The sequence below is a fragment of the Pipistrellus hanaki genome (assembly GCF_964339955.1).
Source record: "Pipistrellus hanaki genome assembly, chromosome: 16".
In the NCBI taxonomy this organism is placed as follows: domain Eukaryota; kingdom Metazoa; phylum Chordata; class Mammalia; order Chiroptera; family Vespertilionidae; genus Pipistrellus; species Pipistrellus hanaki.
Genome location: NC_140518.1, coordinates 6,063,896 through 6,337,919, shown reverse-complemented (window position 1 = coordinate 6,337,919; position 274,024 = coordinate 6,063,896). Strand labels below are relative to the sequence as shown.

The window sequence follows — 274,024 nt, the reverse complement described above, 5'->3', positions numbered from 1 at the left end:
ATTAAAACACATTTCTGATTGTTGCTGTATGCCCACTGTCTTCTGTAGAAAGTACATGATCACATTTAATAACATAGCCTGCATTTTGTACACAGAGAATACAGTTTAGTAGCATTGCATGCCCGCTAACTGCAGCATCTTTCTCCGAGTGCAAAATAGGAGGGGACTTAGAGCCATGTCATAAAAATAAGAACGGCACTCCATACGCCACTTCTGCAACAAGTCCCAGAAAACAAACTACTTCTTCTATAAGCAACTATAAATTTTCAGTATGTCCTAGTTTTCATATTGTTTACCAAACATTTTTAACAGGTAGGAGCTGCCATTCTGCCTATTTTTTTGAGCATCTCATGTAACTTGAAGAGAAGGCTGTTCCAAAGCTTCTTGGAATTCATGAAGTTTGTCTTTAGCTGAAGAAGAAAGGAGAAAAAATAAGGACCGCTACCTTTCTGCTTGCAGGCAGCAAGTCTAAGTTCTTCTGGGCTGCAATTACTTCCTAAATACACAGCTGAAGGCGTAGCAAAATGCTGGACATGCAATTCTCAGGGCAACAGACTCTGGGTCCCCTCGTCCATGCAAATCACATGAAGTCTTCCTTACCTATTGTCCCTCAATATATAATCTACTATGTTTACCCTTCGGTTAATTCCACGAGTTCAGAAATTGCTCAGCAAACAGAGTAGAAGCAGGCTGAACTCCTTAATGCATGTGATTGTCAGACATTAAAAACAAACAAACACCACAACACTCACCATTTCTGACGGTTTCTGTATGCCGAGCAAGACTTATGAACCAGGAGGTCACAGTTCAATTCCCGGTTAGGAGTTAGAGCACATGCTGGGTTGTGGGCTCGATCCCCAGTGGGGGGCGTGTAGGAGGCAGCCCATCAATGATTCTCATCATTGATGTTTCTGTCTCTCCCTATACCGAAATCAATTAAAAAGAAAAGAAAAAAGAAAAGAGATTTAGTAGGATTTCAAAAGTGGAATGGCAATTTATACCCTAATGTATTACTTAGCAATGATACATGGCATTTTCTATGTACAAAACACACTTAAGACAATAATCTCATATGGTAGGAACTATTATAATCACCCCCACTTCACAGATAAGAAAAGTAAGGCCCAGAGAGTTGAAATAATTTGCCTAATTTCACAAAACTGGTAACAGAATCTGGGTTAAAACCCAGATCATCTCCAGTCTGTGAGCTCAAGTAAATGCTATGTTGTTTCACTTTTTATAATTCCCTTTGCCTTTTGCTTATGTTTTGTAGAAATATCTCCAGTGCCAAAAGCCATATAGATTTCATGTGATGGGCTTTGCATCAGACTAAAACATTCAGCTGGGATTGAGAATAACTACCGTTTCCTTGAAAATAAGACAGTGTCTTATATTAATTTTTTTCTCCCAAAGTTGCACTAGGTCTTATTTTCAGGGAATGTCTTATCTTCCCATATGCTAGGTCTTATTTTCAGAGGATATCTTATTTTTGGGGAAACACGGTATTACCTTGGGATCTGGTGAAGCCTCAACACTGTGCAAGTGAAGAAATAACCTGAAGAATGAATTGGCCCAGCAGCCTGATAAAGAGACTGGTTAAATATATTCCTATGTGTATTATTATTATTATTATTATTATTATTATTATTATTATTTCAGAGATGAGAGCAGAGGGAGAGAGAGAGAAACATCAATGATGAGAGAGAATCATTGATTGACTGCCTCCTGTGCACCCCGCTCTGGGGATCAAGCCTGCAACCTGGGCATGTGCTCTGAATGGGAATTGAATGATGACTTTCTGGTTCATAGGCTGAAGCTCAATCACTGACCCACACCAGCCAGGCCCTAGGTTTTTTGTTGTTGTTTTTTAAGCAATTGTGAATGGGACTGTTTTCTTAGTTTCCCTTTATAATAAAGTTCTTTGGTGTATAAAAAATGCTACTGATTTCTGGATTTTTATTTTGTATCTGGATACTTTACTGAATCCATTGATCAGTTCTAGTAGTTTTTTTTTAGTGGAATCTTTAGGGTTCTATATACAGTGTCATGTCATCTGCAAATAATGGCAGTTTTACTTCTTCCTTTCCAGTTTGGATGCCTTTTATTTCTTCTTCTTGTCTGATTGCTGTAGCTAAATTTCCAGAACTATGTTGAATAAGAGTGGTGAAAGCAGACATCCCTGTCTTGCTCCTGATCTTAAGGGGAAAGCTTATAGCTTTTTCCCACTGACTATGATGCTGGCTGTGGGTTGGTCATATGTGGCCTTTATTGTGTTGAAGTATGCTCCTTCTATTGGAAGCAGCCCGTTTATACAATGGAATACTACTGGGCCGTAAAAAATTAGGAAATTGTACCTTTTGGGACAGCATGGATAGACCTGGAGAGCACTGTGCTAAGTGAAATAAGCTAGTTAGAGAAAAAACAAGACCATATGATTTCACTAATATGTGGAATCTAATGAGTAAAACTAACAAGTAAAAGAGAAACAGACTTATAGATGCAGAGAACAGATTGTCAGCTGTCAGAGGAGAAGGGGGTTGGGAGAGTGGGTACAAAAGGTAAGAGATTAAGCAACCCTTGCCCCAAACTCATAGCTACAGACAACAGTGATTACCAGAGGGAGTGGGGGGTTGGGGAGGGAGAAGAGGGTATGGGGAGATAAATGGTGATGGAAGGAGACTTGAGTTGGGGTGGTGAATGCATAATACAATATACAGATGATGTATTATAGAATTGTATGCTTGAAACTATAAACCAATGTCACTCCAATAAATTAAAAAAAAAGTAAAATAAAAAGAGTTCAGTGCCCCTGACTAAATAGTCAGGCATTGCATGCTTTAAAAATCATTGCTTTAAAGGATACCTCCATGAATAGGAAACCCAAAACAAACCAAAAAACAAAAAACAAAAAACAAAAACAAAAACAAAAAAAAAACCCAAGTCATCTGAAGGAATATTTGCTGGTACGTATCTTCTTTTTATATGCCTACATGAGCTGTTGGCTCCAATTAATTTTTCTTAATATAAGCATATGCCCAATCATTCATGATTATAAATGGTTAGTTAAAGCTTAAAAGTTTAATGTGGCTAATGTATTTTTTATAATACCCATGACAATATACACAAAATGTAGAAAATAAGTGTCTCCAAATAAATTCTGTAAGTAAAATGCAGCCCCTTCCCCCCTTCCAATAAGACATGATCACTGTGAACAGTGCCCGCAGAAGACAAGAAAAAAGGTTTATTCAACAACAATGTAAATTACTTTAATTTTTCATCTTAAAAAACACCCAGTAAAGTAAAATTATATTCTCAATTTTGCAGTAAACTAAGCAATGGGTCACATCTGTTACTTAAGTTAAAATAAACAAGCAATGAGAGAAAGAGAGAGAGAGATGGAAAGAGAGAGAACTTCATTTCCCAGAGAGACGTTTCTGTTCTTGCTTTTCATCCTTCCTCAGATCCATCTGCACCTCCTGGGTTTTGGCAGATAGTTTCCAAAAATTTGTTACTTAAAAATATAGTAAACAGATTCTACTCAATCCTATCTGTGCCTTCTTTTAGAAGGGGGAGACTGGAAAGATCCTTTGCATGATCTTCATTTTTATGTGCAGTTGCACTTCTCAGATATATTTCTGGCCTGCTTCCATGATCTGTTAAGAAGACGACAATGGATACAAGATACTTTTTTTTTTTCTTTTCATCTCGCCTGCAAATCTTTTACTTCCATGAGGGAAGAAGGTAGGTCCCTAGGATAACCCATCCATTCCATCCAGTCATCTGATTTCATAGTTTCTAAGTTAAGCTTTCCTGTGGTTTTCCAGTTCCTCATTTCTTCTTGGACCATGTTTTTTCTGTTCCTTTTTTAAGGTTCCCCTAGCTCTGTTCTTCTCCTCCCATCTGGAAAGTCAGAGTGAGGGCTTGCTGTTATTTCATTATACCAGTGATCATCCTTAAATGCTGATAAACATATTTGGACAAACATTACCCTGACAATGTAAAAAACAATTAGCCTATTTTTCTGTCTATCTCTTCCCAGGACCTACTACATATGTGCCCCATCATCCCCCTTCCAGGTTAAGCCCTTTAACATATTTGACCTTGAAACCTTAGGTCTGCTTTCTGCTAGCTCTGCAATGCCAGGCAAGTGACCCATTTCGAAAGCCCGTTTCCTCACCCGTAAGATACCGTCTCCAACAGGGTCATTTTTTAAATGTACCATTTGGGGATAAGTTAAGGATTAAAGAAGAAACACATGCTAAGTATTTATTACAGTACCTAATGTTGAGTGAGATTCAATAAATCCTATTGATCAGATCCTCCAGAGCCTTGCTGAGACTGGAAATTATAGGTGTTTTAATTACTAATCTGATTTTAAATCCTACCTCCTTGATTACCTAACATGCATTTCTTAAATTACTTATGATGTAAATATATTTTAATATATTTTTTGGCCATTTGTAAATAATCTGAGAAAAAAAACTGTTCGATTTTTCCAGTTCTGTTACTTTGTCATTCTGGATTTTTGGTTTTCGTTTTTGATTTTGACCTTTGCTGAAATGTCTTAAATCATTCACTTTAAAAATAATGTTGCCACCCGGCCAGTGTGGCTCAGTGGTTGAGTGTTGACCTATGAACTAGGAGGTCATGATTCAATTCCTGGTCAGGGCACATGCCTAGGTTTGCAGGCTCAATCCCCAGTAGGGGATGTACAGAAGGCAGCTGATCAATGATTCTTTCTCATTGATGTTTCTCTCTCTCTCTCCCTCTCCCTTCCTTTCTGAAATCAATAAAAAATATTTAAAAAATAATGTTACCATATGATTTCACTTACATGTGGAATTTAATGAACAAAATAGACTGCTGAACAAGATAGATCCAAACCCATAGATAGATGGAACAGACTGATCTCAGAGGGAAGGGGGCTGTCAGGGACTGGAAAAGATTAGTCAAAGAACATACATGCATATATGTATAGCCCATGGTTAAAGACAATGATGTGGTGAAAACTGGGGGAATAGGGGGATGGTGGAGGGGTTAATGGGGATGATGGGAGACATCTGTAAAAGTGTCAACAATAAAAGAAATAATTACATGTTAATGCTTCCTCACATCTCGTTTTGCTGAGAATGCTTACATATCATTGAACCCCATTCATTTCATCTACTGTCTTTCTCCCATTAGGCTATTTTAGGATGTTCTCTTCAACCCCAAGTGTATGAAATATGACAATGTGCTCAGGTGTAGCTTTTGTTTTTGTCTTTTCCCCTTTGTCCTGCATGGCACTTTGTGGGCACTTGTAATCCAAGAACCTGTGTCTTAATTTTTTTTTTCTAAGTTCTGAGAAATTTTCAGCTAATACTTTGGTTGAGTATTACCTTCACTATTTTTTTTCTTTTTAGTTTTTCTATTCTTTTTCCCTGGAAGTTAATTAGGTATTTACCATCTATAGTCCTTGTGTAATCTTTCCTCTATGCACCATCCTATAACTGGAAAGCCATCCATGTTCACATCACATGGAAACAATCCTTCCAACATATAATGTTGATTATGTCTCTCATAGCTACCTCCAGTTTTCTGGTTTGTTTGCCAAAAAAATAAGACTTCTGACTATCTGATCACTGCTTCTCTCTCCAAACTTCTCTTGTCTGAGCCTTTCCTCCAATTCCAGCTGTACTTAGACATCTTTTTGTATCTATATAATTATTTTAAATATATTTTTATTGATTTCAGAGAGGAGAGTTAGAAACATCAACGATGAGAGAGACTCATTGACTGGCTGCCTCCTGCACACCCCACACTAAGGGTTGTGCCCTGACTGGGAATTGAACCAAGACTTCCTGAGCCACACCAGCTGGGCATGATCACTCATTTTAAATGAATGCATCACTCTCTCATTTACCTCTATTTGTGCTCCTAGAATAAACCCCTCCTCTCACTGGCCTCTCATGACTCCATTTATCTGCCTAATTTTTACTTGTCCTGCAGGTCATGGCTATGACCTCTTCTCCCCAATGAGCCTTCCTCATGGGTTGGATGCCTTCCAGGGTCTCCTGTAGCACATCAAGGTCACTGCTATTATAGTATGTACCTCACCCCATTTTAAACTAATGACCATCTTTCTCTAGCTATGGACTGGAAACTGCTGAGGGGCCACTATAGAATCTTCATTGCTATAGCATCACAGAGTATGGGGCCTAAAAGTTGCTCAATACCTATATTTTGATTTTTAAATGTTGAATGTGAGGCAGGGAAGCAAAATAAACCAAACCAAACTATCACTTACTGTTTTTGGAAGCCTGGTTTTGAAAGAAATCTTGGTTGGATAGTAGCCAAAATGAATTGTTCTGATCAAGAGTACATTTTTTAAAAGTGTGTTTTTTAGAAGAGGAAGGAAAAAGGAAATAACAAAAACAGGAGAAATTAAGTAACAGATGGAACATTACTTTTAGGGGCAGGAGGTGAGGTAAGCAGGGAGTGGATCGGATCCAACACGAGAGGTCAGCCTGAAAAAGGAGAAGGAGAAGTTCTTTGTCACAAGAAAAAAAGGGAGGTGAAAGTGAGAACTGAGAGAATTTTTAAATATGACAAAGTGAAGTGAAGATTTCACCCCTGAGTAGTATGCTCAGTGAAATGTCAGAGAAAGACAAATACCATATGATTTCACTTTTATGTGGAATCTAAAGAACAAAATAAGTGAACAAAACTGAAACAGATTTATAGACACAGAGAGCAGGCTGATGGTTGCCAGAGAGGAGGGAGCTTGGGGCACTGGTGAAGGAGGTAAAGGGATTGAGAAGTACAGACTGGTAGTTACACAAAAAACACAGGGATGTCAAATACAGCAGAGGGAATATAGTTAATAATATTGTAATTAACTGGATGGTGTCAGATGGGTACTGGAAACATCAAGGGGAACACTTTGTAAAGTATATGAGTATCTAATCACCGCGCTGCATACTTAAAACCAATACAAAATAATTTGAATGTAAACCATAATTGAAAAGAAAGAAAAAAGAGCAGCAGAGCTTTTGAAATTATTATAAAGATTCATGGTAAGTTAGCATCAATGCTACAACAAGAGTTTCCCCACTATCATAAAATAAACCAATTAATAATTATACTTTTAAAAAATGTACTTCACCCACGAGACATTTTTCTGTGAAGTAGGAAGCAAATTCTAAGAACAGACCAACAGATGTGCTTGGCAACTGAGGACAGTGTTTGCGGAGTCTTGAAATAGCAGGGGAAAGTCTGCCTTACACACATGAGGACTCTCAAATCCTGCTGGCAGCCCTACCTAGATAGATAGTTCTTAAAACAAAAGGAAAATTTGTGACATTCTTCTTTGAACAAATGGCTCACAATAACATCTGATCAAATTTATGGCAAAAATGACATTGAACAAAACAATGTTAATGGAGAACCATGAAAAGCAGGCAAAAATAAAATATTATGTATAATCAACACAAAATTTTTTTAAAATTGGGAGTAGTACAACAGATGTGTGTGTCTGTGTGTGTGTGTGCGCGCGCGCACGCGATGTACACACTTGTGCATACCCTTATATAGAAGAAAAACCATTTAAAAATAATAGTAAATACACAAAAAACTGTTGATGAGGTGAAGAGGAAATCAGCACTCACACAATCATAATACACTCAACAATTTCAAAATTGCAACCAATGCTGTGGTGATTCCCATTGTTTTCAACAGGTATGTTTGAACTGCTTTTCCAATGCAGGTGCTTGTTCCTTTGTGAGCTGAGGGGCTCGTAACTGGATTTCAAAACAATTCCTGAAAAGGTTTCTGAGGAAGGCTCTTAAGTCGTCCTTGGGTATTACAGCAAACTCAGAACCAGGATGTATCAGAACCTGGCGTGCAGCAATCACGGCGCCTCTAGCTGTGGATTATATCCCTCACATAGTTCAGTAAGATACCTTTTCAGTGAATGTCATTTTTCAAAAAAGTCACGCTTCAAAAAAAATCCCAAGTTTGTAGTTTTATTTATTCAAAACCCAGTGCCTGGTTCTTCAGATAACTTCATTAACACTTTGTGTTGCTTTTATCACAAATTTTCTATTGGCCCTAAATTTGAGGGGAAGGGTAATTTTACAATGTATTCATTTATTAACTAAATATACAAAGAGTACCTAATATTGATGTTGATGATTTTTAAAAATTATATAAAATGCAAATTATTGCATGTAACAGAAGCTTAGAGGACATCAGCAAGGCATGACCGGGCTTCACGGGTCGTCTGAATGAGAGATGAGTTTCCATCTCATGGTTGTATCCACCTCTTCATCAAAATTCCCCACCTTCTGCTCCTTAGAAAGCTCTACCAATACCTAAATAAGAAACAAGAAGAAAACAGAATTACCAAGTTGTTGACTGTCTTACAGACAGGAACAATGTGTGTTACTGTCACGTGCAATTTACAAAGACTACACAAAATTGTCAAAGTTGGCTCACCTTTTCCAGCGTGCACTGAGAGAGGCTGTATTCTTCCAGGTTAAAATTATGTTTCACTGGGGGGAGAAAAGACTAGCAGTAGACGCTTATAACTTATTACCAATAATTTTTTTTAAAGTTATATGAAATAAAAATGTAAACCATTCATATAAATGGACTACAGAGCTGAACAAACAAATCCTTGGTGAGAGGGAAAAAAATGAAAAGTCAGAATACAAATACGCATTAAATAAATCTTGATATTAGAATTTTTTCATATTACACATTTGTTACATGTGTTTTATTACTTAGTTGATATGTCCTGGGAGATATATAGGTTCCTGGAGGAACTGCATAATCGACTGATAGACTCTTACATGGAGGAAGATTTCAATCCCATTCCATTCCCTTTAAGAGGACCCACTACTTTGGTGGAACTGTGTGTTTCAGCTCTCTTCTGGGCATCCCCAAGAGGAAATCTGCATGAGAGTGGTCACCAGATTTACATATTCACGAGTTCACAGTTCTCCATTTATACATTTAGAACCTTCCATGAGTGGGAGCCACCCTTAGGTGCCAGGGATAGAGCTGTCAATGAAACAGGTAAAACAAGAACCCCTGCCTTTGTGTAGTACACATTCTAGTGGGAGGAATATGGACATTAGGTAAACAAGCAATATATAATAAACATATTAATGTACATAAGTATAAAAAAATAAATGATAGCTACTACTGAGAAAAAATAAATCAAATGAAATAAATAGGAAATGGAGGGCACTCTTTACAGATAGCTAAGAAGGGCCACAATAACAAGATCATAACTGAGCTGGAACCTGAAAGAGGTGAGGAAGCAGCTTGGAAATTTAAGAAGCAGAATTCCAGAAAGAAGGATTAGCAAGTGCAGGAAGTCAGGGTGTCTAGAGTAGAAGGAGCAAACCAGAGGTCTATATTATGTCAAGCACTGTTGGTGAGCCAGGCACTGTTCTAGGCTCTTCACGAATGAGCTCATTTAATCCTCCCAACAACCCTGCCAAGCGGCACTGATGCTATCTCCCATTTTAGAGATGAGCCATCCAGATGCGGGGATTAAGCAACTTTGTCCAGTGTCTCCTAGCTTGTAAGCAAACACAGGGAAGTTTCCTGTTGCCTTTATTTTGTGAGTGAAATATAAAGCAAGGACATCAACTGTGCGAGAAGAGCAGGAAGGAGACACATATGCAAGGAGAGGGGGAATGAAGTGAGAATTGAGGACACTTGGTATGAATGGATTACATACATGTAAACAAAGCAGACAGGACTAAAGGGCTTTCTGAATTTAATGTTATGAATTCACATTAAACCAACCAAGCACAACTGTGTGTTTTCTGCAGCTTCCATCTGCACTGGAAATTAACCTCTTTCAGAGGCTTGGGTTAACCAAAACTGGCATTAAATCCCGACCACTTTGTACCATTAGGATTCTTAAGATCATACATATTCTACAGGACCTGTTTAAATTGTATTACACAATTATTTCCTATTAAATTACTAACCAAGCCTGAATTAATTCTCCAAAAGTTTTCTTGTAAAAATGGTCACTCTTACCTGCTTCTAATTTGTAAAAGGCCTGAGATAGAGGGTAAACATCCGCCACGGGCAGTTTATAGGCCAAGAAGGTGGAATATCTGGAAATAGGAAAATGTCATATTTGACATTGAGTTTCAAGGAGAAAAAAAATGACCATCAAAATAATTGCTGATATTACCAGCAATTTCCTTTTTGATAATAAAAACAATGCAAATTAGACCTGGCTAGCTGGCTCAGTAAGTTATAGTGTCATCCTGTGCACCAAAAGGTTTTGGGTTCAATTCCCAGTCAGGGCACATTACCTAGTATGGTGGTTCAATCCCTGATTGGGGGTTCAATACCTGGTTAGGGAACTTACAGAAGGTAACCAATGGATGTTTCTCTCTCACACTGATGTTTCTCTCTCTCCTCCCTTTTTCTCTCTAAAACTCAATAAACATATCCTTGGGTAAAGATTAAAAAAGTAATAATGCAAATCAATGTAGTTCACATATAAAATAATCTAATTTATCAAAGGACATTTCTTAAAATGACTTTGGTAGTTGGCTGTTGGAGATAATTATCCAAGAAATAATCCAGCATAATTATATTATACTATTCTCAGTTTACACAAACCTTTTTCTTATTGAACATAGCTATTCCGAACTGATCCCTTTGGTAAATTCAGACGAGGTTGGAATTAATCTCAATTCAATGTTTCATCCTTGTCACCAGAAAGCTAAGAGAGCTATGAGGTTGGGAAAGAGGGGCATAATAGTGGATGGGTTCAAAAGGTTTTAAATAAAATGTCCCTGACCTCTGAGGAGAGAAGAACCGGGACTGTTGTTTGGCATCTTGCTTCCACATGCTACTTCTGGCTGTGTGACCTCGGGCCCCATTCTCAGCTCCTTCCTACACAGAAGCCTGGTGCTCCCAGGTAGCTCCAAAGCTGCCCCAACTTCCAGGACTGGCCCTCTTCATCCCAGATGCTGCCCTGCTAGCCTTGCCCTTCGTGACCTTCCCACCTACATCAAAACTTCTTCTCAGGTTTGTGACACCAAAGGTCTAGGAATAGGGCTGTCACATGCCCAGCCATAGACCTCAGGTAGTGCCATTATATTCATACTATGCTAAAATGGAAACAGCAGTTACGTTCTGCTTCTCTGGGGTGATTATCTCTCCAAAAAATTTCCAATTCAGTTCATAAATGGAAAACTCTTTGATTATATCAGTTACTATTTGTTCCCTATGAAGGGAACTTACCCTAAACAGTTACATCTTTTAAATTATGAATATTAACATCTTTTGAATATTTATTTACAAAGAGGCCAAAGGAGGATGCCATGGGCCTGACTATGGCCCTGTGTGGGTTTTAATAATCAGAAACCTCTCTTATATTTCCCCCCAAGTCTTCCGCCAGAGCTGGGGATCAGCCCTGGATGGCAGAGGAGACCCATGAAAGCTGTCCCTAGGCCTCCCTGGGAGATACAGCTACCTGGGTAGCTCCCAAATCTCATAATCTGTAAGACTCAGCAAGTCCATTTTTGAGGCCCCAACTTTCATTATATAGTCACCCTGAAGTTCTCTCAGAGCAGAAAAAGAACCAACGAATGGGCAAAAACAACAGGTTTCTCCATAATCAGAAGCTCCATTCACCTTTCCTGCAGGGCAGCCTGTGGGAAAAGCTTCAGAATCTCAGTGTGGACCAAAGTCACTTGAGAAGCTTCCTGCACTTTTAGTTCTAGAATGTAATCCTTGCCAAATTTGCTTTTCAGGTGTTGGATGGAGCCAATGCATCTATGGATAAGAAGGAAAACATGTTGGAATGAATATTGGCTCTGAAATTTTTTACATTATTCCTAAATTTCGAATAAAAGGGAAAGGGAGTTACTGAGGGAGCTGAAAAGAAAAACTCAATCTGGTGATTGTCCCTTTTAATAGGAAATCTCATTTTGGGGGTCAAGTGAAGGCTATGGAAAGACACCCACCTCAGCCTTCCAGACACCATGATGGCAATGCGGTCACAAAGAGTCTCTGCCTCCACCAGGTTTTGGGTGGTCAAGAGGGCCCCCTTCTCTGTGTTTTTAATGGTTAATTGAATCATTTTCCTGAAGTAAACCAATAAAATCAACACCATTAAATTAAAAAAAAGCATGAGATGGAGGCAGGGGAATGAGAGAAAGGGGAAATTTTATAGGCAAAATACAGTTTATAAATCATATTTAGATCCTAATTAAAAACAAAACAAAACAGAGAAATGTGACTACTGATTAGGTTTTTGTAGCATAAAGAAAAATTTTAAAATATTTTTATTATTTAAAACCACACCATTTAGGAGTGATTCTGGTTAAGTTAAAAATTCCAAACCAGCTGGCGTGGCTCAGTGGTTGAACATTGACTTATGAACCAGGAGGTCACAGTTCAATTTCCAGTCAGGGAACATGTCTGGGTTACAGGGCTCGATCCCCAGTAGGCGGCATGCAGAAAGCAGCTGATCAATGATTCTCTTTCATCAATGATGTTTCTATCTCTCTCTCCCTCTCCCTTCCTCTCTATAACAAATAAAAATATATTTAAAAAAAGAAAAAAGAAAAACTACATATCTTTTGTAGAAACTAACTGAGATATTTATCAATAAAGGACCTGTTGCCTAGTATTTGCTTCAAAATAAATTGGGGAGTGGGGAAATAAAGTGGGTGGAGGTATAGATGAAGAAATATTGACTTTGTATGGATAATTGTTGAAACTGGGTGATGGGTAAATGTGTTCATAAATGATTCTCTTTATATTTGTATAACAATGTCCATAATAAAGTTCTTTTTAGAGGTCAGACAGTCACAAATATAAAAATGAATTGGAAAAGTTTATTAGTCCAAATGGAAAATCTCAGATAGAAAACGAAAAAGAATTTATAACTAAGAAGTTATATAAACAAACTTGACAGATTAGGTAACGGGGGTTGGAGGGCAGCAATGGGGAAATTATGTCACTAAATTAATAGTTCCTAAGGAAACAGTTATAGACATCTCAATGAGTAAAAGACAAAATCAAAATACACCCCAAATTGCAATACCTAAAACTCCAACAAAGTCCTTGAGTGCGTTTGTTTTGCTGTTCTTAAAAAAAAAAGGTGAATACCACATGAATACACTACATTAGTGAATCTAGAAGGGTTGAGCAGATGTGGGGGCAGGGTAAGAGATCAACCAAATGACTTGTATGGATGCATATAAGTATAATCAATGGACACAGACACTAGGAGGGTGGGGACATATGCTGGGAGAAGGGATAGAGGAGGCTGGGGGGAGGTCAATAGGGGAAAAAGGAGACATGTTCTACTGTGTGTAATGCTTTAAACAATAAAAATTTTTTTAAAAATGTGGATACCACATGAATATGCTACATTAGCAAATCTATTTGTTCAATATTTGTTTTCCTAATAATATGGAGTATTCCACTGCACTGGGAACCCGTGGATTTGCTTTGCTACGGCGGCCAGTTTAGGGATGAAACATGACATGAGGTTTCTACTGCTGGCTCATAGGGGACAGTTCTCACCACATCTGCTGCTGTCCTGTAGGATCCATGCCTGTAGATGGTTCATCCAGGATCAGGATGGGCGAATTTCCCAGGATGCTCAGCAGGAAACACAACTGAAATGCAGAGAAACACCTCTATCTGCTGCCAGCCCACGTCTGCCCTCGAGATAGCAGCACACACCACTCATACCTTTCTGGTGGCTCCTGGTGTTAATTTCTGCACTGGGACATTCAGCTCTTGGTGCAGTTTGAAGGCATCCACCAATCTGATGGGAAATAGGAAGAGAATGGGGAAAAGGTTATCATAGGGAAGAGGAACAGCCTTCGGGGGAAGCTGGGTGCTACTGTTCTCATTAACTCCAATGACCAAGGGAAAGGACAGTTTATTGCAGAATGGGAAAGATTTTCATTTCGTAAACAGGTTTTAAGAGTAGTAGAATTCTGTTAGGAATAGAAATGGATGATCCTTCATTCACTGTCAAAATCAGCCTTTGTTGCCTGGCTGGTGTGGCTCAGTGGTTGAGTGTCGGCCTATGAACCAGGAGGTTATGATTCCATTCCTGGTCAGGGCACATGCCTGGGGTTGCGGGTTTGATCCCCAGTGTGGGGCATGCAGGAGGCAGCTGATTGATGGTTCTCTCTCATCATTAATGTTTCTATCTCTCCCATCCTCTCCCCTCCTCTCTCTCTAAATAAATAAAAACGTATCTTGGGAAAAAAGAAAAGAAAAAGAAAGTACTGGTGCTGCCAATTCAACATCAGAGTACAGAGGAAAATAGTACTTAAAAAAACAACAACTAAAAACAAAAACAACACACAGACACCATGCAGCCCTTGTCTGACATCCCTGCTCTGAGAGGGGGGAGATGTCCTTTCTACTCTCCACTCTTTATTAGAGGATTCATCATCAGTGGACAGCCTCCCTGCCTCTTGACACGAGGGGATCGCATGACTGTACCGTGTGATGGCAACTGCAGCGTCCGCTTTCCTCAGCCCTTTCACTGCAGCGAACAGGTCCAGGTGCACCCTCACCGTCAGGTTGGGCCACAGCGCATTCACCTGAGGGCAGTATCCCAGGAACTTGACCGAGCCATCTCCCCAAACTGAGCTCCATCCTTTCAGTTCCACCTATGAAAGTAAACTGGTTTTAGATATACATGCAGCCTTTTCTCCAATCACATAATCACTCAAGACACTGACGTGTAGCTAATAAATGTCTACATTTTTTTGAGCATCAAAAAATATTTCTAGAAATCACTTCCTAGATTTATGATTAAAAACTTTTTTAATGATTCAAAGCATAGCCATACAAAACTATGGTCTATGTTTATTGAGATTTCTATTTTTGGAATGGATACCGTTTCTTCATTTTTTACTACCTCTCCAGCCGTTGGCTTTGTGACCCCAGATATCAATCTCAGAGATGAACTTTTACCAGCACCGTTGGGCCCCAGCAATCCCAGTATTTCACCTGAAAGAGAACCATTGATTATTGGAAGTAAAATAATTAGAACATAAACAGGACATAGATTAGAAAATAAACAGGACATAAAACTGTTTCTCCAATAACCTTCTTAAATAACCCCTCAATGCCATTTTTTGAAATTTATAACATATATGTAATCCATGTTACCAAACATGTACTTCAACTCCTATAATTATTTAAGGTATTTGTGAAAAGCTTATGAATTTGATGTCAATACCAGTGTTCTTTTTCAAAAACATTTTTTTTAAGTGAAAAAATGTGCCCAGATTGTTTCCTAGAACAGGTGGTTGATGTGCTGAGTAGAGATGGGTTAGTGGTTCCTAAACTTGGGAATTCAGGGACATTTTCTCCACCCCAGATTCTATTGCCTGTGGTCAAGCCATCTTTCATTGGAACTGATGCAAAGGCTCTTAATCCAAACCAAATCTGTCCACAACCCAAATTTATGAGCAAACAATAGCGTGTTGTTTGTTTTTTAAAACACAAATAATTGTGACAAACGCTGGCTGAAAACCCTCTGTAGCATTCTAATAACTTTTTGTAAAACCTGAATTCTGTGCTAGATCTCACAAAGCTTCACCTCATTGGTCTTGCCCGCCTCTTTGATTTCACTCTTTCCATCCACCAATGCAGCCACTGGCTTCTTTGTATGTGTCTTGACCACACCAAAGGCACCCCCATGCCTGAGTCTCTGCCCTTGTTGCTTCCTCTGTCTGGGTGCCCTTCTCTCTTCGTGCTTAACACAGCTGGCACCTTCTCATAACCCAGGATGTGGCTTAAATGTGGCTGTTCAAGGAAGGTCCTTCCAAACCCTAAGTGAAAGCCACACCTATCATTCCACATTTTTACATGATGCACACAGAACTTGCCTATGTGACTTTAGATATTTTTCTTAGTAGGTTATTTTTGTTTCTTAATAGGTTATTTCTTCAAAATATGTTCAGAACAGGCCCAGGAGCACCCTCACCGTTAAGAACATATTTTGAAAAACAAAGAAAGTACTGGTGCTGCCAATTCAGCAGCACAGTATAGAGAAAAAGAGGGCTTTAAAAAAACAAAATGTGTGTGTGGGGGAGAAACAGCCCTTAGGATATATAATCTATGAGGATAGGAACTTGCCTATTTCCTTCATAATTATATTTTCAGAGCCTAAAACCAATCCTTGGAACACGAAAAAAATAGAAGGTGTCCCCAAAAAGGTATACACACACTTTGAATAATTATAAAGGCAGTGCTTATTAAAATCCACTTCACTTAAAAAAAAATTGGGCCATCCGCTGATACGGTGTTTATGCATTTTTTGGGGACACCCTATATATGTTAAATGAATGACTGCTTTAGCAGGTACAGTGGTATCTAAAACACAGATGTTCACTGGGTATTTCTAAAAATGATGATGAATAAAAAAGGGTTCTTCCAAACCTTTTTTAACACAGAAGGAGATATTTCTTATGGCTACCTTCTTCTTCTTCTTTGAAAAGCAATTTTTCTTCGGGCTGGCGTATTCTTTGTGTAGACAGCTAGCAATGATGACGGGTTGCTGGAATAGATGACCATGTGATTTTCCTCTGAACCTTCAGAGACTCTGTGCTCCCATGTTCTCCCTAATGAAGCCCTTCGCACCTTATGTCATGAACCAAATCAGATGCTGAGTTGAGGGTGGTTCTACTGCCTGATTCAAATGCAACATGCGGCCTGATGGCGTGGCTCAGTGGTTAAGCATTGATTTATGAACCAGGAGGTCACGGTTCGATTCCCAGTCAGGGCATTTACCCAGGTTGTGGGCTCCATCCCCAATGGGGGTTGCGCAGGAGTCAACCAGTCAATGATTCTCTCTCATCACTGATGTTTTTATCTCTCCCTCTCCCTTCCTCTCTGAAATCAATACAAATATTTAAACACACACACACACACACACACACACAAAACCTAAATAACATGTATTCATTAACATTTCATGCTTCTGAATAGGCTGAGAAAAGCAGCATCATTTCATGGAAGCCGGCTCTCTGCCTTCCCAGAACAGAAGTGTCTAACCTCATGGGAATATCATCGCATCTAAGTCAAAGAAATGAATGACACTTAACATTTCAATCTCTACATAGGATTCTAAAACAAATGTCACTCAAGTAAATTCCTCAACTCATTAAGTTTTTGATTTTGAAAATGATCGAAGTTCATTTTTATCAAAAGAAGAATGGAGCCCCTTGCTTTGTACACTTCTTGGAGCTTCTAGGACACCCCCAAGAAGTGGGAGTGTTAAGAATGGTTAAGAATCATGAAAATGCACCAAACACTCAACTTTCAAAGTGAAAGCCAGCACATCAACCTCTGCTATGGGTAGTTTTTGGATAGTGCCATTAGCATGCCCTCTGTCCCATGGTTTCCTACCTCCTCTGTGCTGGAAGTGGTCATCAGGGCTGTTGCTGTTCTCATTCTTTCTGCTTGAACATCTTCACCTTCATCAATAGGTTCCTCTGGATTTGGCCCAGCCTCTCTTCTTTGGGGGGAAATTCTGTGGACAAAAGAAAACGTATAAACCATGTGATTTTTTCTAGTTGTCCAAGATGGATCACGAATCAGCCCCCGGTGATATGACCACTGCCTCTTTCTTTCAATAAACTGGTGATGACCATGGCCCTGTGCATACTACCTCTGCTTTTGCCAAAAATTCCCATCCTGGTAACCAGAATTCCTTTGTCCATGTTGTTTCCATTTTTTCAGTTAGCATTGCTGACCCTTTCCAATGTGTTGGTAAGGACCAGTGACTCTTTAAAAATCATGTCACCTACATTTCCTCTGTTTACTTTGAGTCCATCTAATCAGCCCAACATTTGCCTTAGCATCTCTTACTGTTCACCCTTTCTGGAGCGCGAACACACACACACACACACACACACACACACACACACACACTTGTAAAGCACTTGGAACTACATTGCTCAATCAGTTCCATCCCTTTTCCTCTTTTCAAGAATGTGTACCCATCCTGGAGAGCAGAATGGCATACTTGAGGACTCATTAAATTTTGGAGAGACTGGAAGCGCCATCAGCTGGTTAGTGCCGGAACTCTGCCTGGGAGCCCTGTTTCCTGGCAGTAAGCCAGCAATCTGCTGATCCCGGTGAAAATCAGCACGCTGTTTACATTGCAAAGACAAACATATCTAGGAATATTAAAATAGGACATCAAGCATGAAAGGAAGCTTTCCTCCACCTGAAAACAGGATCCTTTCTCATTACTGTCTGTCCACACTTCATTTCCAGGCATCTTAGAACAAAAGCGAACAGCAAAGCCTGAAAGTAAGGCTAGGAGCAAAAACAAACAAACAAACAACAGTTAAATTTAGGCATTTTGTTCACAAGTATGATTTAAACATTTGAATTAGGTTGGTGACCTTTGGCTTTCAGGCAAAAGATGAGAATCATCTTACACACACTGGGGAGAAATCCAGCTGCACAGTGACAATCCAGCTTAGGGGAACCCAACTCTTCTTCTCATAACCCACACCCAGTCTGCCAGCAAATGCTGCTGTTTTACCTTCAAAATTACCCAGCATCCAACTAACTACTTCTCACCCAGGTCTGTGCTACCCCCACCCAGGGCCAGGTCCTTATCATTTCTCTTTACTATCATTATTATTTTTTAAAAAAGAACCCTGGAGGTATGGCTCAGTTGGAAGGAATGTCATCCCATACATCAGAAGGTGGTGGGTTCGATTCCAGGTCAGGGCATATACCTGATCGGCTGTCAACCCTGATCAGGGCACATGCCAGAGGCATCTACTACTGTGTTTCTCGCATATGGATTTTTTTTTCTCTCTCTCCAATCAATCAAAAAAAAAAAAATTTACAATACCTTTCTACCTGGTCTCCCTCTTCTCCCCTTGCTCCAAACATCTATTCTCAACACAGCCACTAGAGCTACTCTTTTGAAACATGTCCTTTGCTTAAAACCTTCCAGTGACTCCTCAGTTACTCAAACAAAGTCAAAGTCCTTATGGTGACCGAGAACACTGTGTAACCTCTTCAATCCACCAGCACGTGTCCCTGTGGCCTCTGGCCTTCTCTCGTACCACTCCCCTCTTAGGTCACTCTGCCACAAGCACACTGGCTGCCTGCCTGACCCTGAGCAAGCCAGATGACTTTTTTTTTTTTTTTTTTTTTTTTTTTTTTTTTTTTTACAGAGAGGAAGAGAGAGGGATAGAAAGCTAGAAACATCGATGAGAGAGAAACATCGGTCAGCTACCTCCTGCACACCCCCCACTGGGGATGTGCCCGCAACCAAGGTACATGCCCTTGACCTGAATCGAACCTGGGACCTTTCAGTCTGCAGGCCGACGCTCTATCCATTGAGCCAAACAGGTTTCGGCAAGCCAGATGACTCTTGCCCCTCTACTGGAATGCTCTTCTCCAAGCTCTCTCTACAGCTTGCTCCCTGCCTCCCTCAGATCATTTCCTGACCACCTATCTGACATGGTATATATTATCTATTTCATTTACTATCTGCTCCTTTCACCAAAACATAAACTCCATGAGGGCAGGGACTTATGTTTATATGTGCTTCTATGCCTAGAAAAGTACTGATACATTATATTCAAAGGCAATGCCTTTCTTCAATTTTAATACATTAACATAATCATTATTTCCCTTTTATTTTTATTAAACTTTTGCTTTTTTACCTCTCATTCAAAGGATTTAAATTATATTCCATCTGTATTATATATACATATACATACATATATATATATATATATATATATATACACACATACATATATATAATTGATTCTTTACAGAAAGGGAGAGGGATAGAGAGCTAGAAACATTGATGAGAGAGAAACACTGACCAGCTGCCTCTTGCACATCCCCTACGGAGATGTGCCCTCAACCAATGTACATGCCCTTGACCGGAATCGAACCTGGGACCTTTCAGTCCGTAGACTAATGCTCTATCCACTGAGCCAAACAGGTTTTGGCTTTCATCTGTATTTTTAACATACTCTCTCAAATTTGGAGGGGGCAGTATACATAATAAATAAACAAGAAAAATTAATTTTATATTGAATTCTGGATGTATACCATCTATTCATGCGTATAAAATATAACTCTAGGGTTTAGAATCATGTTGGAATGTAATTACTTATTCTGAGACTATAATTAAAAAACATCTTTGAAGTTGGTACATTTTAGGCAAGATTAAGTAGTTGTTATAGTAAACTAAACAATAACTACAAAAAAAATAAATGGTGAGTTAAAAAAAAAAAACCTTCTTACTATTAGGCATACTAGAAAATCAGTTCCACTCAGGTCATAATGTAGGCCGTTATTTTGTCTTTCGTATAGATAGACTCTCTGTAAAAGCAAAAACAAAACAAACACACAAAAATGCTAAATAAAAATTCATCAGCTTTACAATTTCCTTTTAAGTAATAAGGAATTGCACATCTTGAATGTTTTTCTTAAGCCTGAGTCCCCTATATGCATAGGAGATAAGCAATTCCCTGTAGAGATGTGAGGGGACCCCTACTCAACTCTGAAAGTCTCTCAATGAGCAGGTATAACCTATGTTGTCTTCTCCAATTCCTCTTTTTTTCTTTAATATTTTGGTTTAATGTTTGCTGAAAGCATAACAGAGAGAGATGCCTTCATCCCAATACATTCGAGGGGTCCACAATATTTGTCCTAACGAGCCATCACGAGCCTTTTCAGGGCCCCCTCCTAATCCCACAATGGTGACTGTTTCCACCTCCACAATTAGTCCTATTATATTATTCTTTCTTCATCAGTTAATGCGCTCAAAAAATGACTCATGATGCCTAAATAATGTGTGACAGGTGTAGATCAATTGTATTTCATTTTGCAGGTCTACTTCTATTTCAGGAGAAAAATGTTTCACAGAAGAATTCCACTGAAATCCCAGGCATTGCTCGGCCAATGGAAAAGTGCTCTTACAGGCTCCCAAGAACACAAGCTTGGAGAAGCCTTCGCTACCTTGTTCAAAGCTGCTTCATTCAGGATGAGGCAGGGCCCCCGAAATTATGTTCCTGACTGAGCTCTTCTGCCCCCCTCATTGTACATTTCTTTCCATTTGAATCTCATTCAGTTTATTTGATGACTTCTGGTCTCTTCTGCTTCGATGCCTTTGCTTCCCTCTACAGAACATGCTTATTACCTCCCACCCCACACTCTCCCTCATTAATTCTTCTTCTGTAGGGCTGTGTTTAAACATCGTTTCCCCTCAGGAGAATTCTCTGGCTCTCCAGAGCACTTCAGCTGTGCTTACAACTCTGCCCTTCTCCTTTGCAACCTTGAAGTCCCTTGCATTGACTACCTTGGGGTTGGCCTTTGTCTCCACTAAGCTCTGTCAAAGGTAGGACTGTGTTATCTTGTCCATCAGATGTCACCAATGACTAGCACAGTACCTGTCACAGAATAGTGTCTGATATACATTTTGAATGAATGAGTGATATCGCCCATGAGCATATTCCTCACAATGGATAACGAACACCCATTTAATGAGGCAACATTTTTCAATCTGGAGTTTGTTTAGAATAAGTGTATGTTTTGCAAAGTGCGTACGGCAAAGCTTTTTTTTTTTTTTTTTTAAACAGCTTTACTGAGGTTACATTTTCATGCCCTAAGATCCGCCCATTTTAAGTGTATAATTCAAGGATTTTTAGTAAATGTACTGAGTTGTGAGAGCAACACCACAATTGAAGAACATTTCCATCATATACATTTGCTGTCACTCCCCATTGCCATCCCCTATCCTCTAGCCCCAGAAAACCTGTAGCCTACTTTCATCTTTATAGATTTGGGAAAAGCATTTTAACAGGTTGCAAAATTAGTGACACATTTGATAATATAACTTACCTCTACCATAAAAGTGAGAAACCCATTCAAGGTGAATGAGGGAACAAACACCATGGTCCAAAGTGAGGCAGATGTCAGGAACTGATTTACTATGACCATGTCTAACAAGCTAGATGAGGTCTACAAGGAAAATTGAAATATATGTCAGACATACTAAATCCATTGATATCTGAGAAAACATTTAACATGCAGATATTCTTATCCACATCTCAGAATTTTCCTATATGCAGACACACCCCTTTCAGAAGGAAGAGGGAAAGTATATGCTTTTATTAATGAGAACATATATGACCTTATGAAAAGTCCATATTGCCTATTACTTAGACTGAAATTTTCAAGTTGTCATATACCTTCTCCATTAATTCACCATTCCAAGTAAATGACTTTTTGGAGATTGTGCATTTTGATTGTAATATACTCATTTTCTTTTAGATTACTGGTAAATGTTAGGGTGGAGATTAAAACTAATATTTTGTTTTGTTTTAAGCATTAGTTTATCAGTCAAAAAGTATGCTTTGGACACTTTATTGGACCTTTGCTAGGTCTTATTAACGTATTAATTATAATAAAACTGGAAAGAATAATAACTACTCAATTCATTGTATATTACACAAATGACTAGGCATTAAGAAGTGAGCATGCACTATTTGCTTTAATCTGTACAATGACTTTACCATGTATTTTTCTCATCCCTCCACTCTTATATATGGGGAACCTACAGTCCAGAGATATTAAATAACATCCTCAAGATGACACAGTTAGTGAGGGACAAAGCTGGAGTTCAAAACTCTGGGCGGGTGTAATGATTACTAAGTCTTTATGTCAGAAAATGATACTGTTTTGAGGCATTGTTACGTATATAAAAGGGAATGTTGTCTTTGAAACTAAGTGAATTTAAAATTTTTGGGAAATGTGTAATCTACCTTATCAAAAACAATTGGGGGGAAAAAAATCCAAAAACTCATAATCAAGTATTCAGTAAGAAGGGCATAATAAGCATTTTGGATAGCCAACCCGAAAGACTTCTCTCGTTTTACAACTGCCACGATCTCCTTGCAAAGGTATTGCACAACTGTCCATGTTTACACATTTCTTTGTTTCCATGACATCACACTTCTCTATTTTTCCTCCTAGCTCCTTATTTTTGATAACTATGAGTCCTATAGTCCACTTAGCTGACTCCGCTTATTCTATGAGGACTCCAAATTTCTGCTTTTGTGACCATTTATTTTCTTCCTTTCTTACCCATTGGAACAAGAGAAGATGCCAAAATGCGTCAAAGGAAATGGCCCAGTGTACAGGATGTGCAACTCCACCTCCACCATTGGGTTGAAATGTGAGCTGACAGGGTGCTTCTTCCTTGGACAAGGGCCCAAGGTACCCATGAAGTGCCATACCCTTGGAGGTACAGGAGTGTATTGGACTCTAGAAACTGTTGACTGTGGCTTCACTCAGTGATGGGGAGACATTGCCTATATTGTCCTTCTAAGTAAACCCAAGGTCACCAAAGGACAACTGTACTGCCTCTCAGCATACAACACATTTCTATATATGATTCTGGGAGTAACAAAAAATTACCTCAATCCTAAGACTGGCATGGTTTAAAGTTATACTCACTGTGTGATAAAAGATCAATTATCACAGTAATTAGCCTCAATACCTATTTTGAATGAAATTCTAAGTTCTTTATAGCAGACAAAAATTATTGTAAACTGCATGAGGTTTCTGTGAAGATGTATTTTGGCTTACTAAAATCAAGATGTTGATCAATACAAACTTTACATCAGTATTATCCACCATGCTACTAGTTCATATATTTTTGACTTGAAGACTGACATAAGGTCTGAGATCTCAGATTTCTTCATGAGTCTATCACTGTTTTTTTGTGAGACCTTAAACAAGTGGCTTAATTATTTTCATTCTAAAAATATGAGGGAAATTAAATTAGATAATCTTGAATTTTTTTCAAACCTGACATCTCAATATTCCATTAACACGTAGCTTCTTTTAAATGGTATAAAAATAAAATAAATAGACAAGTGCACTAAAATAGATAAATATGAGAAAAAGTGACTGTATGTGTCCTGTTACATTGAAAGTTGAAAAAAGAACTCTATCTCTCTATTTATATGTTTGTATGTATACTTACAAAGAAGAAGCAAAATGACCAAATGCCACTAGTTTTTCTTCTCTTGCGAAAAATAAATGATATCACATATGTGAAAAAGATGATAGAAGCTGCATAACCAAATATAATCACAACCTAAAAGGTAATATATAATATCAAAGTCAAAAAATAAAATATGAATTGAGGGAACATTTAAATTATGAGCATTTTAAAATATTTTATTGAACATACACTTTGAATGCTTTTTGTTTCCATTTGGGGCAAAATAAAAACGAAAATGTCTTGATTACATAAAACAGCAAATGTTAAACTGTATCATGAACTTATCTTATAAGACAATCTCTATGTAATGCATCACTCACCGAAGCAAACACAAGTCGAGTTGTGAAATAATAGTCCGCTATGTTTGCCAGGCAGAAGATTAAAAATGATGAAAAGACAAAGAAAGCAAAGAGGCTAATATCCACCAGGGCCTGCCCACACCAGTAGGCCGAAGGGTAGAGGCCTGAAGTCCATAGCTGGGACTTAGTTCTCTTCTGATGGAAAAACACAGGACATACATAGATCCAATTAAAGTCCAAATTCAGAACAAGTGCATTGGAAGATATGTCAAATACAATCCAACCAAATACTGTCAAATCTTCTGATAATTTTAATTATGTATATACTGTTCAATGGAATTTAGTGAATTCCATTAAGGTGACCATTTTTGACAATGAATGCTAGTATTATCTCATTATGTAGGTTTGATTCACAACACCACCTTAACTTATGCATAATCAATAGAAATACAGACTTCACCACGATCCAGGAATGAATCTTCTTCAAAAGAAATACCATTTTTTTTTTACCTGCAGGCCAGTAAATTCTCCATTATTCAAATAGACTGACTCAGAAGGATGAAGAATGACTCACCTAAATCTTATTGAACTGTTGGACTTGAATAATGGACATAATCAAAGACAAACATAACAAAAAAAATTGTATTCCCCACATTAGAAAGGGGACTCAAGTCTTAAATCTGGTCTTTAATGTCAACATCAATGACTTCTTCTTTGTAGTTAGGATGTTAATATAGTCAAAAGTTTTATAATATTCCTCTTTGAAGGATTAGATGAACTTGAATCCCTGTAAAATGACTGTACTTTTCCTTTAATTTTGAAATAAAAAGTATTTTGTGTTTTTAGAAGTTAAATTTTTGACTTGATAGAAATAATGCTTAACTACATTATCTAAAGTTAAACATACGCTTAAATGTTTTCCTCACAGGACTACATTTTGAACACACAGCATTTAAAACACAATTATTGAAGTTTCTGAAGTCACTCCCCTCCCCCCCCCCCCCCACTCCAACCCCACTGCCTTTCCTTACTTTGTAATCACTGACACTGCTCATGGCAATGTAAGGAGAAATGCTGCTAACAATGGAAAGTAGGAAAAAGGAGCCTTCTGGCAGCCCACTCCAGACTGGGAACAAATTCTGTAAACATAAGAGGCACTGTAAGCTAGTAAACATTTAAGAACATGAAACAAATATGAATAACTATAAAGAACATGCTGTTCAAAATATTTTGAAAAAACGAAGTGTACATCTAGATTGTCAACTTCTATGCATGGAGACAGAGAGATGATTTCTGATCATTTAACATGAGGTTTAATATAAGATTCTCTCTCTTCCTAGAAAATAAAAGGGGAGGGGAATAAAAAAATAACTCAGGGCCCACCCACATCAAGGTATATATGAAAATGAATCAAAAGTAGGATCTTAAAGATATATCTTCTCACACACTTCATAGCAGCACTATACAAAATATCCAAGAAGCAACCAAATGTCCATGGACAGACAAATGGATAAACCAAATGCAGTACATCCACACAATGCAATATTACTCAGTTTTAAAAAGGAAGAAATGCTGGCACATGCTAGGATGAATTTTGGAAATTATCCTGCCACATGGATAAACTTTGAGGAAATTATCCTGTGGGAAAGCCAGTTACAAAAAGACAAATATACAACTGTCCTTACATGATGTATCACAAGTAGTCCAATGTTATAAAAACAGAAAGTAAAATGGTCATTGCTGGGGTCCAGGGAAGGGAGGAATGAAGAGTTCTTATTTAATGGGCATAGCATTTTAATTATACAAGGTGACAAAGTTCTGGAGACCTGTTTTTCACAATGTGAATATACTAAACACTACTGAACTGTACGCTTAAAAAATAGTTAAGGTGATAAATTTCATGTTATGTGGATTTTTTAAAATAATAAAAAAAAATGATTCACGAATTAGGGTCCTAGAGAAACAGGTAGTTCAGGCTTGAGCAGCAGCAGGTCTTCCTCAGTAAATCCAGCAATGAATCCATGCAAAGTACTGCAGCTGGTGCTATGTTATGAAGCACAGCCCCTAAAGGACAACTCGATCCCACTGAGCTCATCTTCAAGGAGATACACTTTAAATAACCACCCCCAAGGCCTAGCCAGTGTGGCTCAGTGGTTGAGCGTCAACCTATGAACCAGGAGGTCATGGTTCAATTCCCGGTCAGAGCACATGCCCAGATTGCAGGCTCAATCCCCAGTGTGGGTGTGCAGGAGATAGCCGATGCATGATTCTCTCTCATCATTAATGTTTCTATCTTTCTCTCTCCCTCTCCCTTCCTCTCTGAAATCAATAAAAAAATATATATTTGAAAAAAAATAGAGCAAAATTAATCATGCCATGGTTACATGAGTGGGAAGAGCAGAGAAGCAAGGATGATACTGTGAGAAGCAACTGTCACCTCTGGGGTAGAAGGATAAGGGGAGGGAGGGATGTGACTGAAGGCCAGGGGAAAGGATCCTTCTGTTGACCTAGTCGAAAGCACTGCTTCCAGTGGCAAGCCAAGTATAGGCAGAGGACAAAGAGTCATGAGAACACAGCTTGTGTGTACCAGACCCCATCACCACAATGCAGAGCCATTGTGGGTGGGTGAAGGAATTCCTCAGAATGCATCTAGCCACAGAGCTGGCAAATTTTCCTTTAAGTCAGTCAGTTGACTACCCATCTAGTCAATGAAGGGTTCACTAACAAATTATATTAAAAATATAAGATTCTAAAACAACTGTTCCTGATTTCCAAGTCAGTGTGTGTATGTGAACACACACACACACACACACACACACACACACACAAATCTCATTCTCTCTTCAGTATACTCATGCAATCAACTACAAATCTTTTTATAAGGCTTTTTGGGAGACTGTGGCATACTATGAAACAGTATTTCCCCTTGAGAATTCTCTGAGCATAATGAAGGGGGAAAATCAACAACATGTTATATACAATTTGTTTAGAATATAAGGCCAAAGTTAATTTTTTAGGGTTAATAACCCTATCCAATAAAAGAGTAATATGCAAATTAAACATCACCCTGCTACACCCACAAACCACGCCTACCAGCCAATCAGGAGCAAGTATGCAAATTAACCCAACCAAGATGGCTATGGCCATGGAGATAGCAGGAGAGAGGCTTGGGTTTCCCCAGCAATGGAGGAAGTTTTCTGCACACTCTGGCAGGCCCAGGCCTCCACTCAAGGCTACAAAGTTTCAATTATAGAAGATAAATAAATCCAAGATACCAGGGCCTCAGCTTGGGTCACTGGGGGGCACGGCTGGCCTGCAAACCACCACAGGAACCTCACCCAGGCCACCCCATGCCCCAAAAGAACCCTCACCCTGATCCAGGACACTCTTCAGGGCAAACCAGCTGTCCCCCATCCATGCACCAGGCCTCTATCCTATCTAATAAAAGAATAATATGCAGATTGACCCTCACTCCGACACACAAGATCGCTGCCCCCATGTGGTCAAAGATCCTGCCCCCATGTGGACGCAAGATGGCGGCCACAAGATGGCTAGGAGGAGAGGGCAGTTGGGAGGGACCAGGCATGCAAGGGAGGGCAGTTGGGGGCCACCAGGCCTGTAGGGGAGGGTAGTTAGAGGTGATCAGGCCGGCAGAGGAGGGAAGTTGGAGGTGACCGGGCCTGCAGGGAAGGGAAGTTGGGGGGGACGGACCCAGGCCTGTAGGGGAGAGCAGTTGGGGGGACCAGGCCTGCAGGGGAGGGCAATTAGGGTGACCAGGCTTGCAGGGGAGGGCAGTTAGGGGCAAACAGGCTGGCAGGGGAGCAGTTAGGCATCAATCAGGCTGGCAGGGGAGTGCTTAGGGGGTGATCAGGCTGGTTGACAGAAGCGGTTAGAGGCAATCAGAAAGACAGGCAGGGAGGGGTTGGGATCCAGCAGTCCTGGATTATGAGAGGGATTGGGCCTAAAAGGGCAGTTGTACATCTGCCAAGGATTGGACATCAATCCAGGGATCCCAGGTTGGAGAGGGTGCAGGCTTGGCTGAGGGAAACTTTCCCTCTCCCCCGTTCCCCCCAGTGCACAAATTTTGTTACCGGGCCTCTAGTCAAATAAAAATATGTAAAAGCTAAAGAAGGAACACACAAAGGGGACTTGTCAAACTGCTAATTGTTCAGAATGAGTAAACCCAGTACTTACTAAAGGGAAGGAGCTTCTTATAGTTCGAATCTTTTGTGTATGGTTAAACATTCCAAGCAGCCCATTGCTGATAATATTCATAAGAATAGGAAAACACTGCAGCCTCTTGGTATTGCATACTACTGAGAATCTATAATCCTTCAAATAAAATAAAACAATGTTAATTCTAAACAACTAATGAACAAAGAGAAAGGTTTGTATATAAAATCCTAATAGTGCCATTTTCTAGCTGTGTGACCATCCTCAAATTAACCGACTTCTCCGAGCGACAGCATCCTCACCTGTGAAAGGGTAAATACAACAAATGGGTTGTTGTACAGTTTAAAGGGCACAATGTATATTAGACCCTAGCACAGTCAGCAATATGAATTTTTATCAGTATTACTAATTTTAGAACATTTTGTCCTCATTTTGTTGATAAAGACATTTCAGCCGATGGGATTTAAACATGGCCCCATGAGGAAACACGGCAGGTTTGCAGTGAGCAAATAAAGGAACCCTGTTTTTGTGGATAGGAAATAAGCATGAAGGTCATTAAGAATTCATGGCTACACGGCCAATGGTGCATTTCCACACTTTCTAGGACAACGTTTATGTTCTTCAGGTTGATGAAAATGTTCACACATTCATCCATGTTCTTTAAATATCACCAAGGGTTCATGTAATAAATATGTTGGAGAGTAACAAATAAAACAACTGCCAGGCAATGCAGCGTCCCACACTGAGATTACATTTTGCCTGGTGGACTTAGTTTAGATAGAACCGAACTTAATGCTATCTCTTCAAAGGTCTTTGTTTTCTCTCCTTGTGGCAAGAAATAAAGAGGGGGTTTCACATAATTTGGCTCTGATTTTTCAATGGAATGCAAGGAAGACTGAGTTTCTTTATGATAGAATGCAAGTTCAGTAGTCTTGCTCCTGGAAGGATTTCTATGATAGAATTTAATATATTTTCTAGTCAGAACTTTTGAGTTTGATAATGCAATTATATTCAGCTACTTTGAAATGTAAAAAAAAAAAATCGTCTAATTCAAAAGTTAAGATAGAAATTGTTTTATGAACACTTCTTTAAATTTCACAGATTATTTAATAATGACCCAAATGTGTATGAGTGCAGTTGCTGGGTTGACGTTCCACAGTGTTAAGACAGTTAAAACGAAGCAGTTTATTGTTTTTCATGAAAGCAGAACCAAGAAGCAAGAGGCAAACACACCTTTTGTTTCCCAGCAACTATGATGGCTCCGTTGTAGGACAGTTCATTAGATCCATTTCTATTTACAAAGTCATCTATTTCCAGCAGTATATTCTGATGCTTCAGTGACTGTATAAAATCTTCAATGTTGGATTCTAGTATTACATCAACAACAGAGGGCCACAGAAAGCAAGAACATATATGTCAATTTTAAAAGATAAGTCACATACACAATTTATATTATGTATAAAGGCATCACAATAATACTGGCCTATAAAAGAGAACCCATTCTACCATCTTCTATTCATTGAATCTTACTCTGTGATGAGATAGCTTTATGATTCTATTAATATTTCATTTAAGTTAACATGTGACCATTAAGACAATGTAATTCTATTTTATGACTCTTGGTTAAAAAAAATACAATTTAACTCAACATATTGTAGAACTACAATAAATGTATGAGGAGTACTTCAAATTGGCTAGCCTAAAATACTTAATAATAGCACTCCCCTTGCTCCCTTATTCTCCAGATAACAGAAAAAGGCATTTAGCTGAATGTATGAATGTATTTTAAAACATGAATATATTTTGTGTTATTTACATATGTATTACATACATATATATTACATAGATTTATTTTTTGTTAGGAAGTGGGAAAGGAAAAGAGTGCCACTATCAGGACACAGTTGTCAATATGCCCCTAATGAAGAAAACAGATAAGTAGGAGCTGAGAAAAACCATAGCCTAGCACACACAGGAGCCATCAACTGTGAAGGATGGTATAACAAAGAGGTCTCAAAACTGAAGGTTCAATCAATACAGAAGTTTGTCCTTCACCTAATAGCTCAGGGTCATCAGGCAGATAAGTGGCTATTCTCTACCAGGTTACATAGTGATCCAGGATGCTTCTACCTTAACCCCTCATCCCAGCACATCTAAACTCAAGAGCAAATGTGCACAGTTCCTCAAATTTTTTTCTTTTCTTTTCTTTTAAATATTATTTTTTATTGATTTCATAGAGGAAGGGAGAGGGAGAGATAGAAACATCAATGATGAGAGAGAATCATTGATTGGCTGCCTCCTGCACTCCTCCTACTGGGGATTGATCCGGCAACCAAGGCAGGTACCCTGATTGGGAATCAAACGGGTGACTTCCTGGTTCATGGGCTAACACTCAACCACTGAGGCACTCAGCTGGGCTAGAAATTGTTTTCTATTCATAAAGACTAAATACACATATTCTTCCCTTATGATTTGCTTTCCTCCCTCTACATAAAAATAATTTATTTTTAGATTTAAATTGTGTTTTTCTGTTCACCTGTGTTATTGATGATCAATAAGCTGGTAAGAGGATCTTGGGGAAGTTGCCCAGAAGAGAGGAAATACAATTCAGGTTTAAATTCCCAGTCACTCTTTTGGCTTAATACAGCATTAAATACCAGTTCCGCAATCAACGGGATCAGTGCAAATCCAAATACCAACAGTCTACCAATAAATAAAAGTTACCATATTAATCTGTAGCCATTTCATTTATTCCATCAGACATTTCACAAATATTTGTAGAATATCAACCTTTATGCTAGCCATAAGGATGAATGATAAAATTCTGAAAGTCATACCTTACATTGCCCCACCGTACAAAAGGTTTTTCTATATAAACACCAGGTGATCAAACTATGAAGACTAAACAGACCTGTGCATAAGGCTAATCAAATGCTCACATACAGCTATTCCCACTGGCAGTAAACCCAAAGGCTGCATTCATCTAGTGTCTGGCAGGAATGTTGGGTATTTTATTCTAGCTTTACATTTTATTCTGGCTTAACCCTTTCTTGAAACTCACTATCCAAGAAAACCACAGCACTCTGATACTCACAGGGTCAAAAGCGTTTTCTTTCCACATTTTAACTTTAAGAAACGAAGCCGTGCCACTGCACAGATCTGCATTCTCCAGAGTTCCAAGTCACTCACAGGGAAAGGAGGCTGAGACGGCTGCATCTCTGGCAGGCCTTCTGCGTCTCTCGTCTCTGCTTTTCAAAATAAACACACAGGCATGCATGCTCGTGCACGCACAAGCACATGCACACATATACACAAGTACTAATTATTAATGACATGCTTGCTCTTTTTAGAGAAAAAATGTTTTTGAATATTTCTGGTTATAAAACAAACAATATAAGCACCAGGTTATGTTCATCATGTCGACATTTAAGAAACTCACTGATAAAATACTCTGAATGCTTATCAAAAGAAGACTTCCATCAACGGTAATCACATCTGCCAGTCTTTAAAAGGGCACAGAAAATCGTATATGTAACATTATTCTGAGAAATTTCAAGAAATCTTCTCCAGAGAAGTAGCCAAGGTACATTCAAGGTACATTGATGCCAAAATGTCTACTATTAAGCCAACAATCATTTAGAAGTCCAGGTGAAAAATCGCCAGCTCTGAAACCACAAGACCGGCACCTGATTTCCAAATATATGACTTACAAGTGGCATAACTTGGGGCAAATCACTGAACTGATCTTAGGTCTGATTTTCTCAGGTTTAAAGGGTGCCAACGCCACTTGTTTGAATGATTCTTATAAGGACAGCAATGCCATTCAGCCACACATTGATAAAAGTGTCTGGCATAAACCCTCTATAAATGACAGCCCTTACTATGATCACCCATTAAAATACACAAGAGCCTAGGCCATTCCGCCATTGAGACCTTACTGGAATTTTGTCTATGAACAAGCTAAGAGCAATTTTTATAAAATATATCTGCTTAGAGTTAATGACCTCAATTGAGGGCCTTTCACATCCTCAAAGTATCTATAATAAGAAGTGAGTAACAGAGGATAGAAGAAAACTGCCACGAAAGGAAACAAATACTTGTAGTTTCTAAAGATAAATTTGGTATATTCCAAGAGGAGTCTGTGTTCAGTCCTAGTAATGAGGAATTAAGGGCTGTTCTTCCCAAACAGCAGAGACAGATTTGGAATTAGTTCCTTTCTTTAGTGTGAATAAGGTATAAGCATTATAAATACTAATTGCTATATAATCACTGGGAAATTGATTTTATATGAATTATACAAATAAATGTACCTTGCTCAACCGTTGATATTCCTTCCACTTTCATGAAGACTTCACTCAGGGTTGATACAGAAATGTCATAACTCACCACACCCTGGACAGAACCCTTATCAAGATCACTGAAAAGGTCTAAGGCAACAGACAGGAGTAGATACATTTAAAATACCATATGGATAACTAAACTTAGTGAATTAACATATTTAAAAGATGATGCAGAATATGGCTCATAAAGTTTACTTCTTTGCAATATCCCAATAAGGGAAACCAAAATTACACTGGAATGCTCTTCCCCTCTGAAATGAATGTCAGACTTCTCCTTTTATCCTCACACTGTCTGCATTCTATATTCTATTCTCAGCCCATGAACTTCCTGCAGATATATTTTTAGGAAATATCTCCTCTCTACCACAAATCAACTCATATTCTGGGTCTTTCTTCTGTACTGGTAGAAGACTTGTAGCTGCTCCCACCAAAAGCTACCTCTTGACTTGTGCTCTTTGGACATCTCATGGACCTCCCAAAATAATGTAGGCACTTATTCCCAAATTTCATTCTATTGAAATAATATTTAAGTTACCTGGAAATTTATCTGTACTTTCTGCAGGCAAAGTATACACAAGCTTTTCTTTGCTTTCTATGTTTAATTTAGCATCCGAGACGTGATGATTAATAAAAGATGTTATTCTTTCTGGATCACATATTTCATTTCTGTACAAACTAATGTTTGAAAGAAAAGACAATTCATTCATGTTTCCTCCAGTGCTATCACAAAAGAAGAGATTTCTATTTAATAGCTAACCTTTGAGTACTTTACTTGGCTTTTAGGGAATAAACAAATGAATAAATAAATAATAATAATAATAATAATAATAATGCCACTGGTTAGAAAAATCTGATTTATACAGAGAAGGTATATAAACTCAAAATAACTAAATTTTACAAACAAATGCATGATGGATTTGAAAGCTGATATATATCAAGTAGGAAGACAAACAGAGGGAGGTGAGGACAACAGACAGAAGAAACTTCTTAGGAAATATCATTAATACACCAGACCATGCAGATACCAGAAATTAGTGCCTAACAGAAAAACCTGGCCAATGAGCCAGAGAGTTTGTCTTTTAAATCCTTTCTGCCTGCAAACATTTTCTCGGTAGACATAGTCCTCTTTACTCACTGCCACCAAATTGACACCCATTTTTGATACTAGCTTCTGATATTTGACTTTGTACCCTATGAAATAAGGCAACAATGTCACAGGATTGCATGGATTACCTGAAGAAACTGGAGGGTGGAAAGTGGTCCATGAAGCAGCCCTGCTATGATCTGTCAGCCTGGACTGATAATTTTGTAATTTTGATTATCACAGTGGTTACAGGGAAAACATTTGGGAAACACTGATCACTACAGGTTGGCAGAGCTAAGCACAAGGCCAAATCTCCCTCATAATTGTCTACCTTTCTGATTACCAATATTAAAATATATCTCTCTGTGTGTGTGTGTGTGTGTGTGTGTGTGTACACATGAAATTTATTTGCAAATTCTTTACCTTAAGTGATATCCAAGACCCCATTTTCTCTTCAGAAAGCCAGAAGAGCCCGCACACTTCAATCTCCCATTGGACATGATCACTTTTCTATCTGAGTAAAAAAAGCAAGAGAAAAAGGATGATAGAAGTCATTTCTTCCCTCCCTAGAAAACAGATGACCAAAGCTCAGATTTCCAAAAGAAAAGTGTTCTATGAGGCATTGCTATATCAATGATCCATTTAAAATGTTGAAATACCTCTTAAAATTGATGCATTTTAAATGAGCTTATGAGTTCCATTTCATTTTAGTATTCTCCAAAATGTAAAAAACAGAAATTACATGGGTGCATTTTCTTTTGTTTTTAATCCTCACTGGAGGATATTTTCCCCTTGATTTTAAGAAAGAATATGAGAGAGGGAAAGACAGAGAGAAATACTGATGTGAGAGAAATACATTGATTGGATGCTTCCTGCAGGGGCCCCAATCAGGCCTAGACTGGGGAGGAGTCTGTAACTAAGATACATGCCCTTGACCAGAACTGAACTGGGACCCTTCAGTCTACAGGCCAACACTCTATCCACTGAGCCAAACAGGCTAGAGCTACATGGGTATATTTTCTATGGGACGGTAAAGAACCAGTAGATATTTTCAACCAAATATATATATTAAAGAATAGTTGGATGTTTAAATTAATTGAAAGCCCATCTCGGGAAAAAATCACAACTTTTTTTTATTAGAGATCAAACTCTAGCAATCATATAGTTGGCGAGGAATTCTATAGTGAGAGTAGGCTCCTGTCATCCCCCAGAGTGGTAAGCAACAGAGGCACACCAAGGCAATGAGAGCAGGGCTCTGGGAATAAATATTGCCCAGATTCTTTATTGTGATACCAACATCAAATCAACCCTCACCAGCCAGGATGTCAGCCTCATCCATGGAATTGGTGCTCAAGAGGATCACACGGTCTGCTTTGCGCTCCTTGAGGAAGCTCCACACTTGCTGCCTTGAAAAGGGATCCAATCCAGCAGTTGGTTCATCCAACAGCAAAACCTACCGAGGATGATGATATATAAAGTATGTCTTTCTCTCATGTTACCTATTTCCAGATGATAGCAAGAGTAACCAAAACAAAGACCTATCCAACCGTGTATGTCCAATATACTCATATTCACAGTTACAGCAGATTCTCTCTTGTACATTACAAGGAAAGCACTGCTCCTTTCAGAGGTAAAAGAAGAGCTTGGCTTTTCATTGACAGTCCATCTGCATTCCTCCCCATGCACAGTGGTGCTTACTTTTGGATCTCCTAAAATGGCAATTCCAAAGGTCAGCTTTCTTTTCTGTTCTTCAGTTAAATGTTGAGCAGGGTTATCCTGAATGTTTTGTATGTCCATCTCCAATAGAATTCTTTGTACCTGTAGGAGAAAATATATGAAGTTCAAAAGGCAAGATGACTCACATGGTGCAATTTTAACTGTTCATTATAGCATTTTTTTTAATAGAACCTCAATGCCTAAACACTATTCCTAATAGGACAAGGTAAGTCACTGAGGGAAATTCTGTGGTCGTGATTTAACTTGATACATGATAGACAGTTTAATTAGTCCTAAGCATGCCCATCTACCTCTTGATCCACTTCCAGTGGCGGGATCCCTTTAATTTTAGCAAACAGCCTGAGATTCTCCTTCACAGTAAGTATGTCAAAGTGAACATTGAATTGAGGACAAACACCAGTTATCTTTCTGATTTCCTCCAAGTCTTGCATTTCAGAGAGATTTTTATTGTAGATGGTAACTGATCCTAAAAATAGAAGTGAGAAATAATTTGACTTCACAATTTCTTAACAACTAGTAATTATTCTTAACCTAAATGTGTGCTCAGAGTAGTGTCTATTTCCCTGGGATAAGATGTATCAATGGAATAAAGATAATAATTTTCATAAAAATTGGGAAATATATTTTAAATCATGTATTTCTGGTCAATAACTTTAGATAAAACAAACATTATTTTCTCTTAAAGAGAGAAATATAAAGCCTGAAATGAGAAAGGCTACATATGACCCCACTCTATTATCAGATATCTTGCCTTTGAGGAACTTCTTTTTGCTCACCTTCTGTTGGGACAGACAACCCATTAAGGATGTTTAGCAATGAAGATTTTCCAGCTCCACTGTGGCCCAGAATTGCTGTGATTTGACCTTCATATATGTCAAAAAGCAAACCTGTTTTTAAAATAAAATATTAACATCCAAAAGAGCATTAGACAAGGCTGGATCTATAGACAAAAGTAAGAGACATATACATTTACATATTCATATATACACATGCATGTACACTGGAAGTAAGTAGAGTGTTAATATTTGGAATTAGAGTTAATTTTATCTTCAAACAAGAGGAAATCCTTGCAGAAGTAGGAGATGTTTGGACTTAAAAAGTCCACAGTTGTTGATGAGTGCAAAAGTATTATAAAATGTGCTCTGGAAAATGACATAATAAATTTAAAAATACCTCAGTATAGCCTTAGCCAAAATTAAGAAAGAAACCACAAATCTATAGTGTTTGATGAGAAAAACCTGGAGTAAGAATACACTTGCTGATACAAGTACATTAAATTATCAAATAAAGCTCTAATCTCAAAGAAATAAGTAAGACTGAGTGAAGGGGTGCTGCATTTGCTAAAAAATAAACACAAAGGTCAGAGAACTCTCCACTTTTGGGAAGATCTATGGCTTACTTAAATATTTGTTACAAAAACTGTATTTGTTAGGATATTTAGTATAAGATATGTTGGCTCATTCAAAACTATAAACTATGTCACTGGCTTGTGAAATTTCATTCCTGGTCAATGGTGTTACTCATCTTGTTAGTTAATCTCACCAGCACAGGTAAACTATGTGATTTTCTGGCTAGTATAAAAAATTGATCAATTTTAAGTCTAAATATTCCTTCCAAAGAAAAGAAAATATTAAAATTCATCTTAAAAAAAAGTGAACTTGCATTTTTATTATATGATCCTGTTTTTGTAGATCAATATATCCATGAACCATCCAAAAGGATTTTATATCCAGTTCTTAATCATAACTAATTTCCACGTGGTGGAGTTACATTGTATACTTTTTTTTTCTTTCTCTTTCTGTTTTATTACTCTTTTCTAATGTTCACATTGATTTTTTCCCAATTAAGTCCGTTTCTTTACCTTTCAATGCTTCTACTTTTCCAGACTTTTCTTTATATTCTTTTTTAACATTTCTGATTCTGAAATGACAAAAGAGGTGCTTACTTAGACAACACAGAAATAAAAATGATACAGATCATGAGCAACCCTAGACAGGTGCAGTCATCCACTTGGTGTGAAAGAAGGGATGGCATCCCCAGTCTACTTAGGAAGGCAAAGACTTGTTTTTGATAAATCATTTCCCCATGAAATAGAACAAGTTTCTTTAGAAAGCTGTGATGAAATTACTAGTGTTTTGCTTAGAAAAGTAGAATGCTCTGTAAATCATCCTCACTTCCTTTAGTCTTAGAACATTGGGTGATTTCCCCCGGCTAGATTAGCACATGTATCTGCATTCTGTAACCATCCTTTCCCAAATCCTGCCACCTGAATTTTCCTGAGAGCTCCTATTTGGCCAGGAAATCTGCTTTAGATATGACTGAATTTCTCCCTAATCATAAAACAATTCTCAAAATGAAAGTGCAAACTTGACACGTCCACTTCCTCCCTTCTCACTTCCTCCTCAATCAATTGCACTCTGGATTCTGAACCCATTACTCTCGTGAACCACTTCACATGGAAGTTATTGGTGGCCTCGTAATCACCAATGCAACCAGTACTTTTCCATCCTTACTTACTTACAGGTCACCATTCATGATCTTCTCTGGGTTAAAAGTGCTTACTTTCAAGGTCACATTCCATTTTATTGGTTTTCTCTATGTATATTATTGTTCATCTCACTCTAGACTCTGTTGATGTGTTCATCATCTCATTGGTTTTCATGGTTTCAACACCAACCTAATATTGACTCCGTCATTGGTCCTGAGATTTAGGCTCACATATTCAAAGGTTTGCTGGATTTCTTCATACAAATATTATACACACACACACACACACAAACACACACACACACACACGTGTGCATGTATGCACACCCCTCTAAATCAGTGGTTGTCAAACTTAATGCACCTTGGGATTCTAAAGGAAACAGCCTGTACCCATCCTTTAATTAGTATAAGTGTAATTACCTGATGGCCTCCTTTCCTTGAAATTCTGAAGCCATTGGTTCAAAATCATCAGACGTATGCTCCAGATCTGTTTCTTTCTCAATGATCTTATCAGTCCTTTGGTGTTGGAAACAAGATGATGAGTTCAGGAAAAATAATGGAGAATAACGGCGCTCATTTCCATCTAATTAATTGAGAAGCAATAAAAACATAGGATCAGTAACATTAAAACAAGTGAGAGAAGAATCCTTGTTTATAACAGTGCAGAATGTCTTAGACTTTTAAGTGTCAGAGAAATTGTTCTAGCTTCCTATTACTGAGCATATAATTAAGAAAACTTGATAATTAAGAAATGAAAATCCAAAGGAAGTAACATTATCACAAAAGTTAAAAGACAGAATATTCAACAAAGCATGAATCAAAGGCTTGAATGAAGTTTGGTCTCAAAGGTATTCAGAACAATGAAGAAAACCAAATATTTGGGGGGAAAGCCTTAATATGACATAATATTAATTGCAAACGTATTTGTGAACTTAATGAAGCATTTGACCACAGCAATATCATGGAACATAATATTAAAATCTGCATGGTACATGAATTAAAAGTACATAGAGTATATTTGTTTAGGATGAATATATGGTCATTTTCTAGATTAAAAGAAAAAAACCCCCCACAAAGTAGAACTTGTTACTAAGGGCCTTCAAGATATAAAGCAGAAGTGATAAAAAGACAGGTGTACATCAAAACAATCTCAACTACAGTCCAAGTGGAAGGAGTATAAAAAATAAGATAAATAAGTAAGAAGACTGTGCAAGGATAAAAGCATTCTGATTCTAGTGTATGTGAAGGAATTCTGGCTGTATGTGAAATTTTTGGTTGTTTGCGAGATAATGGAAATCTAACTGGGCAGTATGCTTCTGTAAGAATGAACAATATAGGAAAACTTTTCACAAAGACTCTGAAAATGTCCTAATATTTCTGTAAGGGGCAGATATCTCCCTTCTGAAATGTGAGGCACACACTGATTAGTTCACAACTGAGGTCTAGTTTTATTTAGTTAACAGTATGTTCCACATTCTTATAAGAAAAACACATTTTTATTAGAAAGTACTTCCATGTATTATGGCCCTATACTGTGTAAGTCCAAACCATTTGAAGAACTAAGTTATTTCAGCTAGTTCTAAATAGATCCTAAATATCATTATTTGAAAATACTTTCAGGGATCCTTGAAAAAATTAAAATTATTTAATATAATATAGTTGTAATATGTGTTAAAATGATCATCACTGTCTATTTAAAATGTGTATTATATTAAAGTCAGAATTATGATTGTTTTTACATAAATATTTTTTCAGACCATTAAAATCATGAAGTAGAAATAAAGAACACAGACTGTGATGGGAAATAATTGTTACTTATCATTTCTTAAAACATATTTATATGCCCGTAAGAAAAAAATCTTTTAATGTGATCAGAGAAAAATACTCTATTACTTACAGGGTAAGATTTTGTCCAAGTATAATGCCAATACATAGTACCAAAAAGCATCAAAAGCCAACATGAAAAAAGTTGCTATCATTTTATATGAGTCTCCCGATGGGTCAGGAAAAGTTACACCAGTCATATTAAAATCCATGTGGATAATCTAAGATTCAAACAAAAATAATAAGTACTTAAATTAAATAAACAAAAATAATTCAGTGAAGTAGCAAGAATTATCACTTTATTGGGTAGCTCTTTGAAGAAGTCCTTTAATGAAGTTATTAGGAAACTATTCCTATTTTATAGCAAAGGGATATTAGGAAATACTGATTTAAAAAATACCATGAATATTCATGCAGAAAAATTAATATTATCTCTACCTAGAAATACACAAAAGTTATTTTGAAAAGAATTTTAAATCTAAATATAAAAGTGGAATCATTCAAGCTTCCAGAATAAAAAGGTAGAAGAATATCTTTATAATCTTGGGGTAGGTAATGATTTTTTAAAACAAATTAATCTATATAAAAGAAAAACTTAACTGGACTTTACCAGAATTAAGAACTTCTGTTCATCAAACAAAAGCACCACTACGAGAGTAAAAATGTCAGCAACAAATAATTGCAAAATGTCATATAGTCAGCATGACTAAGGAATTCCTACAGAGCATCAGGAAAAGATAGAAAAGGTAGCAGAAAAATGATGCAAAGGCTTGAATCAATTTATAAAAATGAAAATGCAAAAATACATCCATCCTCAGGGAAATGCAAATCAACTCAGTGATGATTTATCATAACCTATCCACTAGAATGGCTAAAATTGAAAGACTGAAAATGTGTCTAAAGATGGAGGACGTTTAAAGACTGGATGATGTCTAAAAACAACGTTTAATAAACAAGCCAAACTTTCAAAAATATACTTGTAACAATATCATTTAAAGGTGAATATAGGAAAAACTGAAAAATTACATTTAGGTTCACATACTTAGGTGATGATAAAAAAGAAATTAATTTTCATACAACTAAACTCTAGGAGAAAGGAGTGTTTAAAGGAGCTTCTTGATTTGGGGCAATTTTCTATTTCTTTATCTAGTTTATGAACCCTTGGATTTACCCTATAATTATTGGTTCAACTCTGTATGTATGCCTCGAAAGTTTTCCATATTTGAGCTTTCAAAAAGAGGTTTACCCAGAAATTTTAAAAAACTAGCAGAATACCTTATGTGAAGCAAAAAGACATTTTCTATCTATAATGACTTATAATAATAAAAGCATAATATGCTAATTAGACCGGACATCCTTCCAGAAGACCTTCTGGATGAAGCCTGGGCTGCAAGGGAATCCCAGGGTCTGGGTGCCTGCTGGTGGCCACAGGGAATCCTGGGTCCCGAGTGCCAGAGGGCAAGCTGATGCCAGCAGCTGGGGAAGGAAGGCCTACTCTTGCATGGATTTTGTGCATCAGGCCTCTAGTATAGAAATAAGACAAGAAAAGACTTCAAATGAAGACATATCTGAGATGTGAGCTAACCATTTTTTCCTACAATGTAATAACATTTTCAAATTTAGCTTTGGAGTAGATATGTTTAGATCAAAAGCTCTTCATCTCAAAGTGTTGACTATACAGAGTCATGAAGTGTCAAATTCTTCTGAAACACTAATAATAAACCAATTAACTATCCTCTCACCTGGGCCATTCCAGCAGTGAAGGCAAAAGGGCTAAAGATACTCAAAATCCACTCCAAAGATGAAGGAAGTTGTCTATGCAACACAGAGAGTCCCACACCGCCCCAGAAGAGAGTGAAGAGAAGCATAACGAAACTGGTGAGGGCAGTTTTCTTGATCACCACGCTCATCAGGAATGTTAAAGCTATCTGAAAGAGAGAGAAGACAGGTAGCTGTTATATATAATTGGTTCACTGAGAAACACTAGTAGCACAATTAACTAAGGATCATAACATCTTTGAGTGAGACAGTGATGAAAATATTAAGATATAACTATGCTCAGTCCTTCTTTCTCAACCCTTTTATATATAGGATCCCTTTTTGTCCTATTAAAATGTTGGGCTTTTGTTGCTGAGGATAGGGTGAGGGGGGATTGGGAAGAATTGCTCAGTGAAAGGGTGGAAATGCAGACTTGCAAAAATGGGAAGAAACTAAAGTATTCAAGAGTGTCGACATGCCTTCTGCAGGAAACACCCCGAGAGGTGGGAGAAAATAGAGGCTGTTGTTCAGAGAAGGGAAAGCAGATTAACAGATATCATGGCAAGGTGGGGTGTTGGAGGGAGAAGACTTTTGTAAAGCTATCACGTGACTGGGAAGTTTGGAGAAAAAAGATGGGTTCCCTCCTTAAGTGCATCCTTGTTAATCATCTACACAAATCTTAGATAATTTAGTCAAATATTTTTTTTCTTTCTTTTCTTTTTTTGTTAATCCTCACCAGAGGATTTTTTTTTTTAAGAGAGAGTGGAAGGAAGGGGAAAAGACACACAGAGAGAAACATCAGTGTGAGAAGACACACCGATTGGTTGTCTCCCACATGCAGCCTGACTGGGGTCAGGGATTGAGCCTTGATCAGAATCCAATTGGGACCCTTAAGTCCGTAAGCCTATGCTATACCCGCTGAACCAAACCAGCTAGGACTATTTTTTTTGGATGCATTTCATTAATTCAGATCTTTATGAAAAGTGAGGCCAACTTTATTTAGATTACATCATTTTCTCACAGTCAGAGGGACTTTCTCAAACACAAAATGCACATAAAAGAAACGACTGCTGAGACAATTCTTGCTACATATAGCTAAGACCTAAAGCAGAGAAAGTGGTCATCATGGCATGAACTTACCAAGGATAAGCCATATAAGGAAAGAAGTATAAATATGACCATGAATCCCGTCATGACTATCATTTTGGTGGATGTTATGATCATTGCAATGAATATGGAAATAATGAAGATGAAGCCAGCATAGATTAAACCCCAGGAAAACCTAAAGACAAAACATTTTTGCAATTATTTTAACTTTAGTATGAAATACTGGAAATATAAAGTATCTAAAGAATAATGGCCTGATTGCCTCTGTGCCTGCCACCTAGATTATTAACTAAAATATCACTAATAATACACTGGCATAGCTGTATCTCCTGGGTAGGTGTTAGCTCTATATTCACATACTGTATAAACAGTATGAACATTGCAAAAGTATTATCATCTTATATGGATTCCATATGGATTCCTCTCCAACTTGCCTTTACCAATCAACATATTCAATAGTATACACTGCTATATAATATTTCATTAATGAGTATATCTCAAAGTTTTCCTGCCCATAAATATTTTGGGTGTTTCTTTTCTTCTAATGCAATGTTTCTGAGAGCATTCTTCTACTTGTCTTTTTTTGGGGGGAAATGCAAAAACATTTCTCTTAGGTAAAATTGCTGAATTAAAGGGGATAAGCACTTTGTATCTTCAGCTTAATTATATATTACCAACATGTTATAACTGTAAAATTGGAAGAAACTTGACAGCTGCCGATCAATTGAGTAGCCATGAAAGCACTGGGGGAGAATGATAATTTGACCATTCTTGAGATCTTGGCCAGTAGCAAATTCCATAACCCCACTAAGCCCATTCCATTCTTGCCATCCCAAGAGAGGCAAACCAAACTGACAATGAGGTATCATCTCACACCTGTCAGAATGGCTATCATCAACAAATCAATGAACGACAAGTGCTGGTGAGGATGCAGACTGCTGGTGGAAATGCAGACTGGTGCAACCACTGTGGAAAACAGAATGGAGTTTCCTCAAAAAATTAAAAATGGAACTCCCATTTGACTCAGTAATCTCACTTCTAGAAATATATCCCAAGAAATCAGAAACACCAATCAGAAAGGATATATGCACCCCCCATGTTCATAGGAGCACAATTTATAATAGCTAAGATTTGGAAACAGGCTCAGTGCCCATCAGCAGATGAGTGAATTAAAAACAGTGGTACATCTAAACAATGGAATACTACATTGTGGTTAAAAATAAGAAACTCTTACCATTTGCAACAGCAAAGATGGACCTGGAGAGTATTATAGTAAGCAAAATAGCCAGTTAGAGAAAGATATCACATGACCTCACTCATTTGTGGAATATAATGAACATAAACTAATGAACAAATAAAGCCAGAGAAAAAATATTTTAGAATAGAATCCTATTATTTACAGATTTTTAATATTTCATAAAAATTTTGTGATATTATACTATTTTAATACAGTTTTGGTAATATTTGAAATCTTTTTTCCTTGAAATATTAATGTTTATTGCATGTAATATTTTATTTAAAATCATTTTTCTTGAAATATTCATGTTTATTGCAAGTAAATGGCTAATTATTTTGTATCTACAATCTGGTAATAGATTTGTATATTGTATAAAAGTAAATAAAAATAAAAATAATAAAATCTCTAAAAAAAAAAACAACAGTGCATGAGGGCTCCCGTTTCTCTACATTCTTATCAACACATGTTTGTTGATCTATTAATGATAGCCATTCTGACAGGTGTGAGAAGATTTATCTAATTGTGGTTTTAATCTGCATTTTTCTGCTGATCAGTGATGTTGAGCATATTTTCATATGTCTATTGGCCTTCTGTATATCCTTATTTGGATTCTTTGCTCATTTATTAATTCAACTATTTGTGTTTTTTTTTAGTTGGTTTTTTTTTTGTTTGTGTTTTTTTTTTTGGTGTTGAGTTGCATAAGTTCTTTATTTCTTTATAAACTTTGGATTTTAACCCTTTACCAGATGTATCTTTGGTGAGTATGTTTTCCTATTCAGTGTGTTGTTTTTTCATTTAGTTGATGGTTTCTTTTGATGTGCAAAAACTTCAAAGTTCCATGTAGTTGCATTTATTTTTTATTTTGTTTCCCTTGGCCAATGAGGTATGTCAGAAAAAAATATTGCTATGAGACTTCTTTTTAAAATTCATGTCTTTACAATGATTCAGACTGACTGGAAACATCAGCATTTTTTAAAAAGCATAATATGTTCTGCAGAATCCACTTCCTGAGAACAGAAGGAACTACAATAGGTAGGAATTGAAAAACCACAGGGTAAGGGAATTACAAGTACAAGAAACTCAAACATTATCTAGAACAAGGAACTCATTGCAGAGTTGGGGGTAGGGGGTGAGAGAGATGTCATTAAACTCAAGAAAAACTTCAGCATGAAAACAAAACAGTTCAGACAACACATTTAACTCATATGTGGAATCTAAAAAACAAAATAAACTGATGGACAAAATAGATCCAGAGACACAGAAACATGAAACAGATTACCCATCTCAGAGGGAAGGGCAGGGTTGTGTGAATGGGTGGAAAGAGATTAACCAAAGAATTTATATACATATATGCATAACCCATGGACATAGACAATAGTATGGTGAAGGCCTGGGGTGGGGGTGGGTGTGGGCTAGAAAGGGTCAGTGGGGAGAAAAAGGGAGCATCTGTAATATTTTCAACGATAAAGATTTTTTTTTTAAAAAAAGAATATTGATTACATTTCACATACATTATGTAAGTTTTTAAAAGCTGTCATAAAATTTATTTGCAATAGACATCCTATACTTAATGAAAAATTTCAGAATCTATTGCCTTCTTAGTTTTCATCCTGGGGATGCTTTTAAGAAGCATTTATCCTGAGATTGAATCCCCATGTGAATATCCAATGCCTTTCCGATTCTGATCTAGAGTTGACTTGGTCCTACCTATTTCAGGTGACCACACAGGTGTGTTCCACAAGACATGCCCTGGACTGAAAGAGTGTCTTCACACAGAACTCCCGTCTTTTCCCTCCTCACAGATCCATCTATTTCTTTATATTTCTCAAAGTTCCACTACAAAATACTCTTCTCTTTCCTTTTTATTGAAAGACCCAGTTTTCTCTTTTTCTATTTCACATGTCATATTACATATCAGAATCAAAACTCTCTCTGTTAATAAAACACAATTCATAGGAAATTATAATTTTTTAAAAAAAAGTACTTGTAATTCCCTTACCCTGTGGTTAAGTCAAATTTCCTAGACCATACTTTCTTTTTATTGATTAAGGTATTACATATGTGTCCTATCCTCCCATTGTTCCCCTACCCCCCCACTCACGCCCTGACCCCCCTTGTTGTCTGTGTCCATTGGCCAGGCCTATATCACACTTTTATTTCAGAGGACATGTGGCTTGTAAAAGATTGGTCAATAAATAGTTTCTCATCTATCACAGATAGTTCCTCATTTCTAAACAGTATTTTCTGGACACGAGGACTATGGAGACATGTCTCCCAGGTTTCAATTCTGAAAAACATTAGGTGTCTTTGGGGGTAAAATTAATTGATCTTTTTTTTTATTTTCCTAGAGACTATGGACTTTATAACTGATTGTATTGCAGAATTCTCTGTTTGGACTCAGCACTTAGAGTTTCTATGGTTTGCATTTTCATCTATCAAATCTTACCTATTAATTATTTTGCTAGGTCTTTGCTTCTATTCCTCAATTATTTGTTTTTATTTTATTATTATTATTTTTAATCATCACCTGAGGAAATGTTTATTGATTTCAGAGAGAGAAGAACATCCATCAGTTGCCTCCCATGTGCACCCTGACATGGGATTGAACTGCAACCTAGGGATGTGTCCTGACCAGGAAACGAACCTGCCACCTTTTGGTATACAGGATGATGCTCCAACCAACCAAGCCACCCAGCCAGGGCTGTTCTTATTTTAATTCAAACACACACAGAGCTACATGCACACTTGTATTTCAAAATTTCATAATCACTTCAAACTATTCATAGCATAGGGCACGATATAAATATATCAATATATGAAGAAAATGCTCTTATTAAGCCCTGCTATGTGCCAGCTTCTGTGTTGTGCGTGTTGGGAACATTCCATAGGCAATCTTTTTTAACCCCAACATAAAAACTCTCTGTTAATAAAACACAATTCATAGGAAATTCGAGGAGAAGTAAAGTGATATTTACTTGCTCAAAAAAATATATATTCCTGATGGCCCAACCTCTAAACACAAGCTAGCCTTTATTAGGTCATACTTTCATCAACACAAGGAACTGTAAAGAAATCAAATGACAACGGTAGGCAGACCTAGCCAGAGAGTTGCCATAAGGGCACCTGGGTTGTAGTCCCAGCTCTGGCAATCATGGGCCAGTGGATACTGGGCTACTCTTACCCTCTTTGAGGAGTATAACAGTGTTAGCTTAACATACTCTGGCACAGAAAAAGTGCTCAACAAATTACGGTAACTGTTTTGCATGGCAAAATTTAACAAAGACAAAATAAAAATGTCAGAACAGAAGGAAAATGGCCAATGTATGGAGTTCAGATCATAATGTCCTGAAATGGTAACACTTTCTCACTGCTTCTTCATGTCTGTCACTCACCAAAATGCTGAATCTTGCAGACCCATCATTTTCATCAAATCCTTACTCTTTTTTCTCTCTTTGGTAACACCGAATGATGCAAAATATATAAACGAGGAGAAGTAAAGCAAGCAGTAGAAAATAAACATCTCATTTTGAAGGAAGTCTTTAGCAATAAAAGGTAATGTCTTCATATTTATAGCAGTGACTGACATCAGCTCTTCCATCACAGAGTGATCTGTCAGGATCTTAAAAAAGAGTTTAAAGACACAAAATCACTTTTTAAAGTCAAGAATTGAGAAATCAATAAGCTATGGGGATTGTACCAATGTCAATTTCCTGGTTTTAATACTGTCCAATACTGTCCCATGGTAATGTCAGACATTACCAGTTGGAGAAACTGGGGGAAGGACACACAGACCTATCTGGGCATTGTTTTTGCAACTTCCACTCATTCCATAACTACTGGAAATTTTAAAGCAAAAAAACAAAAGCAATGTGTTCCTTTGCCTAAAGCCCATTTCACCCTACGCACACCTGCTTCCTTATAAAACCATGTGGAAATCTGATTATGTATCACCTTTCATCAACATTTTGATGCTTCTGGCATTAATTTGCATTGTTTATTAGGAGTTTTCTTACTTCTATAATAGCAGCATTAATGGCAGTTTGTAAAGTCACAAATCCTGAACGCCAGTATTTGGCCAGTGAACATGGGTCATTTCCTCCATACCAGCAATGAGCTATAAAGCACAAAAAAGGGCAGAATTAATATTACGGGATGAATGCACTTTGAGAACAAGAAACAAGAATCCAAGAGAAAATAATCTAGAAGGGGACCCACCAGTCAGGACTTTCAACCACATAGAAAAAAAAAAGAAAGCAGCAAATGAAAGTTCTCGATGAGGCAAGTTTATTCCTGGAGACCATAGCATGGATAGGAAGCTTAGAAAAGGAAAAGGAAAGTTTCACCCATACTGGACCCCTTGCTGTGCCTAAAAACACCAAATGCACTCCAGGGCTAGAACTTCTTTTGTGCTTACTCTCAGTCTAGAGGAATTAATGGTGAACTCCTTCCCTCCATCCTGCCCTCTTCTCAAAAGTGAACTCATTATAGTGGTCTTTTCTGGCCACCATAAATAATCGAAAATAGCTCTTTCAGGCTCTATCTTCTATTCCTGCTTTATCTTACTCTGTTGCTTTACTGCCACTGGACTGTAATGATCCATGCTAGCAGGCTTATCTAAGTATGTTTTCTTTACTTTAATCTTCAAGGCCAAGAAAAATTCGGAACACACAATAGACCATTATTGAAGAGATAGAAAAAAAAGTTATATTAGTCACTTTGATTCTGCTTCTTAAGGGGTCCTCAAATATCTTCACCTCTTTCTAAGGTGCCTTCACTCTGGTCTAAGCCATCATCAGCTCACTGGTATGTTTTATAGCATTCTCCCTGACTCCTCTGCAACCCATCCTCAAGGCTATGTCCACACTGTTACCTTAGACTCAGAAATCTAATCACGCCTCTGAGCCGATTACTGTACCTGGATGGCTCTCCATTGCCCTAGGACAGTGGTCGGCAAACTCATCAGTCAACAGAGCGGCAAACTGCAGCTTGTGAGCCAGTTTGCTGACCATTGCCCTAGGATTAAAGGGCCCTGCAGGCCGAAACCGGTTTGGCTCAGTGGTAGAGCATCGGTCTGCAGACTGAAAGGTCCCAGGTTCGATTCTGGTCAAGTGCATGCACATTGGTTGCGGGCACATCCCCGATAGGGGGTGTGCAAGAGGCAGCTGGTCAATGTTTCTCTCTCATCGATGTTTCTAGCTCTCTATCTCTCTCCCTTCCTCTCTGTAAAAAAAATCAATAAAATATATTAAAAAGATAAAATAAAATAAAAAAATAAATATAGGACCCTGCAGGATCTAGGCCTTTAGAAATTTCAGCCTCATTCTCCCATCACATTCCTTCTAGTGTTCTCTATTCAGTTATATCTACTGTATATATTAGCTGATGTCCTTCACCTTGCCCTTTTCCTCTCTAAAAAATCAAAGCCCTTAGCACTGTACATGTGCTATTCCTTCGGATGTTTGTTAAAACATCATCTCCCCACACATGACTTCTCTAATCGCAAGCATATTATAAACTCTTGGTCTAAGTTGCTTCAAGGACTTTCCCTTGCACTTACCATTAGCATATCTCAATATTTGTCTGTTCTGCTAGATTGGGACCTTTCACTCTTGGTCACCCTCTGCATCCTTGCAGTATCCACGTGAGAGCTCACTACATACAGACATTGGGTGACTCCAACATCAATGAGAGAGAGTCATCGATCAGCTGCCTCTTGCACACCCCCTACTGGGGATATGCCTGCAACCAAGGTACATGCCCTTGACCTGAATCGAACCGGGGACCCTTCAGTCCCCAAGCCGACGCTCTATACTGGTTTCGGCTCCATAATCTTTTGTGCATCATCCTATAGTGGGATAATATGCTTAACCTTGGGAGAAGGTTGCAATAACACATGCTTTTGAGTGTTCTCATACGCCATTGAAAGCATCTCTGGTGACCATGACAAAATGTTCATGTGAAAAACATGAAAAACATCATAATGATATTTTATAGGGAAAATCACCTGAGAAATATTCTTCCTTCAAAAATGGAATGCCAGATCTATGAAAAAATTTTAACTTGTAAGAGAAAGTGTCACTAAAGATGATTCCCACTGCATTTGGGAAATTGTTCACAAGTAGTTCGTCCAAAGATTTTTGATTTGGTGCCCCAATGACTTTTGTTTCTGTGAATTATAAAGCAAAAACAGATAAGATTGTTAGAATTTTACTAAAACAGAATGTGATATCTAATTGTATCCTATATTTTCCACTAGAATTAAAATCTTTTTCCATTTACATAAAACTTATGTCAAAAGGCAAGGGGGAATTTTTTATTTTAATGTTTTAGATTATAGAATCAGGAGACATGCATGAGAAATAATGTTAAGTCTTAGGGCAAGTTTTAGGTACATAAAATATTATACCAGGATAAGTATGCATAAGAAAGGATAATTGGTATGCATAAGAAATTAGAGTTACTGAAGCAAATACATCTCTCCTATGATCTTTGCTTTACTCGGAAACCAAGAGCACAAAGTGACTCTATATCTAACAACCAGGAGTTTTACCTGTTAAAAATTAAGAGTTAAAAATCAGGTACCTAGCTCACCCATGAGTGAAACACATGGTGCTTATATCAGTTATATGACAATCTCATTTAGAATGAAGGCCTTGAAAGATGCTTACAAAAAAAAAAAACCAACCAAACAAACAAACAAAAAACACCTGATACAGATTATCTTTAGACTATTCATCCTAACTTATCATAGTTTTGAAATTATTATGTAATAACTATGGCCTAATTTGTTTTATTTAGATGATTGTTTCCCCTAAATTACATAAATCTTAATCATTGTATTCCTGCGTAACACCCACATATTCTTCCTATTCACTATTCTATAAGTCTGGAATGACAAATGTATTGCTTTAGTTAAATTTCAATAGAAATGTAGGCCTCCCTAACTTGGACCCCCATCAAGCTGAAAAAGAGTTTAATAGGCTAATTGTTGTTAAAGAAGAAACTAACCAAGTTTATATGCTATTTTAATACCTAAATAATTAGCTTAATGGGTCACTGTAAGTTCAAATTAAACATATACACATCTTCCCCAAAATTTAAAACAGTATCAGTAATTCCTTTGTCTTTCGTATACTTACTTACCTCTCAAAAAGGGAGCAGATCCTGTTTTATTCATTATCTGCTTAGTTATATTAGAGATTGGTGTATACACAGCAATCATTAAAGAGCTATTATATTTATCTACCCTTCCCAGGTTCTGAGAAGGCTTTCCAGGAAGATGGATATTTACTTTTGTATATGACGATAAGCCCATATATAGTCCTAGAAGTACTGGAAAGCCCCATTCCTATATCACAGAGGGGGGGGAAAAAGAAGAAATTTATATCATATTCCATTAAAGAGCTCAATTAACACCAAACAACTAAAGACAAATTCCAGTGTTGCCACAGCATTGCTCTCTGTCAGAACAAAAGGAACTCAAGAAAAGACACATAGTGAGAAAGTTGCCAAAGATATCATTCTCCATAACAGAACTACACCTTTTCACTAAATCATGAACCAATGGGCAGACCGTCCTATAAGATAAAAGAATGACAATCTCTGTATGTATGGGCATCAGGTTCTAAATTCTACAAGACACAATGATCCCAGATAAGTTTTATGGTGGCAAAGAGCAATACCCTTGTCAGTTGTCAAGGAAATCAAAGAAAATGAAAAGGAACTGAGTGGTAGAGACTGTCTAGTGTTTCACCATTATCGGTCATCTCTTCCTGCTTGGCACAATGCTAGACTATATTTCCAGGCTCTTGAAATCAAGTGGGACCAAGTGAGTCAGTTACAGCCGATGGAAGGTAGGCAGCAGTGATACAGGCCACTTCCAGGCCTGGGTCATGGAACAACCTAGGCCCTTCTATACCTGATCTTCTGACTGGATGCACTGGATCCAGTGAGTCTTTAAGGCCCAAGGAGAGGGCAGAGTCCCTAGAGGAAAGCCTGGGTTCCTAAATGACTGTGTGGAGAAGATCCCTTCACCTACCCAACCCACTTCACTTTCCTACCAACCTTACTTAGGCTGTAAAAAGAATGGAGCCACTGCGATTTGGGGCTGTTACCTGCAGATAGCCCACCTACCTAATTCAAACTGACAATCAATGATGTTCCTTGGTCTTAATTCTTAGAAACAGACTCTATGTAGATGATTCATGGCCTTGAAAATAAATCCCTAAAATTAAAATTCTTTAATTTCTGCCAGGCACTACTTTTATTCTTTCTTGACTCTAAGTAATTTGTATTACATGCAAATTATAGTAGCTTTAATAGTTGTTGCACTTTATCACATAATTAAATTTTCACTTAACCTCATTTTTAAAAAAATGAGTCAATAGTTTGTCTTTACAATTTTACATTATTTTTCTGGAGTGCTGTGAATCTCACAATTCAACAAATACAACGAGAGACAATTTGAAAATCAATACATCTAGTCTGTTACTTAAAATATAAAATGAGAATCGTTAGGTAATAAAATACAATAATGCTGACTATAGAAAGAAGAAAACTTTCAAACATACCAGTAAGCTCTCTCTTTTCATCCTCCATTTCTTAAGCAAATTTTTGCACAGAAGTGCTTGAGTTTGTTCATACACATTTTTCTTTTTCCTGTGCATTTAGCCTATTCATTTAAATGAACAAGAAGAAAGTAAACATTGTGGAGCATAAACCAGAAAAAAATGTGTAATAAGAAAAAACTTGATCATATGGGGGTGGGGAATATTTCCTACCTTTAAGAACTGGAAAAAAAATGGATTTAAAATATTTGAATAACTCATCATTATAAAATTATACATCAAATATACGCACTGCAAGTTATTTGGTGGGGAGGTAAAATGATTATGATCACAATTTTACAATAACAAAGTATTACAATGGAAAAGACATCATTAGATACCAGAACTTGTAAGATGCTTCACATTTTTTTACCTTTCATAATAGAAATGCAGCTATATGAACAGCGTATCTGAATTGTATCTTATGACTAATATTTTTATTCTTTGCATTTAAATAGAAATTCCAGAAATTATGTCAAACTTCTTATTAAGTTCATCTGAATAATTATGTCCATGAGATGTAACCCCAATGAAATATTTTGTGGCATTTACCTTCCAGATTGACTTGAACAACTTTTATCAAAAGAGATAGGCCATGGATAATATTCCAGACACAAACTACTTGATACTTGATTTTAATACACAGGAAGATTGAAACTATCTATGTCAATTTTCTGAATTCTGAAGTCCTTGAATAACTGAGGAAACAAACTACAAAGTACGTTTTAGAAAAAAGAAAAGAAAAAAAATCACATGGGAATGTAATTTTGCCCAAATGTTTGTAAGTAAACCAAGAGATAATTTTTTTTCAGTTTTTGAAATCTCAAAATTAATTTGAGACTTGTATATGAAAATATTCAGACTAGCATAGAAGCAATTTTTTATTTTTATTTTTTTTACCATTTTCCTATATTCTACTCTTGTGTCTATATAATATACTTTGTTGGGAAAAAATAGAAAAATTTAATCATAAATCATGTAAGTATTTAGAAAAACATCTGAAAAATAGATTTTTTTTTGTTTATTTTTTTCTTTATTGATTAAGGTATTACATATGTGTCCTTATCCCCCCATTGCCTCCCACCCCCTCACTCATGCCCTTACTCCCACTGGTGTCTGTGTCCATTGGTTAGGCTTATATGCATGCATACAAGTCCTTTGGTTGATCTCTCCCCCCCACCTTGTCCACCCACATATTAACACCACAACCCAACACAGAGTTTTACTTACTGAAAAATCAGAAGTACTCTGGAAACCACTCTCAAAGCACTGTTCTCTTTTTGTCTAAGGCAATGATTAAAAGTTTTTGATTGCCACTTCTTCATTTATTCCTTAAATGGGGACCCACTCCCAACAGTTAACTCAGGCTGATCTCTGAAAAGGGGTGTAGTCAGATCGAGCTGCACATGATGCACTTGTTTTCTTTCTTACGCCAATTATTCTGCACGGAAATGACCGTTCTGTGGTTGGTTGAGAATAAAACAAACCCTGTTTTTGTGCACTTGGCCTTTCAACTCCAGAGCTCTGGGGGACAATGGTAAACAAATGCAGCAAGTCCTTCAGACATGATGAATAAAGATGGGAGGGGGGGAGCATAATGACTGAGTAAAATCAATAACTAAGCAAAGTAAATTTGTATAAGGACTCTTTTGGTATTTTTTTTCACTCCTAATGCCTAAACACAACTGCCAATGATATATCTGACTATTTCAGATGAAATATGCACCATGTACTGGAGCCAAATTTCAAATTTTGCCTAGAAAAGCTAAGCAATCCATAGTTCGCCATGGAGAAACACCTAAATTAGACAAATGAATAATAAAGTCCTTCCCCCCCCATTCCTCGGTTCATAATGAATACCAAATTTCATAAGGCAATAGAACATAATAAAAAAAGGGACTAAAAAACATAGAAGAATTTAAAAGAAAGATTTGGGTCAATTTTTATGCATGACAACCAGTCAAAAAAACTTGAAATTTGTTCAACTGTTATTGAATAGTTGATTTCTCCCTGTAAAGAGTTGCAAACTTTTCTTGACCCAGCAAAGTAAATGACAAAACAGGAAACCAAAGTCCATGAATTGGGAAATCTCAAATATTGGACATGGCTCCTGATCCACAGATGTTAATAATCATAAAACTGAGAGATATTTTGGAGAAAAGGTGGATCATTTTAGTTCTACTTTTACAAATATACAAGTGAAATATTATATGTCATTTACATTTAAACTGTAATTTACATTTGTCATTTACATTTAATATGTCATTTACATTTAAACTTTGCAAAAACAAAGGTAATAAAAATGTTCTAAAGTTCTCATAGATGGGGGCAGAGGAGCAGATCATAAATACTATTAAAATTTTATATCAGTAATAGGTCACGAGATCCAAACAAAAATGCTGTTTGTTTTAAATCACCTGAAATATAGTTCAAGTTTTTATTCATTTTGTTATTGCTTTAGACTCTATGTACTCTATTTTATTTTACTTACTTTATTTTTATTTTTTTATTTTACATTTATTAAATTATTATCTGTGTACATATTTTAACATTGCACTCTATTTTAAAAATCATTTTCCCACCATGCCTTTCTCATAATTGTATTAAAATTCACAACTATGATGTCTATAATAATTCAGATTAAATATTTTACTAACTTCACTTTCTGTGTATTCTTTGTGTTCCTCTTTCTTGACTTATTTACTGTAATTTACTTTTTGGGGGGGGCTTTTTTCGTGACTTCCCCATAAATTTGACCTAATTTGTTAAAGAAGTGTCCAACCTCCAGCTAGAAGCACATTGAAATGGTGGGTAAAATATATCCAAAATAGATGCTCAGATATATAACCAAAACCTAAAAGAAGAAAAAGATAAAGAGAAGAAAATAGGAATCAACAAAAGAAACAAAGAGAAAGAAAAACACATTCTCAGGTGTAAAAAAGGGGAAGGGAAATTAGTGCTGGAACTGTGAGTATGTTGGAAATCCAGCAATCCAAAGAGGTGTTTTCATACCCTTGTGACCTGAGCGTGGTGCCTGGCAGGTTCTGAAGTTGGCCTCCTGTCTCCACATGAATCCAGAAGCTTCAAGACTGTTCAGCGTTAGAAATTGAGACTAGGAAAACTTCACCTTCTACTCTATTGGAAAGTAAGGATGCATTATTTGCCAATCTCTAGATTGAAAAACTAACATATGTGTTCTCCATAGAAAATGGAAACCCAAGCATATGCAGCACATGGCAGTACAGGACACAGGAGCAGGAGCAGAATTTATTCTCCCTGCGTAGCAGCATGTTTAAGAACAATAAAACAGCAGTCAGTGGATGTACTTGGGTTCAAATTCTGGCTATGCCATAGCTGTGTGTCCTTGTGTCATCTATTTAACTTTTCTTCCTCAGCTTTTCATTCATAACAATTGAGATAACTGCCCAGCCAATATGCCTCAGTAGTTGAGCTAGACCTATTAACTAAGAGGTCACGGTTCAATTCCTGGTCAAGGCATATGCCTAGATGGTGGGCCAATGATTCTCTCTCATCGTTGATGTTTTTATTTCTCTCTGCTTCTCTCTGAAATCAATTAAAAATATATTTAAAAAAATTGAGATAACGGTCTACATGTATGGTTATTTGGAGGATTGAGTTCATTAATATAAGGAAAGTTAATAGAACAGGCCCTGGAAAATTATAAAAGCTCAAAGAATAAAACACATCACAACCACATTACTTGTTGCCAAAATGCCTCTTCCTCCTCCTTTCTTCTTATTACCACTACTATCCTGAAACCCCACAGAGAAGACAAAAGAAATCTATAAAGATAAGTCAAGAATACAAGGCACACAGATTTAGCAGTTAAGCTCATAATCAAAAGTTAACTATGAAAGATAATCAGCAGATAAAAATAATGGGACTATTACCAACCTCAAAAAACAAATAATAATAAATATTATGCCAAAGACTATAAAATATATAAATTATTAAAGAAAAATATTTAGGAAATGAAAAGAAAAACTAATAGGAAAATAACCCATTAGAATTTATAGGAATTTAACAAAGGATTAATAAAGCTTAAAAATTTAGTAGAAAAGTTTTATAGTTTAGACACAGCTGAAAAGAACATTACTAAACCATAAATATGACTGAAGAAATCATATAAAATTTAGTGCAAAGTAAGAATAAAATGGGAAAATATTTGAGATGTTAAAGGATATGAAAGATAGAATGAAAGTGTCCAGAATATGTCTAATAGGTCTTTTTAAATGAGGAAAACAAAGAATAAGTAAAAAGAATGCTCAAGGATAAAATGTATGAAACATTTTCCAGAATTTATTTTTAATTCCAAAGGGTCTGGTTATCATTAACATTATTTATCTTTTACCTTTTTCACCCATTTGCCATTTTAACTATTTTAAGTGTACAAGTCAGTGACATTAATGACATTCACAATATTACACAACCATCATCACTATCTAGTTCCAAAACTTCAGTACAGGAAACTTTGTAAGCATTAAGCAATCACTTCCCCATTTACCCCTTCTTCTTCTTCTTCTTGCCCTTGGCAATCACTTTCCATCTCCATGAATTTGCCAATTCTAGATATTTCATATGAGCGCTCCCATTAATACAATACGCACTCCTCGTTTATTTCAAGAAAATTTTAGGTTATATTTCACCAGTTTAAAAAAGTCAAATGGACTGAGACATTAAAAATTCTGGGCAATGAGAATGGCCATTCATTTGACTTGCAACCATTAGTATGTTTTACCTACTCTGCTAGCTCTTTCATGGCATGTGCTTCTGTGTTCATCCCATCAGGATTGTGCACTGTTTTGCTTCAAACACTGCATGCTGCAAAGATTTATAAGTAAGCAACTAGCTGTGCCCTCTGCCTCCACCAACCTACCGTCTGTCTCACCGCTGCTTCTGATGTGGCTTTTGGGTTGGCTTCTCTGCCAGTGGCTCTATCTCCTTTACCCATTCATTTCCCAAAGGATGCTTAGGTTGTTCTCAAACCTTGGCAATCATGAGTAATGCTGCCATGAACATGGGCATTCGGGTATCTTTTCACTGTCCTGCTTTCATTTCCTTTGGTGATATACCCTGTAATGGAATTGCTGGAACATATGGTGGTTCTGTTTTTAATTTTCTGAGGATCCTCCATACTCTTTCGAAGTAGGTACCAATTTGCATCATCCCCTCCAACAGTACACAGGAGTTCCTTTCTCCACAGCCTCGACAACTCTTACCATTTTTTATCTATTTGGCAAGATAGGCTGACTTTTTCTGTCTGGATTCCTGAATCTCATTCAATTAGTATAAATTCTATCTCATTCAATTAGTATAAATTCTATCTCAACCACTTGAGTACGGCTCTGACTTTTCTTTCACAGGTCCAGTGTCCAGGATAGCTTCTCTAATTAGTGGGTACTGTGCATCACATCTCCAGTCAACTTTAGATGCCTTCTCTGATTCGTCTCAGTCTTTGGATTTATATCCAGGTTCAGTATCCTGCTGGAACTCAACACAACACAAGCCAGAGCTTACTGCTCTCTGGTGGTGTTAAAGTGGTTTTGTTCTATTTTATTCAGAATTTCATGTGTTTGCAATGGGAGGAGGATCTGTGTTCAAAGGCATGAACTATGTTGGTTAAACTCTATGAATGGGTTTTTTGGAATAGGACAAACATGGGGCTAACCAGCTTCATGGGAAAACAGCCCTCCTGAGGGATGAGGGCCCAGGCTGTTCTTAATGGAAGGCTGACCATAATTTGTATCATGGAAACAAGACCACAGCACATTTCATCCTATGTGTTGTTGACTGTAAAAAGCTCAGCTCAGTCTAGCTAGCGTGGCCAGGAGATCATGGTTCAATTCCCCATCAGGGCACCTGCCTGGGTTGCAGGCTCAATCCCGTGTGGGGCATGCAGGAGGTAGCCAATCAATAAGTCTCTCATCACTGATGTTTCTCTCTCTCCCCCTCCCTGCATCTCTGAAATCAATTTTTTTTTTTTTTTATAAAAGCTCAGTTCAAATAGAGACAAACGCAATCAAAAGCTTTGGCTCTCTGGAAACTCAACTGGGAAATACAGTGGATTCCACAATGTGCACAGGGAGGCAATGAGGCAGGAGGGACAATGTAGGTAGTAGGGAACTGCAAGCCAGAAGTGAATAAAAGCTCTAAGTAAGCAAAAGAAGCAGATTGAGAAAAGCTGTACTAAGCACTGGATGCTAGAGCCAGTTGACTGGGGGAAGGAGTAAGTATTGATAAGCACAGCAGAAAAAGAACAGATATTTTCAGGAAATTTAAATTTCTCATTCGTTGCATTAAGATCAAGACCATCACAATGCATGAACATTATGCAATATATTTTAAGTTTGTTAATGTCATGGTTTTATGAGAACTACTTGTTCCATCATGCATACTTTAGGAACTTATCAGATATGTCAAGGACAGCTGTTGAAGAAAAACAAGGACTAAATGAACATTTACACATTATGTGTAAATATACATTTACACATTAAATATGCCTACATTATACTTCAAGTCCCATGGGGCACCAGGGGATAGTCTATGAGTTGGGATAAGACTTTTTCTCTGATAATGAAGTCGGCTGAAGTTACTTACAAGACTGCTCTTGGGCGACTGCAAACAGATCTCTCTACCCGCCAGCATCTTTATATGGAGGTCTCGAGTGAGTAGTCAGGACACCATCCAGATGGTCTCAGCCACACAGGGCTCTCTCCAGGCTGTGTCCTTGAAAATGGCTCTCACTGTGGGACCAATGGGCAGAATGTACATCCCAAGGATAGGAGTCAAGTGAGGAGTCTCCAACTGTCTGTCCAGTTGGGGGTCACCTAGCAGTCACATCTTCTTGATGACCTCCTTCCAACCATAACCGATTTTTGCATTTATAGCTTAAGAGAATTTGCTTTTGTATCATGTTGCATTTCCCCTCCTCTAATATGACAAAACTGTTTATTTGGGTCACTTCTATGACACAGATGAAAATGCTCGGAATATTGCCAGACTACAGCTGCCAGCTTACTCTTTAAAGGAAGATCTGGGTTTTACTTTGTATTGGTACTTAGTTACATCACAGATAGCCCTTAATCAATTCCAATCATTAACTGAACAACCTAACCAGCACTCATTTCTTATCTCACGTTATCAAAGCACAATCCTTTGTGACCCAAAATGGTTCTTTTACTGGTAAATGTGTAACCTTAGGAAAGGCATATATGTAAAAATAAAAAAAATAAAAATTACTTCCTATTACTATATTGATACTTTTGGAGCATTCAGTATTAATCCAAGTGTGGTAGTAGGCCTTCTCCTAACATGTAATTTTCTGTATGTTGACTATTTTGAAGATGCTTGAAATTATTAAAGAATTGATTTAATTTAAAAGGTTTGGCTGGCCAAAACCGGTTTGGCTCAGTGGTAGAGTCGGTCTGTGGACTGAAAGGTCCCAGGTTCGATTCCGGTCAGGGGCATGTATGCTGGTTGCGGGCACATCCCCGGTAGGGGGTGTGCAAGAGGCAGCTGGTCGATGTTCCTCTCTCATCGACATTTCTAGCTATCTCTCTCCCTTCCTCTCTGTAAAAAATCAATAAAATATATTAAAAAAAATAATAAAAGGTTTGGCTGGTTTGGCTCAGTTGATAGTGTTAGCCTGTGGACTGAGTCTGTTCCAGTCAAGGGCACGTACTTCAGTTGTAGCCCCTTTCCCCTCCCCGAACAGGGCACTGGTCGAGGCTTGTACAGGAGGAACCAATCGGTGTGTTTCTCTGACATCAGTATTTCCATCTTTTCCTCTCTCTTCCAATCACTCTAAAAATCAATGGAAAAATTCCTCGGGTGAAGATTTGAAAAAATAAATAAAATCAAAGGTGATTCATTAGAATTGCAAAAGTTGCTTAGATGCTTGGGAAGAAGTTGGTCATTAAATTTGTAATCTTTTTTAAAATTTTATTTTTCAATTGCAGTTGACATACATTATCTTAGTTTCAGGTGTACAACACAGTGATTAGACATTTACATAATTCACAAAGTAATCAGCCCAGTAAGTCTAATACCCACCTGATACCATACTATACATAGTTAGGGCCTAAGTGTTTGAGAGAATCAAATTTATTCAAAAATTCTAAGAAAGTTGATAAATATGTAAGTAGTATTGAATATTTGGAAATAATTTAATATGTTAAATATAATAAACACATTTACTCTGTATTTGAAAACAAAAATTACTAACAATTATAGGGCCAGGTTTTTTCTTCATTTTTAATATGAGCCACTCATTTTCATTTCTCAATACTAAATACCAAAGAATTCATTTTATACAAAATAAAGGTTGTCTGAAATTTTCAGTTCTTAAAGCTTATTACTAATAATATAATCAATTTTTTTTCTTAAAGGGCATCATTGATACTTACATACATGTTACGAATAAAAAATAAGTAAACTTTTACCTTATAAGAATAGCTGATATAAAAATTGTCCACCCAAGAATAAATTCTTTCATTTATGGTATATGTTCTTTCAGAGAAGAAAATAAAAAAATCAATGTTAGCAATATTAAAAATACATTAAGGATAAGCATCTCTATTTTTTTTAAATAATTAATGCCTATTTACGCATTACATAAAAATACAGAATGGTATTTCATCATCAAATTCAGAGTACAATCAAAATGAAATATTGTGTGACCAACAGAACAATAAAAACAATGACCAATTACCCTAGGTAGAATTAATTGTGCTCCAATAAAAGTGTCAGTATCACTAGCGAAGTAGTTGTCATATTATGTCAAAGTTAGTTACATAAGGATCTGTCTTCCACCTATTAGATTATAAAATCTTACATGGCCAAAATTGATAGTTGTTCCTATCCAAAGAACCTATCGCTTCAAACACAGTTACTAATAAATTGTTGCATAAAATAATTCTAAAAATATTTTAATGATAAAAATCAATCTATTGGCTTAAGATAACTTGCGTCAATGCAAAGGAATGTTGTTAAAGAAAACCCATGGCCTTTTACTAAGAACAAACTGAGGGAGAGGGGCATTATTAAGATTTTTTTTTAAAAGTGAAGTGTCAAGTACACTTACTCATTTTTAATTGTTTTTAATTGTTACCAACTGCTTGATTTTTAAGTGCTGCAGACAAAGGGTTGCCTTATTAGTCAGTAACCACAGTCACTCAGTGAAGTCCTGTCTTTACTTTTAAAACATAACCATGGACAGAAAATATAAATTAGGTGATGAGTTTTTTCCCAACTTTGCCCAATATATGCATTTATATTGCTATAAAAATAGTTTGAGATCCGTAATTTAAGGTATTTTTAAATAAAGTAACATCTATAATAATAAAAGCATAATATGCTAATTAGACCGGCCAAAGCTGTCGCGTTGGGGCGAGCCCCTTGCACGTATTCCGTGCATCAGGCCTCTAGTATTCAATAAGATGAACAGTACACTGTAAATAAACATAAACTTCATATTTTACTTTCTGTCTTCTTTTCTTCTCACCCTACTTACCCTTGCTTTCCTAAGGATTAGTTATACTTCTGAATAGGAAAAATTGAATTACTGTGAAAAAGGGAATAGAACATGCCTACAAATAATTCAATTCATGACCAAAATATTCACTCTATGTAAAAACTGAAGAAAATAATTCAAGTATCTTTTTAAAAAATGCCTGTAGGAACAAAATAGTAGTAAAGAAGCTGAACATAGTAGAAAAGAACATAATCAGCATAATCACAACTTTCACTTTGTATTTTTCCTTTCCATTGATCACACTTCCCAGATGTTAAAGTGCAGGTGACCAAGTCAATATGCAAAAGCAGGTAGTGTTCTGTATTAGTCGCGCTCTGCTTTAAAATAACACATCTTCCCAGGTATGAAAACTACTTTTTCAGTCACTGTCCTGGTAAACCATTAATAGTTTTATTCTTTACACTGTGAGTGTAACTATTTAAGATAATGCATAGCTACAAACACCCATCCGAAAGACAAGTCCCTGGGTATTTATGTGGATATCGGACACTAAAATATAGCTCTTTAAATTTATGATACCACTTAGCAATGGCTTGTTTAGTAAATGCAATGGACTATTTATTAACTTATCTACAAAGGTAACAATTTTCTTTCAAATGTGTCTGGAATAGTATTCATCATGCAGTACTTAAGTTTGGTACTAAAGTCCTAAAAGTAAGATTCTCAGATGAAGAATCCAAAAGTGTGGTATCATGAGGCAAATGACTGTTACTTAATAATAAAAGATTAAGAACAAGAGCCAAATAAACCTTATAAGGAGAAATAAGTTAGCTGTGAGTTGTAAAATCCAGGCAGAAACCCGGAGACGGCTCGGATTAGTTAGACCTCTGAGATAGCTGGTAAAGTGGGCACCTTTAGGAATGTTGACAGCAGTTACCAAAGCAGTGGAGGAAAATATCAGTCTGTACCTAGAGTCTAAAATCACAGATGTCTCATTACACAGTAGAGCTAAAAGTTCACTAAGTTTTGTCTATTTTAAATAGTTAATAATTTCATTAAAGGGTTTGGCTATTTAAAGTACTTCCAATTCTTATGTTTTTGCCATTATCACATTCCCAATATATTAGCTTTGGCAAAGTTAATACTTTCATTCATCTGGCTGAAATATAACGTCAACTGGTACTATACTATATTTTACCAATAGTCCATACATGGGTTCTACAGGGAAGTATAGTTGACTCTTGAACAACACAGATTTGAACTGTGCAGGTTCACTTATACGCAGATATTTTTTGAAATAAATATGCATGGTTCTATGAATGTATTTTCTCTTTCTTATGACCATTTTCTTAATAACATTTTACTTACTCTAGCTTAATTTATGGATAAGAATACAATATATGATACCTATACAAAATATGTATTAAATGGCTGTTAATGTTAGCAGGAAAACTTTCAGTTAACAGCAGGCTCTTAGTTAAGTTTCTGAGGAATCAAAGATATACTTAGACTGAAAATAGACTAATTTTCAACAGCATAGGGGTAGGGGATGGGAGGAGGTCGGCACTGTTAACCCCACGTTGTTCAAGAGTCAACTGTATTTTCTGAGATTACATTAACCATGATCTTACTCCAACTTTGACAAAGTGCAATTCTGGCTTCTTTGTATGTATGAATTTTACTGTCAGTAAAAGATATGTAATTTCAAATACCTAAGTTAGCTATGTCTACAATCACCTAACAGAACAAGGTCTCATTTAATTTATTATGATTAATGAGTGCCACCTAGTGGGTGTCAATTCTCACAAACTTATATCTGCAATGAGATATTTAACTTTTCAGGATGCCAAATTTCACTCAAAGTTTCTTTTAGAATCTAAAAAGGAGATCCAAGAAACTTTGGATTTATGTCTCTTTTCTATGTATTTTTAGGTATTAGCTTTTTTAAATTTCATTTGGGACATTACATATTTATGTAACAGGATTATATAAACTGAAAAATAAGATACTTGTTCAAAATAAAATTATTCTATCACTTCTTTAAATCATACATTTAGAAGCACTCTTTTTGAAAGGTAAAAAATAGTCAATATTCAATTTCACATACAGACTATAGTTCAATATACTTCAGCTCTAAACATGCAGTTTCAATAAATTACACGTAGTTTTATTTGAAGAAAAGAAAAACATACAACCACAACATTTCAATTAAGAAACTTAGGAAAATTCCAAGTGCTTTCATGGTTCTTCAGTTACCATTCAAATATTATAGCATACTTTTTTAAAACCAAAGTTAAAATAAAGCATAAATTCAGTAAGCAGATTCAGTAATACAAATTCAAAATACTACTCTGTCCTCCTGGGTTCTTTCCCACCACAGTGTGCTGTTTAAAGTTCCACAACTATTATCTTCTTCCTCCTGTTCCTTAGTGAGTTCAACAAAAACCTAAACAAAAGAAAATAAATGAGTACAGTATGTTGTATCTCAATTACCTCAAAGACTTAACTAAATCAGAAACAGTTTAAGGCTCTTGCTAGTTACATTAACAACTCAAGTATCAAAAGATTGATTACTATTAATATATGTATTTAAACAGAATAATCTCCATTTATCACATACAATGGTAAGTATTTTGGAGGATTAATGAATTAGTTATTTTTCATTAAGTTATGTAGCACTGTCATACAAATAATTTACCAATATTTAAGCAATGGAATTTGATATGATAATGTAAAATAACCAGCATCATGACCCACTTACTTTACAAAAAATTCAGCTATTTAAAATAAGCAGAGGGAGCACCTGGAGTTATTTAAAATCATACAAAGTTCAGAAATGTTGTGTAACAATTTGTCTTTGGTTCTTAAACTCCCTCCAATATAACCCTAAACAATTAGATATTAGATACTTTCTTCTATAAAATATATTTTTTTAGTTTAACTTTAAAGTACCTGTTCCAGTGTTGCTTGAGAAAAGCTATATTCTTCAATGGCAAAAGTATGTTTAGCTATTAAAATAAGAAAATAATATTTTACTTAGTATTTAAAGAATAAAAATGGCAGTGACTACTAAATGGCTAACAATCTATCTTTAAAAAAAACACAACATAATCTCTGTAATTAATTCATTAAATTTGAAGTAATCAGAACATGTCCTTTCCCTCTCTCTTGCTTCATTTCTCTTCCCCAGCCTAAAAACCTCTCATGGGCTAAGCATAATATATTTAATATCACTTGCCTCTTTTTTGCCTTTTCCAAGCATCTCCTCTGTACTTGACCTTATTCCTCTTTTCATTTATTTTTATCTCTAAGCTCTATTTCCTATTCTTATTGCCTTCTTGAACTAGATTCATAAATCTATATACTTATTTCAACTATTTTTTTTTGCATCTAACACCAACTTTTCTGTTTTTTTCTAATTGTTCTTTTAATTATTCCTAAGTAGTTCAAGCGTTCTCTTTAATCATAAAGAAATCACCAGGAAATATGGGCTGTTTCATAGTTATAAATTCCATAAAATAACCTGCATCTAAATACTTGCCCCATCCAGGAGCTTACTACCGCCCTCCACTGCCGCCAGCATATCTCAGTCCTACCTACTACTTATTTTAAAAAAAGGCCAAGATTCAATTAAGCTTTTTTAAAGCTTTAGGAATGCCCACCCTCCTGCACCATGAATTTTACTCTCCTCTTTCCTGATGCGACTGAAGTTTTGCTACCATTTCTACTTCTATGGCCCAAAATGAAGAAGGGATCCAAGAAACTCAAAGCTCCCACTTCTCGACTGACTTTGTGAGGGCTAATTACGCGGGACTTTATCAGAGACGCAATGTAAAAAACTGTGGTTATAGCTATCAAAATAGCAAGAGGCTCATCCTGCAATACTAGTGACCTACCAAATCCTTACAGTATTAGTATTTACCAATATCTTAGATTCAATGAATAAAAAGTTGTCTATTTGCCTTAGTTTCTATAATAAACTGAGTCCCAACTTCTAAAATTTTTAAATAAAATTCTTTTATAATTTGAAAGCTATGTACTTCAGATATTACTTACCTTCTTCCAGCTTAGAAAAAGACTGTGAAAGGGACTGAACATCTTCCTTAGGAATTTTAAAAGCCAAAATTGAAGAAAAGCTGAAAACATAAGATAAAATGTAGAAAAATATTTAAATTATTACTGTATTCTAAAGCTAAAGTTCAAAATTTTTAAAGTTCAAAAGTATATGCCAATAACTTATTCTGACATTTAGATAAAAATTGTTTAAAATCTTTAAATTTTCCATGCAAATGAAAAAACTCTCATTACTACTAAATAAGAACTTTAAAAGTTTAAGTAGTATCCTATAATGAAAGATCTAACACTAAATTAGATATCAAACTCCAATCATTCACTACAATTAACCCAATATTATTCCAATACAGATTTTTTTCCATAATTCTTAACACAGTAACACATTTTTATGATTATTACTGCCCAAAAAGTATAATTAAGTGTTTAAAATATTTACCTTTCCTGACGGCTTGCATTTGGGAAAATATAATGAATTTCTCTTTGAAGTCGGTCTATTTCTAAGTTTTCTATCCAGTCCTTTAATTTAATTTCCAAAAAGTAACCTTTTCCAAATTTACTCTTTAGATGCTGGACTGTTCCAATACATCTGCAGTATGTTTAAAAGAAAGGTCAGATATAAAATAGCTTGACAGTTTCAAAAAAATGATTTCTCCGCTAAAACATGATTTAAATAAAATGATTATGAGGGAATACTTTAAAATTTATAGAAAAGTAGCAAATATACAGTCTTCAAACACACCTCCCCCAGTTTCAGTGTCCCTTATATTATCATCTTACATCACCTTGGCACATATGTCAAAATTAGGAAACGGGAATTGGCATACTACCATTAAGGCTATTTGACTTTATATTTTACTAGATTTTCCTACTAACTTTTTTTTTTTTTTTTGTTCCAGGATTTATCCAGGATAAATGCATGCATTTCTCAAGGCTCATTAGGCTCCACTGATCTGTGACAGTGTCTTACTCCCTTTTTTTCCGTGAGTTTTGAGAAGAACTGGTCAGGTGTTTTACTGGAATGTCCCTCAATTTGGAGTAGTCTGGTATTTTTCTCACACTTAGACTGGGGCTACCGGTTTTTGGAGAAAATACCACAGAGCTTAGTAAATATTTTCCTTAAGAAGTACTTTACAGTGAAGTACATCGTATCAGGCAGTTCATGACTTCCACATGACGTTGTCTGGTTAAGGCAAGTACTTTCAGGTTTCTCCACTGTGAAGTTACCATCCTCCCCTTTCTGTACACCAGAAGAAACTGCTTAAACCTAGACCACACTTGGGAGATGGGGGATTAAGCTCCCCCTACAAAAGGGGGTAGTATTTACAGATTTATGTGAAATCTTTCTGTAAGGAAGATTTGCCTCTTCCGCCACATTTATTTACTTATTTATTCATTTATTTATATGAGTATGAATTCATGCACACTTATTTTATACTTTAGGTAAACCAATACACTACCTATCAATTTTTGAAATAGACATGACACCTGAAAATAACATTCTAAATTGTTGAATAATTAAGCCAATTCCAAATGCAAAGCAGCTAGCCATATTTTTGTGAGGAAATGACATATTTCCCAGTAATTCTATACAAAGCCAACTGATTAAAAAAAATCAAACAAGGAAAACATTTAAGTGAATATGCATTTTTACATGATGACATTTAAAATCCACCCCGTGTCCTCCAAATGGCTGCTTGGATATGTACCTTAACTGCCCAGCTATCATGATAGCCACGCGGTCACAGACAGCCTCTGCCTCCTCCATATAATGAGTGGTCAGAATAGCAGCCCGCTTCTTGTTTTTAAATGCAGTTCGAATTGCTCGCCTACAAAACAGAAAATAAAAAAAGGAGGAAAGTATCTGAATGTTAATGAAAACCCCATGTTTTAAAAAAATCCAATTATTTGAGTAGAGTAATTAAAATGACAAATTTCAATTGCTGTAATTATATTTTGCCCAACTATGATTTTTTTATTCTAACTTATTTTCCCTTATTTTTAAAAGCTTGTCAAATAGAAATTTCATGATTTCAAATGTTTCTATGCTTTAAGAAATGAATTATGATCTCATTCATATGTGTACTCTAATGAACAGAATGAACTAATGAACAAAATAGAGACTCTACAATAGGCTGACAGCTGTGGCGGGGGTGCTGCATGGGGGCTGGGGTAGAGGGATTGAGCAAAAAAGAAAAAAGGGAGAGAAAGAACTTATAGACACAGATAGCACTGTGATGACTGCTGGGTAGGAGGCAGCCAATCAGTGATGTTTTTCTCTCACTGATATATCTATCTTTCTATCCTTCTCGCTTACTCACTCTAAAAATCAATAAAAACATAAAAAAATAAAACCATTAGTTATAATAAAATAATCTTTTATTCCAATGTAGAATACCATTAGTTATAATAATCTTTTATTCCAATGTAGAGTACAGTATAATGTGTCTTGAGTGGCTTTACAGTTATACTCACCACATATGCTGTTTGGCCTTAGGATCCATACCTGTGGATGGTTCATCTAGCAAAGTAATTTGAGGGTTCCCCAGCATACTTAGAGCAAAACACAACTAGAGGGAAAGAAAATGGGGGAGAGAGGGTTTCAAAGCAAGAAATTTACCACACAGCATCAGGCGCTAAACTATCAATAAAACACACACATATTTGTTGTTTGATAAAAGTACCTTTCGCTTGATTCCTGCAGGTAGTTTCTTTATAGTTTTCTGAAGATGTTCTTTCAAATCAAGGGCATTTGTTATTCTGCAAAACAGGTAATGTACTGCCTGTGATCACTGACATTTTTTCTAGAAAGCTCAGCTTCCTAAAATTAGACCTCCAATTTATATAATTTAAAACAAATTAATATCTCAATTAAAAGATTCACTTAAATTAAATTTCATAATAATTATAGGCAATTCATTCTGTCATTAGATATAGAAAAATTGCCTTTTCGTTCCCATAGCTACATAATTTGGTAAGGAATATATGAAAAAGTCATGACCATTTCCTATGAAAATTATAATCTATGGCAATGCCTGTTATAAAACTTTTAAAATGTGAAATGTAAACTTTTCTCCAGGTTAACAAAAAGATTCTAAATTTTACCGATTTGTGACTTCCTTTATGTCACTCGGACTCATTCCTTTCACAGCTCCATAAATTTCAAAATGTTCTTGCAGTGTAATATCTGGCCACAGTGGGTTTATCTGAGGACAGTATCCCATACACTTAACAGAATCATCCTCCTCGGCTGGATCTGAAGAGTAATCTCCTAAAAACACCTACAGAAATACAAACCCATTGAAATCACTATTTTTGCCTAATTTACATGATAAAAGGAATGCCAAGTGAATTAACTCAAATTCCTTCCTAGAGGGGGGTAAGACTTTTTACTCCTTTCAATGAAGAAAGGGCATGAATAGCGAAATCAGAGTTCAGTGACATGGTCAGCCCTGATTTTAACTAGAAAGATTGGGGGCCTCAATGGAAGGGGATATTTGAGCCAGCGAGGTAAGCAATTTTGGTCACTGAGATATAACTAACAAAAAACAACTATGGCAAATATATATATATATATTGATATATATATATATATATATATATATATATATATATATATATATATATATATTGATATATATATATAAAATAAAGAAAAGGGTCAGGCATTTTCCAGAAAAGCATGGCTGGTGTGAAGTAAACAAGGGGAGAGAAGATAGGATCAGAGCAGTTTTGTGAAGTTTCCACAAAGTGTTGAATGATATGCTTATACTCAAAGACTAATTGATGGCAGCATCAGAACTAGCTCCCCTCTCCTTAAGGAAATACTATTGTTATCCATTAAGTTGGTGTGCTAATCAGAAATAATACATATATGTACCTGTGCCTGCAGGTATGTCATAAAAATTTTACTATGTACATTATTTTCTTAGGTAACCAAAAAGATCACAATTTTATACTAGAACTTTAAGATTAAAAAACATAATATTTAAGCAGTAAAATAATAACTTGCCATTAAAAATTTTATTTTAATGAAATATACAAATCATAGTCAACATATACCACACCCCAGTATATCATACCTGGCCTGAAGTTGGTTCAATATCACCAACCAGAATATTAATAACTGTGCTTTTGCCTGCACCATTTGGGCCCAACAGTCCTAAGATCTCTCCTAAAGGAATTAAAAGAAAAATTATCAAATCAAATTTAAAATGAAAACTACTCTTTTGAAAATGTTACTTAGGAAAAAAATAATTAAATAAATACTAGCCTTTTTTCACACAGAAAGAGATGTGTTTAGTTGCCACTTTCTTGACTCTTGTAAGAAAATCTTTCTTGTCATCATATTCTTTATGCAAATTGCTGACCATAATGGCTGGTTTCTAACAAAGGAAACAAGAGTTTAAAAGGGAGTTATAACTCAGAAACCTATCCTGACATTACATAGTCTGCACACACCTCATGTCCATATCGTAAGAACTATATTTGAAAATAAAGGGTATCATATAAAGAAATATCCATTTGTCAATGAAATTATGACATTCTAAACTAAGCGCATAATGGCACAATGCAAATGGCCAAAGCAGACATGGGATGGCTGCGTTCCCCCAGCAGCGAAAGAGAAAGCCCAAGAGCCTGGGAAAATTTCTTGGAGCCATGAGGGATACAGCACTTAGGTCAATATTGTTTCACCAAGCTTCAATCAACCAGATGTTCCCAGTGCAACTGAGTCTTGATGATCAGATCTGGGGGCCCACAGAGAGCAGTATAAAGAAGGCCCAACACACTGTTATTAATAAAGCTTTGACTCAATCTATGCTTCCCAACCCAGTTCACAAACCATTCAAAAGTAGTAATAATGGCCCAGGTAATAGAATTCCAACTGCAGAATTTAATTGTCCTCCTGCAAACTACAGGCCGTTAGATCCAACACCTTTCCCAAATTACAGAACTAGTTACAACTTTGGGGCCATGCACAATCAGAAGACTTCTCAAACTCATGATATATTTATAAACATTATAAATCTTCTAAAAATGTATATAATATATAGCATTTCCCATACTTGCTTGGTCATAGAGGCTATGCTAATGAATCACGTGTGGATACAGAACAAAAGTTAGGAAATGCTGGCTAACATGACTTGCTCAAGATCTTAACCACTCATTAAAAGATGGTTACTTTCATTTAGATTGAAACACCTAGTGAAGAATCTGACAAATAAGCAATGGGATGATGACTGCATTAAGAATATCTTGGAAAATGCTAAGTCAGGATTTTTAGGAGATGCAACTTTTGTACTGCCAGTGGAATTGCAATTATATTTGAAGTTACTCTGATTATCTATATAAATTAAAAAAGTAGTATTTCAAATGACACAAGTAGTATTCTTATTGTTTTTAGTTGGCTCAATTAACCAAATAGTGATTATAAAATTTAAAAAAAAACATGTGTCTGCAATGCTAGTCTCTCTTAGAAGAGAACAGCTTTCATTGGAAAAGAAGATGGGAATCTGTTTCCTATAATCATATAGGCTTAGGAAATGTTGAATCAAGGGAAGGTTGAAAGTTTTCTTACTGTAGAATTTCTCAGAGCTTTTACTTTTTGACTTTTGTGAGTATTTTACCATTTGATTTTTTTGTATTACTTTTATATATTTCAAAATGTTTTAAATTGGAAATTAACAAAAATATGCCATCTCCGTATTTCAGCACCCAATCTGCCCTCACCAGTTTCATATATATCCTTTCAGTATATTCTCGAGATATATGAGTTCATTTACTTTAAGAAAGTATCATTCTGTAACAATAACCTGAATCTTTTTTTTTTTTAATATACCTTAAAACTGTTCAAAAAAAGTAAGTGGACAAAACTATTTTTTTCATAGACTTCTTTTTCAGATTGATTCATATAGAAAGAAAATATTTTTCAGGCCGAAACCGGTTTGGCTCAATGGATAGAGCGTCGGCTTGGGGACTGAAAGGTCCCGGGTTCGATTCCGGTCAAGGGCATGTACCTTGGTTGCGGGCATATCCCCAGTAGGGGGTGTGCAAGAGGCAGCTGATTGATGACTCTCTCATCGATGTTTCTAACTCTCTATCTCTCTCCCTTCTTCACTGTACAAAATCAATAAAATATATTTAAAAAAAGAAAAAAAAAAGAAAATATTTTTCAGATTACTTTCCTATGCATGGGGAACTGATCAATGCACATTTAAGATGACTTAACAATAAAGACTAAATTACCTCTTCACAACACTGGCAACTCATCAACTCTCTGACCTTCAGTCTTTCAGCTTTGACATCTTCATCTTCATCCTCATTGTTTGGTGGTTCTGGAAACTTCCTATTTTTGGGCTTTGTTGAAAGGGTCCTAAATATATCAAGGTAATATTTTAAATAATTAAAATAGTAAAAAATTCAGGCACTATGTAGAAAAAAAAATGAAAAAATATACTAATATGAGATCTGTGGTTCTCTCTAAAAGATGGGAACTAAAGAGCTGTTTTTTCATTCACTGATATTTAGGTGATAGTATCTAAATTCATTCACTTTATCAAAACTATTTATTATCAGGCACTACTTCACACAAAGATAAAAACAGCAACAAAGAACACTTCACTCAAACGATTTACAGTCTGGGTATAAATAAGATTACCCTGACATCCAAACCCACAGAAATACCACAAAGGTAGGCAGGCAGAGGAAAAATGCTTCCAGAGAAAATTTGACTTTTAGTAGTTAGTAGTAAGGTAAAAAAGGAAAATAGGATTCGACATATTGAAAACAATGGAAAAACAGAAAAGGCTGAGAAAGAAGTCAATCACATTTAAGGCGGCAGATGAAATAACATGAGCCTCCTTGGCAAGATGAAGAGGAAGATATTACTTATTTTACAGAAAGGAGTACCAAGAGAGGGAAGAAACACATGACTCATCAGGGAAATGTAAATGAAAACCATAAGGAGCACCACTTCAGACCCACTAGAATGGCTAAAATGGAAAAGATAAACAGTAACAAATATGGCAAGAATGTAGAAGAAACAGAGCCCTCCTGCATCCCTGATGGGAATGTACAGTGTCTCCCTTTCAGGCACTTTTACTTTCTGCAGTTTTGTTCACCGATGGTCAACCACAGTCCAAAAACATCAAATGGAAAATTCCAGATATAAATATGCATAAGTTTTAAATTTCATGCTGTCCTGAGGAGCATGATGAAATCTCACACCATCCCAATCTGTCTCCATGGAGATGTGAGTCATTCCTTTGCTCAAATTGACTATTTCAGTGTCACAGTGCTTATGTTCAACTAAATCTCATTTTACTTAATAATGGGCCCCAAAGCACAAGGGTAGCAAAGCTGGCAATTCAGACAGGCCAAAGAGAAGTCCGAAAGTGCTTCCTTTAGTGAAAAGGGACGTATGTATAGGAAAAAAGCATAGCACACACATTGGGCTTGGCACTATCCACAATTTCAGGCCTCCGCTGGGGGGGTCTTGGTGTGTATTCCCCACAGAGAAAGGGAGACCGATGTAAGATGGTGCAACCACTTTAGAAAACAACAGCTGTAAGTTCTTCAAAAGGTTAAACATACATTAACAACGTGACCCATCAATTCCTTTCCTAGGCATCCACCCAAGAGAAATGATTATGCCCATACAAATACTTGTACACAAATGTTCATAGCAGCATTATTCGTGATAGCCAAGAAGTGCAAACAACTGAAATGCCCATCAACTGATAAAACGGAGAAAGCGTGGTATAATCTAAAATGTATCATTATTTACATAAAAAAGGAATGAAGTATAGCTATATGCTATAACATGGATGCACCTTCAAAACATTATGCTAAGAAAAGGGAAACAGACAAAAAAACAACAACTATGTATTGTATAATTGCATTTATATGAATGTTCAAAATTGGCAAGTCTATTATTTGGAGACAGAAGGTAGATTAGGCCCTGGCCAGTATGGCTGAGTTGGTTGGACATCATCCCATTGCACCAGGTTGCTCATTAGATTCCCAGGCAAGGGCACATGCCTGGGAAAAATAAAAATTAGAAAACAAAAGGAAAACGGGGCCTTCGTTTAAAACAATTTACAGTCTGGGTGTAAATGAGATTTCCTTGAGTTTATGTAGAGGGCTGATGTTCGAACCCACAGAAACACCACAAAAGTAGCAGGAGGCAGCTGATCGGTGTTACACTCTCAGATCAATGTTTCTCTCTCTCTCTTTCCCTCCCCCCCCCTAAAAATTAATAAGTAACTACTAATGGGTTCTTTTGGAGTGATAAAGATTATCTAAGATAATATATGGTATAGTTGCACAACTCTGTAAATATATGCTGAAAAACATTAAAACTTAAAAAAAATTGAACTGACCTGAAAAAGGGATCCTTTCTTATTGATCTTCCTCCATATTTTTTCTCATAGTGCTGTAAGAGGAAAATCCATAGTACACACTGCAGGTAAGGCTAAAAGAAGAACACAGAACAGTTCATGACTATCAACAGAATAAAGACCACATACATAAGTTTCCTTATCAAAACCAAAAAAGTTAACCACATTTTTTTTTCCAAGTCATATCAGTTAAAAAAAAGATCTGATTATAAGCCAAGGAAGATTTTTAGTTAGAAAACCCTTCACATATTTTTCTCTCTATATATATTTTGTTTCTATCTCAATAAGTTTATTGGTTGTCAGCTTCATAAAATACAAAGAAAAAAGGAAGCTTTCTTTTTAACTCTATGGAAGCCAGAATCATAATTAAATAGAATTAACATGAAAAAGCCAAGGATATTAAAATAGATATATTCAGTGAATAAAAGGTAGTTTTTTTTTTTCAAAATTCACATTAGCTAGTTATTAACACACTTGACTTTTTATGCAAGAGGATATAAACTAAGAAGAGTTAAAATCATACAACCAAACTATTCATTCTTTTTTTTAAATCCTTAACCAAGGATATTTTTTATTATAAAGAGGGGGGGGAGAGGAAGAAAGGAAGAGAGAAAGAGATAGGGATCAGTTTCCTCTCCCTCACACCCAACTGGAGATCAAACACACAACCTTAGGTATGTGCCCTGACTGGTAATAGAATCCGAAGCCTTTTGGTGTATGGGACCACACCTCATCCAACTGGGCCACTTGGCCATGGTATAACCCAATGATTCTTTTCTCCCCCCCACCCCCCAACTTAAAAAAAATGTTTATTGTTGAAAATATTACAGATGTCCCCTTCCCCCACAATTGACACACCTGCCCTCTCACATTCTTAAAGTAACACACTAACAAAGAAACATTTTTGTCATTTCTTACCGATAAAACAGCCACCAAAAGCCTATCCCATGGATCATAGGTTTCCTCATTTTTTCGAATATTCTTCCAAGAAATCTAAGACAGAAATTATTGAAAATGTATATGCTGCTGTGATGTTGGGACATGACATTTGATCGTTGACCCTGGTTCCTAGCACACAGCTTCTAAAACCCTCAGAATTTTCTGAGTGTCAGAGGGGACAAGAGTATTTTTTGTTATTTAAAATAAGCCGCTTCCCAATGAGGCCAGGTGAGGGTTGGAGGATGACCCATCAAGTGATTAGAAGGATGGAACTTTCTGTCCCATCTGCCCAGCGAGACAGCGAGAGGGGCAAGGAGTTTGGAGATGAAGTCATATGCCATCAGTAATGGACCTATCATAAAAACCCTAAACACGGGGTTGGAAGAGCTTTTGGGTTGATGGGTGCATCCGAGTCCTAAGGAGAGGCACACTCCAGACTCCACAGGGACAGAGCTCCTGCACCGTGGCACCCTTCTGGACCTCGCCCTCTGTACTTCTTGACCTAGCTGTTCCTTTGTTTATCTGTTATACTGAACTGGTGCTAGGAAATAGTGTTTGCCTGAGTTCTGTAAGCCATAACAGCAAATGATTGAACCTGAGAAAGGGTCATAAAACCATGAGGTTTGTAGCCAACTCAGATAGAAGGATTAGTAACAGGGGACCCACAACTTGTAACTGGCATCTGAAGTGGGCAAGGGGGACAGTCTTAAGGGTTGAAGTCTTCAACTGTGGGGTCTGCGCTAACTGCAGGTAGTTAAGTATTGCTTTATGTGAGGAAAAACCCCACACATTTGGTTTCACAGGGGCTGTAATAGTTTTATTTTAGCTGCAATGTGTAGAAACATTTGGATTAAAGTGGGGGGAGGAGTATTTTGTTCAGCAAACATGTATTCTGTATTAATAGCTATGATTTGTACTTCGATTAAATTTTCTCTATCCCAAAATGTGGGGGAGATAATATAAACCATTAAACTGAAACAAAAAGGGAGGAGGTAAAAGAGATTAGTGAGTAGAATTAATCAGCACTCATCCTACATCAATAATTCATCAAATTTTTTTATTCACATGGATTTTTCTCCCCAATTATCCAGGCTTAATAAAACTAACCTGTGATTTTCTTTTTCTTTGAAAAAAATCTCTACACTTTATTTTCTCATCCCTTTACAGGACAATACATTATTAAATCCTTGGAAAAACTCCCCAAATACTAACTCAAGTCAGATCAATTTACGTACATATGCCATTTGGACCATCACAGAACATGTAATGAACATAGCCATTCTCCTTTGAAACTTTAAGTTTAAAAAACACGCTTAAAAAGATGCCATAGTGATTCTAAATTGCTTCATTAATAACATTTAAATCAAGTAGTAGCAGCTAACATGAAGTGTTTTTGTTTTATTATTTTCAGTACAAGAACTAAAACCTTAAAGATTAGGTACTATTTATACTTTTTAAACATTAAGACACCTAACAGACCTACCTTTATGAAACAAATCAGACCACCTAGAAGTGGATAGACTGGAATGACTATGCAAAAGGTGTAATAGAGAATAGCTGTAACTGTATGTCCAATAAAGTAACTGATTTCGGTGATTGCAATGCAAGTCAACATTGTCTAAAGAAAAAAAAAGAAAGTACAATGTGTTTAGAAATTTCATACTCAACATTAAATATATTTTCAATCTTCTAGTAAAACATGGGACCACAGATGATACTTAGCTAAAAGCACCAGTACACTGGTACCAGCTGCTTTTAGCTGGCTTCCTTGCCATGCAGTTGTTAAATGCCTTCAGTATCACCCATCCCTTCAAGGAGTGGATGATGCAGAAGACAAACGTACAGTCGGTAAGATGCTGCCAGCTACATACCTAACCCTGTACTTAAAATAGACACATTAACAGTTTAATCCTGAAAGAGCTCATAGCTCTCTTTTTTTCTGGTATAAACATGAGTTTCAAATAAGCTGCTATGTAAAGTTGAAATGAAATAATATAAAGTGTAACTTACCACAGAATATATAAAGGACCAAACTTCTTTTGTATTTAAAATTTTCTTAAAAGTGAAAGAAGCAATATAGGTAAACAGAATAACTGACGGAACATAACCAATAAGACAAAAAACCTGTAAAACAAAAATATGAAATTTTATGTAAAAATATGAATAACTAGAAATACATAAATATAAATTACCAGTAATATTAAAATATTACAGAATAATTATTCTTCAAGTTTGCTTACTCAACAAATCACTCCACAAACTAAAAGTATGGTTACTTGAGGAGTTACCATGCACATTGCTCCTAAATAATAAAACTCAGGCTTTTAACTAATCAACACAATCCTGAATAATTAAACTAAACAGTTTTCTTTGCCAAGTAAAATGCTCTTTATTTTTTTTAAAAAAACAAAACACCACAAGTTAGTTGGTTAAATCTTTCCTCAGTGAACTGTTTTAATATATAGCTATCATTTTAATTTATAGCACTTAGTACATTTTATACATTTTTAAGGAAAACATTACTTTATAAGGCATAAATTAAGTTGCAACCTTTTCTCAATCAACCATTAGCTACCATTTAATATACAGAACTTAATGCATTTTTTAACTTTTAAGGAAAACATTAATTTATAAGGCAGAAATTAAGAAAAATCAGTATGATCTCTAGCAAAAGAGTTTACTTTCAGCAACCCTGACCTCACCTGTTTTTTTCTCTCGTATAAATCATTCATATAAAGGGGCTTAGTAAGTCATTTACATGTGAACAAGAATACAAATCATACTTTTACTTAGGATTTTAAACCATGTTTTAAATTATGAAATAAAAGAGCTTCCTTGTGAAATTATTTCCGTCATAGAAACAAGAAGACATTTTAAGGAAGGACTGTTTAAATATTTTTAATTACACAAAAGTAGGTAGTCTACATAAAAGACTGCTTCAATTTCAAGGAATTATTTTATAATGGTAGTAAGTCATTGCTTTTAAAACTTATTTATAGCGCCGAAACTGGTTTGGCTCAGCGGTAGAGCGTTGGTCTGCGGACTGAAAGGTCCCAGGTTCGATTCCGGTCAAGGGCATGTACACTGGTTGCGGGCACATCCCCGGTAGGGGGTGTGCAAGAGGCAGCTGGTCGATGTTTCTCTCTCATTGACATTTCTACCTCTCTATCTCTCTCCCTTCCTCTCTGTAAGAAAAATTAATAAAATATATTTTTTAAAAAACCAAAAACTTGTTTATAGCAATAGAAATTGCATTAATCACAGGTATCATCCTATATAATAAAAGCCTAATATGCAAATTGTCCCCTCGACCAGTTTGACCACTTGCTATGATATGTGCTGACCACCAGGGGGCAGCATGGAACATGGTGGGCATTGGCGATGTGGTGCTGGCAACAGGTGGCAGTGGAAGGGCTGCCAGCTCCAATGGGCTCTGACGAGAGAGGGACTGCAGGAGGATGGTGGAGCAGGTGAGTGGGCAGTGCCAGGTCAAGGCAGGTGAAAGCAGTAGCCTGGTGCCCCAGTAATCGCCCCACAGACAGTGACCAGAGGTAGCGGTGGGGGGCAGAACCACCACTTGGCTCACAGGTGCTGAGGGAGCTGGGTGGGGGCCCAAAGACTCAGGTGAAGGAGAGTGTGCAGGGGCCCAAGGCCTAGGTTATATCCAGGGCCCAGAGGTCAGCTGGGACCTGCCCTTCCAAGCCAAGCGCTCATGTTTCGATCATTAGCCAGGCCTAGGGACCTGTGCTATAATTTTGTGCACCGTGCCTCCAGTCTATATATACATATATATGGCTAATATGCAAAGTGTCCCCTCAGGAGATTGGCCAGGAGACCAGGAGTTCGATTGCTCACTATCACCTGTGCTTACCACCCAATGCGACACAGAATGAAGGAAGGCCCCAGCCGTCAGACAGAAGGCCCCCATCAGCCCTGATTGCTATCCAGGCCTACGGACCCTACCTGTGCACGAATTTCATGCACCAGGCCTCTAGTATACAATCATTAAATAGAAACAGGTTCTATTGTCTATAAAAAAATTAATATCCAAATTACTCAACCAGCTGATTATCATGTTTGGAAAGACTTCATTTTTTAAAGCAGTGTTTTATTTACAAATAGAATGAATAAAACTAATGTTAACTTACCATAGAAAGAAACTTTACAGGATAAAAATATAATCCATAATGAAATCCAAATAAACTTCCAATCATCAAAATAAGAAGAATAAAAAAAAAGGGGATATCAACAATAGCTTGCCCAACCCAATATGCAGATGGCAAAAGACCTGAAAGTTTAAGTTGAGTATAAGCTCTGATCTAAAAAAAGAAAGGAAAAAATTAGTTATAATTTTAAACATTTTACAAACAAAAAATTCTATAAAATAGTTGTAGAACTCTTAATTTTACATCAAAAAAACAATAAAATTTTATATTATAGGTCTGTAGGTAATAAAAGCCCTTCTTACAAATAATATAAATTCCATTATAATATTAATTTAGATCATTATTTCTGAAATGTAACAATACGTCAATAAAAACCTTCAGAATCAGGTTACAGCAGTGCTGCTAAGAAACACAAAACCAAAATAAAACAAAGGTTGTGGGGTTATAGCTGTACAACGGTGATTCTATATTTCAGTAGTCAAAACATGGTTGCTTATGAAAATCTGTGGAAATACGTGGAAAGGTGTGTTTTAAACAAGGGACTCTCACTTTAAAAAACTGACCTTTCATGAAAACATTAACAAACTGCCAAGTACCCTCCGGGTTTACATAGGGCTTTCAGCTTAAGCATGAAACTGCACAGATAATGTATTTAAGAGATTTTTATACGCTCTTTTGTTGTACATAAATGCAAGCTATTACTACTACAAGTAAATAGCATTTTCATGAGCACTAAGAGTAACTTAAATGATAGTTTTCTAACTCTCTAATGTTCTCATTGCTTAATTTGAATTTTAAAAATCTGTTACAAATCCAAATTCCTAACAATTTTATTCAGTTGATGCTGTCATCTATAAAAACATCACTCCTAATAAAAGTATTCTATGAAAGAAGTAGCCAGAGAGTGAGGTAAGGGAAGCACGTAATATAGAGTTAAGAAGAGGAGGAGCCTGGCTAATGTGGCTGGGTGGCTGAGAATAGACCTATAAACCAAGAGATTATGGTTCAATTCCCAGTCAGAGAACATGCGTGGGTTGTGGGCTCAGTCCCCACTAGGAAGTGTGCAGGAGGCAGCTGATAAATGATTCTATCTCAACGTTGATGTTTCTATCTCTCCATCTCCCCTCCTCTCTGAAATCAATTTAAAAAAAAGAGAGGAGAAATGATCTTTTTAAAAAGGACAACTTTTGTGTTCAATAAATTATAACAAAATATAAATTCCAATATATGTATAAAAACATAAACCAAGGCAAATAAAATTATTTTTGATAATCCAACTGGATGCTTTTGTTATTCATCCACTCTGGAAAACAGTTTGACAATTTTTAATAAAACTAAACTTTCAATCACTTTACACAGCACTGTACTCTTGGGCATTTTTACTCCTGGGCATTTATCACAGATATATGAAAACATGTTCACACATAAACCTGTACACAAATGTTCACAGCAGTTTAAATCATAATAGTAAAAAAACTGGAACAATCCAGATCCACATCATAAAATACTACCTAGCAATAAAAAGAAGAAAATACTACTGCATGCAATTTGAATGAACCTCCAGGGAATTATGCTGAGTGAGAAAAAACCATCCCCAAAGAAAATATGCTGTGATTCCATTTAGTCATTCTGGAAACATCAAAATCACAGAAATGGAGAACAAATTAGTGGTTTCCAGAGGTCAGGGAGGGGGTAGTGTTAGCATGTGGGCTTGGAAAGGGCCACAGAAGGGATCTTTGCGATGACAGACTATTCTGTTCTTGATGTCAATATCCTGGCTTTTACTGTGCAATAGTTTTGCAAGATGTTTTTCTTGGCGTTAAGTGGACAAGTATGGGTTGTGGGCTCAGTATGTAGATCTCGCTGTATTATATTTTACAACAAATATAAACCCACAATTACCTCAAAATAAAAATCCAAATTAAAAATCACTTAAGTAGGAACAAAAAGAGAAAAATGCAATAGTGAAGTAAGTTTTATATTTGAGTGGTAAAGATTATGTATAATTTTTATTTTCTTTAAACTTTCCTATATTTTCTAAATTAGTATAATGAATGTGTATAACAGAAAAATTGAGTATATTTTTCCTGAGACTCATGTATTAGTTTTAGATGAGGCTTAACCTCATTATTAATCACATTGTTTAAATTACTTTAGACAACAAACTGAACTGAATTAACAACAGACCAAAAGAGAATGAGAATTTTGATTAGAGGAGTATGTAAAAGACAATCTCAGCAGAGTGAAGAGTAGAAGGCTCTGACTGTCAAAAGCTCAAAAACTGTGTAAAGATCACCTGCATCTGCTGGATGGGGGTATTAAAAAGAGAAAGGAACAGAAAAGAAGGTGGAAGAATACTAAAGATCCTCTGTACACACAGCAATTTTTTCTAGGCCCTGGCAATGGCAGTAATTTCCAAGCTTTTTTTTTTTTTTTTTTTTTTTTTCACTTACCACCAAATTAAATGCCTTATACAATCAACACATTCCATTAAAGGTTAAAGAGGAGTGCACCAATTAAGAACATAAGGATCGCAGTCAGTTCCCAGATCCACTATTGAACCCAGATGAGTCAACCTGCACACATTGTCTGAACACCTCCATCCTCCGTTTCCTGACATATAAAGTGGGCCACATAAAACTTACCTCACAAGGTTGTAAGAATTAAAGGATTCAACTTTTAAAGAATTTGAGTAATATAGCTATTACTATGGGATAGGGTAAATTAGGTTTACAGCTGACCGTATAGAAAACAATACAATAATTAAGAATACAAGAATAAACTGTGTTTCGTGTACTCACAACTGTAAACCTACATTGCCCCACCCTGTATTGCTATAATTACAATAAATGTATTTATACTCCATTTGCCTACTCCTGAAATAAGTATATATAAGTCTTGTTCTCATGCAAAATGTTATATATATATATATATATATATATATATATATATACACACATACATATGCACACACACACACACACACACACACACACATATATATATATATATATATATTTTTTTTTTTAAATTGATTTTAGAGAGGAAGGGAGAGGGAGAGATAGGAACATCAATGATGAGAGAGAATCATTGACTGGCTACCTCCTGCACATTGGGGATCAAGCCTGAAACCTAGGAATATGCCCTGCTGACTGGGAATCAAGCCATGACCTCCTGGTTCACAGGTCAATACTCAACCACTAAACCAAACTGGCTGAGCCAAAACAGGTTATTTTTTAATGTGATTTCTTATAAGCAAACTATACTTGTAATTTTTTTCACTGAGCATTACCTTATGATTCTCTGCATTTTCCATGGCAAAGTAAGGTGGCATTGCAGTAGCAATGATTCCAAGTAAAGTTGCTTGAAAATACAGCTCAATTTTAAAAACGATGTCTGTAATTTCCTGAAAAACAACCACAGATTAAGAAATGGAACTAAGAATCATTTGATACATCTTAGTACATTCTAAAAGATTATCAAAACCTCTGAAGAAACAAACTAGGATAACTATCTTAGGTATAGTCTACAGCGGTTGCCAACCTTTCAGATCTCATGGTCCGCCAGTGGTCCACAGACCCCCAGTTGGCGACCGCTGGACTATATAAAAGAACAGATGGCCAAGTTAACAGGCAGTGAGCTACAGTGCCAACCTTGCCACTTACTAAAAAGCTACGAGATCTTGAGCAAATCACTGCACTTCCATTTTCTTATCTACAACATAGAATAATAATATAGCATATAAATTAAGCTTCACCATTTAATTAAAAGTCAAACTGAAAAGCAGTTAGCATATCCACCAGTGGCCTTATGCAATGAACATAACCATCTCACAATGATCTTGGAAGCCTTCATTAGGCTGCCTGGACTCTAAGCCAGCTGGGATATTCACACCCTACTTTTCTCCAATGGGAAAAGCTGCACCCAAGTTCAATTTCCTGGAGAATCAGGAGCTTTTGTACCAAGCAAGGGGGAGAGGGTTGTCTATATTCCCACACAGATGTCCCAAAGGAGCCTCACTGCCCCAAGCAATGATGGAGTACACCATACATTTCTTTCCCTCGGTCATTATTATTACTGCCCCTGAATTAACTCAGACACTCCATTACCTATCATCTAAGCTATTTAGTAAAAGAATCTTTGATTTGATTTTACTTTCTTCCCTCCACAATTCTCCAAACAGATATACCTCTCTATCTTGAGCCAGTGATTTTTTTTTTTTTAATCCTCACTTGAGGATATTTTTCCATTTATTTTTAGAGAGAGTGGAAGAGAGGGGGAGTCAGGGAGAGAGAAAAACATTGATGTGAGAAAGGCACAAAGATCAGTTGCCTCCACACCAGTCCTGACCAAGGCTGGTATCGAGCCTGAAACAGAGGTATGTGCCCTTGACCAGAATCAAACCTTGGACCCTTCGGTTTATGGACCAACTCTCTATTTGCTGAGCCAGACCAGGTGGAGCACCAGTGAACTTTTGAAAATGCAAATTTAATGTTACTTTGTCCCCATACCTATGTATAACTATAACAAGAGGAGTACTAAATTAATCTTCCATGTGATTTCCATTTAAATATGGCAAAGAATTATAGCCAACTAAAAAAAGTTTTGGGTGTAGATTATATAATCATAAAGACAGAAAGCAGATGGAGGGCAAATTGGGGGTGGAGGTAGGAGAAATAGGGAGTGGTGAACTACTAGGCACAAGGGATTCTTGGGGGAGTGTTGAAATATAAAATGGATTTGTGGTGATAGTTATATAACTATGAATATAACAAAAACTACTGAGTTGTACATTTTAAATGGGTGAATTAGAAGGTATATGATGTACATCTCAATAAAGCTGCTAAAACACAGTGAATGAAGCTCGCTATTACAGAAAGATATTTGTCCATTTATTTTTCCACATATAAAAAATGAAACATAAGAACTAAGAAAAAATGTTGAGTATTTATCTGGAGACAAATTAATTTTCATATTTCTAACCAATATATTGTCCCACCTAGAAGAACTGTCTAGATGACTTCTCAAGGTTCTTTCAATATACCTCAGTAACCAGGTTTTAGCTGAACAACATTCACTTTTAAATTATATTAACTTTTCTATGATTAATATAAAAAATACTTATACTTTACAAAAATGTCAGCACCAACATGGAACACAATGATCCTAAAGTAAACTAATCCTAGGAACTCCTAACCCCAGAAGTAAACCATCCCCAAGTTTTAAGAAGACTAGGAGATGTCACAAGATGAACTTCTTCACATCTTATTATTGTATGCACACACACTCATAGTTTTTAATTTGCTTACTTGAAAGAATGGGGTATTCCAGACCTGGATGGTTTCTGTCACATTTAACTGATAAAGGTAGTAGTTACTAATGATATTCATCAATACAGGCAAAGCATAAACCATAGTACTGTTGAAAACAGCTGTAAAAACATAGTCCTACAAATTGGAAAAGAGAGACGACTTATTACATACCATATATAAATATAAATGGATATATTGTTGCTATGTGCCCAGCTTTTCTCATCCCTGAAGCTAATTCTCATTAATTGTAATAAAAACTACTCAGCAAATCACAGAAATAATACTCAATGACAAATTCAACCTGGTTTAGAATCTACAGATATTTTGATATTTAAACAAAAATGTAACATAAAATTAAATTCCTTTAAGCTTTATTTATTGGTCATCCAATAAATATATTCTAAATAAACACAGCTATTATTTCCAAAAGTAAATTCTAATTTCAACCTAAGGAGGCCAAATTGGCAAATTATTAATTTTAGAGGAAATATCTTAACCTTTCATAACTTTCCAATGGGTATTCTACTCTTACCTTTTCTGACTGGATCACGTTTAAAGCTGCACTGTGGGGAGCAGCAGACACATAGTCACTGTCATTAAACATCGTCACCATGATGTTCTGGTTTGTGAAAAAGGTAATAAGATCGCTGATATCTGAGTCTGGTGTTAGGGAAAAAGCAAACAGTAAAGAATCAGTTCAAATGACAAACAGATATAGGCTTTTAATAACACTGCAATGAGCCCCTCTCTTCCTTAAAAGATATTTTATCTTCATTGGGTAGGACAGTGGTCAGCAAACTCATTAGTCAACAGAGCCAAATATCAACAGCACAACGACTGACATTTCTTTTGAGAGCCAAAATTTTTAAACTTAAACTTCTAACACCATTTCTTCAAAATGGACTCACCCAGGCCGTGGTATTTTGTGGAAGAGCCACATTCAAGGGGCCAAAAAGCCGCATGTGGCTCGTGAGCCGCAGTTTGCTGACCATGAGACTAATACATGACTAAGAACACTGGAACCAGTCAGCCTGAGCACAGAACCTGAAGGCGACTGCAAATTTTAGCTGCTGCTACTGCTAAGATTATTACTCACACTGAACATCTACCTATCTTTCCTGAAATTTGGTTAGTGACAATAAAATCTGGCAATTTTATGTATCAAGTTAACCTGTGGGTTTAGGAAGATTAGAAATCATGGTGTAACGTTAGGGAACATTACTCCTTAGAGGATTTCTGTGCGGTCCGAACAGACAAGTTTTATAAATGTTGACTGCCTTAACTACCTTAAAATAGGAAAACACATTATCAGGTCTCCATCTACAGTCTTTAAATTGCCTGGAGCCAAGGGAAAAACTAGAACCTAACTAAGTTTAAAATTCATACCAACATGCCTGATAATGAAAATATTTTATTACCACAAAAGCCAGAACTCAAGGTAGGAGAAATGTGACTTGGAGAAAAATCGAAACCAACGAAAGAAAACATGATCAGTAATTAAGTAGTATGGCAGGGTGGATCAGGCTCAGGACCAAACCTGAGAGTCACAGAGAACAGTGATCTTGGTGAGACTACATTTATTCCCATCTTGTGCTCCAATTGATCTCTCATCCCCAGCTTGCCAAAATGGCTCTGTACTCCTGAGGAGAGAGCTATATTATAAATGAAGGAACTGTATCTGTGATACAAAAAAGCTTTGCAAGGAGCGTAAGATACCAACAATATTTACACAGAGAGTAGCCAGTGATTCCTTAAGGAAACATGGCTTTATTTAGGACCAAAAGCAAGGCCTGGGAAAATATGGGATATGTGTGCAAACAAGTCCAGAAATACTGAAATATTACAGAAGGGACAAACTTTGAAGATAACAGAATTTCTGCAGATCAGTTAAGAGTGAACGGAAAGTAGAAAGATTTTGAGATACATGTACAACTCCCAAATATACAAAGAATGTCACAATATTAGAGTATAAAGCTCTATGCAGTATAATTTAGCAACATGAAATGTATATTAAACCCCAAGAATTCTAATAAAAGAAAAATTGCAAAACATAACACTTTCTATTCAAAAGTAGTTTTTTTTTAAATCAGTAAATGCATTTTTCTTCCGAAAGAATAAAAGTTACATAATAAATTTGAAAGTCAGATTTTAAGAGTGATGATTTTAAGAGTAATTTATAATCATCTCCAACTATAATTATTATTTTAAACATGGGCAAAGCTTTTCAGTTAATAGTGAATCAAAAGGAAATATACCAGCCCTGGCCCAGGTGGCTCAGTTGAGTGTCATCCAAGACACTGAAAACTTACCATTTGATTCCTGGTCAGGGAACATGTCCAGGTTTAGGGGCTCAAAGGTGTGCAGGAGGCAGCTGATCGATGTTACACTCACCCATCAATGTTTCTCTCCCTCTCGCCCCTTCCTCTCTCTGTAAAAATCAATAAACTATTCTTAAAAAAAAAGTATGAGAATATAACTGAAGTGCTGGGAGATGTGAAACCTCAAAGAGTTTATAAGTATAGAAAGCATTGTATTAAATAAAAATTTCTAACATATGTCAGCACGATAAGCAAATGAAGAGGCTGTAGTTTTCCAGTTAGTTAATTTCAACTTTCTCTTCCAGAGCCCGGGGACCACAAACTACCTTTATATATAGAAGATGTTATAGCAATAACTGATCATATATGAATAAAAGTTTGTTGGAAAGCAGAATCTATGTATTTTTTATTCTGCCCATTGTTCAGACCATATGTTTTTTAAAAATTCTTTCATATTTGACAATTATGTAACAAGAATGTCCAATAGAAAAATCCAAAAATATGGATTACAAATGTAAAGTATTTAATTATAAATATTTACATTTAAGGTGCTTTCTCCTTAGTTTGAATGTTTCAGATAACCCTTAAAAACGTAAACATTTCTATTTGGTAGATAACTGCATAAATACTATATGCAGAAACTCTAGAGAGGGTTTTTCAAACTCTGAAGTTCATTTTACTCATAAATTATGAGATGAAACACGCTGCTCTGAGAATGATGTTCCTATTATTAAAAAGGAACTTTTGTGATTATAAGCTGTGTAAGTTAGAATGTTTTTAAAGACTGTCACCTATACTTTAACCAAAATTTCATATCTGCAACATACTGCTCAGCATTAATAAGGAGCTTTATTTAGTTTGGATTTGTGCAGATAAAACATGGCTTTACCTTTCATACATTTCTAAAATCCACATCTCTGACCTATATTTACCCCTCACCCCCATGCCCCAACCAACACACATTCACAGACCTTCACACACTCTCACCAGTAGAATTTTGAAGAAGCAGGCTTGTTTTATATTTATGAGGTTTATCTCCAGGTTTTAGGAAATATAAGTCTGGAACAAGTCTGATCGGAACCACAGCACTTTTAAAAGAGCGATGCACCAAAAACATAAAAATCTGAACTGCAAAAAAGATTAAAAGCAGAAGCAACCTGAAAGGGAAAAGAATAATATAGCTCAAAGCATATTCATATGTAAAACTATTTTTAAAAAATCTTCCTTTACATGTTAGTTAAAAGGTACTAATTTAAAAAAAGAAAGGAAGAAAAGGAAAAAACTTGAATGTTAATAGAATTTCTAACTATTTCAGGACAATATGGGCAGAAAGTCAATAGTCAATGACAAAATTAAAAGCTATAAAAGTGTACTTTAGATCAAACTACTTATAGCTGAGTAAATATGCTATAGGGTATGTAAACCTACCATTACAACTTTAAAGAACCAGAAGTTATGTCACATTTACACCTATTTTCTTGAAGGAAGTAATTCCAGCCCCACCTCTATTCTAACCATTTACTGTCCTTATATTTTAGAAAATGTACCATACAAACATATTTTAGATACAAGAAAGAAGATGAAAATACAAGTGAAATTATGAATGCTTCAGATCTTTGAAATTTCATCCTAAGCGCCTTAACTCCCACTGTTTCTCTATAGACAAAGCAAGATGGACTAGAGTCCGTGATATGGATCATCACTTGCAGCTGGTCTGCTACATAATTTTATCACCCATTCAAAATGCCCTTCTACCTGGACGGCAGAAATCCTTCTGTGAAATATCTCTACATTCTATGTAATAGGTATCACAAGTGGGTGGAGAGAGCTTGAATTATCATGCTTTAACATTTTTTCATTTCAGAAATCCTATAATAAAAAAATCTGCTATTTACTATAAATATTAGTAATAGATGGCAAAACAATTGTGAGAAATATGAATGCAAAGTAAAACTTAAATACAACAGTAATTAAAAAATTACACAATTTGAGAATATTATTTGTCACTTCCTCACTTTATAAATGAGACCAAAAAATGCTGTTTTTTTTTTTTTTTAAAGGGTAAGGCTCTAATAGTATTCAATAAAATTATCATAAGCATATTTTTTCTAACATGTGAAATTAGTTTTAATCTTCCAAAACTACAGAGATTATTTACATATGTCTACATTTTAAAAATTAAGATGGTAATAAATCCAATTTGTATCATTCAAAACAATGCATCAGGCAGAAGAAAGATTACACTTACACTGATCTCACTGATTTACTTTCACGTTTCAGGGTGTGGAAATGAAACTTTGCTATTGTATACACCTGCTGCTTCCAAAGGCTCATGGTGCTCACTAGGGAAGCCTTGGTTTCAGAAAGCATGAGTAAGCTCTGCTCCATCTCATCAAAAGATTTTGAATCCACTTCTTCCTCAAGTGACTGCTGAGTAAATACGCTATAATCTATTTGCCAAAACAAAAGGATAGAAAATTATGATCTATTCCTTGAAATAACGAAAATCTTTCTGAAACAGGTAAATGTTAAAAGACGCACACATCTGGCAGTGATATAGGTCAAATGGAACTCTCATATTCTTTGGCAATATTATTAAAAACTGAACAAATGCATAGCTTGCAACCCCTGAAATTCTATTAGGTATAAACCCCACAGAGATATGTACATATGTTCACCGAAACACATGTAAAAGAATATTCTTAACCATTACCCTATCCAGAACAGCCATAAAGTGGGAAGAACCCAAAGGCTATCAAATGTGATAAATTGTGAACAATTCCTGTAGTAAAATAGTATAAAACAATGAAAGCAAACAAACCACTGTCCAAATACAGTAGTAGAAATCTTATAAATACAATATTAAATAAAAGAAGCCAAACACAAAAGAGACATGCTAAGAGTGATTTCATTAGACCAGTTATTTTCAACCAGTATGCAAAACCTGCCCGACTGGTATGGCTGTGGTTGAGCGTTGGGCCATAAACCAAGAGGTCCTGTGTCTGATTCCCAGTCAGGGCACAGGCCAAGGCTGAAGGCTTGATCCCCAGTAGGGGACGTACAGGAGGCAGCTCATCAATGATTCTCTTATTCACATTTCTATCTTGCTATTCCTTCCCCCCTCTCTCTAAAATATCAAAATACCTGATGACTGTCAAATAAAAAAATGATACCACTAATACAACAATAGCCATCCAAAACGAATGAATCAAAATTATACTTATTATTTTGTCAGACTGTTAAAAAATATACTTTTTGGTATGCCACAGTAATTAATTTGTGTGCCATGAGAAGAAAAAGATTGAAAATCACTGTATCAGACCAAGAATAGACAAAACTAGTCAATGAAGATAGAAATCAAGGTGCTATTTTTATAACTGACTTAATTTCAAACAGATAAAAAATAATAAAAAGAGATGAAAAGTGGCTTCCATATGAGAGCCACAGTGACTTTTTGGGTTTACGCTAAATTAAAAAAATAAACATTTAAAATCTGAAGAGTGGCATGGAGTAATGCATAAAATAGTATTTACATACAACCTGGTTGTCCTGGCACCCTACTAATTTACCAGTTTAGATGAATGACTTTGTAAGATGAACAAGTCTAACCGCTCTCCCTAAAATGTATTGTTACTTTTGTTTTTACCTGCTTGGTCTATTTCTGCTTCAACTTCTAGATTTAAGAATACATCTTCCAAAGTCGTCATGGAAACACCATAAGAAATAACACCCAAACTCGAATGAGTGTCTAGAGCAGAAAATAAACCTGAAAGAAAATATAAAAGAATGTTGTATAGTTAAACATACTGTCATGAATTATTCTTAAATATCATTTTAAAAACAGGATGTGTCTAAATTTACTCTGCTGGCACAGTGGTCCTCAATTTAACATTCTTATAAATTGCTAAGAGCCCAAGGAATGCTTGTTTATAGAAATATGTTAGACATTAATTATAAATGAAAAAAAATATTTTATGGGACAGAATGATAGGCAGGGTACATTAAGTTAGCATAGGTAATTCCATCCAGTTAGTTAATGATTCTAATTTATTTCTTGAAAGAAACCAATTAAACTAACAAAAAATTTCTATCTGATTATGAGATAAATGCTATGAGAATTCTGCACAACATATGTACGGTAGTAATATCTTTTTGGTTCCTAAGAGATCCCTAAACAGATATACTGGTAAGAGGCTGAGTTTCAGTTCTACATTATAAAGTGAAAAGCTAATAAAATAACTCAATGGTTTAACATATAATAATGTACTTTATCATGAAATCAAGAAAAAGGAAAAAGAACTTGAGGACATACACAATTATATATGTGGTATGTATATACATGTAAAAATATATGTGTATATATATGTCTATGTACACACACAAATCTTATTCTGAAGCCTACAAATATAGCAATTTCTTTCTTTCTTAACAAAGCAAACACATTTACCAAAGTTAACATATTAGTTTCTTGCATGCTGTTTGTAAAAAGAAAAGAAACATGTTAGCTAGTAGTATTTCTGATTTTCTAAAACAAAATAAAGTAGAAACAGATTATTAAATCTGGGCACCTGGGAGCATGTAAATATTACACAGAAAAGTAAAAAAGTAAACAAATCCTACTCCTAATGCAAGACCTTAGTGCAACCACCAAGAAATTGAAAATAGGTAATACCTGCAAATTTGTCCATGTCCTTGAAAGGCAAGCTATACACAAGTTGCTGGTCATTCTGTTGTAATAAAGTAGCTCCAGGTACATGTTGTTTAACCAGAGAAGAGAGAGATTCTGTGGCACAGTATCTGTCTATGTACATGCTAGAGAAACAAAAAATCATATTTTTTTGTGCTTACTCAGTAAATAACCAAAAAGCAAACTCTGAATGCTTTAAAGTTAGTGCCAAAAAAGTAAAACGGTCCAAGGCACATTAGTGCAAGCCCTAAGTATAACAACAATAGATCAAGAATAAAATAAAGAATAGAGCCAATAAAGAATGGATAGATACCTCAGACGGTAGCCAATCCCCCATTTACTTTTGAGAAACATTGAGGAACCAACACATTTCAACATTCCTTGTGATATAACAGCTTTCCTATCTGCAAACAGAAATTTGCATTTCAAATTTTAATTTAGTAACAGCATTAATAACTGGCATTCATATTTTATGGATTACTATAATGAGAACCAATGTATTAATTAGTCCAGTGGTCGGCAAACTCATTAGTCAACACAGCCAAAGATCAACAGTACAACGATTGAAATTTCTTTTGAGAGCCTAATTTTTTAAACTCAAACTTCTTCTAACACCACTTCTTCAAAATACTTGCCCCGGCCCTGGTATTTTGTGGAAGAGCCACACTCAAGGACCCAAAGAGCTGCATGTAGCTCATGAGTTGCAGTTTGCCGACCATGGTATTAGTTGATTAAATTATCACAACAACCTTTTGAGGAAAGTGCTAGGTTATCATCACCTGCTTTTTAGATGAGACCACTGAGGCAATGAGAAACTATACAATTTGCCCACATTTCACATATTAAATGACAAAGCCAGGAATTGAACCCAACCAGTCTAACTCTTGAGTCTATTTTCCTAATACTGCTCCAAGTATCTCAGAGACTTCCTAAGACTTACTATGCAAGCACTTCCATGATTTCCTTTATAACCAAAGGTAAAAACATGACAAAAAAGCAACAGAAACAAAATGTTAGTTGTTTTAGTAAAGATGCTAATGAAAAAAATGGCATGCCAAATTTATTAGATTACATTATAAGCAGAAAGTGATTGCTCTAGAATTTCAAACTCTTGGACTTTCTCAGTTATTAAAAACTAGTGGCCCGGTGCACGAAATTCGCGCACGGGAGGTAGGGGAGGTGTGCCATGGCGGCCTGAACTCTATCCAATCTGGGACCCCTATGGGGATGTCCGGCTGCTCTTTGGGATTGGGCCTAAACCGGCAGTTGGGACCACAGCTCCTAACCGCTCACATGCCTGCCAGCCTGATCGCCCCCAACTGTCCCCCTACTAGCCTGATCGCCCCCAACTGCCCCCCGCAGGCTTGATTGTCCCCAACTACCCCCCCGCCCCCGCTGGTCTGATTGCCTCCGACTGCCCCCTGCCAGCCTGCTAGCCCCCAACTGCCCCCTCCCCCCTTCTGGCCTACTTGCCCCTAACCACCTCTGCCTTGGCCCCACCACCATGGCTTTGCAATCTGTAATTTGGGTATATGCTAGGCAGAGGGTGCCTATGTGACCAGAGCCAAGTGAATACCTTGGGAAGCAAGTCTCTAAAGAGCTTTCCTCATAGACATTTCACATGTGTTGCTAACAATTCATTGCTGGACAAACTGAGCACGTTCTGTGTGACCACTGTGAAGATTCTTGGAAGCTTGTGTCTGGTTTCCTCTAGACTTTGTCCCATGTGCCTTTTCCTGTTGCTTCTTTGCTTTGTATCTGACAGTTTCACTGTAATATATGCATGAGTGTGACTATGCTGAGTCCTATGCGTTCTCCCAGCAAATGATTAACCCTTGAATAGTCTGAGGGCTTCTTCAATACAAAAAAAATGTAACTTTTAAAAAAGGTTTAAACCTTTCTTAAGAGCACCAGCTTCCTTATTTATTCCTCAAAAAATTGACTTTTCTATGTCCAATCTCCCATTTGGCCCCATGACCTTATCCTTCAAAAATAAAAGTAAAAAATCTTACCAGCAAGAATGTCAGCTTCATCCATGAAATGAGTACTAAACACTGTAACTCGATTAGATTTTCTGTATTTTAGAAGATTCCAAACAATATGACGAGAACAGGGGTCCATTCCAGCTGTTGGCTCATCTAGCAAGAGTATCTGTGTGAAACGACAAGGGGAGGGCAGGGAATCCTCATGAAACTAAATATACAAAACTTGTGTGAACTTAAAGCTTCCCCATTTCAAGTTATTATTTCCAACTAGAACTCTATCAGTTCTGAGTTTTTTGCTCATATTTGAGCCTAGATTTTAAAGTTATCAGTTTGGCAAATGAATATTTTCCTTGCTTTAATTATAAAAGACTAATATATAAGGTAACATATAAGTGTAATAATCAGATAAACTTAAAACAAAACATTAAGTAGATTATTTTTATCTGAACAATCAAATGCTGTAAATATAACAGCTGCTTGTTAGAGAAGCAATTTGTTTTAAACATATTTTCAATTTCAAAAGAACATGGTGGTGAAGGTTGGGAGAAAGATAAATGAACATAAAGCCAGAACCCAGAGCCGTCCCTGAGCTGCAGCAGCAAGAACAAATGTGACAGGATGGTAGGGTCCCTGGATCTCCTAGCTGCAGGCATGTACCTTGCAGTTTTCTAGCACTTTGCAAAGGATTTTATCAGCTAGTTATGTTTCTAAGGACGGAGAATGGCACCAAAGAGACACATACAAAAGTAAATCAGCAGGGCAGTGAAAAACAAAACAATTCTTTTCATTCTATTTTAAGAATTTTATTATGAACTATTACAGATATACAGTAAACTATAGAGAATAACAGAACAATACTGTTATATCCACCAGTGAAATTTAACAAATCTTATTTCTGGCCATATTTTCCTCAGATCTTTTTTTTAAATAAATAAAATTTCACAGCTGTATCTAAAGGCCACCCATTCCATTCCTCTTCCCAGTGGTGACCACTAACGTAAAGATGTTATGCATCTTTCTGAATTCAAAATTAAAGCCTTATTACTATAATTACATTTATAACATACAGTGTTTTATGCATGTTTAAACTTCATAATGTGTGCGTATATACATCTTGCTACAACCTATATTTTTATTTAGCATAACTTAAATTTATGGCATCAGTGACACAATGTTTGTTTACCTTTGGATTGCCAAGAACAGCAATTCCTAAAGACAGTTTTCTTTTTTGACCACCACTTAATTTTTTAGCTTGATTATCTTTGATAGCCTGCATGTCTAAATCCAGTAAAACCTTTTGCACCTGTAAAAGCAAAACGTGAACAATGTTATTTTTAAAAGCACACCATTTACATAATTATCACTATTAGTTTCTAAGTGTTCCAATTTTAATATCAGCCTTTAAAATGTTATCTTAGTGCAGAATTTAATTTTGACACATATTCATATGTACTTTTGAAATAACAGATAAAAAGGTTCCTGAAGGAAAGGTCTGTTTTACTTTCGTGTGATTTCCTGGGTAGTGGGGAAGGGGATCATTGCAAAGGCTGTGTGTAGGGGGAGATGATGTGAAAGGGAAGGAAGAAAAGAAAAACCTATATTGAAGACTAGCATCCTCCAAATGAAACAAGGACAGTTTCATATGTGCAAAATCTTTACTCAAAATTCTAATTCTTTGTAAGGATTTTGTTTACTGACTCAAAATAGGCTTTTTACTTAGATTTTCAAGCGTATTTTTATTACAAAAGGCTGCTAATTTACAGGGAACAGAAGTAATGAATTCAATATGAATAACATACTTCTTGTATTATATTATTAGCTGGTATTCCTTTGACTGAAGCCAAAATGGATAAGTTTTCTTCTACTGTCAAAACGTCAAAGTGTATATCTAACTGTGGACAGATGCCAATCATTTTTCTTGCTTCAAACATTTCATCTATTTCTGAGACACTGTGTCCATATATCGATGCAAACCCTAAAACAAAATATATACATTCATATTGAATATATTAGGTATATATGCTTTAATATATTCACTAATAACTCAGTTACTTGTATATTAGACATATAAGAATTAATATAAATTTGGAAATTCAATGCACCCTCATTTCTATACTGTTGGTAATTTACTTCAACTTATAGTTCAATCTCTTCTTCCCTCATTTCCAGGACATATTACATAGTGGAAAGAGCAAGGAGCCAGAAGCTTCATTGGTTTGTTATTCACACTGATATTTCAGTAACTATAATATATTCATTTCCAAGCATTAAACAATAGTTGACAGAACTTAAATGTTAAACTACAATTTAAAAGATTCAGATTCAATATATGGAAATTTGGCCCTTTCTCAAAATAAAAATTGTATCTCTACTCTTTGTTTACTGTGGAAATATGGAACTGCCATATTGAATTCTAATCTACAGGGCAATCGCATATAACAATTATATGTTTGAGGAATTGTTCTTAAAATTCTACTTTAGGAGATGGTTTTGACATTTATTATTCTTTCCTTTTGAACTGTTGTCATATAATTAGAAATCTGGATCTATTTTCTCAACCTGAAATATGTTTTGGTCTCATTTAATATCCAGGTAATTACTTATTTATCCTTCCTTGAAAATGAAAAATCGACACACATACACAATCTGGTAAAATAGGTACAAAATTAGAACCTTTTTACTTTATGATTCATTTTTAATTTTCTATTAAAAACAAGCGTATATAATAAAAAATAAAACACCTTTTTATTTTTAGACTCAGAAGTTGGTTTCAAATATTGATAAAAATCTATCGTACATATTTCAAGGATAATTATATTGTGACACCTTAGTTAACAATACTAATAAAACAAGTAAGATTTTTTTTTTTTTGTCAGAAAATTCTCACCATCAGAAGGTGGACATAGGCCACAAAGAATATTCATCAATGTACTTTTTCCTGTTCCACTGTGTCCAAGTAATGCAGTAATCTGACCCTCATATATGTCAAATGACAAATCTAGTTCAGGGGGGAAAGGAAAAGATTCAAATATAAATTTTATTTCTGTTGAGCTACACAAGATAATTCATACTAGTTAAACAAATCAGTAAATTTAAGACAAATTTAAAGTTACCAGCATATGTACATGTGTTATGCTTAATATTATACCATAATAATAATTACTATAGTAAGTAATATGAACAATAAGTAATAAAAATAAGTTTTTATTTTTTTGTTGTTGTTGTTCCCCTGATTTAAGAGGATGCATAAAATATTGGGGAAGATCTGTACATTTACTTTGGGGAATTTCCCAAAGGAATTAAAATAGATAATAAAACAAAAGTTTCTTCCCAAGAGTATTCATAGGCATGTCAAGAAAACTAGAAATTGGCCAATAGCATAGGAATAGTTAACACTTGACAGATTCAATTTAAATACGAGAAAAATGGAACAAGGTAATGTCATTGGATGGATGTGTCAATTATTGAAGGAGGACAGGAAACAGATCTGAAAACCCAGTTTCACATAGAGGGGTGGGGGAAAGTGGGCATATATTATAGTTGTGAGAACACGAATCACAGAGTTTATTCTTATATTTTTATTTATTAAGCATTGCATTATTTATTCATATTAAGCTATAATCCTACTTTTGCCCACCCCTATAAGTATAGTCCTTCATTTAATGAAGGTGATCTAGGATTTAGTATCCCTAGAGCTGTAGGCCAGAAGTAAAAATGAATCATCTCTGGAAGATTATTTGCACAGGTAGGGTTCCAATATAGCACTCAGCCAAAAATAATCAGAGCAAGATAAGACCAAAAACCAACAGAAAAGATAAGCAATAAAAATAGATTTAGAGGAGATGTATATACTGGCACCATATGAGAAGATTTAAAATCATTAGCTATCACAGTCAGAAAAGAATTTTGCAAAGAACTAAAAACTACATAAAAGAACCAAGTGGAAAGACAAAAACTGTAAAAGATAAGTGAAAAAGATTTCAATAGCTTTCCAACTATAGGGAAAATCAGTGAATGACAAGAAAAGTCAGAAGAAAATACCTAAACTAGAGCACAGAGATAAAAGTGTAAAAAATTTGAAAAAGAGAATAAAAGACAAATGGAATAAAGTGAAAATTTATAGCAAGTAACAAGAGAGAAAAATAGGACAAAATATTGAAAAAGAAATGGCTGAGAATTCTCTAAAACAGAAGACATCAAGCCACAGATTTAAGATGCACTATATAACGCAGAATAAAGGTAAAAACAAAAACATCACCAATGTTGCATATAGTAAAACTGCTGAAAACCAAAAAACAAACAGAAAGATCTTAAATCAATAACACTAGTTAGTAGGTAAATGCAAATTAAACCTTGTTAACGTATCAGTGTATTCTACCACAGCAGCTAAAGTTAAAACCACTGACAATACCAAAGGTTGGTGAGGAACTGTCATACATTCTGGTCATAGCAAACGAGGATACCAGTTTTAGAAAAATGTTCCAGTTCCTACTGGAACAAAGTTAAACATATGACAGAGCAATTCTACTCATGACCTAGATATTCTACTCAAGTATAGTCATGCACCACTTAATGATGGCCATATATTCTAGAAAATGCATTATTAGGTAATTTCGTCCTTGTGTGAACATCATAGTGTACTTATACAACGAGCTATACTCTTACACCACTGGCAGTGCAGATTTGTTGACACCAACATCACCACAACACCAGTAAAGCTTTGCGCTACAATGTCACAAAACTACCATGTCACTAGGTGATGGGAATTTCTCATCTCCCATTTATAATCTTACTAGAGGCCTGGTGCATGAAATTTGTGCACAGGTAGGGTTCCAAGGCCTGGCTGGTGATCAGGGCCGATCTCTGGGGTGACTGGCAGGGTTATTGGAGGCCCCTGCTGGCTGGCCTGGTACCACTTGCTTGCCGGCCTGCCCCGCCTCCTGCCACCACCTGCTGCCACTGCTGGTCACCTCCCTCTGCAGGGTGGCTGGTGGAGCGATTAGGGTGGCCCTGCTGGCACCCGCCTTGGCTGTCCTGGAGTCTGTGGGCAGGGGGAAGCTCGTGCATTGAGCATCTGTCCCCTGGTGGTCAGTGAGAATCATAGCAACCAGTCATTCTACTGGTCTTTCTACTGTTCGTTAAATTTGCATATTAGGCTTTTATTATTTAGGATGGGACCACCTTCATATATGTGATCATTCCTGTCCTCTACCAAGCAGCTTACTCTGTCTCTGTAAGTATATGCATAAAGTATATATGTTCTGTTGGTTCTGAAGAACCCAGACTGACCCATTGCTATATAACTACAATTCTCAGGGCAGCCCCTCACAAAAAAAGAATTATTACTCACAAAGTATCAACAGTGGCGAGGCTGAGAAACCCTGTGTTAAGCCAAAAGAAAAAAAAAAGCAACTAATCTATATACTCATGCATAATAATAAAAGAATAGGTGAATATTTTTCATTTTAACAGTTATTACTTTTTCCTTTTACTACTTTGATGTTAGTTGTATTATGAATATTAATCACATAAATAAATGTTAAGTATCCCCAAAGGAAAAAGAGAAAATTGTGATAAAGAAGCTTAAATTTCCCACAAATTATTTTTCCATTTGTAGTTTAATACTAAGGAAAGCTACTTACTTCTCAAAGCCTCCACACTGTCACCTTTCTTTCTGTAGGTCTTCTGAATACCATTGATTCTGAAAAAACACCATTTTCTACTTTAAGTATTTAAAGCAATTTATAAATGTGTGTTTCCAGGTACATCTTTAAATCAAATCTGTCATATTTTTTAAGAATAATAATGAAGTATCTACCTACCTACTAAAATAATTAATCAAAGAGAGTGAATAATAATGATAAAAGCATTTGTAAAGAAACAAACAAAAAACAAAATACAAGACAAAAATATAGTATCCCTCTCCATTTAGATGTCATTCATTCATTTTTCATAAGCAAACCTCTAAAACAAAATGAAGCATTTAACTCAAGCAATTTAGAAATTTCTTTTCATCTTTGATACTTCTCTGTTTGCAACTAATCAAATACTTGATTTTAGGCAGGTTAAAAAACAATTTATCAGCACACATTTCAAACTGTAAATAAATGTGAAGTTATTCTCTCATTCCACTTTAAATGTTTTAGATATTTTACAGAATGGTTTTATTAACCAGTTTGAGTTTTACCCTTGAAAAGGCAGACCATTCGCCCACTAATTATATCCTAAGTATTTCCTTCTCCCCAGATTTTATACATTTTTCTTAAACTGAAAGAACAAATTCACTTTTTTCTTTCATTTTTCTTTCTGCTCTTTTTCTCATTACTTTTTAATTTGGTTTTGACTGACCTAGCAAGAGAGTGATTAATCTTTTTGGTTCTTAGAAATTAAACAGATATTCTAATTATGACACAATATCTAAGGGTCTATGAAATTAACAGAGCACCATTTCATATGTTTTACAACTTAGATTAACATATCCTGAATTAAATTATAGTTAATACATACTGTCTTAATCCAATACCGAGAAAGTTTAAAACAACTTAATTGTGTAAACACCCGTTTTATTACTTTAAAATCTTTTCCTTAAGATGAAAATTTCAAACCTAGCAACAACCTTATTCTAAAAGGTCGCAAAAAAGGTAAGAACTTAAAAGTTCTTTTTAGCACTGTTTTAAAAATCATGAAATGTGTACCAAATCTCCTAAGATAAAATATTTACACAGCTTATTTAAAATATAGGATTTTAAATGTGGCATGTTCCATCAGCAATTCTTGTACCTAAATTGCCAAAAATTAAATCATACCTTATGGCTTCTTTTCCTATAAATTCTGAAGAAACAGGCTCAACAATTTCACTAAAACTAATATTCCCATTAACATTGCCCTCTGATAATTCTTTATAATTTCTTTTGTTCTTTGACCAATATGATGGCTTCAGAAAATATAAAGATGATCTCCGTAAGCCAAATTCCCCTGAAAAATAAAAAAACTGAATTATCATAACGAACTTTCTGAAAACCAGTTTTATAATCATAAAGGCAATATGTGAAATATATAACCTAAATCTTGTTTAGAGATAAAGTACTAAGTCAATACTGAGATATAAAATCAATAAATAGTTTCAGAGTTGCTGAGAGTGCATGGAGTGTAAATGTGAGTAAAGCACATTTTTCCCTAAAGGAACATAAATCTGTATGAGTACACGTATACAAAGTGGCTAAAACAATGCAGAGTGTGAAGCATGTCATCCACAATGCTAATAAGAGTCAAGAAGAGGAAACATTTATATCTGGCTAGGGGAAATATTTTGAAAGCTTGAACGTACTATCTTAGAGAGTCTACGAAAACAGGAAGTTTTTAGAAAAGTTAATATAGTTCATAGAGAAGACTTTTTAGAATTAGGAGAATAATACATCAATAGGACAAACACAGGAGACTTATATATGGTAGACAGTGATAGTTGCCCACATAGCATGTACCCATTTTCCCCATTTTCTTCCCCAAAACTGACACTTTAAGAATATCCACTCCTAGATGGCCACATTTCAAAGAAATCTGATCCTAATTACCCAGAAGATTCTAATCGATCTAATCATTTCTTGACATGCTCTAGTGATTGCTATTGCCCCAGCCATAAGCATGTAACCAATCAGACAGAAGCAGCAAAGGGCTTAGTTGGGAGAAAGTTTCGCCCTCCCTCTTCCACTGGCCATGAAACAAAGAAGAATAAAACCCTGAGGTCATGAGGAGAGCAAATCTGCCAAACTAGAGACTAAGCTGGAAAAAACATGGGGACAGTGGGTCCCAGATGACATGGTTGAGCAAGTCAAACAACTTGAAAGCCATCCTATCTCTGGACTTCTTTGAAGTAAAAAACAATTGATTTCCTTTTTTTGTTTAAGCCAATAAGAAAAGATTTTCTGCTATGAGTAGCTGAAAACTATCCAATACACTGGATATGTGTTTAAATAGGTAAATAGGACTGTACTAATGAATATTAAGTTAATACGGAGAGGGTGATTAGAAGAGATTAAATATCAATATATACAAGTATTGTGGAGGACATTAACATATATTATAATAAGTTTCTATTTAACTAGAAATATCTATTTAATAAGGATATGCTCACTAAGGATTTTGAGTGGGTAATTAACCTGATTAAAGGAAATACTGAAGTTCTTAGACTTAAGGTAAGTAATTAGATGAGAGTCTATACTAGTGCTACCTAATACAACTTTCAGCAATGATAGAAATGTCTTATATCTATGCTGGACGATATGGTAATTAACAGGCCATATGTGGCTACTAAGCACTTGCAATGTGGCTGTGCTATGAGGAAATGAATTGTTAATTTATTCTACTTAATTTAAATTTTAAGTTACATGTGCTTAGCAGTTACCATATAAAACAGTGCAAGTCTAGAACACAGACAAAAATAATGAACTCAAGGGGAAAAGTAGTAAGGGTACTGCATAATATTTTGAATCTATAGGCATTTGCTTTATCAGTGATATTCATCTCATGGAACACAAAAACTAATTACTAGAATTGAGTGGCACACCAAAAGATGTTGTATCTTTTGTTGGCCAGACCCCCCCAAAAAAGGTATAGTTTTGATTCATTCACACTGGACAGCTATTTTGTTTTGTTGTTGTGTTGGCTGTTGTTTTATTTTGACAATCGAAGGGAAAAGAAGTCAGTGTATCTGACTAAATAGGGAGCACACCCATTGAAAATTGCTGTTACGGATGTAGGATAGAAGATGAGGGAAATGGTAGGAGTTATAAGATTGCTTCATATTTTAGACCGTAGAGGGTAAAATTATGAAACACTTTAACCAAAGAAGACTGAGATAGGGAAGTACCAAGTTAAGAAGTTCAGTTAGGGACTCAAACCTTTTAAAACAAACTGCTCTTGCCCTAGCCAGTTTGACTCAGTGGCTAGAGCATTGCCCTGTGGACTCAAGGGTCCCAGGTTTGGTTCCGGTCTACAGCTCATGCCCAGGGTGTGGGCTTGGTCCTCAGTGGGGGATGGGCAGGAAGCAGCCAATCAATGATTCTCTCTCTTCATTCATGTTTCTATCTCTTAAATAAAAAATATATATATTTGGAAAAAAAACTGCTCTCTTTTTACACAATTTTCTTGTATTCACTACTGGTTAAGACACAGGTACAAAATATATTTAATTAAGATTAAATTAAAAGCTTTAACAATGAATATAAGTTGGGTGCTTTGGCTAAAAAAGAAACAAAGTTAAGTTGATCCTATTGGACAAAACTAAAAATCTTTAAAGTTAAATCCAAAAACTATGTGCATACCTGGAATGACTTGATCAAGATAAACAGCCAAGAGGACATAGAATATACTATTAAGTATTAGCATGATAATAGTAATAATTAGAGGATATGGACCTTCAGTCAAATTATAAAATAAAGCACCTTCATTAATATCTTCCAAATGCATGACCTGGAGAACAGAAATACCAATTTTATTATACAAAAATGATAAAAAATAAGCAAAATTACTACTAAGAATTACTTCTTATGTCCAGAGTGACAGTAATCAAACTGAGCCTTTTAACAGATTAAAATCTACCATGTTATAATAGTAACATAAATTTATAAGGAAAACAGTAAGAACTTTACCAAACTCTTAAGTTTATAACAGCAATCCCTTTCAATCATATTTTTAATGTGGTGCTTCTAAAACTAGTATACATCCACTCCTGGGGTATTGAATTATATATACTATCAGTTATCAAATTAAATAAAAATAAAGTATGATATTATTTAGGTGAATGATAATCCCATGAATCCTGGACCAATAATATCCACTAAGTCTACTTATTTTATTGCTACAGTCATTAAATATTTGTTCTGCTCCACACACAATTTCCTCCAGACAAACATCTGAGATTATTTTACAACAGGTAACAATGTAAGCAGGCCATAAGCAATCTAAATTACCTGACACCTAAACTAATCACTTCTAACAAACTGAGTTATTGCAATGAACTAGACTGCTGAGATATGCTAACAGAGAACGAGGAGAATTTACAAACAGGTAATATAAATGAACAAATTAAAATGGAGAAAATATAAATGAAACCAGTATAAAATGTACTCCAGCATTCAAATATTCCTTTCTCAGATTTAAATTTAATGTGTTTTTTTTTCTTTCAAATCATGGTAGTATAACAAGCTGCATGAAGGTGAACAGAAAAGACAACATTTAGTGAAAGCAACATAAATATGCCACCTACCTGTGCAATACCAATCAAAAAAGTACACTGACAGAAGGGACTTAAAAGCCACACTAATGATTTGGGAAAACTCTCCATGAGGACTATCAAAAGGCCAACAAATCCAAAAGCCACAGTGACTAAAAATTCAACTATTCCCACATGTTTTGACTTTTTAAACAGAGGTGTCAGCATTAAAGCAAAAAATACCTATAAAATATAAATATTAAGTTTAATGCACATTGTTCATATACATTGGTATTAAAGTACAATAATTTCTAAATGCTACAGTAAGATATTTTATTTTCATACAAATAGAAATATACTTTTAAAAATTTAAACTGACAAACTTAAAAACTGCATATTATCTATTGTAGATAGGAGGCAAACATGATCATCTGTAGTCTACAGAAACCATAACAGCTATGTGTTTCTGGAGTTAGATGTACACATACATGAACAAAACAATAAATCAATAAGCTTTTAAATATAGACCCCATCTTTAAAGTTTTATGTTTCGATATGAAACAAAACACATTAAAAACTGGGCAATTATGTAGAAAAGTGTGTGAGTGATATGTAAATTATTATGTTAAAGAAAAGAAGTGATAGTGAAATATTTATAACTGGCAAAGCATGGGTATATAAGCCAACCAAGATGGAAACTGGAACCACTTAAAGCAAAGGCTGGTCATTAACAGTCAGCATTCAGCCAATATACTGAATGGACATCAACACTTCCCAAGATCTGCATTTACAAAGACATATCTTTATACAACATCATCCTATAATATGTTTACTTTCAAGATTTCATGAAACAAAGGGATAAAAAGTCTAGTACTACACAATCTTAAATGCATGTTATATGAAGAGTAAAAAATAGGTTCAGAGGATTTGTATGTGAAATACATCGTATAAAAACAAGTTTAATTGAAACCTGAGACTATTTTGTACCTTTCCTAGAACGAGGTACAATGATGCCATATGTGTCATTTATCAATAACCTCATAACAATCTGTCTTTCTTGGGAAATTGACTATATAAGTAAGCCAAAGAATAAGACTTTACTACATTAAACAAATATTTTGGCAGTTCCTTATTCCTATTTCAAGTGGAAATACTTACAGATGATAGTCCATACAAGAAAAAGAGTAGAAATATCACGACGCAGCTACTTTGAGGGAATAACGCGGAAGTTGTTGCAATAACTGCCATTAGAATGGACATGAGAAAAATCAAACTTGCATACAGAAGAACCCAGGAGAGCCTAAAATGAGAATTCAAATATATTTATGGTTAAATGCATGGGTTTTAAAAGTTCAAAATCACTTTAAACCACATTTCATCTTTATTTCAGCCATTATATTCTTAAAATTAAATCAACCTATTAATTTCTGTGTATGTTCATGTATTGAAAATGAATACTCTTATATGTAATTAAAAATACTGTACTGGTTAAGTTATACTCTGATATAGATATTAAATGGTGATTATCTTTGCAAGAGTAAAAAAATGAGTTATCAACATGATAATTTAAATTTAATATTTCAAAATTTCAATCATACACATTACTTCTGATTTTCTTAAAATACACGAGTTTAATGACTAACAATTTTCTTTGGTGCATGTGCTACAATAAAACCCCTGGTAACTTATGATATTTTAAACAAGACTACATCACTAATCACTAACAACATAATTACTACATATTTACACATCAGATCAAGATCAATAACAGATTCACTATATTTGTTCGAAATTTCTCCTCAAATCAGAGCTCAATGGAATTTCTATAGTAGTTTCATTTTATCTTTATCTATCAAGTTAGTAGTTGATTTAATATATGCTATCATAAAAATCACTATAATAGAGCTAAGAATACCTAAATTTCCAAAATGCAGCCCATCATTTTACAAAGGTAAACATGAAGCACTGAAAGACTGTTTTGCCTAAATTCTTCCAGCTACTGCTTCCTCACAAAATACTTTAATAACCCAATGCATCTAAAAAACCAATCACTGCTAAAATGACAGGAGGGGGAAAAAAGGAGCAAAGAAAACAGGTTATACACAATGATCTCAGCAGGTAAAGTGTTATAATTAACTGTTGCATTGAGTTAAATGGAATAAAATTTTGTAAAGTGGCCTATAATACCAACTCCCATTACTTACTAACTTTTCCCAAAATGTATTAACTTTTCTCCCAATATGGAGTCAAAATAAATTTTCTCACAACACAAAAGTAAAACTCAAAAAAAATACACCTAGAATTACTAATAAAAATGCATGACTCTATAAAATTATCATTGTTTCAAAATGTTCACTTGTGAAAACATTTTTCATTTGTTTCTCTATCAATTATTTCAATTTCATCTTAATTCACACAAATAACCTTTTTTCCCCCCAGGAAAAAAGCCTATAACCTGCATGCACAAAGTTCAATCACTTTAACTAAATTTTTAAATAGCATATACATGCTACGATATTGGGAGAGGACCATACAAAGCAATTAATTTCTAACTCTCCAAGATCCCATATATTCTATGCAGTGAAGAAATACACTAAAATACATGGAGCACACTTTATCAATGCAAACAAAATGTGCAATAAAATTTAACATGTAATGTTAATAGGCTTTCCAAACCCCACTTTTCTTATGTTAAAACAAGCCAATCGATTGCAGAAGCTGGTTGAATAGTCTCACATTTCAAGAGAAAGACAAGCACTGTGAGAAAACAGGAGCAGTACCTCTCCTACCAAATCAGGTGAGTAACGAAATTGAAATTCTGAAATTTGTATAATTAATAACCATACTGAATAAACTTTTAATAACATACCAAAAGGCAGTGTCATGAAGTCCCATTATCTTTAAAAACTCTTTTAGCTTTTTCTCTTTTTCTGCCACGATATGAATTGCCAAAAAGTATCCAAAGGGTGAAAATGCTATTACTAAGTATATTAAAATTACTCCTCGGGGAAAGGTATCTATTTCTACAACAGCAGTTTCTCCCATAATAACAGCTTTAGTTGATTCCAGCTCCTTCCATACAGAAACATTGGTCTTCAACTATAATTGGAAAATGTAAATACATTCGATTAATTTTCTTCTGAAAGTAACCCCTAAAAAATTGTGATAAATATACCAAGAAAATTAGTCAATAACCTAGTTAATACAATCTTCAAGAAGCTAAACACCTGAAATAAAGTGACTGACCCCAAAACCATGACAGAGAATATTGCTTTTATGTATTCTGGAAGCAGACCATAAAGTTTAAAGTCAGAAGTTGGGAAGTATACATATTTTGTTAAAATAATTTGTCAAAGAAAATAAAATTTCATAGTTATCATCTTAAGCAATTATTAACATATTCATTTATAAAATTGAAGAATTAAGGAATGATTACTAGTAACATGAATATCATTAAAAGTGTACTTTTAAATGGAGTTTTTTAAATAGTATATCCTATTGTTTTATATGTGTACAGCATGTATAGATAGAATAATGTAATTGATGCCCTATGATACCTCTACCAATATTCAATGTAATGTATAAAATGTGATCTGCTTGGCCTATTCTTCCAGTGTGATCTGGACTGTCTGTACCTTAAACTTCTGTATTACTGATTTGTGTAATATTACATATCTATAAAACATATCCCATGTGTGAGAGTTTATAAAATGATTCTATGTATATTATCTCCTTTGATTCTTTTAACAACCCTGTCAGGTAAAGCATTATTGTAATCGTTTTACTATATAGCAGTCTAACAACAGAGATAGGTCTTCTGTTCAAGGCCTCCTGTTCATTTTTATAAAAATGTGAAGCATGGATCAGGCCTAAGCTTGTCTTTAAAATATAATTGAAACATTCTATATGCAATCCTAGTGGCAGAATAGTACTAAAATTACACTGCCAAAAAGCAATAGGCTGAACTAGCTTTGCCTCTAAATTAACCAAGTTTTGGAAAATCACTTAATCTCCCTCTAGTTTCATATATAAAATGGACATAATGACAGCAGCACCAATCACAAAGGGTTGGAAAAGATTAAATTGGTTAATATTAGCACATAACTTAGAATCATGTTTGGCAGATAAATTATGTTAAATTAAAAAATAAAATCTACTACTATGATTAAGATAAATATAGTCTAAGTTATTTTTATTCAAGGGGCAAAGTCTGAAAATACAGATCTTTCACAAATATTACCTATGGTCAACACAGATACAATAATACAGATACATAGAATGCTGAATTATATATTTAGAAATTATCCGTTAAATGTGGGTTTCAAAAATATTAAAACAGAAAATATGACTTTGTCCTTATCTTTTTTCTTAAATTGTAATAAGTTATGTATTTTATTCATTTGACAGCAGTCAAAACAAATACTGTTGTAAATACCTAGGGCATAACTGTTAAAATAAGGTTTGGTTTTCTTTTCTTCCTTTATCATATTTACCTGGATAATGGCAGCGTCTATGGATGCTTGTAAAGCTGTGAACCCTGAGGACCAGTACTGAGCAGCCTCACATGATTTTGAACAGCCAGCTATAGGGGGAGGGAGGAAATGTGAGATATAAGATTCTGCATGACTTGCAAATGCCTTCTTTTAAAGGTAACATGGAGGTTTACCAAAATATGATTACTCATTTTCTACAGGACCAAAGAAAATAAGCAATTACCCTTCAAAAACTAAAAATATCACATTCCTGACTTGTTCATTGAAATTGTAGAATACGTTAACAAGTGTTATGATACTGAATGATAAATAAAAATAAATAGAAAGAAATTGTAAAGATATTTAAAATAAGCCACTTTTTTGTTTTAAGGAAAGTTACTCTACAATGACTTATAAGCTTGAAAGCACTTCCAGATACAATGACAAGCCCAGGTTAAGTCAATAGAAAAAAATATTATCTAAGGCCTTTTTGGAATTAGCCACAAATTCAATACTTAGCATAATGATAGTGACTTCAATACTGATCAACAAATGTTTCTGGTTAATAATATTTCTTCAGAAGTTTAAGCACTGAAGGCTGTTTTCCATGTTTCAAACACAAACTAATGAAGTTCTCTGGTGGAAAACCTTGAGGTTTTAAAGATATGTAATATACTATTTGTGAAAACAATTAAATGGAGAAAAAAATACAGATTTAGACAGTCATATAATACAAGATACATTTTTGTGTTACAGTAATTGATGTTATATAAATGTATTAAAATGAAAATGTGTGTTAGATTAATTGTATTTTGTATTATATACGTAGATGTAGATAGGTGGTTATTTAAGTAGACTTACATATATTCATGCTACACTTGACAGTTTTCTTATCTGAATAAAAAAGTATTATTGAAAATGCCAATGTTGGACCTGACTAAAATTTTGCATGTAAACTATGAGCAGCAAAACACATGCATTTAACAAGTTTTCAATTTTTTTAGGGGAAACTACTTACCTCTTGAATTCATATAAACAGAAGTTACTGGAATCATATCAGGAAAAAAACGGAGTTCGTAGGACATGAAGTCTTTGAAAAACACGCCTACAAAGCTGTCGGTCTTAGAAAGACTGGCTGCTAGCAATTCCTTTTCATTTGCATATTCTTCAGTAATTATGACTATAAAATACAAAAATATAAAATATAAAATATAAAATATAAAAAAAAAATTTTTTTTGAGAGAGATAAAAATACAACAATATAGTTAAGTCACAATTTAAAATAAATTATCTAATACAATAGGCCTTTATAGTTGATGAATATAATATTTTATAAGCACTTCTGTTTTATGTTCTAGCTCAGGGGTCTTCAAACTACGGCCCGCGGGCCACATGCAGCCCCCAGGGGAGTCTGATCCTGCCCGCCAGGTTTTTTGGGCAGTGAGCGCAGCCAAGGTGTTACAGTAGGAATTAGTAGTTCATATAGTCCGGCCCTCCAGCTCTCTGAGGGACTGTGATCTGGCCCCCACTTTAAAAAGTTTGAGGACCCCTGTTCTAGCTTCTTAGAAAATGAAGAGCTCTTCTAAAAAAATACTAAAAAATAACAAATAGTAAAATTTTACACACACGATTTAACTATATAAATTATGTACCAATACATGTTATTGGTATGATAATATACACTTTATATGTGATACCTGCAGTTCACTTATCTATCTCCAAGTTAAACTATACAAATAAGTTCTTGATAAATGAGTGGTATTTTTTTTTCAAATATCTTCTTATGAAGAAAATTCCATAATTCTTCCCAGACACTAAAGTATATATTTTTGTAACTATGATGCAATGCTTCTTTGAATAAAAATTGGCACTAAAAACCAATATAGCCTATTCCTCTTTTAGAAGATACATGGAGGAAATACTGTAGTCATCATTCAGATCCTTTCACATCAGATAATCCTAATTTTAAAATATTTTATTGAAGCTTTATTTACAAGCAACTAGTTTTCAGTACAGAAGCTTCAGCACATGTGGTGAAGTGGAAAGAACGTAGGATTAGTATTTAACTTTATTACTTATTAGCTGAGTGAGCACAGGCAAATAATTCCCCAAACTTTAATATCCTGATGCATAATACCTACCTGATCACACTGTATTCTTAAGATCAAATGCAGTTACAAATATGAAAATGCTTTGTAAATTTAAAGTATTACTTAAATGTTAATTACTGTGATTTTCCAGACCTCTTAAGGTAGACCTGCAACTCCAGGATTGATACGAATAAAAAGGGTATTAGGTCAACGTCCTCTTAGTCAAATTACCATTTATGTAGGTATATTCCACTTTCAGATAGCTTATATTAAAATGACAGAACTTTTAAAAAATCTATGTTTCTACTATTTTGGCATCTAAATTAATATACACTGACTTGAATTTCTTTGGTGTATATGATATTCTCCTGCTTAGAGTTATCAATAAATTCTGTTAACATTTCTGATCAGTTTTTTGAGCTGGCATGCTAAATTATTATGATTATCCATGTTACTTGTGCTTAATATGATAAATCAACAAACATGCTATATACTAATAAGATAGGTGTTGGATAAAAATATTAAATAGCACTAAGCCAGAAAGAAATCAATGGGGGAAGTTACTTGACTCCTGATTATGTAAACAAATATCTTCTATTGAATGATGCGCTATCCGATAATGTCATGTCATATACTAAAAGTTAATTACAACTACCCTATTATAAAACATGTTCATCTGTTATCATAAGACATGTTAATCTGTTCTTTTCTGCAATTCAGCATTTCATTAAATCAGTCACCACAGTATGAACATTTCTGTCACTTTCTCCAAGTCCTGCTTTAGGTTCTCGCTCAGCCACTTCACTCTTCGTACCTCAATGTTTCCTATTCCATTTCTTTGTGAGAAGTACAAACTGAGAAAAACAGACTTAGGCACATAGCCACAGTCACAGTATCCAAAACTAAGTGCTTCTCCAGTTGACACCATATACCTCCATAAATAAGTATGGCAATCTGAAAAGATTACTTCTTTATCATCTTTATCATATGTTTCCAACTTCTTAATTATTACATGAGACAGACTCGAAATGTTCCTTCCAATCTTTTGTCCCATATAAATACACTTACTTTGTGATGGCCTAAGAATTAAAAATAAACTATTAAAACATATATTATATGCATCCTACTAACAAAAATATAAATTAAAGTTTCAGAAGAAAAATAAGAGAAGAATTAAATGATTTTAATATTTTTTAAAAACTATACTTTGGTGAAAGGGCATGTCTCTAAGTGTTAAGAATGTTATTTTCTCAATAAAGCAAGTAGAAAAATACTGAAGAGGTTTTCTGTAACAGATAGAATACAGAGATAAAAGCTCACAATACCATCAGAAAGGTGATCAGTAGAAACCATTTGCATGATGTTTCTTGTAATATTAGTCACTGGAGTATATCCAAGAATTAGGTTAAAGAGAATAGATTTGTCCATAGGATTAAGTTCAATATCAGGCACTTCTTCATATTTCTTATTTGGATGCATCATGCTAATTAATATTAACCAAAATAGAAAAAACAATGGAAAAAGAATTTCCTATAATAAAGGAAACAAAATAATTATGAAGTATAACAATGACAACAAAATTCATCAAAGTTTCTATGCAAATAATATAATACCAAGAAAAAACATGAGAAATTTGGCTCTCAAGTATAAAAAGATAAAAGCAGTTCTATCCTAACCCAACAGTCATATTAATTTTCCTTTAAATTTTTACTGTATTTTAAAAAACAAGTCATGTAATAAATTAAGACATAAAAATTAATGTATTTAAACAAATGTACTCATATATAATTTTATTTAAAATAACTTACCAAACACCCCTAATAGAGAGGACCATAAAAATATCTTTATTTAGTTCTACATTAAAGCTCATGCTTTAATTATACCTAAATTTCTAAAACTACACTCAGTTAAATTCAATAGTCCACTATAATAGAGATGAACTATCTATTATTTCATCTTGCTATTTAACTGTTCTGGTTTCAGGAAAGAAATAAAAAATATATTTTCATCCTTTAAAATTATTATTAACTGGTTAGCCAGAGTTTTTATTTTTCCTTTAGCCTTTAAAGCAATGTATGCTTTAAAAATTACTTTAAACAAATACATGACATAATTTTGGTAATGTTAGGCAACTCAACCAAGAGTCAAAAGATGAGAAGTTACGGGGAATAAATTACAAAATAATGTTCAACAAAGTTGTCTGTGGAATTTATTTTTCATATCATGAAACTTGGGAAATGCATTTCTAAAAATTCAAAATTAAGCACTGATATCAGACATTAACTAAATTTAGGAATCATTAGAATTTTTAACATTTAGAAAATAGCTTTCTATGGCTTTTTTACTTCACAAATTAAAGGAACCTAACAATATTAAATTATAATAAAAATGTACTCAGCAAAATAAACATCTCTTAAAGATGGAATGCAATATAAACTGCAAGAGGGCATAAGAAAGAAAAACATTTAACTTACCTGAACACTACTTTTTTTAGTCCTGCATTTAATTAGGTAATTCTTCAGTAGCAGTGTCCTGGTTTGTCTCCAAACTCCCACCTCCCTAATTGCGGTAGCCATGTTTTCTGGGTCAGTCTATTAAAGGGGGGAGATTTAAAAACAAAAATTAAAACCTTTTTAAAAACTGGAACCACACAGTTAAGAACATGCCATTCTTAATGGCAAAACAAACGGATGTCTCAGTCTCAGGTTGGATGGAGTTAAGTATACTCCATGCTGCCTCTGAGCAGCAATTAGAAGACCCTGGGAGGTAATTAGTGGCATGTGAAACAAGAGGGAGCAGGAATTATGACTACCACCCAGCCAACAGGGAGCTTGCCACTTTTTACTGGAATGCACTGCAAGCAGGCACCAGGGCACCAATCTTATTTTGTTTTCTGCTTTTTCTTGTGTCCCCACCCCCCTGCAATACCAAGAAAGGAGTGGCAGGCTGCAATAATGCAAGTTATGGTTCCAAAGGAGGGGGGCCAAATCCTACTGCTTTCTTCCTTCCTTGCCAACACGCCCCTCATGTCGTGAATGTGGTGGCAAAAGTGTGTAGCTCAGTGATACAGATAAACCATAGCTTTCCGGCTGGAGGATGAAAAAGAGGAAAGCCAGAGGGAGAACAAATCAAAAGGAGCTCGGGAAAGAAACACAGCCAAGTTGTTTATTAACTCCTGGACTAACCTCCAAACTGGGCATACAGGGATCTTATCCTATTCTGTGTACCACAGGCTTGAGGAACTGAACAGACAGATGTCAGACCACTGTCCAGATCCAGACCTGTCACTGGGTGGTACACACGGGACACATCCAAACTGCAGTGCAAAGGCTCTTGTAAACCAAACCGAAATAGAACCACAGCTCACACAGTGTGGGTAGAAACCTGCAGCCGGAACCTAACTGGGTTGGCAGCAGGCTAAAAGAAAGGAACAACACTCTCCATAGGATTAAGGCAAAACTCAGAGTCTCATACAATCCAAAATGACTTGGCAAATGAAGCATGTGGAAAATATCAACTCTTTTTTTTTAAGAAATGAAAATCAGAAGCCAATGCCAAGATTTCGAAATCTTCTGGCAAAACGTTTATAGCCACTATTAAGTAAAGTGCTCCAGCAAGTGGTGGTGTTCAAAAGAATAAAAGGGAAAGGCAGCGAAGAAGGCCTGGCCTGCCCCACATTTAACATTGGCTGTGAGAACAGAATCATGCAAATAATATCCAGGAGTTCGCTCTCTAGTAATATAGTTCACACAAGCACATGGCAGAGCTGGAAAGGATGGAGAGGGTCACACAACATTAAAGAGCAGCTTTCTGAGTAGCAACATATATCAGACTTTTTTTTTTTGCAACATTAGATGATCCTTGAATGCACAAGTTTACAACTAATAAACATTAAAACTTTTAATGGCATATTTTTAACATATACCTTTCAAAACTTGTAACGCTTGATATAGTTCTGACTCAAAGTCTTATCAACGCAGTTATTTTGGTAAAAAATACTCTTTAACAAACCCACTTCTTAAGTGCTAAAGAAAATGACAAATATACCGAAATAAAGGTACAGAAGTTTAAAAAAATTTAAGTTACTTTCTATTGACTCACAGCATACCTGGGGAATGTGTTACTTTTGTTGTACAGCTTTAAATAATTAGATAGGTTTTAAACACCTAGTATTAATCAAATATTTAACTTTCCTAGATGAATACTTTCTTAGGTTAAATAATTCATACTAAATCAAATAAATTGCAAGAAAACTGAAAGCTACTAAAGCCCTCTCTCCTTTTCTAATATATTAATAATTGACTTAAAGATTAGAAGTTTACATAATCTGAAACTCAATCTCAAACATTCATTTGTTTACTAAAGAAATATTGATTACTGCATTAGCATGCTATGAAACATATTTCATCTTTCTCAAAACAATACAAAATGTACATGACCTTTAGAAATAATTGTTAGGGGAAAATAATTTGGGAGGCATTGGTTTTATTTCCGAGAGAAATGAATTCAGATTATATCCTATAAAATAAAGTGAATCACCCTGTTCTTAACCTTCTGGTAACAGATGTGGCCAATCACCTTAGCAAGCCTGAAAGAGTCTCAGAAGGGGCTCTCAGCTGAAAATGTCCCGCTGACTGTCTGAAGTTACTTCTGTTCCACCCCAGCAAAGCTGATTATCGCTCCTCTGTTCCAAGTCTGTAACCAATAAATAAACCGTAATTGCAGTTACCAAACTGGTCATCATCTTTTTTTTTTTTTCACGTCTTAGTCTTAATCTTGAACTTGCCCATGAGATTCTTGACAAAAAAAAAACCTGCTTAATCTATCTTTGCTTCTCTACCACTAATGGTAATATTATAACCAATATCACCTTCCTGCAAATTACGAGGCTTTCTGAGAGTCTAGAGATCAATGTTGTGCAAATGACAATCGAGGAGGTGGTGGCTAAATCCAGCCTGTTTTGTACAACCCGAGTTCAGAGGGTTTTCCCCCCCATTTTTATTATTGGGGGATTGGGAAATCAAAGAATAATAGCCCATGACATGTAAAAATCACATGAAATTCAAATAGAGTGTTACTGGAACACAGCCATGCTCATTCGTTTCGGTATTGTCTGTGACTGCTTTGTGCTCCAAGAGCAGAGTTAGGTAACTGAAACACAGGCCAGATGGTCTGCAAAACCTAAAATATTAACTATGTGGCTCTTTACAGAAATGGGGGCCTACTGACCCCTGATACAGATTAAAGGAATAAGAAAGAGAAAAGTGGCACATTCATTTCACACTAAACATAATGACGAAAAATAAGTTAGATCCTATCACTGACTTTACAGATAGATAAGATGCAATATAATGTGATAAGTGAAATTGGGGGAAAGAGCTTGGAAAAGACTGGAATGGAAATTCCAGGCAGAGGGGAAAAAAAAAAAAAAAAAAAGGAAAAGCTAGACTCCCAAAAAAGCTTAACTTGCATAAAGAACAAGGACACCTGCAATATGGCAGAGGCACAAAGTGAATTAGGGCAAAGGATGGCAGGTGCATGCTCCATACCACACTGTACAGATGGGCAATGGAAATAAATTGTGGAACACCTAGGGTGCGAAATCAAATTAAGACACTATTTTGTGTACCCACATATAGCACCCCCTATTTCCTCTACCGGGCTTTTCATACCTCAGCCTGACTGGTTAGTTGCCTGGCAATCATCTATTTCACCAATCTGTTCACCGTCTCAAAGCTCCAAACCTTCAAAAAGCGTCCACACACCCCCCTTCAACCACCTCTTCCCCGCCCCAGAACCCCACCCCACCCCACCCCATTACCCTCGATGACAAGCCGATTTCTACTTCACTGAATACTGAAGCTACTGGAAATTTCCAACATGCCCCACCATCCCTCCTACCCACCCACCCATCTACAGCTAATGTGCCTAATGTAACGTGATACATTTCAACGAAGTGCTACTAGAATTTCAGCCTAAATTGAAGACTGTGCTCATTAGAACGCTGAGCCACAAAAGCAGAAATGCATGGGACCTGGTATTAACTATACAGGGTGGGGCAGAAGTCTGTTTACAGCTATGACTACACAAAACAAGTATTATTATTACTGTGTGATTTTTCCATACGAACAACGGTAAGCCTACTTTTGCCCACTCTGTACTTTTAACATTTATTTTTTGGAACAAGGGGTTAAACACATACTTGGCGGATAACTTGAAAGAAATCCTGCCCACACAGGCTTTCCAACAAATGAAATAAAAGCACTACAAAAAAAAAAAAAATCAAGCCTTTTAACAGGAGATAAATTATAAATGCTCTCTTCTCTACTATTTGAACATTTGCTAAAGGCAGTATAATAACACGGCAAAATACTTCCTGTTAAAATGACTTAATGGCTAGATTTTAACCTAAAGTTCACGGCAGCATTTCTTGCTGAATGGGAAAACAGCGACGCCATCAATGGCACAATGATAAGCTATCCAACACCTTCTCTTAATGGCTCCTAAAAGCTTGTGCTCGAAACTGTTGTAACCCAATTAATTCACACACCAATGCAGATTGCCACGTTCAGTCGAGTATTACAGAAAACTCTTTTAAAAGACCACCTTCCCAATTAAACTCAAGGGCACGGATTCTACATTTTATTCATGTTGTTACTCGTGGTCACATAGTTGAGTATCTGGGAAATAAGATGGATATCTTATTTGGAACGTACCAATAAATTTGCTTTTATCCTGAGTGTAAGATTTCCCCTTTTTAAAGGCAAATACATTGAAACAAGCACGTATTCAAGGATTCACGCCTTGTTAAGTCGGTTTTACCGGAACACCCCAACGGCCCTCATTACCCTACTATTCTCTCCTATGGAGTCTTCCCTAAAGATAGCGAATACCGCTCTTTGAGCCCAGACACAAAACAGAAAGCGCCAGAAATGTAGCGGCTGGCATCCCTGGGTTGAAATCTCAGCTCTACCTTTATTTTATTATTTTATTTTCTGGCTGAGACCTTCAGAAGTGACTTATCCTCTCTGAGACCCATTTTCCCCGACTAGAATAACACCTCCAAACCACACAGGGTTGCACTCGGGATTAAATGAGATCAAGACTAAGCCTGGCTCCTAGTGGGGAGTCCACCCTAGATTGCCGGCCTCCCCTTCCCGTTCCTGCCCAACGTCCTCGATGCCCGGGAGACCGGGCCGTCCCCCCTGGAGGCTCACTGACGCGCACACCTAAGCCCCAGCGCCCAGCACGGTCCCACCGGGGCGCTCCCTGCCGCCACCCTGCTCAGCGCGCACACACAGGCCGACGTGCGCTCCCGCCCGGAGCTCCCCTTTGCGGGTGAGGAAAACGGGGTGTCTTTCCCCCCCGGATCGTGTCACGAGCCGCGCGCATTCCCCTGCCCACCGCCCCCCACACACCCCCGCGGCCAGGCTGAGCGAGCGCGCCCCGCGGCCTGAGGGGCGAGCGAAGCTGGTGCTGCGGCGGCGCGGGGGCGCGCGGGTGTGTGTGTGCGTGTTTCCGTGTGTGTGTGTTTTTTTGAGTGTGTGTGTGTGTTTCTGTGTGTGTTTTTCTGAGCGTGTGTCTGTGTATGTGTGTTTTTCTGAGTGTGTGTGTGTGTCTGTGCGTGTGTGTATGTGTGTGTGTTTCTGTGTGTGTGTGTGTGTGTTTTTCTGAGTGTGTGTGTGTGTGTATGTGTGTGTGTGTGTGTGTGTGTGTGTGTGATGGACAGCATTTCCCATCTCCCGCGACGCGCCAAGGAAAGAAACAACCCGACCCCGTCCACCCAGACGCGCCCCGGCGGTCGCCCCCCAGCCCAGCCCAGCCCAGCCCAGCCGGCCTGGGGTCCGGGGTCCCGGGCGGGGCCCTCTCCCCAGCGCCCCGAGCATCCGCACCCTCACGCCCGGGAAGAAGGGACAAACCGCGCTTCCCGCGCGCCGGGGAGCGGCCTCCCTCCCACCCCCGCCGCCTCCACCTCATCCCAAACCCGCCCGCCCGCATCCTGCTCCGCTGCCCAGCCAGCCCCTCAACGGCCGCGTCCGGCCGCCCGGCTCGACCCTCTCCTCCCCCAGCGGCGGGCGGTCTCCCCCGGGCCGAGGAGCCTCCACCGCCGCAGCCCTCGGCGCCGTCCTCACTTGAGGGCCCGGGCCGGGGCCGGAGCCGCAGCGCAGTCAGGCCGGGACGTGCTCCCTCCGTGCAGACCGCGCTCCGAGAAGTGCGTGAAGGCGCGCCCCCCGCGCGCGTCCCCGCCGCTGCGTTGCGCGCGCCGGGGCTCAGGTGGAGTGGGCGGGGCGTCCGTGAGGGACGCGCGCCGGGGGGCGGGGCCTCTGTGAGGGACGCGCGCGGGGGGGCGGGGCGCGCGGGGCGCCGGGGGACCAGGGTCCCGCGCGCCCGCCTGGCTGCGGAGGCCCGGGAGGTCCCGCGCCGCGAGACTGCGCAGTGGCGCCCTCGCCGCGCTGCCCTGGGAGGCGCGGGCAGAAGAAGCGGCTGGCGGTGAGGAGCTCGGGTGTGAGTCCCCACCCGGGTGACCTTGCCCGGCGGCCCTCCCCGGTCGCCCCTAGTTGTAAGAATCTGTTCTTTTCTTTTGATTCCCCGCGACGTCGGGCCGTCCTCTCCCTGGACCGCATGTCCCTTCCCTCCCTCGCAGTCCCTTCCTGCCGCAGCGATAGGGTGCAGTGACCTCTGGTCCTGCTTCCTCGGCCCCCGTCAGACGCCGCCCCCGGGACATCTGGCCGAGAAGGACGCTTTGAGTTTCTGTAGCGTCCTCGTGAGAGTCTGGGAAAAGAGGCAGATTCTGGATTTTTTTTAAATGGCCTGAGGCAAGTGGTATCTTAAAATATATATATATATTTCAGAGAGGAAGGAAGAGGGAGAGAGAGAAACATGGATGATGGGAGAGAATCACTGATGGGCTGCCTCCTGCACGCCCCCTACTGGGGATTGAGTCTGCAACATGAGTATGTGCCCTGCATATACCTGAATCCAAGGGTGATCTGCTTCATAGGTCGAGGCTCAACCCCTGAGCCACGCCAGGTGGGCACCGATGGTATCTTTGAGAGATAGTTTCTTTTGCTGAAAATATAAACCGGTGTTTATAAAGGGGTCTACGTGGTAGTAAAAAAAAAATGACCTTAAAGAAAACTTCACAACACTAGCATCACAAATTCTGTTTCTCTAATTTTCCCTATGATCACGTTTCTTTTCTTTTTTTTGTATAAATATAAATCTGTAGATTTTTTTTTAAAAAAAATACGTTTTGATTAATTTTAGAGAGAGAGAGAAATCAGACCCTATGTCAGCAGAGCGGCTTACAGCCAGCAAAAGCTAATAAAAACCTATCTTTCCCTGTTCTCTTGGCAGATGCCTTTCTCTGTCTTAGCCCACCTGTGCCCAGGTGCCTGGAATAAAATCTCTTTTGACGCGTTACGGCCTCATGTCATACGTGTGTGACCCCGGACCATCCAGACCTTTCAATTCCTTTGTTTTAAAATATTTTTAAATGAGAGAGAGACGTTGATGGGCTGCCTCCTGCAGGTCCCCGACTGGGGATCCAGCCACAATTGGGTATGTGTCCTGACAGGGTTGAACTCTTGGTTCATGGGTCCATGCTTAACCACTGAGCAACACCAGCTGAGTTGTATGGCCACATTTCTTTGCACAGTTGTTTACTTTGGGGAGTTAAACTTAATTTCAAAATTTTTTTTTTCTTAATTTGCCAATCCTATTCATATCGTGCATTAAAAAAACACACAACATGTCTTTGTTTTTCTGCTCAAATTTAAGCCAGATTTCCCCAATAATTGTAATGCTAAGCTCTATAAAAATATTTTAAAACAAAGGAATTGAAAGGTCCGGATGGTCCGGGGTCACACATGTATGACATGAGGCCGTAACGCGTCAAAAGAGATTTTATTCCAGGCACCTAGGCACAAGAGGGCTAAGACAGAGAAAGGCATCAGCCAAGAGAATAGGGAGAGATAGGTTTTTATTAGCTTTTGCTGGCTGTAAGCCGCTCTGCTGACATAAGGGTCTGGTCCATCCTTGGTTCCTCCCAGCTAGTGATTATCCGGCTATGCGGTGCTCAAGGCTTCAAGCTTTCTGCAAGATATTTGCTAAACGTGAAAAAATTCACGTTTTTCTCTGCCCCATTTTATTTTCTTTAACCCTTTCAAGAATCAAGTTTTATTTATTCTACCAAATAGGGATTGAATAGGAAATTCAAAAAGGGTTAGCAGAATCCATAATGACTTAAAATCAGGCATTGGGAGTTGGGGAAGGGAAATGGACTATTCTAGAAACTGCACCAGAATACTGAAGAAGGCAGGCAACGGAAATTATTATCTATTTTTTTCTTGAAATAGCTAAAACTGTTTAGTTACAAATTCAGAAGGATGCTTTTTTTTTTTTTAACACTTTATGTATTTATTTACATTTTTCAATCACCATTTACGTTCAATACCATTCTGTACCAGTTTCAGATGCCCAGCAAAGTGGTGGGCAAACCACACACTCATCAGGGTGGTCCGATTGCTGCCACCAAGCACCTACCTGGCCCCATATTCCATTATCGCCTCACTATTGACTATCCAAAGAGAATGCACTCTTAATGTCCTTGGCCCTGTGGGCAAATAAGTTAGATCGAAGATAAAGTTGGTAAAAAAAATGTCTTACCGGATTATACCATTCACCCCAACTCTCCAATTATACTTCTGACTAGTAGTAGCCTTAGACCACTTTAAGGTCAGAAGCTGACTCATCCTTTCTTTTTTTTTTTTTAATATATATTTTATTGATTTTATACAGAGAGGAAGAGAGAGGGATAGAGAGTTAGAAACATCGATGAGAGAGAGGATCAGCTGCCTCTTGAACACCCCCTACTGGGGATATGCCCGCAACCAAGGTACATGCCCTTGACCAGAATTGAACCCGGGACCCTTCAGTCCCCAAGCCGACGCTCTATCTATTGAGCCAAACCGGTCCCGGCTGACTCATCCTTTCTACTGCTACTCAAGGCTTTTGTTTCCTGAGTTTTGTTTCCTGAGTTTGTCCTTGTGATGTTCTGTCATTCATTCTGTCTGTTTCTGCTTTCACTTAGTGCAGTGGTCGGCAACCTAATTAGTCAACAGAGCCAAATATCAACAGGACAACGATTGAAATTTTTTTGGAGAGCCACATTCTTTGAACTTAAAACTTCTTCTAACGCCACTCCTTCAACATAGACTCACCCAGGCCGTGGTATTTTGTAAAAGAGCCACACTCAAGGGGGCCACAGAGCCGCATGTGGCTCTCAAACTGCAGTTTGCTGACCACTGCACTAATGCTTCAAGATCACATGACTGAAACCCAATTGTTGTGTAAAACTCTCACCCCCCAAGACAAAACTATCTCACTTTCAACTGCACACACGCTTACCATCTTGTTCATATCATGTGACTTACACACCGTCTCTTCAATTAAATTGTAAGTAGTATGGGATTAATAGCTTTCTTCTGATACCAACTGAAGTGTACAGATTTTATGCATCATTGTGTGGGGCAAATGCTGTCGATAGCACTGCTGATGAGAAAATACATAGGCTAGCCAGCGCGGCTCAGTGCTTGTGCATCAACCTATGAACCAGGGGATCATGTTTCAGTTCCCATACAGGGCACAAGCCTGGGTTGCAGGCTCCAGCAATGATTCTCTCTCATCATTGATGTTTCTATCTCTCTCTTCCTCTCCCTTCTTCTCTGAAAGCAATATATATATATATATATATATATATATATATATATATATATATATATGTAAATACTGTTGTCATTATTATCCTCACTAAATGTCCACATGCCTAACAAAATCTACCTTAAAAAAGAAAGGGAATCGGGGGTGATGGCATGAGTGGGGGTGGGGTGGGGGGTTAATGAAGGGATGAGGACACATATGTAATATCTTAATAAAGAAATTTTTAAAAAAGAAAGGGAAAAAATATTAAATTCTTATGGAAGGAGCAACAAAATTATAATGATAACGTAGTTATGGGAATTACATAACAGGATCCTGAGAAAGACCTTTTAATAAACAGACTACACAGTGTAATGCATTGTCCATGACATACTTTTCTCTCTGTGTGTGGGATGCTTATCAGATTGCATGTACCCTGTAAACAATTCATCCACATCATCTTAACCTACATTTCCATAGTTACCATCTGCAGGGAAGATGTTACTTTCTGAGCTTCTGTATCTAGGAAATAGCAAACAAGCCGTTCTGCTTGGTTGTCATGGTGGCAACCTAAATCCCCAGACCTCATTAATAAATTCTTAGACAAACAAGTCACTTGGGAATACATAGATCATAGAAGTCATACACTGAGATGTAACAAGTTGCCTAAATGGTGAACCAAGATTTTGACAGTCTTCACATAAAGAAATAGAATCAGGCTTGCTAACCTAAACACCAACCTACACCATAACCTCTTCCCGGTGAACAATAGATTCTATTCTTGCTAGCAACCAAAACCTTATTTAATGGATTTCTTATGTGGGTTTTTTTTTTTTTTTTTTGCCAAAATTAGAACAAAATTTCTAGATTTTTAGGGCAATTTTTTTCTGATGTCTTATCAGTACATTATTTTGCATCAGTATATATATGGTCAGTACATTGAAAATCCCATATACCATTTTTAAAAATCGATTACTATGAAATGCTATTATTATTTCCACAGGCTAACCATCGAGCACCTAGAGAGTGTTTTGTTTTCTCAATTCAGGATTTAAATTAGGTATAATTTCAAATTGGTACCTTTTTTTGAGAATAGAGCAAGACAAATAAAGGAGCACATTCTTGACTGAGAAAGTAGGAAAGAATCTCATATCTTTAACCATAGAATTCCAAACTACCATCTCAGATGTGGCTGAGATTGTTATTAAATTGCCTAAGGAAATGTTTAATTATTAATTTGTGGAGGGGTAGAGAGGGAATGACTTCCAAAGGTACTTTTAGTTTGGCTTTTATTACTACTAATAATATTGTTGTTTTTATTACATTTAAAAGAATTTCAAGTATTATATTCTTTGGGTTTCTCTAAATAGAAAAGGTATTCACAGAGATTAATATTTGAAGACTATCTTGCCAAATGTGATGTTTAAAAACTCAAGTAACCCCCAAAACCGGTTTGGCTCAGTGGATAGAGCATCAGCCTGTGGACTGAAGGGTCCCGGGTTCGATTCCGGTCAATGGCATGTACCTTGGTTGCAGGCACATCCCCAGTAGGGGGTGTGCAAGAGGCAGCTGATCGATGTTTCTCATCGATGTTTCTAACTCTCTATCCCTCTCTCTTTCTCTCTGTAAAAAATCAATAAAATATATATTAAAAAAAAACAAAAACTCAAGCAACCAACAAGAGTATATTGAGTGCCTAGTATTGAGTGCTCAGCAAGAACCCCAACTTTGCAGCAGAATTAAAAAAAGGTAAACAAATCAACAGTTATTCTGGAGAGACCAAAAAAGAAATGATTAAGAGTATCACATGGAAGATTAATATTTCTTTCCCTGTTAAACTATGCGGTGCAAACTAGAAAGGAATGTAGAGAAATCATTGAGGGCTAGAGTTACCTGGTACCTTCCAGAGGAAACGATGGGGAAATTGATTTAACCAATCGGAGACTATATTAGGAGGCAAAGGGAAATAAGCCTGCATAGGTTTTTAGAAACGCAAAATTATCAGTTGGTCTTAGATATGATGAAAAGGTTAAAAAAGGGACTAGACTATTTGTGTGTTCTTTCCCTACTCAGAAAGAAAACGGACTTTCAAGTAGTAAAGGTGAAACAGCATAGAAAGAGAACTGAAACTCGAGATAGGTGAGGAGACAGTAAGCAAACACCTATCTGTTTCAAGGAAGTTCATGAGTTCCAGGCACAAATTACATCCCACGGCTGTTTACACGTAACCTAAGACCCATTGCTAAGTTCAGAGAAACTGTAAAATATGAAAAAGATGAAAGATCACCTGCTTTTAAAAGTTATGTAGATAGTAGATACTAAAAACTTTAAAATAGAAGAGTAAAATTCCAGAGTACATAATTAACTATATTTTATGAACAGTTAGGTATAAGAAAGCTTGGTGGTCACTAAGAACCAAACTACCTAAAGATAAGTATATTCTTCCTTTTTTAAAAATTTTATCTTCGAATTAAAATGGAAATTGTGTAATCATGATATAAATTAATTTTAGCAAAATATGTAAGCCAGTCTTTCATGATATTTGTGGATGAGAGTCTAAAATAAGAGCTCGATATAGTTTTAATTGGATAAATTCAACGTTAGTTGGAAAATCGCAGTCAAATTTTTGTTTATCATTTTTCATAAATTATATAGGTGAGGTCATTGTGATCATTCTGGTCAAATCAGAGGTTGGAAAAAATAAAAGCCCATATAGCAGAGAAAATATGATGGAGAACTGAACCTGGAAACAATATTGTATGAATATTTGAAACTCTAAGCTTAAATTTAAAGCCACATTTAGTAGAAACATGTGACAATCCCTCCATTTGTTCAAATTGAAAAATAAAACGGCAGAAGTACAAAATAGGAGGGATTCTGGTTTAACCATGTCAAAAACATCAAGAGGCTTTAGTGTCTGCCAAGATCAATATGAGCTGATACTATATATATACACTGAGTGGACATATTATTATGATCTCTGAATGCATAATGATCTGGCCACTTAGTGTATATCCTATATAATAAAAGGCTAATATGCAAATTGTCCCCTTGACCAGGAGTTCAGCCAGCAGGCAGACTGGCCAACCGCCCATGTCCCCTCCCACTGGCTAGGCTGGCCTGACCCCCACTTATGCACGAATTCATGCTTCAGGCCTCATACACACACACACACACACACACACACACACACACGGCAACCCGTCAGGGCATCTCTCTCTCATCATTGATGTTTCTATCTCCCTCTCCCTTCCTCTCTGAAGTCGATAACCAGTGTAATTACAAGGGTCCTTAAAAATATCAGAGGGGATTAGAAAAGAGAGAGTAATGTTAGGTGAGAACTCAACCACCATTGCTGGCTATGAAGGTAGAGAGAGGAATTCAGGTGGCCTCTAGTCACTGGAAAAAGCAAGGGAACATTCTTCTCATATTATTTATTAGTAGAGGCCTGGTGCATGAAATTCGTGCACTTGGGGGGTCCCTTTGTCCGGCCCACACCCTCTCATAGCCTGGGACCCCTTGTGGGGATGTCCACCTGCCAGCTTAGGCCCAAGTCCCCCCAAAATCAGGCCTAAGCCAGCAGTCATATCCCTTTTGCAGTCCGGGCCTCTTGTAGTCCAGGATCCCTTGCTTCTTACCACCTGCCTGCAGTGGAGGCAGGAGAGGCTCCCACCACCACCGGCTGCACTCGCCAGCCATGAGCCCTGCTTCTGGCTGAGCAGCGCTCCCCCTGTGTGAACACACTGATCACCAGGGAGAAGCTCCTGCATTGAGCATCTGCCCCCTGTTGGTCAGTGCGCATCACAGTGACCAGTCGTTCCACCAGTAGTTCCTCCATTTGGTCAATTTGCATATTAGGGTTTTATTATATAGGATTGTATTATTTCCCATACCAACAACTGTAAACCTACTTTTGCACCAACTTGTATGTTGGATTAGGATACAATCCAACATACATTAGGATACAATCTATATCTATAAAAGCCTGAGCAACCTGTCGACTGGTCACTATGATGCATACGGACTACCAGGGGACAGGTCCTGAATGCAGGAGCTGCCCCCTGGTGGTCAGTGCGCTCCCACTCAGTTGACCCACAGGTGCCCAATGAAGGGCTCATGGCCTGATCCCCACAGGCTGCCCCAAGGGACCCCACAGGTGCATGAGATGTACTGGGCCTCTAGTAGTAAATAAAACAGACATGGTACCAGCTGCTAAGGAGTTTAGACTGTCATGAAGTGACATTGGGGTGTGGTCAGTAGCATCCTGGAGACCACAGTTGGCAGGAGGACATAAGTGATCCCTCTAATGCGGACCTGAGAGGTGGAGGGACATTGTCCAGAGGAAGTCACATCTGTATTAAGGTCTGAAGGCTAAGTAGGAGTAAGGTAAAGGGGAAGAAGAGAGGATTCTGGTAGAATACTGTTACCTTCAGGATTTCAGCCTCTTCCTCATTTACTCCTCTCAACGGTCTCTAACAAGTCAATAAATGTTGCTTTAAGGTTCATTCCAAAGTACAATTTGATGTTAAATTCAAATGTTTCGTGTTTAATAAGCCCTTTGTCTATAATCCATTTTTATCTGATCCCACATTTTCGTAAGCCAATGATCAAATAATCTCGTTTTAGGCCGGGACTGGTTTGGCTCAGTGGATAGAGCGTCGGCCTGCGGACTGAAAGGTCCTGGGTTCGATTCCGGGCAAGGGCATGTACCTTGGTTGCTGGCACATCCCCAGTAGGGGGTGTGCAGGAGGCAGCTGATCGATGATTCTCATTGATGTTTCTAATTCTCTCTCCCTCTCTCTTCCTCTCTGTGAAAAATCAATAAAATATATTTTTAAAAAATAATCTTGTTTCAGGCTGCGACATTATTTTCTGATCCAGTTACAACACGGCGCATTTTGATTAGCTAATTATGATAAATAGCAAGTGAAAAACAAGTCAATGTTTTCTATAAAGAGGATTCCATTCCTGTGGTGGCCCTCTTTTACCACTAGATGGCACTGGTACACCTAGAGACAAAAAAATGCAGATTTCACTTACCTTTTTGGAAACCCATCCGAGGCTCAGGTCATTGAGAAGAAGGAACTCCCCAAACATAGAATTTGTATTATCCTGGCTCTTAAATTTAACATAAAAAAAATAACCAACTATCTTTCTTTCCTTTTGGACATATAAGACAGCAAGGAATTTAAAATTGAATTACCTTTACATACCTGCCAGGGTTGGAGGCTCGATCCCCAGTAGGGGGCATGCAGGAGTCAGCCAATCAATGATTCTCTCTCACCCTTGATGTTTCTATCCCTCTCTCCCTCTCCCTTCCCCCGTGAAAGCGATAAAAATACATATTTTTAAAAACACAAGAAGACCTCCTATAGCCTGGAGGACGTTGTGTAAGATCCTGGGCAATAGAGTGGTTTTCAAAATGTAGATTCAGATCACAATTCCAACACACAATGGCTTGTTTGATTGGGGAAATAAGTGAACATCTCTCAGCCTCAGCTTCCTCATCCGTGAAATGGAAATAAATGATGGTAACTGTTTCATAGGGTTGTTATGAGAATGTAAGGACATAGTACAAGGGACACGTGTCGCATACAGCCTGGCACGGAGTAGTGCCAGTCTTTTTCTTTTAGATCAGGGCTTGATAACTTCTCATCTGTCTAAGACTCAGGTTATTCTGAGTAACTATTTTATGGTATGTTTGTATAGTAGTAGAGAAAGTTTCCTTTTTCTGAGGGGAATCCCAGTACACTTAATTCTCTAGCTCCCAGCTGAGGTGTAGTGATGGGGAAATGCCTTAGCTTTGCTTGGCTGCCCTTCTATTGGAGGGATACCTGTCAACAGAAAGAGGATAAATACCACCTGATTTAAATATATATATAAAATTGATTTTTTACAGAGAGGAAGAGAGAGGGATAGAGAAACATAGATGAGAGAGAATCATCGATCAGCTGCCTCTTGCACACCCCCTACTGGGGATGTGCCTGCAACCAAGGTACATGCCCTTAACCGGAATCGAACCTGGGACCCTTGAGTCTGCAGGCAGATGCTCTACCCACTGAGCCAAACCAGTTTTGGCACCACCTGATTTTCTATTGGAATCAAAATGTTCTTTGAGTGAGACACAGTTCTTTTCTAAAAGTCTCCATTGAAATGCTGTGCGTATTATTTTCCAGCATGAGTGCAATTGTATTAGGTCCTAATACAAGGAAACCTCACTTTTTTCTTAAGACTATTAAAAAAAAAACTGGCATTTTCCACACTACAATGGGCACAGAAGATAAATTAAAGTGGAACCTAATTTCATTCCAAGTAAATTATACCCACCTAATTACATATTTTTCTGTTCAATTGAGAGCAGTGTTGAAATGACTTTTTTTTTTTTTTTTAGAACCACAAAAGCTTTGTTTTTCTGAAACAGGACATTTTTTTCTATATGAAGAACTGCATTTTTTATTCCATACCCTACCCACTCATCACTCTGCTCAAATTATCATTCCAGTTTCTCAACTTAGTGGTTTGTTGGCTTTTTTTCTCTCTATTTATGGCAATTGAAAACCAACAGAGATGCTATAAAAATAACCTCAAGATGCAAACTTAGACCCCATAAGAACAGTTTTCTGGGGCGAAGGGCATTTCTGTCTGGGTTTTCTAGCAAACAAATGGGAAGATGAACTTTTGAACTGTCTATTATCTGACCTTGCCGCGACCTCTTCTGTCCCTTGGTCAGCACAGGTGAATTCCATTCTCTCCTTTTCTTTCTTGGATGATCAACTCTTCCTCGGAAACCCAGTCAGCTTCAGGAGCACAGAACTGCCCTTGAAATGCCAAAATGGGGAAAACAGCTCGAGAATGTTGTGAGGCAAGACAGACTGACGTGAAAGATATTTTCATTTCCACTCGCTTGGTGCCAACTCCGGGCAAAGTTAGGGAAAGAGTGCGTGGTGTGCCGTAAAGTAATACTGAATGGAACTGGCGAGTTAAGAATGGGAAGGTGAGTCCGATGTAAAGCCACACACTGTGAATTTGTCCTCAAGATAACTGTCAGGGGCAATGATGGGCAATTTGCTGTTACTCTGTAATAGTAAATTCGTTTATGCTCTAAGCATTTGCATTCTCTACAGAGGACAGTGTAATGTTCTTAGCATGAAAGTGGAATTTAGTTCTTAATTCCATTCTATCTCTTAAGTCACTGATTTCCCTTGCAAGCCGAAGGAGAGAAAATTCTTGAACATGAACACACCAATTTAGGATGCACGACGAGGAAGAGGGTGCTCTGCTAGTAAGGCTTTATTTTTTTAAATATATATTTTTTATTTATTGCGGAGAGGAAAAGAGAGGGAGAGGAAGATAGAAACATCAGTGATGAGAATCATTGATCGGCTGCCTCCTGCACGCCCCCTACTAGGGATCGAGCCCACAACCCAGACATGTGCCCTGACCAGGATTCAAACCATGACCTCCTGGTTCATAGGATGATGCTCAAGCACTGAGCCACGCTAGTTGGGGTAGTAAGGCTTTATCTTAAAGCAGGATAGGATTATGGAGGGAGAACATTCTTTCTATAGCAATTTTTCTGTAGTATTGCTTTCTATCAAAATGACATAATTGAGCAAAAAACTCTGAAAGTGAATTTATTTACTTTGATTTATAATACTTGAGTCTCGGTAGAAGCTATGAAATGTTGATAATTGTAACAAAATTTTCTCAGTTCTGCTGGGTTTGCTTCCTTGGTTTATTGATTATTGCCTTTACCTGTGATTTCAATGTTTGTTTGCCTTCTGTGTAATCTGCCTATGTAGATTAATTATTATTGACCAGAATAATTATTTTGGCTTTGTATTGACTCTATTATACCTTTGATTATTTAAGAAAAAGCAAAGGTTCTCACTTATCAAGGACCTAAGGTTCTTTATAATAATGCTAGTATTCTGTGCTTCTTCTGAGCTTGTTTCCATATTTACTTTTTAAAATTACAATATAAATTCATTTCTCACAGTTCTGAAGACATGGATCTGAAGTCTCAAACCATATTTAATACTGGATGTTATTAATCAAGAGGTAATGACATTAATAAAAATTTAGTCTCAATGAAGTCTCAGATCAAAGTGCTGGCAGATTCTGTGTGTGGTACTTATTGGTTCCTAGATGGCCATTTTTTCCTCTGCTTATTTTTAAATGTTATATTGTCACATTTATTAAATAGTCTCAGGCAACCATTATCCTGTCTTAAGTCCCTAAATTTCCTTTGACAATATTTTAAATTGCCTTCCCAGAGCTTGACATGAAATATTTTTTAAAAATTAAATTTCAAGATATCTTTTATACAAAATCTTTCTTTAAGATTTTCTTTAAAAAAAGGTTTTCTAAAGGGAAATTTTGGAGAAGCCCAAAGTTTTATTCTTTTATTTTATAACAAGAGAGATGCTAGAAATAATTAGTTTGTTTGATATGTCATGGTAGCATTGCACAGGGATTTGTCAAATTAAAACATGCACACAGACTGGCCTGGGTTAGCTATGGATAAGAAAACTGTTATTGTTATGAATATTTCAGAAATCAAATATTTTATGGGAAGTCCCTGGAGATGTATTAATGCCATCACTGGCCATAATGTTTTACATGCAGGGTGAACACAAACCATCAAAACTAATTATGAAATATTTATTTATTGTTCTGTGATAGAGAAATTTGTTTTGTTTTGATATTACTAGTTACAGTAATAAATTAGTATGATGATGGCTTAGACCAAGCTAATGTGAAGGTGATGAAAAAAAGCTAACTTGCCGGGACCTGTTTGGCTCAATGGATAGAGCGTCGGCTTGGGGACTGAAGGGACCCGGGTTCGATTCCGGTCAAGGGCATGTACCTTGGTTGCGGGCGCATTCCCGGTAGGGGGTGTGCAAGAGCAGCTGATCGATGACTCTCTCTCATCGATGTTTCTAACTCTCTATCTCTCTCCCTCCCTCTCTGTACAAAATCAATAAAATATATTTTTTTAAAAAAAGAAGAAAAAAAAAGAAAAAAAGCTAACTTTGGGGTAAATAAATGTTGAAGGAAAAGTCTATAGATTAATTCAGGAATTAGATATGGATTAGTAAGCAAAAAGAGTGGGCAAAGCCATCTACATGGTTGTTGGCTTAAGCAAATGGTGGAACTGAGATGCCATTCATGAGATGGGGGATACCACAGGAGCAGGTGGTGAGGGAGGGATTACAAGTAATTTAATACTGAATATTATTAATCAAGAGGTAATGACATTAATAAAAATGTAGTTTCAATAGTTCCCTCTTGTGGATATTCTGAGAATAGCATGCTGGTAATGGAGGAGTCGCACTAGGGTCCTCTGTGGACATTCTGAGAATGGCACGCTAGTAAGGGAGGAGTTGCAATAGTGTATTTTTCCCCTCCCAGCCTTCCTCACCACCTTGCAATGCCGAGACGTGAGGATATCTTGTTTAGATACGTATTTCTATGTTCCTCCACTGAACAGAGAAACCTGAGCTGGCTACGGATAAAGATATCGTTTGAATAAATAGGAAGGCATTCTCCTTATGAGCTTGTTACCCACTGGAGCAGGTTTCCTAGGAACAAGACTGACCTTCATCAAGATATATTCAGTAGATTGTACAGAAGATTAAGTGAAAAGAATTGAAGAGGCAGGAGCACTGTCCTCAAAGACTTTCTCTCCCTTGATGTCATGATAAGCAAAACAAACAACAACAAACTCATAAATCCAACCGACATTAGTACTCCCTGTGTGCGAGATGCTGTTTTAATCAGAAAAAAAATCCCTGCCCTCAGGAAGCTCCCCTTGGGAGGGCGCAGGGAGCAGAGCCAAGGGGCAGTCCCTGAGGAAAATGCGGAAATAAACGATAGGGTAGAGAGAAGGTCACTTTGAGGGGATATCTGAAGAAAGACATAGAGGCACAGAAAGAGCGAGCCCTTGGGGTATGGAGTGGGTGGGGAGGGGAGGGTGTTCCAGGTAGAAGACCCTGAGGCAGGGAACACCTGGAGGAATGACAGGCCCGCTGGCCTCTGGGGCAGGAGGAGGAACAAGGTCCAGAGGTAATGGGACTGAAGATGAACACTGACTTCCTGGGCCCCGTGAGCCAGAGTCACGTCCTCCTGTTCACTCTGGGAAAGAGCCGCTGGAGAATTCTAAATAAGGAAGGGCTGTGACCTGTCTGACGTGTTAAAAGGATCACCGGGAAAAACAACAACGGACACACAGCCACGTTAATCAACAGTGAAAGGGCCCACAAGAAATAGAAGAGTCTACGGAGGAAACCCAAGAGGTCCTTGGCTCTAAACTGCTCCTAGGACTCTTCCACCCTCCCTCTCTCCCCCTTCCCCACTGCCTTCCTTTCAAAAAGCCACAGTGAAAAACATCCTCTCCAAATCTGGAGACTAACACGTGGAGTTAGCTCATTGACTTCTTTTTCTCTCTGAAATGAGGATTAGAAAAATGGTTTATTTTGGGGTTTGCATCCAATTCCAAAGTGTGTGTGTGTGTGTGTGTGTGTGTGTGTGGTGTTTTCCCCCACACCACTAAGCAGGACTCAGAACAACAACCGCCGCTGTAGGGTTCATCTCCATTCAGACACTTTCTGCCCAGAGACAGCCTCATATTCCACAGGCTCCCTTCCTTCAGGCACCAACTCCAAGTCCAAGGCGCCAATCCCAAGTCCAGGCTGTGTGGGATCAGCTGGCTGCAGATTGGGAGTTCCCAGGAACCCTGTGTGGACTTCTGACTCCAGTCCCAAGTCCAGGCTGTTACCTGTGGTTATGGCCATAATTAGCTCGTTATTCCTGTTCATTACCGGAAGAGAGCAAAGGGGAGGCCACACATGATAAGCACGGTCATCCGGCCAGCTTCCCATCCATTCCCTGCAAATCCCCGGGCAGAGGGATCGAACCAGGGGAGGTGGGCACATGCGCAGGGAAGTCATGCTTGCCAGTCAGTCTAGGTTTGGAAACCATGGGTTGGCTAGAGAGGTGGACCCCATTGTAAGCCTGAGAAATCCTGGAAAGTTAAAATCCCCAGAGTTCGCTCTCCTCTTCTTCTTGCTCTTGCCTTAATATATATATAGTCAGATTATTATGATCTCTGGCCACAGTGTATTTGTATCTCAGATGGGCACCAAAAGTATTCTAGACTTTTGCTGGAGATCAACCACCGATTTGCCCTGAGCTTTCTATCAGCCAGTGCAAAGGGGAAGTCTGATCAGATGCACGATTTATAGTATCTTAGATATCAAATCAATGAGGTAATCAAGAGAAGTACACTGAGTGGCCAGATTATTATGCGTTCAGAGAGCATCATAATCTGGCCACTCAGTGGATATATATATATATATATATATATATATATATAATTATTATTATTATTATTATTATTATTATTATTATTATTATTATTTCAGAGAGGAAGGAAGAGGGAAAGAGAGAGATAGAAACTTCAATGATGAGAATCACTGATTAGCTGCCTCCTGCAGGCCCTGAATCCACAACCTTCAGTCCAGGCCTATGCTCTATCTACTGAGCCAAACCAGCTGGGGCCATTGTTCTTGCCTTCTTGTAACCCCTTTCTCTCTTGCTCCGTGACATGCACTTGCCTGTCAAATGGCCTTAAGCAGCCGCATAGCTCAGGGCCACCAGGACCCCCCATGCAATGGACTGCAGCTGGGAACCCAAGCTAAGTCTATTGCTGGACTGGACTGGGCGTTAACATGGAGCAGAAATTCTGGGCCCTGGCCTTCTTTCTCACCCCGCTGAAGACAACATTGGGCTTCTGCTATGACAACATGGGCAGAGATCAGGCCTTCGAGGGGACCCCTTCATTATAAAGAGGCTCTGTCCTCACAGAGCTTGGGGCCCAGCACCAAGGCATAGCGAAATGCAGAATTCCAGGCCCTACGCCAAGCATCCTTTTAACAAGACCCCAGGAAATGTCAACGATGTTCAAGTTTGAGAAGGAGCCATCCACAAAGCTCTCACTAAAAGAAAGGGTTGTCGGAAATAGCCTATTTCAGTGACATTTCATTTTTTGTTTTTAATATATTTTTTACAGATAGGAAGGGAGATAGATAGAGAGTTAGAAACATCTATGAGAGAGAAACATCCATCAGCTGCCTTCTGCACACCCCCTACTGAGAATGTGCCCACAACCAAGGTACATGGCCTTGACCTGAATTGACCTAGGACCCTTGAGTCCATAGGCCGATGCTCTATCTACTGAGCCAAACCAGTCAGGGTGAGCATGTCATTTTCTTGAAAAGGACATCTTTTCAATCATGAAATGACTTAGGGAAATAGCACCCAGGAGCACTTCGGAAGGCTCAGTCTCATAATTCAGATGTTCAGAGAATTCAGGAACAGAGAATGAAGAAGTGAAAGCACGGTGTTCACTCGGAACCTGTTTAAACAGAGAGCAGAACAGCCCTGAGCATTCTAGTTAAAGAACCGGATGTGCTCGCTGCCATGACCTGGATGTGGCAGTAATGATACAACGCACAACAGGGAAGAGGGAGGAAGGAAAACATAACACACGTCTGAAGCAGGTCATGTTTTCGGAAAGCATCCTGACTCCGAAGGCTCAGTGTTTTTAACATGGACATCTGCTCTTTGCTTTCATTAACCGTAGAGACATATTTTAGGAAATGAGTTTTCCTGTGATAAAGAGACATGCGAAGTTCAACAGCTCCCTCGATTTCACTTCCTTTTCTTTTTCGGAGAGTAAATTCAAGAACCTTTAGTCTTTTCATGACAATAGCGTTTATAGATACCATTTTCATTCAGTTATTTTTCTCTGTCTAGTTACCCATCCATCATCCATATTTTATCTGTCCATATACAAAAATCAAATAAAAAGTAAGTAAGAGAAATTGTTTCATTAAGGGATTCAGTCACACACAAAAAAATTAATGGCTTTGTGTTTTCACTGAAAATTAAACCCATCGGGCCCAGGGGGATTTTCTGGGTCGCGTCAGCTGCTTCTTGGAATCCTTCTTCAGGACCTGCTGATACTGTTGTTGCAACTGTTCTCCTTTCACAAAGGCACATTATGCCAGACGACACCAAGCCTGCCCAACAACTGCCCAAGCTAACCGTCAGGCCTCAAACTTTATTCCCTGTCCCTTCACTGATCTCGATGAGTTTGAGGTGTAATAATCACAAAGGGAATACATAGCCTCTCTGACCAGTCATGATTCATGATACATAGATGACCATCAAGCTCTCTATAAATGTGATACAAACGATGACCCTTCCTTCAGACACAAGTGCCCCCAGATGAAATCACCCAGAGATGTGTCACAGAGGCAGATGTGCCTAGCCGTGAAGATGGAGCTTGAACGTTGGAAAGCACTGGGTTCTGATCTGGAGTCCTCTTGGTGCTGGCTGGGATGAGGTCCAGAGGCCAACGGGAGGCTACCTGGACTGAGGAGGGCAGTGGTTAGGCAGATCCTCCACGGTTACATCTAGGCCAGTGTGTTGACCCTGGCCTTTTCTCTGAGTGTAATGGAAGGCGTTGGAGGACTGTGGGCAGAGGAATGGCATGATCTGCCTTGCTAGGGAATCAGGGTGACTTTGCTCAGCGGTGCTGAGAACAGTATGAGGAGGGGCCCATGTCTTCTGAGAAAGAAAAGAGGTGACTCAGACCAGTGCGGTATCTGGAAACACCGAGAGAAAGGCACATCGTTTGGAGATCATTTTCTTCCCCTGGATTTGCTGTTGGTGTTTGAACAGCTGGGATTTGAAGTTAACATCCCAACTATTCAGGGGGTATGAGAGAATAAAAAGAATTAAGGCCGAAACCAGTTTGGCTCAGTGGATAGAGTGTCCGCCTGCGGACTGAAAGGTCCTGGGTTCAATTCCGATCAAGGGCAAGTACCTTGGTTGCGGGCACATCCCCAATAGGGGGTGTGCAAGAGGCAGCTGATAGATGAATCTCTCTCATCGATGTTTCTAACTCTCTATCCCTCTCTCTTCCTCTCTGTAAAAAATCAATAAAATATATTTAAAAAATAAAAAAATAAAATAAAAAAGAATTAAGAACGTCTTCACAGTTTTGGCAAGAGCAACTGGAAACATGGAGTTGCTGCTTACTGATGTACATTGAGTGATCATTTTGTCGTTTGCTGTCACTTTTGTGAAAGGGAATGCCACATGCCTGAGAACACATGTGTTAACCAGACTGCTTGGGAAGCCCGCTCATCCTGGAGCCTGGTTACTGGTGGCGGTTTACCTCTGCTGGGACATGTGGCCGTGTCTGAAGACACTTGTGGTTGTTGGACTTCTGACAGGTGCAAAGGACAGCATCCTATGACAAAGAATTACCTAGTCCAAAATGTCAGCAGCACCAAGGTTGGGAAGAGAACAAGAAGGCCACGTTTGCTGACATGATTTGAGATGAAGAGCCTCTACTGCAAATGAAGAGATAAATGATGAGGATGCTTGTTTACAATTTCTATCCAGCCTATTTCTAAAAAAAGGACACAAGGCCATTTACCCAGAAAAGGTAGATACCCATGAACACAGCAGACGAGTAAGAAATTATACAACTGAAAGGATCTACTGAACTATTATAGTTAACCTTCATGTTATGACCAGGGTTTTATTGGGACCCTCAGCTACTCCTCAGCTGTCCTTTCCTTTACCAAAGGCTCTGTTCAGCTCCAACCTCAAGCTTCTGTGTTCTCTCAGACTTCCAAAGTATATCGATAATAATAAAAGTTTAATATGCTAATTAGACCAGACAGCCAAATGACCTTCCAGTTGAAGCCATTGCAGCAGGGGCCGAGGAAGAGGTGGGTAGGGGCAATCAGGCAGGCAGGTGAGCAATTAGGGACGATCAGGCAGGCAGGCAGGCAGGCCAGTGGTTAGGAGCCAGCAGTCCTAGGTTGCAAGAGGGATGTCCAACTCAGTTTAGGCCCAATCCTGCAAGTATACCTGCAGGATTGGGCCTAAACTAGCAGTTGGACATCCCCCGAGAGGTACCGGATTGCAAGAGGGTGCAGGCTGGGCTGAGAAACAAATTTCTTGCACTGGGCCCCCAGTGTGTATGTATGTGTGTATGGAAGTTGAAATGCAACTTTAAGAAAAATCATCACCATCATCACAACCCACATAAATCCAGCTAGCAGAAGTGGATCCTACAAGCAAAGCTTTTCCTATTCACAACCCACAGGTAACTCTCTCGGGAAGAATAAGGTTATCAAGTGCGATGCCTGAGTTCGTGCTTCTCCCCACTGCATCTTCTCCTGTAAGCAGAACGAATGAATAAATAAATGAAACCACCATGAGAATGAGGGGCAGAACTCAAGAGGAGAGCTGCCTGATCTCCATAGCCATCCATGTTCCTCTTCATCTGTTGGGACCACCTGGACAGTTAGAACTAAAATTGCATACCAAAATAAATAAATAAATAAATAAATAGATAAATAAATAAATAAATAAAATAAATAAATAAAATCGCATACCAGCTAACCTAAAAGGAGTATTTAGTCCCAGTGTAGGTTCTTGCAGTTTTGTGCTTTCCTTCTCCCTGCTCCTCCTTCCCAAGTTTAGCCACTAAATGAGGCAACTCCAAAGATATTGAGGCAACATCCAGAGATATCTGAATGAGCCTGTTGGTTTTTTGTTGTTGTTGAAAATTTTAATATATTTTTATTCACTTCAGAGAGGAAGGGAGAAGGAGGGAGAGAGAGAGAAACATCAATGAGAGAGAATCATAGATCTGTTGCCTCTTGCACGCCCCGCCCCTGGGGATCAAACCCACATCCCAGATATATGCCCTGACTGGGAATCTAACTGGGAACCCTCCTGGTTCATAGGTCGACGCTGAACCACTGAGCCATGCTGGCCAGGCAAGCCTGTTGGATTTTGAGCAGCTGAAATTTGAGAGTAACATTCCAACTATGAAGCGAATAGAGTATATGTAAACTTTCCAACCAGCCCCAGTTTTCTCCATTCAGGTCTAACTGACAAGGTTTTATAAACTCAAACCCTTGCTTGTCTTGATTCTCCTCCAGGGTCTGCCACTGGAGTCCCAAGCTTTACAGCAAGATGGGCAAAAGCGCCCAACTTCTGAAAGGTGCCCCTCAGGTTTTTTTCTTGGGTGGGAATTACACTGAGACTTAGTTCTGCGCGATCCCACTCCTTCTCCTTGATTATACGCAGGCACACACGAGTATTGACAGCTATCCCATAACATGAAACCGGGCAGGGGCGGAGTGTGTACACATTCAGAACGCTGCCCTCCGTGCGGAATGGGACGGAAACAGGTTTCAGCAGGACTGTGCCCTCTAAGATGAGGGGACTTACGGGGAGCATGGGGAGAGAGAAATCTGTGTTCTGCGCCTTCAGGTTAGATTTCATGAACAGGGAGGATTGCTGTGGAGCCTCCACGCTCCTCGCAGTCCACAGGTGGCCCCACATGGGGTTATTTTTCAGGGAGCTGTGGACGCTTAAATGCGCACACTGTTTCGTGCATGTGGTGAGGGAAAATCGTTCTCTCCCAAGACACCGCCGGTACAATTAAAGAGCAGATGAAACCAGGTAAACATTCAAGACCAGGCAAGCAAAGATACAGGGCCGCTTGTGAACTCCGGGGTCTTCTACGATGCTACTGTGTGCTCAAGTGCATGCCGTGGTCTTGGGCAGAGAGTCATGGGAGAGGGTCCAGAGGGGAGCCGTTTCTCCTCTCAGCTCTGCACATCGCCCCAAAGCGAAAGAAAACCAGCCAAGGGGCTATGCGGTGCCCCAAAGAGGAATACAGTGCCCTTCCTCGATCCTTTCTTTACTTTTATTTAAAGACAAATGTGGCCCTGACTGGTTTGGCTCAGTGGATAGAGCATTGGCCTGCGGACTCAAGGGTCCCAGGTTCGATTCCAGTCAAGGGCATGTACCTTGGTTGCAGGCACATCCCCAGTAGGGGGTGTGCAGGAGGCAGCTGATTGATATTTCTCTCTCATCAATGTTTCTAACTCTCTCTTTCTCTTCCTTCCTCTCTGTAAAAAAAAAAAAAAAAAAAAAAAAAAAAAAAATTAATAAAATACATTAAAAAAATTAAAATAAAGACAACACGTGGCCCGGCTGGCATGGCTACATGGTTGAGCATCGACCTATGAACCAGGTCATGGTTTGATTCCTGATCAGGGCACATGCCTGGGTGGTGGGCTCAATCCCCAGTGGAGGGGGAGATGAGGAGGCAGCCCATCAATGATTCTCTCTCATCATTGATGTTTCTATCTTTATCTCCCTTACCCTTCTTCTCTGAAATCCATAAAAATGTATTTTAAAGACAGCACATGGGTTCATTTCATTCACAAAGACATTTATGTCTGCACCCTGAAGCCTAGACCAAGAATCATTAGCAGATCAATTGGATACCTGTTTTCTCAAGAGTTGAAGATCCCTCCCATTCAGAAGCCCAAGTCCTTTCAGCCCTCCATCTGCTACAACACTCCTGGTTAGTTACCACTTGCTAATGCGTGTTAAGAAATGTCTACCTAAAACCGGTTTGGCTCAGTGGATAGAGTGTTGGCCTGCGGACTGAAATGTCCCAGGTTCGATTCCTGTCAAGGGCATGTACATTGGTTGTGGGCACATCCCCAGTGGGGGGTGTGCAAGAGGCAGCTGATCAATGTTTCTCTCTCATCGATGTTCCTAGCTCTCTATCCCTCTCCCTTCCTCTCTGTAAAAAATCAATAAAATATGTTTTAAAAAAGAAAGAAATGTCTACATCCATTTTCTGAATACACGCAGTGGGCAGACTTCCCGTGACTCCTCATGGGGACTCTGGAAATCAAGCACACTTCATTCTCTAAATGTGACATGGAAAAAAAGATATATTTTTTTTTTATGTATTTGTAAAATTCAGGAGCTCTCATAACCTTGAGGGAAATTGGTCTTTGTTCTTGGAATATTACAGGCACATTGCATAAATTGTCTGTTCCAATGAATACAGAAATAGAACAAAGAGTGTGCACATATAGCAGCTTGAAAAATGATTTCATATTACTTGTTGTTCCGCTTCTGAAGCATTCTACAGAATTGATTGAAGAGATAACTGGAATATCATCTTCCACAGCTCAGCTCTTCATCCTCCCCATGACGTCTTTGAAAAAGGCCGTTTTTAAGACACAAGACTCAAGATATTTATTTGCTCAGCTCTGAATTCAGGAACATTTTTTAAAAAAGGATTCTCAGTCTCTGTGAACATGAAATCTTCAAAATATGTACTTCATTTACCTCCACTAATTATCTATTCAAAATGAGCATTCATGATAAACTCCTAAAGTAATTCATTCAAATGAGTTATAGTTACAAATTTAATGTACAGGGTGGGCAAAAGTAGGTTTACAGTTGTTCATACGGAACATAAGACGAGAATTAATAAGCAGTAACACAATGAGAACTCTGTGTTTTGCACACTCATAACTGTAGACCTACTTTTGCCTCGCCCTGTATACATTTTTAGCTAAGTCAAAATTTAGCTATGAAACCCATGATAACCGAAGAAAATAGGAACATCATGGACAGAGAGCAATAGAACATGCTACCTATGGGCTGCCTTATTGAATACTTATTCAAGTTTCAATATAAAGCTGTCCTTTGAAATCTGGGAGATTCTTACAGGGTGATTTTCAGGTCTGGACTTCTCTTAACTTTGATAAAGGAAGACTACTTATTTTCTGCTTAAACTATTACATAGGTCTCCCTTCCCCCTCCATTAACTTCTTCCAGCTCGTTCCCATACCTCGCTTCCCCTCCCCCGAGACCTTCACCAGCCCGTTGACTGTGTCCATGATTATCCATATATGCATACAAGTTCATTCGTTGATCTCTTCCCAGCCACCCTCCCCTGCCTGAGGTTCAACAGTCTGTTCATGCCTCTGTTTTTGATCGTCATCTTATTTGGCTCATTAGATTTCACATATGAGTGAGATCATGTGATACCTTTTTCTGACTGGCTTAGTTCACTGTCATAATACTCTCCAGGTCTATCCATGCTGCTGAATACTTATTTTCTGTGTAAGTTCTTTAACTCACTATGATGGGAAGTAAATATTTTAGATAAAAACTATCTAGTTTTTAGATAAAAACTATCTAGTTTTTTTTCTTTTCTTTCTGGTTCTTGTGGGTCATTTTGCATAGATATGAAACAATTTTTAAAAAACATAGAATTAAGCAATAAATCTTGCTAAAAGTTTCTCTATTTTAAAATACTAATAAAATATCTCCAATTCATGCTTAAAGCCCCTTACTGTTTAGTTATTAGATTAATTAAGCTGCTGGAAAACATATTTTGGTGATTTAAAAAAATATACCTAAAATAACTTTTAAAATTGAGTTACTTAATGAGTTAAACAATAAAATGGCAGCAACAACGATAATGGTTACAAGACAAAAGTTGATACAAAGGCAATGAATGTAAGAAATATATAGAGATAAAATGAAGCATTTAGAATATTAAGGTACTGATGCATTCAAAAGATTAGAAAGAGCCAAAAGAATGTTCTCCGTATATCCTATCGAATAAAAGAGCAATATGCAAATTAACTATCACTCCGTCACAAAGATGGCAGTGCCCATAGCCACAATATGGTGGCTCCCAGTCCCCTCAGCCTCGTTGGAGTCCCCCAACCCTGGGGGTGCTGCCGCTGAGAGTGGGCAGCGTGAGTGACCTGGTGGGATGTTTGCTTTGTCACTGCGGCGACCGAGGGCCTCTGGGCCGCAGGCACGGAGCAGCCAGGATGGGACACTTGCTTCGTCACCACAGTGACACCCCGGCCTCGGAGGGCCTCTGGGGCATGGGGCCTGGCCCACAGCCTCCATGGCCAAGCACAAGCCGGGAGAGGAGACAGCAGGCCCGCCTCCCACGGAAGCAGCGTGGCTCCCTCTAGGCTCCTGTGGAGACAGGGAGCTCCTGGTGGCACGCTGTGGTCCCCACCAGCTCTCACAGAAGCGGTGGGTGGCCTCCTGCACGCAGCCTCCTGCACGCAATGGGCTACTAGTTTCTTTAATAAGATATATAACTGATCTTGGAAGCCTGACAACTCTTTTCACCTCTCATTACCTACTAGTACACTCCCTGCTGTTTGCTATGTTAATCTATGACATTATCCAGCCAAAGGCCTGTATACTTCATGCCTGAGCTATTCAGCTGCCCTTTGAATCCATTCCTCGCTGTGGAATGGCATTGTTTTCTCCAGATGGCCTCCGTTTCCTCTAAACAAGCTTCGGACAATGTTGTGACTTGCTACAATCAGAAAATATTTCTCTTCTCTTTCCCTCCCATTAAACAAAGCATTCCTAGTCCTATTACCTTATGACAATGGTAACGTTCTTCTAATTTTAAAGCTTTCTTATCTCTCCCAGTGACATCCCAGGGTTCTTCTATTTCAAATACATTATCGTGATTCTCCAGGAGCCAATGCCTGGACACCTAACAGAAATAATAATACCCTCCTGCCTCCATAGCCAATGGCCGTTGACATCGAAGGCACTCTTCTTCAAGCTTTAGGTGTATCCATTCACTGAATCTTCTCTGCTCCCCAGGAGGTCAGTACGATTTTCATCACCTTTACACAGGACAGAGTGTAATGGAGACACACAGATTTATTTTGGACTTTATAAGTCCTGAATTGAGCTTGTCCTATTCATAACTAATATAAAGTGAAGCAAAATGTTACAAGGTTACTGGATCAAGTTGACTCCTCCAATGATGATAACCATCGAAGTAGGAACTTATAGATACAGGAGTTAATAGAGGGATGTACTTCACATTTGAGGTGCCTTTTTACTCATATTCTGCGTTACAATGATTTTTTTATTCTAGCTTGGTAGATGGCCAGATGTTATAATCATACGCTGCTTCCTTTTTTTATTGTATCCACGAAGTCACAAATTTATATTGTGGATGGACTTCAGTTTCTCTCAACTGAGATGCACTTTGGCTTGGCACCTTATTAAGCTGGAGTAAAAACTAATATTTTGAAGTCTATATCCTTTAAAGATTTTTTTTTTACACAGCATATTTTATTTTAAAAAATCTTTATTAGGTCCTTCCCCCCCCCCCCCCCCACCATTAACCTCTTCCAGCCTGCTCCTGTTCCACCCCCACCCCCGGGCTCTCACCACCCCATGGTGTCCACGGATTTACACAGTAGCTAATCAATGATTTTCTCTCATCATTGATGTTTATTTCTCTCCCATTCCCTTCCTCTCTCTCTCTTAAAAAAAAAAAAAAATAGGTCAACCTCAACCTTAACTGTAACCTCTTTAGGGTAGGAAACCCAATTGATAAAATACCACTAAATGTTCATTATATCCTCAAATAGCTACCTTCTAATAGGATATAATAACCTAATATGTATAAAATACTATTTATTTATGCAATATATTAATTTAGAACATATTAGAATCCGTTGTTTTTATTAGTTTGGCCCATTAATAAAATTATTAGTCTACCCACTTTAAAAGAGAATATGGAAAGTCAGTAGTATTTGCTGCTTATCTGCCATATGCTGTTACTTACAAAAATTCCCTTTGGACACTCATCCTAATGTAACAATTAAGAAAATGTTAATTTATCAGGTTATCTCTAGTTATTTCCATACCATGGTAGTTCAGTTTCCTAATTTTCTGTGGATTTGTGAACATTTCCTACAACCTGTATGTATCACCTATCTAAAACATTTCCCAGAATATTTTATAGTTGGTTTATTTTTTTTGTTTTGTTTTGTTTTTTTTTAAAGCTAGCAGGTCAGTATGACCTGAATTATTCAGGTCTGTGACTGAGGCCTACAGCCATCTATTAATATCGATGTAAACAGATCAAGGAGCCTTGAAAGGCACAACACTTTGTCCTATATCAGTGTTTCTAACTCATCCTCAGATAGCACAGCATTTACTGAATTGTCACAGTGTGTTGGCTCAAGTACAGAGTATAATGGAGACACACAGATTTATTTTGGACTTTATAACTCCTGAATTGAGCTTGTCCTATTCATAACTAATATAAAGTGAAGCAAAATGTTACAAGGTTACTCTTTGCCTGGAAAAGGCACAATTTTAGGGCATTTATTAAGAGCTTAAGAGACTAGATTGGATAGCCTAAGATTAGACTGGGTAGCCTAAGACTAGATAGGATAGCCTAAGACTAGGTTGGGTAGCCTAAGACTAAGTTGGATAGCCTAAGACTAGGTTGGATAGGTTAAAATATGGAGCTAGGACTCAGAAGACAAGTGAAATAAGGTTTAAATCACATTTTTCCATCTTGTCCAAGTAAAGCAACAACATGGACTAATGATAATAAACTGGGATAAATTGGGACAACCTATTTCACGGATACAATGATGTGGTGTACGTGGAAAGAGCTTGCAAACTTTAAAATATTGCAGAGATGTTATTAACATTGCCTACAAGATTTTCAGCTTCTCAGGCCAGGGATTATTATCTGTCCATTTTCTTAAACCTATATCACACCTGTCACAAGTATAGGTCTTCCTTTCTATAATGGGTCATAATAAATGGGGTGCTTCCCTCTTTATTTTTCCTTTGGTCCTTGGAAAAATACAGGCATTGCCTCTATTGGATATTTTGATTTTTTTTCTCAATCCTTCTCTAGTTCACAGACCTAGTATTTAAACATACTAGGACTTGAATATCCTAAGAGATACGTAGGAAAAGTAAAACAGATGGAAAGTTAGATATACTCAAGGAAAACTGAGAGTTAGTTTTTTCTTATCTTTTGAGGTCCATGATTCTTACAACCCATGCTTAATTTAATGATTCTATGAAGAAATATTTATAACAGGCTTGCTATTTATCGCCTGCTGTGCTATATAGGGTCTCTATCTTGTTCAACAGTATTCTGAAGGATTTTACAGTATATTTGTGGACTGAAGACTTTTGTAATAGAAACAGTTCAAGTACAGGGTATTTGGAAAAAAAACTAAATCCCCTTGGAAATGCATTAATCAGTAACTGGGATTTATAGGAACATGTAGACAAGATCCATTTGTAAATCAGGGTTTGGACACTTATCCTGTAAAGGACAAGACAGTAAATATTTAAGGCTCTGTGGCCTAGACAGTCTCTGACACATTATTCAGTTCTATTGTAGTTCAAAAGCAGCCATAGACAATGAATAAGTGAATGGACTCAGCGGTGGTCCAATAAAACTTTATTTACAAAAAAAGAGCAGGCATGATGAATTTGGAGCATGAGCCATTCTTTGACAACTCCCATTATAAAGGAATTCTCCCAGCTCTTTCTGTAATTGAATAAATGTTCAGTGTGCACCTTTCATGGCTCCAAGGCATGAATCAATCACCCTTGACCTTTGTAATACATCACCTTTGACAATGGAAATGGCAGCTACGACAAGATTCTTCATTCCTTTAAGGCTGATCATGAAGGCACAGCACAAACGTGGGGTTCTGGAGAGGTTCTCTCTGGAAGAAGTGACAAAGTGAGATATCTGGGAATCTGGGTGCCAGGCTGCCATTCTTCTTGATCACCCTGTATAATGCAAATCAGCAATTAATTCTATGCGGAATGAGGAATGTTACAGAGGAGTTCCAAATGGTAAGCTGAACCTCACATTTAGAACACGACCTTTTATTTGGCTTTCTGTAGAGCTCTGACTTCTTCAGACTTTCAAAATCCAAATAGGGCAGGATCAGAGAGGAAAATGAGTGAGTGTTACATGAGAAAAAGGAATATGTGTACATATATACACATGTGTAGCTCTACCTACTAGATATCAGCACCCTCACCCCCACCCCCTTGGTTACGACAACCAAAAATGTCTGTAGACGTTGCTGAATGAATCCTGGGTGGGGAGGAGGGGGACGATGTAGGAGGGGAAAATGTTATCACTGGTTTTAACACCCTAAACCCACCAGTTTCCCCACCCCACCTATACCTCTCGAGTAATTCTTGATGGCCAGTCTGACTGAACTTTCCAAAAATCTAATCCCTGTAACCTGCCAGCACAGGGCCTTCCACAGGTGTTCTAGTTTCTCTTGCAGCTGGAATCTAGTTTACTCCCATCATTGGAATCTAGTTTTTCTAGATTAGCCATGGTCATAGGTCCTGTCCTTATCTATTCCATCCATTATTTCAGCATGCATCTGAGCGCCTACTATAGTCTATCAGGGGTCTTCAAACTACGGCCCGCGGGCCACATGCAGCCCCCAGGGGAGTCTGATCCTGCCCGCCAGGTTTTTTGGGCAGTGAGTGCAGCCAAGGTGTTACAGTAGGAATTAGTAGTTCATATAGTCCAGCCCTCCAGATCTCTGAGGGACCGTGATCTGGCCCCCACTTTAAAAAGTTTGAGGTCCCCTGGTAGATACTGGGCCCTGGGCACACACATCTCTCTCTGGTCCTCAGTAGTCCCGTCCAATCTTCTGGGGGAGACAAATGCCTACGTGAACACCTGTCAGCCTTATGATGAGTGTCCCGAGAGAGGTGTGTGCGGGGTGCTATGCAATTAGGGAATATATTTCATTCACACTGAAGGTGGTCACAGAAAGTGGCCGAAAGGGAAGTGCCAGCTAAGCCAGCCGTAGCTTTGAGGATAAATCAGAATGCAGTAGGTAGAGAGAGGACGAGGCTTGCAGGAAGAGGGAGTAGTGTATGGAAAAGCAAGGAGGAAGAAAACCTGGCTTCCGGCTATCGCATCACCATAGGGAGAGGAATGAAGCTGGGTTATGAGCAGGTGCCAGGTCTTGAGGAGCCAATGAAACCAGGCGAAGGGGTCTGCAGTTGATCTGGAAGGTTAACTAGAAGCCAGGGGGTGGGGGTTGGGGGGTGGGGAGAGAGTGCATTAACCTTGCAATTTAGAAAGACCTGAAGTGCAGAAAATGACAAATATGGGGGCTCCGAAGAAGGCGCTCAGGCCCCCCTCGAGATAAACATCTGGTGTACCGTCCAATCGCGCCAGATGTCACCCTTGTGAATCCCAACGTGGGAGGGATTCTTGTCCCAGGAACATTGCCACAAACTGGCAAGTAGACAGGCTCCCGGAGGGACAGCCCCTTCTTCCACAGAGGGGACCTTCAATCACCAAGGCAAGAAGGAACACCCTTTCCTCCAGAATCTAGGGCTTCCCAGAGATGCTGATTTCCCGATGGAAATGCAACACACTGTATGTTTCCCAGCAAGAAAAAAAAAAAAATGAATAAAGCTTCCTATCTGTAAAGGTATGGTTCGGCTAATGTATGGGTCCAAGGAGTGTTGCATGCCCGTGTCTCTGTGCACTGGCTGGGGAACAGCTCACAGTTTCTATGGGAATATGAATTTCAGGCTGACTTTCAGAACCCAAGCCATTTGCCAGCAGTGAACTGCACATGCCTCGGCAGGGAATGTGCGAGCAGAAATGACAGTAGTCAAATGCCCCGGACAAGCTGGGATTAGAACTCTTCCATCCAGAAGGGGATCTGGAGCAAGAGAAGAGCATAAAATGCAAATGGAAGTGAGCTCTAGGCTGTTCAGGCCCAAATCTAAGCGGGTCTGCGTGCTCTCCGAGGGCCTGCCACCCGGCAGGTGCTCCGTCCGTGTTCGGAAAAGTGAGGAGATAGGAACACTGCAGTGGCCCTCCGCACCCACATGCCCGCTGGTTCGATGAGGCGCAGGAAAGCAAGGACGAGACAGGCAGCATGGACTTGCCCAGGACAGTGAGGTAAGCCAGCAAGTCCCTTTCTCTCAGGAGCAGAAGCCATAGGAACCCGAGGTGACTTTGATTACTTCATAATCATGTCAGTAGCGGGGTTCAAATTAAGTGAGTCCCATGGCCTGTTGTGACTTGTCTGAAGAGCTATTTGTAGCTGAAACATGGTTGCCTTCTTCCTTCTGACTCATCCATTACTCAGAGGGCCCTAGTTTCCTAGAATTCTTTTAAAAAATATTTTTTTTATTGATTTCAGAGAGGAAGGAAAAGGGAGAGAGAGAGATAGAAACATCCATGATGAGAGAGAATCCTGGATCAGCTGCCTCCTGCAAGCCCACAACCTGGGCATGTGCCCTTGACCGGAATCGAACCTGGGACCTTTCAGTTTGCAGGCCAATTCCCTATCCACTGAGCTAAACCAGCTAGGGCTTCCTAGAATTCTTCACGAAATTTCAATCGGAAGGGCCCCATTTTGCGTTTTCACTACTGACCTGATCCATCTGTTGCCTCTCCCCGTGGCAGCAGGCAACTTTTCCTCCCCAAAGCAGCGCTGGGATGAAGCTGTGGCCTCTTTTCAAAAAGAGGGTTGGCAGACACCTGCAGAATCAAGTCCAAACCTCTAGCCCGCAGAGCCCTCACCTGTATAAATTCCACCCACCCCACCACCTGTGTGGACGAGGACATCAGTATGATGTCCTTAGTGTTTCTTAAAGAGACGGTCTTCATTCCTTCATTCCTCTATGAGCGCTTGGCTCATACCCCAGAGGCCTGGAATTCTCAGTTCTTCCCCCTCTGCCTTCAGAGCGCATTTCTGAGTCTGGTCCTACTCGGTGCAGTAGAAGTCTGAGCTGATTTCAGCCCCCTCACTCCACTCCTTGCCTGGAATTATTCGATGTCCTCCATGGGCAATAGGGACAAGTCAGGCCCTCGGAAGGTGCCTGGCACATTTTTCCGAGCTCAACAAATGTCTGTGAATTTCGCTGAAGAAATTCAACAGATCAAACATTGGACACTGTGAAATTAAGATCATCACCCACTTTCTCCCTCTGACCAGGACTCCTCCTTTCCTCCCACCCCCCAAGTGAGAAAAAGCATCTAAATATTTCAACTTTGATCAAGTTAGCTTTGATATATAAAAAGCAGAACTTCCTCTTGAACCACAGAAATATGAACTCCCACTCCACCCACCGCCTACTCTGGCATTCAGGTTACTTGAAATATCAACGACCTGGATCATTTCTCACTAACGAAAACGTTCATCCTCCCTGCCGTAGCAAAGGTAACCAACCTTACCTCTACCCAGCCACGTCACCAACAGGTCCTCCATGCGAGGAAAAATGCTTTTAAAAATGGAGGTGTGAGGATCAAGCACCTACAGGCAGGAACAGAACAACAGGTGCTGCCTGCAAACGCAGGACACCCAAGCGGACCTTCGGAGGGAGCCAAAAGCTTTCAGCCAACATAATGCTCTTCAATTGTTGTTTCAGGGGCTTTTCGGTAACAAAAATTCCCCCTCCCCTTGGTCTTAACGTTTTTTCCGCTCACCACTTACTGAGTGTCTGACTTATCTGAGCCCGATCTTTGTCGCGGGCAGTCATCTCGCTCAGCGACCGAAGCAACCACGTTTCCTTAAATCAGAGCCCGATGGACTCTGCCCGCGAACTACATTACCCAGCGGACCCCGCGGCCTTCGCAGGAAGGACGTCTGCGCACAAGATACTCAGTTCCAAGTTTGGAGCTTTTAGCTGCCAGCCCTGGCCCATCATGTAGCTGCAGCACAGCCTTCCCTAACGTTGCAACTGGGGGAAAAATCACTTTCCAGTCTGTTTTGCAAGGTGTGCATTTCCATCTTGATTCTCTGAAAGTCCATCTGCTGCATCGGTCAAGAGAAACTCCACTTGCATGAAGATTGCACGCCTGCAGCTTGCATCTTTGTTGCAAAACTAGCTACAGAAGAGAAGCAAGGCAAAGTCTTTTGTGCTCCCCTCCCCCATCAAAGGAAAGGGGAAAATGTCTCAGTCGAAAGGTAAGAGCCTATTTGCATCCATTGCAAAAATGCAAAGGGCTGTGCATGCATTTATGAATGCACGGATGCAATTTTCGCCTAGCGATTGCATATTTAAGTTTGAGGTTTTCCACAGCTCAGTTGCATTTCCTGTTTAGTGTGTGTCTTTTTTTTTTTTTTCTTTCTTTCTTTTTTTTTTTTTTTTGCAGACACAGAGAGTTCCTGTAAGGCAGGGCTTGCAGTTCAGCTGTGCATTGACGTTATTTGCATTCTTCTGCTAGGATTACTGAGCTCTTTCTGCCTTTTGCACAGTCAGGAGAGATAGAGCAGGTTGGTAGCGTCTAAATGTGCAATGCTTTATGTAATTATAAAATTCTTTGGTGTGCACGCATATTATAAGTAATTTTCTGTGCAACAGAAATGCAAACTTTTTAAAAGTCTGTGGGTGAAGATGAAAGGTAAAACTCGAGTTAAAACTAGTAGGAAATTAATGTAATCTTATATTCCTTTGGGAATGAGCCGTCGCTGTGCCAGTATTTAGCTAAATTTCCATTGATACGCTTTGAACATGAAGCAACTTTTGATTTTTTAAAGGAAGTAAAGGTGAAGTGTGCATAAGGGCATATTACAAAAAAAAAAAAAAAAAAGCAGACAAGGAGTCTTTCTCTTCGGAGATTTTGCACTTTACACGAATTGCTTATTGACTCACAATATTTAGAAGCAGTAATGAGGACACTGGTGTTTTACGTCTTCCCATTTGGGAGACACTTCGCAGCTTGGTAGGGGGAATATTGAGAGAAAGCTGTGCCTGGAAACATTACACCCGCGTGGAGGGACTGTCCTGTTTCCTTACCAACCATAATGAAATCTTTTAAGTGTCATTGCATATATTTAGTCCGTTTTAACAGGTCAGGAGTTCCGGGTTATGGTGTTTTGTTTTGTTTTATTTACTGTTTTTTTTTTTTTTTCTCTTCTGTTTCTTTTTCCTTTTTTATTTATTTATTTTTTTCCTCACACGGTTATATTTTGGAGGCTTAGGATCATGCTGGGGAGGGGATTAAAAAAATAAGATTCCTGACACGGCATCAGAGAGGGGGTGCTGTCAGGTGTTCTAGGACCCTAAGCCATTTGTTTCAGAACAAATCCTTAGCCATAGAGAGCAGGTATGCCAGGGAGAATGTCTGAGTGACGAGGTGAGTTGCACAGCAGGTAGTTAGGCTACCTGGGGGCACTGGGTAAGGCAGCATGCAGGGTAAGCAGGAGGGTAAGAGCTGGTGAAATGAACGCGTCTCCTAAGCTTTCTGCCACTTTTTTTGGTAGCGGTTGCGCCGCTTTGTAGTTCTGCTGGATGGGAATCGTACATGTTAGCCCACGAAGCAAGTGATATATGTTCTCAAAAGTTCGAGGGAGGGCTTTGTTTTCCTTTGAGATGAAGAGAGCATGAACATCGAAAAACCTGGGTGCTCAAGTACCTAGGCATTGGCCTTTGAGGGGCAGAGGTCCTTTAAGAAAAGGGGGAACCTACAGCCTCTTAATTGATCAGAGAGGTAACAGCTTAGAAGGGATGTTCCATGCTTTGTTGTATGAAAGAGATGGCATCTAGTGAGGTTGTATTTGGAATAAATTCACTCATTCATTCAATCCAGTTGTATAGTTTAGCATTTGTAGAAATATATCATGACATATATGTATATACTAGTATATGAGTAATATAATATAATATAATATAATATAATATAATATGTATCCCCACACACTGCGTAGTATTTGAGTGCATACAAAAGTATTTAAAATATAGTCGTTTGCATCAGGAAACTTGCCATGAGGTTGGTGAAAGAAAGCATGCATTGCTGGAAGCCAGCATGTCATTATGATACAAGATAATCGCATAGCTCATGAGGAGAAATGACCAAAGTTGGAGTTGAAAGATCCCTCTGGGAGATAGGCAGGGAGATTTCAGGAGGAAAGTGGTGTTAGTCACAATCTTATCTCTGGACCTCAGGGTCTAAACCAAATCAGGTTTCTATTTGCATTTTTGGGGGCCCACTACTAAGGCAGAACCAGTTTTCGAACTGGGAAGCTAAAAGAGATACTAGCATGGCCTTATGCTTCCATGATGGGCATGCCCGCCATAAATCAGGTAGCTTTCTTACTTGGGTTCCATTTGGAAGGTACATCTGGTGTGAACGTGGGGTCCCTGCCCAAAAGGCGCAAGTCATTGATAAAAATAAGTAGGTGATCATTTCAGAAACGACGAAGGAGCCCTGGCCTGGATTTTTAAATGTGGAATTGGCCTCCTTCAGCTATGGTACTCTCAGAGGGCCAAGACGTTTTTTATTTTTTTCTCAATACCAAACTTCTCTGTAATCCTAGAAGCAAATGAAATGGGAGGAAAAGTGAAAGGTGGATCCAACCTCTTAGCACATGAAGAATTTAACAACATGTTGAATGCGAGGCCCTTTCCGAACCTTCTAGATCACTATAATTCGGTTTTTACAGACCTCTAATTTAAGGCACAGCACAGGCAAAAGAATTACAGGCTCCCTGGGAGCTGGAAGGACCGGGTTGCTTCTTTCCAAGCCTTCCCAACAGTGAGATTCCGAGAAAGAATTTCTTAAAAAGAAATGTTGTTTTCCCACTGTTGTAACGTTAGGTGGTATGCCTTTCAGCTTGTTTATCTTAGCTGTATGGGGTTGAGCTGAGATTTTTCGAATATGAAACGTGGTAGCATGCCTTTTGAGGAAATCTGAAGTGTAAGTTAACAGGAAGGGTACCCAGAAAGTGCAGGAATTCCTGCACTTTACAGGAAGACAGGCCACAGGAAAAATGTGTCATCTACATTACCCGGGAGAGCAAAACTATTGTTATCAGCCATAATGATCCGAGAGAGGGAGGGAGGCAGCAGGGGAGGGAGGTCAGGCATTCCTAGGTCACCTGAAAATACACAGAAAGTTTGCCCCCGTTCAAATGCACTCTTCCTCACCTCTTCCTCCATGCACCTTTTAAAAATACTAGCTTATCTTCGTTTAGTACAGTCCATATTAGAGAGTCCCCTTTTAAAATCATTTAAAAAGACAAAAAAAAAAAATCGCCTTTACAAAATATAGTACTGGGTCAGTCATGACATGAGAAATGCCTGCAAGGCATAATCCAGAAGCATGCGGGAGAGTGACAGGCAAGGACTTAACCCCTCCATGGGTTCTTTGCGTTTGTAATTCATTCCAGCCTGGGAAATGAGATGTGCTAATTTCTCATTCCGTGCAAATTCCTTTGTCAGGTTGTGCCAGCCGGACTTGTCATGCTTAGCCTGTAATCGGAGCCAGTATGTTTTATACGCTCGTCTGTCTCGGGACACAGAATCAGAATAGGTACCTTGGGGTTCCGGAGCTTGTTTTGTATCGGTGTGGCCTTCAGCACTAGGCAACAAGCTGCAAGTCAGGGGCAGGGGCTTGCAGGGGGCCTCTGGTGGTAACTGTAATGCTGGAGGAAATGGCTAAGATCCTCATCCCTTTGCTTTTTGCAGATTAGCCTTATTGTAACCATTTTTCCGTGTTCTAAAATCTGCAAGATCTATAAGGATTATTTTTAAAACTTAAAAAACACATGAATCATACTTGTTCATTATAGAAATATTCAAAAATATGGAAAAGGAAAATAAGAATCACCAGTTACGGTTTTGGCATATGTGCTTCTGGATTTTTTTTTCTCTATATATATATGAATGAATTCAAAATATGTATAAAATTAATTTGTATGTGGTTACCTTTCATTTTACTTCCCAATGTACTCTGAAATATTTCCAAGTTAACCTGTTTCACCATTCTTAATATCTAATTCTATTGTATTTATTTAAATAGAACTTTGGTGTTTATTAACTTGTTAAAAATTGAGGTATAATTAACATACAAAATTATATTAGATTGAAAGTGTACAACATGATTCGATATCTATCTATTATATATAAAAGCCTAAGCAACTGTTTGACTGTTTGACCGTTCGACTGGTAGCTATGATGTGCAATGACCACCGGGGGGCAGATGCTCAATGCATAGTTATGGAAACATGGGACAGACTGATGAATCTCAGAGGGGAGGAGGTGGAGGGAGGGCAGGAAGAGATTACCTAAAAATCTACATGCACAGTAGAGGACTGGTGCACAAATCCGTGCACCAGGCCTCTAGTTTGTATATATTATGAAATGATCACAAATGTAGTTAATATCCGTTGCCATATATTAGTTGGAGATACTGTGTGTAATGAGAACTTTTAAGATTTACTTTCTTTGCAACTTTCAGGTATGCGACACAGTATTATTAACTATAGTCACCATGCTGTGCATTATATTCCCATGATTTATTTATGTTATAACCGGAAGTTTGTATCTTTTGACCACTTACACCCATTTTGCCCACCCCATCAATGTGTTCTGTGTATCCATGAGCTCAGTTTTTGCTTTTTAAAATTTTTATTTCACATATAAGTGAGATCATATGGTATTTGTCTTTGTCTAATTTATTTCTCTTAGCACAATACTGTCAAATTCTATACCTGTTGCAAGTGGCAATATATTATTCTCTTTTATGGCTGTATATATGTGGAATCATATATGAATATAAATATACATATATATATGTATTCTGATTTTTTATGTATAATGCTCATAGTTTTTTATCCATTCATCTGTTGAAGGACACTTTAGTTGTTTCCATATCTTGGTTATTGTAAATAATGCTGCAAAGAACACAGGAGAGCTATTAACTTCCAATATTATGAGTATTACCATGATGATCATCCCAGTTCATATGTTTTTGTGCATTCTGTGGCTTTAGACTAAATTGCCATGGTTATCCAGTTCTTCTCTACTCTCCATTTTTGTCTCCACCTTTTAAATAGCTTTTTAAGTTATTGTAAAATGACATATACTCACTGTAAATAAATTCAAACCAAAGAGAAATTCATTATAAGGAAATAGAATCCTCATTCACACAACCCAGAGCTAATAATACCTGTTAACATTTTGATGACTATCTTCTTGCATTTGCACATACATTACATATATAATTACGCATGCTATTTTGCACACTACATATGACATTTTGCAACTTGCTTTACCACATGTCTTGGATATCTTTTCATATTTATACACATATAGTTACCACATTCTTTTTAACAGTTGCTTATTTTGATCTGTAAAACTGTAGCCATTTAATCAACCCTCACTTAGACTTTCGCATAGTTTCAGGGTTTTTTTTTAACAGCTGCAAACAAACTTTCAAGGAATACCTTGAATATACATCTTTGCACACTTGCCCTATTATGTCTTCAGAATGACTTCCTACAAGTGGAAGTGCTAGGTCAAAGGGCATACCAAATTGCCCTCCAGAGAGCTAAGACCACATTCTTATTTCCACCAATAATGCTTGGAAGTGTCCATTCCGTTCTTTTAAACATCATGGTTAATATTGCCAAATAAATTGTTCTTCGGAAAAGTTATGCCTGCTTTTCTTCATCCTAGGTTGAATAATTTTAAGAAATCTCTACTACCCTAGCTGGGTGGCTCAATTGATTGGAGCATCATCCCATACACCATAAGGTTGTGGGTTTGATACCAGGTCAGGGCACATATGGAAGGCTACCAATGGATGTTCTCTCTTACATTGAGTTCTCTCTCTCTCTCTCTCTCTCTCTCTCTCTCTCTCTCTCTCTCTCTCTCTCTCCTGCTTTCTTCTTCTCTTTCCTTCTCTCTAAAATCCATAAGCATATCTTCAGGTGAGGATTAAAAATAGTAATAATAAAAAAATAAAAATGTATCCTCAGGTGAGGACTCTACCAAGTCAATAAGAGTTATTAATACCTACTCTCATTTGCATTTCTTAGTAATAAGAAGTTGAATTTCCCCCTTTTTTGACACTTGTGTTTCATATATTTGACTTTTTTCTTTTTCTTAGAGAATGTATCTTTAACATTTTAAATGTGGGATCGAATCATTTTAAAAGTTAAGCCAGAACATTCCAAAATTGCAAAGCTTAAGTAATCATGGGTTGAAAGATGGGTTCTATGCATTTAAACAATTTGATTTCCTGGTGAGTTCTGATTTTCATTTTAACCAAAATGTCTTGTGTAAACATCACATACTTTAAAAAACTCGTTTTGTTATACTATCTGCAGCTATCGAGACCCGTATGCAAATACTAAGAAAAATGTAATGATCTGATTAACATTCCAGTCTGGGAAATGACTTACTTCTGGACATTCTGCATTTTTCAGTTATCTCTACAGATAACTGAAAGGAAAAAAAAAAAAATCAGTTTTTCCGTAGTTTTGTAAGTAATTCTTACCTAGCACATGGTCGTGGTATGTGCATTGTTGCAGAATAATTCATTTTTATTTATTTATTTATTTTTTTTAGCATCATGTGGAATGCCTAATCATGAAGGGTGCTTTCCTTTAGTCTATTCAATCTGTTAGAAAAATTAAGGTTAGGATCAACTCTGATGATCTCACAAGTTAAAGAAGTCAGTCTCACCATATGCTTAGGCTGGCCTTCCTTACTGATGTGCCTAGTTATGCATCCTGATGTAAGAATCTTGAACTATGAAAGACATTTTCTCATCCAACCATATCTTTAAAAAAAAAAAAATGAGCAAACTGATGCCTTGGAAATAAATGCTCTGCCCGAGGTAGAACTTACGTCTCTTGATCCTCTGTCTCAAAATTCTTTTCACTAAACCACACACAAACACTAGTCATCCACATTTGCAAAACATTTTTTTCCCCTTCATAATCTTCCGTATATTTCACATTTTTGGTTTTGTTTGCTTTTGTGGGGAGCAGCTTAGCAAGGGGGCTGCTGGTAAAATCAGTGGGGGTTCTTTTTCTGTGCCCAAGAAATGGCGATATATGAATCATGGTGGTGGGGTTTCTTACCAGCTCTCTGCCAAAGGATATTTTGCAAATGCTTTCATTGTGATTGCCATGGCCTACACAATATAGCTGAAGGTTTAAACCACTGTAATTGTTGTTTGCCTTTTCCTGACAATCTCTGAAAGTCCCTGCTGGGTAGCTAACATTTATTCTGGCACATCTTTGCCTCTTCACCTTTTTGAGTACTGTGCTTATACACACTGAGTGGCCAGATTATTATGACCACCTGACGCTTGTAGGCAAATGAGCCGTACACGGCATGGTATGGGATATGGAAGCCGAAGGCCTGTTCGAACACCTTTGCTGTCTGCAGTCACCAAGATAAAGCCATTTCTTCTACTGGCGCCCTTTAAACAGACTTAAAGGTTGCAGGATCCTTGGCTAAGTAACTTTCCCTTTAAAAATATACAGAACTAGCCAAAACCGGTTTGGCTCAGTGGATAGAGCGTCAGTCTGCAGACTGAAAGGTCCCAGGTTCGATTCCGGTCAAGGGCATGTATATTGGTTGCGGTACATCCCCAACAGGGAGTGTACAGGAGGCAGCTGGTCGATATTTCTCTCTCATTGACATCTCTAGTTCTCTATCCCTCTTCCTTCCTCTCTATGGAAAATCAATAAAATATATTAAAAAAATATACAGAACTAAGTTGAGTTGTCCAAAGAACCTAGTGGGATAAGGTCGAAGTGAATCTCTCCATCCTGTTCTGGTCTCTGGGGCTGGTTTGTAAGTGGCCTCTGAACTTGAGCCTCTGAAGGATTGTCAGAGGTGATCTGGAAGTTTTTAGCAGCTGGCTGTACCATGACAAAATAAGGGACTTCCCATGGATAAAACCCCCAAAGAAGATGATCCCCCACTTCCTCCTCGACCACTCCCACTGCCCCTGCTGCCCCCCAAACCCTGGGTTTTGTTGCTCATTCTGTCTCCTGAGAAGGTATCTTTCCCTAAGATGCTCCATACAGCTTGGGCTGCAGCCTTGAAACCCCCTCTTTCTACAGAAGGTTCAAGTCGTAACCCACATGTGGGAAGTCCATCACAAATCCCATAACGTAGTCAACTCTGTGCTGAGTTGAAGCATTAAATGGGTACTTGCTGAAATTCCCGTCATCGGTTTTATTTTCTATTCTATGCATCCCTTCTTAAGTTGGGTTAGGTTCAGCCCTTTTTAAAAAAAGACTATTATCTGCGGATCTAGATGCTGATTACAACCCACACCTAATGCTATCATCATCATCATCATCATCATCATCATCATCATCATCACCATCACTTATTTTATGAGTCACTTTCCACATATTATGCTTTTGAACTTCACATGAATCCTTTGGGGACAGATACAGTTATCATTAACTTACAGATGAAGAAACTGAGGCTCAGGGGAGGGAACTAACTTGCCCATGGCTGGGTAACCCTCAGCAGAGGCAGGGTACAAAGCCAGGCGAATCTGACCACAGGGACCACGCTCATAACTGGGGTTTGGGTTTCGGCAAACTACCATTCGTGGGTCAAATCCAGCCCACCTGTTAAAAAAGAATCAAAAGAATAACACTTCATTATACATGGAAATTTTATAAAATTCAAAGTCAGTGTCTACAAATAAAGTTTTATTGGAACACAGCTATGTCTACAAATAAAGTTTTATTGGAACAACATATGTATTTGTATGTTGTTCGTGGCTGCTTTTCGCCCACCATTGTAGCGTTGAGTCGTTGTGATGGAGACTATTTGTCCCACAAAACCAAAATATTTATTGTCTGGCCCTTTTCAGAAATAAAGTTTGATGGCCTTGTCCTTTATGACTGTACTTAGTCAGTGCCTGGAGTCTTTTCATGATGGGGCCTCCATATTGCATTTCTCCTTGGCTTTAAGTGGAAGTTGTTAACCTGGATTATTACTTGCTAACTGCTCAGCCTGCAATCTTGGGGACACACTCACAGGAAATGTGTGAGAGATGCTTCTGCTTAGGAGATGGGCAGGATTTGCTCATTTTCACTGAGCTGAGTGACCGGTCTCCTATAGCCCATCCTGGGGTCCTTTCCCCTCAGCTGCATGCTTCCTGCTTGCCATATATATATATATTTCTTTTTCCCCCCTTCCCATGGAGAAGCTGTTCATTCATTCTTTTCTTTGTCCCTTCATTCTCCCCTCTGGAGCCCATATTTTTGTTTAAAAAGCAAACAAACTAAAAGCAACTCTGCTGTGACCCCCGTTGGTTGCCTGGCTTTGTTGATGACGATCATGACCTGGATCAGAGGTTCCATCCCTTCTTTTGTGTGGCGTCAAGATAGAAACCTCCCTCCATGGTCAGATGGCCTCTAACTCACCCAGACACACACACACACACACACACACACACACACACACACACAGCCCTAGGCGGAACATATTTTGAGGGGGGATGAGTATCCTTTTGCATACAAAGTCCCTTCATTGTATTGTGTGCATTTCGAAAGGAAGGTCATGGTAAAGGTTTTGGAAATGAAGGAAGGAAGCAGGTGTGTGGGAGCTATGTGAAGACAGGAGCTTTGGTGGGATGAGCCTTGATGTGTTAACTGAATCCAGAATGAGCTCAGTTGGAGTCACAGACAAGGATATGCTCGTTTGAACCATCCCCAATGGCAACATCACTACAGATTCTTTCTGTATTCCCGGCACTGTGCTTAGATGCACTGGTTTTTACAGACGGTAATTCTTACTGCCTAGGGGTGTCGAACTCAATCAGAGAAGGGGCCAAAATCTAAAATCCAGCCTAAATCGCGGGCCGAATGGTTTACTGAACAGTCATAAACTGACAATGTCATAAACTGACAGCGGAGTGCAGTGATGACAGCGCGGTGCAGGCCACATTGCAAGGCCTGGCGGGCTGGATTTGGCCCGCGGGCCTTGTGTTTGACACATGTGGCCTATAGGGATTTCTTTTGCCAGCTATGGGACCCTGACCTGGAAGTCTGGTGTGGGGCTGGGACCACTTGCTTTTCTGGGCAGCTTCCCTAGAGATGACCTCCTTCCCCATTTTGTGCTGAACCAGCTCATTCCGTGCCCTGCACTCCTATGAAAGTCTCAGTGTGCTTTCTTCTTTACCTCTCTAACTGAGGACCTCCATTCAGCCATCTTTCCAGTGGTTGTGGATGATAGTTGTTCTGTATTTTAGTTATAATTTTTATGTGGTTATGGGAGGTGGTGAGTACAGGCATTTACCTATGCCACTATCTTCAAATTTCTCTAAGATTAATTGTTTTAAAGCAATAGTAAGAACATGGTCAGTGTGGAACTACACCTAACCAGAGGAATACTGACTGCAGCCCTTTTTGGCTTAGAGATTTCTCTTCTTCCTGGTTATTTCTCTGTAATTATAACAAGTGCAGTTTCCTTGAAATTGTGAATGAACCTGTGTCTCTACTGTTTTGCTCATGTGCTGGATGGAGTAGAAGGAACAAGAATGACCTTAATTGTGGTAGAGGGGGGTTTAGGGGATGGATTTTCTTTTAAGGAAATGGATTTTCTCTTGGCTGTCTCGACAACCAAAGCAGAACAGCTACACCTGCCCCTGAATTGTTTCCCATGATCCAGGTGGGAGCCATGGGAATGGATGGTGGGGATGTTGAGTGACTGCTCACTGATTCCCTCTCTCTCTTCTCCCTCTGCCAATCCCACATGGGAAGGATGGTTTAGAAAGAAGGGTAAGGCTAGAATCTGAAGAACTAGTGAGAATAGAATAGTAAGAAGTGTGGGAATCATTTTGCATTGAATGATCAGAAACAGTCTTTCTGTGATATTTGAAAACTATACACATATTCTTCCTGCTTTACTTACTCTTTCCTGCACCCTAAAATCCTTGTCCATTTGAAAAAAAATAACCCCAAAGACTCTGAATATACCTAAAGTGAGAGCTTGGATAAGGGATTTGTTCAGATCTATTCACCAGATAAATTTCCAATCTATATTTAAGACATCGTGAAAGGGGGAACTAGACAAATAAATGCAGTCCACTCTCCTCTTCCATGTAACTAGCTATGAGTCTTGAAAAATCTCCATCACCCCTAATTTTAACTTCCTCACCTGCTAATAGAGAGACTGACCCTTACTTACTAGATTGTTATGAAACTTGTGTAGGTCATGTCTGTGATATGCTTAGGCCAGTGCTTGGCATTCATTTATTCAATAATTATTTATTGATTGCACCTTGTTTGAGGCATTGTGCTACAGTAAGCTCACTATAAACATAGATTTGCTTCCTTCTTCTTTTTCTCTAGCCCTTGAGGAGCTTATAATTTAGTAGGAGATAAAAAAAAAGGCATAGAAATGTGCAGAATACAAGCTAGAATTCCTGGCTATGCTTAAAGGAGGTGCTATGAGGTGGGAGGTCCTATGGAGGAAGGGGAGATCAGGAAAGTTTTTACGGTGAGCATGAGAAGTATCAACGTGACATTCAGAATCGATGAGGAAATTGTGTTCCAGAGGGCCATTTGTTTCTTGGTTGAATTGAACAAACATTGTTAACAAAATAGTGTGTAAGGGCACCGATAGAATGTTAATATAGGCGGAGCAATTCTTTAGAAGATAACAAAGGGAAGATGCCCTAGCAAATTACCTGGTATCTGGAGCTTAAATGACTTTACTTGTGTTTTTTAAGAACTTCCTTTTTCATACCAAGCTCTATACTGTTGTTATTGCTTATAATCAAAATAGGTCAATACATGGAATGCATCGTGTCATGTACTTTTAGGTGTTTTTGGATTGTGGAAACTCCAGGAAATCTGGTGGTTAATAGTTAAACAAGTATATCATCATATCAACCGGGTTTATAGGCACGCTGTAATTATGTAAGCAAGCTGTTGGTTCAATAATCAATGCCCAGCTAAGTCGGGGAATATTTCCCAGAACATGGCCACAGCTGTAATTTTCATGTCTCCTAACCTGCCAGCCTGCCTTTTCCATTTCTTCATGCTTTTCCCCTTTTCTAGAATCATCTGAAGTCAGTTAAGGAGGAAGAGAACTGTTTAATGGACTTCTGAGTTCTCATTGTACTGTGGAGCTCCAGATGGCTCTTTGTTTTAGCAAACTTAATTTCTCAGGCGTGATATTGGATACTGGCAAAGAAGTTTATACATTTGTGTGTGTGTGTGTGTGTGTGTGTGTGTGTGTGTGTATTTTTAATTTCAGGAAAAAAATTCATCGGAGAGATAAATATATTTAATCCAATGGATAGATTGAATTAATTTTTCTTTCATTGTCTTAGTTTCAAATGCCCAGTGACCTAACCTCTGGAGTTTACAATAGGTTGTTTCTCAGAGAAGCTTTTAATTAGTAACCTTTCTGCTTTGTGACTGTATTTGACTCAGGGTCAGCAGAGTGGGTAAGGCAGGTGGGCTGAATCACCCAGCCAGTTAGAGTCCGGCAAGTCACAGGACAGCTTCTGCCTCACCTTGCTGTCCAGGTCAAGAGAGCACATGACCCAGCCAGGTGGAGAGGGCCTGCCAGCTATACCATCTCATTGGAGTGGCTGGCCAAGTCTTCTCACTCAGGACTTTGTTCCTGAATGAGCTTCTATTTTTATAGGCAAAGTGGGGGAGGGTGGAGATGCAGATTTAATACTGGAATTGATTTAAAAATAAGATTGAGAAATTTTGATTCATTAGGGTTAGAAAGACTTTTTCCAAATTTCATTTTTTTAGGGTGTGACCTATCTAAGAACAAGAGAGTCAGTGGATGGAGTGGATGGGTGGGTGGGAGGGTAGGTGGAGGTTGCAGAGGGCCATTTGTTTCTTGGTTGAATTGAACAAACATTGTTAACAAAATTAAATACATAATCTGCACCTGATACTGTGCTAGGTGGATGCAAAGAGGAATAGACTTCTGTCTGTGCCCTCAAGAAGCTCACAGTCTGATAGGAGGTGTTTGCTAGGGCTGCCGTGGCAAGCTAACATAGTGGGTGGCTTACCCCACAGAAATGTGTTGTCTCACGGTTCCAGAGATGAGACGTCTGAGATCCATATGGTATGACGGTTGGTTCCTTCTGAGGGCTGTGAGGGAAAATCTGCTCCGTGATTTTGGTGGTTGCCTGACAATCTTCTGCTTGCCTAACCTTGTAGAGGCACCGTCGATTTCTCTGCCTTTATGTTTCCGTGGTGATCTCCCTGTGTGTGTTCCTGTGTCCAAACCCCCTCTCTATGAGGACACCAGGTGTGGTGCCTTAAGGGCTGACCCTCTTCTAGCATGACCTCATCTTAACAAATTATATATGCAGGTCACAGTTGAAGGCATTGGGAGCTAAGACTTCAACATAGGATCCGGGGACACACTTTGTAAAGTATATGATTGTCTAACAACTATATGATACATTTAAGACGAATGCAAAATAACATAGAATATAAACTGTAATTGGAAAAAAAAAAGACTTCAGTATAAGAATTGGGGATGGGCTGAAAACGGTTTGGCTCAGTGGATAGAGCGTCAGCCTGTGGAATAAGGGGTCCCAAGTTTAATTCTGGTTGGGGGCATGTACCTTGGTTGTGGGCACATCCCCATGGGGTGTGCAGGTGGCAGCTGATCGATGTTTCTCTCTCATCGATGTTTCTAGCTCTCTATCCCTCTCCCTTCCTCTCTATAAAAAAAAATCAATAAAATATATTAAAAAAAAGAATTTGGGATGGGAGCGGGGGCACATAGCAGGGGAAGACAAACATGTCAGCAAACTAGTGCAACTGCTGCTGCTCTGTGTGAGGTGCATGTAGGTTTTGGTGTAAGACGCAGGTGGGATACTAAGGAAGGTGAAGGGTATAACTTCACAGGGAAGATCAGGAAAGCCTGTCAGTAGAAGGGGGAGATTAACTTGATATAATGAAACTTCAGTGTGGTTCTCATAATAAGAACAAGCAAGTAAACCCAGAGACTTGCCATCTGGTTGAACTGACTACCTGCTCTTTCTTCTGATTTTCTATCATAATGAAGGACTGGATGTTTCTATATGGGGGGTGTAAAATTATCACATGAATACACACACACACACACACACACACACACACACACACATGCTGTCACTGTATTGAGTCCCAAAACTTATCAGTGTTTCGTGGTAACGACACATGCCAATCACTCAGGTTGACAGGAGCAGCTTCCATGTGTACAGAGGTGGCACCTGGAGTTTGGGGGAAGGAGACAGCCTCTCCTTTGTCACAGATGGTGTGAGTCCTCATGGAACAAAGCTCAAAGAGGGAGTGAGAGCGAGAACCAAGGATCTGTAGCCAGGGGAAGCTTATTTTTAGAAGAGGCCTGTAAGCCTTAAAAAAATACTCCTAGAGTGTTACCAACTTCTCACTACATTGATTATTAACCAAAGGTCTTTTCAACTGTGTGTATACTTAATGCAGTTAGAAGGCAGCTGTATTTTTTCCTCACGTGGTCTGAGTAGGTTTACATTAAAACAATGTATAAAAACACCAGGACCAGCTTCCGTAAGAGGGGACAGGAAGGGATGAAATTGTCAGGACCTGTTGTGTGAGGTGGTTGGGGGTCAGGCCAGTGGGAAGGAACTTTCCCAGCTTAGTGCAGGCGTCCATCATCTGTCAGATGCTCCTGCCAGGGTCTTGACAGTGGCATGTTTCACATGGAGGGGCCAGGCGGGCACCCCAGAACATGCTGTGGGAAGGGAAGGGATTCTTTGGGACTCAGCAGCTGGTCCCGGGAGTGGCGATCCAAACAGCAAGAAGAGGACAGGTGCACAGCAGACGTGAGGCAGAAAGTCAAGTCCAGATGAGTCAGCATGCAGGGCAAAGAAAGTAACACCAGGGCCATCAGCGGGAAAGCAAGGGTCAGAGAGTGACCGGGTCCCAGATCCCAGTGTGCAGAATCCAGGCCTGAGTGTGTGTGTGTGTGTGTGTGTGTGTGTGTGTTTATTCCACCCGACCCCCGCATAGAAGAAGCCAGTATCCACCTCAGCTATTTCTTTCAGCTGCAGGAGCAATCTTTGTTCCTCCGGCTGTCGAGTGGTGATGCATCATAGGCAGCCTGGGGAGGTTGGGTGTAGAAGGATTCGCAGAAAAGCAGCAACAGAAACTAGTTTGGGGCTTGTTTACAACAAGCCCAGACTCATCTCCGCACTGAGAATCTGCCCGCAGCTCTACGAGTGGGACCAGCAGAGCTGGAGGAAAACAGGAAACAGCCATCCAGCCCGGGTGTCAGCCCCTGGGTCTAAGCCTGAGACCAGCCGCTGGCTTTTCTGCCCCTCAGGTTAGTTGGTGAAGCAGCAGCCCCGACCCCTCCACATCCAATGCCAAGGCCAAGCTGGGAAGAAGAAATTGTTCTGGAAGCTAAGGGGGATTTATTTTTAAAAATATTTTTATTGATTTCAGAGAGGAAGGTAGAGGGGAAAGAGAGATAGAAACATCAGTGATGAGAGAGAATCATTGATCGGCTGCCTCCTGCACGCCCCACACTGAGGATGAGTCCGCAGCCCAGGCATGTGCCCTGACCAGGAATCAAAGTGCAACCCCGGGGTCATATATCAATGCTCAACCACTGAGCCACATGGGCTAGGCGTGTTCCCTCCAATGTAGCATTTCCATGTATGAGACGATCCTATGATAGCGGGTAATTTTCTTTGAGTGTCTACTATGTGCAAGACTTTGTGATAGCGCTTTACGTATTAGCTCTAACCTTCACAAAAACCTGCAAGGTAGGTAAAATCATCCCCATTTCACAAAGGAGGAAATTGGAACTCAGGTTAGTAACTTGCCCCGGATGGTGATTTGCAGAGCTGGGATTTGAATCTAGTTCATTTAAATTCCAAAGTTCATGCTTTTTCCCTATGTAACTGCCATGTCAAAATAGTGAAAAATAAAAACACTTCATTGCATAATACAATAGTAAAGGAATTGCTTCAGTGACAAATACCTACCTGATACAGTGGGTTATGAAGAGAAGGCCATAACATTAATGAAATATACTTATGGCCCAGGAAGAAAGGATGCATGTACTGTATAGCTATATAAAAATATATGCGTATGTGTTTGTGTGTATTTTGTTTTGCCTCAGTTCAGTCTTTTTAAAATATATTTTATTGATATCAGAGAGGGAGAGAGAGAGATAGAAACACCAGTGATGAGAATCATTGATTGCTGCCTCCATGCCCCCTTCTGGGGATCAAGCCCGAAACCCAGGCATATGCCCTGACTGGGAATCGAACAGTGACTTCCTGGTTCCTATGTAGGTCAATGCTCACCCATTGAGCCGCCCTGGCCGAGCCACAGTCTTTATTAGGGAGAATTTCACTGGATCAAGCTTGCATTTTCTGACTCCCTCTTTTTCCCTCTGTCCCCTCACATGGGCTCCTTACTCTACTTTCTGAATCTTTTTTGTAACCCCCTTACCTTTCCATCCCCCCCCCCCCCCAACAGATCGGGTTTTTGCTAGCTCATCAATGTGCACATGGTTTGAAAGAGCTAACAGCCCTGCGTCATCTATATGTCTTTGTAGGTTTAGTACCCACCACTCTTTCTCTGGTCTGAGATCCAATTCTCTGTCTCACAAATTCTCTGATCCTGAGTAGCTGCTGGATTGACTCGTCTGGTGTGTCCATGAGGGGTAATAAGCCCGTGGCTCACTGCCCACTTAGAGCTGCTGTAGAAACAGGTTATCCGAGTCAGGGGGCACAATTGCAACAGAGAAGTAGGTTGACATAATAAAGCAGGCGGGAAGGAACTCCATGAGAAATGAAAACAAATATGGCTGCGTAGACTCAAACGTGAACGAACCTTTCTCAGTGTTGTGGTGTTTCATATCATTTTTAAATTTGCATACTGCTAATAATACAGAGCTTGGTTATTATAGAAGGCAAATCCTCTCCTCAGATTCTCTCATTTTCTCTGTGAGTGGAAGAGACCCAGACCATGTATACATTACCGTGTTCTGTTACTCACTGCCTTTATGAGGAGGCCACTTGAGCAGTAAAAGAAGCAATAATAGCAGAACACAGAAAAGAGGCACTGGTGCTCTCTAATGGCAAAGGGATAAATACAAGCATAGTTTTTGATGCTGGGACAGTTGCCCAAGTGTACAAAGAGTCTGGGCCATAGATACCTGACAAGATGTAAAATGTTTAGAACCATGAAATATTACAGCTAGCAGGGACCCTGGAGGTCATCTAGGCCTGTGGTTGGCAAACTGTGGCTCTCGAGGCACCTGTGGCTCTTTGGCCCCTTGAGTGTGGCTCTTCCACAAAATACCACGGCCTGGGCGAGTCTATTTTGAAGAAGTGGCGCTAGAAGAAGTTTAAGTTTAAAAAATGTGGCTCTCAAAAGAAATGTCAATCGTTGTCCTGTTGATATTTGGCTCTGTTGACTAATGAGTTTGCCCATCACTGGCCTAGGCTGAACACCTCATGATATAGATGAAGCAATTACCAACAAGAGATTAACAAAATCAAGGTGATTAATAGTGGACTAGGTTTGGTGAACAAGGTGATAGTGAACAAGGTGATAGTGAACTAGGTCTCTTGACACATCTGGGCTGCTGTTACCATCCCAGGGGCAGCTTGATGTGAAGCTAACCTTTGACTCTCTGGAGAGCCCTTATAGTCCTCTTATGAAGAAAGAAACTAACTCCTGAGGCAGAAAGATAAAAAATAAACCAGGGCCCCAGGCACAGTGGGAATCAGGACCTCTGCTTACTCCACCTGTCATCAGATGACTGGAGGGGTCTTCTCCATCACGCAGGCAGCCATTCATCATTGACTCACTCCCTGGACATTGATTAGAGTCTTCTCCATGTGGTTCACGGGGTGGCACCAGGGAGTGTGCAGAGAGACCATTTCCACTTGCCAGAAGCTCACATCTCCTGGGGACAGACGTGTGTATCAATATTTATGATTTAGTGACAGCTCAAAGGAAAAATGATAAATTGCTCGGATCTTGGAAAACAAACGGGAGAGTCAGAGATGGGAGGTGGGATATCCAAAGCAGACCCAAGTGCCGGTCCGTGGAGACTGTGAAATGGTACGAACATCCAGAAAAATCCCAAAAGCGGTTGGAATGCCGGGGTAATCGAACAGAGCAGCGAGAGATAAGGTAGGAAAAACAGGCCGAGGAGTGGAAGGCCTACCTCTTCCGGGAGCATTTGTCGCCTGACTCAGATACACAGTGTGAAGTGCTACCGAGAGAGGATTTCTTCCAGCAGCTATATTTAATACAATTTTGCATTTTGGACTCCACCATGTAGCCATGTCCCTTAGCAACAGGTTTTGTTAATAGTCCAAGCTCGGTATGGCGTGGAGAGCCAACTTGGCATTAAAAATCTTTCCTTTGGCAAGTCTCCGACGAGCTTTACCAGGTAGGGGGAAAAGAGCTATCACCCTTTATAGGGAAGGGAGTTTGCACGGGTTGATTAGTATTGGACGTAGTTTTCTTTAACTTACCATTTGCTGACTCAACTCATGACATTTCGTTGGCCTTGCACCAATGTGCACTTGCCTCTGATAATACTGTTTTTACTCCTAGGGGCTGTCTCCTGCCCCGCATTTTTTGTTTTGTTTTGTTTTGTTTTGTTTTGTTTTGTTTTGTTTTGAGCTAACTTGACATTCCTGCCTGCGAAGACACAGGGAACTTGTCTGCTCACCCCGTTTGCTTCCTTCATGAAGTCACAGTTGAGTTCCTGCCATTCTGGAGGCTCCACAGAACAGAAACCCCAGCCTGCATGTGGGAGGGCCAGGGAGTGTCACTGTCTGGACCTTTGGAAGTCCATCTTGATCTGCGGAAGAGGAGACTGCTCCATGGTTCTAGAGTCTTGCAGATATGCAGGAGGGAGCACCTAGAGGATGATGAAATGCAAAACCAAACCCAACGTGTTTTCTTCCAAATGATAAAGCAGTTAATATTGTTCTCAACTTTCTTCTTTTTTTTTAAATATATTTTTTACATTGATTTCAGAGAGGAAGGGAGGAGAGAGAGAAACTTCAATGATGAGAGTCATTGATCAGCTGCCTCCTGTACAGCCCACACTCAGGATCAAGCCTGCAACCCGGTTATCACACCTGCCCTGATTGGGAATCGAGCCTCGACTTCCTGGTTCATAGATCTATGCTGAACCACTGAGCTATGCCAGCTGGGCTTGTTTGTTTGTTTGTTTGTTTGTTTATAACTAATAAAATTCCAAGTTTGTATATCCACAACCTTGCATAGCCATAGTTCCTACTAGCATACTTAGCAACAAATCTGAGAAAAAAGATGAATGCGTTCTCTGTCTTTGAAAATAGATTTGTGGCTTCATCTACTTCATCTGACCTCCTTGGACTTCAGTTCTTCTTCTTGTAACTGGGTGATCACTGCATTCTCTGGTTCTAAAGAAATGCCTATTTTGATTGGGAAGATATGTTAAGGCTAAAACATGTGGAGAAAACAGAGGTATATGTGGTGCCAATAAAGAAGCATGATATTAAGAAGCTTGAATGCCTGCAGATGAAGTATTTCTAGCATTTCACCTTTCCTCAGTCCCAGTTGGGCTCAAGAAAATCATCCATGCTTTCATTGTTCTTGGTAGATATTTGGAAGAAAGCAACTACTTCAACAGTACTCTCATAGTATCCTGAATTTACATTTAACTGGACTTTTGTTTATTTCCCAGAATGCATTTATCTATTTTCACTCTGCTGAGAACAAAAGGTCAATAACAGAGTTTGAGGGAGAACTTTGTTTTTTGCAGAGGAGTTGTAAAATGCAAGGATATGTGTCTAAGAAGGGTGCCGAAATCTACAAGGAAAGGGCAGGAGTCAGTTTTATGTGTTGGTTTAAATCTGATGGTCCTAAAAATTAAAAAAAAAACAACAAACACAAACAAAAAAAAACAAAAACAAAAATACACCCTAAAATATATTCTTGTCAGCCCTGGCCGATGTAGCTCAGTTGGTTGGGCATTGTCCCGTGCACCAAAAGGTTGCAGGTTTGATTCCTAGTCATGGCTCTATCCCCTGTGGAGGGCATGCAGGAGGCAGCCCTTTGATGTTTCTCTCTCTCCCTCTCCCTCTATTTCTAAAAATCAATAAATAATCTTTAGAAAAAACAATAAAAACATAAGATATATCCCAATCACTTGGAATTGATTTAAAAGGAGAAATGAAATGCCCTACCAGCCGTATTACAATAGATTGGTAGACTTCAAACCACGCTTTCAGAAGTGAGCAACTGTCACACTTCTCTGTTCTCTGGAGAGATTGAGCTTTGGAAAGATAACAGGTTTGATGAGAGTCATTGATTGGCTGCCTCTTGCACACACTCACTGGGGACCAAGCCTGCAACTCAGGCATGTGTCCTGTTCAGGAATTGAGCCGTGACCTCCTGGTTCATAGGTTGATACTCAACCACTGAGTCTCGCGGTCGGGCTCAAATGAGAACTTCTTATCACACCTGCAGAATCCTCATGTGTCTTCTGTATTTTTCATTGGGTAAAATACACACAATATAGTTTATGATTTAAATCATTTTCAAGCATACACTTCTGTGGTTTTCAGTACACTCATGAGGTTGTGCAACCATCACCACTCTCTAATTCCAGGGCATTTTTATCACTCCAGATGGAAAGCAGTCACTCCCCATCCCCCACCTTCCCAGCCCCTGGCAACCACAAGTCTGCTTTCTGTCTCTGGATTGGCCTGCTCTAGACATTTCCCATGAGGGGAAGCCTGCAGTGTGTGGCCATTTGTGTCCGGCCCAGCTTCTCTCACTGAGCAGCCGTGTTGTAGCAGGTGTCAGGACTTCCTTCCTATCTTATGGCTGAATAGCATTCCACTGTGTGGATAGATCCCACTTCCCCCCTCTTTGTAGTTTCTATCAAAATCTAGCACCTAAACAACAGACTAAAAAGTCATTAGTAAACTATGTATAAATGTAGCAAATAGAACTTAATTAAAAATTCACCCAGGGAAATTTGCGCTGTAATGTAGGAAACAGCTTAAAAATAAAGTAATACATTTCTAGTGATGAACTCTCAGGGATGGGGAAACATTTCTAAGGGGGTGGGGGACTTTTTGAGTGCCACTGAATTAACATATTCATGAATATCTGACTTCTTATAAAGCCAGGTCTACCAATGGCTGTGGGACTGGAAAGGCACCAAGCGAGACTATGGGCACAAGGGTTGGTTTTTAGTTCACCGTGCTGCCTGCATTTTCCTGGGCCTAGTGTTTTGTTTGTTGTTTTGGTTTGATTTTTTGAACCACACCCTCCGCTACGCTCACTTACATGTTATTCCTAGTAGGTAGCCTGGCACCGCATAGACACTAAGGAATTGTAGCTCTTGATCTTCTAACTATTACTACAAAAGAGTATTTTCCATCCTGTTGCTCAGTCCCAAGCTCCAGAATCACTTTGCTTGGTTTTCCAGGGTGTTTTGTTCTCTTTCCACCCAACTCGTCCAATTTCTATTCAGCAGATTTTTTCTCCCTCACATGCATTCTCTCCTCTAGTCATCCTCTCATCTTTCTTTCCCCTTCCCAAGCCTTACCCCTCCCATACTGGGTGCCTATTGTTAGATTGACCAATCATCCCTCCTTCCCTTCTAGTCCTGTCTGCGTGTCAGGGCCCAGCTCAAGTGCTCGCATCTTCTGGGACCGATCCCCCGCCCCGTCCTGATCTCTTCCTTTATGAACTTCCTCTGAACTTGGGAGTCACAGAGCCCTTGGCTAGGTTAAGTGTCTTGAGTAAGGTTATTCATCTTGTTTGGCCAACACTGCCTTCTCTAAATCATACAAACATTTTCCAGATCCTATATGCTTTTCTTCTGTTATTCATCATTCAGTGGACAAGGGTCTGAGTGCTTAGTATTCTTTGATAGGCTCTGAATTAAGAAACAGAGATAGTAAGTACCGGCTTTAGGCACTTGCACTTGAGAGTTAGTGCTGCTTTAACCTAATCCCTGCCCTGGTAAAGACCTTCACCTGTCCTGTGTGCTCACTACTGGGGAGGGGGAAGGGAGGAATGACTAACACTCTAAAAAAAGGGTGATATAATGGCTACCATTGAGGTTCCAGCGTCACAGAGGCAGTAGTGATTTATTTAGGGGGCATGAGGAAGGCTTCACAATGGAAATGACATTGGAACTGGGTTTTGAAGGATGAATAAAAGCTCACCATCCAAGGGAACACAGTTTAGTCAGAGTGAAGGATATAGGAAAAGCAAAGGAGGTGTGGACATGCATGTCCCGTATGGTATGTAAGCTTCTGGTACAGCTGGGGTGTGTGTGTGGGATGCATTGTCCATAGGGCACTGGAGGAGAGGAGGAGATGGTGTAACCCAAATTCAAATGTTCTCTTTGACTAGAATGGCCTTGCTCCTCTCTTGGTACCTATTCTATTTCTATGAAAGGTCTGATTAGACTTGGCCCTAAAATGTTAAGTAATCTAACCTTAAACTAGATCACTAAAGTCTGATTTGTCTCTCTATGCCATTGAAGTGCAATTTGGTTCCTCTCAGGTGTTTTTTCCTTTTCTGCTTGCTGGCTTGCTGTGTGATGTGCATTGTGAAAGGAAAGGTTGAATAGGGTCGTGAGGGTTAGTGGCTCCTCCGTTGGAAGTTCCTGGATGGAGCAGGGCGCCCTGCCGATCTTGGTTGTTTTCCTAGCCTTGAGAATGATTTCTAAATCAATGAGAATTTGTTGTCCAAAGGTGTAGAGATTGACTCATGCCGATCTTGGGGTTGAAGGAATCTATGGAAAGGATTTGGGGTCACTCCTAAGAGCTGCCAGTGGGCCAGAGAACTAGAATCAGAGAAAACAGAGCTGGAACAAAGCCTCAAAATACACGCAAAAAGGGGGCTCGTGCAGAGTGGGCACAGGTAGGCAGCCTGCAGCATGTACCACCATTGAGGGGCATGAGGTGCCATCGGAACTGCTGCCAGTAAAGCTCCCCCTAACTGGATGGAGCTCCCCCTACCATGGTCAGGTGCCTAAATGGCTCCTGCACTGTCCTTGCCTGTGTACATCCCTGAGGATTGATCCCAGGTCTGCAGCACTTGCCCTGGGCCTGCTCCTCCAGTGCAAAGGATGCTGGGAATGTGAGTCTTCAGCACTTTGCTTCTATAATGGGTGGCTGATGCTGCCTCACGAGATGAGGGACTCTCCAAACATAGGGAAGGGCCAGAGGCCAAATGCATGACAGATGTCCACGGCCACCTGTAAGCTGGAGACTTATGGGAAATCCGAAGGGCATTTTCCCCGAGAAAAGATTTTCCCAACTCTCTGAGATAGAGGGAGGAAACTCGAGTCGGGGAAGTTAAGCAGCAGAGAGAAAACGCTCCAGTCTTAGATTACTGACTGACCTCAAAAGCAAAAGGGCTGGCTCAGCCTTCGCGAGGTCTGTCAGGAGCTAATTCTAGTGTACGTAACAAAACTGAGATTTTACGTGGGGATGCAGCGCCTGGGACTGTGAACACTTTTCAGTAACCGTAGATCAAATCATAGGTAAAAGTTGGTTTTATCCTCCTCAGGGACTGAGGCAGTAGGACAGTTATTTTTCTTGTTTTGCAGAAGGGAAGGCTGTTGCACATGTAAGTGAAGTGGCTTGTTCTGGGGTTCTAGAACTACTGAGGCCAGGACTTGGGCCTCTTCCATTTCCCTTTCAGTATTTTCACTTGCACCAGGAGTATTTCTCTACAAGAATTCCCTTTTCTTTGGGTAACCAATGAACTGTCTGTAAATGCCTGAATACCATGAGAAATATTAAAACAGCTCTGGGTTGGTAGGACACACACAGTTGCTTTATTCTGCATGGGTGGTCATTTGGATGAGGGATATGTTGCATTTCTATACTCCGGCTTGAAAAAAGCCAACCTCGTGAAGGTATCTCTTCCTTATTTTGAGATATTTATACTATCAAGTTCAGTTTCAGATGCACCCGTCTCAACTTTAATTCAAGTTTATTTCACGTCGTTAAAATAGGTATGCCACATTGCACAAGCAAGCAGATAGGTGCACACACACCTAAGGAGTTAAGAGTTTAAGCAGGGGAAAATCATGTTTATTTTTTTTACCCTGCAACCAAGGTATTTTGGGTATACAGCCTGTTGTCTTACCAGCTGCTGCCTCCTTAAGTGCTATGTTCGCTTTCATTGCTTTAGTGTCTTCTGGCGATGAATGGAAACTGGGCTGTTTCCATTAATATCAAGTTTATATAATTGAGCCAGTAATTGACGGCTGACTGTTAAGCTACAGGACTCTGCATTCTCTCAGGGAGAGAGAACAGAGCAAAGGGTGCAATCTAGATTTACGTTAGTCAACAAGTGTTTTGAGTGCCGCACGCACGGGAAGCCTAAACTATATACTAAGAGCTTGGAGATTGAGTTGCTGGATGTAGGATCGTGTTCCATGGGCCAACCCAGTAGTCACAGGGCAGGCTGAGCCCAATGACTCTCTGTGCCTCAGTTTCTCCACCTATGTTTAACCTGCTAGGTGCCAGCGCTCCCTGTGTGTGTGAGCTCATTGCTTCACCACTCACCTACCAGGTAGGGGTTGTTTTCTGCCTTCTGCAGGTGAGGAAACCCAAGCTCAGGGAGGCTGAGTCATTTTCCTTGAGGTCCTGGAGCTTGTTAATAGCAGGGTGGGGAATGCAAACGCAGATCAGGGGCTCTCCAGAGCAGCTCATCCTGAGTGCCTTTTGCCCTCTGCCTTCAGGCACTTTCACTTCTCCCCTCCAACACCAGAACTCAAGGGCTGATGCCTCCACCTCCTCCAGCACCATTTCTACAAGGGCCCTGTTTTGAGTTTATTGGGGAATGGGCGCTGGAAAACACAGAGGCTAGACTTGGCAATGATTTTGTAAAAGGATGCTGAATTGTGTAATTCTGTGAAGAAGCAGCCCGTTGAATTGGATACTTGCAGCAGGTTTTGAGGACGTGCACGATTTCTATAACTATCTATTTTATTGTCATCTTTGTTTCCTACATACAAGGGAGGTGTAGGTCAAGGTGGGTTTGGGAAATGGAATTTGATTGCTGGAGGCAGTTTAGCAAACGGGGATAAGAAGAGGTAGGAGATGAGGAGAGGAAGAATGAGAGCAGTGTTTCCATGTGGGGCCATGGGGGCATTCGGAGGGTGAGCATTGGCGGACCAGAGAGGAGGCATCAGGGGGGGTGAGCAGCAGGCAAGGGACAGGGATCCCTAGAGGGGAGTCGGGGTGGGGAGACTTGCTGAGGAAGAGATGTGTGCAGGGAGGTGCAGGCCTGCCAGACTATTGAGGGCAGTTGGCAGACAGGGTCCTTTCAACCCGAAATTAAGAGATGGCCTCTGGAAGGCTACAGAAAGAGGATAACGCCACGCTGAGGGTGAGGTGAAGGGAGATCGGTCCGTGTGCCTAGAATCCCAACAGGGAGACAAAACCAGCTGCACACTATTGCAGCATGTCTCTCATTTGTCTTGCTGCTTCTAATGTATCTATCCGGGACTGCTTACCCCACCATGAAATGAAGCAATGGCTCAGTTATTTAGCTCCGTAGGGATATATTCTCAGGGCATTTTTTAAAAGCTAAAGCTTAATCCTCTAAGCACTGAGGCCTAATTGAATCCTGTATTTCTCCAGACTCTCAGAGGTGCTTTCTTCTTCCTCTCCACTTCATGCGAATCTTAACTTTTTATTTAAGAAACACGACCATCTTGATGGTCTGCATGCACAGAGGTTGCTGAGGTGCAAAGCCTGACTGTCCCAGCCGTGCTGGGCGCCTCTCAGGCCTCCCAGGGCTGTCCCTCTGCTTCACAGGCTCAGTGTCACCGTCTTGGCCACGCTCCCAGTTGCAGCCGCCACCAGCCAAGGCCCTTTCCGCTCTCCATTGCTTTTTCCTTTGGCTTGTCCCCGCAGCCACATCTCCCCTCTTGGCCCCGGCGGCTTCCTTCTTCAGCCATCCCCGGGGTAACCAGAGGCTCCTGGTCAGCGAACTGCCTGTTTGCAGGGCCCGGATGTCCTGTTGGGGCTCTGCCTCCTCTTGGCTCTTTGCAGCATTGCTCAGAGCGTTTGTTTGCAAGGCTGGCTGCAGAGGGGCTCTCTCTCCTGATTTTTGCCTCTTCTTTCTTCCCTCCTGGGGGTTCATGGCTTTTCCACATGGGGGCTTTGCTGGAAGAAAGGCTCCCTGACAGCCCAGGTGCTGGTGGCTGTTGCAGGTGATCAGTCATGTGCGCTGTGCTCCGGCCCAGGGCAAAGGTCGCCACTCCCAGCTCGCAGGCTTTGAAAGGGACTTCGCAGGTCTTTTGATGGCAGTGGCGAAAGTTACAAAGGAGCCGGTTTTTCTCCTTCTCTTCCTTTGATTCAGAGCATGGATTGTGGAGCCAGGCTGCCTGGGTTCAAATCCTGGCTCTCCCCCTAATTAGCCTTAGGTGAATTACTTAACATCTTTGTTTCTTAATCTGTAAAAGAGGGATAATACTAGCACCCAGGACAGAGGAGCTGATGTGAAGATTCTGTCATATAATATAGTTTATTTATATATATAAAACATGTCAAATATAAAATGATGTTGCATTATATGTCTTTATATCATATTGCATTACATCTGTATTATTTTACAAGACATATATTTATGCTATTATATAGAATAACATTATATATAAGATATAACATATAAAGTACACATATATAATTAATATATGTATACCTTTTAGCAGAAAGTGATATACTAGTAAAGCATGCAGGTGGTATATAAGAGTTTAGTATTATTTTTGGTTTTGTGGAGATTTGTTTTGCTTTTTTTGAGGGTGAAGTACATTTATATTTTTGACTTATAATCAAGGCTGATTATCATTCCTCAGACTCTCCTGGGTGGTTGGTTGTCATTTCTGTCCTTATTTTAAGGCTACAGCAGTTTGCAGGGAATAGGTACTGAGTGAGAATGTGTGGCTTGATTTAAATCTGAAGCACAGAAAGCACCTGGTTGACTGAGAGTCTGAGGCAGTGGAAACATCTGGAAAAGTTGCTGGTCAGGAGGTAAACCAGTCAGTCCACCTGCCCATCTCCTTGGGTCCGCAGAGGGCGCTCTTGTTTCCAATGCTCTTCTGCTCTGGCTCTGTTTCAGGACTTGGGTTTGGGAGAAAGATTCAGAGGCCAGGCCCGGGCCCAACCTTTGCCTATGCTTTGCCTCTCTGCAATTCTAGAGTTGGGACGCAGGGGATCAAACTGCTATCACATTTGGGGGGTAATAATAGTATTTTTCCTTAAAATCATTTTCTTTTTAAGAGCCGTATTTCATGCTAAAATTGAGCTATGTAGTGAGGTCAGTTTTTTGTTTTTGTTTTTGTTTTTCCTTCAAATTAAAAAAACACATATTGGCGGCATCTTCCATGCCAGAAAAATCTAAATAAGATCCTACCCCCTCAGTGTAGTTCTAGTCCCGAAGTACAGCTTTGTAGACATGCACACTAAAATATAATAGCAATACCATGCTAAGAAAGTATTTTGGGTCCTGTAGACACAAAAGCAAGAAGGTCCCATTGATTCTGTGTGTGAAATAGGACGAGCAGGGGTGCATCTTAAAAATGTTGATGGAAGAGATTTTATGGGAGCCGGATCCGAAGTGTTGAGTAGGTTCGCATGAGTCAGACAGGGAAAGGAAGTGCATTGGAGACAGAAAACAACATGAATAAAAGCCCAGAGCCTCCAGGCATCCTGGTGGTCGGAGAATTACAAGAATCTGCCACGGCTGAGAAGTACACATGGGGGAGAACAATGAGCATGAACAGTAGCGGATGGTCCAGAGTTATTTATCGGCCGTCTGCTGGAGCTGGCTCGTGTCTGGCTCGGGAGGGAGAGCCATTTATTAACCAGCCAGTCGTTTTGCAAGCGGGTTGTTTAACTGTTGGTCGCTTGCAATTGACAGTGGTGGAAATATTTACGCCATGGGATCAGCAAATGCCGCATAGGAGGGCTTCCCTCATCTCCCTTTCCCTTCCCTCCTCCCCCCTGCCAAGAGTTGCTTTTCCAGCACTCTGCTGATTGTCATGCCCTTGTATGCCACTCGGTTCATTACTCTTTAGGGTCCTTCTGTGTAGGCCAGGTGGAGCCAGTGCAGGCTGGCTGGAGGGGGACAGTATGATAAGATTTGTAACTTCGGAAGGCAACTCCGTGTCTTTGCTCTTGTCCCGGAGGAAACAGGCCAAGCAAGGGCGACATTGGGGAGTGTTTTAGGGGGTAGCATTTGAGGGGAACCCAGGAAACAGGACTGGGCAGAAGGAGGAGTTGAATGACAGAGCTGCTGTACGGTTGGTCCACACGGACGCTTTGGAGCTGGAACGGTTCCACCCAGAGGCACAGGATGAAGGCGGCCCCTGTGGAGGGTACAGAACCACAGGGAAGTGGCTCTCTTCCTCTGGAGAAGGCTCAGCAAGGAGGGGAGGGAATGCCTCAGGGCCTCAGGGCCGAGGCCATTCTGGGTGTTGCACCCCATTATCCACATCACCCTGCTGCAGTTCAGAGGACATAAGAGCTCCAAGGGTGGTGGGAGGTGGGAGGCTGGGAGAATGGCTGGGAGAGGGTTATGGAAGTCCAGGTTAAAGATGATGAAGGCCTTCAGTAAAGCAGCAACCATGGGGTTGGAAGAGGTAGGGACCGGCAAGTGGAAGGTGGGGTCCATGGTACGGGTTCTTCTAAGGTAGCGGTTCTTAACTCGGGGCAGGGGCTGTTCCCAATGTCAGGAAACATTTTTGGGAATCATAACTGGGGTAGTGGGGGGTGTCTGTGCTCCTGGCCTCTCGTGGGTAGATGTCAGAGATGCTGCCAAGCATTCTATAACACACAGGACACTGTGTCGTCCCCCCACTCCCCCCCCAATAAAGAAATATCAGGCCCCAAAGGTTAGTAGTGCAGAGTTAATAGATATTAGGAATAAAGGAAGTGTGAGACACCTTCTTTCTCTGTTCCTGCCCTGGGAATCTGGGAATTGAGTCCATGATTGAGTACTAGATGGTTAAAGTGGAGACGGTACTTTACTGATGGACAGAGAACTTTTATAAGCAAATACATATCACAGTTATTGATTGGCTGGTAATCATTGGTTTCCTGTTATTTTTAGAAGTGTTAAATATGTAGTGGGAGGAACCTTTCCTAGTCCCTTTTCATAGACCTTTGTAAATGCGAATTGGTGGCTTTCCTCTTGGGTGTAGCTCTTTAATTACATTTCCTTCTATTTGCCATTGACCTTGGGCCAGTGGTTCTCAGCAGAGTAAATTATAATTACCTGGGGGAACTTTTAGACATCCCAGTGTCCCCGCTCCATTTGGAACAATTAATCAGGACTCTAGGGATAGGATCAGGCATCATTATATGTTAAAGCTCCCTGGGGACTCCAGTGTGCAGCCAAGGTTAAGAACCACTACATTGGATTTAAAGACCCCCCCCACAAAAAAAAAAAGAAAAAGAAAAAGAAAAAAAAGTTCTAGCTTTGGATGCTGAAATAAAGAGAGAAATTTAACCTGTGCAGATAACTGTCTATGGCCCTCAGGTTATAACTACTGTATTTGTATTATTATATTATAATACTATAATATAAAATGCTTCAGATTTTAAGGGCTGTATTCAGACAAATTTATTTCCCAGCAACACTGTAGACATTGTTTGCTGTGGTTTGGTAGAAGCAATAAAAGAAATATCAGGAAGCTATTGTGACCGGGCTGATATCTGTATTTCTGGCCAGAAGGGCTGTTTTCATCAATGAGTCCGGTGACAGCCTTTGAGCACGGTGACAGCTTCCAGGTTCCAGGGATTAAGTCATTACCCTAGAAGCCAGCCTCGCTGGAATAAATGATCAGGACAGATGTTCCGCTTCAGTCCAGAGGGAGTAACCTTCGAACATCATCTACATATTTGATGACATTTTTTGAAGAGAACTTAATTGGCAAAACTAAAGGTGATACTTTTTTGTTTGTTGCATGTAGGGAGATAGAGGGCCATTCAAAAGATAAATCCAAGGAACTTTAATATATATATATATAATTACAGAGAGGAAGGGAAGGGGAGTGAGAGATAGAAACATCAATGATGAGAGAGAATCATTGATCATCTGTCTCCTGCATGCCCCTACCAGGAACCAAACGGTGACCTCCTGGTTCATAGGTTGATGTTCAGACACTGAGCCATGCTGGCTGGGCTCAAGGAACGTTTATAAAGATATGTTGAACTATTTTGAAACTGTTGATATAGAGAAACTAGTGTTTTGTGAATAGGGACATTTTTTAAGGGATCCAATAGCATTTGGTTCACCAACAATGTTTTTGTCATCTTACCAATGAAAAACTCTAACCTTGTGGCACTGGGGTTGCTCAAGCATTTCATGTCCAAGGCCGAATTGGGAAGATTTAGTGCTTTCTTTCCGAAGCAAGAGCTTTCTTTCCGAAGCAAGAGCTAAGAGAATCATGACTTCTTAGGGTCACGGGGGAGGTGGCCCACCATGTTGTGAAGAGTTTCCAGCCAGGAGCAAAGGGTCTAATGCCTACCACAGCTTCTCAGCTTCCGTCATGCTAGGAACGCAAGAGCTGCTCTGTTTACTGCATGGTGATAGAAAGTCAGTAGGATTTTGTTCACTCTAAGTAACTGAAGACCCAACAAAAGTAGTTGCAACAACAGGGCTATTTTACCCTCTCTGCGAAGATACCTGGAGGTACCTCACTGTTCCAGGGAGGGTTCATTCAATAATTCAGCCATGCCCTGGATTCAGATGGCATCTGATTTGCTTTCTGGTTCCCTTGACTTTTTCTTCCTGGTCACATGACAACAGCAAAAGGCAGGCAGAGAAGGGGGCATTTCTCCCCCTGGGTCTTATTATTTTGATCAGGAAGGAAAAGCTTCCAGGAGTTCCGAGTGGACTTCCCCTCAGGTTTCAAACCTGGAACCCAAAGCTACTTAACTTGTTCACCCTGAAACCTATTCAGGGGTTACTGTGGTTGGCATACACTAGGGGCTAGCAAACTTCTTTAAAAATCTGATGGCCAATATTTTGGGCTTGGTGGGCCACATGTGTTCTCTGGTCCATGTTCTTTTTTTCTTTTCTGAACCCTGCGAAAATGTAGAAACCACTACTAGATCTAGGTGTGTGTGCGAGGCATTAGCTGATCAACAACGTTCCTTCTCTTGTCCATTTATACAAATTTAAAGTAAGTTGGCAAGGGATAATTTGATGAAGGAAAATTGTGGTATAAATTCTGAGGCCTTTAGTTGTCCTTTCATTGAGGTGGGGTTACTATTCTCACTATGTTAGGTTAGACTGGATTAATACACCTACCCCACAAATCTCAGTGGCTTGCTACATTTCCCTGTTGATTCATTTGATGTCCCAAATGAATCAGCAGGGAAACCTACCCCACTCAGTGACTCAGTGACCCAACTTGATAGAGGTTCCGCCATTGTGTGGTTGCATCATCAGGCGCCCATGGCCTTCTCAGTCTGTGTGACAAAGACAGGTTGTAGAACAGCTCTGAGCTTCTCGCTGCCTCAGGCTGCAGGTGACATATTTCACTGGCCAGAGTGATCACATGGGTTACTCCAAGAGCAAGGAGGGCTGGGAAATATGGGGGAACAAATGGGACGTTTAGTATTACTGTCCCTTCCACAACCCCAGTGCTTTATTCACAGTTTTCAGAAGGAGAGATTTGATGACATTACATCATTATAACATCAGTAGCTTCCAGTCCTTTGCCTTCTATCTTAGCTTCAACTCCTGTTTTTCTTTTTTACTTTATTAGATTACATTCTTCTCCTTTCCCATGCCTTTCCCTTTTCGTATACAGAATTGTGTCAATAGAAGTCAGAATGAACCAAGTAGAAAACGATAGAAGTGAAAGATATGTCGTCATTGGGTTTCTTCAGTATGAAAATTCAATAGGATTGATCCCTGCAAAGTCAGAGGCACCTTCTTTTGCCCTTGAATACTCTTCTAACTCAGTGAGTCTCCCCGAGGAGAGCTGCTACTCCCTGGAGTATATCAGGCAATGTCTAAGGACATATTTTGGTTGTCAAAAGTTGTGGGGTTGCTACCAGCATCTAGTGGGGAGAGGTCGATATATCACTAAATATCAGATATATTACTAAATATTGTGCAATGCATATGACAGCCACCAACCACAGAAAATTATCAAGCCCCAGAGGAATTGTATGCACATTATAAAGTTGGAGAATTACTGATCTTAGCTGGTCTCATATTGTAGTCCTATTACTACCTATAACACTTTTATACTGGAATACAAGGGCTCCTTCTAAAAAAAAAGTTATAATTAATTTCCTTCCTTCTTTTCCCCCCTCCCTCTCCCTCCCTACTTCCCCTCATTTTCAACAGGCACATGCATAGGACCTGCTCTAGACCTACTACTGAATCAGAATCCCAGGGGGTAGGACCACAGTCTATTAAATAAATATCCCAGGACATTTATATGACCCTGAAGTCTGAGAACCACGTACTACGTCAAATCTTAAATCAACAGTTATGTCTATTTTCCTCCAAAACTTTGGACTTAGGTGGCCCAACCTCACAGTGGTGTCAACTCTGTTGAGTTTCTGTGTTGAGTTAATAGCACTGTCATTCTCCTGCTGCCCCCAGATTCCCACCTGGCTTTCACCCCATTATTGGAGTACGTGCATTAAAAAATGCACAGTCTCACCAAGATTCAGAAAAAAAAAAAAAAAAGCCGTTTTGTGTACAGCTGTTGCCTTTCTAGAATGTTCCCACTTCTGTGCGTGTGTTGCTCCCTTCAGGTTTCAAGTGTGTTGCCACTGTGTCTGTCCTGCATCTTCCCGCTGCCCACTCATCTCTGGGTGTCTACAGTCTGGCTTCTCTCCCCACTTTGCCACCCAATCTCTTCTTGCAAAAGTCACCAGGGCCTTCTTTATTTCCATTTTCAGCGACCTTTTTGAGTGCATTAAAGCAAACCTCTTAGAGGTTGGCAACCTTATAAAACTCATGTATCACGGATCTGACTTTTTTGCTGGTGCGCACAGTTGAGCATGACTCTCAGCCTCCAAGCCAAGGAGAATTGGATCTTACCCTTCCTTTGCTTGCCAATCCCCAGGGTAGGAAAGTAGTCAGTCACTGAAGACTTTTATGCTTAAAAACATGTTTCACAAATTCAGGTTTATTGCAATTTTTTTTTTTTTTTTTTTTTTTTTTTTAGCATGAAGCTAGTTATTTTAGTTCCTAATTCACTTAATTACCAAATTTCTTCAGATAAATAATTGCCCCTGTGATTCTTGTGATGTGTTGATTCTGACTAGACTCTTGCCTTATTTCATGGAATGCACCCCTATTCAGGGTAGCTAAGCCAGGCATTATCTTCCCTTTGAGGACCTGCAAACGAAATCTTTAAAATCCAGAAGAAGCGGAAGTACTCAAATGGAAAGGAAATAGAATAAGAGTGCAACAAATGCAGGGCATTCTTCCCCCCAAAACAGACCTTCCTCCATCCCTCCTCTCCTCTCCTCTCCTCTCCTCTCCTCTCCTCTCCTCTCCTCTCCTCTCCTCTCCTCTCCTCTCCTCTCCTCTCCTCTCCTCTCCTCTCCTCTCTTTTCCTTCCTCCTTCCCTTCCTTCTTGGTTTCCTATCTTCCTTCCTTCCATATCCCATTTCTTCTACCTTTTTTCCTTCTTTCTTTCTCTTTTTTACACACTCAGCAAACACATTCCAGACAGTACATTAGGCTCTGAGGAGAGAACAATGAAACAGACTCAGCTCCTTGCCTTTAAGACGCTAAGGGTTTAGCACAGGACAGTGTTGTTATCAAATAAAACAATTTGCTAAACATGCCGGGAAGGTGAGGGTCCATGGACTGGGAGGGAGCGATGAAGACAGGGTGAATGGAAAGCAGGTCGAGACTCAACCTGGAGAGGTGAGCAGGTGTCCCGCTGCAGCAGTGTTTCAGCCACTGGGTCCCCTAGCAGATCCAGGGCCGAGAGATGTGAGCTTTCCTGGTGCAGGTGCGGATCCTGAGGCGTGTGGACAGAGGAGGCTGGGGAGGGAGGGGGCACAAGTCTGGATGTTAATGTAGAAAAGAGCAGGACTGTGCATTGGTGACAGCTCAGTGGCCCGTGGCTTGGAGAAATATGGGGCCCTGAAGGATGGGAGGATCCGTAGGAAGCCCAGTGCAAAGTCTAGTTGAGTTTGGTATTGAAAGGTTGTCTGGGGTCATAGAAACCTTGACAGTCACACAGGTGAGAGGCACAGGGAGAGAAGAGGCCAAAGACAGATTCTTAGGTCTGGGCAACTTTTTTTTAAAAAAATTAACATATTTTTATTGATTTTAGAGATGAAGGAAGGGGGAGAGAGAGAGACATCAGCAATGACAGGGAATCATTGATAGGCTGCCTCCTGCATGCCTCACGCTGGGGATTGAGCCTGCAATCCGTTCACAGGTGGACACTCAACCACTCAACCATGCCAACCGGGGCAAGGTCTGGGGAACTTCTGATGAAGGGGAGGATAAAGGAAGAGTTGCTTTGAAAACCTGTGTGGTACAGATTTATTTTTTAAAAGTATATTTTATTGATTTTTTTACAGAGAGGAAGGGAGAGGGAGAGAGTAATAAACATCAATGAGAGAGAAACATTGATCAGTTGCCTCCTGAACACCCCCGACTGGGGATGTGCCCGCAACCAAGGTACATGCCCTTGACCAGAACCGAACCTGGGACCCTTTAGTCCGCAGACCCAAGCTCTATCCACTGAGCCAAACCGGTTAGGGCTGGGTGGTGCAGATTTAAAATGCTCACTGCTCTTTCCCATAGGCTGTGACAAAGTCCTTTTTATGGTGACTAACTCATGTCCCCTTATTGCTTCCCCTCCAGGAGTAACTCAGAGTACATTGCTCGCCTTTCCACGTGACAGCTCTTGAAACGATAGGGAGACAGCTCTCTGATTTCCCTTGTCATTTCCCCTCTGGGTGACACTCTTCCTGCAGTCACGTGTGTCCCTCCCCCTCCCAGGCCAGTATGGGACATGGCTTCTAGCCCTCTTACCTGTACTGCTGGCCCGGCCAGCAGCAGGTGGTGGCCATGCAATGGGAAGCATAAGGGAACGCCTTCCTCCTTCCGCAGACATTTCTTTTCTTCCCATTTTTACAGCCGCCTCTGCATGAGCTGTGGGGTCAGTGCGCCCGAGGGGTGGAAGAGGCAGCTTGGGGCCCCGCTGAATAGCCTGGCTTTGTCTAGAGGCATGTTTTTCTGACTGTTTACAGTACCCGACAGGGTCGTTTTTGTTCTGAGGAGAGCTGGTTGGAGAAAGCAGGCTGCTGAGAAAGCGGTGGGGCTCCGCTTCCTTCTGGGGCTACCTCCCAGGGAGCTGCCATTTAGCATCCCCCAGGCACCCTCTGCCCAGCCGAGGTCATCTGAGGCCTGTGCATCCTCTGCCCCAGGCTCACACTGATACCGAGGGGAAGAGAAACCGTCACCGACTTCTCCAGCTTCATAGGAGCCAGGAAGGAGCCCCGGGCAGCATGATTTCGTTTTAATCATCAGTCCCATTACAAAAAAAAGAAAAGAAAAGAAAAGAAAATCCAACAACAGCTGTGTACCACTTTTCATAACTTTTCCGCCATGGTTGGCAGTCAGATTGCTTTCTTTTGCAGAAAACACGATGTCAGTGCTAGGCAGAATTTATGTGTAAAAACTTGAAAGGAGACAGTTTGGAAAGGAAGGCGAAATTAGTGAGGTTTTCAGTTTGCATTTGGAATGAATCACACACATTTGGGATTGGAACGTGCAAACAGAATGCTGGATTTTCCTTCTCGGGCCTTCCTGCTTTCTGTCCCAGCCCTGGGCCCGTAGAGGCCTCCTCTCCCTGCAGGCTCTGCCCGGAGCAAGGGGAACCCAGGCAGGAGGAACCTGGAGCGCCGCCTCCCCGGTCAGCAGGGAGCAGGTTAGCACCTCCTGCAGCCGGGCCTGGACTCTGGTCAGCTGATTGGTGTGGCAAGTACATTCCAGCAGGGGGAAAAAATGCTTGGCTGGTCGCTGTGGCTTCCAGAACATGCTGTCCTTCCATAAAATGACCCGAGAACACAGAGTGCTATTGAGGGCAGCTGGGTTTCTATGGAGCCCTCTACTTCTCTCCCCCGGGGGTCAAGACCAAGGTGGCCTCTGACAGTGAATTCTACAAAGAAGTCTACAAAGAAGTGTAGGTTCAAGTCCCAGTTCTACCCATTATTGCTTTGATGGCCTGGGGTAAACTCTTGCCTATGTGAAGTTTGTAACCACCCTGAACTATAACAGCTTCGCCCTCTTTCCGTCTGCATGCCATGGGTGTTCCCCCTCCCCTTCCCCACCCTGCCCCGCCTTTGCTCATAGAAACAGGTCATACTTGGTGCATGATTTAAAGGTTTGTTCACAGGACTCATCGACCAGCACAGTCTCTATTTCCTCCTCTGTAAAGAGCAATATGACTTCCTCTTAGGGAAGGCCTTCTTCCAGCTTTGAAGATGTATGATTTGCTTACAGTATCAACTCAATGGGTGTTTGCTGGGCAGGATATAGGAAACTCTCTATTGCAATATTGTGTAGCTATCAAAATATATTCAGAGTTTTAAATAATTAGCATAACAACGGAACTTTGGATACAGCCTTTGCCTGTTGAGGTCTATTCTGCCATGGAATCTGTTCATGGTAATACTAACAAAGCAGAGAAGTGCATCCCAATATTTACCCAGATCATGGTTAGAGTCAGGATGACTCATGCACTGGCCAGCTGGCTGGAGCCCACTCTATCCTTCTGGTCAGTGTTACACTTGAAGTTGGGTATTCCTCAGCCGGTTATATCTTTCTGAATACCACACAGGGATAAAGAGGTCTCCATAAAGCAAAGGAGATGGGAGTAAGGAAAGGAAGAGTTACCATATATGAGGATTTCTCGGAGAAATCCTGAGCTGGTGTTGTGTCTGCTACTTAAGATTATCTGATTGGTCTGCTCTGCAGGCACCATGGCCATTTGCTGCTCAGGGGCTGACGTGGGTTAGTTAGGAAGTGGGCCATCTGCAGCCAGAAAGGTTTGAGATGATCAAGGGGGGAAGAGGTGGGAGGAAATGCTATTGTGGTGAGTTTCCTTTCATTGTGCATTGATCGATTCTTCTAGAGGAAGGCTCTGGACGGAGTCCCTTTCCATTTTCACTGCTGCTAGATTGACTGTTAAACAGTGGTTTTAGACTTGGGTGGTTTTTGATGAGACAACTGGGAAAATCCTGGAAATACTCTACTATAAAAAAAAAAAAAATGCTAATCTGTAAATCTGTAGATAACCATGACTCTCAAATCATGATTGCCTGTCTAACCCTATTTCTTTCTACCTGGACAGTACCTCAACTTCACTCCATTCAACCCAAATGCACCCCTTCCTGTCCCCCCTGGCTGCTTCTCTCTTGTTCTAGTTCTCAGTTGGAACCTGCCATTCCTTCTAAGGTGTAGTTCAGTTTTCCTCTTCTCCATCTTTTCTGTTACCGATCAAGTCCAGGCTTCTTTCTTCTCTCTTTGGAACTCTGCAGCAATCTCTCAGTCCGTGTTCCTGCCTTCAGGCTTGTTCCCCCATCTCAATCCACTCTTTCTGCCATCAGAATGACTAAAGAAGTAAGTAATTCAGCAACCATTTCTGGGTCAGTCATGCTCTTCACAGGGCTGAGTGTAGGACAGCAGATTAATCACTGTTCCTGCTCTCACTTATGTTCTAGTGCTGAAGACCAACAAAGCCAGGTATACAGGCACATAACTAAGGTGTTTATAAACGTTATCAAGAAGAAAGAAACAGCCCTAGCCGGGTTTGCTCAGTGGATAGAGCATTGGCCTGCAGACTGAGGGGTCCTAGGTTTGATTCCAGCCAAGGGCACATGCCTAGGTTTTGGGCTTGATCCCCAATGGGGGGCATGCAGGAGGCAGCCGATCAATGATTCTTTCTCTCTCATCATTGATGTTTCTATCTCTCTATCCCTCTCCCTTTTTCTCTGAAATCAATCAATAAATATATTAAAAAAAAAAAAAAAAAGAAGAGGAAAGAAACAAGGATTTGGGATGGAGGATAAAAAGAGCGAGAAGGACCTAGAATGGAAAGAGGTTGAGACATAAATGTTCCAGACAGAAAAGACAGTGTGTGAAGACTCTGAGATGTGTAAAAGCTGGGTGGGCTCCAAGCACTGAAAACCAGGAGAGAATGGCTCATGCACAGGCCATCAAAGAGAGAGATTCATGGTAGGATCAACGAAATGGGCCGCATCACATCACACAGGGCCTTGTGGGCTGTAGTAAGGAGTGCATTTTACTCCAGGTTCAGTGGGAACTTTAAACACAAGAGTAGTTTTCTCAAATTTACATTTCACTATTACTCTTACTTTGTGGTGTGTGGGTCAGAGGAAGAAGAAGGAGAAGGTGTGGAGACCAAGTAGGAGGTTGTTGTGGAAGTCCGGGTAAGAGATGTATAGTCTACACTGTAGGTTAAGGCATCAGCAAGAGAGATGGAGAGAGTTGGGCAGATTTAAAATAATTGCAGAGATAAAGTCAATGTGATCTATTGGGTTAGACACGAGGGGAAAACCACAGGAGGAAGCTAAGAGTGGCAGCTATGAACAACTGGATGGAGGGTTGATCTCTTGCAATTTTGACCCTCTATCCTCCTCTCCACTTTTAAGGAGTCATATGATTAGATTGGGGTCACCTAAACCATCCAAGCAATCTCCTCATCTCAGCAGGTTCAAACATCCCACGTGTCAGTGTTGCATCTGTATCGCCCTGTCGGCTGGGACGTCCTTCAGAGAAAAGATTATGGCTTAGTCATCTTGGTGTCACCATTACTTAACACAGTGCAAAGCCTGTAGAAAGCTAAAAATTGTTTCAGATGAGTTTTAAGTGGTTTCTCTAGACGCCGTAGTACCTAGCAAATCTCCCCCCTTCACCTTCAGAGCATGTCCTTCTGTTCTCTGATCAGCCGTTAGTCTGAGACAGCCCTGCTCTGATCTCTTGATGCATTTCAGAGGTCTTGGGCTGTTCTAAGTGGATTGATTCCAAGTTCTGTAAAGCCGAGTGACTTAGCACATTGTCCTTCGACTTGTCTTTTTTAAGGAGGCAGGCATATTTCATGCCACTGAAAAGCATGCTAGCTATGCAAGTGGTCACTTAACAATTATGAATAAATATACATTTTCACAACCACTACTTGTAGTGCTTAGAATGGAACATTTTACACCTGAAAAAGAAGTTGACAAAAATATGGTTGATGCCTGCAGAATATATTCACCATAAAGTGCTAAAGGTTGAAAGCATTTTGAAAATGCTACGTACATACAGGCCCTGACCAGTGTGGCTCAGTTGATTGGGTGGCATCCAGTGCACCCATAAGTTGATAGTTAAATTCCTGGTTAGGGCATATGCCCGGGTTGCTGGTTTGATCCCCAGTAAGGGGTGTATAAGAGGCAGTGATTGATGTTCTACTCTCCCATAGATGTTTCTCTCTTTATTCCTCTCCCTTCCTCTCTCTCTAAAAATCAATAGAAATACTTTTTAAAATTCTAAAAAATATATACATATAGTATGGTTTTAATTTTATAAGACTTTTCGGTAGCTATGCAAATATATACATTTATAAATATGTGTAAAAAAAATGATGGCAAAGAAGTGCACCAAAATATTAACAAATGGTTTTGCCTGGTGGTGGGAATTTGGCTAACTTCAATTTATTTTTTATACTTTTTCTGTTTCTAGATTTTATAATAAACATTTTCTACTTTTGAATTCAGGAAATCTGTAATATTTGCTTTTGAAAGTAATTTATTATTACTGGCAAAAATTATTATTAATATTGGAAAAAATGTAAGAGCCACACCCAAAGGCACATGCTTTTTCATGCCTCTCCCCCTTCCCACCCAGCATCATGGCTGCAGTAGAAACCTTTGCATTCCTAATGAATCAGGAGTATAAAAGTTTTTATATTTAATTTTAATTCTTAATTTGGGCCAGTGATGAAGACAGCAAGAAACCAGAAGTTCTTTCTTTTCTTTCTTCCTGTTTTAATATGTTTTTATTGGTTTCAGAGAAAGGAGGGAAAGGGAGAGAGAGATAGAAACATTAATGAGAAGAGAGAATCTTTGATTGGCTGCCTCCCACACATCCCACACTGGGGATCAAGCCCAAAACCCAGACATGTGCCCCAACCAGGAATCAAACTGTGACTTCCTGGTTCATGGGTCAACGCTCAACCATTGAGCGACACTGGCCAGGCTGAAACTAGGGGTCCTTGATTTGAAATGCTTTTTATAGCCAAGAGAATGGAGGTGAATGCACATAAATGATTATTGACCTAGGAGAGGATTTGGGGGTGACTTAAAATGGGAAAATGTCATCAGCGTTCAAGAGGTTTATTTAAGGTGTGCTCGATTCGATCCGGTTGACTCCCCAAACTCAGGCAGATGTTCCAGAGGTTTCCGAGGAAGGCTTCCGTCTGCCCTGGAACGTGAGATGGCAGCGGGACTTTCTGAATGCAGCCTAATTCCCAAGACCAAAATAGTCCAGTGAGTCACTTGGATATATTCTGAATCAAAGACTTAGAAACCCAGCCATGCAGAACCTCCACTGCTCAGCTCAGAGTGAACGTCAGCTCATTTGGATTTCAAGGCTGCCGAGGGAGCTGCTGCTCAAGGCAGCTGGGGGAGTGTTAGAGCAAAGAGAGATGATTCTATGGGCAAGGAATACATGCTATGGTATGCTACGGCCTTTTAATTATTTTTTCATGCTCTCTGTGCTGCTCAGCCCGGTGTAAGGCGCATACAACGTGTTGGGTGGATGACAGAGACCAGAGCAGAATCTTATGAAGTGCTGACCGAGGAGGCTGCCAGCCATCTGGTTTGCTGGGACTGGCCCTCTGCACAAATCTCATCTTGGTTTAATCATGAAGTGTCCTCTTTCAAAAGCCTCCCATTTGCGATGATCGCTTTAGAGGGTCACCCTGTGACCGAGGTGGCTAAGAGCAATCTAGAATCCCGTGGTGATGTCATCTCTGTCTGCACAGCAGTTGTCTGCCTGGCAAGAATGTGAGAGCCACACCCAAGGGCACATGCCTTTTGATGCCCCTCTCCCCCTTCCTACCTGGCACCATGCCTGCAGTAGCGCCTTTGTACCCAGCCATTGCAGATAGAGACACGACACTGTGGAAGGAGCCCTAGCCCATGAAAGCCCTGGTTGCGTTGATCGCTTTCTGTGGCCGCAGCTGTCACACGTGGTGGCAAGATTTCTGGGACTCTGCCCTCTGCCTCGGGGGCTGATGGGATGCCATCCCGAGAACACATTGCAACTGACAAGCTGCCTTGACATTTGCTCTCTGGCCCCCAAGCCACGGATTTGCTTCTTCTTTATGACAGTTTGCACGTCTGCTCCCTTCATTCCTCTGGGGACTCCCGCTCCGTCCCCTTGTCCTTTAGAAGAATGAGTTGAAAGGCAGCGTGTCTAATGCGCGGAGGATTTAGTGCCCTTAATTGCCCCAGAAGCCCCAGCAGTCAGTCTCCAGGACCGAGCTGACGAGGGACTCAAATTGAGACAAACGTCTGTGTCTCGACAAAGGCCAGGCGCTTTGGTTTTCTGACTCCCGCCCGGGGAGTAATAAAGGGGATTGGGGAAATGCTCGCATTTTCTGAATGGGGGTTTAAGTTCCTAGAAACCTCCCGAGCTAGTTTGAAATGAAGAGAATGGTTCTGAACTTGTCCTGGGCCCTCTGAGAAAGGATGAGGACGGTGGATCCTGTTCCCAGAAAAGTGTGCATGTGCATACACAAAGAAAACTTTGCATGTCATTTCAGAGGAGTTGTGTTGTCCAGTAGGCTCTGTGGATTGTAGATTCATGTAGTAGACATAGCGGGTTGACTCCATGATGTGCAAGCTCCATGCTCCCCTACCTTCTCTCTATTATAAACCCTATTCTCTGCCCTGGCCAGCTACCTCAGTTGGTTAGTGTCCCGTCCTGATACACCAAGGTTGTGGGTTTGATCTCTGATCAGAGCACATACCAGAATTAACCAATGAATGCACACATAAGTGGAACAAATTGATCTCTCCCTCTCTCCCTCTCTCCCTCTCTCTCTCTCTCTTTCTCTCTCTCTCTCTCTCTCTCTCTCCCCCCCCTTCCTCTTTCTATCTCAAATTAATAATTAAAAAATTTAAAAATATGTATTATTTAAGAAAAAAAAAGAGAAGCTCTGTTCTCCTTGTGTACCTCACCCTTCTCCATGTCAATGTGCACTTGAGCGGAGCCCCGGGCATGGAGATGGTGGAAGAGTGACTGGGCGAAGCCAATGGCGATGGTCCTGTGCCAGAGGTGGGTTCTGGCATAGGTATGTGATCCTTTATTGGCCAGTAAGACAGGAGGGTAACTCTACATGAGGAGCTTTGGGTAAAATTTTATCCTTCTTAAAATAATAGACAGTAGAATGGAACAAACAATCTTATATTGCAAACGAGAGAAAGCAAAAAGAACCCTGTGGGATAGCTTGGTATTGGCCATATGTGGATTGTATATGTATGTTCATGTGCCAATGCATACATATGTGTATTTTTACATATGAGTGTTTACATATTTATATGTATGTATATGTCTGGGCACACCCATATATTTCCTACCTCTCATTGGTGAAAGGGCCAAGAAAAAGGGACACCCCAGTACCAATGAACACACCTAGTACCCAGATCTTGACACCTCTGACTACTGAGCAGAAACACGTTTTCTGTGGAAATGTCAGGGTCGGGGCATGAATCAAGGTGATACTGGAAGAGAAGGCATGCTAATGCCCTAACTCGGTGGTCAGCAAACTGCGGCTTGTGAGCCACATGCGGCTCTTTGGCCCCTTGAGTGTGGCCCTTCCACAAAATACCACGGCCTGGGGGAGTCTATTTTGAAGAAGTGGCGTTAGAAGAAGTTTAAGTTTAAAAAATTTGGCTCTCCAAAGAAATTTCAATCCTTATACTGTTGCTATTTGGCTCTGCTGACTAATGAGTTTGCCGACCACTGCCCTAACTGATCCTGTCTTTCACAGTCGAACTGGCGGGTTTTTATCCATTAAGTTTGTGATCAAATTAATGGCTTCCTTGGCCATACACTCATGGTTGCACCTCCTTTGAACTAACCAGCCCCTTGGCTTGCAACAGTGTCCTGTGCCATACCATGCTGGGAGGTCAGGCACTCTTCCCTCCTGGCACAGTGTGCTTGCAGAAGCCTCCATGCAGAGAAGGCAAACCCATACTTGGAGAGGGGAAGTGGGAATTGCAGGCTCCACCTCCCCTATGGGTGGACACTATGGGTGGACGTGGTGTGCTATAATCACCTTCTACCCAGGGGCTGGCAGACGCCCTCCAGGTGCTATAGGGCTTGGCATCTATCTCTGCTGCTGACTGGTTGGACATTTGTCAGTGGCAATGGCTAGGTCAGTGGTAAGCGTGGTACGAGGAAGCCCATCCTGCTGGACTCTTGCCCAGCCTCCATTCCTGCCACCTGAGCTCTTCCATGCCCCGGAGTGAGAACAGGAGGCTGGCTGCCATCTACGGGCGGTGAGGCATTCCTCCAAGCACACCTCATGCACCCTTGCTTCTGCTGCTTCCCAGGGCACCTTGTGCCACAGCCTGCACTGCCCTCCTCTGTTTGGCTCACACTTCTTCTATCTACTGGATGAACATAGAGGATTCTGTGCCAAAGTCTTGTTTGTCCAAGTGATCTCAGTCAGTAGCGGGGCAAGGTGGACGATATGGGGAAGGTAGGAAAGCCTTACCCACTTAAGCTCCAAGGATAAAGACTCTCTGAGGATTTCGAGCTTAGACACACGTGAACCATGCGTGTCTCCCTTATCTCCCTAGGTTAGCGCTTCCGCTTGCGCTTGCACACACGTTCAGTTCACTGAAACATAATGTGACCGGGTAAATAAATACTCAGAAGGAAGCATGGTGTCGCCAGGGATCACAGCCTCTGCCAGGAAATCTAGAACAGGTTGTATTCGGCAAAAGGAAGAGGCGCGACAATAGCCCCAGCCATTGATTTGATATGAAAAAAGGACTTAGCCCTAGTCCGTGGCCTACTTATGCACAGCTGTATTAAATACGACAGGATTTCACTACCACCATCGAATTTAGACTATTTCTTGGATGCTTATGCAATGTTTTTTTTTTTTTTTTTTTTTTTTTTTTTACTTATTGTGAGACTATCTGGGGAGCTGAGCCCAGGAAATGTGCTCTTATTTCCTAGAATATCTCTTTGCATTATGATTAGTTCGGCTGTTTGCTTTTCTCCAGTACAGAAAGATTTGGAGAGTTAACCTGATATTCCTGGGTGGAATGTCTTCTTATTTGTTTATACTATTTAAGGAAAAATATAGTTTTTAAAAAATAGTTTAAAAAAATACTTTGTAGCCTGATCAGTGTGGCTCAGTGGTTGAGCATCCACCCATGAACCAGGAGATCACGGTTTGATTCCAGGTCAGGGCATCCCTCACAGGGGGCGTGCAGGAGGCAGCCGATTCATGATTCTCTCTCCTCATTGATGTTTCTATCTCTCTCTCCTTCTCCTTCCTCTCTGAAGCCAATAAAAAAAATCTATTTAAAAAATCATTTGCAGCCATGTATGGGGGCCTATGTTCTTGAGAGGAGAGAGTTCTGCAGAACTTAGCCTCATGTCCTAGGACTTTGCTCCTCCCCCCTCAGGCCCCTCGCGTTCTTTCACCCTCACTCCACAGCACGTGACACACCTCTGGTTGCTTGTGGCTACTCTGGACCCCTCCTCTTTGTCAGAGGACATTCTGTTCTTTCCAACAGCCCCAACCTGTTTGCAGCTTGGCTCACAGACTCTGCCCAGGCTCACCCCCGGGGACAGTACTAGTGTCAGCTTCTGGGCCAACAGCTTTCAAACACTGAGACGATTGGGAGAGGGAGCAATACATGGAAGTTAGAGAACATAGTCTTGGCATTAAAGGAGTAGGATATCTTGGCATCCGTCACGTATAACCCTTGAATATTTTGGAAAAATTCCATTTCATTCTTACTTTTTTTTTTTTTTTTTTTGGGGGGGGGTGGTGGACCTGAAATAAGAGGCCCTAGTACAAGTCAGGAATATGGAGACTGGGAGGTGAGATTCGGTAAGGCAACAACTTTTCTGAAGAAAACATACTTTCCAAAGTAGCTCAATGGACAAAATGCTTGCTGGGAAAGTTAAATCGTCTGAAAATCGCCTGAGTTCTGTAGTAATAGAAATAAAAGAATAAAAATTAGTGTGCATTCTTGATTTAAAAGAAAAAGCAATGTAGTGTTAGGATGGAAAAGTTGTATATCTAGCGTGGGCTTTGGGATTCAGATCTGGATGGAAATACAGACTGTTGGAACTTGAGAAAACATGTTAGCTTCTGCACTCATATAGTGAGAAGAATATTTCATTTTTCACTTGTTTTTCTTTTTCATTGTGGCAAAATATATATATAACACAGACCACATCACCTTGACCATTTTTATGTGTACCGTTCAGTGGTATTAACCACATTCACATCATGGTGCTACCATCACCACCATCCATCTCTAGGACATCTTGCAAAACTGAATCTCTGGACGCATTAGACAATGACTCCCATTTCTCTCCCTTTCTTCTCACCCCAGTTGCTGTTCTCCTTCCTGTCTCTATGAATTCAACTACTCTAGGGACCTCATCTAAGTTGAGTCCTACAATATTTTTTTTGTGTGTGTGCCTGGATTATTACACTTAGCCTAACATCTTCAAGGTCCATCCATATTGTAGCATGTGTCAGCATTTCCTTCCTTTTTAAGGTTAAATAATATTCCATTGTGTGTATATGTCACATTTTATTTATTTATTTATCTGTCAATGGGCATTTGGGTTGCTTCTACTTGTTGGCCATTGTGATAAAGCTACTGTGAACATGCATGTGCAAATATGAGATCCGGGTATTAGTTTGTTAAGGCTGCTATAACAAAGTACTCTAGGCTGAGTGGTTGAAACAACAGAACATTATTTTCTCACAATTCTGAAGGCTAGAAGTCTGAGATTAAGGTCTTGGTTTCTTCTGAAAACTCTCTGTTTGGTGAATAGATGGCTGTCTTATTGTATCTCCATGGGGTCTTCCTTTGAATAGGTAATGCACTGACATGGCTTAAATTGAAGATTTACAAATTTTCTCTTCTTATAAGGACAACAGTCATGTTGAATTAGAACTGACCATAATGACTCTATTTTAACGTAATTACCTCTTTTAAGACCCGTATCCAAAATCATTCTGGAGTACTAGTGGATTAGACTTCAATATACGAAATCTGTGGGAATACCATTCGGCCCATAATACCCTGCTTCGAATTGTTTTGTGTATACACCCAGAAACAGAATGGCTGGATCACATGGTAAATATATTCCTAAATTTTTGAGGAAATGGTTTATTTTTATAAAGTGGTTATGAGATTCAAAGGCATGTGAAGCACTTAGCGGATGGTTGGTTGGCCCCCCAAAATGTTGACTCTAATTAGTTGTATAGACTGTAAACTGTCTGAGCCCAGAATTTTGAGGCAAAGAAATTCAGTCCAGAAAAGTTAAGCAATGTATGCCTTCAAGTTTCTAGTGAGCAGCAGACTCAGAAAAAGAACCTAGGTTCTGACAATGTCAGGGCTCTCTTATGCACCACTTCTTTGCAGTCCTTCATATAGACTGTTCTACTATTTGCTATTAACTATTCGCTGGTTTTTATGGCATTTGATCCTTTTCTTCCATTTTTAAACCTAGTTTTCTGAATAGGTAACATATTTATGTATCTGTACAATGAAGTATTGTTTGATATTAGAAAAGAAGAAGTACTGATGCATGCTACAACATGGGCGGACCTTGAAACCATTGTGCTAAGTGAAAGGAGCCAGCCATGAAAGCCCACATATTATCTGATTCCATTTATATGAAGTGTCAAAAATAGGCAAATCTATACAGACAGAATGTAGGACCAGAGAGAAGGACCGTATTGGTGGAAAAATGGAGACTAAATGCTAAGGGGTATGATTTTTTTTTTTTTTTTTGTGGGTAGTAAAAATGTTATAAAATTGATTGTGATGAAGGTTGCACAACTCTGTGAATGCACAAAAAAACATAGGATTGTATGGTTCAAACTGGTGAATGATACGTTATGTGAATTATATCTCAATAAAGCTGCTACAATACCAATTAGAGGGAGAAGGTAATGTCCTGGATCTATTTTAGACCTTGGGGTCTGCAGCCCTGGAGATTAAGAATTCAGACTCTTCAGTAGCCAACATGTGATCTTGGGGACTCATGGGCAATTCTTGAGCTGGTAACCACTTCTGACTCATTTGTTTCCACGTTTGACGATGAGCAGCTTTGGAATGGAGGAGGTTCTTAAAAGAAATAAGGACGTTCTAGATCCCACCTACCTTCCAGGCTTACATAGGAGGGTGCCTATTAGAATTTCTCTCTCACACTTTTTATAGACCATCAGCCAGCTCCTCAGGAGCTTCTGCCCGGCAGGAGTACTGAGTAGAATTTCATTTGACGCTGCAGGCGCTCCTTTGCTGACCTCTCCTGTCCTGCCTGTTTCTAATGTGTCTTGGCTTCATGTATCCTCAGGTCCCAGGGGAAATCTTGGCAGAACACCCTGTTATATGTCAATACGAGTGCCTCTCTCAGCTTTTCTTCACATTGAGTTTTCTCTGGGTTGTCACTCTTGAAGCTCTTCTTTTTTCTTCTTGCCTTAAAGAGAGACCTTTCTCTCCTGAGTCTCTCTTTTCTCCACTAAGCTGTCAATCTCACGAGGCCTCCTGAGACCTTGCCCCATCCCTTCTGTTCACTTCTCCCCTCTCTCTCTCTCTCTCTCTCTCTCTCTCTCTCTCTCTCTCTCTTTTATTTATTTATTTATTTAAATATATTTTTATTGATTTTTTACAGAGAGGAAGGGAGAGAGATAGAGAGCTAGAAACGTTGATGAGAGAGAAACATCGACCAGCTGCCTCTTGCACACCCCCTACCGGGGATGTGCCTGCAACCAATGTACATGCCCTTGACCGGAATCGAACCTGGGACCTTTCAGTCTGCAGACCGACGTTCTACCACTGAGCCAAAACGGCTTCGGCTCTCTCTCTCTTTTTAAAAAAATATATTTTATTGATTTTTTTACCGAGAGGAAGAGAGAGGGACAGAGAGCTAGAAACATCGATGAGAGAGAAACATCGATCAGCTGCCTCCTGCACACCCCCTACTGGGGATGTGCCTGCAACCAAGGTACATGCCCTTCACCAGAATCGAACCCGGGACCCTTCAATCCGCAGGCCGATGCTCTATCCACTGAGCCAAACTGATTTCGGCGACTTCTCCCATCTCTGTACCTCTTTCTCCCACTTGCTTCTTTTCTCCTCTAGACTGTTGCTCAAATGCCTCGTCGCTTTTTAGAAAGCAGTCATAAATGTGCAACAAACAAACAAACAAACAAATAAACAAACAAAAAACAACCAAACACCAAAAGTTGCCCTGGATCTTTATTGCTTCTTCAATATACTATGTGCTTTATGTTTTTTTCACAGTTACCTTTTGGGAAAAGTCTGTGCATTTTTCTATTTTCATGGATGTGTATTTTTTGAGGAAGAGGCCCAGGGAAGGAAGTTGAGAGCCCCATGCTAAAGTTAAGTCTAGAACATTTCTTACCTAGACAACTTCTGGATGTGAAAATGAACTGAAGCTGCAACAGGAGTTGAGCCAAGTGTCTAAAACCATTTCCCCAGGCATCATGCTGGAGGCCCAAGGACCACAAGTGGGCTCGCGTTCCGGTGACGCTGCTAGCTGCAGTGAGAGTGCTATTGGGTGTCAGGCCTCGTTTTATTTATTGTTTAGGCCTTGGAGGACGGAGCAGTTTCCTGGAGAAAAAATAGTGTCCTTAGTAAGAGACACGGGTCCTTCCTTCACAGACAAAGCCCCCTAATGGTTGTTGAGATGCATTTGGTTTTGGGCATTTATTTTACTTGGAGTGTTATGGTTTCTGGTGGCTAGCCAGCTTTAAGTGTCTCGGTGACCTTGAGTGTTTAGTCTAGTCTGGGGCTGGTTAATCCTCTGGTAGGAAGGGAGAGGCATCAGGTAGAGATTACCATCAGCATGAGGTGAGCAAGGAATCCATTAGTGGGCTGAGAGCCCCTTTCTTTGATATTGGGGGGGGGGGGCGGGTGGCCCTCACTACACACAGCAAAGTGTCACTGAGACACAGTGTTTTGCAAACAGAAGCCACAGTCACAGCTTTCGGTCGCTTGACCATTAACCTCCTGCTAAAGTAATTCCTGTCAGGTAGGACCTAGGCTTATCAATTTCATCAGAACCCCCACCCATCTACCCCCCTATAGAGCAGGGGTGTTAGTTTATAAACACACCCCAGAGCCAGAGCCCTCTCCTCTCACAGTAGAAAGCTTTGTGATGTTGTCAGTAAGGCTGGGGCCAGAGCACCATTTCGTGAGGAAAGTAGCTGGTTTACTGACGGAATGTTTCCATCTTAGCATCCGGGGAACTGAAGGCCAGAAATGTTAAAACGTTCGTGGCAATATAGCTTTACAATCGAGTCTGGCTCTCCTGCGAGACCCAGCTCACGTCACCATGGTTCCCGGGAAGCCGCTTTCTAACCTGCATCTGTTATCTACGCAAGTCTGGACATCGGAGTAGAAAGCCTGTTCGGGGATTTAATCCAGGACTTTTTTCTTGGCTCCCAGCTGTAATATTGCCGACACAGTTCAGCAATCATCCTTCTACGAGCCAGTGCAAATAGCCTGTGATGAAGAGTAATTGCAACTGTAGGGCTAAATATAATCATCCTATATGGGAAGGCTGCCTGCTCACCTCTGGGCCAGCTCTGGACGTGGAAGGAGAAATAAATACTCACCCCATGCAGTTGCAGTGACCATCCCATTGAGGATTTATGTGACAAGCTGAGCACTGCGCCTTGCATATAATAAATTCTCAATAAACATTAGTTGCTTTTATTATTCTCATGAGCAGCTACTTGTTAATAACAAAGTAGCTGCCAAAAACAGCAGTGTAGCCGACTTGGCCACTTGCCTTTACCTAGCCCATATTTACCCAGTGGCGCTGCATTCGTTGCTGGGTTCCTTAATCTTGCTGGGTCCTTAGCAGTGTTCCCATTTTAAGGATGAGGCTTAGATTAATAGCTTCCCAAGGTTTTACAGCTAACGAGTGCGCTGGTTTGGTTCCCTTCCCGCTAGGCCTCTTCTTTGTTTTCCAGCTTAACCGTATGTGACGCTGATGGAGACTTTTAAATCATCCAATGGTATATACCAGTGGTCGGCAAACTCATTAGTCAACAGAGCCAAGTATCAACAGTACAATGATTGAAATTTCTTTGGAGAGCCAATTTTTTTAAAACTTGAACTATATAGGTAGGTACATTGTTATTAACTTAATTGGGGTACTCCTTAGCTGGCCTTTGCTAAAAACTCAAGGGGCCAAAGAGCCGCATGTGGCTCGTGAGCCACAGTTTGCCGATCACTGGTATATACAGATGAATGAGCACCTCCCTCAGCTCTTCATGCCATGATCCAATAAGAAAGACTTGTGAGAATGGCCATCAATAATATGCAATTAAAATCCATCTAATTCAAACTTGCAACATAAAATCTTACAACATCAATCTATTCAGGAGTCATTATATATATTAACTTCCTGTATTTTGGGTTAGCCCTTAAAAGCAGTTTGGGGAAATTGTAGGTCACTGTGTATAAGACATCATGGAACATATTGAATTCATACCTTTCCCTCAACATTTCTGATCACATAGGTAGGGGGGACATTCTCCTGGTGCAGAAGGGAATTTATGTACTTTTTGTGTGCTCAGTCTTAAAGAGTAATCAGTTGACGTGTTTCAAGGTGACTTCCTAGAATTGTGGTCAGCAAACTGCTGCTCGCGAGCCACATATGGCTCTTTGGCCCCTTGAGTGTGGCTCTTCCACAAAATACCACGGCCTGGGCGAGTCTATTTTGAAGAAGTGGTTTTAGAAGAAGTTCAAGTTTAAAAAATTTGGCTCTCAAAAGAAATTTCAATCGTTGTACCATTGATATTTGGCTCTGTTGACTAATGAGTTTGCCGACCACTGGCCTAGAACAAATTCTAGACTCATTACCTAAGACTGGAGGATTCCACTTCTTCTGAGGCCACGCGTTACAGTGCCACCTGAAGCAATGCCTTGTAATCAAGGTGACGCTGGTTGATTCAGGAGTGAAAACTAAGGGCCTGCGTCTCTCAATTCCCCCGTCAGGGCTCTTTGAGGACTTGAAGCCATTTTGAAATGTGAGTCAGTTGACATAAGGAAAACTGTTTTGAACATAAGTTGTTTGCTTTTGTAAATGAGGGTTCGCTCTTTGGAAAATCTAATGCTTAAACTGAGTGGTTTTCTCAAAGTGATTCCTTCGTCTTGGTTTTTTAATGGCCCGTCATGAACCTCAAACTGGCAGTGCCACCCTTGGGAATTGCACTAAGCCAGGGGGTTGTATGTATGTGGCAGAACTAAAGAGAGAGGCCACTCCATCTTTTGCCAGGCTGTGGTTTGCAAAACACACTCTCAAATGTGTCCAGCCTCCTTGGAGAGGAAGGGGATGCGATACTGCAGACACAACCAAGATGCAGAGGATTAGCCTCTGTTTCTTTGGCCAAGAGTGTGGGATTCAAGGGGAAGAATCCTGCTGATACTATTTTGTTGTTGTTGTTAATCCTCACCTGAAGATATTTTTTCATTGATTTTAGGGAGAGTGGAAGGGAGAGGGAGAGACAGAGAGAAACATTGATGTGAGAGAAACACATCAATTGATTGCCTTCTGCATGAGCCCTGAGGGGAGAAGCCTACAACCAAGGTACATGCTCTTGACTGGAATCAAACCCTGGACCCTTTGGTCCATAAGACTGGTGCTCTATCCACAGAGCCAAACTGGCAAGGGTCCAAGTTTTTTAATATTGCTTTGTACCTTCTTGACATAAAGAATATTAGAATGTGCTGTAGGCTTGGAGAAAGGGCTACATTTTTTTCTTATGATTTTTTCTTTGAGATGGTATCAAGTTAGAAAGAATTGGAAGGAACCTGGCTAGTGTTCCAACGTAGTTCCAATGGTTGAACGTTGACCCATAAACCAGGAAGTCAGGCACATGCCCAGGTTGTGGACTCAGTTCCCAGTAGGGGATGTGCAGATGTGCAGGAGGCAGCCAATCAATGATTCTCATCATTGATGTTTCTATCTCTCTCCCTCTTTCTCTCTGAAATAAAGAATATATATATATATATATATATATATATATATATATATATATATATATACACACACACATATATTTTATTTAAAGAAAGAATCAGAAGGAGGCCAGCACCTTCTCCTCCTTTGTTCCAGTGAAGGGCATCCACTGAGGACCATCTACCAATACACATTCCTCTTAGTTTGCAGTTAATTTCTCAACTATCCTCCTTTTGTAATTTTTAAATGAGAGTTTTCTGTGATTCAGTCTCCATTTAAGAAAATTTTTTATATTTTGGAAAATTTCAAACTTGCTCAATTCATAAAATGAATTGCCATGAGTCCATTGACCAGTGTTGACAATTACCAACTCATGGTCAATCTTATTTCATCATATCCCCCTCTGCCCACCATATTATTTTGAAACAAATTCTAGAATTATGTTATTCATTTGTAGGCATTTTAGTATTTATCTCTAAAATATGAATGCTGTTTTTTTTAAACCAAAACGCAGTGAGCATTTGCAACGATCCAACACACCATTACATTTTATGTGTGTGTAACCCGGTGCCATGTTTTGGTTTTTTAAAGTGGAACTTTTTAACACTCTCGTGACTCCATTTCCTTTTGATAAAAACTCATGAATGAAGCAGCATCTAAATGAGGAAGGAGATGAGCACAGACGGCGGGGATTTCCCATCTAACCGCTGCCTGCCTCCTACCTTCTCTCTGGGCGCAGACCACAACTCAAGGCCATTGGCTGTGATTTGGCTTTTAGGTTCTTTCAAGAGCATGTAGCCCCAAATTGTTAACGTAACAGGACAAACTTTAACTCTGCCGGGTCCAAAAGGAGAGCTTCAATCACAGGGAGTTTAGGAAACCCCCGGAGTGCTTTCAGTCTTTGCAAGGACCCCTAGAAGGGAGCTGTCAGTGCTGCTCTCCACAGGCTGGCTCATGCTCCTCTGACACACCCAGAGCTTCTTCCTGTCCCTCATGACACTTCTTCCTTCCCATCTCCTTGTCTCCAAGTGTCCTGACCTTGGCTGCCCTTGCTCCCAGGCTCTTCTTGCTTCCCTGCCTGGCTCATGAATTTTCTACTTCTCTGTTTGTCACTTCCAGGCCTATATATTCCACTCGCCCATCTCTCTGAAGCTCCATTTGCCAGCTTGAAATCTGCCATGCTCCTCCAGCATCTTACACCTAACACACTTGAATTGCAAGTGCTTATCTGCCTTCTCCCACCACTACCCCAACTGGCCTGACTTTCCTTTTTCATTTAATTCTATCTATGTGTGTGTGTGTGTGTGTGTGTGTGTGTGTGTGTGTGTGTGAAACATAGTTTCAGAACATCCTGCAGATAAAAGATGGATCTCATTACTTTATTATCTGGAAACATGGAGGACATGGCATGACACTCCTTTACTGAAAAACATAGCTGACGTCTCCTCTTCAGCCTGAACCTGAAAAATTATTACAACCTTTCAGATTCTGGACAAAATGGCTGTCACAATGGAATTTATATGGGGAAGTAGGCCAATAAGTAATAAATACATGCAAAAATAAATACATAAATACAAAAATAATTTGAGACTGCGAGAAAAGGTTGTGAGGCATATAAATGGAAGATGGTCTTGGAGATCTCTTGTAGACACAGTGGGCATTTTATTTTATTTCCTAAATATATTTTTATTAATTTCAGAGAGGTAGGGAGAGGGAGAGAGTGATAGAAGCATCAATGACGAAAGAGAATCATTGATTGGCTGCCTCCTGCACTCCCTACTGAGGATGTTCCCTGACCAGGAATCAAACCGTGACCTCCTGGTTCCTAGGTCCATGCTTCACCACTGAGCCATGTCGGCTGGGCAACACAGTGGACATTTTAAACTAAAATGCTTGAGATCTGGGAAGGTGGCACCCAGTTCCCACTGTGCTAGGTGTCGGTCAGTGAGGACAGTGATTTTCGGAAGGTCTGGGAAGGCTCCGGGGGGTGTGCAGTGAGGTGAGTTCAGAAGGTTGAGTTCCCGTCTACCAGGGGACTGCAGACCTGTAGGCGCTGGGAACACGGAGGTCAAGTCCAGACTCCGCTGCCTCCTTGAAATCAAAATGACTGCACGTGGTAGCTTTGCACTTCCCTCCTCTAACTTTTATGTAATCCCCAAGACACCTGGCAGACGGGTTGGAGTCTCTTGGGGGTGGGCGAGATCCAGCATTTGGGAGAGGGGAGCATGTGTGCCCACTTTCACGTCAGCTCCGCAGAGCCAGCGTTCCCCCTGCACCCCCTTCACTGGCCCTGCTTCCTCCGTTGTTGCTTTGCATCCGATCATGGCAACTGAACAACAGAGAATGACACTTCTCTGCCGGAGCTCCTGCCAGCTCCCCTTGGAACTTGAAGCCGAGATGCAAGGACTAAGGAGAGGGCAGCCAAGGCCTCCAGGTTGCCAGCTACTTGGCCGGCAACCCCATTCACATTGGGAAACAGGTTTAAAAAAAATAAATAAATAAAGCTGGCCCTGGGAGCAGTGCCATCCTTTTGTAAAGCTGGGTCAATAATCATAGACCCTCATCATTATGCCCACCGCCGTCCCCCCAACCCCCTACCCCCATCAGCCAAGATGATAAATATCTGGGTGTCAGCACATCCTCACGGTGCCACCTTTTGTTGACCCTGTGGGACTCTCCCCCTGTTTGGGTTGGCACGGGCGCTCGGGCCTCTGTTTTATGTAATAAGGCACATGAGAGAGGCCCTTTATGCTCTGCCTCTCCGAATGGGCGCCGAGCAAGAGGTCTGGTGTACCCCATCCCATCATTTTCCGTATGGGCAAAGGCGGCTCACATTTCTGTGGCCTGGGAAATGTGTTCTAACCATGGGCAAGGATTGGTGTGTTCCCTTCCCCCCCAGTGCCATTTTGTTCCAGGCCAGGATCACAGTGACCCAGCTTTGTTCTAAGATGAATTTTGCAAGTGTGTGTGTGTGTGTGTGTGTGTGTGTGTGTGTGTTTGTGTGTGTGTGTAGGGGGGAGGGTGACACAACTACAATGTTTTCAGAGAAAACAGGCATGGGCGTGACACGGGCTGATGTCACACAGTCCTGCACGGGCTGGGTCAGGCCGGGGAGGCTCACCCTTTGCAGATTGCACCAATAAAAGGGCACAGCTTGAGGAGACCGCCAGAAATTCACAGAATTCTCTCTTTCTGAGGAGGCTGGTTTCTAGCATGTAACGTATATGGAGCCTATGTTCAGATATACTTTTTGGGGGGTCATTTTTGCTTTAGCATATCAAGGGGAAATGCTGTGGAACACCCTCGGCCACTTAGCTTTATTATCCACATTGCTCCCTCCTTAATTTCTTGTCACACCATGTCCAACCTGAGCGTCCCAGTTGGCAGCCTCACCAGCGGGAACAGATTGCTTTGAAATCAACACGGCTTGACATGGACCACAGACTGTTTTCCTCCCTTTTAAGAAAGGAGAGAGGCATTTCTACAGAAAGGCTGCAGAGTGCTGTGCTGGGCAGAATGAGCGTATCGATTTATTCCTCTGGGTCTGGTTCGTGATGAACGGCACGCCTCGCTGTCTAGATGGACCCACTTCCCTTCCCTCCTTCTGAAGTTGCCCTTTGCTGGGAACAATAAACTCTGGGAGGTTTGCTGCGATCAGATCGGCACTCGAGGAGGGTGGAGCCTGCTCAGTGCTGCTTCCTTCTGCTGCTCTGTGGTCTCGGCAGCTGAGCAGAGCATGGCTTATGTGGGGTCTCTGCCCGCCAGCCCTCCTTGCAGCCTGCAAAGCCTCACCGGAGTCCCTTCTGCTGGCTTCTCACGGGGCTGTGTTTGCAGGGGCGAGCACGTAAGTGAATTATGGAATGTGGGGTGTGTGTGTGTGTGTTTTGTGAATTTTGTGCCATTCGATCTACTTTTTAAGAGGAAGGCAGGGTATTTTCCAGCCTTGTAATCCAGCTGGGTCCCGTGTCTCCTGGAACTACTTTTCTTGTGCCGTCAGAAGAGGACACAGGGCCTTTCTCACACCCCAAGACCTGGTTGTGGTCTGGGTCCTTTATTCCAGTAGTCTCCGTGCCACAAGGTACCTCTCTCTTTCTCTCATCGACCGTTCCGTTGTATAGACGTGCTGAGTGTGTGGAGTTAGAGTGTAATGATCGGTTGCTACTAAGGAATGGCGAATAATTCATTGCTATGGTGTAATTCCTTTGCTCTGTGAAAGTTTGGCCAAAGAGGTTTGCTCCATGAAGAGCTGTTTTTCTCGTGTTGTGTATCTTGTAAGAGCGGAGATAGAAGAAGTGAAGGAGAGAGAAATGTAGGACTGGAGGAATAACATCTGCTTTGGGTTTGCTGAAATGACACCTGGAGGGTTTTCATCGCGGGTTTGTATGCTTATTTAAGGTTATCTTCAGAATGGCAAGGGAAGTATCGGGGTGTGGCTGTTGGGGATTGCCTGCATCACCTGCCACCTATACTGGCATCTGTACCTGGCTATCTGAGTTTGTTATTCATTGGGTACTAGACGATTTCATTTAACACAGTGTTCCCCTTCTATTTGATGAAGGCCCAGAGATGGGAATTAGGCCACTTACCTAGTATTTGGATTCTCACAATCAGGTCCCACCCTTCGTATTCTTCTAGCATTCTTAGTGGGTCACAGTGCAGCGTGGGGTATTGTCAGCAATTGGCTAATTTAGTATCATGTGCTAAATGGCCCTGAGTTCCAGGTGTAAGGAAGTCAGTGGTGAGTGTTGAATCTGATAAAATGTATAGTTAAGCCGACATGAGGAGGGAACCTGTTATAATGAAGGTGGTCCTAAAAGGCCTTTCCCCGTGGCTTTGTACAACCGGGCAGAATTGAACTAGATTTTGGATTTTGAATGCGTGGGAAGCAAAAAAAGTAGAAGACTCAATTACAAATTGTAGTGGGCTTTGATAATATGGCCAGTTTTTTCATCACTGTTTTACATGACTTCGTTAATGTAACTGTACAGATTCTTTCTCTGAATGACTATAATTAACAGCTACTTAAGGTATTTCCGTGCCCTTTTATAGGTATCCCATTTGATTATCATATTAGTCTATCTAGAGGCCCCATACACGAAATTCGTGCAAGGGGGCTCAGCCCTCACAACCCCGGCTGCTTCAGCCAGCCCTCATCCTCTCAGAGCCTCGGCTGGTCCTTGCAGCCCCAGCTTCATCCAGAAGGTTGTTTGGAAGGACACCCAGAAGGTCCTTCAGCTGTTCGGTCTAATTAGCATATTAGCTCTTTATTACATAGGATTAGAGGCCCGGTGCATGAATTTGTGCATGTTGTGGGGGTTCCTTGGCCTGGCCAATCAGGGAATCTCACCCAGTCCCTATTGGGGCTGGCTGGTGGGGTTGGGGGAGGGGTCATAGGAGGTTGGCTATGAGAGTGTTGAGCTCCTGCTGCCTGGTGGTCAATGTGTGTCATAGCGACTGGTCAACCGATCATTTCAGTCATTCAGTGGTAACAGTCATTTAGGCTTTTATATATATAGATAAGGTAGGTATTGATGCTACTTCCTCATTTTACAATTGAGAATATGGAAAGACAGAGGAAAAGTGACTCTGAGGTCATTGGCTGTAGAAAATTGTTTTTTTTTTAACATAAAATTTAATACTTCAGCCCAGCCAATGTGGCTCCGTGGTTGAGGATCAACATACAAACCAAGAGGCCATTGGTTCAATTCCTGGTCAGGGCATATGCTTGGATTACAGCTTGGTTCCCAGTGTGGGATGTGCAGGAGGCAGCCAATCAATGATTCTTTCTCATCATTGATGTTTCTGTTTCTCTCTTCCTCTTCCTTCCTCTCTGAAATCAATAAAAATATGTTTTAAAAAATCCCATACTTTCATCACCCTTCTCTCTCTGATCATCTCTAAACTTTTTCCATCATAAAACAGTGGAAAGAGCTCTGACCTGGAGGTCCAGAAACCTGGATTCCGATTCTGACTGGGTCATAGCTGGCTCTGTAATGGTGAGCAGTCCTTGGAGTCTTTGGAAGTCATTGTCTAGCCAGCAGGTACAAGGCTTGATTTCTAAAGTTCTGCATCTGCAGAATCCCTCCCCAGGACCTTGTCCAGGGCACGAGTCAGCTCCGCCTGCTCACTGGCAGCAAGCAGGAGAGGTGAGAAGGCAAATGGCACCTGGGTGTCCTCTGCAGCTCTGCTTTGGCGCCAGGAGACACCTCGGATCTCCTTAGATGAGGAGAATCCCCAGCCCTTCCACAGCAATGTCCTCTGATCTGTCTCCTGAGCTGGCACTTCTCAGTCTGTTCTTTTCACTCATCTACAAAATAATTTGGGCTCAGCCTTCTTGTGGTTTCAGCCCCGCGATGAACACATCGGTTACGTGCCCATGTGGCTCCCGGAGAAGCGATAACCTCCTTGCATGAACCCATCTGTTATCTTAATCCTTTTTGGAACAGGGCAAATGTAAATAAATATTATTCTATTTCTCTCTCAGGTGTTTCAGCTTCTGGCAGGCGGTTGAGAATGGGCAGGGCAGACGGTGGGAAAGTATTTTAAAATTTTTTTTTTAATTTTACCTCCATGGTTTTCTATCAGTTGTTCACAGGGAATTTAGAAGATGGTGGGATTCTGAGATAAGGGTGACTGTGTTTCACTGACATTAAAAAACACACACACCTATAACCAACACTGCCTACCATTACGATTGTCCTGTATAAGAGAGAAGTTGGAATGACAAATTCCCATCAGGGAGAAAGGCGAGGTCTTCCTAGATAAACAGAGTTGGCATTCCTTTTTTGTTTTAAATATATTTCTATTGATTTCAGAGAGGAAAAGAGAGGGAAAGAGAGAAACATCAATGATGAGAGAGAAGACTGGATCAGCTGCCTCCTGCACAGCCCACACTGTGGACTGAGCCCGAAATCCATGCATGTGCCCTGACCAGGATTCAAACTGTACCTCTTGGTTCATAGGTCAACACTCAACCACTGAGCATGCCGGCCAGGCCAAGAGCTGGCATTCTTAAACTGACATCTTCCCCCTGGACTGCGGAAAACCTTATCCATGACTGCAGCTCTGCCCAGCCTTCCATGTGGGCATTTGTCACTCACAGACTTCCTGGGCACGGAGTGGAGCCCTGAATGGGGAGATGAGAGATACGGTCCCAGGTCAGCCCTCTCCTGCTGCTGCCGCCCTGTCCCTGTGCTAGTGCGGTGACACAGACCCTAACGTTACCCTCATGTCTTTCCCTGCAGGCAAGAAGCGAAACCCTGGCCTCAAAATCCCAAAAGAAGCATTTGAACAGCCCCAGACCAGTTCCACGTAAGTTGGCAAGATCATGGTCTTCATCCAAACACCCACATTTTATAGATTTCTGGGGTTTGGGGGTTCACATTTGTACCGGCGGGCAATATCCTGGTCTTGGGAAGAGTGGTGAGGAGGAAGAGTGCTCGTCCTTCTGAGACTTGCACTAATCACACTAGGTCGGTCAGTCTGCAGTGAATGGGTAGCTCTGAACTCAGTGTCTCACATGCCTGGCTGGCTGGAAATGGAATGCCACAGATGCACTTGGCAGACGGGGTCCCCCGTTAGTCCAGCAAGGGCTCCGGGTGTGGACTGTTTGGCCTTTTCCATATAGATCTGAGCAAACAAGTAAATCCTTGTGAGAGCCACGACTATAAAACGGGGTGAGATGGAAAATGGTCTTTGATGAGAACTCAGATTCCCGACACCTAGATCCTATCCCACATAAACAGAAGGCAAAATGAGGTAAAGGAACACTTTTTTAAAATTTTTTATTAGTTGAGGCTTTGGCCCAAGTCCTCAAGTGAGCTCAAGTCCTGGAGAAGCAGGACAACCCTCTCCCTGAGGTTGAGGGTGAGCTTTATTCGGTTTTGGCCAATGCATTTTCAAGCGCTCCAGCACCGTTTGTTGAAAAGGCTACCCCTCCTCCATTGACTCGCTTTGGCTTCTTTGTAAAATACTAATTGAGCATACCTAATGGATCGATTTCTGGGTTCCCTGTCCATTGATCTGTGTGTCTGTCCCTCTGCGAACATCACACTCACTTGGTGACTGCAGCTATATATAATAGTACGAGTTAGCATTAGGGAGAGCAATTCCTTCCACGTGGTTCCTCTTTTTCACAATTATTTTGGCAATTCAGGGCCTTTCTATTTTCATGTAAGTTTTAGAATAAGCTTATTGATGTCTTCCAATAAACTTGCTGAGGTTTTGATTGGGATTGTGTTTAACCTATGTATTATAATTTAGGGAGAATTGGCATTTTTTACTAACATTGAGTTTTCCTATCAAAGGACACAGTAGGTTTCTCCAAGAAGTTAGATTAACTTTGATTTTTTTTTAAATCAGTATTTTGTAGTTTTCATCATAACATTAGGCTTTAGCCTAAGTATTATTATTATTATTATTATTTATTTATTTTTTGGGAGGGGAAGGAGAGAACAATTGTAAATGGCATTCTATTTTCTATTTTATTTTGGTTTCCACTTCTTTATTATCGGTATCTAAATGTGCAATTGATTTTTGTGTTGATCTTGCTCTGTGACCTTACTAAGCTTACTTATTAGTTCTAAGAGATTTTTGGTAGATTTCTTATCATTTTATGTATAGCTAGCCATGCCTTCTGCAAAAAAAAAAAGGGGGGGGTATTTTTATTTCTTCCTTTTTAAATTCTATTTTTAAACCTTTCTTTTCTTACCTTATTTCAGTGGCTAGAATGTCCTGTACTCCTGCACTGTGCTCAGTAAGATTAGTGAGAGCAGGCACCCTTGCTTTGTTCCTCATCTTTGAGGAAAAGCATTTCATCTTTCACCATTCAGCATATTAGATTTTTATAGACGCTGTTCCTGAGGTTGAGGTGTTCTGGGAGTTTTTTCTTTCTTTTTTTTTTTTTTTATCATGAATGTATGTTGAGTTTTGTTGAAAACATTTTTTTCTCAAATCAGTTGCTACAACCACAGATTCTTTTTTGTCCTGTTGATATGGATTAAACTGATAGATTTTTAAAATTTTGCACTAGCCTTGAATACCCAAAATAATTCCCACTCAGTTGTGGTATATTACTTTTTTGTTTTGTTTTGTTAATTTTCACCCGGGGATATTATTCCATTGATTTTTAGAGAGAGAGGAAGGGAGAGGGAGAGAAAGAGAGAAGCATCATTGCGAGAGAGACACATCAGTTGGTTGCTCCTGTATGCACTCTGACCAGGGCCAGGGAACCTGCAACTAAGGTACATGCCCTTGACTGGAATTGAACCCGTCAGTTCGAGGGCAGATGCTCTATCCACTGAGCCAAATCGATTAGGGTGTTACTTTTTTATATATTGTTGAATTCTAGGTGCTAAAATTTTGTTGAGGATTTTTGTCTAAGTTCTTGAGAGATGTTGGTCTGTAGTGGGGTTGTTGTTGTTTTGGTGTGTGCTATTATTTTCTGGTTTTGATATTAAGGTAATACTGGCCTCATAAAATGAGTTGGTGAGTGTTCTTTTTTTCTTTTTTTGCAGGCACTATATGCAATAGGTCTTAATTCCTTTAAAATATTTTGGAGATAAAATTGACATATAATATTATCTTAGTTCCAGGTATACAACATAATATTTCAATATATACTATTCTTTTTAAAAAAATGTTTTCTAAAATTCTTCAGTGAATCAAAACAAGCTTGTGTATTTTTTACCCCTAGAGCTTTTTAACTACAAATTCACTTTCTTTAGTAGTTACAGGACTAGTCAGCTGATGATTTTCAGCATGGATAAGTTTCGGTTGTTGTTGGTTTTCAAGGAACTGGTCCATTTTTTCTAAGTTGTTGAATTTATGAGAGTCAAGTCATTCATAGTATTTCCTGAATATCTTTTAATGGGGTTTTCCCCTGACAGTAGTAATTTGTGTCTGTCTTATCTCTTTTCTGTGTCAATCTTGCTAGAGTTTTATTGATTTTATTGATTTTTTTTAAAGAACCAACTTTATTTTCCTGTTTCCATTTTTATTGATTTATGTTCTTTATTTATTCTTTGGGGTATATTCTTCCATCAATCTCTCAACTGTCTTATATTACTTCCCTTTTAAAAATTTTCTTCTTCACCTTTTAATTTGCATTAATTTTCTATATTTTATAAACACTTGAAAACCACCATAAATCCTGCCTTCATACAAACAAATGACTATAAAGCCATGCGAAGATAAAAGTAGTTTCTGTGTTGTGTTTTCCTCAGGGGATAGAATAAACTGTGAATATACTTTCCTATTTCACTGCGCAAAGCATTATTGTAGACTACACCACTTTCACCCATGGAAAGCCTCATTATTGTTGTTGTTATTTTAATACAGAGGCTTGAAGTTTTACTCCTAAAGAAGTGGCTTCCACATTTTGAATTTTCCTTGGCAATTCTCTGAGGTTGGCTTGGTGACTCTTAGCATTTATACCCTGCCCTCTTTCTGCTGTACTACGCAAAAATAAATAGCCTGGGACAGAGCTCCATTCTCTTTACTTCTATGTGTGTGGTCCCCCGGCTTGGGCCTTTTCTCTCAGTAACTGATGCCAATGGGTCTTTGACTTAGGTTTCCAAGCTGTCCCCTCACTTGATCGGCAGCAACTAATTCTACGTCGGTTCTGTGCCAGTCAGCATTCTTTCACTTAGCCCTCACAAGAAACTCTCCCTTTGTAAGTCAGAAAACAGACCTGTGAAAGGGTCAGGTGTCTTGCTCAAAAGCAGTCGAGCATAGCCTTGTGGGTAGGACTTCAGGCTGTGATGATAGAATGCCAAGGTTTGTAGCTGGGATCTAAACTGCATGAGTTGAATACCTTAGACAAGTTACTTAACCCTCCTAAGACGTAGTGTCCCCTTCTGAACAAGAAAATAGGAATAAACAACAACGTGGTTGCTATGAAGATGAGATATCCCATCTCATTGTGTATCCCGTTGTCATTTCTCAGTGAAGGTAGCGCCACGAGTTGCTGTGATTATTATCCCAGCACTATTATTACATGGGAGAACTAGATTCAAATTCAGGGCTCTCTGGTCCTCAGGTGTGTTCTGTTAGCCACAGATTAGACGGGGAGAGACTGTGGCCAGATGGTCCCTGGCTATGAATGAGGGAAGTTGAGAAGATTTCGTGGTACAGCTCTGGGTTCTAATCTCACCATCTCTTACAAAGGCCTTGAATGATTTCCTTTGTTTCAATGACAGTTCTCTAATGTTGGATAGAAGAAGAAGACTTGTGACAATAACCAGGGAGCTGATTACTCATGCGGTATTTATAAATAAATAATTGTAATACACCAACGCTGGTTATTCATATAAAACACTAACGCTAGGTGCCCTTTGGAATACCTTCCAGGGAAGGAATTCTGTCACAGGCTTGGTTCTTCCCCTAGCGGATGAAAATATTGAACAAGTGACAGAAAACATCCACCCACAGAATAAACCTCCTACCCAGAGACTCCAGGCCCCAGGCAGACTTACGAGCCCAGCCTTGGACGGGACACAGTGTCAGCTAACCCAATCCCATCTGCCAGTCTTGGCCTGGTCCTCTGATGCTTTTGGCGGACCCGCCGAGCCCTCCGGCCTGGGCCGTGGGCGGATCGATCATTTTCATTAGGGGAAGCCTGAGTGTTGAGAGCAGGCTCCGTGGGTTCAGTCAGACTTGGATTAGAATTCTGGGTTCCCCACATGGGAGCAGGTTAGCTAACCTCATTTGGAACATGGGAATAATGGCACTCATAGGAAAAGGTTGCATGTGTGAGTGTGCGTGTGCGTGTGCGTGTGCGTGTGTGTGTGTGTGCGTGTGTGTGTGTGTGTGTGTGTGTGTGTGTAATGGCACTCATAGGAAAAGGTTGCATGTGTGAGTGTGTGTGTGTGTGTGTGTGTGTGTGTAATGGCACTCATAGGAAAAGGTTGCATGTGTGAGTGTGTGTGTGTGTGTGTGTGTGTGTGTAATGGCACTCAGGAAAAGGTTGCGTGTGTGTGTCTGTGTGTGTGTGTGTGTGGAGGGAGGGAAGGGAGGTTAAATAATTCGTGAGCTGCAGGTAAAGCACCTGACCCGGTTTTCAGCATACATCCTTTCCTCAGAGTCAGGTGATGCTAGTTGTATTTGCAGCTCTGCTGAGGACTGTGGCTTTAGCAGTTTCTCTGCACTTCATTCTCCTCAGCCTGCAAAATGGCACCAAACCCTCCTCATCGGTGGAGGTATGGTGCGCAATTAGTACAAAGCTGCCGTCAGCAAATTTTTTTGCAGAAGGCCAGAGAGCAAATATTTTAGGCCCTCTGGGCCCCAGTGGCCTCTGCCGGGTATTCTTTGTTGTTGGTATTTTTATAACCTTTAACTTGTCAAAATCACTCTCAGCTGGGCCACAGACTGTCCTTGATGGGCTGCCTTCTGCAAACCCCACGCTGGGGACTGAGCCCTGGTGTGCATCCCGGACAAGGAGCCCTGCAGGAGGGCTCCCCGGTACCCTCACTGGATAACAAGAGAGCGGAGGCAGCTCTTTCTGCTGCTTTTAGGAGGAAGAATGCTGAACAATCGCAACATTTTTTTTTTATTGTTTATACTAGTCACACCTTTCAAGTGATATTTGTCTTTCTATCCAAGTTCCACTTCTTTTAATTCGCACAAATAGTGACAGCTGAAGAAAAATAGCTTAGGAAAGCTTAAGAACGAGGACTTGGATTTTTACAAATTTAATTCCTCTGGAAATGTGTTTCTCAAGAAACATTCCCTGTTCAGAAACACATGATATATAAATACGTCACTGGGCATGTCCGCATGTGCATGTGTGTGTGTGTTAGTGTGTGCATGTGTGTTTTCCATGCTCTCCCTCTCTCCCTCTCTGGCCCTGGTTTTCAGTGTGTCCAGGAAATTTATTCTGTGCATTTCGAAGGGATTTTGAGGTGAGAGAAGGCTTAGCAAGAAAGTGCAAGATTCATGTTTATATCTGTGTACATCCCTACGTTTCCCTCATTGTTTTCCTTCCTCAGTTGCAGCAGAAGGGGGAGAAGTGTAATACATTAGGGCTGGGAAAAGTTATCATTGGCAAAGGGCTCTCTTCTCTCTTCCTTTCCTCTGCCGTGCCTTCTGTCCCTCCTGGTGTTTTCCTAGAGACAGCACTGGCACGGACGGCCCCCCAGTTGCTTTATTATTTGGCCATATTAACAGTATGTTTCCTGGCACATACGATTTGTGTCGTGATGTTTTCGGTGCATTTATTTCAGGAAAATGCTTTTCTAAGCTCCTCGTTAGGAGCAGAGCCAGAGCCAAACGTCTTTCTTTTAAGTGGCTTGATATCAGTCCAGGCAGCAGTGAAGGAGTAGAAATAAACACATGGCCGGGCTCTGTCTGATGGAGACACGGGCTCGGCAGGCCTCGTACTGCCGGGCTGAGCCTCGGACGGTGTGTGCACTCTGCAGAGAAGAACTGTCACAGCTGACTCAGGCAGCCTGAGAGAGGAGAAAGTATTCTGACCTGGAAATCAGGGGGCCTGGGTTCTTTGTGACCTTGGATGAGTCATTTCACCTTCCCAGACCTTTTCTCCCCCATCTCTAAAGGCAGGGACCTGATAGATTTTGAATTCTTACGGTCTGTGAATTTTGTGAGTTAACCATTTTTCCAATTATTGTGTGATTTTTAAAATAGTTATGGAAAAAGTAAGGGTTCACTGGGCACTTGGTGTTCTGAGATGAAAACAAAGTTTGAGGCGTACTGGAATAATATTATTATATAACTATACTCATATGGCTCAGATTTGTTGGATATTTACTGTATGGTAGGCATTCTGCTAAGCACTTTCCTGGGTACTCTTACTCTATTTGAGGTAAGTATTTGATACTCCTGCTCTATGAGGTAGGTATACCAATATCCTCAGGTTAAAAAAGAAATGGAAGCTCCAAGAGATTAAATAATTTAAACCCAAATGTGTTTTATTCCAAATCCCATACCGTCAACACTTGTATGCTGCTTTATGTTACTGATAAACTTCCTCCTTATTTCTAAGGAAAACATCTCTCCAATCACATTTGATTTGGGAAGGACATTTTTGATTAAATGCTCACATTTCCCTTCTCCCCCTTGTTTTCCTTAGGCCGCCTCGAGACTTAGACTCCAAAGCTTGCATTTCTATCGGAAACCAGGTGAGAAAAGTCATGTCTCATTGAAAAGTATTTTCTGTAATATTTTGTCCGGGGATAGAACAGAAAGTTTGAATTTAAAAAGTAGTATGTGGAACTCTTGATAAAAAACTTTAAGACAAGGTAAATATATATTTACACACATAAATACATATATTTAAATATATATATATATATATATATATATACATAAATACATACATATATATATATATATATATATATATATATATATATATATATATTTCACAGAGGAAGGGAGAGGGAGAGATAGAAACATCAGTGAGGAGAGAGAATCATTGGCTACCTTCTCCAAACCCCACAGTGGGGATTGAGCCCACAACCCAGGCATGTGCCCTGACCGGGAATTGTACCGTGACCTCCTGGTTCATAAGTCACCACTCAACCACTGAGCCATGCTGGCTGGGCTTGATATTTTTGAATGACAAGCTGAAATCAGGCTGCTGTGGAAGGCAATTGAAGATAGCAGATCCCTCCTCTGTGGAGAGGGAGCATTTCTCAAAGTCCAAGCACAGACCTAGCTGCCATCCGTCAGCACATACACATGTATTTAAGGAGGCATGTCTACCAGTGTAGACAGGTTAACCAGAGCAATTTGGAAGCTAAATTGAAGTTGGACCTCTATATCACCCGTGACAGGCAAGTGACATGCTTTGGAAGTCTGAACATCTCCCACTGCTTCTGACTTTCAGTGGCTGCTTGGAAAACCTTCGAGACCCGTTGCTTCGGGACCAGAAATAACCCTTACACTGTTGGGAGAAACCAGAGAGAGGACAAGGTAGTCTGTTGTTCAGTTTGTTTTTCTCTTTCTTATTGCATTCTGTTTCTCCCCTGCAGAACTTTGAGGTGAAGGCAGATGACCTGGAGCCGATCATGGAGCTGGGCCGAGGCGCGTACGGAGTGGTGGAGAAGATGAGACATGTGCCCAGCGGGCAGATCATGGCGGTGAAGGTAGAGTGGACGTTCCCCAAAGGTTTTCTGTCTGTGGCGTGTGCCTTTGTCCGTCCCCAGTGCGAACCAGCGTTCTTCACAGAAGCAAAACCATCTTTAAAGGGTGAAGCAAAAAATATTATTTGTAGGGAGTAGATTGCTCTCCAAATGTGTGGACAATACTTCCTTAATTATCACTTACAACCAGGTCCAAATGAAGATTATCTTGATGATCTTGAATTTTTTTTTTTTTTGTCCCCCTATTGGTTCTTCTAATTAGAATCCAAACAAAGGTTCACATATTGCATTTGGTTGTTATGTCTCAAAAAATTCTCTTTTACTCTACATGCTATGACTTTTAAAGAAGTGTCCCTAAAACTCAGGAAATCAGAACTGAGGGAGAAAATTGTCTCCACTTGTGGAAAAAAGGAAGGGTAAAAATACATCTTGAGTGAATTTGCATAATTTCTGCGCTATAAAAAGAAATGTACAATCATTGCATATTTCTTGAGTAGATGCCGGGAGGACCTTGGAGAATCGCCATCTCTAAATGAATTAATAGATTTGGGCCATTGTTAAGAGTGTGGGTGGTCAGATGACTTGGATCCCTTTGTTTCTGGAGAATGGAGATACCTTTTCCTTACCTTGTAGAATTTTCAGTTTGTTCTCCTGCAGACTCTTTGCTAAGGAGGCAAAAAATGTGAACACCTCGTGATGTATTGTTCCTGTGATTTAATGAAATAATGGCATTTCTGTAAGGCTCTGTTTGCTGATGTGCGAGGTTCCTCTTTTCCCACAAGCACCGGGATGTGAACGAAGGATTTCTCCGTTTTTGTTTAGTCCCTTCTCTTCCCCCACAGCTGTATCAGTTCTCTTACAGCTGCTGCTTATTTCAGCGATTCTTACTTGTTCCCAAAGTGGATCTTTGGGCCTTTATTGAAGGACTCTGCATTAGCCAGAGTCATTCCTACTGTGGCCTCTTTGCACTGAACAGATGTGATATGATAAACCAGACTGTTTTTGTAATTTGGAAATACATTTCCAAACATCTGCACATCTTCCAAAATATATTATCACTTATTTGGTTGTTTCGTTTTTTGAACCAGGGGTTGTTTGGGAAATCAGTAATAGCAATCTTCCTCATTTCTCCTTTGTTACAAATAGCCAATCCCTGAGGGTTGTTTCTAGAAACTGTGCCATGGCTTTGTGTACTGTTTCGGGTGGGGGAGAGGGAGGTTTTCCTTAAGGTCCCCTTGGCATTACCAGCTTCATCCTCAGAGCAGTAACCCTGCATTTTACTGTGCATCCCCCCCCTCAGCGGATCCGGGCCACCGTGAATAGCCAGGAGCAGAAAAGGCTACTGATGGACCTGGATGTCTCCATGAGGACAGTGGACTGTCCCTTCACGGTCACCTTTTACGGCGCGCTCTTCCGGGAGGTAGGTGACCCCTAAGTTCCAAGTTGAGGGGAACATTCACTCACAGAGAAGTGTCTCTCATCACGTAAATGTTGGGCACCATCATGGTGCTCTATCTTTTTTGAATTTAATGTATGTATTGCCTAAAGTTTTACACATGTCTCCTTTTCCCCACTTGGACGCCCCAGCACAAGCCATTCCCACCTCAGGCACGCCCTTCCCCCCAGCTGTGCCTGTGTCCATTGGTTATGCTCATATGCATGCACACAAGTCCTTTGGTTGCTCTCTAACTCACTCCCCGCCCCCATTTGTTTCTGGATCTATTCTTATTCATCAAATTATGTTGATCATTATATCCCACGTATGAGTGAGATCATGTGATATTTATCTTTCTCCGACTGGCTTATTTCACTTAGCATAATGCTCTCCAGTTCCATCCATGCTGTTGCAAGTGGTAAAAGTCCCTTCTTTTTTATAGCAGCGTAGTATTCCATTGTGTAGATGTACCACAGTTTTTTAATCCACTCATCTGCTGATGGGCACTTAGGCTGTTTCCAAATCATGGTCCTCTTTCTTGATGGACAGGTCTCCTAGAGTCTGGGGCTTTGCATTGGTAGCATGCTGCCCTGGTGTAAAGTTGGCAGAGATGATGGTTTTCAGATGTGTTGTGTCCTGTTCAAGACACTATGGCTCTTTCTCCTCTGTTTTGTTTTGTCTTTTGGCAGAACTGTCTCTATCAATTGTCTGTTGATTAGTTTTGATATAACTCTTAAAATATGAAATATTCTACCCTGGCTGGGTAGCTCAGTTGGTTAGTGTCATCCCAATATGTCAAGGTTGTGGGTTTGATCCCTGATCAGGGCACATATAACAATCAACCAATGAATGCAAAAATAAATGGAACAACAAATCTCTCTCTCTCTCTCTCTCTCTCTCTCTCTCTCTCTCTCTCTCTCTCTCTCTCTCTTTCTCTTTCTCTCTCTCTCTCAAATAATTGAATAAATTAAATAAATATTAAATATGATGTGAAATATTCTTTCCTTTTGGCTTCTTGCTATGTTTTTATGTAGCCTGCTTTTGTACTATATAGACTTATATTTCTCTCTTTGCTCTATTTCTGCTTTTATAATGCTTCAACCTCATTGTTCAAACCAGCCTTTTGATTGACTATGGTCAGTGCTCCAAATGGAAGGAAGGTCAGCCAAGGTGCAAGCCTCTAGACCTAACTCCTAGGACTAGTCACAGTAAAGGCCTGGATTTGGGGCATTCTATTGCCTCTCTGAGTATTCCGATGCTATTTTCACTAAAGCGTAGGAGATCACATGCCAGTTCTGCTCGGCTGTCTGCTTGTTTGCTCCTTGGGGATCATCTTGTTTGTTTAATTAACTCCTAAGATTTTGAAGAGAAACTGTCCATTCCCTTTGAAAACTCAGGCAAGAAGTAGTTCTTCCTGACAGGTGCACACTGTTCTCTCTTTTTCCCATTTCCATCCTCTCTAACCATCTCTGAACCCATTGCTCTCTAGGGTGATGTTTGGATCTGCATGGAGCTCATGGATACATCGCTAGATAAATTCTACAAACAAGTGATTGATAAAGGCCAAACCATTCCAGAGGACATCTTAGGGAAAATAGCAGTTTCTGTGAGTACACAACGGATCCTACAGGGAGAGTGTGAGACGCCCAGGCCTCCTGTGTCTTTGGTCCCCAATATGAGGACACGCTACCGTAGAATGCAAGGATGTACTTAAGGATGGAGAGATGAATGCTTTTCCCTCTGAGCCCTGCAGCAGATTTGACCTCTAGCTCAATGTGGTAAACTTTCAGTTCAAGGGCCTCTCCGTTGTGCCTTCATCTGCTATGACTACATTCCTGGTGTCTTTTTTCTGATACCATTTAATTTTTATTTGTAGATTATTACACATTTTCATAGGACTCCTAAGCATAGAAGGAAGCAGAAAAAAATTGAAATGGAAGGAAGGTGTTTGCCCTTAAAAGCTATTGAGGTTAAGGAGGGTGGAGGGAAAAAAATACTTGAGACCAAATGAAAACCAAGGTATAGGAGTGAAACATACTCTCTGCTTTAGGATGGAGTCCTTTCTGGTGGGTAAAGTCTAGTTCGTGTAACTTCCTGTGTATTTTTCTGGAAAGGACCACCACTCTGAGAAAATACTTCACCTCGTGACCTTAAGTCAGGGATAATCAACCTGGACATGCTTATCATTTGATTTCTTTTCAGGGATGGGGGACATCAACCTATCCTGTGTTTCTCTTGCAGATTGTAAAAGCATTAGAGCATTTACACAGTAAGCTCTCCGTCATCCATCGAGGTAAGCATCCTGGGGCTGCCCTGGCTGTTCCTCCCCTAGAATTTGGGTCTTTGACTTGAGTTCTACCCCACAATGGCTGGGAGTGGGATTGAGTCAGGCAAGAGCACTGCAGAGTTTTCCCTTGGGACTGGATCGCAAATCCTACAAATGGCTGCTCTTTATATTATCCAAGGGCCTCAGAAGGCATGGGCTATATATTCTGTACATTACATCTTAGTCAAATATAAAATACCTGTTACCAAGCAGAGCTGTGGGATCACCTGATGGACAGTTCCAGAGAATAGGGTAAACATTCATTCAACCTGGCCCTCACCTGGGAGCTTGATAGAAAGTACAACTGTGGGTCCCAAGACCAACTGGCTGCGTTTTAACCAGATGGTCATTTCTGTGCACATTCAGCTGTGAAAAGGTGTGGTCTAAAGCACAGCCTTTTCAGATTCCAGGAGGCCAGATAAAATGAAAACAGTGGTAGATGTGTCTCTTCTTTCTTTCCCTCCTTCCCCCCTTCCTTCCTATCAACCTGTTATCTCTTTATCCATCCACCCACCCATATATCCATTCTTCCATCTTTCCTCAACCCACATATCTACCCACTTCTCTCTGATACTCATTTCTCCAGCAGTATGCAGCACTGTATTTTTACAGCCCTATAATAGATGCCCTGAGAGGTATCTGAGAAGAAAATGTATTCTTACTAATGTTCTAAACAGGAATTCTTGATAGGGAAATAAGCAGATATACAACAAACCCATGGAAGCCCATGAGAAATATGCAAGTACCAAGTAGAGAATTAATATAGGTAAAATATAAAACAAGGACATGATTTGTTCAACCAGGTTTTGGGAAAAATTAATGGCAAGTACTGATAGCTAATAAGACATTGAATTTGGTAATTTTTATGTTCTCTGAGCCAAAGGATGCCTGTTGCCATTGTTATTCTTAAAAATTGGAAAAATAGGAAAGAGGAAGAAGAGAAGAAGTGGGACAGAGTCCAGATAGGAAGAAAAATGTGGATCACCAACAGATGTGAACCCAATTGATAAGGGTTTATTCTAAAATGATGAAATATTCATCATCTGGGAGAATGTATATACAATTAAACAATAAGTAAAGGAAAGCTATGCCTACCATTCCATTGAAAGGGGCATTATAAATCATAATTGTAAAAGTTTTTAGAATAACTTTCTTTTCCAATTACATGGACTTTGTGAGCAGTGTCCCAGGGGAACAATGAACTATAATTTTTAATTCCATTATCCAGAGATAACAATGGTTCATCTACTTGGACAGGTGCCATATCTTTCTCGGCAATATCCCTCCATCTACATGTATATTCTGTGACCTGCCTCATGGTCTCAGGAATATCTGAGTTCATGATGAGTTCTACTCTGTGACCTCTGACACACCTCTTAAAGGGGCTTCATCCAACACTGGCTGGTTTTATTGTATTTGGTGTATTGTTACGTCACAGTGTGCTCTTTCATTCCATGGGTTGTTATTCCTGCACTAACTGTGCAGTAGATCATTCAAAACTGGGCTTTTAAAAATTACGTTATTGGCATAAGAACACTTCATGTGAGAACTCCGATCATAAGAGAGTTTTTAAAAAAAAATATATTTTATTTATTTTTCACAGAGAGGAAGGGAGTGAGATAGAGAGAGCTAGAAACGTCGATGAGAGAGAAACATCGACCAGCTGCCTCTTGCACACTCCCTACCGGGGATGTGCCCACAACCAAGGTACATGCTCTTGACCTGGATTGAACCTGGGACCTTTCAGTCTGCAGACTGACGCTCTACCACAGAGCCAAACCGGTTTCGGCCATAAGAGAGTTTTAAGTGTATGGTATAGTGTTCATTACAAAGGTGTTCAGCAGGTCACTAGGATTTATTCAGATCGAATAATTCAGACTATGCCCATGGAATAGGGCATTTGATTCAGTAATAATTTGTCAAATTCTTACTACTACATGATGGGAGCTGGGAAGAATAAAGATGATAAAATAGAAGAAACAATTCTTTTTTTAAAAAAAAAAAATACATGTTTTTTTTAAAAAATTGATTTCAGAGAGGAAGAGAGAGATAGAAACACCAGTGATAAGAGAGAACCATTGATTGGCTGCCTTCTGCATGTGTCCCAACTGGGAATCGAGCCATGACCTCCTGGTTTATGGGTCAACACTCAACCATTAAGCCATGCCTGCTGGGCTTTTCTTTCTTCCTTTCATTCTTTCTTTTTACTTTCTTTTTTTTTATTTTTTGATGAAACAGTTCTTATCCATTGGTGGCTTCACACAATCCTATAAGAAAGATAATCCATGAAATAGAAATTAAGTTGAAAGTAATAAGTATGTAAGTGAATCAGAGTGGCATTTACTCTTCTGGTGGCCCCAGGGTAAGGAGGCTGAGGAGAAATGGAGGTTTCAGGCCCTCTGGTGGCAGGTCGGGGCGATGCATCTTCAGAGCAGGCTGGGATGATGGCCTCTCCTTGTTCTTGCTTTCAGACGTCAAGCCTTCCAACGTGCTGATCAATGCTCTGGGCCAGGTGAAGATGTGCGACTTTGGCATCAGTGGCTACCTTGTAGACTCGGTGGCTAAAACTATCGATGCAGGATGCAAACCGTACATGGCTGTAAGTCCGGGCTGGGGGCGGCATCGGAATGCAAACCGCACCAGGGAATAGGAACTGGATGTCTACAGGAGGGGAAATGGAAATATAACTAAGACCCAAGAAATATGCTGCATTTCCTTTTTTTTCTTAAACATTTCCTGTATGAAATTCTCAGTCACTTGCTTCATCTCTCTCTCTCTCTCTCTCTCTCTCTCTCTCTCTCTCTCTCTCTATATATATATATATATATATATATAAATCAAGCAAAAAGGTATATTGTTAGAAACAAAACCAAAAAACAAATAAAAAGATATACTGTTTGAAAAACATGTAAATAATGCATGCAGCCCACACAGTTTCCCACCCTGAGTCACAAGGGCATGTTACCTTGTTTGTTGAAGACAGAACAGTAAAAAGAATTTAAATGACCCAACTGAGCCGTTCAGGCTAGTCTGGGAGAAACTCATAGCTGTGAGGATTCACTGCCGTCAGCAGAGACCGGGGCCCTTTAACTCGCAGGACTCCTACTGTGTTCCATGTTGAATGGACTTTGTGCTTGGAATTTAAAAACTTCTTGTCCCTGTTTAACTACAAGTGCATCAATTTATTAACACCAGACAGTGGCCCAGGGACTCTTCCTAAATTTTTTTTTCACTGAGTTCTGGACTGTTGGACTATTGGTTGTTTTTAAAAAAATATATATTTTATTGATTTTTACAGAGAGGAAGAGAGAGGGATAGAGAGTTAGAAACATCAATGAGAGAGAAATACCCATCAGCTGCCTTCTGTACACTCCCTATTGGGTATGTACCCATAACCAAGGTACATGCCCTTGGCCGGAATCGAACCTGGGACCCTTGAGTCCACAGGCCAATGCTCTATCGACTAAGCCAAACCAGTTAGGCTGGTTGTTTTGTTTTGTGTTAAGATGCTTTCTTGTTTGTTTGTTTTTTAAATATTTTTTATTGATTTCAGAGAGGAAGGGAGAGGGAGAGAGAGATGAGAGAGAATCAGTGATGGGCTGCCTCCTGCACGCCCCCCCTGGCCTCTCCCCCCCCCCCCCGCCCCCATCAAGTGCCCTGATCGGGAATCGAACTATGACCTTCTGGTTCATAGCTCCACACTTAGTCTCTGAGCCACTCTGGCTGGGCTGGACTCTTGGTGTTTTTAACAAGGATCAGTCTGGACTGGCAAAGCAGCATGGTATCCCGTTTCTTCTGAAGGAAAATGAAAGCCAGTTTTGATTGTGAGGGGAATGTAATTTATTCTTGTCTCCAAGAAGACTCATGTAGAATGAGGGCAAGAACTGTGGCGACACTGATATTTATGGTCGTTGGTGAGCCTGCGTGGCTTGGGAGGCAGCATTTACAGCTTCTGACAACTCCCTTGGCAACTGATGCTGCCCTCACCCCCAGAGACTTACTGAGCTAAGAATGTCACCTCTGTCTTTTTCTGTCTCCTCTCCAGCCTGAAAGGATAAACCCGGAGCTCAACCAGAAGGGCTACAGTGTGAAGTCTGACATTTGGAGTCTGGGCATCACCATGGTAGCGTATGATAACCATCGTGGGCGATGAGGTTCGGGGCATGAGACCGACAGGCAGACGCCCTCCCTGCTGGTGTTGGGCATCCTTCTGGCGTGAGATGGCAGGGGGTTCTGAGTGGCAGTGGCTTGCAGTATTTGCAGGAGAAATGCAGAGCTGGGATTGGGCAGACCCGGGTTTGGTCTTTATTCCACCTCTAAGTAGCCGTATGCCCTTGAGTAGAGGATGGACGGTCTTACTGTTCCCATCTGTAAAACGAGAGGGTCCGACTATAGGTCCTGATAGATTTCTTAAAATTAAATTATTCTAATCAAGGGTCAAGGAAGCTTAAGCCACTCAAAAGAGTGCCAGTGCGTGTGGACCCTGTCAGAGCTGTGTTACCCAGGACGGGTGCATCTCCGAACCTGGTTATGATAGATGTCGTGGCTGCTGAGTTCAGGTGTAGTGGAAAGACATGATCAGATAGTGTGACTCCCTGAGGCTCAGCCCTGAGGCTCTCCGATCAGTGCCTGGTGGTGACTTTGGTGGTTGTGGTGCTCAGTGTACGGCCAGGGGCTGAGTTCTCCACGGCGCTCCTGGCTCCTTCCCAGGCACAGCAGCTGCTTAATCCATGCGTTACTTCATGTCCCCGCCAGGCACACATGTGATCTATGACAGCAAAGCGGCCTTTACTCAGGTCCAAAAAAAGATCAGTCCGTGGGGCCTCCGTTGTTTTTATGTTGTTCCCGGGACCTGCAGGGGGCAGCAGCTGTACACAGCTCTAAAAGTCTTAGGGCCCAGAATCATTTTTCAGGCTGAGAGGTGGAAAATCTGGCTGCTTTCAATCATGAAGTGTAAGTAAATACACCAAGGAAGTGCCTATCACTTTGAAGTGCCACCATGGGTAGGGGGAGGACCCGGTTTTAAACAGGCTGAGGAAGATCCTATCTGACCATCCCTAGCACTAGGAAATCGGCAGAGGTGGGGAGTGGGTGGAGGAGGGTTGCTAGAGAATTTAAGATTCGTTTTCTTTCCCCTGAAATTGTATTTGGACTTCCCCATAGTTTCTTCCCCCTGGTTCTCCTGCGAGAAGATACAGCAGATTTTGTAGGGGACCCGATTTCAGTGAATCTCCTTGTTCTCTCCCCCCCCCCCCCCCCCACCAGATTGAGTTGGCTATCCTCCGGTTTCCCTACGACTCCTGGGGAACTCCTTTCCAGCAGCTCAAACAGGTGGTGGAGGAGCCGTCACCGCAGCTGCCCGCAGACAAGTTCTCTGAAGAGTTTGTGGACTTTACCTCGCAGTGGTAAGAAAAACCTCCTCCTAGGCGCCTGGGTGCAGGGAGAGCAGGCGTTCGGAGAAGTTCCTCCACTGGTCTGGTCCATCACGCATGCATTCATTCCAGCGCATCTGAGGAGGGAGCCTTCGGAGCTGGAGCAGCAGAGATGCCTCCATCCGGCCCCTGCCCTCACTGAGCTCAGGCTGAGGCAGGTGGTCCAGGGGTGCAGATGTTTCTAGAATATTTGGGGAGCTCAGAGAAAAGATGTTGGGGTGGCATTTCTGGAGGAGGTAAATCCTGAGCTGACACCATGTGATGTGTTTTCTGAGTGAAAGGCGAGGAGGGGAGGGAAGGGTATTCCAAGCAGGAGAAACCTCGTGCCTCGTGTCATCAAAGTGAGAAACTCTGCTACGAGAGGGTTAAGCAATTGGATGTTGATTAGGACATAAAGAGAAAGGTGGTGGGGCCCATTGGAGGTTCACGGGTGGAAATGAGGAAGTAAGATGCAAAGGGTTACGTAGGATAAGAAGGCAAGGGCTAATTTCAGAGTGTTACTAAGATATCTGGAAGTCTTAAAAGGGCTTCTGTTGTTTGGTAGGCTGTTTCCTTGTCTCCTACAAAGTACTTGCTAACTGGCTCTACAGTTAAGGTGACCAGATGTCCCGCTTTTGGCGGGACAGTGCCGATTTTTAACAATTTGTCCCTCCAAAAGCAGGACTTCTGGTCACCTTACTCTCCATGCCCCGGTGGTATGACAGACAGCATTAGGGGCCTGAGAAGGGAGTGCAGAGATGGCATGGGAAGATAAAAGGAGCCACGTGAATGCTGTAAACTTTACATCAGCACTGCCAGCGGAATGGAGGAAAGCAGGAGAGGGGGCAGTTTTCTCTAGGAAATCTCATGGTTTCTGTCTGCATAGAGACCACGGTGCCTAATGTACCCAGATGCTAATGATCTTTGTGAGTGATGCCGGGAAGGGATGCGAAAGGACAGCACAGAATGGAGCCAAGAGAGTTTATTTGGGCATCCTGCAGAAGCAGGGGAGAAATGGGGGGGATGGGAGAGGCGGCATCAGAGAAGGGGTCCGCCCAGCTGGGACTCTTGGAGAGGACCAGTGCTGGCTACTTTTGCTGAGGTGGGGGCTGGGGAACTCAAGGCTGTTGGAGGTACAGCGTCTTCATGCTCCTTGGCCTCCATGCTCTGTGGAGGAAGCGTTCTGAATACAGCTTTCATTGGGAAACATCGTGAGACAAAGCAACTGTCTGTGGCCTCTGGGACTTTGTGTTAGCTCTAGCCCACGTCACCCTTGAGGTCTGAGGGTGGCCTGCCGTAGTCTGTCTGTGTTTTGGCGGGATGATTTTATGAATGGCTCAGGTCTTTGTGGAAGCATTGTAATTTTTCGTATGTAATAGCTCGCAGATGCCTACCTCCTCCGTGGCAGTCTAATCGTCTGACTAGTTTTAGTACTGAGAATTTTAAGTTTCATCTGGCTGGGTGGAAAGAGTGAGACAATTATTGTAACCTCAGGGCACCCCTCCTCTTCCCCGATGGAGAGAAGGACACAGCCTCTGAGGGCAGCTCCCTTTTGTGGTGGCTTCTCCATTTTCCTGCCTAGAAAACTGTGCTTTTGAGGCACATCTTCATGAAAGGACCCTTTTTGGAGTGATTGCCATGAATTTTTAAATATGTTTATGACAGAGGCCTTGATTCTTCAACGCATCTCAAAAAGGCCCACCTCTTTATTGTTAAGGGAGGACTCCCGATTTGGAAAGTGGAGGATTTATCAAGTTTCAAGATGATTCTATCTATGCTTTTGGCGCCTACATCTACACTGTAGACCAAGAAGAAAATATTGTTTACAGCCTAGTTTAAGGTGATGCGGGATGTGGGACAAATTGTTAAAAATCGGGACTGTCCCACCAAAAGCGGGACGTCTGGTCACCTTAGCCTAGTTATCCATCAGAGCATTTGTGAGTCTCGTGCGAGGCGTACTCCCCAAGCATTGGATGACATCACAGTGGTGCTCCATACAACTTCACCCAGGAATCCACTTGGAAGCCATTGCCCTCGGATGGAAGGTGTGGGGTACAGTGGGTGTGGTGTGTGGGGCGGAGTAGGGAGTACTCACAGGCGATCCCCATCACAGCCGAGTTAGCTCTAGAGCCCAGAGCTCCAGCCGCTGATTCCTTTTGCAGTGACATCAGAGAAACATCATCCTGAGGAGAGGGGTGGAGGAAAGAACACCTTAAGGCATTTATTTCTTATGAACTTGAAGGACAAAAACACAATGACTGTCCGACCCTTCCTTGGTGTACTTCCTTTGAAATAGGGACTACTGGATGGGGTTTTCTTCCCCTCGCCCCCACAGGTGGCTTTCCTATCATAGGGGTTTTCAAGGGTTCCTGGTGTGAGTCGTGCCGACCCTGGATGCCTCGTTCAGCGTTTCATCCCAGAGAAGTCTGATAAGAGAAGCCATGTGGTCTAGCCCAGCAGCAGGCTTACCAAATGGGTCTCTCCAGGCAATGGGATCCCTGCAGGCTCACATTGTTCCCTGCACCCCCTTCCTCTAGTTTCCAGGCTTGGGGACTGACGGAGTTCCCTGGAGACCACCCCCTGAGAACACCAGCACAGGTTGGCTTCATGTCTGCTCCCCCTTCAGCTGGTGCAAGAGGCTCTGCCCAGCTGACCTGCCTGGGGGCACGTTGGCGTGTGTTGGAGGCTCACCCGGACATTGACCCTGTCTGACTCAGAGGAACTAGTATAAAACAGAGACAAGCAAATATAGTTCCCAACTTGTTCAGGAAGGACGGTAAAAGAGGCACAGGCTATGTATTTAGCTTATGACATATGTATGGCTTGAGAGCCAGGGTGTGTGTTTATTTTGTGGATGTACCGCTTAGCCTTCTTGGAAACCATGGAGGGTTGGGAGGAAGAGAGGGGCGGGTTCAAGCAGACAGAAATCCTCCAGTCAGCACAAACTCGCGTCTAGCAATCCTCAGGAGAGCTCGAAGCGGCCCTTCAGTGTCGGCTACGGTCAGGAGCGTGTGTTGTGGCATTTGGACGAGAAATTAGGGCTGTTAGCTAATTGCACGCTTGAAAATGACAGGCCCGCTTGAAAATGCAAAAGTCTTGACTCAGATCCCAAAGAAATGAGTGTCGCCTTGAGCCCCGCCGTTATTTGAGACTGAATTTCAAGCGCTTCCTATTGAAGAGGGAAGTGCCGTTCCCCCTCACCTGACACAGTGCCGTGTGGTTCCGAGGCCATGTTGTGGAGTGTTCTCGACTTCGGAGATAGAGTGGGCTCTATCCGTCACATTAATGCAGTAAACAGCCTGGGTTTGCTGTGAACATATTGTCTGTCAACACTGCAGTGCTGCTCACGGTCAATTTTGAGCTTCCTGATTAGTGGCTGTAAGTCGAGAATGAGCCTGCTGCCCAGATTTCAGGAGTCCTTAACCCGTTATGATGGATCCACTTGGGGGAGTTTCCCACACTTTCTTTAGACAGATTAAAAAAAAACAAAAAACAAAAAAACAAAACACTGGAGAAATGTTCTCAAACTCTTCCTGACTTAAAATTACCTGTCCTTAAAAACCGGAAGTTTTAAGTTCTTCTACCTGAAGAGAAAAGAGATGGTAAGTTCATTACCAAATAGATCTCTGCTGTTGGGAATCACCAGGAGAGCCCTGTGGGAGCTCAGGAGACAGGGACACCCAGAGTCCTGAGTGGGAGTGACAAGGCCTCATTTATCATCCAGGCACATCTTCCCATGTCAGTCTACCCTCCATCATTGATAATTCCTCTTTCTGATCCCCTCTTACTTGTACCCTCCGTTGAGATGAAACTTTCTCTCATAGGTGGTCTGGTCACTGGGGTCGCTAGGTCCTAGATCAGCCCTCAGTTCCAGTCTGAAACTTCTCTCCTCACATCTACCTGTACCTTGTCTCAGGTTCCCTGGCTTCTTCTACCCACAGCATTGCCTGGAATAAACTGGTAGGCTGCTTTAAGTTCTTGGTTCAAAAGCTTCCTCTTCTCCTTCATTTCGTTTTGTGTTAAGCCACAGTGTCTCAAAGCATCTCAACTACTCCACTCTCCTATGGCTCTGCTCCTGCTCCCATCCCCTCCTCATGGTCGGGCTCCATGGCTGGAGCAGCACTCATCCTGGGCCTCATGTGCTCAGTGTGAACTATGAACACAGGTCCCAGCTGCCACCAGTACCAGGCCACGTTCCTCTCCATTCATGTCCGATTTTGTGGCCCAATGGGCAAGGGCAGTCTTTAGGTTGCCTGGCAAATAACAGTTTTTGAAATCATCCTTTTCTCCATTCTCTAACCTGGGATTCCAACTCCAAAGAAACCACTTCTTTTATTTTTATTTTTCCCATTGTGAGGCTGGGGATGGATTCAGGGGTACATGCAGGGGCAGGTCTGTTGAGATGGTTGTTTTATTGCTGTTGAATATCCAATGTTACTAAAATGTCCATGTCTGTAGACAGCTCAGTGAATGGGAGCCACTTGATAGGAGTGCATGACCACAAAGTATTGTAAGAAGAAAAATTGCTAAGTCACTGGCCATGACGTTCTCTTTCTGGTTGGAAACAAGCAGCATTACCTTAGACATTTTGTTGGGAGTATTGCTTCTGTCTCTGGCAGGTTCAGCTAAGTCTGTATAAAAGCAAATTATATGTTCAGGGGATTGGGAGCAAGGAGAATAAGGTATTGGAGATAGGGAAGAGATAACAGACATAATATAAGGAACACCTGCCAATTTCTTTGCCAGTGCGGGTAGAGTACAAATTGTTTTTGGAGGAAGGTAGATACGTATTTTGAAATAGAATGGCTTTAGATCAGAAAAGCTAGTTTCTATGCCACTGGTAAAGTGCCAAAGGAAAGTAAGTATACAGACGCACACACACTCACACACCTGTTCTTTCCCGTAAGGTACGTGCGGAGTGATTTAAGATATAACTTGAAAGTATAAGAGAAGAGGAAAGGGAACATAGGAGATCTTTGGTTTCAGTATGTATTTTAAAGCAGGTTGTGCTTAGTTTTCTACAAGTTCTAAAATCCTAGGCTAGTGAAAATGAAGGTGATTTCTAGATTTTAATGTGATTATTTTTTTTTTCCCTTTAAGCTTGAAGAAGAATTCCAAAGAACGGCCAACATATCCAGAGCTTATGGTGAGTACTGTTAGCATCATAAACATGTCCAAACTAACAGTGGGTAGTGACAAAGTATCTGAGACCTAAATCACAATCAAACAACCATAGAGGAAGAGCTGACTGACTCATTGAGATAGTGATAACTGGAATAAAGCTGTGCATTGGGCCCTTCATTTGACCCCAGTCGAGAGGGAAAAGATGAGTAATGCTTAATAAAATCCTAGCATAGTGCATATGCAGGTTGACTATCTCTCCCCCCCCACCCCCAAATCAGGTTTTTAATAGCCATTCTGCCCTGGGTTCCCCATTTTGGTTTGCTTCTGCAACCCCCAGAGCAATAGAATGAATTTCACATCCAGTGCCACAGTCATGAGTGGTCCCCGTGGGGTCCTATGGAGCCTGCACTCCTATTGGAAGCTTGCCTTGTTTGTCAGTATTTCCATGTAAAAGAAGAACAGTTCCTATATGTCTCTGATGATTTAAAATGCAAAACTTTTTTTTTTCTCCTTCTAAGAGACCTCTTATCAGAGGTTTCAGTGGAAAACACTAAAGAAAAAGTGCTGATTTCTAACTTTACATCCATCGGCTGCCGGTGTTGAATTCTACCTTCTCTGTGGATTCTAACGCTGTGGTCTTCTGTGGTCTGCATATTGCTGTTGTCAGGTTGTGTGGGCAGCCCTTTGCTTGTATGGCATTAGTCTCTGTGGACTGGAGCTGGACTTGCCTTTTAAGGCCATTACTGCTCTCTGCTTTTCTGTGGAATTGAGGTTTTTAAGTGGAAACTCTGAGTCCAAGCGCTTTGACTTCAGCGTTGGGAAAGCGCTTGCTGAGAGGCCATTGCTTAGGTTGTAGGAGTTGGCGGAGAGGTAGAGAAGAAGACAGAAATCCCTTTTTCAGGTGAAGGACACTGTAATTAAGGCCCCAACCCAGACAGGTACCTCTTATAGAAATTGCAAGTGTTTTTCTTTCTAACTTGGATTGAGTGGGTGTGTTTGCTTTCCTCTCATCTCATTTGCTTGTTCTCTCAGGCTCCCATTGGGGGACACGACTCAGTAGGTTTTGTTCTTCTAGAGCAGGGACCAGCCAGCTTTTTCTTTAAAGGTTTCAGTGTTTGCCAAAGTGTGGTATGCGTACCCCCAGGGGTACGGGAAGAGTTTGGTGGGGGTACGCGTTGCACTGGAGTTTGGTGGGGATATGCACTGCACCGTGCTTAGCTGCGCTTCATTCCACATTCTCATGAGTACGAGGGGTACTCAGCGTTACGAAAATTATAGAAGGGGTACACATATGTCAAAAGTTTGGGTAACACTGGGTTAGATAGTGAGTGTTTCTGGCTTTGTGGGACTGCTCACTTCTGTTGTTTGAGTGTGAGAGTAGCCATAGTCAGTATGTAAACAAATGGTGTGGCCGTGTACCAATAAAACTTTATTTGGAATATGGGCAGTGGGCTAGATTTGGCCCCTGGACCACCAGTGGTTGACCCCTATCCCAGATGATAACCACCAGAAATGGTAACCAGGCAACATAAGTGTTCGCCCAGGTAGGTGATTGTGCTCTCCAAATGCACTGGGATGTTCTAGATTGAATGGCAGTGTTAAGGATGATTGACCCCATAAAACCATCCTCCTGAGGGGTACGGTGTTGTTCGTAGGCCGTGGAGACCATTGGCGGTTGCATTGCCCCAATGCTCCTGCATTATGTTCCTGGAACTCCATGTTTTCTCCAGGTGCAGCCACTGGTGAATTCTTTCCTTCCAGTACCTGGCTCCTTTTTTGAGAAACCCAGCCTGGCAATGATTTCCTGGGGCCTCATTTGCTCATCCCTCGGTCACTGTCCTTGCTATTCATAGTGCACCGCTTATAGAAGGGCCCGGGTTCCCCCCTAACCTTTTACAGCCTCCAAACCCACACATACAGGCGAGTCACACTTTCCGTCCTGCCAAGCCTGCCTGCTTCCCTCCGCTCTGCCCTCTGGCTGTCATTGCGTTTCCCCAGCCTGAGAATAAACTGGAAGATGTCTGGGAATTTTTTTTTTTTATATAAAGAGATGTCAGGTCAGGTTATTGAATTCATTCACAGACTTGGGCTCCATCCACTGAACTAAAAGCCACCAACAGAACCAAGAGAGGAAAGACGGGCTGGCTGGCCTGGGAAGCAGTCGCTGAGATAATCTGAGGTTTCACATGTCCTGTTTTGATAGTAAAAGACTTTGAAGTATATTAAAAGAGCGCCAAATGTCAAGGGGATGTGGGGAAGCTAATAAGCATGGTGGGGAAGCACGTGGTAAGTGTGCTGTGTGAGTGGTTAGTGATCAGAAGCAACGCTGTATTTACTTATCCAGAGAGCTCAGGCCCAAGGATCCGACATCAAGAGCTTCAGTTAATCTCGTGGGTTTGAGGCTCCGAGCCAACACCCAACCTCTGTCCTCAGATGGGCCAAAGCGAAACGCCTTTCCCATGTTCTGTGTCCTGATACTGAGCGGTGACCACTTACCTTCTTCGGAGCTTTATATTTGTTTTGTTCCTCTCCCATTTGCATTGTTTCCTAAAACTTCCATGGGTGGGCACTCAGTTCCCCGCAGGGCTGACTCATCCGGCCCCTCCTGTCCGGTTTACAACCAATATAATTAGAAACGCTACATCTGGGCAGCATGAAGGCTGTAAACTAAAATCCCAAGTCAGGGGGACAGAGTGAGTCACATATATACTCATCTGCATGCAAAAGGGCTCATAGTTAGCCATTCCACCAGTTGCTGGAAAGAAGACCAGCAGGCAATCAGGAAGGTGGCCATGTTGGGTGGCAGGGGCAGTGGGGAGCAGGACACGGCTCAGGTCTTACCTGAAGGGACTGTGCCTCTTGATTTTGTTGGCTGCCTGTATTTCCCCTGTGAGAACTGTAGATCATGAGCTGATGTATCTCCTTCTCATTAGAGGTAGAAGCTTCCAGTGTACAGTCGAGCAGTTGCTGTAACAACATGGAGTTATTTAGGGAAGACAGTTCTGGTGCAGAGAAAATGGCTTTGTTTCCTCCAAACTTGTTTTGAAATGCATGGCCTCTCCTGTCAGACCGTGTCTATTCCTCGAGCAAAGTGCTGGACTTGATGTTCTTGTAAAGTTGATTTCGTGTGACCTGCGTGAATAGAGACTATTTCTTTGGCTTTTCCATCTTGGATCTCCGAGTTGCGTTTTCCGCACCCATAGCAGTTTGACAGTCCACATTATTTTCCAGAAGGATCAACTCTTCCTCAAGAGAGACAGACATAAGTCTAACTCGTGGCCATCAATGTGGCTTAGAAAGCGCCTTTGTTAACCCTTCGAGTCCAAACCAGCTCTCCAGGGACAAGGGCAAGCAGTGCCTTGCCCGTTTTCTGTCCTGCAAAATTGGTTTTTTATTCTACCACCCATTTCCTGAGAAGTGACTGTGCATAAATCTGTGAAACCTCTAATTATTTTATTGCTGAAGCAGTATAACAGTTCTTTGTAGGGCTGGGTAATGTAAAAATTAGAGTTTGGACTGTCTTTGTATTTTACCATAAATAGAATCTTATGTAGCCTAATTACATATACTAGTATGTGTTTAAGCACTAGGTCCTCTGTAGTGGGGACATATCAAAATGGGAGACTGGCAACTCTGAGGAAATGTCTTTAAAAATGTTTGCATCACTAGGTGTGAACTGGATTTGGGATGAGGTAGGAAGAGTCCAGTGTAACCCTGATAGGGTTATTGATTTGTTTACCAAATAGATCTGTGAATTAGCTCATCAGTGACAAATTTTAATACCATGTATTTTTTCTTCTCTTTCCCAGCAACATCCGTTTTTCACTCTACACGAATCCAAAGCAACAGACGTGGCATCTTTTGTGAAATCGATTCTTGGAGACTAAAACGATGGACTCAATCGGTTGACCCTCCTGTGGATTGGTGTGTTTACGGGATGAAGCAAGGTCACTAAAGCGCCAACAGAAACTCATCCTTGAGATAATTTAACCCTGCCTCTCAGAAGGCTTTTTTCTCCCAATTTCCCCCACCCCCCTCCCAAAGGGGCCTTGGAATCTATAGTATAGATTGAACTGCCTAGAGATGGATGAAATATGATAAAAGCTTAGGACTTAAAAAGGTGATTAAATATTTAATGATGTGTCTTATGAGTCCTTAAGCTTCGCAGATGCTTTGTTCTTTGCAAAATGAGTGCATTGGCCCTGGTCAAAAAGGTGCTACAGTAGTGATGACATTGTAAGTAGACCTATAGTCTGTCCCACTTATTATTTTAATATTTATGTTTAAGCGCTTGGTTGGAAAGATTCCATTTTATGCCAGGAGGAAGACACAGAAGACAAGGCTGGGTCGTCAATATTTATAGGGCTTTTATGTTTTAAGTTCAATTGTGTCTGTGGTCCAGAAGAAATTATTTAATATGCATCTTTAAGAGTATTATAAAAGTATCAACAAGCAGCTCCTCTTGTGAAATATCTGTTTTCAGCTGTTGTGGCTGCCGCATGTTCTCAGATTTCTGCTCAGTCCTGGGTCCTCACCACATATTCCAGGTGCGGTGGCAAGGTATCCTGGTCAGACTCTTCTCCCGACTTGGGAAACATAAAGTCACTTTTCTCACAGCTCAAAGAGTAACCAACTGGGTTCTTTTGACATTTGTGGTGTAGTCTTAATGGAATGTGATTTGTGATGTGATTTTCCTACCGCCTCTCTTTATGTATGTGTATATATGTGTGTGTGTGTGTGTGTGTGTGTGTGTGTGTGTGTGTATTTGATAAGTCCCACATTTGGCCAAGTGGCTTCTGTGAACATCTGTTCTCAGTAAGGAGGACATTCGTCAATCACGAGGGCAAATAACACTTCAAACCACACAGAGAATTGGTTCCTTCTGCTATTGCTCCTCCTACAATGGACAGGCCCCCAGAATTGCCTTGTAGCTCATGGATTCACTTTTTTTGGTTGTTTTTGTTGTTTTATTCAGTTAAGAAGCCTTACTAACCATGGAAGGGTTGCAGTAGGAGAAAATGAAAGGCAGTTAGGTGTCCTTTGATCAGATGCAGAGATAATGGAGGGGTGGATTAATTCCTAGGAATGGACTGGCAGATTTCCACGACTTGACTTGAGGCACATCTTTCTTCAGTAGCATGCAGGCGCTTGCTCCACAGGACGGGGCTAGCTCCGCAGTGAATTCCTAGCTAGCTGAGTCAGCAGCAGACAAGAACTCTTCCTCACAGCCAAACACACCAATGCGTCCTCTGATTTGGGGCTTAGGTTCCTCGAAGATCAAGGAGTGAAGTGACCCACAGGGAAAATACAACCAGGAGACATTGCTTTGGGACTTTGTGTTAAGACCAGGTGGCTCTTGCAATACGAGGCAGAAGATTTAGATGAAAAAAGGAAGAAGAGGACACACTCTTGTTTCTTTCTTTGCCTCAGGTTCACAAATATGGAGAGAAGGCTGCTCCCTCAAATCCTCCCCTTCTTCCCTTTTTAGATTTCAAAGTGCAATCATGTATTTTTCTCTGTTTGCATTTTCTCTTTGCTCTTGACCTTTGGCTCATAGCAGTTGCCCAGAGTGGGTATGGCATTTCAGTCACACAGGTCTTTGCTTCCAATTCCAAGAGATACCTGTTTGAGTCAGCACCAGGTTCATCTGCTCTGAAGCTTCCCCTGTCTCCATCCTTTTCTACCAGAAAAGGGGTGTAATCCTAGTGATTATGGCTGTTCCCTTCCAGACCCACTGTCCCCCATCTGCAAGTTCCTCTCTAAGTCAGAGAGAAAGAAACAATCACAACTGTATTTTTTGCTTTTTCATCCATCGTATGCAAAAAGACAGAAGTAGATACAAATCTGAGGTCCTCCCGTTACAGCTTTGTGAAATATGTAAAGCAAAACATCTCTCTGGTCTGGGTCAGGTCACTCCTACCTGTTGTTCAGTGTAGTTTCTACTTGGAAATATTCTTAACCAAGAGAGTTTCTCATGTGTACACCTCTCTAGCCAGTGAGCCCCGGGCCTGGACTTGCACACTGGGATAGAGAAGGAGTTAGTTAGTTACCATACTGGGGATCAGAGGAGTAAGTCAATGGTCCTTAACCCCAGTGCACATTGGAATTGCTGGGAGCTTGGGAACACCGTCATTGTCAGGGTCCCAGGGAATTGATTTTCATCTGTCCAGGGTGGGGCCTGGGAGTCAGTGTTTTTTACAAGCCACTCATGTGATTCTGGTGTGTGCCAGGGTTGAGAACACTGGTCTAGTACCTCCTAAAAAGAGAGTTCACATTTCTCTTGAACATTTGCAAAGCATGAAGAGGGTCTGTAGAGAGGAATGGGAGCCCCCACTTCTTTCTCTGTCCTCGTCAGTGGGGACACCTTACCGTCAGAGAAGGCGTGTTCCTAAGAAGACTGATGGGAAAACTGGGATGTCTTTTCCCCAGAGAAATGTTGTACTACATGGTGATTAAGTATCTTATGTACCAAAGTAGAATGGCTTCCTAGCTTTACAAGTCCAAATTGTAGAATGTGCTTTTTTAAAGAACTGTATTATAAGTTATAAACAACTAATTTTAAAATATAGAGATGTATAAACTATATTTAAAATGATATAAATTGGGAGTCTCTGGTAATACATACATGCATATGTATGTATATATATGTACATGTACAGGTATATGTATATTGTCCTCAAAATCACATACACACTTGAACAACTTATAGCTCAATTGATGTTTCTTTCTTTTCAAATTTAACCCATTGGAATTAATTATTCAAAGTGTGTATACTGGAGAGAGAGAGAGAGAGAGAGAGAGAGAGAGAGAGAGAGAGAGAGAGAAAAGCATGCATCATCAGAATATTAGCTCTGTCTGTATTTATCAGTATAGTAGAAAGTCAGTGTATCTCTACAAAAGAATCATGCTTTTTTTTTTTTTCTGGGTATCATATAATTGTCATTCCATGTTGATTTCCATGTTTGCCAAAAAACTGATGGGCATGACTTTGAGACAGTGCCTTCTGAGTGTATGCATCAATGGGTATTGCCCTTCGGAGTAGCCTCTATGAAAGACTGTATATTTATATAAATATTGTTGCTAAAATATGTTTTCCATTTCTCTTTCAGAAAAGTCTTCAGAATTCATTTCCTCTCCCATCTGTGTAACATGCAGAATCATATTATAATTGCTCCTTAGTAGTTTGTTTGACAAAAATTCTTATGAGGTGTTTTTTTTGTTTGCTTTATCTGCCTTTCATTATCAGAGTTAGCTCTCAGCTATGTTTGACAATTTCTAGAATTCAAATCTGCCCTCAGAGCTGAAGTTTTACTATGACCAAGTTTTTTTTTTTTAAAAACCATAAATGGGCTCTGAAGATAATTTCCAAATGTATATTTCCCAAAAAAGTGTGCATTTGTTTTTAAGTAATTTCAACCTTCCTGGAATAAGTGTAGAGTCTTCCAGATTGATGACTTTGAAGGAGAAAGAAATCACCCAATGCATAGGTTTGATGATAAAGTATCAGTTGGATTGTCTCTGATTTCAGACATGGCCTTCATCTCTTGGCCATGATTGACAGCCCTGATATGGAGGAACAGTCCATTGTTCTAAAGACTGCTGTGTCCCACTGATAGAGTCAGAAAGAGTTGATTAAATAGCAGCTTCTATCTTCCTGAAATGGAAAATGGGCATATGGCTGTCACTCACAATTGTGCGTATTTGACTGTTCTTGTAACATCCAAGCCGCACACACATACACAAAAAGCATATACCAGGGATTCCCAAACTTTCTCTTCATGGTGCCATTGGTTGTCTCAATAAATTTTTTCATGGTGCCCAAATAAATACTTAATAATTCCACTTATTAGATAACTAGGTCCAAACAATGTAATAATGGTGGTTTGTGCTACGTCCTGCAGATGTTGCTGTGTTTCTTTCACACATTCATACTATCTGGTGAGTTCGCTGCCCTGCCTCAGTATGTCTCAGCACACAGTTTGGGGATCATCAATGTACGTTATCCTGATGTTTGCACTGTCCAAGGTGGTGGTCCTCAAAATGGAATTCTTGGCCACTCGATCTTCTGCATCACTTCACTCTTTGTGTTTCGCCATCATTCTGATTGTTTTTGCTTGCATGTGGTTGACTAGCTTTTTAATAGAAGTTCTCCCCTCCTTTGCTGCCACACCATAGGTCATAGTATAGAAAATGCAATAGTGATTGCCCAGCATTAGGGGGGCCCTGGCTTCTCCAAATGCAGTGGACTTCGTATCTTTGGAGTATAATCACAAAGGGTCAGGGAGGGGATGACCTTTTCATAGCTGAACACCAAAAATCCTTTTGGTGACCAAGGGGCCACTTTAGCTCTGCTCAGAAACGACTCTGCTTCTTCTAGACGTGTCTAACAAAACGCATTCTCTTTTGCATGACAGAGCAGTGGATGCCTGCTTCTCTCTCCTACCCAAATGCTTTGCGGGTGATATAGCCCCCTCTGACCTCAAAGGTCGAGTTCCTATATTCATAAAATTCATTGGAGCTGGTTGTCAGATCTAGTAACATGAATTAAACCTCTGTTGTGCTGGGGATTTTGCCCTCTTAGTGTCTAGTTATGTAATTAAAGGGAGCTTTGCTGGCTTCAAGGAGTCTTCCATTTTTATTGAATTATCAAGTAGAATGCAGTTTTCATTTGGACCTCTGAACATATACAAACTCAGATGGAAAAATGTCCAAATTGATCTAGAAAGAGGAAACCTGATAGAAAAAAAAAAGTTACTTTATTCTGGAAGATCCGCATTCCTCTCATCTAGGAGTGTGTGTGTGTATGTGTGTGTGTTTGTGTGTGTGTGTGTGTGTGTGTGTGTGTGTGTGTGTGTGTATTAGAACTGTTAAATGTGCTGGTAGCTAGAGGCACTTTTAAATTGGGGTACTCTGGATTTCTCTGGGAATCTGTTAATTGCTAGTACCTTATCCCCAGGAAAATGCATATTGTACATGGAACATGTAGTTTCGTGAACATTTTTTTTTTGAGGGGATGGAAAGGAGTACAGTGTAAAGACCCCATGAGGTCAATAACCTCTGCTCTGCAGAACATGAACTTGATATTCTAGACCAAGAATTAGCAAACGTTTTCTGAAAGGGGCAGACAGTAAATATCTTCAGCTTTGTATTTCATACCGTCTCTGTTGCAACTGGTGGGTGTGAAAGCATCCACAATAATATGTCTGTGAATGATCTCAGGGCTCTGTTCCAATAAAACTTTGTTTAGTGAATCAGATGATGGGCTATGTTTGGCCCCTAGGTCATGGTGTGCTAACGCCTGTCCTGGGCTACCAAATGCAAAACTCTAATTGATGAACTCTGTGTATAGAGTTCTTCCATTGAGTGAGGCTTTAGCTCAGTTGCTCTTGAGGCAGATTAGGAAGACAGATGTAGATGTAGGGAGATGGATTCAGAAAGATGGACTGTTCAGTCCCATGAAAATTGCCTCTTGATTCCCTCAGGTAAGTACTCCTTTCTGTTGAAGCCAAGGGAACAATTTTCTTCAGACTGAATTGAGTCCTACTGGCCTTTTTCTTCTTCTTCTTTTTCTTTTTTGCAAGAACTAACATAACCTACTTCAACTTGGAAATAAAAGGCACGCTTCCCGTAGACATTAACTGCACTCTCCGTCTCTTAGCTTTGCTTTTTGCTTCGGGTATGATTTATGTGCAAGGGGAATCACGAAGCTGGACACTAATCCTTTGGCTTTCCCTTTTCCTGAGAGGCATTAGGATTTGAGACTTTGAGAGGCCATACTTACATCAGAAGCAGAAGGCAGATAAAATTCTTTCCATCTGCCAAGTCATCCACCTCATCTATTTGGGCCTCTTTTAAGGAAACAAGAAAGAATGGTTTGCGGTCAAAATACTTGTCAGTGGACTTGGAGCTCCAAGCTCTCACTGTGACAGGGGACCTCGGCCTATCCCTCGAGCACCATCACTGGACTTGACATAATGGGTCTGTTTTGCCTCAATCCTCTTTTAAATCATCAGTAACTTTCTATTTTAAGGGGTCTAAGCAAAATGGCCTTTCCCCCATGTGATTATGTTGGGTTGCCAGGCCTGGCTGATTATGTTGGGTTGCCAGGCCTGAGCCCTCCAGCCTCCAGTGAAAGCTCTGTCTTCCCTATGGGACAGCTGGCTAATTGGCTCCACCTTCTGTATGCACAATTCTTTTGGGGCACCTTCCTGTCTGTACAGAATGCCATAGAGATAACTTCGTCTGCCAGTCACCCACGCTGTCTCTGTCTTCTTCCAGACCAATACAACACTTCTTACCTAGAGCTTTCAGCTCTTTATTCTTCAGAAACATTTGTTTTCCCTGCCGCATCATCAGGCAAACATACATCACACTTAGGATGACACTTGGGAACTCCTTCAGAAGGCAGATATACCTACATCCAGCAGTTTACCTAAAAGAATGTTCTCTCTTTACCTGGGGAAACAAAATGAAATTCCAGAGCCTTCAAAATGAAATTCTTCTCTGGCGAAGCACCTGCCACCAGGTACATCACTTGCCTCCTGCTCCTGGTGTCTACAGAGAGGATGGGTCAGTTTTCTGGGGTTTAGAGAGTCACGGTGTACAGTTCTGCAAATATCATTGACTTTAGCAGGTTTTTGGATGGAGTCATTTGGAATCAAGATTTAAATTGGGGTTTTGTTTTTGCAGTTCCCAACCCAAACTCCTTTTACAAGCAAAATTTCTCTAAAAGCCTCTTTTCTATCTGCAGTGAACAAGGGCCTAGATAGAGACACAAAGCAAGGTCGGGGACTTTGAGGTAGGGATGTGTTTTTGAAAAGAAACCAATATTCTCCTTGTAACATAGCATATGTTAATGTATTTCAAAGACATCCAGGCTACTTCCTTAAGGTTGTCAGATTCTGTTATTTGTCTTATCACTTGAACTAGGACCGTGGTCAGCAAACTTTGGCTCTTTGGCCCCTTGAGTGTGGTTCTTCCACAAAATACCACAGCCTGGGTGAGTCTATTTTGAAGAAGTGGCATTAGATGAAGTTCAAGTTTAAAAAATTTGGCTCTCAAAAAAAATTTCAATCACTGTGCTGTTGATATTTGGCTCTGTTGACTAATGAGTTTGCCGACCACTGACCTAGGACATAGAAAAATCTTTACTCTTGGGCAGTGGCAGTTAGATCTTGGGAGATTTGTTTTGTATTCCTTTATTATAGTTGTCCATGTGGACAGATACGGACAGGAGGCAGTTAATCCCGGCATGCCTGGGTCTTCCCAGGTTATACTTTTGCATTTCTGGGATTCAGGGCTTTTTTCAAGGAATGAAGCTGATGCTCTTACGGCTTGGAGACTGAGTTCAGGGAAAGCAGGGAAAAGTTCAGGCACTTCCTTGTGTCCTGCTGTAAGAAACAGAACTTCCTGAGGAGTCCCTCGTGTGTGTGGCTTCTGCCAGGCCATCATCGTCTCCTCTGTTTTCCTGGATTGCATGTACTTGTTATTCCTCTGCCCATCACATATGACCTGGGCTGACTTAACACAGGGGAAAGGAACTGACTATGTTCATATATAAAAACTCAGAACTAGCATTTCTGAATGGACTACCCACATGGATTCTTCTGTCCCAGAATCTTGAAAGTTGTAAAAAAAAAAATATCTAAGGGAACTTTTAGCCAAATCCACATTCAAAATATTAGACCTTATAATAAAACTTGCCTTGGGCCTTTGAAGGAAGAGCAGCTGGGTTGGGTAATTTTCCTCTTAAGTCATATTCTATTGTGGCCAGAAATGAGTGGTTAACATCATTTTGGGCACTGCAAGTGTTTGTGTTGGAGTCTGCAAGCTATTTCAACAAACAAGTGAGGCCACTGCCTTTGGGATTGTCATCGGACTTTGGGGTTTGAAGCTGAACTGTGAAGTGAAATCATGAAAAGATAAATGCAGAGATCAGTGCTAAGCTAGGAAACCCATGAACGAGCAAGCTGATAAAAGAAGTTGGAAGGCAGGTCTATAACCCTTACCTTAGTTTCAGTATTACTGTAGAGATTTTTCTTTTTCAGGAAGAACCCATGAGGAAGCCAAACCTTTATTATTTCCTCTAAAAATAATGAACTTTAGGAAGATTCAGAGAGTGGTATTGATTTGGATATCAGAAAATATTCTCATTTCCCTGGTAGTGTTGACAATACTGAGTCACCATCTTAAAATATGGCACTCAGAGAAAAGGTAACCGATTAGAGGGGTGAGGCCACACTTGGAAAGTATACAACCCATCCATCAGCTACTTTCTGGCTGAAGAAAAACAAAACTGGGATGTTCTCTCTTTAGTTCTGGTGGCTTTAAGAAGAGTGGTGGACATCTGATGAGCATGCTTTTCCCACAGTGCAGAGAGCTGTGAATGTGCATAGAAACACACTACCAGTCTTCACTAGAAGAGGCAGAAGGCCAAATTTAAAGCAACACTCAAAGCTCGTTTGAATTTTCACAGCAGTGAATTGTGTGGAAAAGTCATCGTTTCCTTTTATTTTCTTTTGGTCTCAAACTTCTGTGTCCAGGTGCATGTCCAATACTTGGGGAGCTAAGACTCAAGAGCGCAGAACTTGTTTCCTGGCTTTATCAGTGGTGCCCTGAGGGCGAGGATGTCTTATTGTGAAGGGAAGGGGAAGAGAGTGTGTTGAAGGTCACCTTTGTCCATCTGAGCTCCTCATCAACCCCCGTTCAGACTATTCATTTGGCTACCAATATTTTCCTTTTTAGCTGGAAGTCTCTGTGGCTATACAAAGCTTGGGAACTTTGGATGAAGTGACAACTTGAAGACCCTAAAGAGCCCAAGAATCTGGAAAATGTTGTAGCTAACAATGCCTGTGAGTGCTCGGGTTTTGCTAAGAGAGTTTGGAGGCAGGAGGAAGGGCAAGAAGAGAGGGTCATTTATTTTAAGCCTGCATCATTTGAAAGAAAATGCAAAGATCAATATGTGATGGCCATGCATATTGATCCTTAAATTGGTTCTTTTTCTAAAGTGCTTGAAAACCACCTGATTTCTGGGACAGGGCTGCATGACTCCTGAGCTCTCCATGGACAGTAGAATTTCTAAATGTCTGTTTGCAGAGCAGGAGTTGTAATTTTTGCTCATTCATATGTAGGGAAAGGTAAAAGCTCTTTGGACAATCTTGGCACACAGAAGGGGTTGATCTGAGACTCAAGCTGATAGATTACTGTTGCTGGATTTTACAAAGGTTACAGGTAATGGGAATAAAGTACAGTCTTTGGATGCTAAAAACCATGGTGGTTTTTATCTGTCATGAACTAAACATGAGGGAATGCTTAGATGTCAATGGAATCGTATAAGGTGCCTCCTACACACACACACACACACACAAGTCTATGGTGAATTCTGATCATGGTTCATTTGCCAATAAACTAAATTTAATAGCTAGAGTTGACAGCAGCCATCTCAGAACACAGTATATGTCAAAAAGACTTTTGGTATCCTACCCCGATTGGCTCACTAGATAGAGCGTTGGCATGCAGACCAAAGGGTCACAGGTTCCATTGCAGTCAAGGGCACGTATCTCGGTTGCAGGCTCCACCTGGCGTGGGCCTGGGCTTTGGACAGGGCATGTGCAGGAGGCAACCAACTGATGTGTTTCTCTCACATCGATGTTTCTCTCTGTCTCTTCCACTCTTTGTAAAATCCATGGAAAAATATCCTCAGGTGAGGATTTAAAAAAAGACAGCAGGCTAAAATTTGTAGAGTTCTCAGCCAATCTCTGTGTAAAAGCCACCCAAGGAGGTTTGATTTAAAAATTTCAGACAAATTACCTGTCACATTTCTCCTGTGTTTGTTTCAGTTTATTTTTTGAAACTCATATAGCGATTTTCTATATGAACTGAAATGAGGAAATGATGTTTTATAAAAATAACAGGTATTTTTAGAAGAGAAATGTTTTCTTTTGTAATTAACTTCCAGATTGGAACATATTCCCTATCATCCCATTGGGTCATTTAAAAGCTGAAAGGGGTATTAGGGATGTAGTTCAAACTTTTCATTTAAATACAGGGACTTTTTTTTTCTATATATTTTGTGAAAAATCTCGATGAGATGCTAGATCTAATTTCTATATGAAATTGAACTTTACAAGAATTTTAGGAAAATAGGTGGGTTTCCCTAGCTTCGTGTTTCAATTTTTATCTCTGAGAATGTTGCTTCCACTCATTAATCTGATCTTTGTAAGGTAAAAAACCCCACTTTTCCCCTTATCTTGCGTGGATTATATGATGGACGTTTCTTGTATTTATATACATGACTGATTGTTTTCTTCTGTTGTGCTTTAAATCTGTTTTGACGTCATGTTCATTGTAAAGACAGCTGTTGGGCAAGGGAAAACATGCCTGGTATTTAAATCCCCTGATGCTAGAATGAAGTAATTCCATATGCTTGTTAGGAGGCTCTGCTATCTTTCCCTGATACCTGAAATATTCTGGAAGGAGACTGGAGGGCTGTGCACCCATGGCCTTTGAAACCCAGCTCCCACACTGTGTCTCAAGAGAGTTGGAAATAGAAGAATGGTTACCATGTTGTGGATTCCTTCATCAACTGGCATCCCTCATCTTTCCTGCCACGTATAGCATGCTGCTCGCTGTCCCTGGTGGAAACCATCTCTTGTTCATGGATTGTGATGTGTTTGTCTTATGAATGAGGAGGGCTGAATTGTCGAGGATGGAATTCATTCAAAGTTCATCAAATAAAGATCTCTGAAGGATGTGGGTGGGATGGAACTTTACATTTCTGTTGTAACCCCAGGAACTTTTGCTCATGAGCTGTAAAAGCGAGAAGAAAGAATCAGGGGTATACACTTAACTCTGTTTCCCATGTGGAAATGTGTGGGGAGACTTTCTTAAGGTGAAAATGTTCCTAGACATTGTATGGGAAAATGAAAATTATTACTATAACTTTATAACTTTAGTCAAACTGCAGGGTTATATTTAAAAATATATATATATATTTTTGTGTGTGGGTGAGCATCGTTTGTTATCTTTGCTTTGTTGGCTCTGGTTGCTCCTATGCGTTTTCCTTTTAGCCTAGCTTTCCCAATGTCCAGGTTGTGTGCTTTTTTTTTGTCATTTTTTCCCTTTTGAACTACTGCTTTTATCATTGTTTATGTTATCTTAAAATTCCTAAACTAATGAAATTGATGATTCGCGAGACTTAGGGTAGACGCAAGTATTTGTAGTGATGTAGGTTAAGTTTTTATGGGGTTACCTGAAAGGTGTTGAATTGAGGGATAATGTGGCTTTAAATAAATCATGTTTGTTTTTAACATTTCGAGGGGCCACCTGCCCTGGGTCCTTATTCATGAAGAGTCATCTGTTCATAAACAAGGAATTAACAGTAAATAAATAAGGAATGATAATCATTGCCAAAGGTGGGGATCATTTTGCCTTTCATAGATCAATCTGGAGTAAAATTTCCAACCAGAATATCTCATAAAAATCATCTTTATAATCTCCCTCCTCTTTCCTGATCTAAGAGCATAGTGAAGAAAGGGAAGGGTTCCCATGTGCTACAAAATAGTTCTTTAAATCCGTATGTTTGACCAAGGAAATGGCTGGGGTGTGGAACTAAGTGGTCGTTGCACGGTTCCTGTGGTGACCGCTCTGACTCCCTCTTACCACCTCAGACAGAAAATGAAACTGAGAGGTTAAGTCAAACCTGAACTCCTCTGTTCACAAGGAGCTTACACTTTGATTTCCCGTCTCAGGATATTCTTCCATTTCAGGCCGAGGAGGAAGGGACAAGCTCCAGATACTGTAACTTGGCCTCTGGCTGTGTGTACTTGTGTCTGTACAGCTTCATACCGCGTATGTCGTGTTCAGTGTTGTGTCAACCTATGAACTAACTCAAACAACAATTTGAAGATTGAGAAGACAGTGACCATGGCAAAAGGCACCCAACCACCTCTCTCTGTCAAATGCTGGCTATGCCCCTCACAGCAGGATAGATAACGATGTATTCAGGAGAAAGGTGTCCTTGCAGAAATGGTGTGTTGATCTCATGGGGAAATGTACAACCAATAAAAGTCATCTTAAAAAAGTGCAACGAGTCTGTATATTGATTGAGTTGTTCATGGGAATCTTTTGTTCCAGAAATATTACTCTTAGGTATAAAATTCCTACAGGTCAAAGCTTGGCTTGAACTAACTGTTCTTTTTCTTCCCCATCTCTATTAACGCACTTCCAAAACATAAGGGAACAAAACAACGGTTCTGAGTCTTGAAGACACATGAGAAAAACATTTCATCTGCAGTGAACTGTAGAGTAATATTCTTATGGTCAGTATTCCCAGTTTAGAAATAAAAGCCAATATTTCTTTATCAAAATCAGATGGCTTCTGGTGGGGACAGGTCAGATGACTTAACAAAAAGATTAAGACCAAGACCTTTTGGCCTTCATGTGTTCCTGAGACTGAACTATTAGAATAACTGGTCATTCAGTGTTTTGTTTTGTTTGTTTGAACTAGTCATTCACTGTTTTTCTTGATCCTATGCATAATATGCGCAATATTAGGAAATTTGCTTTATGTAATCAGGCAGTGGAGGGAAGCAGTTGTTCTGGGAAAGAAAGAAACTCTTAGTACAAGAAAATATGGTTGGTTCTTCCAAGTTCTTTGATTTCTACTATAAATGGAGTGACTAGACCTATTTGACTTGTGGGTACATTGATCAGCAGAATTGCTAGACTTACTGCTGACGGTTTCAGTGGATCACTAGTTATACCCAGAGGCACACATTCAACTCTCTCTTGCTTATTGCTTAAACTAGTTGATGTTGTTGAATCAGAAATTGAACCCTATAAAAGGCCCTCGTATTTCACTCTAGATAGATGTCATTTCAGGGTTTGGAATACAAAATGGAGGGCACCCCCTGCTTCTGCACACATCACTCAAGTGACTTTCCAGCGACAATGGTCTCTGTTATATTGATTTTGAAGTCCTCTCCTGCACTGAATTCAGATGCTGCAACCATTCATTTTTCTCAGGTGCGAAGCCTCTCTTGCCATTAGGCAGTTACTTTTGTTTCTCTAAGGGGGTGAAGTATGTAAACAAGATTTTCAGACATCATATGTGAAGGTTATTTTATTCACTTCTTCACAGCCATTTCTTATTTTCTGCAGGAAGGAAATCCAAAGCCATTCCTCACTTTTGTATTTAACACATCAAATATTTTAAATGTTTTCTTTTGATGGATATAATACCTTCTTTCTTTGTACACCCTCCCAACGATTCCCGGCTTACTCAAGATTGTTGTAGGAAACTAAAGAGAGACCATTGGACTAATAAAAGCTTTCTGTGGTTGTTTCTTGGTGTTCTGGTCATTTCCCATAGCATAGCAACCCCCCAATGCTAATACATATTAAGTTTATTAGCTGTCCTTGGTGGAGACATTAAGTTCATGCCTGTTTCTCCCAGTGCTGGGAATTGACTGGGCTCGGCTGGGGGATCCGTGCTTGTTGTTGGTCATGCCATTTGGTCAGCTCATCGGAACAAGACTCACCAAGAGCTTCTTCACTCCCATGTCTGGGGTCTGGGCTGTGGTGGCTGGACGAGAGTGAATCTGGGGACTAATAAGGCATTTTTCTCTTCATGTGGCCTCTCTCTGTGGTCAGCTTGGGCTTCTCACAGCCTGACCGGCTCAGAGGAGTCGGAATTCCTCCATGGCTGTTGGATTTTCCCAGAATTAGTGACCCAAACGTCTCAGGCAGAAGTTGCAAGGAAATGACATGGTGTAATTTCCACTGTGAATGCTGGGGCATGCGTTTCATGGTAGGGAGGAGGCATCTTTGAAGACTAGCTACTATGCGTGGTTGGTGCTGTGTGGTTAAAAAACACTTGCCATTTAAAAAATGGATCTTGTTTCTTCTTCCCTAAATCAGTGGACAAGAGACAGTAGACAAAATGCATTAAGGTGGATGATGAGATTAGTGTCCATTTATTTCTCATGCACAGTGTTGTCAAGGAAAGAGCTTTGGTCAAAATGATGGAGAGGGTGCCTTGTCCATCTCTGCGAAAAGGCTTAAGCCGGAGCTGGAATTAAAATGAGGCGGGAGAGAATTGAGCATTGGCTCTAATGGCTCCAAGAATTCCTGTTATTACTTATCCACAACCCCACATGGCCATGGCTCATAAGTGCTTGCCTAATAGGCCTTTTCTCCTTAAGTGGAAATAGCTTATTATTGTTATTATTATTGTTGTTATTATTATTATTATTATTTAAATACTACATTTTGAGAAAACACAGAATACATTCAGGAAAATAGACATGATCTACAATTCTGAGTTAGTTTTTCATGCGTTCTTTAAAATATATTGTTCTATACTTTTTACCACCCCTCCCCCCCCAACCTTAATGGGATTATATTGTTGTTACCTGCCTTACTTTCCAAATTATATTATGGGCTTCTTACCTCAATTAATGTAGGTGACATCATTGGTAATGGCTGCCTAATATTCCAATGTGTGCATTTGTGTATATTGAACTGCTCCCATCAGTGGAAATTTTGATTATTTGCTTTTGATTGCACTGATAAGTAGCCTTATGTCTCTTATGAGGGTCAGAGAGAGAGTGATTCGGCACTCTTGATGGCAGAATCACCAGGTCTGGGAAGTGGGCTCCAACCCCATTTCCCAGAGTGAAGGGATGCAGAGGAACCGGGCACAACAGAAGCTCCCCACACACTTATCCTACTCTTACAACTTGTGGGCTTGAGGTAAAAGGGATTAATGGATCCAGCTAAGAAATAGCAGGAGATGCCGGAACCGGTTTGGCTCAGAGGTAGAGCGTCGGCCTGCGGACTGAGATGTCCCGAGTTCGATTCCGGTCAAGGGCATGTACCAGTGGAGGGTGTGCAAGAGGCAGATGATCAATGATTCTCTCTTATCGATGTTTCTAACTCTCTATCCCTCTCTCTTCCTCTCTGTAAAAATCAATAAAATATATTAAAAAAAATAGCAGGAGAATAAGGGGCTAAGGACCAGATGCATGGTCTTGGGCTTGCAGCATCAACAATGAAAACATTTGTATTTCTCAGCTGGAGGGAATGGGTGACCCCATGCAAAGTGTAGGTCAAGGTGCTCAGGTGGGTAGACCTTGGATCCTTTGTTCTTCACTTTCAGGAAGTGCCTAAGAAATATCTAAGATGGGGGCCATGACTTTGAAAGGGGCTGTACCCTATGGAACTTAGGGTTTGTCAGTAGGCAACCCTGTACAGGCCATGCAGACGGAGTGTTAAAGATGAGGCCCCCTCGTCAGAACCAGTGGCTGTAGAGCAGATGCACTAGGCTCATTCCAGCATTTAAAGCGGAGAAAGGAAGGCATTCATTTAAGAACCACGTTAAAGACAAGTCCCACCACCATTCAGACATGCAGTCATGCTCCGTGATGAAACGTCTACCCCTCCAGCTCCTGTAAACTGTCAGAACGATTGCCTTGAAATGGTAACGTTTTCTAACATCGGATTGGGAGATGCCAGACAGGAGAGGGTGCGGGCAGAGCTCAGCCTCCCCCTTCCACAAGCCTGTCCGGATGAACCTGGGAGAACTCGTCCATGTCATATGCAGTCTGACATGCAGTGAATGAATGTCTCTTGTGGTAAGAGGAAGTTATGGAAAATGCGAAGTTAATATCTTTTGCACGTGAACGGAGCGCTCATTCGGAGCTAAATGATACCACACGTTGACTAGGTGTGTGTCAGGTGGCAGGCAGGGAGAGGCTGGGAAACACTCCATTGAAACTCTCCATTTCCCCTTCTGCTCATCTGTAAGAGACTTTTTGGCATTGCCTAGTGGAAACTTCAGAGCAGATGGAAATATTTTGAGATGTATCATACACATGGGCCTGTAACATGAATCTCCATTTTCCGCACAGGGTTGAACGCAGGGAAGTTCTGCATTAGCCTTTGGATCGTAGCACCATTTCATAGAAATGATATTTATGCTATGGCTTCAAGGTGGTTTAGAAACAAGTCCGACTTGCAAACAACGAACAGCACAGACACAGGGGCTCAATTTTCCCCAGTTTATTAGAAAGGTCAACACGCCAAAATCAGTTTGGCTCTGTGGATAGAGTGTTGGCCTGCAGACTGAAAAGTCCCGGGTTTGATTCCGGTCAAGGCATGTACCTTGGTTGTGGGCACGTCCCCAGTGGGGGGTGTGCAAGAGGCAGCTGATCGATGACTCTCATCGATGTTTCTAACTCTCTATCCCTCTCTCTTCCTCTCTGTGAAAAATCAATAAAATGTATTTAAAAAAGAAAGGAAGAAAGAAAGAAAGAAAGAAAGAAAGGAAGAAAGAAAGAAAGGTCAACGCTCGGTTTTGTGTCAGGCAGTGACAGTCCTAACCTTTGACAACAATTCAGCCCATTTAAAAAAATTTCTTGTTTTCCTTCTCAAGAATTAGGTCTGCTGAGGCAAGACCTAATCTCGTAGGAAATGGAGTAGTATGTCAATAGTTTTTTTTTTTTGTTTGTTTGCTTGCTTGCTTTTTATCAGATAACTGCGTCCATTTCACGTTGTAAAGTTATCTTTGAAAAGGTCCCGATTTCAATCATTTTCTGATTGCGTAGTGCGTTCTTTAGAAAAATGGGTTTGTATTGGTATGCCAGCAGCATTACCAACAATAAGCTCTATGCAGTAAAATCTATACTCTGAGTAGGGAAATGAGACCTAATGAAATTTAAATATACTGGCGAATCGCATTTCTCAACTTTGTAGGTACATGGCTCTCACTGCTTAACAGCAACTGAAACCTGGTCTTCTTCAGTCTGGGTGGGCTTGTGTTTTTCCCATCATCTGTGAGGGGTTTCATCGGTGCTGAACGGACAGCTCTGGATATGGTCAGATCAAGCTGACATGGGACCCACAGGTGGTTTCAAAGAGGCTGCAAACTTCACAAAAGTAAATGCAAAATTGCACATGTATGAATGTGTGCACATTCTTGAGAGGAGCCATAGCAGGAAACTTTGAAAAAAAAAAAAGACACAATTTGTTCCTTTATTCCTATCAAAAGAAATGCTCTTAGCAATGATTAAAAATTTACATTTTTATTGATTTCAGAGCAGAAAGGAGGAGAGAGAGAGAATCATTTATTGGCTGCCTCCTGCATGTCCCCACATGTGGGATGGACCCCACAGCCTGGGCATGTACCCTGACCTCCTGGCTCATAGGTTGATGCTCAACTACTGAGCCATGCAGGCCAGGCTTAGCAATGCTTGAGCTCTCTAGAATTCCACAGCACTGATGGATAAACTATATTAAATCACTCACAGTTTCTGGTGCTGCCTTCTGTCTGTCAATTGAAAATATTGAAATTGTTTAACGTTTTTTTAATTAAAAAAGCAGGTAACACTGCATGATGTGCATGATAAATATGCATTTCTCCTCCTGTTTCTTTAAATATGAGGATCTATTTATGTCCATAATATGGTGAATGATCATGCTCCAATACTAAATTCTGGACAAAAAAGAAATATCCTTATGAAAGCCTTAATCTAAACGTCCCCTTTAAATGCAGTTGAGAATTTGATCATTCCTATATCAGTCACAGCTCAATTCAAAAATTCAAATTCAGTGTGCTAGTGTATATACATTTTTTTTTTTTTTTTTTTTTTTTTTTTTTTTTTTACAGAGAACATAATGGTACAAAGAATACATGCTTAGTCCTCTGAAGGGAGGAGTTTTATTTGGGACATTTTAATCCAGGTCACGTATCACTCAAAAGCTAGAAATTTAAGATGGCCACAAGGGGGCAGCAAAATACACTGGATTTCCTTAATTGGTGCAGCAAGGCATTGGCTCTGGGGCTCCAGTGGGATTGTGAAGGGAAACTGAAGTACCTGGGACTTGAGCCATCTCAGGCATGGGCATTTCTAGTAAGGCGAGTGACTCTGCTTCCTAGGTCGCTGAATAGATGAGACACCAGCTTTCTAAGTATTGCTTAGGAAGAACGCACAGAGGGCAGTTCTCTTACTTCCCTGTTCTCTTACTTCCCAGTGCGGCACCGAGGGAATTCCTTTTCCCTCTTTTCCAATTAAGATTTCCCTGGACTTAAGGGAAGAATAACAATAGGGGAGCCAAAACTGGTTTGGCTCAGTGGATAGAGCATCGGCCTGTGGACTGAAAGGTCCCAGGTTCGATTCGGGTCAAGGGCATGTATCTTGGTTGCGGGCAACTGATCGGTGATTCTCTCTCATCAATGTTTCTAACTTTCTATCCCTCTCCCTTTCTGTAAAAAAAAAAAATCAATAAAATGTATTAAAAAAAACAATAGGGGAAAGAGTCAATAAGACTTCATTTTTAAAAATAGGGAAGCAGGCTCTCTTAGGAGTCACTAAGCATCAGGCACCTTTACCTTTCTGCAGGGAGCCTTCCAACACGCAGTCGAGTTCAGGGCACCAGGAAAGCCTGGATTCTGCTGTCAGAATTCCCAAGTATTGTTAACCCTGGGCAGATTTCTTAACCTCTAGGTGTCTTACTTTATTCGCTTATACAATGAGAATAATACAAGAACTTGTTTCAAAGATCCAGTTTGAAAAACAAAACAAAAACATGCCATCTTCTTAGTTCAGTTCCTGGCATATGGTAAGAACTCCATTAAGTTTGCAGTTATAAAATTGCTATAATAGATGCGTGGCATATGGGAGTGCTCAGTAATTATTTCTTGATAACTAACAAGAATATACACAATCTCATTGAGTTCTCACACTAGTAGGAGAGCTAGGTTTTATTTTCCTTCGTTTTTTATAGATGATAAAGTTCAGGCTCCGTCATACCTGAAATAGAAGAGCTGGAACTTGAACCCCTGACTCTCTGATTCCAAGGCCCTGTACTTCCCACCGCACTCGGGTAGGGAGACTACCATCATCTTTTCTCCTGCACTTGGTAACTCCTACAGTCACCTGAAGTCACTTGATAGTTCTTGAAAATGACTCTGCAGTTTGGCTAGGGCCCAGTGTTTGGCAAACTGTGGCTCTCGAGCCACATGTGGCTCTTTGGCCCCTTGAGTGTGGCTCTTCCACAAAATACCACGGCCTGGGCGAGTCTATTTTGAAGAAGTGGCGTTAGAAGAAGTTTAAGTTTAAAAAATTTGGCTCTCAAAAGAAATTCCAATCATTGTCCTGTTGATGTTTGGCTCTGTGGACTCATGAGTTTGCCGACCACTGGAGGCCAGCACAGGACGTTTTCCAGGCACCAATTGCTTTCTTGTAATCATGGAGGGTGTGGGGAGGGGATGAGCGGAGGGCTTTCTTGTCATCATGGGGGAAGGAATTGCTATTCAGATGTCTGAAACGCAGAGCAGCCCCATCTAGGAAGTCAGTCAAAGGCGACAGACAGCCTTTACACTTGTGATCACTGCACTGTGCACCTCCCACATTTTCCAGTGAAACCCCTCTCCATGGTGAGATGAGGTGACTCACTCTTGGTGGAAAGACACATAGATGCCTGGGGTCAGAATACGCTCCCGGGGGCTTTCGGTCTTTGTAAGAAATAGCAGGGGCAGTCATAGGATTTGCTCCACCCGTCCCTCCCTCTCTCTTCTCCTGAAAGGAGGCAAGATCCCTCTTCCCAGTTTTTCTCTGGAGACGCCACCCTCCTCGCTTCCAGAAGCAGGTGCCTCACCGTATGCATCAGAGAACCCCACGGAGGGGGCATTTTATTTTATTTATTATTATTATTTCTTAAAATATATTTTATTGATTTTTTTTTTTTTTTACAGAGAAGGGAGAGGGATAGAGTTAGAAACATCGATCAGCAATCTCCTGTACACCCCCGCAACCAAGGTACATGCCCTTGACCAGACTCGAACCTGGGACCTTTCAGTCCACAGGCCAAGGCTCTATCCATTGAGCCAAACCAGTTAGCGTGGAGGGTGCCTTTTCTCACACACACACACACACACACACACACACACACCCCAAACATCCTCAGGGTAAAGCAGCTCGATAATCAGAAGTTGATTCCTGTCAGAGACACGTCCAGCACCTAAAGCTACAAACACAAAGGGCCCTAACCTATAAACATGGTATTTTTTTTATTTTTTTTAGAAAAGTATGGGCACCATACGAGGCATTTCCTTTAGTAACTATTTATGTTTTTTTTAAAAAAATGATGCGACGAAAACTTGGGTGTTTCCCAAAAGACTGAAAGCCGTCCTGAGAGCTGGACTTCAGGGGATCACACACGTGCACCTGCTGGCGGAGGTCTCGCGAGGCCTGAGCACATGTGCACCTGCTGGAGGAGGTGTCGCGAGGCCTGAGCCCATATGTACCTGCTGGAGAAAGTCTCGCGAGACCTGAGCACATGTGCACCTGCTGGAGGAGGTGTCGCGAGGCCTGAGCCCATATGTACCTGCTGGAGAAAGTCTCGCGAGGCCTGAGCGCTCAGGGTGACCTCGCGCTAAAGCCAGGTGACTGGAGGCCCCGCCCCCTCGGGGTCCTTGAGTGTCGCTTCAGGCCGCTGGACTCTGGGCCACCGTAACCCCCTCCTGTCCCTCCCATCCTCCCACTGTCCCCTCCCTGCCCCCAGGGCTCCCTCACCCCCCAAGCGGGAGCCATGCCGCCTGGAGCGCAGGGTCATGTGTGTGGAGACCTGTGGCCGCTGGACAAACGTGACGGAGTCTGGCGGGAGGTGCGGACGGCTACTCGGCTTAGGCCTCGTAAGTTCCTTCGCTGCTGCTGCTTTACTTCTTTTTCTGGCGGTGTGTGTGTGTGTGTGTGTGTGTGTGTGTGAATCTTCACCAGAGGACATTTATCTAGTGATATTTGGAGTGGGAGGGAGGGAGAGAGGGGGGAGAGAGACATGGATGTGAGAGACCATGGATCGGTGCCTCCTGTCAAAACGGACAGCCTCATTGTATTGAAGCCCCAGTGTGTCCGTTTAGCTCTTTCCCCAAACTTCCAGAATCGCCTCCAGTGAGTGGTCTGTCCCCGCCCCGGAGGGGCCATCGCAGGTGGAGCTTCTGTAGACAGGGAACAGGTGCACGCCCTTGGCCGGAATGGCAGCCTGGACCTTCCGCTGTACCAGCCGCGCGCTCCACACCGGGAAACACCAGCCAGGGCTGTTCCCTCCTTCTGGAAACCCCCACCTAATAGCTGCGGGCTCTTGTTTCACTGGGGAGACCCCCCTCCGTCCCCCCAGGATTGGAACTAACCGCATTATCAATGAAGAGTCGCCCACAGGGCGCTCGACCCCCTGGACACCAGGCAGAACGGTGCAGGGCTAACTGGGGAACGCCTTCAAACTAGCTTCCCTTCCTGCCAGTTCCGTCCTGGTGCATGCAAATGCAACTGGTTTGTGGGCATTCATTGTGTCTCCTGCTACTGCTACTTGACTGAATTCCTTGACCAGTTCTAGAAGTTCGTTGGTGGAATCTTTAGGGTTCTTTATCCAGGCTCAGGCCATCCGCAAGTAATGACGCTTTTACTCCGTGCCACCAGTGTTGGGTGCCCTGTAGAATGCCACGTCCCTTCTCACACTGGGCCTTGACTTTTAAACATGCCGTGAGACACTTTCTACATTTGTATGAAGCAGGTTTTTATTATTACTATTTTTTTATCCTCACCTGAGGATAGTCTTCCCTTGCCATTTTAGAGAGAGTGGAAGAGAGAGGGAAAGGCAGAGAGAAACGTCAATGTGAGAGAAAAACATTGATTGGTTGCCTCCTGCAGGAACCCAGATCAAGACCCAGGCCTGGAAGGAGCCTGCAACCGAGGCACGTGCCCTTGATAGGAATTGAACCCGTGACCCCCTGGTCTGCCCTATCCATTGAGCCAAACCGGCCAGGGCTGAAGAAGATTTTTAGATCAGTCTTCAATATGGGAACATGTTCTTGCTGAAGGAATAAGTCAAAACGGACAGCGTTAATGTATTGAAGCCCCAGTGTGTCCGTATACCTCTTTCCCCAGACTTCCAGAATTGCCTCCAGTGAGCGGTCTGTCCCCACCCAGGAGGGGCCATCACAGGTGAAACTTCTGTAGAAAGGGAATCAGAAAGGTCGTTCCTGAGATTCTTTGTCTTTTTCTTTCCTTTCCTCTCTTGTACCCCTCCTTTCCTTTCCTCTCTTCCTCCTCCTCCTCCTTCTTCTTCTTTAAGAAATGTCATAATTTAAGATGCTGCCACAGGTGATTTGAAACATATATTTACCTTCCTATTTTGGAAATGACCTAGAAGGAAAAAATGATGTAAAGGAAGAAAAGGACAGGTTAGAATAGAGTTCATTCTAAGACAAGTTCATTCTTGTCTTTGTGAGAATGACCTTTTTTTTTTTAGTAGAAAGATTGGTCTCTAGTAGCATAATATGGTGGTTGCTGGGGGCCCTCTGATTGTGGTCAGGGTGGCGTTTGGAATGATGATTGAATTGTGCCTGTGTGATAGGGTGTGTGGGGTGAACAGTATTCCCCCCATGGCCCCAGGGGAGCAGGCGGAATGAGGATCCCCTCCTGAGGGTATAAGGAAGTACAAGGATGGAACCCTAGAGACTGGGGTGACCCCAGTTGGCCTGGAGTTTCCGTTGTGTTCACAGTGGCCTATTCCACACCCTGCACCCTTGCCCGAGCTGTGTTATTCTGACTCCAACCTGACGTTTCCCTCTCCAGATGCAGGTGAAAACTTCCTCAGCAGGTCAGCAGGGAAAATTGCAACATGGAATCATCTGGAAACCTGTTTGGGAGAAATCCCCTTTGTCTGTGACATTACATGTATCTTAACAGCCTGGCCTATCAACCAGCCAGCAAACAAAAAATGAACAAGAACCAGAAACAAAGAAAAAAATTAATAGTATCAATAACCAAACCAGACCAAAACTGTTCTGTGCATCTCTGGGCTGCTAACTTTTATCATAATTTTTAAAATGTCGTATAAACATGAGACATTTTCCTGTAGAAAATGCAGATAAGCCAGAAGAAGAAAATGAAAATCACCCAGGATCCCAGCATTCAGGGACAACATATATTGTTACCATTTTGAGGTATAGACTTTCAACTTGCGTGTGTGTCTTTTCTCTTATATACATTCAATACACACAACATATAGATTTTCATGGCATATACAATTTATAAAGTTTGAAACATTTTTGTTTTTCTTTTAATAAGCATACCCATCCTCTAATAACTGCAAATTTTTAAGGTTGTATGAATATTCTGTAGTTAATGTAACTGGCCATTATTGGGTCTGTAAGGTGTTTTTCAATTTTTCCTCCTTATTTTATAAAAGTTATTCTTGTAGCCAGGTCTTTGTGACATTATAAGAGCTTTTTTAGGATAAATTCCTGGAAGTGGGATTTCTCTGTTACAGGGTGAGAACATGTTAAATAGCTTTTAAGTATTTAGCATTTGTTGCTCATGAACGAAGGCCAAGCGACTTTTAAGAAAAGGTTTTACCAACACACTTCCTCCTCAGCAATGTGTGAGATTACCCAGCTGAGTGTAACCATTGAAGAATATTTAAAAGTGACATTTTTAAAGGAGAATAACTGGACAGTTTAATGTCCTCGTTTTGAATATTCAGCCTTTATTGCGGAACCCAGGGCTTCTTCAGGGCCCCCACCCGCAGGTACCAAAGGACTCAGAGTCACAGCCTCTGAGGCAAAAGCCTCCAGGGGTCCTGCCCATGGTATTGTACGTTCATTTATAAGAAAGGTCACGTCTTTCTCGCTTTATTCAAAGGAGCGGAAGCTGGCCGGCTTCCAGGTGGGATATCCTGATTGGAAGTCACCTCTGACACTCCGCTCTGCCCCTTCCTTGCCATGTTTTTGGCGCAGGCTCCTTAAAGGAGAGTGTGAGGTCTGCACATGCCGCTTTGCACACACACACACATGGTGTGACGGACACATGACCCACTTAGTCATCCTGTTTCGCTTTGAGGCCCAAGGGGGCAGGGAGGGGGGGGGAGAGGAAACAGGTTGAGAAAATGGAAGGCTCTTCCTGGGGAGTCCATATCAAACAGTAGCGTTTGGCTCGCGAACAGCTGTTACACAAATTATTTGTATTAGTAACAATGAGTAATAATTTAAAAAATGTTGTGCATACTTGCCAACACTCCATTAGCGCTATACAGTATGCTTAGGTCAAAGTCCTTGTTAGACCTTCCGTAACAGCCTGGAAAACAATGCCTTACGTTTGCAAAGCTCTTTGGATCTGACAGAGTCTTCCTATGGATAAGCTTAGGTATGGTGAGTTGTCCGATCTGGCGGTACTTCATGCTATTGGCTGTCTTTGAATAGTGCGTCTTCGATTTCAGACCTTCTGTAGATCCCTTTTTATAATTTAAATCCTTACTTAAAAACAACAACAACAACAACAACACAACACCACAATGATGAGCTCAACTCTTTCAGCCTCTTTCTTCACTGCATGCAATCAAACAGGAAACGTGGTCAGCGGTCATGACACATTTAAACAAACGAAAAGATATCAAAGTCAAACTGGGGCCGAAAGGCCCTCCCTCTGTGCCTGGTCCTCCAGGGAGTCGCCATGAAAATGCCCTGTGGGTCCCGGGTTAGAAAAATCCCCAACCATCTCTCATGCCCGGCTGGCAGCAGAAAGCTTAGGGTCCTGGCTCAGGGCCAGCGCCAAGGGGAATTTCAAGAGCCGGCTCACATATTTGTAATTTTCCAGCTTGAGGCGCACACTTCCTCTCCGAGCCGCCTGTGCTCCCGGGGAGCAGCCAGCAAACGGGCTGTGAGCAAGGCAGAGGCTCCGTGCTCGCCTTAAAACCCTAAAGTGCTGTGGGATGTTTTTGGACGAAGCGCTCAGGGAGATCATTAATTTTGTAACCCCGCTGTGGTCATTAATGCACCGCTAGGCTTACAGGGGTTTTATTAGTGTGGTTTACATTATTAGTTTATTTGGAGACTCATTATGAATTATTGATGGTGCCATTCCGCGAGGGGGAAGCCCGGTGAACGGGAGGAAATGAAAAGCCCGTCGGTGTTGCTCTTTTTAATCCTGGTTTATGAGCAGCTCTGCTCCGAGTGCCTGGCCCATCTACAGAGGTGGCTGTCAGTCCCAGAAAGGAGGAGCTGCTGGCGGAGGGAGCGTCCGGGAGCAGAGAGAGCTCGGAGGGACTTTGAGCAGCAAAATAGGAGCATGAACAACAGAATGACCAAAATGGAGGCTTTTCAGAAAAGTTGGGAGACAAAGCGGGCTACAAAGATGAAACCAAGAGCCATTAGACTTTGCAGGTTACTAGTAGCTTTTATTTTTTAAATGTGTCTTTATTGTTGAAAGTATTAGAGATGTCCCCATTGTCCCTCCCCCCGCCCATTAATCTCTCCACCAGGCTCTCGCCCCCTCCCTAGGCCTTCACACTATTGTCTGTCCACGGGTTATGCGCACGGATATGCATCTAAGTTCTTTGGTTAATCTCTTCCCTCCCCACCCCTCCCCGCCCTCTGAAATTTGTCAGTCTGTTGCATGCTTCAGTGTCTCTGATGGTAGCTTTTAAAAACCAGAGCTAAGCTCTAAGAGAAATATCCCAAGAAGATGAACACTGGAAGAGGAGATATTCCAGGGATGTCTGAGATTGGTTGGCTGTCAGGCACATGTGCATTTGGATGTGCATCGTGCAAATAGACATACTTGACTCCTTTACTTGTCCTGAGAGGCCAGCCTCTCCATTAGAGTACTGAAGGACACTTGTGACCAGTCGGGGGCAGTATATTTATGTCAATAGGACAGTTAGATTACATTACCATTTTTCCTGTTTTAATCTATGAGAGTGGGTTAAATAAAATTTTAACCTATATTTTTTAGACCTTAGTGAGAATCTCTTAAACCCACCCTTTCATTATTTTAAGTTGTTAATAGGTTAGTAGAAACAGCTGTTCAAACCTAATATTTCAGCATTAGTTTATGGCAATGCTTAGAACACATCTTTTTAAGAAAATATTTTTATTGATTTTAGAGAGGAAAGGAAAGGGAAAGAAACATCAATGATGAGAGAGAATCATTGATTGGCTGCCTCCTGCCTGCCTCTCCCCCCCCCCCCCCCCCCCCCACCACCAAATGGGGATCAAGGCCGCAATCCAGGCATGTGCCCTGACCAGAAATTATACCATGACCTCCTGGTTCATAGGTCAACACTCAACCACTGAGCCATGCCAGCTGGGCAGAACACATTCTTTATAGCCAAAGGTATTGGTATTAATTTCTGATTTTATTCAGTGTGTTGCCTTCTTATCCTGTGGCTGAGATGGCTAACAATCTAGATATCATCCATGTGTATCATTCGAGTGGCCATAAAAGGGGTTTATTTTACCTCGAAAAATCATTAGAAGAACAAATCCTGTTACGGAGAATAACAATTTGACCACAACATCTGTGGCAAATAGAGAACCGACTAATTAAAATTGACCTAGTTGGAAAATATGTATTTAGTTCATGAGTTTTTACTGTGCATATTCTTGTTTAGCAGAAAGGGAATATTTATCTAACACTGAGCGGAAAATATTACAGGTAGTTTTACTATAGACCCATGCAGGAGGTATATTGCATTTAAGGTTCTAGCCTTCTATATTATAAAAGAAATATTAGGTGTTTTAAAAAATATTAGGTGTTTTGCCTGGACGACCCTGCTGCTGGCTGCCATTTGAAATGTATGTGAGTTCAGTGAGGGGCAGACAAGAGCACAGGTACAGAGAAGACTGCCCCTCTGGGACCTCAGAGGGCACGGGTGTGGTGTCTGACCTGCTGTGCTTGGGGACTTCAGATTCGGTCTGGAGGATCCTGACTACAGTGAATAGTTGGCTTTGAATTTTGTCCTAACAGGGATAACTTGCAGGTTTTTTTTTTGTTTTGTTTTGTTTTTGATTTTGATGATGATACATGATGACTCTTTCTTATCTGGCAAGGAAGGTGGGTTTTTGAAGTGCTGTGATGTGTAGTAGGGTGAATCTTTCTGGAAGTACTTCATTTCGATCGTACTCACGTTTTGACTGTTGCTTGAAATCAGAACGTCCTAGAGAATTCTCATGTTGCTCGGAAAATAGGCAGGAACTTGGCTTCCTCCCTGGCAAAGAGGTATGGCCTTTCCAGTTACCCGGCTTAGGAAGCAGCAGGCTCTTCCTGCCCCGGGAGCCAGCCCTGCCCCGGGAAAGGATTTGGCCCCTTGCAAGGATTTCTTGATTCCTTGTGCCAGTCTGAGCACGGGGCACCTGAACAGGCTGGATTTATTTCTGTTCAACGGAGAGAAAAAACAAACAACTGTCTCTCGTCTGCCAGGTAGTCTAAACAAATGCTTGTGGAGTGCACTCTCCGCCGTGCCCTGTGCTTTTCGGGAATAGGAAAAGAGATTAATGAAGCTTTCTGAATCACCTCCCCTCCCAGCATCCTCCTTGCCAGGCAGGATCTCCCTCTTATCTCCACCTGAAAGTCCCCAGTCAGACAACGCTGGGAATCGCATCCTGCTTCGCTGAAACCTCTGACACATGGAGAAGCAGAACAAAGGCTGGCACAGCTGGAGCAGCTGGACTCTGGCCTGGGGGCTGCTCTTGCCCTCCTTCTTGCCTGTGTCCTGGACCTCTTGCGGGCCAGCTTTGTGTTTTGTTCGGAGTTTTCTACTGGTTTCTCTAGACTGTGCACTTGTCTGTGCATCTGCTTCTGTGTTTCAGAACAGACCCCCAGCTCCACTGTCTGTTAGATCCAACTCCCGAGTCTGCCCGGTTGATCTGACTTTGCTGAGCAGGGTACACATAAGAGTCATTTCAGCGGCAGAAGCGTGAGGGTGGATTGAAGGTGGGAGGCAAGGAAGATGGAGCAATTGGAAACTCACTGGTCTCAGGGAGTCTGGGCAAAGGGTGATGTTGCTGACGTAGAGTGGGAAAGAAGGAGGGGAAGGGAGTATGGGGGAGAATAAAAAGATCAGAGCCATTTGGCATGCTGTGTGGTTCCAGTGGGCCATCCTGGAGCTATCAGCTCACAGTTGGAACCATTTGGTGAAATAGTGATGCTCAGGTCCCTACCTGTGGAATCTGGTTGGTCACTAAATCCATGGAGGCTAGATTTTTTCCCCTCTCACTTGTATTCAGTATTACCTTTTGCGTTATTGCTCCTTAAGACTTCATACCAGCGTTCTCATTTGGAGGGCTGTCCAGTGAATGGTGCAGTTAGAGAAGTCACGATCCTAGCCTGTGTGTGTGTGTGTGTGTGTGTGTGTGTGTGTGTGTGTGTGTGTGTTTATTATAACTCAGTCTACCAGGACACATATAATCCTTTAACTTATCTGACCTCCTAACTTGTGAAATATGGTTAATAATATCCAGCATATCCATCCCCCAGGATGGTGTGTGCCCAAATGAGAAGGTTGCTAAAATCACAGAGTGCTGTATGAATAAAGCAAGTCCATTCTCATCCTTATCAGTCCCAAACGGATGTCTTCCATGTGATTTTTAAACCTGTTCTCCCACTGCTTCCTATAAGATAGGAAATCACCCAGGAGTTCCCACTCCTTTCTTTGCTATTCTTCTGTGGACCCTTAGATTTGTTTCTCCTGAAGTGACAATTAGAAAACAAAGAGAAAGAGAGCCCAACTGCATAAACACATCTATTTCTATTTTAAGCTCAAAGTGCATCACCCAAACCACAAAACCCCACATCAAATTTAGCTCCTTCCGAGCCTGGGCCCAGCCCTCGGGCTCTCCCGGAGGTGAGCGCTGGGAAAGTGTCTGCTCCCAGCCCGGGCCTGTGAGAAAGGCCCCTTCCTCTTCCCCCCGCCGCCCCTCCAGCGCACCTGTTTGCCAAGCCCCTTCCTTTCTGGGCCAGGCTTTTCGATTCTGTCAGGACCACCTGTTCAGGATGACGCAGGTTTGGCCCTACGCACATCCTCGCCTTGTTGCTGTCTTCAGGGTCCCAGCGTGTGTTGATTCACCCCACAGGACGTTATTTTTAGTCTTTATCTCTCGGTGGGTTTGTTTTCTTTCCGCCACCTTTTGACCTGAGGGCTGGAAATAAAGTCTTGCCTTCCTTAAGGACGAGAAAGTTGTCAGCCATTTCCTTCCTGCTCACATGAAAGGCTTGCCCACAGAGGCCCCCCCCGGCCCAGGACACTGAAAATGTCAATGCCCTGGGCCCCGAAAACACCCCCACCTCGGGAGCACATTGCATCTCCTCCGCGCACACTCTGCAGAGCGGGTGTGTGCTGCAGGCAGCTGTCCTTCCAAAGGGCCCTGAGGATGCTCCAGGGGAATAAAAGCAAACTGCCTTTTCCTCTCCTTTGGATCCTGGTTACTGAGCTGGGACCTCCGGGTGGATTTGAGTACCTGTCTACTTCTGTTTTATGAAGTAACAAGAAGAGAGTCACAGGCAAAGAGAGAAATGACTGCTTTTGGGATGAAACCAGGTGAAACCATTGCTTCCTTAGACTGGAGACTAGGTGTTTTTATGGAGTAAAATACAGGAAGGTGCTTTATCAATTGTAAAGCGCGAGGTGTATTAAAGAACTTGAAAATTATAGATTCCCCCCCCCCCCGCCCTGATTTTAAAGTGGATGCATGTGTATAGATAATTCAAATAGATTTGAAAGATACAAATGAAAGCGGAAATGTTGGAGCATCCAACATAGTTTTTGATACTAGAATCCATTATGGGCTACTATAATCTGAATAATTGCTTTTTGATGAACTTTATTTGGGGGGACTATTATTAATATTACTGCAACGAATTTCCTTGGACCCTTATTTTTGTGAACTTTTCTATCATTACCCTTCAGATTACATTCTAAATGTGAAATTATGGACTCATATTTAAAGTTTTGATACACATTTTCAGGCCATCTCCCCAGAAGACTGTATCCACTTACATTTTCTCAGAAACTATACAAAAATTCCCACTTCATCAACTCATGTGAACAGAGTTTTATTTGTCTTTAATCTTTGTTACCCTGACCATCTTTGTTATTGGGAGCTTGAATATCTTTACATATACTTATTAGTTATTGATACGTTGTCTTTAAGGAATTGATTTTTAATCTTCTACCTTTTCCCCCATGAGGTTATCTTTTAGTAATTGATTCATAAGAATTATTTTTATCGGATATTACTTTTTTCTCTTACATATGCAAATATCACCCCAGTTTGTTATTTGCGTTTCAACACCATGATTTTTCCCCCCCACCATACACATTTTTTCTTCTTTTTCAAATTAGCTTTAGCTACCAGTCCTTTATGATTTCGGCTGTTTGTTTTCCATGGATGGCTTTTTCTATCGCTGAGTGGAAAGCTTACTTCCAGGCAGGTTCTGCACAGAACGAGTTTAACCCTCCTGTCTGTCTCATGTTAGCTGAGGGGCAGAGAGGTTGAGTCACTTGCCCAGATTTGTGAATGGGAATGATACTACCTATTTCATGGTGTCATTCAACGAGACAATGTGGGCTTAGGAGTCCAGAGTGGCAGGCTTGAAACCCAGTAAGGGGCGTGCAGGAGGCAGCCAGTCAGTGATTCTCTCTCATCATTGATTATCTATCTCTCCCTCTTCCTTCCTCTCTGAAATTAAAAATAATTAAAAAGATGAAATTCACTATCTATTGTTAATAGGTAATCCAGAGATAGAGAGACAGCATGAACATGGTTTTCAAATATTGGAGAACAAGTGGTCATCATAATAAAACAGATTAATTTTTAATAAAACAATCAGATGTTACTCGAGTGCCTAATTCATTCAACTAATGCTGAATATTTATTTAGTACCTGCTATGTATTAGACATGATTCTAGATACTGAGACTAGAGAGCTAAGCAGACACGTCCCTGCATACATGGAGCTAAGAGGGAAGACAGCTAATACAGAGGAGACTGCAGAGACAAAGTGATTTTAGAGAGTGACACATGTATAAATAAAACAAGAGGGGTGAGGTCAGAGATTGTGACTGGGGTGAGGACAGTAGTGGAGGAGCTGCACTGCCGGTTGGACAAGGAAGAGCTCTGAAGACGTGCCACCTGTGCTGGGACCTACGTGATGGAGGATGTGAAGAGAGGGGAGGAGTTTCCGAAGCAGAGAGGACAGCTGGTGCAGAGGCCCTAAGGCAGGAACAAGCGGGTGGTTCTACGTGTAATCGTTAGTTTTATGTGTCAGCTTGGCTGGGTCTACCTTCATCTTCCCCAGAGATGTACTTTTTATACCACTGGGCTTCAGAGTGACATTAACCCTAGTAAGAGTTTTCCTTTCAGTGAATCTGTTCTGTTAGGGGGTTTGATTGGTGAGTAATGCTTTTCTGTAATTTTTGCATCTTTGAATAAGCAGTGTCAGGATTTCCCTCCTGCGGTTTCCGTTATCTATAGTGGGCAATGCCTGTTTGGAAATCACTCTGTAATTCTAGTGTTTGCCTGCATTCAACAGTCACCACAGCACCATGGAGTTTTACCGAGAGCGAGGGCCTTCAAACAAAGGGCAGAAAATGCTCACGTCTTCGTGTCCTCCGTGGCGGCTTTCTGATGCCGCATCCCCTTTAAAATAGCCTTCATTTCATTTATTTTTGAGTCCTGATACTTTTCTGGGTGACCTCGGCGTGTCTGAACAGCGTGGGCCAAGAAACTGGTTTTTTCCGGCTTGCAGACGTCAGATTGCTTCCTTTCACACCTTGGAATGTCAGAAATTTATGGACTTCTTTCTCTCGGAGATGTTTTTCTCCGGCAGTGTTATTATGGTGACGGTGGTATTCTGTTTACTTGTTGCTGAGTAGTTTTCCAAACTCAATTACAATAGAAATAAAAAGCCACCCCCCCCCCCTCCTTCCACCACCCAGCGCATCAACAAGGCCAGCAAAATCAGCTCCTGCAATTATTTCTGTCACAAAGAAATTTTACATGGGCCTCCTCAAAGCTAGAGATTTAACCCCAAAGTGTGTTATGACATTTGTAAGGTTTGCCTTAGGATAAGAATAAGGAAGTAAATCCTCTAAAAATTTGGTAAAGTCACTGTATCATGGAGTACACTTGCTGTGTCCCATGATTTATTACCTATTTCATTCCACTGTCCATTAAATTCCATTTTCTATTAAATAGCAATCTTTTATCGATTTCAGAGAGAGGAAGAGGAGAGGGAGAAAGAGATGGAAACATTAGCGATGAGAATCAGTGATTGGCTGCCTCTTGCACTTCCCCTACTGGGGATCAACCCCACAACCTGGGAATCGAACTGTGACCTCCTGGTTTATGGATCAACGCTCAACCACTGAGTCATACTGGCTGGGCTATATAGCAATCTTAATAGAAGGTTCTGGGTTTTTGCTAACCAAAAGCCGCAGAGACTTGGAGGCAGATGTATCTAGTGCTCAGGGAATGCCAGTGGTCCCTGCCTCCGTTTCCCAGCCTCGCTTGCATTTAGGGTGGAGCAAACGGGATGTGAGCTTGAGCAGAAGTTCTATGCTACTTTCATGCCTGGCCTTAAATGTTCTTTCACGACTGTTCAATCCTCTCCTCCTGTGCTATAGAGGCCCTGGGAACTGAGACAGTGGCGCCAACCGATGGAAGTTACGTAGCGAGGGATTTCCCGGAGAGAGTTCCGCATTGCACTTCTGAGCAAGAAATGAACCTTGGCCATGCTTTGGCTTTCCTCCCTGGCGTAAGTTAACCTGTTAGACATTTTCAGATGTATTTAATATCAGAATGATTATTCAGATTTTCATCCTGGTTCCAAACATTGCCTTGGAAACTATCCTATACATAAAAGTTTTATTCCCACAATCTTGTAATCTCCCAGCGATTTAGATGTACATGTATCTGGAAAAGCTTTGGTTGCGGTGTTGGGTTGCTCTTTGCCAACTAGGCCCATGAGTGTGAAATGATCAGACAACCCCAACAATGACAGCTGAGAGGGAGAAAATGTAGAAGCAATTTCCCATGAGAGTTATGCATTTGTGCACCATACCGGGTGGGAGGAATGTTTATGAATATTGTGCTGGGGAAGCTCTAACAGTGTGGCCTGTAAGAGAGTGATAATCACTGCAGTTCCACTGGTCTTTGGAAGTGAGCCCTGGGGGAAGTGTCGTCCCAAATGTTATTCAGTGTCTCACTCCTTTCCGCCAGCCACATGCCTTCCCTTCGTAGGCACATGGCATTCACAATCCATTTCTTTTCTCAACTTCTGAAAAATTCATCCCGTGAACACCCCATCAATCAACTAGTGAATTACTCATTCATTTGCTTATCAGACATTAACTGTACACATTTGGTGTGCCTGGTTGTAGTGCCAGTGATGGGTTACATGGCAAGTAATTATCCTGTTCCATGGATAAACTGTTTAGTGGGAAATTATTTCAAACCTAGATAGCACCAAGAATTCCCATAAATCCTTCTTGACATTCCCCAAATATTAAAAATTTACCACATTTATCATTCCTCTTTTTCTGAAATTTTTTGGAATAAGTTGCAAGCAAACGTGATGTCTTTCTTCTGAAATGCTTCAGTACATGTTTCCTTAAAATAAGGATTTTTTTTCATACTTCAGTTAAATCGTCAAAATTTGGGGTTTATTACCAATATGCAGTCCTGTAGTTGGCGAGTGTGGCATGCCATTTATGCTTGTAAATAAAGTTTTATTGGAACACAGCCACACTCAGTTGTTTATGGATTGTCTATGGTCGCTGTCTCCCTACGATGATAGGATTAAACAATTGTGTCGGGGACCATATGGCCTCTAGAGCCAGAGATACTGTCTGACCTTCTTGGGCAGAGGGGGAAGTATTTTGTGGGAAGATACTTTGAGTCGTTTAAGTATCTGACTTTTGGGCTGTACAAGGCCTGGGATATCATTTGGTCTGGCCCTGTCAAGGCATTAGGGGTCAGTTAATGAAATGTTTGACCAAATATAGCAGGCTAATTTTTAAGTTGATAATTTTGTATGGCCCACGAATAGAGAACCCCTATTCTATGAAAAACATTTTGACCCTTGTCCTAAGTGAGAGATTTTACCAAATTTATCCACAATGTCTCTTACTGTAAAACAACAACAAAACCCGATTTTTCTAGTTTATTAGCCCATCCATGGTCACATGGTACATTAGGTTGTTGTGTCTCTATTCACCTTCTTTATGACATAGCTAGTCAGTCTTTATGGTTCATGACTTTCACATTTTTGATGAATACGGGTCATTTATTTTATAGACCATACCTTAGGGTTGCCTCAAATTTCCTGATTAGATTCATGGTGTGCATTTTTGGCACAAATTCTCCAGATGTGACCTTAAGTCTTAGTGTAATGTAATAGGAGACCCTTGCCCATTTTTCCCATTACTGGTGATGTTAATTTTGATTCTTTGGTTAAGGTGGTATCTTTCAGATTTTCTCCATTATAAAATTACTGTTCCCTTTGTTTAATAAGTATTTTGTGAGAAGATACTTTGTGTCATTTAAGTATCCTTTTTGTTTTCTTAGCAAACTTTTATCCAGTGGTTTTAGCATCAACTGATAATTTATCTCTGTAACAGTTATTATTATGGTGGTTGCCAAAGTGAATTTTTAAATTCTTTTATTCCTCTACATTCATTTGTTTGAATTTTATTGTATCTGTATCTATTTATCTATCTGTCTATTCACCCATCCATCCACCCATCTATCTGTCTGTGAATATAGACCCTTGAATTTTAAATTTTATTTTGTGGCCTATAATCTGTTACTAGCATTGTTTATTTTGATGTTTAAAATGTTTCAGGACTTTTATTTTAAATGATGATTCATTAGGGAATAACTTGAAGTACAAGTGGGCAAGCATAGAGCCTGGAAATATTTGGTACTCACTGAGTATTTGTTGAATGCAGTTCCTAACTCACAGGAATAAGTCCCTGAGTGTGCAGTGTTTGACATTGCATTAGGCTTGGGAAAGACTTAGTTTGGAGTAGTACTTCAGTACCCTTCAAATATTATAGTCAACTTGAATAGAAAGCACGATAATTCTTTTCTTTTTTAAGAATAACATGATAATTATTTTCTTTTTTAAGAATAATTCTTTTTAAAAATTATTTTCTTTTTTAAATAGTCAGTTACTTTTTTAAATTTAATTTTCTCACTTGCTTTTGAGATTCTAAAATATTCTTATAGGAAACATGTTTTTCCCTAGACACATTCTAGTTTTAACTCAGTGGGAAAAGTTCTGAATTCCCTCGTGGTCTGGAAACTACTTAGTTTATCTTAGTCCTGGAAAGTGATCATCCCCAGGGATTCCGGAAAGGTCTTTACGTGAATCTAGAAAAACATATTACAAGTAAAAACAGTTCTGTGTATTTTCAGATCTCTATTTTCTGAAATCTATAAAAACCAACCACAAGATACGTTCGAGGAAGCCATATTCCCGGATACAACACCACGCCTCTTCCGCCTCATTTTCTTTCCTACTTTGCCAACAAGGGAAAAATTACCGCACATGCTCTGAATTTTGCTGTTATGGTTACCATTTGTGATTTTCCCTTAAAGTGAGTGAGCGGGTTGGGGTGCAATGGGCCCGTGTGGAAATGATGGGACTGCCGCTGAGACCGTCTGTGCCTGGAAGGAAGCCATGAGTAGTGAGGAGGAAATGGCTGAGACCGGCTTGGAGGAAGTGTAATGGGGGATATTTTCCCACTTCCCAAGTCAGGCCTTTGCTTTTCCCGTCAATAACTCGATAACTCAGAGGATGCAACCTGACTAATTCCTTTCCTTATCCCGGTGGGATGCTTATTTCTGGGAAGTCCTTGGAGTGTCTGACTGGGCCCCAGATGGCCAGTTTGTGCACCTCTGGGAGCCTCTGTCTAGCTGCTCCCCTCCCCTGTCTGGGAGGTGGCGTGGTCAGAGGTGGATCTTCCCCTCGGTTCTAATGCACAGAAGAGCAGAACCAGTAAGCTCAGGTGCATAATTAAATGACCCTGCTTTCCGATTCACTCCTGCATTGCCACTGGGAGTAGAACCGGTCCACTGTGACTCAGTTTTGGAGATGAACAATCTGAGGAGGCAACAGCACTTCTTTCCTGGAAGGCGAGCCCCACAAGTGACTTATTCTGTCTGGATAGCGAAATCCAAGTTATTATTGGGAGTGACATGACAGTCATGGGCAGAGCAACCTGGAAGACATTAAACGGAACATCAGGCATCCATTGTGCTTCCCAGGGGGGTCAGGCATTGTACTTCACCTGGTGTCTGTCTCCACTGCCCACCCCCTGCCATCTTTTTGTTTTAGCTTTTCCCCTTCTGAACTCGCCGTCAGCAAGCACTCCATCTCCTGCATGTGGCCTGTGGCACATCATCCAAACGGCCAGTGTCCGCGTGGTGAGGAACCTTGGAAACGGCAGGGCAGGTGGGAGATAACCTTTGACAGGCTCTCTGCTATTCTCCAGCAGCTGGAGTCACGCAGGGGCAGCAGGAAGCCGCTGCAGCAGCCGGGCCCTGCGGAGGAGCCGATAACAGCAGGAGAAGCACCTGGTAGCCGCAGCACTTGGTGCAGGAAGAAAACAGGATCTAAACTATAAACAACATCCTCACCACACAAGTGAGCGTGCAGCTCACCCCCGCCGGGGGCTCCGTCCTTTCAAGGCTCTCCTGAGAACCTTAATTGAAACAGGAAGGTGGTCATGAGATGAAGCAACGTCTCACAATTTCCGGTGGACATCCTAAAGAGGTTTATTGTTGCTCTCTATAGAGCCGCTATGCCCTATCTGCGATGTTGAGCTTGCTTTTAGCTAAGAAAAAGTTTTAGTACCTCAGGACTGACACCGTTTTAAAGGAAATGATACTGATTGGAACAAAACTAACAGAAGAAAGGATCTTGATTGTCTTACCTTCCCTAATGTAGCAGCTGTTATCTTTCCTAAACACTATGTTGGCAGCACACGATGGCACTGATGAAGTGTTCACCATTGAAGGCAGGTGCAGGGGCCTTCAAATGTATCCTCTCGCAGAATCCACAGAAAAGCTTATGCACAGAGGGGTGAGGTAGCTCTCCCAACGCGTCACAGCTAGTGGGTGGTGGACCAGGACCGGAGCCCATGCTAGCTGGCTCAGAGTTGGCTCACCTGTGCTTCCACTCTCCCCCTACCTGCACTGTCCTTATTTTTCAATAGGCATTGTATTCCGTCCATTCTCTTTCATAAAGACCCTGCAGTTGGTCTGTGAAAATCACCGATAACTATATGAATTTTGTTTACTAACACCATGAATCTCTGTCTAGTTGTACATTCAAAATACCCATGAAGTTTCATTCCCAACGCCGTTTTCTTACGGCAGAGCCACAGTCCTGATGGCAGCCAGCCAGCACTCTTTCATGTTGTGTCTCGCCCGGGATCTTTTCTAGAGAAATAATACCTCTACCTTAGAACTTCTCTTCACACTTCTTGTTTATTGCAAGGGCAAGAAACCAGGAAAAGAGGAGTCGAGAAGGAAAATGTCAACAGAAAATGCACCGTCCTAGCTCTGAATAGGCATGACTATTCTTGTTTTATAAGAACCTCCACCGTGGACATTCCTCCTGGATCTGGTTCTTCAGAGTAGAGCCTTCCTGACTGCTTCAGAGGTTGCCTCACCTGGATTGCTACCGGCGTTTCTGAGAAGATGTGAAATAGCAAGAGGTTAGGGCTTTCAGAAATAGTTTTATCCTGGGAATGCCCCCACCTGCCTGGGCTAATTAGAAAAGCTGCAGTTTCAGTAAAAAGCTCATTTCACTAAAAAATGAATTGGAGTAAATAGCTCAAGGTTGTTCAGGCTCATGGTAAGCCCCATGTTGTCATGGTTATCTTTATATTATCAATTTATTCATTCGTGCAGCAAATATTTATTGAGCACCTAGCATGTACTAGAATTGTTCCATGGCTGGATGCAGCAGTGAGCAAACACTGTGATTAATAGGTCTCTGTGTTATAAATACTCAACGGCAGATTGAAATAGCAAATTATACAAAATGACGATAATAAAAATATAATGGCTTTGTTAAATTTCAACAGGCATTAGCAGTGGGCCAGGTACTTTCCATGTAGTAACTTCTTCATCCTTCCCAAAAAACCCAGTGTAGGCTTTAATGTACAAAAATGATTAATTCTCTGATTCAACCAAATGCAATTATTATTCCCATTTTAAAGATGAATAAAAAAAAACAACAACCAGAAGCATAAAAACATCAACAGGTTTCCTGGACATTAACCAGATAAAAATGGAGCTGGATTCAAACTCAGGGCCCCTTACTCCAAGGACACACTATCAATTACAGTGTTGTACTGAAAGGCAGAACTTAAAACCAAATGTGACCAGGAGATTGTTTTAAAGGAAGATTGG

General features: G+C 40.3%; 3 protein-coding genes and 1 long non-coding RNA gene across 15 annotated transcripts; 1 reads left to right on the top strand and 3 right to left on the bottom strand.

Annotated features, from left to right (window-relative positions):
* Positions 1-7,504: 7,504 nt before the first annotated feature.
* ABCA6 (ATP binding cassette subfamily A member 6) lies at positions 7,505-54,269 on the bottom strand. Of its 6 annotated transcripts, XM_084863690.1 has the most exons (40): positions 53,947-54,233; positions 53,269-53,427; positions 52,681-52,781; positions 51,254-51,458; positions 50,115-50,276; positions 48,124-48,224; positions 47,503-47,729; positions 42,907-43,048; positions 41,751-41,936; positions 40,082-40,229; positions 38,605-38,767; positions 37,559-37,617; positions 36,474-36,584; positions 35,988-36,163; positions 35,659-35,778; positions 35,275-35,413; positions 34,384-34,474; positions 33,412-33,551; positions 32,847-32,963; positions 31,631-31,784; positions 31,073-31,239; positions 29,773-29,906; positions 28,561-28,698; positions 25,398-25,505; positions 24,388-24,561; positions 24,047-24,160; positions 21,898-22,017; positions 20,299-20,376; positions 18,239-18,330; positions 17,416-17,539; positions 16,447-16,564; positions 14,918-15,009; positions 14,497-14,666; positions 13,729-13,804; positions 13,558-13,652; positions 11,988-12,107; positions 11,656-11,796; positions 10,039-10,118; positions 8,476-8,531; positions 7,988-8,351 (listed from the first exon to the last, which is right to left on the bottom strand). In XM_084863690.1, the coding sequence occupies exons 3-40, from the start codon at positions 52,774-52,776 to the stop codon at positions 8,250-8,252; spliced, it is 4,836 nt and encodes a 1,611-aa protein (XP_084719816.1). In that variant the 5' UTR covers positions 52,777-52,781; positions 53,269-53,427; positions 53,947-54,233; the 3' UTR covers positions 7,988-8,249. The 6 variants fall into 6 exon arrangements, 5 of the variants coding, with proteins under 5 accessions (XP_084719816.1, XP_084719815.1, XP_084719817.1 ...); XR_014793118.1 differs by lacking the exon at positions 53,269-53,427 and having other exon boundaries at positions 7,505-8,351; positions 16,484-16,564; positions 53,947-54,269; XM_084863689.1 differs by lacking the exon at positions 53,269-53,427 and having other exon boundaries at positions 53,947-54,237.
* Positions 54,270-63,546: 9,277 nt separating this feature from the next.
* Positions 63,547-119,101, bottom strand: ABCA5 (ATP binding cassette subfamily A member 5). Of its 3 annotated transcripts, XM_084863080.1 has the most exons (40): positions 118,991-119,101; positions 115,437-115,553; positions 113,333-113,449; positions 112,184-112,388; positions 109,787-109,948; positions 108,790-108,878; positions 107,166-107,395; positions 105,455-105,596; positions 104,351-104,539; positions 103,407-103,554; positions 100,893-101,061; positions 99,729-99,787; positions 96,974-97,084; positions 95,886-96,061; positions 95,270-95,389; positions 94,114-94,252; positions 92,415-92,505; positions 92,087-92,226; positions 91,061-91,180; positions 89,663-89,864; positions 88,402-88,571; positions 85,629-85,756; positions 85,094-85,231; positions 83,077-83,190; positions 79,767-79,937; positions 77,629-77,742; positions 77,102-77,236; positions 75,598-75,672; positions 74,662-74,753; positions 72,527-72,653; positions 70,554-70,665; positions 70,363-70,454; positions 69,386-69,561; positions 68,965-69,040; positions 68,756-68,850; positions 67,990-68,109; positions 66,720-66,869; positions 66,266-66,345; positions 65,162-65,217; positions 63,547-64,655 (listed from the first exon to the last, which is right to left on the bottom strand). In XM_084863080.1, the coding sequence occupies exons 3-40, from the start codon at positions 113,432-113,434 to the stop codon at positions 64,548-64,550; spliced, it is 4,923 nt and encodes a 1,640-aa protein (XP_084719206.1). In that variant the 5' UTR covers positions 113,435-113,449; positions 115,437-115,553; positions 118,991-119,101; the 3' UTR covers positions 63,547-64,547. The 3 variants fall into 3 exon arrangements, with proteins under 3 accessions (XP_084719206.1, XP_084719207.1, XP_084719208.1); XM_084863081.1 differs by lacking the exons at positions 115,437-115,553; positions 118,991-119,101 and adding an exon at positions 115,914-116,009; XM_084863082.1 differs by lacking the exons at positions 115,437-115,553; positions 118,991-119,101 and adding an exon at positions 115,398-115,432.
* Positions 119,102-145,735: 26,634 nt separating this feature from the next.
* Positions 145,736-149,884, bottom strand: LOC311610864. The gene is made up of 3 exons (XR_014793016.1): positions 149,536-149,884; positions 148,734-148,839; positions 145,736-146,023 (listed from the first exon to the last, which is right to left on the bottom strand). It is a non-coding gene; the product is annotated as an uncharacterized lncRNA (long non-coding RNA).
* Positions 149,885-149,927: 43 nt separating this feature from the next.
* MAP2K6 (mitogen-activated protein kinase kinase 6) lies at positions 149,928-247,079 on the top strand. Of its 5 annotated transcripts, none has more exons than XM_084862378.1 (12): positions 149,928-150,268; positions 209,614-209,680; positions 216,456-216,504; positions 217,360-217,473; positions 218,771-218,890; positions 220,395-220,511; positions 221,147-221,198; positions 223,703-223,830; positions 225,277-225,354; positions 226,497-226,636; positions 231,743-231,788; positions 235,576-247,079. In XM_084862378.1, exons 1-12 carry the CDS (start codon positions 150,253-150,255, stop codon positions 235,651-235,653), a joined length of 1,005 nt encoding a protein of 334 aa, XP_084718504.1. In that variant the 5' UTR covers positions 149,928-150,252; the 3' UTR covers positions 235,654-247,079. The 5 variants fall into 5 exon arrangements, with proteins under 5 accessions (XP_084718504.1, XP_084718507.1, XP_084718503.1 ...); XM_084862381.1 differs by lacking the exon at positions 149,928-150,268 and adding an exon at positions 186,000-186,020; XM_084862377.1 differs by lacking the exon at positions 149,928-150,268 and adding an exon at positions 186,257-186,275.
* Positions 247,080-274,024: the final 26,945 nt, after the last annotated feature.

Coding starts and splice junctions, on each gene's coding strand:
- ABCA6 (XM_084863689.1), bottom strand. CDS start 52,776: ATGCACAGGAAAAAGAAAAATGTGTATGAACAAACTCAAGCACTTCTG. Junction 43,049..47,502: donor CTGCAAGATTCAGCATTTTG/GTGAGTGACAGA, acceptor TTTTGTCTTTAG/GTTTTCCTGGGGTTTAATCT. Junction 16,565..17,415: donor CCACTTCCAGCACAGAGGAG/GTAGGAAACCAT, acceptor CATCTATTCCAG/CAACCCGTCATCATTGCTAG.
- ABCA5 (XM_084863080.1), bottom strand. CDS start 113,434: ATGGCTACCGCAATTAGGGAGGTGGGAGTTTGGAGACAAACCAGGACA. Junction 95,390..95,885: donor CTAATAATATAATACAAGAA/GTATGTTATTCA, acceptor TTGCTTTTACAG/GTGCAAAAGGTTTTACTGGA. Junction 66,870..67,989: donor ATGATAGCTGGGCAGTTAAG/GTACATATCCAA, acceptor AACATACTGCAG/ATGTATTGGAACAGTCCAGC.
- MAP2K6 (XM_084862378.1), top strand. Junction 209,681..216,455: donor CAGCCCCAGACCAGTTCCAC/GTAAGTTGGCAA, acceptor TGTTTTCCTTAG/GCCGCCTCGAGACTTAGACT. Junction 223,831..225,276: donor GATGCAAACCGTACATGGCT/GTAAGTCCGGGC, acceptor TCTCCTCTCCAG/CCTGAAAGGATAAACCCGGA.